This window comes from Accipiter gentilis, chromosome 1 (assembly GCF_929443795.1).
Source record: "Accipiter gentilis chromosome 1, bAccGen1.1, whole genome shotgun sequence".
Lineage (NCBI taxonomy): Eukaryota > Metazoa > Chordata > Aves > Accipitriformes > Accipitridae > Astur > Astur gentilis.
Window position 1 is genome coordinate 36,317,201 of NC_064880.1, and position 224,104 is coordinate 36,541,304.

Below are 224,104 nucleotides of genomic sequence, written 5' to 3' on the forward strand. Positions count from 1 at the left end.
GACTTTTGAATCTGGAAGAAAAAGCTGACTCTCGCAATGAGTGCACGGCAATGCTCTAAAAAGATCTTGTCAGCACATTGCGTGTATTTATCTGGGCAGTTATTCCAGAATGATTCATTTGCATATAGGAGTACCTGTGTATCTCTATGTACATATCTGTAAGGATATCATTCTATTACTGACATTTACATTAGTGGAATTTTTGTATTTTTCATTTCCTATCTTATTTTACCTAATTCTGTGGTAAAGTGTCTTGGTTTCAGCTGGGATAGAGTTAACTGTCTTCCTAGTAGCTGGTACGGTGCTGTGTTTTGAGTTCAGTATGAGAAGAATGTTGATAACACTGATGTTTTCAGTTGTTGCTCAGTAGTGTTTAGACTAAAGTCAAGGATTTTTCAGCTTCTCATGCCCAGCCAGCGAGAAGGCTGAAGGGGCACAAGAAGTTGGCACAGGACACAGCCAGGGCAGCTGACCCAAACGGGCCAAAGGGGTATTCCATACCATGGGATGTCCCATCCAGTATAGGGACTGGGGAGTGGGGACAGGGAATCGCCGCTCGGGGACTGGCTGGGTGTCGGTCGGCGAGTGGTGAGCAATTGCCCTGCGCACCATTTGTACATTCCGATCCTTTCATTACTACTGTTGTCATTTTATTAGTGTTATCATTATCATTATTAGTTTGTTCTTTTCTGTTCTATTAAACCGTTCGTATCTCAACCCACGGGTTTTACTTCTTTTTCTCGATTTTCTCCCCCATCCCACTGGATGGGGGGGAGTGAGTGAGCGGCTGCGTGGTGCTTAGTTGCTGGCTGGGGTTAAACCACGACATAAAGCTAAACTGAAGTCAATTTGCCACGCGAGTTCTGATTCCCACACTTGCAATTCTCACCTTGAAGTGAGATAACATTCTCAGACTGTCAGTATTCACGCATAACCACCTCTGGGCTGTTTTTCCTCCCTATTATAATATATAATGGAGATCGCCTACTGCAAGATGCACAGAAGTCACCATTCTTCCTCCACACTACAGAAAGCATTTGGTTAAAAGCCGCTTTCCCCACTCAAAACATCTTCCACCGAAATGGAGAGTAATAAGCATAGAAAATCACTTGAAACACAACAAATCGTGAAAGTAGCAGTCTAGAACATCAGGAATCAGAAGTGCTGTCTTACTTATACTGCTAACTTATTCTTTATTAGTTACAAATAAAGTTGCCTGAAAATATGACTGGGAGCCTTATGTGGCCATTTGCAAAATGAACAATACCTGCTTCTGCCTAATTCTAGGAATTATGGAGTGTATTCCGTCAAAAACTGTGTATGTTATGCAAATATTGAGCTATCAGTGGTGGGAGTGGGATTGGAGGATACTTTTAAAAAAAATCACTCTACTATAGTAGGAATTCTTTTTAGACTTTCTGAAAAGGATCAGAAAGGAGAATGACTCCACAGATCCATGGCTCTTCATAATTAAACACAACCGGCCTGTACAACATCACAGGGAATAGCTACAGCATACATCAGATTCCAATTTTAAATGTGTTTTCTATCTCCAAGTCAATACATTTTGCTCAGGTGCTCAGTAGGTTATGTTCTTATGTCTTCCTCAAGAGACAGGCATTAAGGCCAGGTCAAAGTCCAGTATTTTAACTAGATGAGATACTAGGTAACATTTATTTTTGCGTCTATCCTTCAGTAAGGAAAGAGAGGTGTAGCTGAATAGCATTGTCTGTTTCTATCCTATCAGAATTTGAACCCCTGTAAAAAAGTAAATTCCACATGTAAGGAATATTTGGAACCACACTCAAGAAGCAAGAAAAACAGATTATAATAAGCAACATACACACAGTATTGAGAACCATTTTTAAAATATGAGAGCTCCAATAAATATCAGAACTGTCCTAGCTAATAGTAAGGTCACTATTAAGTTTTGGTTAAAGAGTTCCATTTTCTTCAAGAATCATTAGACATATCGATGTCAACCATAACCTTAACACTGTCCTGCCATCTTGTTGGATTAATTCTTGGCACTCCCCCAAGCAGCAGGAGAAAACAGGCGTAGTGATGCTTCTACACTTTAACACTTGCAACAATTTTTCTTACACTGTCCTCTAAAAGGTACATTTCCAAATTCAAAGATATACATTCTATACTCTTAATGTCCTTATGACAGTTATCATAAGCAGAAAAAACAAGGAATAATTGTCTTCTATTTACCCAAAGCTGGCATGCAGCAGTCATTGCCAATTGGTGAGCAATTGTTAGGGTGGCATCAATATGTATTTTAAAAACATTCATTTCTGGATTCTTACACTGGGATCCTATCTTAGTTATCTGTAGTTGGTCTATTTTCTCTGCTTGTTACGAAGATGATGAATACCTTGAGCTGGGATTTTTTAAATATTTTTTTTCAAAATAATAATAATAACACTATAGAAAATAGTATGTTAGACTTCCCATTATAAACCACGGTTGCTGAAGCAAGAGGGGATTTTATTTGTAAAGTTCAATCATATATTTTTATCAAACTGTAATAATGAAATGTTCCTATAAATGTCAGCACTTTATCATCCTTACACTCAAAATCCTTTAAAGAAAACATAAAATGAAGAACACAAAGACAAATGTTGAGCTTAGCCAGATGTGAATTTGCAGTCAGCATTTTATGGACCAAATACCATTTGAACAGTAGAGAAAATATTTTAAGATTTTTTTTTTATTTAAACGAAATAAAATATTTATGCAGGAGAATTTCTGTGGAACACAAAGACAAGCATTCATCAAGTCTTGCTGCCTGTTTTCCTCAGCTCAGTATTATGGTAAGTAAAACGGTATGAGTCATAGACCAAGAGCTTTATACATGTTTAGTTATGTGGGTGGATCCTCACATTGATGTTGACTTGCCACAGCCAGCTGTCTGTGCAACCTGTGGAGTAATAACTGATAAACTCAAACCACAATATCCTTTACCTGCATTTATGGGTAGAATCTGTATATCATCTACTACAGTACAGAGATTGCCTTCTTCATGCAATAGAAAGTTTTCTAGAAATAATCTAGTAGTACTGAAGAACTGCATTTCAATTTAAAGAAAACTGATTAGACATGTTTTTCCCTGTAGGCAAAAGTCATGTATCCCACCTGCCTCTTCTAGCCCACTGTCCTCTCAGACTTTTGACAAGTGTTTGTCTATATTTGGTACTTTTGAAAACATGAATGAAAAACAGATTTTGTGGTGGTCTGAATGCATGTTGGGATATTACTGAGTCAAGACTCTGTTCAGATACTATTTTCACTGTAGAAGAATATTAACTGCCTGGGTGAGCCTTTACTAGCTGAAAAGATGTATTTTTCTAGACTTGAGTCAGCCTGGGTCAGGCAATACTTAGTATTGCTTCTATTAAGTTACGTAGTTTTTCCTCACATTATTTACTAATGTACTACTACAATGTATTTTCAGATCCTTCCTGTTTGTTTTCTTCTATTGTTTTCCTTCAGTTTGTCATTCTCTGCATTATCTCCACCATTAAAAATAAATTTCCTGTATTTTCTCTTATCTGCTACTCATGCAAATCTCTTTTCCTCTTCCCCACTCTGTATTTCCTTTTCTATTTTCCTGGTTCTTAGATTTCACCTACCTTTCTTTCTTTCTTTCTTTCTTTCTTCCTTTCTTTTCTTTCTTTCTTTCTTTCTTTCTTTCTTTCTTTCTTTCTTTCTTTCTTTCTTTCTTTCTTTCTTTCTTTCTTCTTTCACTTATTCTTTTAAGTATTTTCCTTTTTTCAAAGTCTCTTTGTCCACTGTCCCCATATCGGTGCTATGAACCCATTCTGCAAATGGGGTTATTACACCTGGTGAGCTGCCTTTTCTTCCCATCCTAGCCCACTTTACCCTTTATTTAGTGTGAGCGGGTGGCACTTACTCAGTAAATCATAGGAGAAGAGAAACTGGAGAATGGCTGTCAGGGTGCAGACAGAAAACTGTTGTCAGTTCTTGGCAGTGTGCTGAATATATATAGATTTAAGTGTAACCCATACAAAGGCATGTTTCAAAAAAAAACCCACCCCAAAATCTCAAAGGTAACTAAAGCAGCGTTCTTGGGTTCCGGTCCTGTTGCTAACTGGCATAACTTCATTTTCAGTAATGAACCCGAGGTTAACACCGGCTTGGGATCTAGCCTGAGGTTTGTTCTACTGAGATTTTGCCAACTGCCTCCTTTCCTCCATGCACAGAGTATGGTGAGCATAGCTCCCTTGATAACCCTCAACAGTTGCTCCACAGATGGGTTTTGACGGCGTAGGAGGTCCCACCAAAAGCAAGTGCTTCTCAGAAGGGCAATAAGCCCGCACAGAGCTCTGTATTCCTCTGCTTCCAGGTGGCTAACCAGCTAGTTCCCAGTTAACCAGTTTAGAAAGAGCTTGGGTAATTCTGCGTGACAGCACAGAGCTCTGTATAAACGAGGGAAGCCAAGGTGCACTTTAACTTTCTCCACTGCTACCTGCTTCATGCCCTGGTTTCCACGGGATGCAAATGCAGGTGCTCCAGCCAGAAGGTAGTCGGGGCACAGTCACAACTGTTTACACCCCATGGTCTCCAAGTCCTGAAGGAGGGCTGCAAGTTCCTCAGCATTAACAGCACTAGTCTGTTAACCAGCATTAACATTAGTCCTCAGAGTAAACAGCCTCCTTCTGTTACTCAGGCACTGATCTCCAAAGTACTATTCCTGCCTTTAAAGGTATGGAGAGGCATCAGCTGTTAAATAAGCATTGTCAAGATTTTTGACCCACTCAGAGAACTAATGCTGGGGATTTTTTGTTGTTACTTGCTTTGGCAGTCAGTTTCTTTTAACAACAAATCCATGCAAAGCCCGAAACCTCGTAACTGTGACTCCTATGGCACTCCTAAACCAAACTGTATGTGCGTACTCTTTCTAACACAAGCATTCACTCAAGGCACTGTTTACTGTAGGGCACAAGTCGTGTTGGTTTTAAATTTTTTTGACAACTGAACTTTGCAGGTTATTTAAACCAGGGAAAGAAAAATATATTTCCCAGCGTCCTTGGGTTTTGTACAGGCAGCAAAAACTATTGTTAAAAGAAGCCGTTTTTGCGGGTGAAAACAGTCCTTTGAAGTGTTTTAATAAAATAAATTTTTAAAAAAAGTGGTTGGAGAGCCAGCAGGACCCATGTGTAATGCATTCTTGATCTGTGCATTTGTGACCTCTAGGGTTGATTATTGTAATTTATTTTACCTAGCAATGCTGCCAGGTGCTTGCGGAAAAAAACCTCCAGCTAGTAAAAAAGTAGCAGCTTGTTTCCTCAGCAAAACAGGTCAAAATGAACCTGTCGTCTCAATACTGTTCTGCCTGTGCAGGCTTCTTGGGGATAGATACTAGTGGTATGTCTCCACCTTCATATTGGAACGTGTATCTGAGAAACCTCTCCAGCCATAACCACTAACTCTCACAGCAACTCTGTTTCTTGTAGTAGTTAAATTGTGGATGAATGATGGGAGGGGAAGGTTTGTGGATGTGAAAGACAGCTGCTGTACAACACAGTCTCTCTTATTTTTTAGCATACTAGGGGAAAGAGTCCTCAGAAATGGTTTGGCGCATGCTTTTCCTTTTTTTCTTAACTACTCTGACAACATACACTCTGGGAAAATATTAAGAAATGTAGAAATGACAGTAATGAGCAAGCTATTGCTAATAATACTGAGCCTCATGTTGTAATAAAAAATGTCAGTGAGGGAGTTTGTTGTTGTTGTCATTTGCCAGTGACTGCAGTCAAACAATGTTTTCTTTCTGCGTTCTTGTATCACATAAGAAGGATGTTGCAGCAACATCAGAGTAACACAGTTGATAATACTCAGCGTGTGACAGTTTAAGATGAAATTTATTCTTACAGTTTCGTGAGCGTATCGCAATCAACATTATGTATCAGGCTCATGTAAACTAGAGCCATTTATCAATTTTAATACATTTATATACTGCAGGTACAGTTGTCAATTTAGTCTAGGCAGAATTATTTCATTTCTCATAAACTAATAATGTGTTCTGTATTAGCTACTGTATTTTATTAGTGTGAGACATGTCTTTTTAAGGATCAAGGCCAAAACCACAATTATTATTTCTTCTTATCAACATGCAGCTTTCACAGGCAATTACAGCTTATGCATATTTTATAACAAGCATTTGGAGCACATGCTGATTATGTAGTACTTGCTCAATGCCTTGTAATATCCAAGAATGCTTATGGCAGTATACAGTATTGTGGGATCTTACAGCATGAAACAACCCTTTTCCCTTTAATCGCTTACATAAGCCAGTGGTTTTTGCTTGGCGAGCCTGCTATATCTTGTTTGTTTCAATTATTAAAGATTAAAAGAAAAGCAAAATATTCCTGCTTACATTTCTTATCTTATGTTGGCACTGTATCACTATGTGAAAGCAGAACTGCAGCAGAGAAACTGCCATGTGGAAAGAGACCTGCATTCCCTTCAGTATCCAAACATGTAGCCTGCATCTGTTAATGACCAATTCCAGATATTTGAGTGAACCATGCAAAAACCATAGAAAAAGGGAGTCTTCATCTTGATCTTCAGCAGCTAACTAGCAGGCAGCTTTTGCTTTGAAACATGAATGCTTGTATGTCTCAAAACAGTATGGTCCTATCTAATTTATCCCATCTTATCCTCATTTTTGTTATGCATATAAAAAAATTTCTTCTTCACCAGTGCTCAGAATGCCCCCAATAAACTGTGAGAAGATAAATATGTCTACAAGGTGTACCATGTGATACACGGCATCTGAGACAGCTGAGGAACATGTGGTACCAGCTTCCTTGCCATCTTTCGATCCTGACCCATCTCTTACAATGAATAATCTCTTACAATGAATAATTAGGGTTGGGTGGCATTATTCTAATCTTCTCCAACTTTGCCTCAGTCAAGGATTTTTCAGTGTCAGGGAATTTACATCTGCCCCTTTAAGACTTCTTTCCATCTTCGTGCTGTCTCAGCAACGTTCAACAGAAAAAAACTGGAGCCAAGAACTTGGATCAAGATGTGTAATCATGTTTTGAATTCTACTATGCTTTTGGCTTTGGTAGTAACTCATGGCTGTGGGTTCCACAGCTTAATCATAGAATTCATTGTCAAAGTCATCAAGAAGATCAGTAATTTAATGAGATTCTGGCCAAGCCCAGGAAGCATTTAAAAAGTGTCAGTGATTTGGGGGAAGGTTTTATTTAAGAAGCAATAGTTTTTCAAGGAAAGCTTTTCAGAGCTTTCATTTATCTTTATCCAAATTCAGTTTAACATTCTACTTACCTCTTATGAAACTCCAGCTTGATATTAATATAATGCTTTTGAAATGGGGAAACTCTGAATACAAAGGAAGATGGTTTTATCATTATCTGGGCACAAAGTGGTGTTTTCTATGTTCTTTCCTGCTACTTTCAGGAGCAAGGACAAAACCCTGGTCCCTCAGAGGATGATGGCAAAGCTTTCAGGGACTTTAATGGAAGTTTCCCAAGACTTAATTTACGTGACAGAGCTGTACATGAGTGACAAAAATGTTAGAGATGGGTAAATGAAGCCATTCAACTGAACACCTATGTGTGCACATAAATGCCATAAAACTCAATTTTTGACATATGGCTTTCAAATTCAGTTACTCTACAGAAGTTTATGGCAATATATTTCTGCTCATCATGTGTTCTGTGGGAGTTTTCCTACGCAGTATTTTAGAACTTTTAATGTTCACAGTCTCCCATGAAAATGCTTCTTTTAAGACTGACGTTTACTTCCCTAGCAAGAAAAGCAAGAACTCTAGCAGACAAAATCTCCTGAATTCCTTTTTAACTCCAGAGAAATCTCCAAATACATGGGCAACAACTTCAACATTTAAGCTGAAAATTTGTCTTGTCAGTGAAGTAGTAATCTGCTGTCTTTATCTTTTAAGGACACATCTTTAAGTAAATCAGTAAAAAATACCAAATCATAGTTTTGGTTTCAAACTAGAACTTTATACTTCTTTCACACTGCATGATGACTTTATGTCTTTATATATGAGAGCTGCTGTATTAGAAAAGTTTTTTTTTTTGGCAGAGATTCCAAAGGGCAGAATTTCTGTATCCCCGTTATGCTGGTGTTCTCCTAAAACATGTGGTTAATTTCACAATGAGATTATAAATTGTGGCTTTTTTTCCTAACCTGTATTTTGGCATATGTGATACAATTGAATCAACTTCCCTGTGAAAACCAGCCGTTGCAATGCTGATGCATTTGTTGCTTGCAGGGTTGTGCGAATGCAGTCACAGCCGTTCAACTTTATCATGACAACACACAATTCTGGTATGGCACATATTACCAATATGCTTTGGAAACAACTTTTCTCATCTGAAATCCTCACTGTGAAAAAGAATCTATATATTTATTAATTTATTGTCAAAGGAGCAGACTTAGAATCTATCTAAATTAAAGCACAACTTACAGTCTCTTGTGAATAACAGAGTAACTTGGTTCAATGTTAGGTCACAGTGGAACATAGACTGTAACAGGAATATATAAAAGCTCTGAAGGGAGCAAAGAGACTTTATTCTGGAATGGTGAGCATCGTTGCCAGAGTAACATAAACCTTGTGTGTTTTCACAAGGAAATGAGTCACTTGTTTCTGTTGGCCGGAACTCTGTTTTCTTTTAATTTCATATTTTAGCTGCCTAATATAGTTTGAAAGAACCCTAGGATTGCAGTCGTTGGGCTAAGATACCTTGTTAATTAAAGCAGAGTAGAAGGGTAGCATAGTAATTACACAGAATCAAGAAAAATTGATAGAAAATAGGACACTATCACGTTGTGTGAAGGAAGCCTTGATCCTTCCGTAGTATAGTTCTGTGAACTATTTACATAGTTGTGAAAAGAAGATTTATTTTCACATGTGTTATGTGTATACCTGTATGTATACTTGCATCTGTGGCTTGTGTTCTTTGTGAACCTAATTTGCAAGTTCCCTCCTTGCAACTCTGGGACTCATAGTTAACTTAAGGACATAAGCCCCAGTTGTCATCAATGAACAGACTATGCTAATGTTAAAGATGTTGGATCAGATCCATACAAACAGTGAGGCAGTATTTCCTTTCTTTGGACCAGCAGCTCAGAGCCAGTAAGATCCCTCTCCATTTTCCTAGTGTTAAGGCAGCACTGAGCATTCTCGCAGAGAATTCTCGCAGAGTGTCACCCCTTTTTGGTGAGGCGTCCTCACGAGACTTAAGATCAGCACAGCTCATTCCTAAACCACTTTCTATTTTCTCTTTTTACAGCTCCAAGCTACGGAGATTGTGCCAAGCAAAATAAGTAACACAGACTGTTTGAGCAATTCTCAGCTACAGTGGAGTCTCTGAAGGAACATAGCTGGCTGGTACAACACAGACTACTTTATCCTGTATGTAATTTGGGCAGAAACTCCATATAGCTCCCTTCGCTACTACAGCCTTAAATGGAAGTAGCAGAAAATGAGGGCCAAATATATTCAGCTGAGATATATTATGACCTTTTTTGCTGGCATAAACCTATATGCATAAACGTTGCACACCTGTACATGTATATGTGATCGTTGAGACATATAAGCATTTTTTTAATTTAATGTTTGCATATGTGTATAGGTATAGCAGATAATCACGCATTTATTACATCATTAATACAAACAAAGCAAATTCGTATCCCATTGGTAAAGATTAATCAAAAAGCAATGCTTTATGCTTAGATGTAAAGACTGGGAAACACTGAAAAGATGCTTAATCTGTCCTATTCCAAACCCAGTGTTTGCATGCATATTCAGACTCACCAGAGAATCTCAAAACCAATGTTTATTAATTAAATATTGAAGCATGCTTTTGACAACATGACTTGCTAAAACCTAAGCAAGTATTTTGAAATAATTTCTGTGGGGAACAAAGGAGAAATGGAGAAGCTAACTGAAACTTAAAAGTCGTCTGCTGTGATTGTCTCGGGACAAAAAAAGTCCTGGCCTGAACAAGGACCTTGCATTAACAGTTTAGACACGGGTAGCTAGTTAGGACATTCTGGGCACGTTCAGAATGCTATGAATCCCCAAAAGCACAGCAGATGATATTCAGATATGTATAAGTGTAACTGAAGTGAATTAACGACTGCAGCATTAAGACTCTTGTTTATTTTGAAATGTATTATGAGGAGTAGTTAGGGATTAGGGATGGGTTAGAAAGAAAGTGCAAAGAAAACAACTTAATGTATTTGGAATATATAAGACTCCCTGTCTCCCTTACACAGAAGACTAATTCTTTTTTTCCTCACCAAAAAGTGGTTTAGCATATAAAAACAGGTAAAGACTCAAGCTAAGGAAATAAACACCTTTTGTACAAGTGCTGGAGATATTGGCCTTCTCTAACAAAGGGTTATCACAGATGAATGTGGATGTTTAAGAGCAACATTAGCTTGCAGTCTTTGTGAAACATATAGCTATTAATGTCATTGTGTTTTCCATTCAATGACTCTGACCTACACGATCTATCCAGCTGATATACCTAAGCATTTTGACAGCTGCAGGCATTATAGAGTGTTTGAGTACCTTAAAAAGAATATGCCTCTGTCATAAATTTTAACCAGGGTTTTTACTCTTTGGCTCTCCCATTCTCTTCTGTTCAGACAGGTGGAGGAGTGTGGAAAGTGCATAGCAAATGTCATTGTATGTTTACTAATCATAATAAGTGTTGTTATTCTGCTAATGATATATGCCCTACATTTTTCTTGTGTGTGTTCTAGCCACAGCTGTTTCACATTTGTTATGAACCTTTTATTGTTTCTGAGGAACACTACTTTTGTGGAAATCCACAGAAATACGGAATCCATTATTACAAAATGGTCAAATAATTCCTTTGACGACTTCAAAATAACAGGTCCAAAGGTCTTTGAAGATCAAGATCAGAATCTTGAATTCAGCATGGATTCAGTGCAGGGAAAATTGGCCAGATGGGGTTTCAGATTTTGGAAACATTTAACAAAAATTAAGTAGAATAGGTACCATTACTGCTGTTTATGTTTAGGATCAAATACTGTTTGGGAGCCAATATTCTTAACTGAAAAACCCTAAAGAAGAGATCTACAGACTCACCCTTAAAATGTCCAGTGAAGATTTTTTACCTCAGGTCACAACTGTCCCACCCACCATATTCAGTGTCCCTTATATGATTACATAAGTGATGACTCATAAGCACTGAGAAGAGAAATCTGTAAGAAATTTTTGCTTGGCTCTGGCAGGTTTTATCTTTCAACAGGTACTCATTTTGAGGTTGATGAAGATATGAGGATTTTTTTTTCCAATATTTTTGTGTTTTTTTATTTTATTTTATTTCAGTAACTGCAGTGCTAAAATAGGAAAGTCATTCTAAATAGTATCTGTTGGTTTTCTAGCCATTAGAAAAATAAATTAAGAAATTAATAGAATTTCAGCCCAGTGCTGGTCCCTGTACAAAGCCCCATATCATCTGAATGCATTTTAGTAGAACACACTACACTAAAATTCTGTGAAAGGTGTTACAATCATTTACCTGCATGCACGCATGTATTTATCTAATTATTTTATTAGTATTATCATAATACCTTGGCTACCTAGACAGACTAGGTCTCCCCTTGATAATTTCACTGCATTTTCTTATAGTCCCACTGTGTATTCTCAGTACAATATTATCTGCTCTAGAAAGCTCACAACGCAAGTGAAAGGTGAGATCACAAATACAGAAAGATGGAACAGGAAACAACTGTAACTGGGATGACAGAGGCTGCAGCACTCACATTATAGGTGTTTCCGACAGTGCAGGACTGGGCTTAGAGCAAGCAGACCCAGAGCATACCAGTTACATGACTTTGGAATATTAAAGCTCATGAGCTTTGGTTTTGGGGAATACATTTCAGGCACCCTCAGGTTCTTTCCCGTCCTGCTCTCGGTCATATTTTTCATGGGATACAACTTCTTGAGAAGTGTGTTGTTATGGTTCTCCTAGTATCAGCCTATAAAACTTCAAACTAAAACTTGATTTTGCAAGCTGGTCCCTGAAAAACATTGCCATCCTCGAAATATTCCATAGAGTGAAATTCTAAGTAGCCCTGCAAAAGAAACTGATAAAACCTTGCCAAATTTCAGAGACATGTTGCCAGTTTCTTCTATCCCTACTGGAAACTTGAGCTTACACTGTACGATAACTTATGCATGGTCTATACTGAGAATTAGCCTTTATTCTGGTTAGTAGTACAGCTACATCAGACAATGCTAACATGAAACATCATGCCTTGCCCTCCACAGCTTACCCTTACTAAAAACCTGAGTAAGCTCTCCAGCTACAAATTATTGTTTGAATCACCTAAACTAGGACTTTTCACTGATACAATCACCCAGCTGGCAAGCAGCGGGACAATCCACAACCTCAATCAATGTAGTCTTTAGAAAAATCAAAAAGCCCCTTTAGAGAGCTGCACTTTCTCACAGCATGAAAGTGTTTTTTAGTTTCCAAATCATATTTTTCTAAGACAGATGTAAAAATAGGTAAATGTAGCTTCCAGAAGGATCCTGGACTAAATAAGTTGTCAAAAAATGATATGAAGAACCACAATATGTTCCATGTAATCAGTCCTCTGTGAATAAAATGTAATGCTTCCTGTATATCCACATGTCGCTTTTGCATGGAGCTAAGTAAGCAATTACTCTAAATCATCTTACAGGCTAGTACGTGTTTCCAGAATATGTTTTTATGATGATTAGTCTTTTACGAGAATGAATGATAACTTGAAGGAAATCAAGGATTTGTTAGATTAATAGGATCTCCCTTCTATGCTGTCTTAAGAATTTACTTTAGTGTCTACAACTGTGTAGTTGGCATATACAATATGTCTGTTTTCTGAGAAAATCTGCAGTTTGATGGTCAAATGGCAATGCGCAATCTGCCTATGTTTCTTTTTTCTTTCTTCAGTGAGAGTTAAATTTCTGTCTTTGTAGTACGGAATGTAATGTAAGACCAGCTATCAACTGACACTTGAATATGAAGCCAGTATAAAGTATGTGGTTTTAATTTCCACTCAGGATAAGCTACTGGATAAATTGCATCAGCTCTTAAACCCAGCCTGGATTTAGCCTGTTTTCTACATACTTAGGTCTGCAGTATTAAGTAAAGGGTTCCAGTGAAAATCAGGACAGAATATTCACTTATCCTTTTTACTCTGTCATGTTTTAATCTGGTAGTTTTGAAAGGGAGGGAAGAAAAGATATTGTTGGGAAAATTTTCAGTAAAATGAACTTCAGCGTGAATGAAATGTTTTCTTTTTAGCCCTTGAGAATAGGCGTGGGGTAAACATGAACAATACTGAGCAAAGCCTGGTCTACACTCACAGAACTAGGAAGCAGTTTGTTTTCTCTGTCATATAGCAGACCTTTCATGTAATGAGAAGTTAGTCTTTCATACAATGTCTAAGGCAAAAGAGTGTCGTGAATGAGTTTCCTAAGTTATGAATTCGAATGCTGCACTCAGTGAAGTAGCGAGCTGTTGAATTATTTTAAAAGAACGGCATTTCAGCAGAACGTAATTCTTCATTTATGCACAGTACACTTTGTTTCCATGAAATTATACAAATATCAATTAACTAACCATTACAACACTTTGAGAGAAAGGAAAAAAATTACCATTAAAAAGTAATAAATAAAACTAGCACAGAGATATAAATGCTGGCGTGTCAGAACTTTGATCAACACAATTTAAATTATTTTCTGACTTTACAGAAGAAATGAGGAAATCTTTATATGTATGCATGAAGTAGTCTTATATACCCACATGTGTGAGAGTACTCTGACTCACTCCCATTACAAGACCCATGACTATCCCAAGATAGGAAATGTCATTTTTATTATGTTAATGCTTTATTTGTCACTGCATACATGTACAAATCATATGGCAGGGATGTTTGCTTTTTCATCAGCTGTGGTGAGCTGCATTTACCACAGCATTTACCATTTGGCTATGTCTGGAAAAACTTTGCAGCTTCTGGCTTTGACACTATTCAATTTGTCAAAAACTAAGTTTGAAAGCAGGTCTGAAATTCTTGCTACTGCTAAGTATATACAACTCCTCTCCGCCTCAGCCGTGCTGGGTGCAGCAGGGTTTCTGTCCTGCCCTGAGATTCCTAAACAGTCTCTATTAAAATGGAAGGAAGAAAGAAAAGGTCACTCTGGTACAGAGCTAGTTATGAGGATGTCAGGCTCACATACCTCCTACCTTTGGGAAACTTTCCGCACGTAGGGAGAAATTTCTGGGAAGAACTCACAGCTCCTATGAAAACTTCCCTTAAGCTCAAGCATCTCCAGCAAGACTTCCCAGTCTTCATAAGTCTGAATTCTCTCAGGATACTTTAGAAGAAGCTTCTCCTTTTCTGAGGAGTCATAAACAGCATAAACTGTGGGTACCTTAATTAACATACCACCTGGAAACAATCTGCATAGCACAGTTTGGATCCCCCCTGCTTTGTGCTAAGGGCTTAATGTGCAATCTATTGAATGTCACAGAAGTCTTTCCACTGACGCTAAAGTGATTTTGGATAGGGACTATCTACTGTATCTTTCTCTCTGGAAACTGCAAGATGCTAAAGAACTAAAGAAACTGATTCAAACTATGCTTCACCTCAGGAGGCAGATAGATGCACTGATCCTTTTCAATATGAGAAAAGAGATCCCTAAGATATTGAGCCCAGCCTTGTATTGCCATCAGTCACATCACATACTGCCCTTCAGAAATGCATCTACCTCTACCTGCAGAACAGCAGAGTATTAACTCCTAGTGCTCCAGAATGTCACTCTCCTAAAGGCTGAAGATATTCTTTTACTGTCAAGGCTAATATTATTTATGACACTGTTCACTCTTTTCTGCTCATGTGCTTTCTCTTACATAGCTTGTTTCCCCACATACCTAATCCTCTTACAGAGAAAATTATCTCAAGACATAGAGAACACTTAAGTCCTTGGCCAAACTTTGGCGTGTGTCTTGGTTTCAGCTGGGATAGAGTTAATTGTCTTCCTAGTAGCTGGTACGGTGCTGTGTTTTGAGTTCAGTATGAGAAGAATGTTGATAACACTGATGTTTGCAGTTGGTGCTCAGTAGTGTTTAGTCTAAAGTCAAGGATTTTTCAGCTTCTCAACCCCAGCCAGCGAGAAAGCTGGAGGGGCACAAGAAGTTGGCCCAGGACACAGCCAGGGCAGCCGACCCAAACTGGCCAAAGGGGTATTCCATACCATGGGACCTCACGCCTAGTATAGAAACTGGGGGGAATGGGGGTGGGGGAGAATCGCCACTCCGGGACTAGCTGGGCATCCATCGGCAGGTGGCGAGCAATTGTGTTGTGCATCACTTGTATATTCCAATACTTTTATTATCACTTTTGTCATTTTATTAGTGTTATCATTATTAGTTTCAGTTTCTTCTTTTCTGTTCTATTAAACTGTTCTTATCTCAACCTGTGAGTTTTACTTCTTTTCCTGATTTTGTCCCCCATCCCACTGGGTGGGGGGGAAGTGAGTGAGCAGCTGCGTGGTGCTTAGTTGCTGGCTGGGGTTAAACCACAACAGCATGGTAAAAATGTATGTAACTCTTAGAGAAGCTGTAACCATTTACAATGCATATTAATTTCATATAATAACTTTTACTTTGGTTTGTAAGGCCATATCAAAATCAACAAAAAACAAACAAACAAAAAGTACAGGAAATTATGGATGTAACACATCGTAAGACTTTAATATTACTGATTCAAGTGCCCTCAGGATTTATGGCTCATCCAGGCCTTGAATTTTAATTTTAATTTGGAAATTCTGTGACTGAGATGAGGTGACTTGGATGTTTTACACCTCTTTTGCTGTGTATTTCTTCTTTACAAACTCAAGATAATGGAGACAACTTAGATCCAGGAAGCAGGATGACAGGTGGTGCTGTGCCCCCACTGATTAGCTCTCCTTCTTTATAATTGTACCAATTATGGGATCCTAGCTAATATAACTTCATGGTTATTTTACTGTGCCATGTAGACAAACCAGCTGACATTCAGAATGAGCGCTAGTCTCTCTGCTTGCCACTTCATTGTATGATGAGGATGAATCTTTTTGGTCTTTCCATGTGGTATAAACATCAGGCTTTTTTTCTGATCTCCTCACCCTTTTCATCTTCAATCTCTGTACAAATTTATGTACAAAAATCCCTGAACTTTTTAACTTTCTCCCAGTCCCTTAGACAGAGCCATTCTACTGACTAAGGGAGAGTTATTATGATTTTTTTTCTCATGTTCAAGTCCACAACTGTTCATTTCAGGGGTTCTTCATCATTACTTAAGATGACAAAGGACTAACCACTATCTAAGATGGGATGGCTGAACCACTGTACCACCAATCTTATACGGTATGGCAATCCTCATGTTCCACATCTGTCTATTTTTCAACATAGAAATCAATTGTTTGGTATAATGTTCCTTCTGTATAACTATGCATATACTTATTGGGTAAAAAGCTGATTTCCACTAACTAGTGGGCACGATACAAAAAAATGTTTTTGCTAATTAGTTCAGCTAATGAAACTGCCATAGCACATTTTGCATATTGGCTCCAGTTCTTGGATTGGATTGGACTGGAGGGTATGTTTCTAGTTTTATGGAGCAGGACAGAGTTATCAAGCGCTCAAACAGACTTGGAGCTGCTTGCTGTCCTCAGTGACTTCTCAGTGACCTCACTTGTAGGTTGTCAGGGAGAAAAAAGAGAAGAAGGACTCTAGGTGAAAGAACTCTGAGAAAGGTATAGCTTGCTCATTTGGTAAATTTGCTCAGGAGGGACTGGGCCCACAAAAAAGCTGGGCTTAAATGGGACTGAGTACTTTACTGGAGATGCTGAAAAAGATAAAGAATAGGTACCAATAGCTCTTACCCTTGCTAAGGCTTCCAGGTGGAAATAGCAGTAGCTAGATAGCTTGCGTAAAGAGGGAAAATATTCCCTTTTCAAAGCCTACAACATGCAGTCTGGGTTTATATCGGAAATTAAGTTTATTTTTTAACTAAGTGTTTTAGAAATAAGTGTGAGGCAGCTTCTAATTAGATGTGTCTGAACGTGCTGCATAGTTGTGTGTTATTAGAATGCTTTCATTTATTTTTCAAGAAGGAAGCACTGATGAAAATAAGCAGCTATGGTAGTACTTGTATGCTTCATAATTTCAGGAAGATACAGAGCAATGCTGCACTAATTAATACTGAAGTTTGTCAAGAACCACAAGTCTCGGGATGCCTGCAGACAAGCCCTGCGCGGGTTTCCTGCAGGGAGGGATGTTCTGAGCATTTCCCAGTCCCAGGAACAGTCTGTCCCTGTGCTGGAGGGAATACTGTCCATCGGAACAAAGAGGGTAAAAGCAAATACCTGTTGCATGTCAGCCTGCAAGTCTTCTCTGCATTTGCTATTTGGCGTGTTAGTTTAACCCAAGACCAATGGCAGCTGATGCTAGTGTTTCTGGCTGTGAACCTTGGGGGTGAAGATTCAGCATATGTTTTTTACTGAGGCTAGTGTGGATGCTAACCTTGGGCAGTGGAGGAGGGGAGGAAGGCAGGCAGACTGCTGGGAACACCCCATACTGGTGTCTTATATCATCCCAAAGGATCACCAGAGTTTTATGAAAGGACTCTTTTGTAGTCCTACTAGCAGCAACACAACCACTTTCCGAAGCAAGATATAAGTCAACAGAGCAATTTCTAATCAAGATTTACAGAAGTATAACTATTGATCCCAGGGTACCTTATCTGACTCTGCATCAGCTTAACAGAATTAATTTATTACGCTTGTTTTTCATGGAACATATTTCAAATCTTATTTGCAGAATACACTGCCTTTCAATTGCTTGTAGCTTTTAGAATACATCTTATTTTTATATGTATATAATGTCTCATTGCCACTGTTATGGACTTCCTTGGGAAAAACCAAATCACAAAAATCAAAGGAGACATTTAATAACTTTTTTTTGATATGAGACCTGATGAGAAATGTTATTTGTTCCCCAAATACAGCAAGGTTTCTTTATTGGCCTGTCAACATTCCAAAAACTGCATTTATGTGAGAGAATATGTCATAAAAAATGTATGCAACAGCTCTGTTCTAGAAATGTGAATTCTAAATAGCAAAGTGCAACAGCTACAGTACCAGAAAGCATCTTCTTAAGAGAATGTTTTGTTCATTTCATGCAAGAAGCTTTCTGAACTGTTCGGAAATGAGGGTGTCTACCAGGTATTTTTCTCTATCCTTTTCAAGTAACTGTTCAAAAGTAAGTGTAAGTGTTGAACATTGCTGGGTTCACGCACTTGAAGAGCCCCTTAGGGTTAGATTCTAAAACCCTTTCATGGCCTTTATACTCATAAATAAGGGATTTGCTGCATTTTAAAGCATATCAGATCACAGTGAAAGTTTAAATTAGCATTGACTCCAAGGAGAACACATTCCCCAGCCCTTGTTAATGTTCACCTCTTGGGTACATGCAAAGATTGAAATGAGAGGATTTCCAGACACTCAGCATTTCCCTCCTGTTCTCTGTCCCGTTTTGCTCCTTTGAAACTGCAAAGCAGCTAGATAAATGTGGGGGGGGAGCCTGCTGTATTGCTAAAAAATGAGTTTCATGTTACCGCAGCTGTACCACATGGGTGTATTTTATCAGTTTGTGTAGTAACTAGATGGCAGCCAATCACAAAGCTATTCAGGTGTTCAATCCCAGCTGCCAATTAGCAGCTGTAACAATAGTCCATCCTAATAGCTATTAGCAGAGTCAGTGATGGGATGTACCTTTACAACCTGAGACTGAAAAAGTAATGGTTATCTCTGAATCTTCCATTTTGAAAAACATAGTGGGCTGTTCTCATTCTTGCAGTTTTCCTTCTGAGGATTTTATTGCTATGCAGTTGGGAAAAAAATGCAGTGGGGTGTATCCAATAAGAGCATTTGGGCCTGGAGTTTTCAATGGCTGCACGGTGAGGCACACAGTTTAAGACTTAGACATGCAAATGTTTTCATCCAAAACCAATTTTTGGACATGCAATTGAAGTGACTAATGCAGCTGAGAAGATTTGCCAACCTATGAATTTATGACTGCACGATTCGGATATTGTTTTGGAAAGATTCACATTAGTGGATAAAATACAATGAGAGTAAGTATATCGAAAAGCCTTTGCAGTGCTCTGCAATCTGTGCTTCTCTGAGCACAAGCCCACCCAGACTGCAGCCTGGGGGATGCTGTGTCGGCAACCAACACAAGATTGTGCTGCAGAGTATTAGCTTAGCTGATGCTTTCTCTTCTTTTTGGTGGAATGTTCTGAGGTTTTGCGTTTGGCTGTCTCTGAAAGGGGGAGAGTAAACCTCTGTCTTCACAGTACCTTCTAACTACTCTTCCAGGTTAATGGTGTTCGGAGTTTTTGATCTTGGTTAACCTCTGGCTCTAAACACATTCACTCCTACTCATAAGCAAGAAAATGGATAAAAGAGGAATCTATCACAACTCTCTCTTCTGGAGACAGAGGAGGGGCAGATAGAAAAAGGTAGTGTTATCTTACTGCTAAATACTTGAAGGAGAGTCATTTATTAGGATAAGGAGACACACAAGAACCTTAATAGATTGGGTCTTGCAGATACTGATTTTCTGTTTGGTCTCACGCTACTTGTGTATCTAAATATTAGCAAAGGCTTACCCACTTCTATAGCACTTTGGCTATGGCTCCCTATACCTGAAAACTGGCAAAGCCAAATTGTGACATGAAGCAGATACTCGTGTATCTATCCAGTGGCTGGGTGGGTTTTTTTGCATGGATCTGAAAAAGATTTAGGCTTCTCCTTTTTAAAGCACAGTAAAGTGAACAGCTTTGGGCTTGACATTCCATCTCCGGAAGTGAAAACTGATTCTTTTGCCCCAAGATGGTAAAGTTAGAGAAATTAGCAGAGGAATTGGAAAATAATTATTCAAAATGCTGTCACTGAAATAGTAATCTCCTTCCGCTGCTCTGAGTTTTGTTGCTGCTTTTCTTTCTTCAGTGATAAGTCTCATATAATCCAGCCCAAGAGTTCTCTGCTGCCATGAAGCAAATATTACAAGCAGTCCTGATTCACTGCTGTGAAAACAGAAAAACCCTATTCCTACTTAAGCTGCTGCAGTGTGACTTCTGAGGCAGTGTTAGGAAGAAATCTCAAAGCTGGTTTTTGTCCAGAAAGGAGAGAAATTCTCATACCTTTGTGCTAAGAAAAAGGTGGGAAATGCTTCTATATGGCGGCTCCTCCTCTAAGGTGTAACTAAGAAAAATGATCATTGTTAGTTAGGAAATTGGGCAATTTATAAAACATTGTTGAGAACAGTAATCTGAATGATGGACTGCATCAAACGATATATTGTAACAGCAATAAATGGTGAATTAAATAGAAAGTGCTTGAGGGCTGAGAGTTGGAATTTAGTCTTGGAGTATTAATTAAAATGATAAAAGTATGTGGCATTCCTATGAAACAGCTAAGTCTATTGGAACAAACTAATTCCCATTATAACTCTGCTGAAGACACATGAGTCACACAGAATAAATTTGGCTCGCTGACTTAAATGCTGCATCACTACTATGGGAGACAGAACCGTACCTATTGCGCTAGGTGCAATTAAAGAACTCACAAGATGCCTAGTCTTACTATAATAATTACTTTCCTTTCAACAGTTAAAAGGATTGAGACAGGACTGTATATAGGAGGGGAAAAAAAGCTTTTTTTTTTTTTTTTTTTCATTGCAGTGGGGAAAAAAGGAATTGTGTGAAATGGCTGTTTTCTTTTAAGACAAGTTTTACAGATTATTGGTCCAGGACGTTCATTGTTTATCCAGTATATTGAGGATAATTTGAAAAATAATAAATTGTACTATTTTCATTTTTATTTTGTCATTATTTTTACAAAACCCACAAAACATCCACAGAAAGGACTTTCCGATCTTGATCAGCTTTGTGTTGACGCTAACACATCTCCATAGTAATCAGTCTGTTATAATTAACAATGTATTCTTTTTTCTTACAATTACCTCATGATAAAAAGGACAAAGGAACAAAAGTGTGGAAAGAAGCACAACCAGAATAATTTATTAGTAGGAAATAGTCTCAAGTAAGAATTTGCATACATTTCACAAGTCCAAAATTATTTGGCACTGTGCAGTGAATGCGTAAGGGAGGAAAAAAAGTGTATTCTCTGACTAATGTAAAGGTAGGGGGCAAGGCTTCAAACTCTTTCTTGGAAAACTGGTCCTAATATCCTTCAGTCCTATTATGGGATATTTGCCACTTCATATGTAAAAGTGTGTATTCAATGGTCCCTCCTCTGGCACACTCCCAAAAACTCTATCCAGAGCCCTATTCATGGTTAGTGTAGTGTAAAATGGGTCAATTTAACAGACTTTAATTGGATCAGTTTTCAAACATGAGTTACAAATATGGGTCTCTTCTTTTTTCACTTAACTTTAATTGCTACTTGCTGTATACTACATGCCTGCATCAACTTGAAAGCTGAAGTACAAAGACATTGCTGTAAACTGAACACCTCATTCTGAAAAGGGAGGCCTACGCTGGTTTCTCAGTAGAAAGCATAGAAAAGCATTCAACAGTGGGTTACTTAGTTCATAGAAAGATTAATTTTTACTTACACAGATCCTTATAAAACAGAAGTCTCCTCTGTTTCGCAGCTACGTTTTAAAGCCTCTTGTTAATTGAAGCCTATAAAGTCCTTGGTGGTGGGAAGGGGAAATAGCTGGAAGATTGCTGATTATCTGCTTTACGATGACTCATTCAATATGAGCAATTGTGAATCATGAACAAACTATCTGCAGGCAGCACACATAAGACTTAATATCTTCCATGTTACTAGATGCTTCTAATGTTTAGCATTAGTGTTGCTTTCTTCTTCAAAGCAGAAAGGCTCACAATATGGTATTGAAGAATTACCGATTTAAGTGTTGCACAGAAACATTTGTGACACTAATTCTCTACCAGTTGCCATTGCATGGAGGTTTAGCCAATCTTTTCAGATTCTTGCGTATGTAACTTCAGAAGTCTTTAAAATGACAAAGAAAAATGTAAAAGTTTATCCCTGGGCAACATACTGTTATTCCTTGTGGACGTGGGTCATTACAAGATGGAACTTTGTGATGCACTGTTCGGCTACTTCAGCTGGCGTAGCCAGTAGCAGGGTGCTCTGCTAGATGGTGAAGGGACAGCAGCAGAGTGGGAGGGTAGCTCAGTAGCATTTACAGATGTTGCGAATAAGAGAGGAATGGTGAGATTTTAAAACCCTCAGGTTCATACTGACTCCAGCATGGAGCATTCAGTAATGGGGAACAGTCAGAACAGTATATACATATACTGGACTTCTGTTGCTATTCCAATCTCTTTTTGTCCCAGCACGACGTACTTTGACATCCAAGCAATCCATTTCTTATCCTAGCCTTCACCTTTTTGTTCAGCTGGACCTGTTTTTCCTGATGTTGCTTTCTGGCACTAACCTCATGGTTTCCTAGTCCTTCTGGTACTACCCATCTGATTCCAGGCGCTTTCATCTCACGTCTCTCCTCCCTTTTCAGTTTCTCCATGCAGATTTTTGTTCTGCTTTGCTCTTCTGCCTCTTTCTTCACAATTTGCTTTACTCTGGCTCCCCATCTCCCTCCTTCAGGTCTCATTTTCAACCTTCACCTGACAATCAGCCTAGCTCACTGTCCCAGTCTACCTGTTCAGTCAGTCTTCCCTCAATAACCTATGTATTCTGGCTGTATATATAGGCTGAGTGGCCTATGTTCTTGGCCGTTATCAAACCTGCTTGAGCTGTTCTATTGCTTTGCTGTTCTCTTTACTTCCAATTTTCAGTCTACTTGCTGAAGCAATCCTTTTTTGGTTGGTTCTACCTTGAGGTCATCCTCCCCAAGCCAGCTGATTCCCAGGCCTCCTCTATTTTCCTTACCAGCTTCTTGTCCCTAGCTCAACCAATCTTCCTATTTATTAATTCTTATTTCCATTTACCTACCCGGTCTCAGTATCACTAGATTCCTTGCTCCAGATTTGCTTCCTTCTTTACCTCCATACGCTGCCCAGTATTCTGCCTGCATTTGCATCTTGCAACTTCTTGTGCATATTGGGAGTGCCAACAGGACGGTCTTGGAGAAGGTAGCTCGTCTTACAAAGTTACTTTCCCCTGAGGATCCCTCTCCCGCTGTGTGCCCAGCTCAATTCAGACAATTCTCAGCCCATTCCCTGAATGCACATGAGTTACCTCAAATGAAGAGGGCAACCAGGAGCAGGCTCCGTGAATTTCTTGAGTGACCTCTTCTCTCAGACGATCCTGGAGCACATAGGTGGATGTGCTTGCAATGCATATGCGATAAAGCTGCTATTTTTACTTCGAATATAGTGCGCACGGTAAGTGTGTCAGACATGCTCAATTGCTTGTATAGGAGTGGCTGCGCCGTGCAGCTCCCTGAAACTAAAAGGAGCTAGCAACAAAAAGGTTGCCATAGCGCTTCTGAAATACTCTATACTATTTTAGCCGAATAACTTCTTCATCTTAGGGAAACTTTAATTCTGTTAAGAAATAAAAGCTGAGGTTTCCTTTTATGTACCTAACTGTTTATTTAAATTAGTGAAATGATTAATTTTAAATGCCCTCATCTGTGGTTACATAATAAACACTTTTATTAGTAGAAGTGTGTACAGGACATGAGAAGCAAAAGAGAACATAGAGAAGACCATTAGGAAAAATAACTTCCTATGACATGTCAGAGAAGGCATGCTCTACTTTTGAAGAAAATTAATTTGCCTTCGTAAATTGGTTAGGCTTCCTGTATTCTGTGTTCTGAACATACACTCTCTGAACATCTTAGGTTGCTAGCGGTCCTTTATGCAAGCACCCCTAGATTAATCCTAAATGCTGCTCGCGTATAGCCAAGCACTACATGATAACTAAACATTTTGTTTCTGATAGTGCCCTTTTAATGAGTTGCAGGTGCCACAAACTTCATGTTCCCTATAGTGCTTTATTGCTTACTAGATGCAGTAAAACAGTTGGCACACTGTAAATTATCAAGTGATAATTATATTCATGGCCTCAATACAAGAAGAAAATCCTCTGTTAACAACATATTTCTTCCAAAATGTGGTAATGAGATGTGTTGCACCTCCTAAGAGGAGCTTGCAGGGTGACTCTCTATTTAGAATACTGCAATCACAGTTCTATTTTCAGCCAGCATCTCTATGGTCAGAATGGAGAGTGACTCTGTACTCTCAAATGTGTATTTCTCATTCACTATACTCTTTAATTTTTACTCATCCACTAAAAGAAAGTAGTTCTGGGGTTAAAATTGGAAAGATGTGATATTTATTTACCAGGAAGGTATTGATGTGAAATTTTCATATGATCCGATTTTAAAAGGTTGCGCTGTGAGCTACAATAACCCGATGGCTTAGCCAAGCTATTCTAGTATTTTTCCACTGTTCCAAATGTCTCCTGTATGTGAACTCTCCATGACAGCCACATCTCAAATGGTAATAGTGTCTCTGAATAGCATTGGATGCTTCCTATCTCTAATAAGCTCCTTTAATATACCAGTCATATAATGATGCTCATCAGTACAAATTACCACTGCAAGGTCAATGAAAGTTAATATGTTTCCTGCAACAGAACCTTGAAGAATAATATAACCCCCTCCTCCTCTCTAACTAAGATAATTCCAGGCTGAGTACTGTCCTACAGCAAAATAAATTAAGGAATACTGGAGTGCGTGGTTATGCTGACCATGGTTTTGTAAAAAAAACATCTCATCTTAGAATTGTCGTCAAGTGCTATAATAATTATTACTCTGTAATGGTTTGTATTAATCTGTCAAAAGTCTTTGATAGCTATAAACAACTAGAATATTTAAGGAGCAATATTCACAGAAGATTTAATTGATATCGTTTCAGTTTTAGTGTTTGGAATCTTCCTCCAGGCTGCAAAGCGCTACGCAAGCAAACAGGCACACGAGGTATATGTAATAGTTACACGCCATGAGAGAGCTGCAATAAATTCTGGCTCAATCGTTAAAGAATTTGGGGTGGTATGGTGTGTATATAAATTCTATTCATGTTTTTTGTGAAACAACTGTTTATCACTTTTTAAACAAATTATCTGATTTCTCATTATTTCTTAGGTATTTGTTGTTGGTTTTTGGAAAAATATAGATGTACGCTGAAACTGAGGGTTAGTCATTCCATATGCAGGCACTAATTCAAGAAAAATTTAAAGCTGTATTTTGGTGCATCCCTGCTTAGGACAGTATGTGAAAAACTAAGAAAAAGTTCTGAAGAGGAGCCTCAAGCAGATTACTTTTAGTACATGAAGCTTTAATTCAGTATTGTCACCAAAAGTTGTTTAGCAAAGAAAAAAGGTTTTCTGAATATTCTGTTCTGTTTTCTTTCACAGCTAACTTAGCCACCTGTCATATTTGTAGCAGATAATTAATTTCAGAGCATACAATTAGCCTAGCTAAGAATAGTCTTTGCAGCATACTACCTTCTTATTATTTCTTTATCATGCTTCCCAGCCCATTGACTCATTACTTCTCAGCTACTACATTTACATTTTACTCTTGGGTGAATCCACAAAATAATAAAATGATAAGATAACAGACTGACACTGCTCATTATGTATTGTAATAACCATAATAAGAGGGATAATAATATCATGCTTATATTTCCTGCATACTTCATTGCCTTAAACTCTGGCCTGTACTCATTGATGATTTTTTTTTCTTGGTGTTTGCTAGAATAATTTAATATTAAACAAAAAATATATTAAACAGTAATGGACAATTTATTGGAAAATGTAAGGGTAAAACCAGGATAAATAGCTATTTGAAAAACACTTCTAAAAAGAATGTCTTCAATTAAAAAGATATTTCGTCATTAAGATGATAGACAAATTAATAAAAATCTGTTTTACTTTATAGCATATATTACAGTTAAAAAAGGACTCTCATGAGAACAAAAATGCATAAACCATAGTGTACTGCTTTTTGCCCAATACATAATTCATACATGCAAATGTTCTGCAGATATTTCACTATAAATATAATTAATTGCTGCAGATTCACAGATGAGGCTGTGTGACTGTGCCTGCACACATTGCCAGGCACACTCATTTATGTTAATTTCAGGCTGGAGACTCCAGTGACAAGCATAATAGGTAAAGAGGGAAAAAAAAAATCAGCATTTAGAGGCACACAGAGTCATGCAATATCTATGTAGACAATTCCTTACAGAAATGACAGCATCCACCAAGAAACTGATGAAAGTGGCCTGAGGTAAATAAGGAAAGGTCTCTCGTACTAATAAATACATGTACTGTGTAATATTGTATAACATTAGCATACTGCAATTTAGTTGGATTTAATCCACTGTCACTCAGCAATTATCTCTTTATGCTGTTGCTGACTATAAATATTGGGCAAACACTGAAAAGGGGGGGGGGGGAGTTTTAATTATTATTATTTGTTAATGATTGTGCAAGGTAGAAGCTCTGTTGCTTTTGTTATTGAAACTTTTGTTACAAAAAGCTACAGAAAAGTTTACAGATAGTCTTGCAAAATAGGGAATTTGGGTTGATCAACATAAACATAGGGGTCATTTGGAAAATTCCAAGCAGGGAGGAGCTATTTGGCTTTGGAGGAGGGCAGCAGACACAGGAGGTGATCTAATAGGCCTCTCTCTTTCGTATTCTATATGATTTCAGCACCGATAACACAAAGCAGCTGTTGGCACCAAGTAAAATAAATTATGTAGTAAATAGATTTTGCTATTATTTCACAATCTCAGTATCAACATTGTAAATATTTAATCATATTTTTGCTAAAAAGTCAGTAAGACAATGCACCGAGAAAGAGATTCTTCATTTCTATCTGGATTTTCAAATTCCTAGCTAACATTGTGTAAAAAAAAAAGAAAAGAAAATTAGGAGATTGCATACTCAGGTGTAAATGATATATTCTGAAATTTCATTACAATTCTATCGTCATTTACATATCGGCTTAAACTCTGAACAAGATATTATTTTGAGTTCATACTCTTTAAAATCAAAATGAACACCTAGATTTTTTTAGAAGTCTGATCACCAAGGCTTCCAATGCCTTCAGTAGGAAATCAGTTAATCCCTTTTGAATACTAATGCATTCTCATAAATAATTAGTGATCATATATTACTATCCAGTTTCTAACAAAACTCCAAATTTGTGTCACTGCCTAAAACTTGGCGCCCTAATAGATTTCTAGGGTAGAATTTTTATGAATGCTGTGCTCTGTCTTGTCCATTTCTGTGACATAAAGTTTACAAGAATTCTCAGATTTATGACTTCAGTAGACTTCTACAGTGTTCGGATAATTCCTTCAACCTTCCTTTCTAGACCTTTTCTAATTAATTTGATGGCTATATTTAAATTCTTAGAATTATCTTTTTTATTAAACTTGGAGATGGGTTTGGTAGATCAACATATCATTTCCTTCTATTTTGGTATTACCCAGTAAATATCTGTTCAGAACACATCTGATTCTTCATGGTTTATATTTGGTTCGACTTGATTTAAATTTTCAAGTCTTAGAGATGGCACTTAGGTTTCTGAATCTAGGAGTTCCCACACCAAAAAAATCTGTCACTTTTGAAAATACAGTTAATTTCCACATCAAATCAAGTCAAGAGGGAACTGGAAAAGGTAAATTTATGATGTTTACCTACTAGTTTGGGGGGAGTCCATGCCTAATGTGCTGTGCAGAAGAATGCATAAATATTTGTAGATGAATGCAACCAAAGAAGAAAATTAAGAAAGAGTTACTTTAGTAAAGGCTTTCTTCAAATACTTATGAATATGAGCCAATTCTCTTTTTGTTGTGTGATTTAAAGTCATAACTCATAACCAATATTCACTTGGGTTATCTTGTTTGGATAGGAAAGGAGATAGCTTCTCATTTGTTTGTTTGCTTTTTGTTTTTTCTTCTTCCTGTTTTTACTTGGCCATTTTTTAATATTCCAAGATTTTGACAGTGTCAGTGAGCCAACAGAGAGAAGAAACACAAATATGAATTAGGTGAAGCAGCTTAGTATGAATAAGTAAATGGCCAAGATAAAAAGGTCACAGCTTGAAATTTCCTTTCAAATTTGAGTACTTGCTATTGGAAGATAATGGCAATTGGCATGAGCTGATAAATGATGGAACAGGACAAAAAAACCCCAAACAACTGAAGTTAGTCACAAATTGTTTTCAGTAAACAATCTTTTTCTTTCTTCCTACTGAGTTTGAATAACCACTATTTTCTTGAGTGACTTCTCTGAGTATCGAAGTTAAATACCACAGTTTTTATTGTTTTCTATACAATATTTATACTATCTGTGTTGTTTTGCTTGAGTGTTTCTCTGATTGTGATGTTATTGATGTTCTCTGCATCTTTAGCAGCTTAAGCACCATTTCCCAAAAGTAAATGGGACACAGATTGAGTGAATCTGCTCTGCCTACACTGACTTTCCTGACACCGTATCTTTTAGAAGAAAATCCTTATTTTTGTGAACTGTTGCTTAAAGGCAAAAAAGATTTTCAATCATTTCCCCATAGTCTATACATCATAAATTGTACAAAAAGCATCCAAAACAAATCTCAATTTTTGCTGACAAATCAATGTAAATTTTTTTGTCAGGTTCTCTTCTGTAATCTGATTCTCTGAAAGCAAGGGAAAAAAAAATCTTCAAAGTTTCCAGTGAAATCAAACCCTACCCTTTATTCTTCAACACTCAAAAGCTTATTGCAAGTGAAGATGTGTGGGAACATTTTTTGTCCAGCAACACCTCTGTTCTTGCTGTAAATGTTGCTTACTATCATCTTTCCTTACAAACTGACACCCTGCAGGCTTTTCTTGTATATCCTCTGAAAAGCTGTAATACTTGCTCTTCTGCCTTTTTCAAGCTCACAGAATTGGTAGACTAGTATACTACTCATTATCTCAAAAGCTTTCTTAAGAACTGCTTAATTATTCCCATCTTGTCATCTATTTTTTTCAGCTCTTTAACTGTCTCCAAAAAATCCATCCTACGTGTAAGTTAGAATGATCTTTCTCTTGTGAAAATGCTAGTGTTAGAAAATAATCATAACTCCATCCTGCCTTTGGTTATAGTTTGTTCTGTGGTCACTGCAGATCTCATTAAGATTACGAGAAATCACTCATCCTTAATAAACACCATAACTAAGATACTGCAGCTAGGAATCTTAGCAGAGTTGAGGAGTGAATGGGCAGATAGATCTGCTTCTCTTTAGAAACAGATCTTTTTCTAATTTGGGGTTCATCAATTTGTTCTGTCAAAGAGAGTTACTGTAGGACAACCAATGGAGACACGGAGAGATTTTCCGCAGGAGGCATGAATGCTTGGAGAATCCACATCAAACACAAGAACAAATGGCAAGTTTAGCAAAGATTCACTGATCTAAATCCTAATTCCTATCCAGAGAGATGCTAAAACTAACTTGCTCAGAAAGTATAAATTTGCTTCAGTTTGACTTCATCAGTTTAGTTTGTTGCTATGTTATGCTGAAGCTGAGCTATTCCACTGAATTGAAATATAGGTGGTAACTAGCAACAGAGGTTCATTGTTCTAAGATTGCTCTGCAGAAGACCTGTCTTTGCATATACAAAAAATAATTCATAGTATCACTATTCACATATGAGAATTTATCATGGTCTATCCAATGGGTAGGTTCAGCAGTTAGTTACACTACTATTGTTTTATAATATGCCTGAGTTATCACAGACCCATCACAAACTCAAAGGGCAATTGAGAGAGGATCACCACTGATCCCATCATTCTTGGTGATTGGTACCAGTGCTGGTGAGCAGCATTATCTCTGAAGAGCCTTTACATGCCTTTCTAATAGTTTGAGTGTCATCAGGAGATGAAGTTCTGCAGTTGCATCATGTGTGCATCCCCTAATAATTCTTGAAGCTGGTGCTGAACTTGTTGAAGATTACTCGAAATTAGGCAGAAAGGCAGAAATCTCACTTGTCAAATTCCAACAGGCTTTATGAAAATCAGATGAATAGAAAGAGGAGAAGGTAAGACACACCAAGCAGTGCCGCCAGGAAGGGAGAGGCTGCAGGATGAGCTCAGCAGTGATCAGTCCTGTTTAGCCTGTCACTAGTCAGTCGGCATGCAAATGCTGGCCGGCCAATAAGCACTTTCTTGACTAGAAACCAGTAACTGGCTATGCTGCCTCTGGCAGAAGCAGTAGTTGGAGGCAGAGGAGTGCTGTGGAGATAATGTCAGGGAACATGAGTGGCTGGGAGCACAGCAGGAACTGGCGTTATCACAGCACTTGTGCAGTCATAAGGGATACGGAGCTGGATAGCTGGCGAGGAGATGTTTCCAGGGCACAAACGCATGGGAAATCAAGTTTTGCTAGTTGTGCTCTTCATGGAATACTTTGACTTGGACCTTGTTCCGATATACGCAATAATAAATTTGCTTTGAAAAATTTCCCTGTTTTGTCCTCTTTCTTCCTCTCTCATCACTCTCAAATTCTTCCACTTCGCAGAAGGACAGAGATTTTGTTTTTCTTTTATATCTGTGTAGAGGTCTCTGTGTAGAAGCTGATCTGGACTTCATGGCCTCAATTATTCCTACATTAATTAATTTATATTTGGATCTTTACCCATGTATGAAAGCATTATGTGTACCTACTTTCATAGTGCGGTGTATAGCTTGCTCTGCTCCAGGGTCTTTAGGAAGTGCTTTACAAGGGAAATTGTCACTGCAGTTTCTGAGGGCTGTAAGCTGTTCATAGAAGGAAGTGAACCAAGGACAGCTAAAACTGGAGAACATGTATTTCGCAGCTTGAACAAAGAGGCAGAGGAGCTGTAATAAATTTACACTGTCTGTGCCATTCATTGTCATTTATCGTACATGTTCTGATGCAGACACACTAGCTTTGAGTTACTCTGGATTTTGCCTTCAATCAAAGGCAAAGCCAAGTACTTTTCAGCACTGAATGCTCACACGCTGTTGAAAGGGCCATCTACAGGTCTGAAGAAAGGTCCACACCATGTAACTATACGGTTTTTCATCACTGAAGTGCTGGTGCAAGCTAAAAAGAAAGTAAGGTACCTTAGGTTTTAACAGAAATTTCTCTCTATCCTTGAGAGCATGGATGCATTGCCCCAGTTCAGAAATATTCCCATTGTGGTGGATGAATCACTCTAATTACTTCTTATACATTATCATTGAATTATGCTCAAAATGTCTAGTGGGCTGGTCAGGATAACACTATGGAGAATGATTACCATTTCATCCTATTCCCTCTTCATCTGCACCTATGAGGATGCCTGGGAATATGTTTTTGTTGAAAGAAAGCGCACCACAGGGTCAGCATTTTTCCCCTCCACCCATGGACTTCCCTCATGATCAGATGGAGCTATTAATTTTTCTCTCTAACAAAATGTGATGAAAGCATTCACTTTAATTTTAAAAGGATGATAGGTGGAATATATGTAGATTGGTTTTGTCTATTGTTCCTTGCTTTTACCTTTCCCCTCTAGCCCATCTGTTCTGTGTCTGTGTTAGTTTAGATTGTAAGCCTTTTGGAGGCATAAGTAAAACATCTTATACAAAGCATCGTCAGTATATAGCCAACAATAATAATGATGATGTAGCTGAGAGATCAATTAGTTCCTTACTATTATAATTCCCTACATATTTTTCTTAATTTATGCCTTGTAACATACATAATTCTGTTGGTTTTTTTTTCACTAAGGCCATACATTTATTGCATGTTTTCTGCTAAAATACTTACAAGGCAAGTATTTCTCTGCTGATTAACATTTTAATACACACCACTATTGAAATTAAGGGGGAAAACTACTAATAGATAGGATAGACTTGGTTTGCCCTAAATTTTTAAAAACCATCGTTAAGTTTATGCTTTCTTCATATTCAGAAACTTCCAACACTGTCTCTCTTGTGTGTGTTTGCATTTATAATTCCCTGGGACTTCTTGGGTTTTGCTGGCTCTGGAACTGGCAACACCAAACCACCACGATAAGGGTTGTTTATGCAATACTACCTGCCTTACCACAGCCAAGAAGCGCCAACACCCATGCAAACATTTCACAAGCCTCGTAGTCCAAAGCTGTTCAACAAAGCTGCTGAGCTTTCTGGATGCTAAAGCTAACTGACCTTTTGTGGTTGTTGTTTGCCTACCGTTAGCACTGTGCCTAAAACGATGCCAGTTTGTCCTCTTGAATTGTTGGCTATCCTGGAAGACTAAAGCCCTGTGCTTACTTACTCTTTCCATGGGACAACCACAGCGCACCAGCTTCTTTGCACAGTTTGTCCAATGTATCCCAGTTCATTTTGTGGCATAACCATCTCAGGAAGTCACACTTAGATTAGGCTGAGCTTGTTAATTCTTTATGGTGTGACCGAGCCAGTTAGGATTGAGGCACTGTAGAGAATCTTCCACAAGTCCAAAACAGAACTGTCTAGCAGGATGGTTTGGAAAGAAAAATACCTCAGTGCGTCACTTTTTCCCCTAGTTTGTACAAATAATGTACAACAAAGTATCTTCAGTTGCTGTGAGTGTATAGCTACTGAGAAAGGGACAGACATCCCAAGTAACCTTTTTTAAGGAATACATGGGTTGGGAGAATTTGGAAGTCTGTGGCAAATTATTACTGTGAACACTAGTGCTGAGTATCAGCATTTATCACTAAGACTTACAAGACTCTTATTCTGGCAGAGGTCTGATGGAGTTATATAAAATGCAGGACAACCCAGTATTTTAGAGCAATATTTTTTACCCGTGCATGTAAGACAAGACTTGATAGTGAGATCATTATATAACCTATCTGAGAGCACATATTGCAACTTCTTTTTATAACCTGATAAATCAGTGTTTCGTCTCTCCACCTGAGAGTCAGGTCCAATTTAGGTGTTTGTGTGTTTGTGAGCATGTTTAAGTGAAAAGGGAAAGAAGGGATTCATCGCTGACAAACCTGCAAGGGAAAACAGTTCTTTCTCGATAAGCCTCTGCCCCGATCCCCACCTTTTCATCTGTAACTATCAGAAACCAAACTCCAGAACCAAGAGCAAAAGAGCCTGATGCTGTTCTTCCTGGAGGAGGGAGTCATTACAGCAACACAGGAGAAAATAATAGCAAAGTGACACAGAGGAAAGAAAATAACTTTTTCCATCCTGTGTGGGCTAGGTGCATAAATTAGAAGCCTGCAGCTTGCTGGGATCCTGTGCTCTTTCTTCATGGTAGTCAGTCTATTCCCAGAGGCACGGAGTCCCAAGTCAGTTACATCAGTTTCCTCTTTATGAGTAAACTCTTTGCAAGTTGTCTGCTTAGGGAGTTTTTCCATATGAAAGTGGTACCTTATTCACTTACATTTTCCCATAAATTGCAAGAATCTATATTTGTAAGACCTAAAGAACCCTAGTATAGGTGACCCCGTATCTCTGATCCCTCAATGATTTAAACTAACCTAACAGGAATGGAGTTGAGGGAAAGGATCAGAGTTGGGGAGATAAACAGGGACAGGGGTAGCAGCATATAAATAGTTGTGAACGTAAAAATAATTGGGTGACTATCACACCCATGAAAAGGACTATTCATAAGGATTGGATCATCGGGCACAAGCCAAAGCCAAACGACCGACCAGTGTCAAAAGATGTGTAATGCTTACTTTTTAGCAGTAAAACAAATGTTCCTCATGAGAAGATATGATCCTTCGTAAGCAATGTTCTCAGCTTCCTGAATGTACGAAGTGAAGGAAAAACTGAGACATAAAAATTGACTTCTGGATTTGAATCATGCCACGATCAAATGGTAGACTGAAGAAAGGTCATTATCAAGGTCTTGTCTGTGAACAGCTATATGATCAACTGTGACTGAAGCCATGTCTTATCTTTTCCTTTGATAAACTGAAGAGGCTGAGGTCCAACATGAAATCAAATAACAGCATTCTTCATCTAAACATGTAATCCCTTGTAATTTTAACTCCACTCAGTTTTGAAAAAAGGCTCCTCCCTGTTTGGAGGCCTTCCAAATCCATGGTCTTAGACCAGACCCCCTTATCTGAGTTGAAGATGTCCATGTCTATTTATGCCCTCAAGAATACCCATAAACACACACAAATATGCTCACATGCTTCCAGCTGAATTGGTGCATATATACATTTTGTGGAAGGACTCTACCTTGAGCATGTGCTCTCTTAGGAGTATCTTCACCTACAGTATCCTACTGAGAAATTAGTTTGAATCTCTATCTTACTAGATCCTGTTAAGAAAGTACTATAACTGTAAAGAAAGAAAAAAATGGAATTTAGAAATCAAAGAAGAAGAAATTGAAAGAATATAGTAGCCTATCCGCTGATTTTAGAACCCATATTTAAAAAACTTTTTTTTTTTTTCCTAATTTTTGCTCTTTTTTTTTGGCAGAAGCTTTGACTGGTAACAAGAATCTGTGCATCATACTAAAAACTTAGATCCCTGTTTAAAAGCTTGTATAAATATATTTTAAGATATATGATGAATTTGCATCAGTCCTGTTGAATACTCATGTAAATATGTTATTAACAATTATTAATTTAAGTTCCTTTAATTATTCACTTTTCCAGTTCTCTCAGATTAATTTTACTTCCTTTGTGGGTGTTCTGAATACCTAATTGGATTCTGAGAGGGGGAATATGTTCAGAGCTCGTCAGAAAATGCACGATCAATAGTCAAAGAAACTTCTGAAACGTATGATACTCAGTAACGGTGATTAAAACAAATAATGTGAAAGAAAAATATGAAAGGGTAGAAGGGCTGAATAGGAATCAAATCTGTCAGTTACTTTTCAAGACGGGATGCCGTCTTTTTCTTTTCAAATACGGACGAGGAGAAAAGGGACACATTTCGGTTTGTTTAACATGCAGAGGCGGTGTCGTGATAAGCTTTAACTTATTAGGAGGACAACCACCACCGCGGTGGTTCTGCGGAAAGGCCAGAACCCGGAGGGAACCTGCGGAGAACAGCAGACCGCGGAGCCGGTGAGGAGGTGGCCAGCGGGCGGCTCCCTGAGACCCCCGCCGGCGGGGGACGGACGGCCTCCCGCCGGAGCACCCGGCGCTTGGCGGCACCCAGCTGCAGAGCCCGGCCCTGGAACCGAACCCCTCCGCGCGGACCCGCCCCGGCAAGGCCGGCGACGGCCTCCCCCCGGCCGAGGCCCCAGCTCCCGACAGGGACGCCGCCGCCTGCCCCGCGCCCAAATGGCGCCCCTTCCGGCAGGGGCGCGTGCCGCCGCGCTGCACCCCGCGGGCACCCGGGCGTCACCAGGGGGCGCTGCTGCCCGCCCGCGCGCCGACGGCCCCCGCCACCCCCCCCTCCGCCCACTCCCCCCCCCCACCCTTCGCCGCAGCGCTGCCGGGAGGTGGGACCGCACCGCCCCCCGCGGCCTGGGACCAGGGAAGGAGGGAGGGAAGGAAGGAGGGAAGGAAGGAGGGAGGGAAGGAAGGAGGGAAGGAAGGAAGGAAGGAAGGAGAGATGGAAGGAAGGAAGGAAGGAAGGAAGGAAGGAAGGAAGGAAGGAAGGAAGGAAGGAAGGAAGGAGGGAAGGTAGGAAGGAAGGAGAGAAGGAGAGAGGGAAGGAGGGAAGGAAGGAGAGGAGAGAAGGAGGGAGGGAAGGAGGGAAGGAAGGAAGGAAGGAAGGAAGGAAGGAATGAAAGAGGGAGGGAAGGAGGGAGGGAAGGAGGAAAGGTGGGAAGGAAGGAAGGAGGAAAGGAAGGAGGGAGGGAAGGAAGGGGGGAGGGAGGGAGGGAAGGAAGGAAGGAGGGAAGGTGGGAAGGAAGGAAGGAAGGAGGGAGGGAAGGAGGTAAGGTGGGAAGGAAGGAAGGAGGGAAGGAAGGAAGGAAGGAGGAAAGGAAGGAGGGAAGGAAGGAGGGGAGGGAGGGAGGGAGGCAGGGAGGAAGGTAGGAAGCAGGTGTCTCCGGCCAGCCCCACCGGGGGGGCACGGCTCTCCCCAGCCAGCTCGGCAAAGAGCGGGAGCTGGGAACGGCCGCAGGGCTGCCCACGCAACTGGGTTTTCCTGCGCAGAAGGCAGGGAGCTGGCTGCGCAGCCACAGCAGCTCGCCTCCCCTCTCCTGCCCGACGAGAGGCGATTCCCGAAGGAGGCTTCCCGACGGATCCGAACCGGGACTCGGCTGAGGTTCCTGAAAAAAAGAGGCCGGCTGCCTGCGGCTTTGTTAAAGACGCTGCTACGTCTGCCTGGCAAAACTGGCCCAGGCGCAGAATTGTACGCCAGTATTTCAACAATTCTGCGTTCCAGTCGTTGTCACACGCGTTCATGTTCCTTAGGTTATGCGGGGAGTCTTCAGGCTGTAAATAAGCTGGATGTTTTAAGAAACCGAAACTTTAGAAGCTTTGTGAGCCCCTGGCATATCTAATCAGCCGGTATAAAACCACGAAAATCCCAAACTAGGAATCTTCAAGGTGGGTTGCAAGGTCTGGAAAACACTTGCTAGTCTCCGAGTCCTCTGAGAAAAAATGATTAACATTCTTCATTGCTGGAAATGTGTTGATTACAGCTCAGGCTTTGGCTTGTTTACAGTTTTTTAGGTCCCCTAGGAGCGTGTGTTTGGAGGTTTGATGTTTTTGTGCCTCCCCTAGTGAAAATGGAAGCAAAAGTGCTTCATAAACATCAAATTATACCAAAATGAATCAAGATTCATAAAATGATGCAATAAATACTGCTAGCGTCCGATAGAAATATTGTCCCACAATCAGCGAGCACTTTCTTAAGTTTCTCAGTGGATTAAAGCCCTAGAGACCAGAATTGGAAATGCAGTATTTTTATTTGAGTAACTTTCCAGCAAAATAAATACACATTGGTTTATAAAGAGTTGTTGTGAAACAGAAGATCTGGAAAGAATTTTAAAGCTAAGAATGTTTTGGTATACATCTGAAACACGTTTTTGATATCATGGTGTTTCTGACACACATGAAATCCTAAGGAAGGGAAGAACTACAGTAAAATGAGACTGTGGTAGTTTTGGAAACAAGAAAGATACAAAATGGTTAAATAGACGTGTGAGAATTCAAAGCTTTCATTGGTGTATTCTCTCATTTATGTTAGGAACAACAAAAAAACATTAAGCTGGTCCAAACCTGGCGTGCTAGCTTTGGAATCAGAAAATCTATTTTTATTTGTTTATATTTTTATTTTATTTATGTCATGTGCAACAAAATTTATGTCCTATATAGTCTTGTAAAAGTCACATGGTCCCTCCACATCTGTTTCATGTCTGTGAATGGGCTCAGAAAATGGGTTCAAAAAAGTGTTGCGAAGATGAATCAAAAAAATATTGTGACATTATCACAGTACAGTAAGAGGACAGGATATAAACATCTTCAGTGTTTCTAGTTAAATAGAAAAGGGTTTGTCTTCTCGGTCCCACTAGCATGTAAATTGGCATGTCTTGAAACAGCATAAAATGGACCCAGAAGAATCTCAGTTTATCAGATTGACACTTTTCCACTATCAATTTTCAGAAATAAGAAAAAAAATTTTAATCCCCTAAGAAATATACCATAACTGGGACATCTGGCTGGGCCTTGCTCTTAGTTCTACAAATTCACACCAGCATTAGCATTACTGTCTGTGCCGAACGGAGACAAATAAATGAAGTTGCTCAACTCTGCTTTGTCAGTGTTGCATGACTTGAGAACTATTTTAGCAGGGAATGCTGGGGCTTCCACAGCAAGGTCATCAGCTAGAATGAATCACTCCAGCTCGACTGAGGGTCTGGCTTTTCATCTAGAAGACAGAAATGGATTCAAAGCCAAGGAGGAAGCTTCCATTTTTACAGCAGATCAAGGGTGATGACACTTTAATGGTTTTTTGAATTATGCAGTAGGGAGACAACACCTATTAGTTCTGACGATGTATTGCACTGTAAGTGTTGATTTGCATGTACAAGGGTCTGAGTGTCCAGCATTTACAAATAGTTTATGATAAGGCTAAACATGATAAATTGTGAATGAAGCTCAAATAGATGAACTAATTCAAAATGGCAATATGTTGTGGTCCTTTTGTGAGAAAGATGTTTTCTCTGTGTAAAGAAAATTAAAAAAAAACCCCAGCACTGACATGTATCTGTTGAGATATATAGTTTTAAGGGTTTGGGTCATATGGTAAAGGATTTTTTTTAAAATTTATTATAATGCCTTATTCTCTGGTTCCATTAAAGTACAAATTTAAGACATCAAAAAATGTAGGACTTAGTACTGTAAACTTGTTAACAGGTAAAAGAGCCTATGCTCTTATTGATGTGCTTTCTTAAGGAAATGAGGCTCATGCAATTGTTTTGCCTACTCGCCTTCTCCTTCTTCATCCCTTACACCATTGTAACTTTGGAAGCCTTTGGGCAATTTCAGTCAAAAGTGATGGTGGAGCAGAGGTGTCACGGATAGGACGGCCCTAAAAGTTGCATGAAAATCAGTAGCTGAGAAAAGGTGAGAAAGCTGGTGTTCTGCTTGAGAGCCTAGCAGTGGGGTTCAGCCTGGGCCATTTGGCCAGAGAGCAGCATGCTGGCCGGTCGGCGCTTGAATTAAATCAGCTAGCCCGCAGGTACGACCGTGCAGAGGGTGTGGGACAGCTGATGGTATTGCTGTGGGTGATGGAAGTAGGAGGGGTTTGAGGCATTGGAAAGACTTGTTAGATATTTCATAAGCTGCAGAACTTGTCTAAAATACAATTGTGTGTGGATTGGGAGGTTGACATTTCACAGTTGGGAACAGTTTTATTCCAAAAATAGGAAAATTTGGGGGCATTTTAAAATAGCAGCCTGAAGGATGTATCCTTCACCTTTTATTCAGAACTTGCTTAAGATACGCCTAAAGACAGTGCAATGTGTCCCTCAAGTCTGTAGAAATAATATGTCTGTTGTCTATGTTAATTAAACTTTTAATTTTTGTTTGCATGGCAGGAAAAAAAGTTTGTTTTGAATTATCCACAAATACTTAAAATCAATGGTTTGCATTCAATCAGGACCAATCACAGCTGGTTGGTCAAGCTGGTAAAAAGACACCCACGAGAATTCTTACTATGCTGCAGCCAAAGCGGGCTGAGCTTGGTGTTTTCCTCATCTGTTTGTCGACAATGGGAAGGACTGGCAAGGACTGCCCTGAAACTGAGATGAGAAAATTGAAAGGGAATGTCCTAATGAAAGAGTTGTAGTTGGTCATTATCTTATAGAGGTACTGTTAGTCTCTTCCTTGTTCATCTACTTGCACAGCGAAGACTGTATTGCTAGAGACACTCCAGGGCAGTTAGGAGCTGCATGGGATGAAAGTTCCTGATAAATAATGTATGAATAGAAGTTGGATTCTTAACTACCTCCACCCTAGGATGAACATACTCCTACAGTACAGCTAATTTTTGCTGTCAGTGAGAAGATGATTTAAATAAAATGTACATGTATTAAATAGACCTATAAAGCTGGACCAACAAGAGGCGCCTCACAGGTTTTATGAAGAATGCTGAAAAAAAACCCCAATTGCTGTTAGTGTGCAATCATCTTTACTAGCTGGGCATCTTAGTGTGAAGTAAACCAGAATATAGAAAAATCAGACAATGCGGTGCTTAGGGGGGAAAGGATTCTCTCAGACCTATCTAAACATAAAGAAAAGGTTATTGCTGGCAATAAGCATACCCACATTCACGGGGATACATGTAGCTGCAACCACGGAAAGCGTTTTCACGAGCAGTCTGGCTGCATCTTTTGTTGACACCCATTGCCAACAGTGGGAGAATTGCCTGCTGCACGTCAAACTTCATGAGAGGGGAAGCCCAAATGCAGAAGTATGTTAAATTCCTATATGTTAGTGCCAGTTAAATACTTTAGTTGGACAATCTTAGAATAGTGTATAGCCCTGTAGATTTCACAAAAGTGAATTACCCTGACTGCAGCTGTCAGGAGCGGCTGAGCCAGTGCAGGATCTGGCTCAGCTGTAAGGATAAACAAGGGCACGCCACATTCAGCAACGTTTCAGTGAAGCGTTGTTACACCAGGAGAGCTACTGTAAAAACAGAGAATTGTAGTCACTCTGTTGAAATAAATATTTAAGAATTTGCTGAAAGGGTTAATAGCCACTAAATGTAGAGAGTTGATTTAATTGATGAAAACAATCAAGTGCTTTTCAACTTGGTGGCCCATTAACAATGGCCGTTTATTTAGCCTTTGTGCTTAAGAGTGTGGCCTACTGCGACCTGAATTGAAGAGTCTTTCATTTGTGTTGCAAAGCAGTCAAGGCCATATGATGGGGCTAAGGGTGGCATTACAACAAGGAGGTTTTGCAAGTAATTGGAACAGTGTGTGTTGGGGTGAGGGGAAGAGTAAAGAAGTTACTGGTTGAGAGCTTAAACCTAGTTGCAGTTCTGTAGCCCTAACACACTCTTTGGGGGTATAAAACAGATCTTTCGTTTGTTAACATTTGTATGTGAATTAGGATGCAGTACCTGGCTTCTCCGCATCCACAAGTGATGCACTGCCACTGCTTCTATTTATTTTAGTCCTTTTATATGAATCACACTAGGCAGATTCCTAGCAAATGATTGTGGTGCCTTGCATTGCCTACAGACTGACCGCACAAGGCAAAGAACAGAAGAGGGTGAATGTTTGACACAGTTTGCAAACCGGGGAAATAAGGCACAGGGTAATTCAGCAACTTGCTCACCCTCTTGCCCACATTCTGTGGTAGATCTGGTATTGGACAAAGATCCCCCAAGACTCAAACTAGTGTCTTAACCAGAAAAAAAAAAAAAAGAAAGAAAAAAAAGTCCTTGTTCAAATATTCCTGACTGTGTCAAAGTAATAACGATTTCAGCATAAACGTGTCTGTCTCTTTCAGCTTAAACCAGTGCAAAGACCTCAAGTGGTGCAGAGTACAGCAGTCCGCTTGGTTCCTGGAGTGAGGTGAATTAAATATATTTCCTTCATATTCTGCATTGCATTTGACTTTTTCTGCCTCACGGTAGAACTCCTAATGTCTAAGTTAATCTGTAAAGCTTAAATGGGATTTCTCTTCCAACACTCTTAGAGTCAGTGGATAACCATTGACTGGGCTTAACCGAGTTGCCCTAAAACTCCTCTGACATGGCAGCACATACAGTGCTGCTTAGGCTTTTGCAGCAACAGTCCAACTGTGTTTTCACCATATTTTAATCAGCCCTGGCCAGTTAGACTATAATAAGGAAATAATGTTTAAAAAAAAAAAAAAAAAAGTAGAATGTAATATTGTTCCATTAATAGTCAGTGAAACCTGGCCATGGACAAAATTAGGGATTACTGTTTTCCCTAACATTCACAAAGCCAGAATATCTACATTTGTACTCGTGCAGTGTGTAGGAAGTCAGCTTTATAAGGAGAAAGAAAATCTTTTTGTTACTCTGTTGGGTATCTACTAGCCTTCAGAACACAATTCAGTGTTTACCTTCCTTCTTAATCCCATACTTCGTGTAGTGCCTGAATGAGGGAAGCTTTTTTAACCATGTCACTATTTAGTTATGATGGCAGGAGTTAGTACTGCCAGATAGCATAAGCAGTTTCAATTTAAAAGTATTTGTTTGCCCTTGCTATGAACAGAGAATAAGCAATTAAAACCAAACATTTCCATCAGTATGAAAAGTTAACAACTTAGTCATATGGTTTAAACTTTCTTCTGCAATGCCATCCTGTCTCTATTGTACAACTTGCATTCATATTACTAAGTTGACTAAACAATCAACATATTAAAAAGATACAAGCAGAGACTGCCCTGAGTGGAGTGATGCTAAATTAAGATTTTTTTTTGCCTAACAATTCTTCACTGATCCGTTCTTAATACAGTAAACACCTTCAGTACCATTTTAAAAAATGAAAAAAATTACTGTAACTGAGGCTCATGTAAATGATTCCAAAAAATTAATTATATTTTCTAACCTCATTGTAATAAAAACTGAGCATCATTTGCAAATTCTCAATCACCAGTGGGATCACTGCACTGTAAAAGTTTGTGGTATTAAGTTGCAGGCTTATTTTTTAAATTCAATGATAAATATTAAACTCTATCAATTTTGAACTTCTGCAATGTCAGCTTTGCTAAATAAATTAGAGCAGATATTCCAATGGAAGTAGATCTTTAATTAGAAAATATTCTGCTTGAAAAATGGAACCAAATTGGTTTCAACCTCAAGTTAACAGTGCCACATGTTTGGGGATGAGATTAAGCTCTAGAGCAAAAGACCTCATTTGGGAAAGGTCTAAGTCTCTGCAAGGAGAGACTGGGAAGGAACTTGGAGATCAGCTTTAGCCGTTACAGTTGTAATCAAATACTCTCTTAGCCAGATTTCTTCTTTCATCACTTTCAGGAACCGTTGTGGCAGAGCGCATTGCTGCTCCTCTCGCTGGCAGCCATCAGCCATTCTCAGTAACTTGACACAACTAAGCTGGAGACTGTTGCAGTTGTAAACGCTGGAATGGTACGGGCTACATTTCCCCTCTCCTCATTTTATAGATTTTTTTTTTTTTTTTTTCTTCTGGGTGCTTCACTCCCCATTCATGATTGCACAATGTACTTCTGACAACCACAGTAGCTGTTTACACGAAGAAGCTGTTTTACACGTCTAGGAAAACACTCTTCTATTTCTAGCTGTCTTCAGTACAATATGTTTTCTTTCAGATCCCATTCCTTCTTTCTCCTCAGGAAAATCCCCACAAAATCTATCCATCAGCTACCAACCAGTCTTTATTTCTTCTTGCTTGTTCTGTTTTTCTCAGAAGGAAACTAAGTGTACTAGCACCCGTAACCTGTCAGCTTAAGACAGGCCAGCAGCACATTCTTTGTAGTTCAACCAAGAACTTCAGACCACAATTTGGCAGTTCTTAAAGCAATCTGTAACAGTATCATCACGTATCTGGGCTGTAGCAACACAGTTCCCCATGAAGCTCTGAAACTTCATTTCTACTATCCCCTGACCATGCACTACCCTGGAGCCGTATTACCTTGCATTCTTCAAATATAATTGCAGCCTGTATGCTTTTTCCACTGCGTAAACGTCAGTACAGCCAACAGAAGGCAGCTGATTTTGGCCATGGCCATTTCAGCTTTTCCAGATGCACATTCTTAACCCCCTCAAATACCTGATATTTCTGTTCTGCTCAACTTTTCTCTAATCTTTGTCCCTCCCACAGAAAGTTACTATCATGGACACAGAAATATTCCCAAGTCGCATGCTTTCTGTGTTTGTCCTTCTTTTCATAGTCATTCTAGCCATGTGTTAACAAAAAACAAACAAACAAACAAACAAACCCAACAACCCAAAACCCCAATCCAAACCAATGCAAACAAACCCCCCCAAACCTAACCAAAACGCAAAAGCTCCCATGCCTCTTTCCTGGAGAAAAAGCCGCCTCCTGAGGATGCAACCAGTCTTTTAATCTGTGTGGACCATAAAGCGTATACAAATTTCTTCGCTGGAAGAAACTTGTAAAGCGATCTTAATGGCTAGCCAGGAGAGCTGCAATGTCATTTGCATAATTGTCCTCTGCTCAGCTGGAATTTGGAAGACTATCTGCAGTTACCTCTCATTGCTCAGCCTGCACCAGGGATTCATGGCTGCACAAAGGCTGCCTTTTTGCTGTTGCACTGGGATGCTTGTAAATCCTCAAGTTTTTTAATCTTTCTTTCCCCTATTATCACATTTAGCTTTAATACACTCAGGAGTTCCGGTGGACCTTACATATACGTTTTATGAATAAAACAGTGCTGCGAGACAAAAATGATTGTGATTAGTGTGACAAAGAAACGGCATCTGCTTAATGCTCTGAGGATTAGTTTATCTTTGGGTAGAAAAGAGACACATTTGTCAGAAGTAAACCCCCCAAGTGGGGTTTTTACAGATAACAGTGGATTATAGCGTGCTGCTGGTCCCTACTTCTAGGGTTTGGGAAATTACCTTTCGGAGAGAAAATATTCAAGTGAAAAAAAATTGTAACTGCTATCGACTAGAACAGGAGCGTTTCCTGATTGAGAATGAAGTGTACTCAGCACCGCTGGCCAAAGTACAAATTTAAGGATGTACGATGGGCCAGATGGAGAATTTGGTCTGGTTTTGTGGTTGCTGTTCTGCGAACTGATTTTAGCACTGCAGTCCCTTCTGCTCCTAGCAGATAAATGGACCCTCTACCGCCAGGCAGAACCGAAGCCAAACGTAGTTTTCCAAAACTGCATCCAATTCTCCCCTAAAGCCCGCGCCCTGCACCACTGCTCGGCAACGAGATGCACAAAGAGCAAAGGCGATAACAAAGCGCGACCCGGCTAATTAGGTCAGAGCCGAGCCGTGCGCGGATGCGACCACTGCAGCCCTCCTCCTCCTCCTCCTCCTCCTCCTCCTCCTCCTCCTCAACGTGGAAAACCCCCCGCTCCGCTCCTCTCCGCTCCTCTCCCCTCCCCACCGGCCACCGCAGCTTCTCCCGGCGTTGAAGCGGCCCTTCGGCCGAGCGGCGCCGCTCGCTGCCCGCCGCCGAAAAGCTGCCCCCCGCCCCGCGGGGGCTGCCCCGCCGCGGGGCCGGGGCCGGGGCCGGGGCTCGGGCTCGCACCGCGGGCGCCGAGCGGGGCTAAGCGCCGCCCCTCGCCCCCTCTCTCTCTCCCTCCTTCCCCCCCTCCCCTCCCTCCCTCTCTCCCTCCCTCCGCCAGCCCTGCCCCGCCGCCTGGCACCGCCGCCGCCGCCGCGCCGGCCCCGAGCGCTCCCCGCTCCGCCAGCCGGCCCGCCGCCGCCGCCGCTGCTCGGCCCCGGCCGGGCGGGGACTTGGCAGGAACTCCCGGGGAGAGAGCGAGAGTGCCTGCCCCCGCTGCCGCCGCTCCGCTGTGGCTTTTTGGGTGGAGGAGGAGGAGGAGGAGGAGGAGGAAGGTCTGGGCTCGGCCGAGGAGCAGCAGCAGCAGCCGCCGCCGCCGCCGGAGAGGAAGACAGGAGGGAGAGAGAGACGGAGAGGCGGCCGGAGCCCCCCAAAGTGCCCCCCCATCCCTGCACTGCAGGCTACCTTTCCAGCTTCATGGGCAAAGTGTGGAAACAGCAGATGTACCCCCAGTACACCACCTACTACTACCCCCAGTATCTGCAGGCGAAGGTAGGGTACGGCGCGGCGCGGCGGGTCTGAGGCTGGCCCCGCTCCAGGGCGGCCGGCCAGGGCCGAGCCCGGACGGGGGCTCCGCGGCGCGGGGCACGGCCCGGGGGAGGCGGGCAGGTTGCACCGGGGGGACGGAGACAGGAAAGAGCCGGCAGCCCCTTCCTTCCTGCCGCCCGCCGCCGCCGCCGCCGCCCCGGGAGGAGGGAGGGCCGCCGGGGGAGCGCCGCCGGGAGCCCCCGGGCCGCCCGCCGCCGCCGGGCTCCCCCCCCCCCCCACCCCCGCCCCTCGCTCCCGACCGTGCCGCCTCCGACCTGTCTCCGTCCCTCTCGCCTTCCCCCTCCCGCCGGCGGTCCCTCCTCTTGCCCAGGGCTCTCGGCGTGTCTCCTCCTTCCCGACCGCGTCCTCGGCCAGCCCGCTGCGGAGCGGAGCTCGGCGGGGCCCCGCGCCCGCTGCCCTCGCCCGGCGCAGCCTCCTGGAAGGCAGGGAGGGACACGACCCAAAGTTTGGCCGGCAGGCCCCGGAGCGGGGCTGTCCGCTGTCGGTAGCCGCGCGTTGGGCTGGGGCGGGGGTGCTTTGACATCCCGGGGGGCGGCGGGGCGTGCTTATTGCCGCGACGGGGGCTGGCCGTAATTCCGCTGAAATACGGACCCGGAGGAGGCTGCCGGACGCGGGTGGACGCTCATTGTCTGGGGAGTCGGACCTTTGGGAGCTGCCACCGCGCAAACCGGGTTAAAACCGCGTTCGGGGTCCGGCTCCTGATGGGCAATGCTGTCCACGGGTAGCTGTTGTTCGCAGGAAAATTGGTGTTAGTAGTTCTCGTGGTTGTGGATCGCCGCCTTTTTTTTTTTTTTTTTTTTTTTTTTTTTTTTTTTTTTTTGTGTGTGTGTGTGTCGGTCCCCCCCCCCCCCCCCCTTTCTCCTTCAAGTCTGTAAGGGCAGCCAGCCCCACTGCTCTAGAAGCATCATGCTGCAAACTGGCAGATGCAGAGGTGGTTGCATCAGCTGTCTGGAACATTTAGCATAAGCCTCTCCAACCACCAGTGTCACTCCTCACAAATCAAAACAGACCCATATGAGGCTTCAACGTGTGAACTTTTTTTAGAGGTTATAACCGTGGTGTGTGTGTGTGGGAGGGGGTTAGTGGTTGTTTTGGGGTTTTTTTGCTTTTGGTTTTTGCTATTGAAGTGTCCTCCTGCCTGTGTGGCAATGACAGGACAAGAATTCCCTTCTCTTTATCTGCACACTTAATGTGCTCTTCTTTTTATTGTGTGCTGTGTTACTATATTGTGAAATGTAATTTATACTGCTTGGCTGAAAAATAAATTCACTTTGACAGTCATGAGACGTTTTACAAGTCAGCAATGAGGAGGCTTTGAAATGTGCTTTCCTACATACAGAAATTGATAGAAATATGATGAAGGTCTTTAGGTGATTTGAAATGACTGATCTCTTAAATGTGTAATCGACATCAAGCTAAATAGTACAGTCTGTAGCCATTTAAAGATTATGCTGCAGAGCAATCACTTCAGTACTGTTTAGATACATATATTTTAATGCATTATTTTTAAGAAAGGGAGAGTGCCTTAAGGACAGCCTTTTGCATCACTTAGCTGTATGACTATATAAATATTCTTAAATGAAAAAATGTCTTTGTTCAGAAACTTTTACCTTCATGATTTTGTGTGGCATTAGTAAGTTAGGAACCAGGTACATAACACCGAATATATATAAAGCAATGTCACTTGGCTTTTTTGACCTCTAAATAATTGAAGAGCGAGATAAACTGTAATAGCTTACTGTAGTTATTAGAGTATGGTCCTAGAAATCCATGATCCTATGAGAAAGCTTGATGGACCATCTTCTGAAAAATGTTTCCTGTACAGATAATTTAATACTGATTTGTATTACAGTCAATGACATCTTCAAAACATCTTGCAGTCTTTGCTATAAAATTATACAGCCTAAAATTGCATTACTCTGTTTCAGCAGAGAGAGCACAGAGCCATTTGACCTACACATGTGAAATCAAATATCTGGGATCCAGTGAAAATTTCCTGTTTTCAGAGATCTTGATTTTATAAAAGAAATGAAAGAAAAAAGGTGGTTCCTTGGTGTAGATAAAAGGACCAGTAACTGTAAGTGTCGGTATTCAAGTATGCAGAATTCGGTAATACAAGCAATCTTCTCACTATGGATCCTCTCTGAACATGTAGAAAAATTAATATAATTCATAGTTTTCAGCTGTTCTATTCTTTGGGCCCTAAACCAACCAGTTGTCCCATACAGGAACTATTCCAGTAATTCTGGAGAAATCTTGTTTTTTATTGAAGGCAAATTACAATAGAATTTAATAACCTTTGCTGAATGTGTGATGGGTAATGGTACATGATTACACTGGGGGAGGTAAGAGATTTTGAAACTGGAAGTTTTGCTTCCCATCTTATTTAAGTAATGATGGAAAATCTGCTGACTAATAAACTGCAAATTGATAATTATGAGATGACAGGAATTGCTTGAAGATGGATTTTTCTACAGAGAGCTCAAAAATACTCATTAGAAATTGCATGCATTCCTTAATGGCTCTTTAGGTTAAAATGTTGATGTGGTCAACTATTTTAATTGCTACAAAATGTGTTATAGATTTTAAAAACAGATTTTGTATTTGTCTGTTATGATCTTCACAATCTTATTCATGAAGTATTCAAGCTGGTTCAGTCATATATTCTGGGAGGAAATATAAACATTTGCTGTGATTCAGCACCTCCCTCCCCCTAATCTTAGGGAGCTCAGCATCGAAAGACATTAGTGAAACCAGGGACTTAAATGAAATGAACAAAATAAACATTGGAAGAAGGTGTAAGGCTTTTAATATGAAAAATCATTATGGCAATGAAAGTAGTTTGAAATGGTTTCAAGTTGAAGCTTGCAAAACCTTCTGCATTTTTGGGGCTGGCCACAATTTTGACTCTGGCAAATGATATGTTTGACATATCTGTTAAATTTTTGTGCCTTCTAATGAATGTATGTTTTAGGACAGTTCCTATATTGCAGCATTGTGTGGCGTGTCAGAGAGCATCACAAATATTTTCCAAGTTCAATGGATGCTTCTAAAGGTTCAGATACTTTCTTTAACAGTATTACTGTAACATTGCTTTTCAAATTTTAACTCGGTTGTATTTCATTTCCTTACTTAATATTTTATTTGTAATGAAGAGATCCTGTACTTCAAGACTTTAGAAAACAACATTAATTAAGATTGTATGTGTTTTACTAATGCTTAGAGGCCTCTGACCAGGGGTAAAATCTGACTGTGCTAGTATTGTAACATTTAACAAGACAGAATACACATAAACAAACATAAATGTATATATACATCTCTAGGCCACAATCTGTTTGCTTTGGTCAAGTAAGAAATAAAAGTGAATTTAGGTTTTGTTTTCCTTTACCTAAATACCAAATGGAATTCAGGGACACGATGCACACAACGATTTACAAATAAATTGTCATAACTAGCTGTATCACTGGTGTTTCCTTGGACAATAATGTGACAGTATGACTCACTTTACTGATAGGTTTCTGTATCATAAAGGAAAGCTCTTTGTATAAGAGAGAGTTAGTAGAAAAGAGCAACATTTCCTATGCTATAGATAGCATGGTTTATTTAAAGTGCAAGTATTTAATAGTCATAGATAATATTTATGTGATACTGGAATTCTATTTCTTTTGTATGGTATCAGGTAACAACAAATCAGAAGAAATGAAATCTTGTGAATCTTGCTAAATTACCTTAGAGTGGGCTTCTAACTGTCTAATTTGGTAGCGGCAAAATTAGTGCCCTGGCAGCTATGAAAAAACCTAATATTTCTAGAAGTTTGTGTAGGTTTGTAGGCAGGACTGTAGAGTGATGTAAACTGATAGTGAGCAGGCAGATTCTGCCATGTCAAAAACTTATTTTCAGGCTGTTGACAGCAAACTTTAAAATGGGAACATTTAATTTTTATCCAAACTTGTTGATGGCAGAGTAAGTAGGAAATCAGTTAACAGGGAACTTGCTGTAGTGTTAAACAAAGCAGATATGAAACATTCTTATTAGGAGACCCTGGATAATCCACAGTTTAGTGTCAGTGTATGAAGTTAATAGACCAATGTAGCACCTTCTGGTTTAGATGCTCCTAGAGCAGAAGTGGCAGGACCCTCTAATGGTTTGCTGCTAGTGAATACCTTTACTCACCGCATTCTGTGCCAAGCACAGGTCTATTGCCCTTTAAAAATGTTTACTAGCTTATGAGCTGATTTTAATCAGCATAAATGATTGCTAATTCTAATCAGTTTAGTTAGATTTATTCCATATGCACTATGACTGCAAAATCTGTACATAGTAAAAAAACAAGTTTACAGTAACATGGAGTATGCGTGTTTATGTTTATAAGGTTGGGTAGAAATAATTTGCACACTTCTTATTGTGGGAAGTTATATTAATTGTCTATAATTGTGATCCCTCTGGTTCTTGACTGGGCTTAGAAATCCATTTAAAAAAAAAAAAAAAAGAAAAAAAGAGTACAGGTTAGCTGCAGGCAAACATTTTGTCTGTGCACAGTTACCTGATCCAGTTAGCTTCCTCAGCCTCTTGAATGTGTTCTCTCCCATTCCAGCCAGGCTGGGATTTTATCGTGCAACTATCCAAAGAGTTCCTTCAAAAAGCATACCACATTGTGGAAGGGAAGGAAGTGTAAAAATTTACGAGTTTTAAGAAAAACTTGAGAGTGCTGATGGTGAGGTGATCCCTCTCACTCTATAAAATAACATCAGGGGATGTAAAATATGGAGACATGAAGAATGTTCTCTAGAAAGAGCATTTTTCTCTTCTTCCAAACATCCCAGTCCAAAACTGGGAGTGCCTGTTTGCATCCATCCCTCAGACAGGCCAATGACTTTTTGTCACTGGTCACAATGATTGTTTTATGTAATTGTTCCAGCTAGCTTACTTTGTGTGGGACATCTCTATCCTTGTCCCAGTTATAGCTCCTTTTAACTTTTGAAGTTTAGTTCAGGTGGCTTGCTATGAACTAGAAACATGTCCTTCAGAAAGTCTTTCTAGAAACTGTTGCTAGAATAACTCTTGTACATGCAATAGTTGAAGCCTTTCTAGAAATCGATTAAGCAAAGATCGTAGAAAGCTCTGCAAATGTTCATCCTCCTTGCCTTGAATTACTCCAGTTTTGAATTATTCTGTATCAGGCCCTCTCTTGAGACATAATGTCAGATTAGCCCCATGGGCAAATATGCATGAGAAGCAGGATGTAACCAGATATATTGTTAATAGTGGTGACTTCAGGAAGGTTTAAACCTAGATAACCCACGCTGGGAGCACTGCTTTGTTTGGTGGAGTCAAGAAGGACGTATGTTAATGTATCATGTATGTTAATGTACATCATTGTAACTGTCTAAATAACTCTGATAAAGGTACATGAAATGTAGAAACACTTCACGATATCATCATCCTGAAGACAGGCTTCATTGAAGTCAACATGAGCTTTGCCCTTGATTTCAGATGAGCAACATTTTATTTACTAGAAACTCAATTCATGCTTGGGTTATGCTGACCATGCTTAATTTGGGGGTGATTTGTAATGACATGACACTCATAATCTTCACTTTGGGGGAGCAAAAGTTAGGCAGTGCAACATACAGATTGTGCGATGGGGGATGGAATCAAAAAGTAGCAATGGCATCTGTAAGATGTGCCAATTCTGTATTTTTTCTAGGGAATCTTTTAAAAAGTTTTTAAAAAGCCATGACTTTCCTCCCTTAATCCAACCTCCTTAGAGAGAGGAATGGTTTAAATATACATGCACTAGAGACTGAATTTGCAAATGACAAAGTAAAAAATATTTCCCCCACATCATTAATGGCAGAAATGACAGGTTCTTATTAGCTTTGTAATTTCTAGAAGTTCGAGACTAAACTCATCCCTAGAGTACGCCATGCTTGGGGCTTAATTTGATACTGCGTGATTGGCCTCATTTAACAAATGTCAACAAAATCTTGGTCCCTCTCCTTGATTCAGTAGTAGCTTTGCTGCTGACGTATGAGTCGGATCCTGAGTCTGATAATCTTATGGGACTGACTTTTACAGAAAAGTGATAAACCAATATATGACTTGAAAAAGGCTTGAAAAATTCATTCAGTGCTGTCTTCCTTTTGTGTTTGATTGTTAATCCCCCCAGGCGCTGGGTATGTTCCAAAACCATGTCTATGAAGTTTATATCCAGTAGGTAGGCAACAGCTGTAAGAAAGCAGAATTACACAGTATGTCTGATTTGTACTAGTGTATTAGAAAATACCTTCAATGCAGGATCCCAAGGCAGTCATGAAAGGTGTGCGCAATAAGTTTGTGGGGAGAGAAGTTAATTTTCTTTGAATAGAATAGTTCTTTAAAGTATGTTTTCTTTCACAACTCAACTGTTACTCTTGGTAATGACTGTAGTGTTTTCTCATTACTTTTAAACCAGAGTTGAGCATGCCGTTTAGATTCTTAACCTTATTTGTAAAGGGAACCCTATACTTCAAAATACTTTGCTTCTAGTTAGAGCATAAAACTTCAGGTCTCAGTCTCAAGGATGAAATTTCCTGAGAGTAGATTTTTAAGCTTCCACTTAGTGTTGAAGGAACAAAGAAAAGATAGGCAAAATTATTGACATTTTCCAATGGAGAATAATACAATGTAGTAAAGCATTGTTTTCTAAATCTATTTTTCTATAAAACAATACCTTTCAGAAACATATCGATTTAGGTTATACATCAAAAAACCACCTTGGACACAATTTTTAAGCTCCTTTAAAGTCCAAGCAGCAGTTTGAGCTGTCAATGTTGATAATAGATGCATCACTCCTCCTACTCAGAAAAGTAGTCCGGTACTCCTAATGAAGGACACTTGACTGGGGTAGCAGTAAAGAAGTTTGAACAAAGGCATAGTAATAAACTGGAAAATATAGCTTGGTACAGTTAGATATTTCAGTTTCAGTCTTCCAAGTAGTCATAATCAAGAGTGAATAACAATGGTTTAAAAAATAAATTGTTTTTCATGAAATTATGCTGTTGGTTTGTGAAATAGTCCTTTGAAGATATATGCTCAGATTTAGCCAAAAATATGCTACAAATTATATACTCATTTTTGTTGTATTGTAGAGACTTTCTATGGCCTATGCAAAGTAATGATCACAACTACTTCTACTGGAAAAGTAGAAGTAACCTCCTTTGTTAAAGAAGTGGAAAATGTTGGAAAAACATGCTGATAAAAATCTGTTCTATCTGAGCTTAATTCATTTCAGTCAAAACACACAACAGATTCAGGTCATATTTACTGTGACTAATAGGTGATAATTATTATCCGACTTCATGCGTTTTCTTAGTCTTCCTCCTGAAAATACTGAGACCTGCATTTAAATGTAATTTCATTAAGTTTTAAGCTGAATTATATTATCTCAGAATTGAGGAGGACAAAGAGCTTGGACATGGGTATAATCAGGTACCATGGCTCACTTGTTTCATGGTAGCTTTGAAGCCGCTGTGCTCTGCTCATGGTCTGAGATCATAAGAATACATTTAAGTCTCAATTGCTCTGACTTGATGTAAACACTTCAAAATATATTTAAGCTAAACTTCTGAAATCTCAGTGTACACATAAGGCCTGTGAAAAGTGCTTCAGAATCACTCCAGGTAGAAAAACGGAGCTTACTGATGCAAAATGCAACTCAAAACGTTCAGTGTGACTCTTGGGAATCGAGAGGAAGGTACTGATCTTCTGGAGAGAGGTAGAGCGAATGGGCTTCACTTTGTGGATTTTACTACAGGTTAAGAACCAAATTCCCTTGCTTGTCTCTTGGCAACACACACTGACACAATTTCTATAGCAGTTTATAGGCTGTGGTAGTATCTGTGACCTCTTCTATCCCTCAGGCCATAGCTACGTAATCACTTTAATTTTACATAACTATGCACAGCAGCCAAAAAGGGCAGTCTCGTCTTTCCCCATTGCCCCCAGCAACTCATTCCTGTCCCTTCCCCTGTGCTGGCACTAGCATTCATATGATCAGTCAGTGAGCTGAATCAAGAAACCAGCCTGGCTGAAAACTAACCCAAAAAAACCCAACTGTAATATATTTTTTCAGTGGATCAACTAAAGAGATACTGAAGGAGCTTGAGATTTGCATAGCTATGGGTGAATTTGTCTCCGAGAAAAGTACACCCTTTTGGGTCTCACTTCTGTACAACAAAATGGTGGTGCTTAACTTTTCTAAATAAAAGCCTTTCCACATCCTTGGCCAAAAGGGCAAAAGATCCAAGCCAAAAGAAGATACAACAGAGCTCTTAGGTTACCAAAATCTGTTGATTGCATATATATGCAGGTAACTGCTAGCATCATTTTTCTATGATTTTATTTTCTTTTTTACTGTTTTAAATTGTGTTAGATGTTGGTGCACTAAGTGTTAAAAAAAACATTTGAGTCTGTCTTTCATTCTTATGACCAGTGAGCGTGGAAGAAAGTGTGAAATAAGTTGCTGAGAGGGCTTTAGTTAGGTATAGGCCTGGGAGGAAAGAAAGAATCAAATATAAATGGGACTTCCAGAGGCCTTGTAGCATAGTGTTACATCTAACTTTCCATTTTCAGCACAGTGCAACATTGATATTTTATTTCATTCTGGGGAAAGAGGGGAGAAGGCTGGCACTTCAAATTAGCAGCAGCTGCAGAATTAAGACAAGGGTGTTAGTGACTCATTTGGAAAAGTACTAGCTAAAACATTCTGTCTCCTAGAAAAAACATTTAAGAAGGGTTTATGATATAAACTTTGAATTTCGTGAATAGTGCCTGTGACCTGATTTCCTCCAGGTAGCTTTTCTGATTAGTGACCATTTGCTTTTGACAATTGCATATTAAAGCGAGGAGAATACATGGGGACATTTTGGAGGGGGAAACATCTCTCTTAACAGGGTCAAAGACTCCAGAATGCCTCTTACTTCTTTTGACCCAGTCAGTTAGCCAAAAATTCAGATTCTTATTCTTCCAGGTAGAAGGAAAAAATGGTGATACTTAGTTGTTTCTTTGACGTAGCTGAATTATTGACAAAGTGTGGTCAAACTCCAGTTTCCCTGGACACAGGGATCTTGAATAATAGAAGCAGTTTCTTTGTTCTCCGTCCCAAATTCCTTTCCCCAATTCACTATTCTCTCTGTTTAGGCCTTTTACAGGACCATAATACTCAGTGCTTATGTTTAGGTTGTTCTCTACTCTTTCCATATCTGTATTGAGGTGAGGTTTTTTCCTTCCTCTGATGAATATGTGTATTTCCCTGTTTTATTCCCAAGTCCTACAAATGGCTTTATTTAGCTTGAAGAAGAGAAGGCTAAGGGGAGATCTAATTGCTGTCTAAATCTATCAAATGAGAATGCATAGACAAGGTGGAGCCAGACACTTCTTTGAGGCGCACAGGGGAAGGATCACAGGATAATTCAGGTTGGAAGGGACTTCAGGAGCTCTCTAATCCAACTTTCTGCTGAAAGCAGGGTCATCTAGAAGACCAGATTGCTCAGGTCTTGAAAATCTCCAATGATTGAGACGCACAGCCTTTCTGCACTTCCAATGCTCGCTGTCCTCATGGTGATTTTTTTTCCCCCTTATTTCCAGTCTGAACCTCTCTTGTTTCAACTTGTTCTTGTTGACTCATCCTCACACCATGCACCACTCTAAGACCTGCCTCCTCCTGCTTGATAACCTCCTCAGAGGTTTCCATTCTACAAATGGAGAGCTGCTATTAAGTCCCACCAAAGCCTTCTCTTCTCCAGAATGAACAAGCCCACCGCCTTCAGCTTTTCACAGAGCATGTGATCCAGCCCCCAGGCATCTTGACAGCCCTCCACTGAACTTGCTCCAGCTTATCAATGTCTTTCTTTTTCTGGGGGCCCAAAGCTGCGTGTAGTATTCTAGATGGGGTCTATCAAATGGGGGGCTAGTCACTTCCCTCACCCGAGTGCAGCCCAGGAGGCACACCTTACTGCCAGAGCATGCTGCTGGCTTATGCTCAGCTTGCTGTGTGCCACGGCCCCCCAGGTCTGTTCCAGCAGAGCTGCTCCCCAGCCAGTACCAGTGCAAGGGACTCTTCCTTCCCAGGTGCAGAACTTCGCACTTCTCTGATACAAAAATGTTAAACGCAGCACTCCCAGGACAGACCCTTGTAGTGCTCCCTTGGTACTGGCCTCCAGGTAGAGTATAACCTATTAACTGTGATTCTCTGAGCCTGACCGTCCTGTTAAGTTTCATTCCAATCTAGTTGTCCACTTGTCCAGACTATAATGTCTTTACCTTGGGTCCAAGAAAGGAGTGGGACACAATGTCAAAGTCCTTGCTAAAATCAACGTGAATGACATTCAGTGCTCTCCCCTTGTCTACAGATCTAGTAGTTGTATCATATAAGGGAATAGGCAATAGGATGTAACACAATGGACACAAGTTGTGACATGAGAAAATTGTAATTACATATGAAGAAATTTATTTTTTTTTTTCACCATAAGGGTGGCCAAGCACCTGAACGGGTGCCAAGAGAGGTTCTGGAATCTCTTGGAGACAGTAAAAACTCACCTGGACAAGGTCCTGAGAAACCTCATCTATTGAACCTGCTCTTGGAGGGAAGGTGGACTAGATGACCTCCAGACACCCTTTCCAAACTAGTGTGTGATTCTATAAGGTAGACCCTGATAACTATCATCAGCATAAGAGGCTCTAAAGTAACTGTTACAGTTCCTTCTATGTTTCATTATTGTAAGCTGTGATGCGGTATTTGGAGAGGAAAGGTATAGGAGGAGTTCACTTTTTCTATTTACCAGAACATGCATTCTACAAATATGCAAATGACATTTCAATAATCTCTTCATCATGCAAATTTCCTTATTCCATTTTAGCAAATATCTTGTTTAAGCTGCTTAAAATTTCAGGTTTTAGGTTTGTCTGTTTGGTTGGTTTTCTCCTGTCAGAACATTATAGTGCTACAAAACTATGCGGGAAATTGTGACAGAGGTGTATACTTTCTCATATCAAACTACTTCTTTAGGCTGACATTTCTTGTTCCTGCATCAAATCTGAATTTGTTGGCAAGTTTTTGTCTTGGACATGGATTTAAAATTAAATAAAACAGTAATTAACCCCCAATTAAATCTTGTTTCTTTCCAAGCAGACATTATTCAGAGGAACAGCACAGAGTACTGAAGAAGGCAGTGTTCAGAGTTTCTAGTAGAAAAAATGTGAAGAATTAGCGTGTTCCTGTTGTTCTTCACTGACAATTCTGCTATATCTCAAGTGACTTTTCTTCCAAATTACAGTAAATTCATCAGCTGCAGAAGCTATAGAAATGTGAAGGGCTTCCAAACCCACCCACCCAGCCTCTTTAGCCCGCTCTGCTTTTGTTAGCACTGCTTTCCAGTGTCTTTTATATACTCACTCCCCCGTATTTTCTAAGGATTTTCAATGGCAGGTATAATAATAGGAAGCTCTCATGATCCCAAACCCTGAAGTTAATCTTAAAGATGCTGCTTCTACTAGATCTTTAAAAAAAAAAAAAAAAAATAAAAAAAAAAATCACAGCTATAGTTTTCAGCCAGATTGATGATGAGAAAAACATGTAAACCCCACCAAATGTCAGTTCATTTTTACACTGCTAACTAAATAATGTGATCATGGTTGTTCATTAATTCTGAAAATCAGGTTTCTTGTTAGATGGCAAAATATATATTTAGGGACCTAAGACAGGATTAAGTTGGCCTTAAGATGACTTCCTCATGGCCAGAAAGTTGCAGAGACAGCAGCATTATCACTCCAAGTAATTATCACAGAAAAGAAATTACCTAATTGAACACTTCCTTATTTCCTCCTTTATCCTAGAGTGTTTACCTTGATGGTGACTGGGCTATGAGAACATAAATAAAAGTGAAGAGTTTTACGAAAATGTAGAATTGGGAAGAAATGAAGAGATACTTGTGCACTGGGGCTGCTTCTGCTCTTAGGAATTTTAAATGCTGTTCTTGGACTTTTATTTAATTGAGGGCCTGGGACTAGGGAGGAGTGTTATCCAGCATCTAACACTTACATGCTAAGTAGCTATGCATCTTTCCAGGAGAAATAGCAAAAAACTGTGGTAAACATGAAAGAAGAATGACAGAAGTTTACTTTGCCATGTTGCCCCAAAAAGAGGCAGAAAAACAACTACGCATGTTTTATATCTGCTACCGCTTTTCTTCTTTCAAAACTGAAAGTGGAATTCCATGTCAGATGAATAATTGAATAATGAACAAATGAATAATGAATACTTTTTTTTTTTACTCATATGAAATATAATGGGTCATTTTCCATGCTTACTTACACTCTACTCAGCTCTGTCAAGTTTAGTATAAATGGCTCCTCTTTTACTGATATTTATATGAAGTTTAGAAACGCGTATATGTTGATCAGCAGAACTCCTGGCATTTCCACAGCACACCTTTTTAAGAGTAGGGATTTATCTGAGTCTTCCAAAATGTGTTCTGTCTTTCTCATTGGTGGAAAGCGTGCTGCATCTCACCCAATCGCTTTTGTCTTCCAGAGAGAATGCTGCAGATCCCTGTGCTCTGGTGGTGGTTGCTGATACTTGTATATACACATTTTTAAAATGTGTTGGATATATGGTTTAGTTTAGATTTACCTACCACTTGTTAGAAAATATTCACTGTTGATTCAGTTTCCTTGATTGACTAGTTATTGCTATTCTTTGATTCTTGACAGTGTGGTGTCTACTTTGCAGGATAGCCTGTGCTCCACGTAACTTAGATATTGGGCAATCTAGTGAAGTATGTATGTTCGTGTATTGTTTATAAAATATTCTGGGGTTGCTGTCTGTATAATGAAGGCATTCATGTGTAAAATGGGCACTAGTTGTGATTTCTTTCATCAGTTAAGACCTTAGTCCTTCTCTTGACACTGATACTGAGCTCCATGCCCTCTCTTAATTTAAATGGCCATAGAATCTAGTCTTTGCAGAAAACTCATACAACAGAATCTTACTTGTATTTTATCTCAAGAAATAATAAACATCGTAACATTAATTTTCATATTTATTGCATTACAGCCCCCCATTTTTCAATTTAAATGAGCTGCAAAATCTTCAGACGATACCAGACTATTGTTCATGCCAGCCTATAGCTTTAAAGCAGAATTCAGAAGCCATTTGCTCTGGGTCCCTTGGAGACTGCGGAAAGAAGGCTCGCTGATATCAAGGGTTGTACGCAAGTCTGAGCAACTCCGGCTTGCCTAATTACTGGAGGATGTGAGGAGACTGAGCTGGGATTTCTGGGAGTAGAAAGCTGAGCGCCATGTCTGGGAATGAAAAATATTTCACAGCTTTAGTGAGAATCTTTTGATAATTGATACTTATAGGAATAGCATCTGGAAAAGAGGAAAGGAAAGCGTGGCGGAGGATACCAACGAGATAACAACAGAGAAGTAGTTTGGTTTCTGTAATTTCATATAAACTCGGCTTCACCAAAGCGACAGACACCTTTGGAAGAACGACCTGCCGTTAGTCCTTAGTCCCACACTGAGGCCCAGAGCAGCTGGGCTCAGGAGCGGTGGGTTTGCACGGAAGGGAGGTGGCTCCACGGGGGCCGATCTGCTTTGCTTTCTTTGCTCCCCTAGCATTGAGCTTATCTCTGTAAGTGGGTTAAATCGGCTCTTAAAAGCTGGCTGTAGACCTGTCTCTTGAGCCTTGTGTTGTCATTCGAGATAGGAAAAAAGGAAAAGGTAAGTGAAAAATGCAAAGCTGGGCGGAGGGCAAATATAAGGAAAACTAATTTTGAAAGAGGAAAATTGCTGTAGAGAACAGATAAGGGAAAAGAATAAGAGAGAAAAGAGCAGGGAAGAGAAAAAGCACAGTTCAGTGGAGAGGCTGTGGCATGTGTGCCAGAGCATGGCACAAGAAGACACGTCCAGCTGCCAGGCCATCCAGGGGGAGTTGCATCTCCAACAAAAGGAGATTGAAGGCAGTATTCTGCAAGAACTCCGTTTGGGGACTGCTAAAGTTCAGCAAGAATTAAAGGTTATTTTTTACAAAAACAATGGAGGGTTTTGGGGAACAGACAAGCAAGACCTCTGGGAAAGGCCTTGTTTTATATAGATTGTGAGAGGACAAAAGGTACTCATGGGGCAAATTTGGCAGTTATCTTTGCCTCTTAACTGGTGCAGCCATATTGTGATACTGTAGATAAAGTTACAGAGCTCAGCTCCTCAGAGTTGAAGACTCCGCCATTTCTTTTTATTTCTTGTAGATTATACATCTGTTTTCTTATTACACTGAAACTAGAGTAAGCGCAAGGACTTCCTGAACACACTCTTAAGTGACGTGGTGATGTTGCTATTCTTTTTGGTATTTTATATGTTCAGAAATTCTCTTATCCCAATAGGTCTGGCATGAATCTGAATCCAAGAAAATACACAGTCTAGCAAAGACTAAATGGAGTTTAGCAGCCAAAATATCACTATACTGTATCACACACTACTCCTGGCAAAAGTGGCTGAACATAAAAAAAATCAGAAGGCATCCATCTCAATATAAAAAATTAGAAAAGTATGCATGGAAAATAGAATTCAGTTGAAATTATACAGTGTATCGGCCAGAGTGAAACTTTGAATTTCTAGCAACATGTTTTCGTGTCTTTAAACCTTACAAGTACAGAGACATGCTTTCTTATATTGAAGTTTTCATCGTTCGTTTGTGCTGTTTGTACCGTGCCAGAACACTTATGTGTCCAAGCACACTGTTCTGGTCATGTGTCAGGCAGCTCAGAGGCTAAGGTCCATCCTAGCAGCCTGAGCGGATCCAGTGTTTGGACTAGAAGTAACATTCCAGTCTGCTTTGGTGAGCGGAGAAGTGGGCTTTCTATTTAGATTAAGATTACTTAGAGGGAAAAGCAGGACCAAGAGAAAGGTTTGAAGTGCTAAAGTCACCACCAGAGAACAGCATTTTCAGTTCCTATAACTGAGATGGGATGATTTGTATATTTTAAGTCATATTTTCTGTGAAGTGGCCAGAATCAGTCTCGATTGTACTGTGGCCTTTGGAGGTGGTGATCATGATGTTACAAAGGGGTAACACAGAGCTTGTATTTTTCTGTCACAGTCTACCCCTGTGGAGCAACACAGCCCAAAAAAGTGCTTTCGTTTTATGGAGGAGAAGTCACAAATAACAAATAGTGATTTTTGCACTTTGAGTATGCTGTCCCGAAGCCATAACTACATCTCACCAAGAAAAAATCCTTTTTATTTTGTTCAGGTTTTATGTGTCTCTTTTGTGGCTTTTGGTTTTGTTTCTTTTTGTTATTTTTTAATCATTGGTTGTATTGGTGATGTTAGCCTTCAAAAAATAATAAAATCCCAGAGGTTTGCGGCATATAGTTTCATCCTGCATCTCTCTTGTGTGCAGTGATCCTCTGAGAATGGTATTTGGCATCTAGTTCCTTTATTCTGACAGCAGGGATCTTTGAGAGGTAACTGCTGTGCAAGCACTGTGCACAATACCAGCACAGCGAGCACTGGTGGAAGGCCAGGTATAAGGATTTATTAGGTATTCTGGAATAATTATCCCCAAATAATTTCAAGTGAGCAGAGCTTTCATCTTGAATAAGAGTACCATTGTCCAAAACAGCTTAATCCACTTTCACAGCCAGCTAAACAAGAAAAGGCATTCTTACTCTGAAATGTGATTGCCTTCTCATGGCATTACTTATAAATGTGGTTATATTTTAAACTGTTAATCTGATACAATTTTTATGCATATGTGAGGCTTCTGTTCCTACTTCTTTCCAGGACGAAGCTTTAAAGGTTTGATGATACTGAAGTAGACACACTGGAGTGTTAGAGGGTAAAAGCTATCAAAGGTGCAGAATATTGATGCTAACAAGATTTAGAGCTTGTCTAGAATTAAAAATATAATGGAATTTATAAGGAAATACTTTTTTGGAATTACTGAGTGTTATAAATTCCCATAAAGATGTTCACGTATCTACATGTTATTTCAGAGTAGGTCTGGTAAATTTCCAAATGTAGACAAGACTTAATTAAGCTGACTTGATGTGCTAAACTCATGTCAACGAAAACTCTATTAATGGTATTGTCCTCTAATAATTAATTTTAATAGTTTTAATTATATGACTAAATCTAGTAATACCAGAAGTAAATAAATGCACAATGAATATTTATCCACTTCACTAAGTGAGCATTTTGCCTGCATGCAGTATTCAGGACTGGGGTCCAGAGTACTTGGCAGAACGCAGATGAGATTTCTCTGTGTTCTTTTTGATGTCTCCGTTCTTGAAAATTATAAGTACTGAAGTTACACAGGTATCTTGAATGTATTTTTAAATTGGAAGGTTTCTAGGACATGCAGTAGTGCAAAACACAAGTAATTACATGAATGTATGTATCATAATTGTATTAACACATTTATATTAAATAGTAGTAGTTTTATAAATAAAAAGTTATGTACACAGAAGAATGGATATGAAGTTGCTTAGCTTTATAAAAACCACATTTACAATGATGTATACATATACATATATTTAATTTAATTACACCGAGTGTTGGCATGAGAGACCAACTCTGCTCAGTTATAGCCCTCCAATTTTAATGGGAGGGGAATGGAGTTAAATAAGTAATGCTGGGTAGAATTTGACTCTAAATACAGAAAAAACTCGGTTGCAGTCTGTAGCATATTCTACTTTGGTGACTCTTGCAGACTTCAAAGAGAATTGTACATTTGCATCCCAGGGCAGAAATTGGCCATGTGCTTGGCAGCATGAAATCTCTCAAGGTAATACTTCATAACTATGGAATGTATCCCATGACTGATATGTAGCTAAGAAGTGAGAATCAAATTACATTAGAAAAATTTGAAATTAAATATTTTTCTAGTAAAAGAGAGCATTATGCTGGGTAAACAATATATGTTTTCTTTTTTTAGAGATGCATAAATATATGAAGCATTTAAATATGTATGTATTTTCTGCTTTTTTAAAATTTTAGTAATATTTCTTTAAGAAATAAGATTTTTTTTCTTGAGTTCATTTATTAGAGTTTGATGTTTGACTCTTGTAGGTATCTCTTTGTAATTTCTTTTTACAGTCTTCTTCACTCCAATTAAGTTTGGAATTTCTGATCTTAAGCAATTAATTTCCAAACATACAGACTTGTTTCAGCAGGGAAGGAGCAAACATCCCTAAATTCTTACTGGTGTCTGCACAGAGGCCTCCACTAAGGTGCTTTTAGTGTCTTTTGTTAAAAAAAAAATAAATGTTACTGAGAACAAAAAATAAATTTGTGAACTTTGTTGTCCCTATTAGTATATGTAAGAGCAACAAGAATTACCTAACTCTTCATTTTCACAGTGGCCCAGACTCTTGCAGGTAAAGATGAGCTGTTTTGTCCTGAAGCAGATGTACCTTCTGTAGTGTCAACTCCACTCACTTTTCCTGAATCCATTCCCAGTTCAAACTGAAGCCCTATACTGGTCATGTTTAATGGGGAGTATTGGACTCCATCCATCTTGTCTTCTTCCCATGATACTCCTGCCTGCCTAGAGCATTGTTGTGCCAGGTGGGGAAGGTGGTGATCACAATTTTGGCTAAATTTTTGGCTCTCATAGTGGGGAGACCCTTCTCTATTGCCTTTGATCAACATAAGGTATTGCTGAGGATCCAGCCAAACCTGCAGAGAGCAAATTCTTGTGAGAAATAGAAAAGGATGTTTATTTGAAATAAAATAAATAGTAAAGGAAATGCAGATTTTCTTATATTTGTTATTTTACTTGAGGTTCTGTTCACATGAGCCCAGGTGGTCAGGAGGATTTTCTCTGGAAGCTAGGTTTGCCACTGCCTGTGATAGACTACAAGGTACTTGGTAATTGATTTAGCTTATCAGTTGTTACTCTTTGTATTATTAAAGCACCCTGGCAGCCCTCCACACAGGTCAGGAATCCTTTGCCACAGAGGGCTTTCATGTCTCAGTGAAACGCAGGAGACAAAATGGACTTAGGAGGGTATAAACAAACTGGGTAGTAGTAGTGTTTTATGTGATGATCCTTGGGTTTAAGATAGACTACTACTTTTTTTGAAAACTTTGTTGCATAATGTGCATTCAATATCCTGTGACTAATGGGTACTATTAGGGAAATCTCAATAGTTAGGGAGATAATGTCAGACTCATTGGAGACCTGATAAAGAACAAAGCAACGCATTAATCTCATTGTCAAAAGAACTATATATGCATCTCAGTTCCAACAAAGTGAGATGTTATTTTCTGCTAATACTTACTTTCTATCAACTTTAACAACCTTCAGCTCTGTGTCACAATTCTTAAAATGCTTAATCATGGGAATAGCATTTGGAACTATTCATGTAGTTAAGAATATTAACATGATTAAAAAATTTGAAGTTCTATCTGACTTCTGCAGATCAAGTCTGAAGTATTTTGTGTGTCTACCATAGGTCTGAATTGTCTAGATCCTGACAAACACTTGGATAAAAATGTGGGTGTGTTGAACTTTGCATAAGTTTTTAGACATACGTAGTTGGGGTTGGAGAAATACTATACTGGTTATTCTGTTACGTTGCAAAATAAAAGCCAATTACAAAAAGCACATCTTGCAGTACTCATCCCTGAAAAGGGATTTCATATGAAGACCGTGTATTTGTATGAAATTTAATGGCCATTTCTTCAGTGAAATTTCACTGTCCTGCTGAGCATAAAATACAGAAGCACTTATATAATAGAAACTTGGAACACTGTAAATTATGTCCTTTGAACAATAAATGAACTTTCTTCTTATGTTGAACTGAAGTTTAGGAATGTAGTGTTCTTTGTCTCATAATTGTCTGCCTACACACACCCAGTCTGCACTTCTAATAACAACTCGCCGTTGAAGGAGCACACATGTCCTATATTTTTGGCCTCAACTGTATATTTTTGTAGTGGAAGATGTCTTTACATTAACAAAAATAACTTCATAATGATTACACATTATAGTTAATGGTGCCAGGTTTACATTATTACGTGTATACATACTTGTTAGAACATGAATGATATTTTTCAGAATAACCATAGAGTTTGTGGAACTATTAAGTGTTTTTGGCTCCCTTAAAATATTCAAAATTCAAAAAATTCAAAAACATGGTTGTTGAATATGCACTTTTTTTGTTATTAGTCTAATATTGCTATTTGTTAGGCTGTGATGAATATGTTCTCCAGACAAGCTAACAAAAGATAACAGATCCATTCTCTGTCCAGGAAAATAATACCATATAAACAGAATATTAGACCAGGGCTTTAGAGGACAAGCCATCATTCTGTAAAAGAAAAAGGTCAGCCCAGTATGATGTCTCCAACTGTACTTCAGGACATGTAAATATAAAACCGTAAAGAAAAGCAATTGTCATTTAAAGCTAAGCGTAAAAAGCATAAGCTTCATTATCGTGCTGATCTGGATGAACCTTAAACAATGTTTACAGTAAGGTTTGGAGAGTTGCCTAGCACTAGAGTATACACAATTAAACAACATAGCTGAACTTTTCTTTCATGTCAGTGTACTGCTAAAAAGACCTCCATTGTACTCATATGATAGTCATTCTTGGAACTTACAACATAAACAGGAATGGAGAACATTCACTTGTAATTCTATCCCATGGTAGCTGAGTGCATCAAGGGGCATAACTGCATTTTCACCTGTACAGCTTAAGAAGTAATTTAGATATATAAAATAAGGGTAAGGGCATTAGCAAAACATGAACTCAATTCTGACGTGTGAATGTGTACCTGAATTTGGTAGTTGCAAGTATGGACTAATAGTTATTTAGCATTGCAAAATTAATTTTGATTGTTTTTGCGCACCCTTATTTCTGTGACTAATAAGCATCTACATACTCATCCTTCCTTTGGTATAGGAACCCAAAAAAAGCAAACACAAATTACTGATGGAATAAAGGGAAGCTAAAGCAACAAGCCAGTTGGTAGACTTTGAAAGTGGATAATCTGAATTGGAACTGCAGTTTGGCATGCCATTAGTCTCAGGAATAATTGTGTTTCACATTATAACAGTGGGAATTTCCAGAATCACCTGTATGGTTTCATATTTGTTCTAGTTATTAATTTTTCTTTTAAAAGAAATTATTTTGGATACCACTTTTGCATATATATACATCATAATAGTTCTTGTAGTGCTTGTAACTAATGTTATTTCATTGCCGCACTCAGTTTCTGTTAAGCTGTTTATGTGGAGACTATATCTGAATGAACATTTTGAATCAAAACTGTTAATATTAATGGGTGTATGTAAAAATGGAAGTTAATGCAGGATATGAATTTAAATGTGCAGTATATGACTTGTTTAAATCTAGGACAATTAACTAGGTTGTATGCAGCTGATGACACTGCAAAAAGATGAACACTAATTGTATTGTATATGAAAAATGCTCTGAGCTTTCATCAGCATCCAGAAGAGAAGAACAGTTCAAAGCTTATGAACAAATTATAAACATAAATGCTTCAAATAGACAATGTTTTCTTTCAAATATTCCTTTTTTTTTTTTAATTGAGACCTCTTGACCTTTGCTTTCTGTAGGAATAATACTAATCCTATGCAATTTCAGGTAATCACAACACTCACTCATCAGAGATTGAAACAGGTTTTTGTAGTATTTGTAGACTTGAAATTAAAATGTTTAAACTCTACATTCTCTTCACTTTCACTGAGCAGTTTTTACTGCTCATTGACCAAAAATTATTCACACTATTGTCTGAAATTGCAGTTTATTACAGTTATGATAGAATAATTATATTCTACTCTACACTAGAGCTGATAGCAAGAGGAATAATCATAATTTTATGTTGCCAGACCCTCAGTCCCTCAGTGCTATCTATTCTATAATAATTTTTGCAGTTTTAAAAAAATGGCATCTCATTTTTCTGGACAGATATTCAGCTGGAGTCATGATGACATGCCAGTATTACTGCTTTAAAAACACAGAATTTAGGAATACTGCATGGGCTTTTATGTGCATAGTAGATGAACAATTTCATTAGCAATCCTGCAGCATGTTTGTGAACGGTGTTAGAAAGTGCTCGTCCAAGCAGCCCCATCAAGAAGTCTTTTTGTCTCTGAACGCACAGCAACTTCATTACCTTCGAAATAAGTTTCCTTGAATTACTGTCCTTTGAATTAGGCCTTTCTGCCATATGCAATTGATATTACATTGCTAAATATTGCCAGTACCTTTCCCTTATATTTTTAATACAAAAAAAGTGATTTCAATATCTAATGAGATCTTGCTTTTTAAATTAGATGGGGTTTTGTATGTCCTGGGAATCCAAAGAAAGTCCCTGGCTAGCAAAGTCAAATTAATACGTTGGTGCTCTAAGTACATACATCAATGGATGGTAACTGTGTAGACTGGGAGAGGAATTCACCATTTGCTAAACACGCTTGGTACACAGCTTCGTGCTTGTAGGCTGGAAACAAGCACCCTATGGGGACACTCTGGGTTTAGGCGGTGACTTGTATTTAGGCGTGCAAGAATTGTAGGCCGAGGAGAGTAAAAGCAAATGCTAAACCTAAAGGCACGTGGCTGCTGCCAATCAGGGAAGTCACAGCTGTGTGCACTGTGGACTAGAGAGGCTTGCCTGCTAGCTTCGGTGGGGAAATTTTTTGTTGATATCTAGGGGTAACTTGACCAGTACTTCCACCAATTTGAATGGGCTTATGCCCAATGAATAGAAACTCTGAAAGCCATTACAGTTCACTTTCAATTGCAATTATCACATTTACTTTAAGGCTGTAAGAATGTTGTGCTACACTGCATGTCTCATGGCTGTAAATAATTGTCTTAATAAAGTTTTAATGTCTGCTAATATAAATCTACCTTCTCCTCACTGGCAGCACATTTTTCTTCTGATAATACCTAATGGCATGCATTTGTAGCTAGTCCCTCTGTGTACTGGTGCCAGCCGTCCCTGTACAGATAAGGGGCTGTCACTGCGTCCACAATAAATTCGTATTAGCTGGGTTTAGAGCTAGACTGTATTTTATTTGTTATGTTAACTCATAAACTGGAACTTCAGTCAAAATGAGTTTACAGAAAATAGTTTGTACAAAATATGTTTCTCTGATTTTTTTGTTTAATTGTAAAAGGAAGATAGCATCTTATTTGAGCAACACTTTTGTTGCAACTTTGACTTGAGCTTTTTAAAGTAAGCGAGAAGCTGTTTCCTGATATTTCAAAATGTGAGTCACATGTCATCATGTTATAATGATAATATGGCTGGTTGAATTTTTTAAGTCATTCACTCAAACATTAGTAAAGTAAGTGTTAAAACAATTATGAAAAGATAAAGCAAATACACTGCATCTTCTGGTAGGTATTTTCTGGTGTCTGTTTGGAAGCAAATCATGTCAGTCTAAGGTGCTACACAAAGATGAGGTCCTATTTATGTCCCAAAATAGGCCTAAAATGATACATGAGTAATACCCAAGCATTGTGTTGGTCCCCTGTCCAGATCCATGAACCAGTTTCACAGCTATTCTGATTATCTCACTAGACCTGAAACATCCAGTTGATACACATCCACATTAAGCTTACTTCAGCTACGCAAATCATTAATAGTCCTAAGTTGTACCCCAGAAAGTCAATGATATGTTCACTCAGTCTCGTTCACTGTTTCCAGGGAAAACTAAAATGCATTTGTAGACCTTTCTATCCAACATACCCAGATGTGCAGGTTTAATTTTGTGTAGGTATTCTTCATTTGCACAGTCCCTAAGCACTGATGTGATTGGAATTAGATAAATGAGGAGTCCAGATACAGATCATACAATAGATTTCCCTCCAAGTCATTGTCCCCATAAAGTCTTGATGCTTAAACCTGTAAATTATTTGAAGAGTTTTAGGGTTGTCTTCTAGATAAATTCTAAGTGTGAATTGCCAGAATGTTGCTGTCAAAAAGTCTCACTATTTACTGAATTTACATGTCTTCATCAATTCTTCCAGAAATCTGTTGGGTTTTTTTCGTGACACAAAAAGCATGACAAAAAAGCCACGAGCCAGTTCAGCTTGTAGACATAAAAAAATACAAACCACTGTAACCCATTAGGCTAATTATGGTATTAAAAATTAACATCTCCAGACTCCATGCTTCCTTTTTTTAACTTCTGCACAAGGACAAAAATGGATGTGGCATGCATGTGAAGCAACATGAATTTGCAGTCAGAAAAAAAAGACTATTAACAATAAACCTCCATGGATGTGGTCCTGAAGGACTTTCTTTCCAAATGTGTCCTGTTGTAAAGCGCTGGGATTACTCATAGTAGTAAGGATTTGTTCTGGGACTTTACAGGGTTGCCACCCAACCATTTTGTGGCTCCCAAGATATGCAGACCTTTTATAAAACACGGAGGAGCCGAAGAGCAAATGGAAAGTACTTTTTTATACGTAGCCTTGCCACTTCGCAGACACCAGGACATTCAGGCCTTGTGGTGCCATCACATTTTAAGCACAACTCTCCGGTGCCTTTGCTAGCAAGTTCTACTTGAGAATTGATGGCAAGAATATAACCCGGTGTAGTGTGTGCTTGCAGGCTGAGTGGTGGTGGGAGGCCAGCTGTGGAATGTGGGAAAGCGGCTGAACTGCTGAAGTCATGCAGGGAATGTTAAATGTGTCTCCAGCTGGCAGGGAGCTGCGGCTTAAACACAAGCTCCGGGTCCTGGGTATTGCCAAGTGTTCCCAGCACCCTCAGCTCCTCCTGCCCCGAGCACGGTGCCGATACATGTCGCAAATGGATCGAGAAGGAAATGAAATGCCTGTCGCCTTTTAGGGGAGTTTTAATGGCAAATGAAGCGAGGCAGTGAAGGCTTAAACTTTTTTATTATAAACTAGACTGTTACGGCAGCCCTACTCAGGCAGTGAGAAGTGTGGCTGAGAAAAGTTAATTCTGCAACTCTCAGTAGAGTGAAAAAGGGTTCTTGTATTTTTTCTTTTTTATTTCCTTGGGGTATGTTCCTCTTGGGAAAATGCAATTCATCTTTCTTTAACAACCCTCTAAATTAGTGGGGGTGTTCTCCAGCAGCCTAGCCAACGAGTTCCAGTTTCACAGTAAAACCAACAGGGGCAGGGACTGCTGCCTACCTGGCATGGTAAAGGGCAGAGGGAGAGTAGGTGGGAAACGTGTTGCAGCCCTTCTTCTGGGTGGACAATTAGAATTTCCTCAGGTCTCCTGGTGTTCCTTGATTAGCAGGGCAGCTGCTGTGACTACCCCTACAGGATATCTGCAGGTATTTTCACGTGTTTTTTTATCATGCTGACATAAGCTCACTTTGTCTCAGCCCCGAGACAAAGGGCTGAAGGGAAACATGGGCAATGCTTAACCTGAGCTAAAAAACCCTGCTGAGGTGTCAGCGAGGTGACTTGTGGTCCAAGGGCACAGGTCGTGTTAATCCCAGGTGTATTGGAAGAGACTGTGTAGACATGACCTATGTTGTCTAAAGGTACACTGAGGAAAGAGTTAAGAGAGCATGACAGTAAAACTCTGAGGTAGCAACAGTGTTACGAATAGCATAGGAGTTTATAGAATACTATCTATTAAGTATGATGTAATCAACAGTAGCAATGGATTATTACAAACAGCAGCATATAACTGCCAAACCATGTAAGACCCTAGTAACAGTCCTCATCTGGAAGTTCCTTGATGCCTTCCTAAGGTTAATTTTCATAATAAGATTACAACTTTAAATCATCAAGAGAAAACATTGATCGGCTGTTTTTCAGCTTTTGTTTAGCAAAAGGCTCCACCCAAGTAACTCTGGTCATAAGACATTTTCTTCTGTTAGAGTCATAACTCAGGATGTGTCACAAATGGCATTAACATCGAAACAGCAATGGGCTGTGCCTCCTTTTTTCTCATCCTGACCACAAACCTCTTGACTCTGGATCAGCAACAGAATGGAGAAACATGAGAAAAATGCATTTTTAAACTTTTCCTATGCAAGCAATAATTTAAGGGGCTTTAGAGGCTAACTCTGGTGGATCTTGCTGTACGGATTTCAGACGTTACCCAGCTAACCACGCTCCCTCCACTGCCTAGCCTCTCCCTACTCGTATACCTTCTCAGCAGAGGCAGCAAGGGGACATCTGCTCCTGCCTCTGTCGTTTGCTTGCAGAGTTTGATGCTACCACTCAAGTTCACTTTCCTTGATCATACAGCATCATAAACACTGCTGCTTGAAGCAACGTGTCCCCACCTCGGTAACTACAGAAAGCTACCTGGGAGCAGAGAAGGTTTGCTGTAGGCAGTATGTGAAAAAGGAATACATTTGGGACTGAAATAGAGCTTCATTGAAAAAAATCTTGTTGGGAAAGGGGGTGGGGACACAGTAGCCAAGGGAATACAGAAGAGCAGAAAAGAGAAAGAGTACTTTGCAAGCACATCAAAGTTCACCTTCCAGCCTCCTCCTTAGTCTGTCCTATGGGAATAAAATGCTTCTCACACTCAGGAGGTGGAGTGCCTGGAAAGTAACCCTAGTGGTGCAGGAGGGTGGGGAGATGTGGGGGAAAAAAGGCTGCTGAGCTAAGATACCACACGCTGTACTTGGAGCAGCTGAGGCTCAAGCATTCCCTTCTGCTCACTCTGCTACTCAGGCATTTTTGGCAGAAGAGCAAAAAGGACACCTGGAGGCAGCAATACCTCAAACTACTAGAGGAAGGCTTGCAAATGCTCATCTGCCAAAGCCTAACTTGTAGTAAGAACATTCACTGCTCTCCAATAGTCAACAAACAAAGTTGTTGCTGTACGGTATCAATAGAAGCAGCTGGTGCAAGTAGTGGGTCTAAAGGAGATGAACGGGAGGGGAACGTTAAGTGCTCCTAATTTGTACTCCAAGGTCTGCAGCTCAATTCAGTTCAGTATCCTATAATACAGAAGATGCATTGTAAAACTAAAGCTGTGTTTTCAGATGTATTCTTTTGTAGCAGTATCAACTTTAAGCATCCCTCTTTGTCTCCAGCCATTCTTTCTCCCCACATTACCCCATCAACAATGCCAGCATAGCTGTTAGTGGGGCCATACAATGAAATAGATCTGGGAACCAGTCCAGGTTAAAAATAAACAGCAAAAATGAATACCAGGAACAAGCAGGATAAGGGGGAAAATGTTTATGCTAGCACTCTTGCTGTAAGAAATGTATAAGAAACTTTGCACTAGTGAATTCTCATTTACTATTGGAGAGAACGACAACTGACAATGAGCAAAGTAAAACATCAGACCTATGTCCTGACAGTCAGAAAAGAGCAATCGTGATCATTATTTACCTTTATATCTTATGAAAGGGATCATATTAATGTGAGCTAGTATTCATTTATTACATAAATGTTATTGCCATGGAGAATATGACCTAGTCTGTAATCTGTAAGTAAAAAAGGGGTTACAGAAGTTAAATATTAAAAATTGCTTTTGTGGTAGAGTGGAGGAAAAAGAAATTGTGAAACTGGGAATAGAATTAGGGAGTTTCTAGAGAAAATACCATGCTATAGTATTAGAGTATTTCAATACTAGATTTTGTAGTCTTTGGTATAAAGTAGACCAACAGTCATGATAAAAGGCTAATTGAAATATATAAAGAATGGGTATTTATTTTCATTATTACAAATGAAATGAGGAAATTAATTTAATCTCGAAGTATGGAAATAGGGGAAAAATGAGCTACCTTTTCTGAGGAAAGATTAATGACTGCTGTTGTACAGCATAAAAAATAATCCAGTCAGTCAGTCTGTTCTTACTGGTGAAATCATCTTCATACCACAGGACATGAAATTAGCTCATAAAGTGAAAATGGAATAAGAAAAGCATGCTATATTTGGGATTTACAAAGACTAGCACACCCTATCTGATGTATTTGTAAATAGGTCTTTTGATTAATGTAAATAGGGCATGGAACACTATATTTCATATCTGCAGTTAGTTAAAAACAAACAAGAAAACCAGCAGCAAATGACTGGGTGTACAGATGTTGAGGTACCAGCATTCCCTGGGTACACAGTGAAGCAGGGTGCCACAGGCAGAGGTCCTTCCATGCCCAAGGAGCTTTGCCAACCTCTTATAACATCCCAACACCTTGAAGAAACTTATTTTGCCTTAAAGCAGGGATTCTGTTAAATAGTTTCAAATGCAGTCATATCTTACCTGTCTGGGTTTTATGCCTTACAAGGTGGATCAAAGACTGGATAGTTTGGGGGACTAACATTTATCTGTTAAGACAAGAACTATCTAAAGAAATTTTTTATTTTTGAGTTGCTGAAATACAAAACTGGGAGTGGAAGGCAATACATTTAGAGTCCACCTGAACTGGAACATTTTTAGAGATTTCAGTGAAACAAGCGGACAGCATTCTGCTTCAGGCCAAGTGTTTCTTTGCCCTAATTAATTTTCAAGATTTTTAAAGCGCATTTAAAATTAAGTAAATTTGAAATGTTATATTTAATAATTTGATAAGAAAAAGGTTAGAGTTGTCATCCCCAATACCAATGTAGAAATTAGCTCAGATTTGTTGGTGTATTGTCTCTGGACCCTCCTTGTGCATCCATCTTCCAGATCAAATGCCTCCTTGTATATTTAAAGCTCTGTCCTTATTTCCATGCCCTGATTTCTGGAAGATAGGGGTATATCCTTTATCTTCTTCCTGGCTAATAAAAGGGTTGATTGAACTACATTGCTGTAAGATAAATAATTTTTAATCAACTTCTGCCTCTGTGGCCTGCTTGTCTATGCCTTTGCTTTTCATAGATTTTGCAAGTAATTCAGCAAGAGTGACATGGTTTCTGAGAGTTCAGTTTTCACTTATTTTACATCTGGTAAATTGCCTCATCGTTTATAATGCTTAAGATTTTAGAATGAGAATTAGTTTATAAAGGCATGAATGATGTTGATGTGTCTTTATTCCATCCGCAACTGATTTAAAAAATCCTTGTTTCCCCAAAACATACATCATTTCCAATCTGATATTACTGTCTAAAGTCAAAGTAGCTAGTAGGAAGTGAACAAAGTTGTCAGCGTTCAATGGCTGTTGATAATGTGAAATGAGATGCTGGTTCTCAGCCTGTATTTGTTGTAGTTACAGAGGCCACTGTCTCAGTTGTCACCCTTCCTCATACGCTCAGCAGAGAGTTAAGAAAGAGAAGAATTGCGAACTCATTGAAGTCAAACTTCCAAAAGCAGGATTGAAGCAAATCCACAGGGCAGCATGAGGAAGCTTGCTCTCCCACTGCCCACGTTGCACCTCCTTTTGTGGAAAACAGGATCTTGTCATTTCCAGAGCTACTAAACTAGCTTTGAGGTAGAGAAGGAAGAGATTTGATGTTTAACTTCAAGCGAGTCCTTAACTGAAAAAAACCCCAACCCTTTTGAGATTTAAGGTGAAAATCATGCAGTGCTGGCTATGGATCAGTAACTGAGGGTCCAGGCCAAATGCAGAACATCTTTTCTGTGAACATCTTGCTACCAGTCCCTAAGATTTCAAATGCAATAAGTAGGATCACATTCAGTGAAAAAATAAAAATAAAAATTGGGTCATCAGGTAGGTTTTAAGGCCGTAAAGAGGCTAAGAATAACAGACTGCTTCAATACCACTGGTGCCCTGGAATGATCCACTACAGCTAACTTGGGAGCTGTTAGTTATTCCCTATTTAGCCAGGGAAGTTTAAGACTACATGACATTTATCCCCTGGCCCTCGTCAATGAGGTTGAACATGGCATAGATGAGCAAAAGATTTGATTGTGAAGGTGTTAAGACACAGAGTATTCAACTTGATGCTGAGTTAGTGAACAGACTTTTAAAAACTGATGCACAAATGGGGAAAAGTCTTTAAAGCTTGCTGTCTTCTGTTTACTCTTGAGGACAGCCCCCTAAAATGGTTACAGATGTTCCACCATCTGTAAATGAAGAGTTTAGTAATAGTAGTAAGCAATAACAATAAATATTAATAACAGTGTTGAGAAGATTCATTATTTTTGCAGTTCTTCAAGAATGAAAAGTTCTAAATAAATCCAATTAGTAATTAAAGTTTGTGTAATATAAAAATATGCTCAATGAATTAGATTGGAAAATAATTAGCCAAAATTGTCTGTCCATCTATGGTCCATCTTTTGTGGAAAGATGAAACCCAGGACTGTTATTTTATACACAGTGAAAACTGAGTAGGAATGAATGGGTGTTTTATAATTAAATGACAACACATCATGTTCATTAGCATGTAGTTACAGAACTACGATATTCCCATATGTGACTGTAATATATTTTACTTTTTCTAAAACATTTATGTACTTATATACTTGAGTGCTGCACACAAGCACAACTTCTGTAAAGCACAACTTCTAGTTGCATGGTGAGATCTGACATTTCAAATACTAAGGAAAGAAATTGCTGCCTGACACAGCAGACAACAGGCTTGCAGAACTTTGTACTTGAAAAGAATGAATTCAGGAAATACCTTGTGCCTGACTCCAGCAACAATCTTCCTCCCTAAGAGTGATCCCTGCTCTGTGCTCCACAGTGATGGCAAACACACAGGCTGGGGTGGGAGGAAATGGAAAAAGAATCTATAACTAATGCAAATGTCTTCTTTTCGTATGGACCCATGTTACCATTTTTGCTTACATGAGGCGAAGTTCTTTATTTCTCCCAGGAAAGCTCTGCATTCTGCAATGGAAGGTACTATTTTCTTCTCAAAGAACAGGCAAATGCATCTTAAAGCTGTCTAGGATAGCAGCCACTGTAGGATAACATTTTAAATCCAATCTGTCTCTGCTATTCAGCCACCATTTCCAATACAGTATTGAATTATTTCCATAATTCTCCTCCTCTCTGACCTGACTTCTGCTCTTTATGACTAAGTGAGCGAGGAATCTATACATAGATCAAGAGAGTCAGCATTATTTTATGCTGTGAACTTGTCTACGAATCTGGAAGAAAGCGATACTGTGAAGTTGTTCATTTTATCTCTAGAATTGGTTGTATCTATTGATATACCTCTGAAAGAAAAAAAGAAAAGATACAAACCTGTTAAAAAACCCCAATGTTTTATGCTGCTGAACACCCCCTCCCACTCCCTAAGAGCGTTGAACCAAGAATACAAGAAAGCAAAGAATGTCCTTATTATTGTATGCTGATCATCAAGGTTTTCCTTTGTGTTCCTAACCAGGACGCACGGAGGCTGTGATTCTTTATTGCCTTGCCCCTCATGAAAGTATTTATAGCAAAACAAAGTGGTCATAAGGTGTCTGTTACCCAGAGTCTTCAAATAAAGCTGAATCTAAATCTGATCTTCAGTAGTCTTCAAACACTAGAATAAATGACTACCCAGAGCATGGAAAATTCATAAGTCAGATCCTAGATCTCCCCCATCCCAGACTACCTGCTTGTCATCAGCTTTCAAGTAATGGGCAGCTTAGGTAGTCTGCAAACAATCAAGACAAAAGGTTGGTCCAAGAGTACCCAAGACAGTAGGAAGTCTAGCAGCTGGGACATCTCCTAGAACACTGCAACTCCTAAATCGTCCCTTTAGTTAAAACCCTTTTGTACCTTCAGAGAAATAAATCCTGACTTCTGCATTTGGAAGAACGATACTGCAACTGTGTAATTCCCTATCATAGGTAAAGAAAGTCCTAATTTGTTTTCAAACAGGGGTTGGCTTTCCTGTTGCAAGGCTGGCCTGTCAACACAATGTCTAGTTTTCTTGTCTAAACTAAAAATCTGGGTTGGTCCAGCAATATATATTTTTTTGTCCATCAGATGCTTATATCAGATCTAATCCCCATTATGAATGTTTGCAGGCTGCAAATGCACAGCTTCCTGTCTGATGACTGCATCCATATTTTCATTTTCCATGTTTCATATAGCCATCATCTATTTCATATCTGCAGTAGCCTGCCCAATCACTTCAGCAAGGTAGATGGAAAAATGCCACTTTTCCCTATATGACTCTCACGGATTCTGTTGTCTCCCTTTATTTCTCCCAGTTAAAACGAACAGCAATTAAACATGAATAAGGTAACAGTTCACCACCATTTTAATTTGCTCATATGCTATCTCTATGATATTTTAGATTCTGCTGTTGGCTCTTAGGTTGCAAACTAAATTATCCCAATTCATCAGGATATAGAAGTTTGAACGGTAACCTGTGTGAAGGGAGCAGTACCATTTCCAGTTCTCAACTCAGCTTTGCAGTGCAAGGAACTTTTTACTGTCCCACTTGAATGTATCTTGTGTCTCCCATGTTGACTACAGAGGTTTTAAGACACTGCAGTAAGGATTAGGTGATGGCAATCAGGAGGGGTGCTGTGCATTGTGCCATGATCACCAAAAGAATATTATTCAGCTACTTTATACTCTGTTTATACCTGTTTTATGCACTGTTTTGATGTTCTTAAATGATAAAGAAATCAAGACCTGAGGTCAAAAAAATAATTGAAACATTATTCCACCTAGTGGCTTTCTTAACCCTGCCTAAACCAGTGCTTGTCAAACAACTATTGATTGCACATTTCAGTAACATTTTTATTATTTAGATGTCATTTTCTTTAGTAGTAAGTGATGTTTTTGAAATACTGTAAGTACTCTACTCTCTTCAATGTTATGAAGGGATCAAAAGTAGTACTAGGTTGGGAAAAAGATTGAATTGGGTCTCCCAAATATTGTATGAGTTAACTACTTTTTAAAAGATTGGCATAATCATCAAGATTCCAAACAGGTAACATGAAACATGGACAAAACTATAAGCTGTTATACCGTTTGGGTCATGTTACAAGTGTACAAGCAGAACTGCTTTAAAGTCAATATTAATAACCAATATTGGATCGAATAAAAGGTCAAAGTACATAAAAACTTACTTAAACTTCAAGGGTGAAAAATGTTGCCCGAAGTGTATGCAATAACAAGGTTTTTTTAAAATGTTCAAATATAAACAGAAAAGTAACAGTAGATAAAGAGCAACCATAGCTCTAATATCATAGTATTAACACCTCCTTTTTCATTGATAGGTTCACAATAGCTTTAAAGTACAATCCCAGGATTTTCAGTGTATTTTACTGTGGAGGAGTGAATGCACAGTGGAGGAATCATGCAGTGGCAGAAGTAGAATAGAACCTATACAGCTCTCCTGCATCCTAGTGTGGTATGTTAATCACCCCTTTACCATGAGTGTCCTTTTTGCTAGGGGGCTCAAAAGGACAAACTTTGAACTATGTTTTCATCTCTCTTTTGTATTGGCTTTGGATACTTGGATATTTGTACTGTAGTCCTTTTGTTGAAAGAAAGCTCAAAATTAGTGTACAGGTTAAAATCTAAGGAGTGGTAAACTGTAATGGTGGGGTAACAATTGATTTAAATGACAAATGATATTCTGAGCATATCAGCAATCTGTTACTAAAGTTTTATGCAAATAGGTAATAATATGGATTTCAGTGGATGCTGAAATGAAAGCATGTATTGTCAAACTTGTTATGAATAGACTCCAATCTATTGCCACAAGTAGTGCCTTTTTACTGCTCAAACATATGTCTCAAGCTTTTGTGCAAAGTGGTTTTCTCTTCTTTTCCCTTCTTGTAGCAACTGTATTTCCTAAGGAGAAATATTGAATGGGAAAAGCAGAAACTTCTGGTTATGCTGTTAGTTCATTTGATAAAGGCAAAACACATCTCTTCTGCACAAAACCCACTTTGTGAAGGTGCTGAAGAGCGTTTTGGATGGATGGAAATTAACTGACAAATACATGCCAAGACTGTACCCATCTCTAACAGCTTTTTTAGCTGATGGCCTGGCCCAAGTGCCGCCTCATTCCTGCAAATAGTGTGAAACCCTAGAGCCGTGGTTTGGAGAAGTGCATAGGAACCCCTCCGGTTTGGTGCATCTAGAGCTAAATCTGCTCCCACTGGATTCAGAGGTAAAATATCTGATGATTTTAGCAAAACCAGAATTTATTCCCTATTCCAGCATATCTGCCAGGGGATCCTTGTTACGGTTGAAAAAATGGCTGTTTGTGATCTGCATTCTGCCTGTGTGCATGCACATGTATCTGCCTTTCAGACTAAGCATACGCATACAGAAAATATTTTAGGGAGAATTTTGACTTCCATGCTATTTTTGAAGTGCATTATGAACTGGTGAGTTTATATAAATACTGCGTAACAGTGATAGCCTCAAAACTTCAAGGTTGCTTTATATATTGCGATGAGTCAGTGAGGCTGTTGGCAATATGGAGAGGCAGCTCTCTGCAGAACTGGAGGTTGTGGGTGGGTGGTGAAGTGTTCCAAATATATCATATACAAACTTTCCGAATAAGTAAAAATGCAATTTCCCTAATTGAATATACTTTTATTCTTCCTATCACAGGGATTTACTGGGCTCCCTCTAGTGGGTAATTTTAGCGTATGAGCTTTTCTTGCGGGCTTGGTCTTCTCGGGAGAGGTTACAGCTGATAAACAAGATGGCTGACAGGCTGCAAGAGCCTCAAGACTTAAAAATCCTCCCCCGCTTTTGGTCTGTCAGTTGCTACCGCCGCTCTCCATAAAGTGAAGGGAAAAGTTACACGGCGCGTACGACGCACCCGGTTTGTTGGAGAGCAGAGGCTCTGGCAAGATTCCCTTCTTAGCAGCGACCGCTGCCTTTTCTTCAGCGAGCGTTTGTGAGGGTAGCCGCTACAGTCCCGCTGGCGCCCGCCTCCGGCCCGGCCTGCGCCCGGCCGAGCGGGGCGCGCCCCCCCCCTCGGCCCCCAGCTTCCCGCCGGCTCCCGCGGGCGGGCGGTCTGAGGCGCCGGCCCGCTCCCCGCTCCCTCACAGCCAGGGCGGCGGGCACGGCTGCCCGCCCCGAGCCCCCGCCGCTGCCCGCGCAGCCGCCTGGGGAGAGGGGGGCATTTCCCCGCCGCGGTAGGAAGCGCGGGACGCCGGCGATAAGCGGGTCGGCGTGGCCCTGAGGCGGCCGGGTGTGTGCCGCGGAGTCGGGCCCGGGCCCCGGGCCCTCAGCCCGCGCTCGGCGGCCCCTCGGCGGGTGCTGTAGGCCGTCTGTTGAAGCCCAGTTTCGAAAGCTTCGGGCCGTGTCGTGGCGAATACCGCTTATTCTTAACACCGGGAGCGTTTTAGGGACCTCGCTTACTCTTGATTGCTTTAGAGAAAACGTTTTGTTGTAGAAAAGAAAGTAATTGGTTGAGATTTCTTTCAGGTTTTTCAGTCCATTTTACTTCCTGGTTCTTTTCACAGAAGGCTGGAGTGGCTGGGGTGCAAACGCCGGTGGGGGGGCTCGATTGTATGTATTTCTACTTGTCTTAAACTTTAGTTTGCTTAATATTTTTTTAAGCTTCGGTTTTTTTTTTTTGGGTTTGGGGTTGGTTTTTTTTTTTTGGGGGGGGGGGTAGAGTAGAGTTTTTAATTACACATTTGAGGCTAATTTGACCAGATAGTGTCCTGCTAAAGCTTGCATTGCAGGAAGAATATGTGCTTGTCATCTGAGATGCGCATAAAACGGCGAGTTACTTCAAGGAGAAATGAACGGCTGGACCCTTGAATGCTGAATCCTGCAGTTATCTTAGCTGCAAGAGTAATTAAATTTGATTATTTTTCTTCTCATTATACTGGCACAAAATAAGAGTGGGAAAATGTCACTGAAACAATTAAAACTGGCAGTGAAAAATAAGAGGGTGGTTTTTTTTTTTTCTTTCCCATACCTCCAGCATAGTTACATTTATAACTGAGTATGTGTCTCTTGTGGTCTCGATTACATCCTGTGTTTTTAGCTGGCAGCGTTTCCTCTGCAGAGGCCCTGTTCTGTATGCCAGCATACATTTCTGTGTATATTGAAAGAACAGAATCAAGATTAAATAGTAAATGAACCCCCCCCCCCCCCCATAAGTGGGTTTTTAATATTAATGGTTGGAACAAAACAAGAAGCAGCGTATCTATCTTTGTGTTTCTTTTTGTAAAACCAGCAAGTGTGCTAGCTTTGCAATTGTCGAAGAAGATTGAGCAATGCATTTAAGTCATCAAATGTGTTACACAGATCTTTCTCCCATTCTTTAATATTTAAATATTTGAAGACTGTGTTTCTTCAGTAACATTTTCTGGAAGCAGAGCTTGGCTTCTCCAAAGTTTCTGTGTTTCAGAATCAGGATGTGAATCCTCACCTCCAGAAATGTCTCTTTTTTTCAGTTTGCATAGAAACATTTTTGGAACAGTGAACTTTGCTAACAGCTGTATTCAATCTTGAGTAAAATCACTTCCTGAAAAAAGTGAAATTAAACTTAATATACAAGCTTGCTTGGAATATAATACCGTGGAGTTAGGGAACTTTGTGATTATGAAACCGAATCCATTCACCCTGCTGAGGTAATTTCTTGTAAATTGTACACTATGGAAATCTTTAATCAATGTCAATGTTTTTAAAGCTAAAATTCATACGTTTCAAATGTGCTTTTTATTTCCCCTCACACAGAGAGTGCATTAGCTTGCTGGGTTTGTTGGTTTTTTTAAAAAAGAATTTTCTGCTGTGGTTGTGCGAGGTGGGAGAGGAGATGAGTTAGGACACGAAGAATGTCACTCTTACCAGCCCTAAGTGTTTGGCATCATAAGTCCAGTCATGAAAATCATGAGACTGATTTAAAAAAGACAGGTATTTAAAAGCTACATCTGATTTTTTTTTTTTTTTTTTTTTTTTGAGGGAGGGGATCAATCAGGCTTTTCTTCAGTTCAACACTGCAGTGTTACACAGAAGGGGTGGGAGATATTCTGTATTTTTTAATGTATTTAAGATGAAATGTGACATTCTGGATATATTTATACTGTGATCCAAAGGTAGAAACTGAGCTAGCCTGCATCTTGGCAAGCGTCACTCTTGTGGTATAGACTAAAACCACGGAATAATGCTCAGCTCACAGCCAGACTTATACCATTGAAGCTGAAACCCACCTTGCGGTGACTACACTGCTCAGGGTACAAGAGCTTCAAAACGCAAAACAAAACCAAAAGCATCCACGTACTGAAGCTGCACAGTAGAATTGTTGACATAAGTCTATCGTTCCTCTGACTTCATGATCCAGGACTTCAAAACAAGACCAAAAAGGACAACACACCAGACCCAAATTGCTCAGTTGTACTTAAATTTTAAATAGAGGAACAGAATGTTTAAATTCTTATAGGGGCCAAGCAGCTGAGTCAGTCATTGGGGCACTCAGTAAAGCCATGCCTTAGCTGATACCTAATTCTATATGTACCTAAGGTTCTAAATATATTTTGTATGTATTTCTGCATTCAGTAGCTTGGAAGCAGAATACAAGGGCAAAGATTCGAACGTGATTTTCTTATATTTGGGATGAGTGCCATAGCTGCAGGTTACAGTCTATTCCCCTTCTTCCTTATTAGCATTTCATTATTTTACATAAAACTGTGACCACGTTGATGGCAGAAATTGAGAGCGATCCACTCCTGAACGCTCAAGGCAGCAGGCTCTAGGACGGTGTGTGAGTGCTGGCTCCAGGTTGAATTTGGGGCTCTCGTTTCCACTGGGATGTTCCGAACGTGTGTTTCTTCTGCAACTCCTCGCATGTATGGTTTTCTTCTGAAGCATGTGTGGTTTTTCTTCCCTTTCCCTTTACTCATGGCATGAGTAACCTAAGGGCCTACCTTGGAGCAGGAAATTCCAGGAGGGGGAAGGCCACCTACGATGCGCTACAATAGCTAGCCAAGTGACTGACAAACTGCCATTTAACTTCTCTTGCTGTCAGCTTTAAAGAGGAAACCCTCCTTTCAGCAGGATTTTTGCTTTAAAATCAAGTTTCACTTCCTGATTTACCAGGAGAGAACAGAAAAAAGTCATCTGAAATATTGAAAAATACTCTGAATTCTAAGAAAAGTTAAATTTTGTGTAAGCACTGACCTTTGGGTTGTGTTTAGCTAACAAAACATATGCAAAATTTCTCCTATGTGTCATATTGTGGATTCTGGAAAGTAAAAAAGGTAAATGTTTTAACCCTTATGTTCATATGCACAACATTTCCCGTTTCATAAGTACAGTCTTTAACTTTAGTAATATTTGCTTTTTTTATGATTCCTCAGTCTAGAGAACTTTCAGGACAAGTTAATTATCTACTGTGAACTGGTGAGGTTCTCTTACTGCTTTATATGCTGTTTTATTTTTGGATAATCTGTATTTTTCTGTGGAAAATATGTATGTAAATTGCAGTAATGCAGTCTACTCTCTACAGTACAAATACTTTTGTACAAAAAATATACATTGGAAGTTTTAATGCAAATAAAAATAATTGCTTTCACCCCACTTGAGCTCAGTTACGGCTCTGAGGGAAGCAGAGTAGGGCTTCGGCTGCTCTATGGTTGGAACACCTTATTTTAGTTGGCTTTCTTGTAAAATGTAGATTATATACTCATCTGTTGGATGACAAAGCCCTCTTGGGAACAAAACTAGTTTCTTTCTTAGCATGATTTCTCTTTATTTTATCCAGATTCATATAACTAAAATTAAAATTCTGCCCACCCCAACCAGTTTTTTCCTTTTTACTGCCGACAAAAGAACTGAGCATTTTTTCCATTCCTTGTCCAAATTGTTAAGATGCCCCTGAGGACCTTTGTTTACAGTGTCTTCTCATTCTTTTTTTCCTTGACATTCTCCCCTCCCTCCAGCAGTGAGATACTAATTAAAGAGAGGACACAGTGACCCTGGGTTGTTTAGAAGTCACAGGGGAGGGGTGGTGGCACAATGACAAAACCATCCCTGCAGGAAGTAATCAGGCCAGAGACCCAGCACAATACTCACTTCCATCACCTGAAAAACCCTTTCAATTTGGAGATCCAGCCCAGAAGCAGATTTATTTTCCCTTTATTAAAAGTATCTTCATTACGAACAAAGCCTCAGTATCTCTGTGTGTCAGTCTGTTTGTTTAACAGGGTTATTATACAAGTGCTATTATTTCTTAAACAATTACTGAAAAATATTTCTCTTAATAGAGTTTGTAAAGTAAAGGCAGTATTGATAGCATGTTACTGAATATCATCTACATTTGTCTTTAATTTCAAGGCAAAAGTAGTTGGTTGGCATGATATCATCCAGCAGGATTACGGTCTTATCTAGTATGTATGAATTTCGCAATATTATTATGGCTATTATGATTTAATTACTAGGTCATCGATACTTGTGGTGCTTTACAAGCGCCTAGCGACAGAGAAATCCAGGATTCATTCCAAATTAGATTTTGTAAACTGGACCAAAAAGTCATCACTTTGGATTTACACCTGTGAAAATAAGATTTCTGTTTATCCAGTAATCTCTGCTGCAGGGCATTTCCAGCGTAAGGTAAAGGCAGGGTCCTGCAGCGTGCGCTGGGGCACCGCCTGCTCCCATGCAGCCGTCTGCTGGCAAAGCCAGGGACACTCTGTTGATATGTTAGTGCAGCCAATTAGATAAATCAGCAGGCTCTAGCCCTAGCACTCAATCTTCAGTGTTATCTGTACAGTTTTATTTTGTACCCATAAAAGAATCCAGCTGATTTCAGTAGCTATCCACTTGGGCTGGCCAGCGTAAATCAGATTGCAGTGTTGAAGTTAGCAACACGATACCTACCTTTCCTGTTGAATACATGGGAAAAAAAAAAAATATCCCACTGTCTGGGAGCTGGATCAAGCTGCAGACAACAGGCTCTTTAAAATGCATAATTAAGGGATTTTTTGATTTTTATCTTTATGGATTTTTTTTTTAGCAATTAAGAATAAAATCAGCTAGGAGAAACATTTAGAAGAGCCCTGTTTGAGGCAGAGGAGAGAACACCGTTGTGTCTTACTCCGCAGCCTGAATGAATCATTGTGTTCTTAAAAATAATCTCTTAACTCTGAGGTTTTGTCTGTTGGTTTCTTTTTTTTTTTTTTTTTTTTTTTTTTTTTTTTTTTTTTTTTAAATTCTTAGAGATATGGTGATACCTGGAAGAATTACAAGTTCTAGTGTGCCCATTTCACTGAGTATCAATCTGTGCAACAAGATCTATGCTTAACAATCAAACATTGTCTCTTCAGCCCAGTTTAATGTCTAATTGTAATCCAAGTATGGTAGGCATGGATCCATTGGATCAGGTGGTTCCATGTATCTAATATGCCCTTCACTTTCAGTGTTAAGGGGTGTGAAATATGTAAGACCGAAAAAAAAAAAAAGTCAGTGTATATGTATTTTCAATTGTTTTGCAAAATCTTTGATTGTACCAATCAAAAATATCCTGATCAAATGGAAGAATTTATGTAAGACTATCTACAGCCTAGATAGCAGGCACCAGAATTTTGATAGCATTTGTTCTGTAAACTCCTTTTTTTACTCGTTTTTGAGTGACCTACTGATCCCTCAAAAACTAAGGTGCTGTCAGTTTTGATCTGCTAGCGACCTTGCATCTTCAGGAAGACACTGTCCCAGCACCCTAAACCAGCCTGAAAAACAGATTATGCCCTTTCCTGCAAGTGACTCTGTGACCCTTCACACCTACCCAGAGCGTGAGCTGTGTAACTAGAGACCCCCAAAATTATTACTGTCTGGGCAACGGAAAAGAGCTAATAGTATCAAAACCTGATACTGTGGTCCCACGATCACTAATGCCAGTCTGTGCCCTGTGGGACCGCTTGGCTGTGCAAACGTGATCCAAGTCAGGTATGAGCACACGTGAGCTGCATTGCTGCTGCTGCTGCGGCAGAGCGCGCAGTGCAGGGCTCATGATCGTAGCGGTGGGGCAGTACCTGCAGCCCGCCCGCAGCTCCTAGCAGCCTTCCTGCGCTGGTGCCCTCTTTATCTGCTGAATGCAGGCAGTGTATCACCAGCTCCTGAGCCAGGCGGGGTTTCTGGCATCGCTAAGGGAACTCGCTCACTGTCTCCGGCGCGGCAGACGCTGCTCTGGGTTGAGCAGTGGTGACCAGCGTCCTCCAAGGTCTTGGCTTTTTGGGTGGTTGGATCATTTGTGGGAGGCGAAGACAGGCGTGAATGCAGTGACTGTCCAAGGGAAAGAGCCTGCTCAAAATGAGAGCACCGACATTTTGGGCACCGCTGGGGACTGCGACGTTGGAGCAGAAAGGAGACAAAAAGGGACTAAAAAGTGCCTCTGTCTGGGTAATCTTCAGTTACAGAGCACTACAGATGTGTGAGACTATGAGGAGGCGTACGTGTCGCTGGACTAAAATTGTCATCTTTCAAAAATTCGGAAAAAATATGTCATACAGTTTGTTTTTTAAACAACTTTTACCAAGGAGAGCCCATTTGTGCTGAGTATTCACTGCATCACATCATGTGGCTAGGGCAGCTTTGATCCAGTACGGAGTTTCCCCAAACTTCATTTAGTATCTCAGGGAATCACAGCATAATTGATTCAGACCAAAAAATATCAGCTAGTGTTCTTGACATCACTGTTGGTTATTGCGCTGCCCATTTGACTGGATTGTTATTGTTCAGATTCCTTTCTGGTTTTGTAATGGCTGTATTTCACATTAAAGTTCAATGGTTTAATTAAGGAAATGACTGAATAGGAAGTTACTGTAACCATGATTTCAGCTTTTAAAGAAAGATTTGCTGTACACGTGAGGAAATTTGTGAAGTTAAACTTTTTGTTGAATGTGCAACATCTCCACTTTGTTTTTAAACCACTGATACTCAGATGGATAAATCACACCAGTTTCCTTTTCTTTGTGGAGCTTCATTAATTTGTTTTCCAGCATATAGTATATTGCTGTGTCTTTCCCTAAAGTATGGTTTTAAACGAAGGTGATTTCATTTGCAAGTTTAGTTGAGATCTTAAGGCAAAACTATGGACAATCTGTGTTTGCAAATATCTCTTGAAATGAAAATATTTTATGTGCTGCTACATGAAACCCTGAGTAGCTGCTTGCTTTCAGTTTTGAGTCTGGTCAGGGCTGTGCAGTCAGGCTGCATCTGGACATTGCTGTTCCCTCCGTACTTGGGTGGGATTTAGAAGTTCCTGCCTCTGTGCCCCGGTCTTGCCAAGCCTGTTACGTGTTACAGCTGCTCCCTACATCAGAACTGGGAAATCAACCCATTAGGGAAAATATATATTTATCTGTAGATTTAGACTGTATCAGTTTACTTTTCCTCTTCATAGCACACCCGCGCGAACAGTCGATTCAGTCCAGCTAAGAAGTGTGGTAATGTCTGCTCCGAAGGGTGGAATAAGTGGCTGGCATGGATGTGGAGAGGGAATGCTGTGGCGGGGAGAGACATCTCTTAAATCAGATCTGATACGAAAGGAGTAGCTAAGTCTCAGTGAAAAAAAAAAAAAAGGAGCTCACATCTACTCACTGCAAGTACCCACTCTGCCAAATGGTGTGTTTATTGGCTTGATCAGCTACCAAATAATTACAGTGGTACAGTAAATAGCATTAAGTACTATGCATCATCTGAAGCCTGGAGTTTCTCAGCATGAAAAGGCGTGACTTTTCTTTTTTTTCCTCACTTTTCAGTATGTTTACCTTATAGTTTACAGTTCTTGAAAGGAGTAAGGAGCAGTCTAGTAGTCCAGCACAAACTAAGATTCACAGGTAGGTATCATAAAATAATTTCCATTGTCGGGTGAGCTGCCTAGCAGGCAATTGACACTGACAATCAAAAAATAGCTGGTAGTTAATGAGGCACATTGCCTGGCTGTTTTAACATTTTAATAAAGGAGTTCTAGCACAGTTTTGATGCAATTCTTGAATTTTATCAGCCAAACATAATAGAAAATCAGTAATTAGACAGTTTTAAGCATTTAAACCAACTGTAGCTGTGGAATCTAAAATATAAGAGAATGTATTATTTTAAATGGAAATGTTATGCTAATACATTCTAGAACTAACCTTTTAGTTAATTTAAAACTGCCTTTTGTTTTGTTAAAAAAAATAAAGGTTGTCTACATTGGTGACATTTCAAAGAGTTAACCTGATTTTTTTAAGGAAAATAAACAGATTTTTTTTCTGTATTCTACAATGACACTAGTTAAAACTACAGTAAGGAAGCTTAACATGAGTTACTTGTTTTGTGTGATTCTGTTCAAATGGATTTGTGGCCAGATTTTGTGTGTTTTGATTCTAAATATGTAATTTTTTGTTTAAATTTTTTTAATGAAGGTTCAGGTTGGACTTTATTTTGCAGCTTAAGTAATTTATATCTCAAAGTTTTAGCTTCTCCTATTTATCTTTCCCATTCTGTGAGTAAGAACAGTTGGGTCGAATCTGCTGGTGTAGCCAATGCATAGCCCACTGAATATAGTCACCAAGGGATTAATACAGCTCTCTGGCTGTTTTTCACTCTGGCCTAGTTCCTACAAAATCATGTGCCTACATGATTTACTCACATGAACCATCATATTGTATGTTGTCGCTAGGAAAAAGGGTTTATTCTTTCCCAAGTTACCAAATACTGAAGTAGATAAAAAAAAAGCTAAAGACCTAGTAATGTCAAAAAAGTTAGTAGTTTTCACAGGTTCAAGCAACTCTTTTCAGGAGCCTGCGGTTGAAATTAGTATTACAACATGAGGATTTTTCTTTACTCATACCTCTTTTCAGTACGTTTGTAGTTGATTTAGAATCAAAGAATGCTCCTTTTTCTCCAGGTAACGTCACTAGATCGCATACATGCAAGCGCAGAAGTAAATGCGTATGCTTAAATGGTCTGAGGCAGTGTTGGGAACAACCCTTCTGTGGAATGAAGTAGCAACTTTAGTGGAAATATAATTAACAAGGGGATTAAAATGGAAGCATTTAGGCATATTTAGATTTTCAACTTTCTTTTCATGTCTTTTAAATGGTGTCTGTAATTCTGATAAAAATTCTTCTTGAGTTGTGAAATAGTGGGCTCTACTCAGAAAACAATCTGAAATTTCTTGGATGCAAAATGTATTTTTTCACTTTGCGCAGAATGTGATTTATATAACATCTCAGCTGACATGATCTGACATGTTTTTATGAATTCCTTTGCAAGGCAAAAATGCCTCTAGTTGCAATTTATAGTAATGAGACTGTCTGCTCTAAAGTAACTGGTTACAATGAAGGTACAAGAAGCAAGCATGTTTGCCTTTCCAAGCCATTAACCTCTCCTTGCTCCTAGAGTACCTAAGCCTGTGTTCTGCAGCAACATCATCTGTGGGTCTCAAAAATCCATCTGTTTGTCCAAACACAATTTTGTGTGTGCTTCACCAAATATAGTTTGATGGTATTTTGGACTGGAGTTCAGCCAATCAGGTTAAATAATATATCTGACCGATAACTGTGAAAAATACAACAAAGCTCCATTTATAATGATGTAAACAGATATTCACATGAAAACTTTTCAATGACCTTTAGAATAGTGAAGGCTAAATTGTGTCTTGGGGTCAAAAGCAATATAATGATAGTACCCAGTTATCCTTATTATGTACTTCTGGATTACATTAGGGGACAACTGGATCAGGTCCTGAAGTTGTTTATTTGGTAGTTTTGATGAATGGGTAGCGAAAACCTGATGTGCATGCAAGGGCACATGTTCACATAGATTCATGTTAAAATACTGTAGGGAAAATTATCCAAATCTGCTTCCCGCTAGAAGAAGATAATCTATTTCCTCCTAGTAAGTAGTCCTAGAAGGTTCCTATAGCCATTTGATGAAATCCTTTTTGTCTTAGAGCCCCGTTCAGCAAACACTGCTGGGAGTTTCGCTCTGCTCAGAAATAAGTGCAGCAAGTTGTACTGCAAGCACTGAAACATTGTGAAGATCTGGTCCCTGGGGAGCTTAGTGCAAAATTCTTTTTGAAGATCCCAGAGTGGAGAAAATCCTGGCTATGCAGAGCCTCTGACAGAAATTGCAATAGTGGAAGATAGGGGAAGGAGTTGCCAAGGCAGTGAAGAACTTCAAAGAATGCTGGAGCTAGGGGTGAAAGTTCAACCTAATTCTTGTGTTATCCAAACTCGCTCACCCAACTCTGTTGCAGTGCATCTGCACAAAATGGCTGGGGACTGGTTGTTGCAATAACCTCACTTTTCTGGACTCTGACTGGAAATATATGGTTAAAAAAATGGTCGCCAGTGAAAAATGTTCTGAGTAAAATTCCATGAGGGAGCCCTAGACCGAGAGAAGCCACCCAGCCGGCAGCACCTCCTCCCACGGGGACACACACACCTTTCCTTTCCCACCTTGCCTTCTCCCAGCTGCGTGTTCCTGCCACTTAACTTGTGATGGTCTTGCTGGACACCTCGGTGACCCAGCTGTCATGGCAGAAAGAAAAGTGGAAAGTTTTCTGCTCCGTTAGTGAGTTGAATCAGCAAGCAAAAGAAACAGAGGGTCAAGCAAAGGTCTCGAAACCATGAAGCTCAGAGCAGGAAGGGGGAAAAGAGCAGAAGATTTCCTCCTTTTCAGCATCCCTGAGTGGTTAAATGCACTCAGTACATCACAAAAGCACGGTGTAAGTGAAATCTGGGACCCGCTGGTAAAGCTCCTATTGACCAGGCCAGGATTTCATTCCAGGTTTTATCTTTGATTGATGTGCCTTGATATTGGTGAACAGACCTGTGAAATATGGTTGTGCAGTATCTGATAGATACTTTGAATCCAACTTGAGAGAATGTGTTGAAAACAACTTTAAGAATCTATTTACCTAAATAAAAACTTAATTATGATGCAATGAAATATTTTCCCACCACAATTTGTGCTGCTGCCAGCCCATGACACTTAGTGTAGAACAATTAGTAAATAACTCTGTGAATTACTCCCTGAAATAAATTGTCCTAGCCATCTTGATTAATTTACTGATTACTGAACATAAATATTCAGATCATCTCTGAATTTAAAATTACAGGAACCGAAATGATGAAGGTGCAGACACAGACTTGGGATAGCAGTGGAGTTAGTTGCTGGTTTAGTTCAGAGTGGAAGCGTCAAAAATCCCTTCAGTTTGCAGCTGATGGCCGTGCAGTGCGTCAGAAGATGGCTTCGGTGCTCTGCTCCTGCTTTTCACCTGTCTGTGGTGCATCAGCCACATCCTGTATCTGCGGCGCATCAGCCACATCCTATACCGTCAGGTATAGGATCCTATAGCCCTTCAGGGAAAGGCTGCTTCCGCAGGAGCTGCATCCTTCGGTCACCCCCGAGAGTGGGCTCTGCAGGCTGCAGGCGATGGCAAGGCGCGGGGAACCTTCCGCTGCGGCTGCCGAGTGCCGGGCTGGCGGAGGTCTGGCATCGCCGTGACCGCCGGGCGGATGACGTTCGTGAGTGCTGACTTTACGCGGGAGGAAGAGTTTTCTTGTTCTGAAGAAGATATGTCGGCTGATCGTTTTGTTCTGTGTTATATTGGTGTTGGGTAGGTGCTACAAATGTAACAAGTGTGCAATTTCAAAACTCAGAGGGGTAGAGCCTGCCTTTCTAGGCGGAAAAAACCAGTTTATAGCTTCTTTGGCAGACTGAAGCCCATAATGCCTGTCAGACGTGTAAGCTACGTCAGGTACTTCAGGAACAATTCTATAAAGTTTTATGTGGATACTTTTATTTTAAAGATCTTGAAAATGAGATAAGATTCAGACTCATTATTGAATATTTGCTTAACTTCTGCCACATGATCTTGTTTCTTCCCTTCGTACTTTGAATTATGTCATTGTAATCAGATTGTGTATTATAAACAAATGTCTTTCTGTTTATATGTGATTATAAAACAAACTTGGTCGGTAAAGGCTATAATTGTGAAGCAGATAAAATTTATGTGCCCCTTTGAAATCTATATGGAAATTAGTTTCTCACACTCCAACTGAAATGATGTAAATGGACGCCAGAGAGCCAGTGCAGTGTTGTCAGTGTACTCAGGGGAGTTTGAGCACTGTAAAGACATTTGCAGGTCAGAAATGAGGTTAATTGACAGGGATGTGTGTGAGGACAGGAAAAATTTGCACAGTGCTTGTCAGCAGGTAGAACTGTCAGTTCTTCGCTTGACCACTAGTATTTGTCAAACAAACACAACAGGACTTCGTTCCAGGGAAAGAAAAAAAAAAAAAAAAGGCAAGAGGAGTCATCTTAGGACAGCAAGGTTGCTTGGAAAGAGCCATGTTTTGTGGTTTTGTTCCAAGATATCCACACGTATACACCTACTGTACAGGATCTCCAGTCTGGCCTGTCGCCCCGCCTGTGTGACGGCTGTCTGCAGCCGAGTTTTGCAGAGCAGTACCTGGTCTGGTTTTCCCTCAGGTATTCTTCAAGCCCATAGCTTGTGTGTGCAAGCCTGGTTTTGCAGTAGTGACGATAACTCCATCCTTATTTGGCATATCATATTTTAAGTGGCTTTTTCTGCCTTTTTCCTCTTTTTCCATGATGCGCCATTTTGGATATAGTGTGTGTTGCGACTCCAGCCTGCTCCTCATTGCTGTAGTACAAAATTTGCTTATAATGCAAATAGTGCATGTTTCATTCAAGGCTTCAAAGTATACATCCTGTTTTACAGATGTGGAAAGACCAGGTAAGGGTCTGATTTTTTTTTTTTTTTCCCCATAACCACAGAGCACTGACAAATCTGAAGCTACTTCACGGACTCAGATACCAAGAAAAAACACACAAAAAGGAATAAAATTTTTGTCTGGCTGATTTTCAGTCAGACCTTCCACTCTAACCACTTGCACAGTCATTTATCTTTTCAGTGTCATTAACTGTTCTCAATCTTTAAATATATCTTAATTGTAGGATTCTTTTCATGTCTTTCTTATTTCTAAGATTCTAGTAAAATAGTAACCATTCAAGCCTGGCTCACACAATGAAAAATTTCATCCAAGAAAATCCAGCACACCAAAATTGAAAAAATAGTGGCTAGAAAGAGCCTCTTTTCTGTTGGAAAACCAGCAGATATAACCCTACTTTAGAACCATACTAGTTCTGAAGTTTTGGAAAAAATATTTGTGTATTTCCAGGTTTTGCTTCATCTTTTATTAATATTTGTATTAAAATGTAGAAATGTAAAATATATTAAAAAAAAATAAAATAGCTGCATAGAATCATTGTTTCCTAGAAAATACTTAGGAAGTATTTTCACTTTCTTCTTCTACTGTTCCAGAAATTTATACTGCACAAAATGTAAAAAATACAGTCAAGAAAGCGTGTCAAAACAGTGAGCTCTTCTTAGTAGTCTCACTTAAAACATAAATATCTTTTAATATAATGATGAACAACTTCCTACATAGTTAATAACAAAGCAGAAAAAACAATATACTTTGTCATTTCAGACAGACTTCATTATTTTGTTCTACAATAAATCTGGCAACTGTTTACAGACTTTGACTGCTTTATAGTTTCAAACAAGTGCCTGGCAACATTATCAAGCCAATGGCAGAATTCAGCTCTTTTCGAGCCATTTTAGTTAATTCCACAAATCAAGATTGGATTTTGTCCTGTGTTTTAATTACCGAGCAGCCTCCTTAAATTCCTCTTACATAGTAATCCTTTACAGTAATTCTGTTTCATACTTGTGCTTCCCAGAATATACAGTGTATGTTTACGAGGGGGGTGTTTGTTTGACAGTGGAAATACTTCTACAAGGAAGTATCTTGTCATGGCTTTCAAAGAATAAATAATGCATTCAATAATATAAAATGCTGGCATGGCATTAACAAGAGATTGTGTTGCTCTCTATGTTCATATTCTTAACACCAGTCATCGGTGAAGGAATGGCAACAATTACTTATAATTGTGCAATTTATAAAGTGTCCTTCCAAGAACATTTAAGGAAGCATGTAAGGAATGAACTGCAAGCTAAAATGAAAAGGAGTCAAAACATGTCATGGGAAGTAAACCCAGTGGCCACAGCAGAGGCATTCTTTGAGCACTGAAGGGAGCAGAGGACTGCTCTTTTTTTCCACAAAGAGCTGTTGGATTTAAGGGAAAAAAACTCCACAGTAGAGGTGATAGGAAAATCAGTGACAGGTTGGAGCATTCCCAGAGAGAATGAGCTGATGGGTTCACATCAAAAGAAATCTGTAACAGTGACTGTGCACAGGTATTTTATAATGAGTGATAAAATGGCATTTATTTTTTGTATTCTAATCTAGATATAAGTAACTTGGTATCTTGGTACCAATATTTGGAATGGTACAGCTGGAAAAGATTATTTGTCTTCCCCTTTTGGTTATGAACATCATGGAGATTCTTTTCTTATTGTTGAATATATTACTGTGATTATTTTGAAGACTGCATTCTTAAAGAACGGTTTCTCATTGTGTGTGCAAGAGCTCATTCTTGGTAGATCATATACTTCTGCAGAAGTCATTGTTTCTTAATAATTGCCTTTTTCTAAAAAAAAAAAAAAAAAAAAAAAGAACATTTACAGAAGTTTTTATATAGAAAGTGTTTTGCATGTTCATGGCATTACTATGTCCCATTTCTACTGACCTTTCCTTCTCATCCTCACTTAGCAAGATACAGATTTTATTTTTTTTTCAGTACTGGCCTACTGGGAATACTGAATTAATAGTAAAAACAATTAATTATTAGATTATTTATCTCTATAGGATCTTCCCATGTAATGAAGTTTACTTTATTCTTTTAGTTGTTATAAATGTTTTTCTTGCTTTCAGTTCTGAATAGAGCAATCTAAGCCTATGATTAAAAATCTGCTTCTGTTCAATAGTTAGCTTCCTATACGCCATTATTAACAATTTTCAGGAAATGCTTAATACCTCTCAAAGTTCAACCCTGCATACTGTTTACTTGGCTTGCATAGGGCTTTTCAAAGTATTTTTGCATTGTTGTGGCTCAGCCTCTTGCCTGCTATGGTTTCTATCTTTTTACATATGACTGGGTGTGATGAGAGGATGGATCCTCAAGCAAGTGAGTGTTGTGGTGGAAAGCCCATAGGTCTTCTAGGTCCCATCAAGGTGGGGATAGGAGGTGCCCACAATCACTCTTCCACTAATGGGTCTTCAGGAGGCCCTGAAGTAGCCAGGAGAGCAGGGTTGTAATATCCAATCTGGACTCACAGGGTTTTGCAACAGACTGAAAGTTTCCTTTTTAAAGCAGATCCAGGGCTGAGGGACCATCTGTCCTACAGAGGTACTGAATGCCCTGAGGGGAAATAGCTACTTTGGTTGAATTTTGAGATAAATAAGGGAAGTCATGGATTTGATTTAGAACAGAAATGGTAAAGTAGCAGCTTAAATGTGTAGAGCTGTTTTTAAAATAGTGGCTTGTTTTTGCCAGTCTACTCTTCATTAAGATTGAGAAACATGCCTGGAAAGACTCTTGAGGACTTCCAGTTGTCTCCAGGTTAGCAGAGAATCTTTCTTTCTGTACTTACCTGGTCTCTCTGCAAACCTAAATTTCTGAACTGTACATAACCCCCTCCCTCTCCCCCCCAACAAAACAAGAACATTAATAACGTTGTAGCTCCAAAATGCACCAGATCTGCTCAGCAAGTTTTCCTTATTTGTGAATAAGCAACTCTGGGTAATTTAAAGAAGCTCTGAACATAATTTATACAGACAATTAGATTTTCTTAGACTCTATGGTCACCTTTTTCCCTCAGGATCAAAACGAATTGCTCATTTGTAGCTGTAGGCAGCAAGATGCCTGGCTACCTGCAAGTCTGTTCACACCCATTGTAATACAGTTAATAATAAAGTCCTTGAAAATAGGATTTAAATTATCACATCTGTATACATTTTCTAGATTAGGTGTCTCAGTTTTGGGACTGCTAAATGAGTAAGGCTGAGGCTGTTCTTTGCAAACAAGGCATGCTTCTTGCATCCCAGAAAATACGTAGGGCAACTGTTATCAGTGTCTTGAACTGATATATCGCTGTACATGTACTGAAAAGTGCAGGGAATTATCTCGAGCCTTATCAACTTAATCTCAAATACAGGGTTTTACACAGAATTCATTTTGCCTATGCTCTGGAGTAAGAACAAAACAGTTTTTTCATATGAGCATAGCTTCAGGTTGGAAGGGACCTCGGGGGATCTCTAGTCCAACTTCCAGCCCAAAGCAGCATCAGCAAGGAGATCAGGTCATGTTGCTTAGGGCTGTACGCAGTCTGGTCTCGAAAATGTTCAAGGATGGAGACTGCGCAGCCTCTCTGGGCAATGCCTGGGTGTCCTTATGTCCAGTCAGAAACTCTTGTTTCAATTCAGGTCTGCTGTCCCCTTCCCTCCAGACTGCTGTAAGGAGTCTGGCTCTGTATTCTTGATAACCTCGTCATGGGTATTGGAAGGCAGCTATTGCCTTGTTTCAGACAAAAATGGAGACAGATTACTCAAGCCATTTAAAAAGAACAGAAAATTTTGATAGGTAGATTACCCCTTAGGATAGGACGTCAAGCTTTTCTTCCCAGAAAAATTCTGTAATGTTTTTTTCTTTAACAACTATAAATAAGCAGGCTCCATTTGATTGTGGTCTAGTAGATGTTTACAGGATTATATTTGTTGTTGTGTGTTTTCCTAATACATTAGGAAAGAGAGTAATGGTAACCGAGGGAAATGCGTCACAGTGAATCCAAGAGAGTGAAATCTGTGTCCGAATCACGGGAAGCTCTGGGACATGTGGCTGCAGACAGGGCAAGACGGCAGCATTTCAGATACTGCTTTGGGATATTCTTGAGTGCCTTCCCTGGTATGACAGTGACTGAGAATAGGCCCAATCGAGCATACAGTGTTTACATCCCTCCAGCCTCTTCCCTGGGGGATAGGGCAGGAAGAGGAGAGGGAAGGAAGCAAGGGATGATTGATGGGTTTTGCAAAGCTTTTCCCGGCGAGGGGAAGGTGTGGTCACTCTGTGCATCTCCAGCTAACAAAGCCCTCCTGTAGGCGTAGCAGATGTAAGCCTTGTCACCCTTTTGGTGACCGGAACACTGTGCAGAAAAATATTGTTCCTATTTTTTGTTTGGGAACACAGATTTGAGCGGGAGAAGTAGCCTGTCACTGTTACAGTTTGTACTGCTTTAAGACAGTGTTTCAGCTCTCAGTCTGATTGTGTCATGTGTGACCGTGGGGCTGTGTTAAGTAAGATGGGAGCACGGATCGCCTACTGTATGTAGTCCATCGTGGGAAGGCATGAGCACACAGCTACATTTCTATCAAATTAAGCCACAGGTACATGAACATACTAAGCCAATATAATCTGATACTGCTGCCAACACAAGCAGTCATATCCACCCTCTCTCCCCTGCTTATTTTTGCTCCCATGCTACCTCCTCCATTACACTGGCACAAGAAGTAGCACAGCCACATGCTGAACCAGACAAGGGAAATGATCTGGAAGAAAACTAACCTGATGAGAGAGAGAAAAAAAAAAGGTTTAACACCGAATCAGTTGCTGAACCATTGTTTTTTTCAGCAGTGATGCCAGCTGATGTTGTTGTAAAGCAGGCATGAGGCTACAGCTTTAACCAGACCAGGGAATATGAATTTTTCCTAGCTTTAAGCCTCCGTGCTAACTTTATGCCAGCAGCGGGAATACAAATTATCTGTGATCCAGCATGAAGTTAGGGTAGTACAGACAGACAGTACCTGATCTGGCGTAAAGACTGTCGGTACAAACTTAGCCCATCAAACATTTTTCAATGGCAACGATCACCATGTGGCTGCAGTGCTTTTCGTCCAGTACTAGCAGCCCTTAAACTTGGGTTATCAAATCAAGGTCAAACTGAATGAGATCCATTTTAGGACTTGAAAGAGGAAAAAAACGGAAAGTTATGCAGAATGTAGTTCTGCCAAGTGACAGTGCTTTCTTACTGTTGGCTGTACTCAGATGGGCTCTGATTTGTGGTGGCAATACATTAGGATACCAAAATACTTGGTGATTATTTCTAGGGAACTGAGCAACTCAAAGATTATGGTTTTTGTAGATACTAGTGTTGTCAGACAGCACTGTTACTCGGCCTTCCAGTAACGAACTACCTGGCAATTTTTTGTTTCTTCCCAGCTGTTTCCCAGTGTCACGCTTGCGTGCGTGAGATTAGGGCCACAGTATTACCAGAAAGAGGAAGAGAAACCAAAAGGTGCCTGATGATGCATGTCTGTACCAGAAGGTCTCCTGCAGCGTCGCCAGCCAGAAACTCGGTGCCTTGGCAGAACCATGACTCCGGACGCCTTAAAAGCTAGATTAACCAGCATCGCTGGGTAACGTTAAAGTGAATGTAATAACGTGAACAGCGCAGAGGAACAGCGAGTGAAGGTGGAAACCCCTTTTCTCCGTGCGTCCCGGTCTTGTTGCCGGAGAACTGGAACATTTCCTAGGCCCAATTTTGATGACGAAACCCCGAGTTTTTCCCCCAGCTTCCCCAACACCGCCCTGAGGCATTACCGAGGGCTCTGACCGGCCCCCGCACAGGCCGGGCAGTAACCCCGCGGCGGGAACGCGGGGCCCGGCGCAAGCCCCGCGTGCCGCGCATTCCCGCCGCCCCACCGCTTAGGCGCAACCATTTCACGCCGCGGGGAAGGGGGGGGGGGCGCCGCCCCGCTCCGCTCCGCTCCGCGCCTCCCCTGGCGCCGCGCCCCGCTCCGCTCCGCGCAGGACGGGGGCGGGGCGCGGGCACCCCGCCCGCTCCGCTCTTCCCCGCTGCGGCTCGGCTCTCGCTCGCTCCCTCCCGGCCGCCCTCCCCCTTTCTGGGCGGTGGTTGGGGCCCGGCGGGAGGTGGGGTCGGCTGGGCCGGGCTGGGGAAGCCGGCGGCGGTCAATGGGAGCCCGTTGATGGCAGGCTGGGCGGCCGCGGCGGGGTAGGGTCGGCGCGGAGCGGAGCGGGGCGGGGCGGGGGGCCGGGGTGGGGGGGGGGGGAGCAGCGAAGAGCCGCAGCCGGCGGGGAAGGCACGGAGGCGGGGAGCGCCCTGCAGCCCCGCCGCGCCGCAGCCCGGCGGCCGCCAAAGTTGCTCCCCATCCCGAGGGGGAGCCGGGGATCAGGTGGGGCGATGATCTTCCCCAGCAGCAACAGCAGCGCGGCGGGCGGCAGCCGGACCCCGTATCGGAAGCAGGTAAGAGCGGGTGCGGGGGTGCGTGGCGTGTTTGTGGCTCCCCCGCCCCCGCCCCCCCCCCCCCCCCCCCCGCGATGCGCTGGGGGAGGAGTGGGGCGAGGGGTGGCGACTTGCCCGAGTTGCAGCTCCCAGCCTGTTAGCTTCTCGGGAGCTGGGACTTACCAAAAGAAACTCTTTTATTTTTTTCCTTCTTACCACCTACCCCCCCACCCCACCCCCCCAAAAAAAAAAAAAAAAAAAAAAAAAAAAGTTGCGGTGTGACCTTGCCGAGTGCCCGGGCGGCCTCCGCCGGGTGACCGTAGCGACCGGGCCGGGGCGGCCGCCGAGGGCCGGCCGGCTGCCGGCCTGCTGAGCTCGGCAACAAGTGAAAAAAGACCCGGTGTTGCAACACGGGCCGCAAGGCGAAACTCGGGGCTGGATGTTTTTTCGCTCGGCGTGAAATGAGCGAAAGGATCGCGGCGCGTAGTTTCTGTCGGCCAGCCCTCCGAAAATCCTCCGCCGCGCTTCAGCCTTGCCCCTTCTCCCCGCCTTGAAGCGCACAAGGGAAATCCTGTGACATTTTATGGGCAGACAGATCGCTCCGATAAGCTCGGAGCACTCGCAGCTATGGAGCCGTACTGAAAGAGGTATTTGTTTGTTTGTTTGTTTAGTCGCTGGAAATGAAATAGTTGAAATAGTTGGGTTACAGCCTTGCTGGGCCGTTGTCTCTTTGGCTGCGCTTTTTACGGGTTTTACCCGTTGGCGTTAATGTTACATTATTTGCTGTGAAGCGTGTTATTTTTCATTGACTCTTTGATTAAAAAAAAACAACCAACCCTCACTTTTTAAGTTCATCGGAAAGTGTGCTGTGTGTTTGTGTGCCAGAGGGTAAATGGAGTAGAGGTCACTGACAAGCTCCCGGCTTGACAAAGCATGCCAAAAATACTATGGCAGGCTTCTTTCCAGGTGAGGAAAAATCCTTCCGTGTCTGCTGCTCTTAGCAGCTGAAACAAGTAATTTGACGGGTTCAGTTAGCAGTGCTGGGGGAGTCGTCCTATTTTGCTTGGGGTCAGAATTCATTAAGGGCAGAAATAGCAGATCGGATCTCACTGCCGTGCACCGTGAAGGCTGTCATAGAAATAATGGGGAAATGGGCTTTGAAATGTTGAAGTCTCGGCACGTTGTTGGGACGCCATGTGGACTGCGTGGCTAACCTGGGCGACAGTGAAAAGTTAGATTCTCGTGTTTTCTTGACGCTTGAACAAAAATCGCTCTTTCCTTTCTCCTCCTCCCTTATTTCATAGAAATATCTTTTTGATAAGAATCGCTGGTGTGTTATCTCAGCAGCACTCTGCAGATGCTGCCTAACAGTGCGTGGCGTTATCTTTGTATCTTGTAGTCGAAGTGTTCAAGTCCATACATAATAAAACATGCTTATTGTGTGTGCCGGTTTGGGTTTGTTTTTAATAAATGCCCTGGATACGCCCACGCCGATGATCTTGTCTGGTGCTCCTGCATACTTTGTAAATGAAGCCAATTTATTAGATGCTATTTTCTTACTCTACCTGAAAGGACCATTAATTAAGGGGGGCCCCTTGGGGCTGCAGTGCCAGTGTGTTGGGGCGCTGGGCAGGGCGTTAGGGCGTTTGCAGGAGCAGAGGGCAGCGCGGGTGAGGCCTGTTGCTGGCAGGGCTGTGTTTGGTGTGCGGATGTGAGTTCGCCTGCTGGTCTGGAGCAGGCTGATAAGATGCTCTTCTTTTCACAGGGCCCTCCTTAGATTCAAAGAGCTAACAGGGCCGGCTGAATCAGAAAAACAAACAGACCCTTTTTTCCCCCAATAGGCAGAGAAAGAAATGAATGCGGGGGTATTATGTGGGCTTAAGACCCTGGGTACCAAAGGTTTCTTTTGTTAGCGTGTAGCCATTCTCCGCTCAAACACTTCCTACATAAGGAGCCAGGGCCTGTGCCTTTCTCCGTTTAAGTCCATGGAAAGCTCCTATTAACTTCATTCATGTAGACTGAGGTCGTTTAAAGATTGACTTTCTGATCTCCCTTTCACTCAGACTTCACCTGCAGGGATGAGCTGATGTCAAACAGTGCCGAAGAGTGTTACGAGCCTAATTTTTCACCTCTTGATAATTAAGAACAGTCCAGATTAAGTCTCTGCATGCTCTGTGTAACCCATATTCAGACAATTGAATTATAATTGTGCTTTAGCCTGAGACACTAGGTACTGTTAGTATAGGACATGTAGTCTACCATCATCTCTAAAAGGAGAAACTAGATTTCCTATGTTAACAGCATGTAGTATATGAAGCTGAAAAAATCTAAATAACTTAAAAATGAAACTAAAATCTTTTGAGTAGCTTGTATGTCTCTATTAGTATTGTAACTGTGATATCGGAATAGTGTAAAAACACTTCAGTTTTAGTCTTTTCCTGTTTCATTTTTAAGAGTCTGTAACAGATTCAGGTGAAAAGGTGAGTGACTTATTGGTAGAAGACAGGGCGATGCTCTCTTGATTTATTTTTAAGACACTGTAATGTGTAATGTGAAATTCTGCCTTCATTTAGAACACTGACAAAATACTGGTTAGCTACAGTAGGTCCAGGGCTTTACCCATACTCTCCCTTTGTTTTCCTAAAGAACTATGTTTTGTTTTATAAACGAACCTGTGCTTATAGCATTATGCTTGTTATCTGCTGTATCTATTTCAGTGTGTAACTCAGGCATGTAGGAGCCAGTCGACATCCTCGGTTTCAGGTCAGATTCGATTGGGTGGTGCCTAGTCTTTTTTTCTCTTTTAGGGTACTTGTAAGAATACTAAAATATGATCTCTGAAGTTGTATTTTCAAAAGGATTTCCTGTGTTATGGGCAGACAGGCATATTAAAAAATACTCCTACCAGGCTTAAAAGTTAGACGTTGCTTAAATGAGTGGCAACTCGTCTGAGAATTGGCTTGAAATGCAGATTCAGGTCTAGTTAAAGAATGAAAGCCATACAGTATCTGTAATAATAACCTATCAGAACGCTCATGGCCTTGCATCCTATCTGAAGAAGGTAGGCGTAAGCTAATGTTTTTGCATAGCTCGAATAGTAAAGAATGCACATGTGTGCATCCGTAATGCAAAAGAAACAAAATGACATACAATATCCTGCTTAATAAAGGCTTTCTTAGCTCTCAGTTTGTGTGTGCTGAAAACGTGCTGATTCTCTGTCCCTCCTCCCACTTTTGTTATTCTCATGTAAATCGGGAGGCGCTCCTCCGAAGTAAATATTTCTACACTCTGTAAAATTATCTTAAATGGAAAATTAGGCTTTCTCCGACCATCTGCTCCTTGAATCTACAGAGCTAGTGCAGCTATTTGGTTAGGGATTTTAAATCGCTTTGTGCAGGGCCGTTTTCTCTGCTCTCAGGTTTCCCGAAGAGGAAGCCAGAAGCAGCTCTGGAGGCCTGGGATGGAGGCGAGTGGGGGGTCCCACGTACCACAGCCCGGGTGCTCAGGAAGCCCGGTGTGTCTGTGCCTTTTAACAGCTTTGCCCAGTAACAGTGGTTTTGATGAGTGTAATGTTTATCTCGCAGCGTAAGGAGATTTACATAGTTTGCTGCTTTCGAGCAGATTAGCTGGGCGTAGCTGCACGTGAGGAATTTAACACTGATTTGGTGTTTGGCCTCTGTAAGGAGAGACACACAAAGCTTTTGATTAATCTTTTCCTGCAGCTCTGTTAACATCAAGTGCCTTGCAGGTTGGGTTTTGTTAAAAGTCGAAGATTCAGGTGGGTTTCTAATGATGGTTAAGTGAAGAAAGCTTTTGCCAATCTTAGGCTAAAAATGCACTGTCTATAGGTTTAACGTATCAAGAAGCTACACCTGTAATTCTACATTATTTTTCAGTTTCCCAGTTGGCGCTGTGTGTGGTGTCTGTGTGTGTGAGAAGGAACCTCATTAAACTTGCAAGACCTGGGCATGGTCATAACTCAAAACATGCAGCTCCATAGAGCAGTCTGCGACCAGACTGATCTGACATTATACCTCTTGTGTGTATACACGGTGCTGTGGGGGGAGGCTGAGGAGCCTAAGAATGAACAGATACCTTTGGTTACCTAAATAAATGGGATTAGTTTATTTTTGTTTGTTTCTTTCAGACCTGTAAGAATTATGTCATTTTGTATCATTGCACTGGCTGAGTCTATTTCCCGTTACATTATATACTATGTTAAAAGGTCTACCTGGGTTTAACAAGACTCAGCTCTTATATTAGGAACCAGCTATTTTAAATTTTTAAGTGCATCTATAAGATTGTTTGTGAAGTTCTGCTTTATTCTCAAGGGAGCAAAACTGCTCAGTCAGTGTGTTTCTATACTTGTAACACAAACGTGAATGAAAGAAATAAAAGGAAGCACCTTATCTTGTCAGGCATGATGTTATAGATTATGAAAAGCGATATGATTGTCTTATCTGTATTTAGCAATTTGAAGTTTTTGTTTAGTATTTCTAAGAGGGTGAACAATATATTTTTATCTCTTTGGAAGCGTCATTGTTTAAAGTATGCATCTTTGCCATTGAGCTTCACGTGGAAGGGAAAATGGAAGTCTGTGTCTTGAACATCTGCGGTTTTGTTTTGGGTTCATTTTTTTTCTCCTGAAACTTCCAACTGTTAAAAAAAAATTGCTTGAGTTAACACATTTCAGAAGGGTTAGATCCTTTAAACTAGGATTACTGACAGGGAGGAGAGGGGAAGGAAGGAAGGGAGGGGAAAATCCTTTCCTGAGAGTTTGAGATGTCTCCTAAAACATCTGCACAGTGCTGCAACCAAGTAAATAAAAATAATGGTCGTTTGACATGATAGCCCTTTCGGTCTGCCTTTTTCTTTTTTTTTTTTTTTTTTTTTTTTTTTTTTTAAAGTCTCTAAAGTCTTCATTAAAACTGATCTTTGCTTGTTGCATGAGATGATGTATAACAAAAGAAGTCAGTGGAGAACAGGAACTTTTTTTACTTGCTTTCCCTCATGGCTCTGTTTCTGGCTTCTTATGAATGTTTTTCTCTGTTTCTACATCAGATTATTTTTAAAACAGCTTACTTAGGGGACACTGTGAAGGCTTATAAAGTTGTAGTCCTAATGAAGAAGTTCATGGAGGTGTTTTGATCTTGGATGAAACGTGTTGGTCAGAAGTTTTCTAGAAAGCCAACAGAACCACATTTAAATGCTTTCAGAAACCTTGTTGAAGTAATTGTTAGTTATTTAGCATATGTTTCAGAATTGCAGTGTACTGTGGCAATTATAACAGCCCTGCAGAAGCCACTGTATTTGCAGCTTCCTGATGCAACAGGAAAGGGAAGGGATGAGTTACAAATAGAGGAGAAATAGGGGGGGAACTATGGGTTAGATAAGCACAAGCCGACTAACCCAGCAACTTGGGAAAACATACACACGACAAAAAACCCCCGTGTGCTGTAGGGGCTGGTTATTGTGATTAGCACAGGTTTAGCTCTGTTTTCCTCAAGAGACTGCAGTTAAAGCAGTGTAGCAGCAACTGTGTATTGAAACAGAGAGTAGTTTAAAACTGCAGTTGAAGTAATTGAATGCTGGTGAGGGATTGCTTTAAAGAGATTCAAGATGAACTAGGTTCATGACAGCTTGAGTTAGTTTATAGCAGTTTAAATTTAGTAATGTTTATTACAGATTATGTAAATTGAATTTTTAACAATAAAACTTTATACCAATTTTAAGGCCTGACCCAAGTACTGAGAGGCACTGATGTAAAAATATCTAGCAAATGTTTTGAAGTGTTATAAGCTCTTCAAAACAGAAATATAGTTACAACGCTTCAAAGATGTCTTTTTCTGAATTTAAGATGTAGTGTGAGGATACATCAGCTATATGGCCTGTTGCAAAATAAAAGCTGATAATTAGATATGTACAAACATATAATAGTATAATACATAATAATACCTTTTTGTTCATGTGTCCTCATAAAAGCAGTGTTGTTTGCTTAACCATAATACTTTAGGAAATCACTGGTGTGTGTCTTATTTGTTTAAAGTATTTTGCTTTAGAAAAATGATGTGTCGGATAGAGTGGGTGTTTTGATTTTACTTACTTGATCGGTAGAACTGTAGAACTTTGTGAGGTTGCAGTGGAAACAAATAATGTATTGTTCTGGGGAGCCCCATGTGGGCTTCATTTTCCTTGGTTCCTTGGTTGAAGAACAGCAGAAATGGCAGGGCAAGGTGAGCATCAGACTTGGTCTAGCCTGACATTTACCTGTTTGTGAAATGAAATACTTCTTTACAGCAACTAAATATACGTAACTTTTTATTTCATCATTGATTCTGTTTCTTGAGAGTGTCTCTTATTGGCAATGGCACTTTCACACCTTATTCTAAGTGTTTTTTTCTGTTTTTTTTCCACTTAGACGAGAACGGCTTTTCTTTCTTTCCTTACCTTCTATTGTTTTCTGTTCTTTTATATCTGGATCTCCTCTACCATATGGTGCTTTTCTTCAAGAAAGTGGAAACATGACTCCTTAGGTTAACTACAGCTCATATATTCTGTCATCTGGGTACTACAGCATAACTACGTTAGATTTCAGTCCTTTAGGATATCCAAGGTACGTGTGTGGCACTTCCAATTTTAGTGTGCTTGGGGAGTGAAATCCAGGATTCAGGTGTGAGTTTGGGTGAGTGTTACAGGGAGCTTTTCTGCAGGGCACTTCTTTCATGCCTGAGGTGTTACCAGCTCCCAGAAAGGCTGCTGTAGCTTGGTGGAGGAGTATCCAGTTATCTTTGACAATCTGAAGCAATGTTCATAGATGCTTGACTCCTCCGAGGTGATTCAGAATCCGCTTTTAGGGTTTGTCTGACCCACAGAAAGATCATCAGGTTGTGCTTGTGCCACTGCAACAATCTGAAGTCACTCAAAACTCCGGGTAGGCAAGGGTAAAATCAAGCGCAAATCCTTGTTTACAAATACACAAACAAAAATATAAAATTCTTAAAACTGAGGAATGGAAAAAAACCCCAGCCAAACAAAAAAACCCCAACAGTGGTACAGGACCTGAAAGTTTCATTTACCTTGTATGCAGCTCTGTGCAGATGACCTCCAGTCTTCCCAGGGAGACTGGTCATTGTGCAACCCTCTTGTCTCGGGTTGTGTTCAGAGAAGAGACTCTCATTTAAGGCTCTGTATTTCCTTTTATACTTCACCCATTTGGAGGGTAAGGGGTAGAGGTTTCTTTTCTTTTTTGAAGTTGGTGATGCCTCTTTCGTTCAGCCTTCTTTCACCAGACCATAGGTTGTTTTTTCCTGCTTGGAGGTAGTAATGTCTCTTGGGCATCACCAGGTGCAATGCTGCCTGCCCAGGCTTTGGAGTGGTTCTTCAGCTAAGCACTGAACAGATGGTTGGTGTGTTGCAAAGGAGATTTCATACTCTGATGGATGAATTTCAAGTCTTGTGGTGTTTTTCTTTCTCTTCTACCTATATGTATAATTTGCTAATGATGCTTTAAACAGTTGTGTAACAGATTTTTCTCGGGGCTACTATTGGAGTAGGGGACAGCCTGTTATTCCAGCTGCTGCAGGTGACTGGCAGCTGTGTAGTCTGTGTGCCCACCTTTGAGGATGGCTATGGTGATCTGTTTTGGACCATTTGTATTGCTGCATGCATGTGTTTGTTGTTTTGACTTAGCTATTCACTTAGCTAAGGTTTTAAATAACCTATTATGACATGAAACTCCTGAAAGTATGTAGTGTAGAAGTAACAACATACAGTACAAATTTGTGATAAGTTGGCCCACTGTGGCTGTGCTGTGGGAGAGGAGGGATGGCGTGGGTGTGCCATGCATCTGCGAATGCATCGCGTGGCCAGGAACGTGCCTCCTGCGAGCTGGGGAAGGCAGCACCCGCACCAGATAAACCTGGGCGTCGGCAGAGCCAGGCACACAGTTCCACAGATTTCTGTCCGGTATGAAAGCAACCGCCAGCAGGACGAGATCCTTTGAAGTGTTCAGTGGTCTGTCTTCCAGATGAGTTCAAGAAGAGTTCTAAAAATGTGGGTCTGAATTTTAAGACTCTTGCTTATGCCAGTGCATATTTACATACCCAGCGGTGCCACTGCCTGTGGTGAGACTACTGACATGAATAAGTGCTTATTGAGACAGAGAACCAGAAAACTTTTGAATTTCCTCAATGAGAAACCTGAGACGAATAGTTGGTGTATCCTAGGGTTGGTATTAGGCTGACATGCAGCAGAATCAAATGGTATTTAAATTGCTTTAATATTATTCCATCCAGTCTACTTGGCGTATGTGGTCCTCATTACGACAGTACTTGTACTTATTTAAAAATACTTCTGTGTAATTTGGGAAAAACATTTGAGTTGGGTATTAAATACAACTGCTTAGCGACTAACCTTTGAAACAGGGACAGTTTTTGGCTTTTCCTCAGCCCTTCAGGAGATGTAGCTCTGGGTGCTACTTATGAGAAACGTTTACCAAAACTGGATTTTTAAAAAAGCATTTCTGCAATGTTTAGCTTAAACAAAAAGATAAATTATAATGGTTCCTTTATTGTCTTAGGGCAACAACACTTCCAATGCACATGTATACATGTAAATATTCCAGAACTGGGGACAATTTTTGAAAGGAGGAAACGGGCAGTATCCTGCAGTATTGAGGAGCTATAGAGCATGTTTGAAAGCTTGAGTAACTTTTACAGTGAAGAATACCAAGATGTAATTCGCTATGTAGAATTTCAGCTGGTTAAAGGTGCTAGTGAAATTCAGGGCGCACCGTGGCGCCAATAGAAGAATGCAGTGGCTTTTTGATTATCTGAAGTGCCCTAGAAGCTGCCTGCATTCCCAGTTACAATATTCCATGATCCTATGGAGGTTAATGCAAGATGGAAATGACTAAGGAAGTTGTTGTGGTTTAACCCCAGCCAGCAACTAAGCACCACGCAGCCACCCACTCGCTTCCCCCCCACCCAGTGGGGTGGGGGATAGAATTGGGGAAAAAAGGTAAAACTCTTGGGTTGAGATAAGAACAGTTTAATAGAACAGAAATGAAGAAACGAATAATGATAATAGTAGCAATAATAAAATGACAGTAATAATAAAAGCATTGGAATACACAAAACAAGTGATGCACAATGGAATTGCTCACCACTCGCTGACTGATGCCCAGTTAGTTCCTGAGCAGCGATGCACCCCCCCAGGCCAACTCCCCCCACTTTATATATTGGGCATGATGTTACATGGTATGGAATACCCTTTTGGCCAGTTTGGGTCAGCTATCTTGGCTGTGTCCCCTCCCAACTTCCTGTGCCCTTCCAGCCTTCTTGCTGGCTGGCCGTGAGAAGCTGAAAAATCCTTGACTTGGTATAAACACTGCTTAACAACAACTGAAAATATCAGTGTTATCAACATTCTTCTCATACTGAATCCAAGACATAACACTATACCAGCTACTAGAAAGAAAGTTAAGTCTATCCCAGCCAAAACCAGGACAGAAGTAATTAATTGTTTCAGCATTATGTTGATATTTTAATTGTTATAGTGACAAAATCAGGTTAACTTTTGAACCAGGCTTTGTCAGATTGCCAACAAATGTACTGTTCTTAGATCTGTCAGGTGTGGAGTGTCGTGGTCTCACGGAAGTCACTAAGGGCTGAAGACTCGCTTAGCCATTAGAAAAGGCATTTTGGCTTTTCATGTAACCATTCTTTACATATTCTGATGAGTTGTTGGGAATTCGCTGCTTTGGAGCTCCTGACCATTTTGTGCCTTCTGTTTTAATGTTTCACTTGCAACTTCATTGTTATTTTAGTATTATTAATGTATGGTTTTGTATTCCAGTATATAAGGTGATGGCATAAAAGATCTAACCTATCTGTGTGTTTTATCCTTCTATCAAAAGACCTTTTTTTGGTGTGACACTTCTCCAGCAACCCTCTTTCAAAATTACTGTATCCTCAGAGCTGGTTTCCATTCTACCTTCTTCCTCCCCTGAACTAAATTCTGTGTTGAGTCATTGTCTTGGGTGATAATGAAAGTCCCAGGTCAGCCACACCTATAAAGTTTATTCAATGACAGTACAGGGATTAAGATGGTGACATGAAGTTCAAGTTGTCCTGTCAGTGATATTTTGGATAATCTTAGGTGAATTGTTTGGGTTTGGCTCTTCTAAAGATATTTGTTAACATAAGTAGTTTCCTACCTCCCATAGATTTTGTGTAGAAATGTACTAACATCCAGAAGTGGGTGAAATATTACAGCAATTAGGACTAAATATCTTAAAAAAAAAATAAATATACACACATGCACACATACCTACATAGATATATATGTTTAAGTCTCTCTAAAGCTCAGGATAGAGCAGATTATTCAGAATGATACTTCATATTCAAATTCTGCCTGTCATTCACCATGAGAGTAGTTTCTTTACACTCTATGGGAATGTTCATGTGAATACTATTATTGATATTTTCAGATCAATAACAATGGTCGAGTTTGTTTTTATCTAGAACTCTAGTTTTAGAAAAGAGTAGATATCTTTTTTTCTTTTTGCAATAGTTGTCTTCATTTCTAAGCAGAAGTTTAGTGTGCAGAAAGGGAGAATTCAACCATTAAAATATTACTCAGAACAGAAATAACTCCATGAAGTTCCGTGGCCTAGATTTTGCAGAATTTTTATCTAGATAGCTTTAGTGGTTTTGTGGCCTTATCTTTCCTACTACATTAAATCCTTGGGGGTTTTTTTGGTTTGGTTTTTTTCTTCCTCCTCTGGGAAGTCCTTATTCCAATATTCTGTTGTCCCATTTTAATTTTGAAATCCAATTAAATTGCATATATTAAAATACTTGGTTTATTCTTTTAGGAAATGCAATGCATGGTCTTTCAACTTCAATTTACCGTGACTGTTGTAGCAAACTAATGATGACTTACAAGATTATTAGTGTTAAACATACAACGGTTGCACAGATTGATAAGGTGCAAAGGTAGGATTGCTGCTAAGAAAAGTGGAGCTGAATGTTCTTATTAAAAATATAATTCCTTGAAATTGCCTGCAATGTAGGGCAAACCTGAAAGCAGGTTTGCTCAGGACTGTAGTTGTGCAGTAAGTAGAGGCAAGTGATTAATTTATCTTAAAATGTTAGCCAGGCATATTCCCTTTCATTGCAGTGTTTTAAAGTTAATTATCAATTCCAAGTGTACTTACCAAAAGTAATTTCCTTTATCTATAACTTTCTGATGCATTCAGAGGTATGATTCCTCAGCTGAATTCTTGTACCAAGGACAAGAACATGACTAATAAAGCTATGGATGAGTTGGTGTCTGTGCCCAAATCAGCTGGTTTATTCCTGACTAGTGTTTGACATGGTGTTCATCATCTCTGGCCATACCTAACACCAGGCGTGGTTCAAGTGAAATGTCCCTTCTCCTTCCAGAGACGGAGGCTCTCTCACGCAGGTGCTGCAGTTGTATGTGCCTGCTGTGCTTGTGCTGACTGCACGGGCTTCAAAATGCATTGGTGACTGCTGTGAGTGCTGCTTATATCACTTCTGCGATTTTAGCTACAACCGTTTATACGTCTGGGTTAGACTATTATCTATGCTGCCAGGACCGGTTCATCTTGGCAGTTGAATTCCTCATATATTTAAAGTGTTGTATTAGCAGTACATCTGGAAGCTTTCCTAGGTGTTATCTAATTCTTGTATTTTTTCATTTCAGAATTAACAATGATTGGTAGTATCTATGAAGATGATTCATTGTGCAGTCAGACATTCACCCCAGCAGCTATTTGGAGTGTTGCTTCCTTTAACTTCTAAGATGCACCAAGGAACGGCATCCTACGTTTGCTCAGCATACTGTTGCTAAATCTTTGTAACCTAACTTCAGAACTAAGTTTCTGGATGTAAAAGGGATCATGAATTGTCATGCACTGTGAAGTCACCAGCATTTTAATTTTAGAATAAGTCATATCATGTTGCTTGAGTTTCAGACATCTGAATGATATTCTTAACCACTTAAACCCACTTTTCTCTCAGAATTAAAAATCTCTTGGAGTTAGAAACTAGCTGCATGAGTTAAAACTGTAGTTGACAAGGAAAAAAAAAGTTTATCTCTTGGTTCAAACCAAGACTGAAGTTTCAAATTAGAAGGCAAAATGCGAGGGAAATTGATGAGCACTGTGGAAGTGAATTAAAATAGCTCTTCTGTTTGCATTATTCAAATATAAATTCCAGATTTCTAGAAGAACAGGAAATGATAAATAAAACAGACATAAGTACATATGTTTTCTTGGTAGTACATGCAGAAGGATTTTGGAAAAGATTGTCATTTGTAAAGAGAAAATAGAATGTTTTAAGCAGTCTGAAAGTATTGTATCTAATAAGTGTTAAGCATCTACCAAAACGTCATCCTTTAAAGAATGAGAAAACACTGACTGGGGTTTGTTTCAGATAAGGGTATAAGGAAAACATCACCCTAAGGCCAGAGCAGCACTGCTGCAGGTGGTATGTACACAGGATTTCACCAAAGTTTTAGCAGACAGGTTTGTGCTTGCTGCTTGTTATCTTACTTGTAAGGCTTAGTTACAGACATAGGTACCACATGTATTCTCTTCAGTAGTCTTAGTTTGTATATGTAAAACCAAAGTTGGTTTAATACCTGATTGTTTGACAGCCTAATGCTGTTTTGTTACCACTTTCATGAATCAGCATCAATGGTAAAAGAAGCAGTCTGAACTTCCTTTTTTCTTTCTTGGTTTGTTTTTTTGTTGTTGTTGTTTTGTTGTTGTTTTTGGGTTTTTTGTGTTTTTTTTTTTTTTTTTTTTTTTTTTTAAGTGAGGGGGAGACACCAGGTGGGAGAATGAACAGCCATGAGGGCAAGGCTGCTGCTTTTGGCAGCAGTGCCAGCTCAAGCTATTCCTTGAACTGCCGTCTCAGTTGTGGGTCCACAGTTGTCCTTAGCCTGCCACTAGTCACATCTCCCCTTCATTCCTGTCCGTCCCTTCTGCTTTCTCTCACACTTGCGCTCTGGGGCAATCCAGATGCAGATGCAGAGCTGATCGAGCTGAGACACACAGGGCCAACAATTGCCTCCATTGCACTTTGGTCTTCTCAGCCAAACTGAGGGAAAGCTTGGCTTGAAAGCTGACCTGCCAACAGGGCCAGCAAAGTCATCTTTGTTCTTTATTTGGTTCTGCACCAAATCCAGCTTATCAGACCAGCAGATCTAACCACCAATGCTAAAGCTTTTTGACTTCCTTATACCGCCCCTTTCCTTTTCCCTATCTGCACATCCTAGATCTCGCAGAAAGTGCAGTTTCTACTTGACAGCTTTATCAGGAGTTTACTTTCTATTTTAAAACACCCTATCAATAATGTTTGAAAGATTTCAGCTTTCTGTGCTGTTCTTAGCTGACCCGATGCCACATTCAGACCATCAAAGGTCAGTACAGACAAATCATCCCTAACGTGTAACTAGGCATCTGCTAAGGAGCTCCACCAGAAGTTACCTACCCTTTGGAAATCTTGCCCTAGTTTTTATGGATGAATCTTCATTTTTAATCTTGCCTACCTTTACAACTCTGAGAATTTCATCCTACTGAAGGAATACTGGTTTCCTTATTTATGAAGAAAAGCAAACTACTATTTATAAAAGCAGGCTCATGTGCCGGATTTTGCTATGCTGATTTTAGCAAATTCCTTGTTGCATTTCATCAAGCCCCCAGATTTGTTGAGTTCACAGTATTGTGGTGAATTGCCTTAATGTATGAAAGGACTCCTCATCTGTGCACCCTTGATCACTTGCATTTAGGAAAATATTTACCTTTTAAATAACTTTGCATAAAGAGGATTAGATTTACTAATTGGTTAGATTCCCTGACTACTAATTTTAAATTAAATGTGTCATGTTCCTATTTGTTATGGCTTAAAATACAAAAGAGTTCACCTACAGATTGTCTTAAGATGGTGCTCAGCAACTTTGTGCTTTAAACAGACTTCTAAAGTGAACTTCTCTGGGCCATGGAGGTAGATGTGCTGCCCGAATTGGCTTTCATCAAACACCTACAGAACAGTTTTGCTAGAAACAGCCTGGATCTGTTGAGACTGATGCTGAGCTAATGCTAACAAGCCCTGCTTGATCCAAGTTGAATGGGATTAAATAGTATTTGTACTATACTATGCATTGTGTTCTGGAGTATCCTAGTCCCTGTTTCCTCAAATGGTGCTGGAAAAGTGATCTCTCTGTGTGTGAAGTATGCTGGTAATGAAACAAGTGATACGTGCGTTACTGTAACATCTGAAACTATCTTTAAAGAAACAAAGTAAATGCTCTTTTTCTACTCCTGTGTGTAAAAACTGGCTAGCTGGAGAGATAAAAAGGTGTCGGAGGGCATAATCACTGAGTACTGTGAGATGCAAAAGGCATACTGACTGGAAATGTGAGAAGAATGCTTCCCTCTAACTTCTAGGAAGCTAAATCAAGCTACAGTTACAGGTTAGGAATTTGGAGACATCTAGAGACAAAAATTGTTACTTCCTTGTCTTTTCCAGGAGAAAGTTGTCGAAATGTCAACGTTTTCCTTGTACTCTTCATAGCACATAGGTTCAAGAAAGCAGGCCATAAAAGCTTGTGGAAGGAAAAAGTAGAAAGTGTGTTACACTGTCTGTGTGTACTCACACATGCACACTTTTTAAGGGCAAAGGGGCAGGGTGGTGGTAACAAATCAGAGAAGCATTCAGAGTTTCTTGCTGCTTGTCAAGCTACATTTTCTGCTGCTTGTGTTTCCTGATCAGCTGGGGCCATCTTAAGTTGTCTGTACCATCTTAGCAGCATTTTCTGTAGTAATAGCAGCTGCAGGGTAAGTGTTGTTTGGTATTGGTCTGAACTGTTCGTCAGCTGGATGAGCTGTTCTTGTTTCTGTCTTTCCCAGGAGTTAAACATAGCTGTTTTTGTCATGCTAAATTGATTGTAGTTTGTTTTGTGGTGCCTGTGCACGGGTAAATCTCCATGTGCTACATACGAGAAAGTTGTGCAAATAATTCTGGGTATGACATTTTTATTTTTTTTTCCCCCCTGAAGAGCAGAGGGCATCCTGTGTGTGACTGCATATTATGTCATACATCTGTAGAAAATGGACCTTTTATGCCACTTATGCTGAATATGCTGTAGTGAATATTTGGCCAAAAAGGTTGGATGTTGTGGGCTTTAGTATGGTTGTGTAAGAGTGCAAGATCATCTCTGAGAAATGTCAAAAGTTGACTGGTATCCACTGGCCCCCAAAATTTAGGAACAGTTGTCCTCAACACTAATGTCAGGTCTTCCTGCACACAGGTCTTTCACAGCTCTTGCTTTAAATCACTTTTGCTGGGTATAAAGCATACTTAAAGCATTGCAGTATTCATCACCTTCCATGAGAATAGGACTAACAGCTTGTCTGTCTTGGAGTTGTTAGCACACACGTAACTGCACTGATATAGTTGCATTAATGAAAATCTTTAGTAAGTACTACTGCCATGTCACACCCACGCTGCGGGCAGTGCAGCCAGGCGCCTGTACTGAGGTTTGCATGGGGTTTGCAACACTCCCCTCTTTCAATGGGAAATGATGCAAGAGGCAAATGTTTTAAAAGCAATGATGTTCAACTCCAGTTCTTTTCTAATGAGGCTTGAGCTTCTACATTTTATTTTGGGAAGCCATGTAGAGTCTTGAGAGTCATTTAGGAGACTTGGGGAAATTTCATTTGCAGTCTTGTAAATGCTGCACATGGTCTCGTTAAAATCCAAAGAAAACTGGTATACGTGTTGCAGTGTGTGAACCAAGCAGAGTTTGCTCACTGGTACTCTGTAGAAAAGCCCTATGTTGAAAAGTTTTGCCAACATTATACACTTGTGTCTTCTGGTCTGTCAGTTTTATACAATGTTGAAATGTATAAAACTCTTGGACAGATTTTCAGCTTGTGTAAATGAATGCAGAATGACTGGGTGAGAGTGGAACTAGGCCAATGTGTGCAAGTGTAGAAAACTGACGACTCCTTACATAATGAGCCTGATTATTTAAAAAGTTGCTACTGATCTTGGTCTCGTTCTAAAAATGGCTACATTGCTAATTTAGTAGTACTTGGCTGCTTCTGTTCAGTGTGGTATTTTTGCCATGGGGGAGAATCACATTTATGGAGGTGTGGTCGCCTTGCCATAAAGAATTATAAGTTCAGTGTTAGACCATATGTGTATATATGTGTTGTGTGTGTGTGTATGTGTGTATACATATGCCACTTGCAGCAACGTGGTCTTCTCAACCGTGGACTCCTTGAATGTCAAAATACCGTGACAAATTTAGCACAAACTCTTAGTTCCATTCCTGCTGAAATTTAGTTGGTAGTCACTTCAACCTGTGCTGAAGTAATGGTAAAAGTATCTTATGCTTTCCTTTTATGTGACTGCAGTGTATAGAAGGCAATGGGGTATGAAATCCTGAAATTGTATTTAATTTGCACTGTTAGTGTTTCTTGCATTAGGTATGTGCTTTCCTAGTTTTACCTGAGACTTGTTTTAATACTTTACCAGCAATGCTGTGTGTGTCTTCTTCCAATGTGTTGATTATAATGAATTGTTACTGCTGCATTTTATCATATTGCAGAATATAAGAACCACCAGGGCACTTCTCGAAATTTCAGAAGTGAGTAACAAAAAGATGAAGGGAACTTTCAGCCCAGCACAGATCATGCTGACCTCACTTCTATGGCAAATACTATAAAGGACTATGGAAATACTTGCAGTGGAGTAACTAGGAAGGGCAGTGATGCTTGGAGTGCATTTTCCTGTTGTAAAGCTCCTGGAGGAATCTTTCATTCCCATGGAAAGTGATGTAAGGTGCTACCATTCTCACCAAAGCTTGTTTAACTGTAACTTGGCATAGGCACGTAACAAGCTGCTGAGCAACAGAATTGGACCTTCTTGGTATCAGTGTTACAATAACCTTTGTGCATTACTTGTGCAGTATATCTACACTGGCTTGTTCTTTGCTGATACCACTACAGTAGTTTGGCCTGGAGACGCAGAAATGCATTAGACAATTAGAAAAGTAAAAACATTTGCCAACTGAGTAGGAAGGATAAAATATCTAAACTGATCTCTACTTTAAAGCATAAATTGTGCAGCTCGAAAGAGCCTGTTCATGGGGTCATCTGGATTCAATCTTGATGATGAAGTCTTACAAAACTGGCTTCTTTTTCTACAGTGTGTTTTCTGACATGGAACCTTTCCTCCAGCTGGAGATACTGGCTACAGTGAAGTAGGCATAGTCAGTCAGAGAAAGATTAAGATTTAGGAATGTGGAAGAAAGGGACAGAGCCAGCCACCTGCACTGGCCCTTCTGCGTTGTCAAAGAATGCAGCAGGAGAAGCAGGAATAGGCTGAGGTATACTGCACTGGGCTACCTATTAAATACTGGCATAACAGAAAGATGGCCTTGCCAAAAAGAACGTACTTTCTCTTCTTTAAAATAGAATAGAGGGGTGCAGAGTAACAATGCTTCTGCTGTGCTGGATGTAGTATACCGCCCATAAGGAACCAGCAGTTAGAGACAAAGGGATTTTGGTAGGAATTGACTCCCTCATGCATGGTCGGGCACAAGTTCTTCAATTTATTTTTTAACTTGAATAAACAGAAAATGACATAGCGGATTCCATGTCAGCCAAAAGAGCCATCTGTGGTCTAACCCTGTGAGAAACGGTATAGCAATAATTCCAATGCCACCAACAGTGTGGAGTTTGCCAAAAAAGCAGATGCTTCTTTTGACATGCATCTTCAATGCGGTGCCGTTTCTATCCTATAATTGCTGTCTATGGAGGGAGGGTGGATAGGGATAGCCAGATGAGCAGAATGCTGAAACTGTAGTTTTGGGGGAAAAAAACCAAGAGTTTGGAAAATAACAACAAAAAAATAAAAAAGAAACACTATAGAAATAACTTTTAAAAAAAGCTGAAATAAAAACCTGCAGAATTCTCCTATGTGCTTCATGAAACCTGTGACACTTTTTAAGTAAGAGACAATACTTGCAAGAATTTATCAGAAATCTGAAGTCTAATACAATATGGAAGAACAGTACATAATACTTAGGAAACTTTTCTGCAGAGTTTTTAACTTTTCAAAAGAGAACATTTCTTCTCTATTATTTTAAAGAACTAAGGATCAGCCAAACATACTTTTTTTTACTGTATTGCCAGTCTTTGTAATTCAGACATTCAAGCAGTTCTCTGCATAAACCAAGGTATCTACGTGTCTGTACTGTGCTGTTTTTTAACATGGTACTTAGACTCATCAACAGCAGCTTATGAGATACATAGACCTAGCTGGACTAACCACCAAAATACAATGATGGATGGCATTCTTAATTGTTAAGAAAAGAGCATCGTGAATGTTGCATATTTACTGCTCTATGAAATTAAAAACTTAATTACCTGCGCCCATAAAAATAGGCATTTTAACATCATAAATAGAAGCCCTTGAAAACAGTAAGTTTTCAATCACATTGAATATTGTCTGTGGTCCCATTTGTTGGCACTGGAGGCAAAAGTTCACAACAGGTAATGACAAAAGAGGTGAACAAAACAGCAGTTGAGCTGGAGATCTGCATTCTTCTAATAGAAGAGTCTGTCCTCTGAACAGAAGTAACTGCCTTGTGTGATGCAGGAAGGTCTCATTGCCAGAGCTTAGTTTTGCAGGATTCACTTAGAGAAATGGTTACCTGCTGTCTCTTACTTTCCTGCAGGGGACCCAAAAAATACCCAGGATAAAACCAGGTCTCATTTTCCATACACTTAAGTCATACCTGGTGGTGCTGCTATTGGTACGTTAATTCTTCCCATTACACTATAAATGCAGTAAGAGGATAATACATACTATTTATTTTCAGATCTCAGTACACTTGTTTCCAGATTCCATGAATGTTAAAAAATAATTGCCATTTTTCATTTGCATTTCTTATTATGGGAGATGTCTGATTGTTTTAAGTTTTTTCTTTCTAAAAAAAAATAAATAAAAATTATAGGAACTTTGTATTATCCTAACCAGAGAAGTATTTTCTACTTTGAAATATTAGTGCACCTTCTGATCTTCAGTCTTGTTTAGGGTAACTTCACTTACTAAACAGTGGTTAAAACCAAAAAGGTTCAGAAGCACCATGAATTTGAGGACTGTGGAGGAAGAGGAAGCGATAGGATCAATGATGCCTTTTCAGTGTGCCTTTTGCTCTGCTTCCTCCTGTCCCATGACAGTGCATGCTGAGAAGCTAATGAGTTTATTAGCTTGTGCTCCACTCCAGTCCACATCTCGCTTTCTGCTACAGAGTGCCTTAGAAAGGGAACTGCTGATCTAGGCAGTATTTCCTTATTTTGCTGATGAAAATATCACGTGGGATGGTGTCAGGAGTCTCAGTCAAGATCTCCAGATATTTACTGCTTCTGTCCTATCCACTAAACTGGTTGCACTGGTACTGAAAAAAATTAGGTTGTTTTAATGTGATCTGGTTTTGACATCTATTCTGTCTGCTTTTTTGTCATTTTGTTATCTTCTTGATTCTTGTAAGCTGATTGTTCAATAAATTGTTCCAGAATATTTCTGGGAATTGAAGTTGGGCTGACTGCTGTGAAATTCCTTGGGTCTTCCTCTTCTTTAAAAAAAGAAAAAATATAAAAAAATTGCAAGACATTTGATGGCTGACAGAGAAGTGAAACTATTTATGTGAATTCTATATGTGCCAGCTGCGGTTTGACTGGATGGCTTTTTCATATCCTGGGAATTTGACAACTTTCATGAAGTAGAACAATTACCTGAATACTTGTTTTTTTCTTTGATTTTTTTCATCTGTTTTGAGCTGACACCTGAAGAGTTTTGAAATGGTGGTAGTATGTAGGAGTTTTCTGTTTAATGAATGCTTAAGCAGTCCTGTATACAGTGAGAAGGGACCACTGTGACCTTCTAGTTTAGGGACCTCTTAACACCGTGAGCACAGAAATAGTCATTGTCCGAGAGGCATATGCAAATGCTACGTTTCTGCGCTTTTCCCTTTAAACCTCATAGCTGCTGCCTTTAATGCTCTAAGAAACCTTCCACGTGCTTATTGCTGGCATTTCATGGACTCTACTGGAAAAATGGCCCATGCGACTATGTAGGACCTTCCTGCTAGCATATGACCCAGTGTGGCCCCTCTTCCATCACACAACCTGAGATACAAAAAGCTTATTGAGTAGTTTTTGGCTTAGAGTCTGTACGTGTTGTCTTTTGAGCTGCCATTGAAGTGCTTGTGAGCTGTATGTGATTTGCCAGCTCTGTGTGACCATCGCTGGTCTAGTCTTACCCACTGTATGACACAGGAGTTTCTAAGTTAATTGCTGTTTCAGTTGAAGCATTTCTCTTACCAACGATACCTTGGATGTTTCCTGTTCTGGAGAAGATTGTAAGATTTTATACCCTGCTATTAACGTGTACCAACAGATGTGTAATGCAAGGGAGGAATTATTATTTGTATTCAGTGTCATGTGCTGGACTTCCTACCTTTCACAGGCTTGCACAAACCCATTAGTATATGAGTTGAGTCTCTGGAAGTGGATGTGTTTTCTTCTAATTGTAATTTGAATCCTCAGGCTGGAACAAAGACTTTAACATAGTCTACAGATTCAGTACCATTTTTTTCTCTGGATCCTGAGCAAAAGCCTTGGCTGGTTTCACTGAAGGAAATAGGTCTGCATATTTACTAGAGTCAAGAAGGAAGTTGGCAGTGAATTCTTTTGTGTCTATTGCTCAATGAAGGGCTAACCACAAAAACATGTACATGCATTTTTGTCCGGTAGATCTTAGTACCAAGTGCTCTTTCTTCAGGTGCTTCAGCATCTTGACTTTCTTTTTATATTCTTTTAACTTAGACTAGTTGTTGGATTGCTGCAGCCTGTTCAAATTTCAGAAAATAGAACTCAAATAATTTGCTTTAGATGTGTCTATAATTCTGTCATGGCTAGGGCATGGTATCAATGTATTGTTTCAGAGGATTGTCCAGGGAATCCAGGTATACAGCTGAGAGGGAAGAGGATGCTATGATTCACGATGAGCAAGTAGAAGGGAGAAGGGTTGACAGCATCTGCAAAGGAACAGGACACAGCCCTGTTCAGCACTCCTGTCTATCTCCTTTGTGATACCTTTTGTGCTGTGGTGTGGCTAGTTTCATGTATCCAGCACCTTTTATTTGTCTCTGGACTAGGGGAGTCAGTCAGTGGAGCACTTAAAAATCCCTGACAGGGGATAAAGTCAATTGAGTAGGGGAGGGCCTCGGAACTTTGATGCTTTTTCATTATCACTGAGACTTCAGGAGAACTACCTGAACCAGGAGGAGCTTCCCACATCCATTGCTTGCTCTGTTGTTGCAACCTCTCCTGCCATCTTTAAGTTAGAGATCTTTATTTTAGTACTAGCAGTAATAATAATAATAATGAAAAAAAACCTATTCTTGGAGAAAAAACTTCAGTAGCATCAGCGTGGATTTTGTCATATGCTTCAATGTGGCCAGGATTATGCTCCCACTTTTTCAAGTGTCTTTGTAACAAAGAAATACATAGATTTAGAGCTTTGTTTCATTACTAGCAGAAGATTGCTGTTGCATTAAGCTTTAGTATGTATAATCTAAATAGTATTGGTTCCATCTCCTGTAAAAATATGGGAACGTGACATTTTGTAACAAGCTGGAATGGTATACTTCTGTACTTTCTGCTGTTAGTAGTTGTTGCTTTCTGGTGAGAACAAGTTTAGTCCTGCTATGTTACTGTGAAGGGTAGTTTGTCCTTTCACCATCCTGAGGAAAAGGAAGCAGAATAGCTGTCAGTGGGGAGGGAGCCTGGGTTATAATCAGAATAGTCTAGGGGTAGAACTGCTAGGATCATTTGAGCTGTGGTTTATGCTAGACTTTGTCTGTTTTGTTGCTGATAGAGCCACTCTTCATGAAGATCTTTTAAAAAGGAAGCTGAGAAAAGCACCTCACTCCCGCATTTCTGTATTTTGAGGAGGGGCTTCTTAAATGGCTCAGAAAAAAGGTGTATTGACTGCTTTCCTGGATTTTTGCCGGAAATGTTTCTCATTCTTACTGGCAAGATGGTTTGAATTAGTTAAAGCACAATGGACTTGAGAAGAAAGACAATATTAATTAAAAAAAAGTTGAAGTGAAAAGAACTTTTTTTTTTTTTTTTACTTTCATACATAAATGAAGATATCCATCTATGTTTCCTTTTATTTCCTTTTAGTATGGCAAAGACTGTCATCTGTATTTAGAAAAATAGTTTTCCTAGGACTTGGCTATAACATACAGGCAAGAAAAAGGGCATAACCCTCTATTTTTATCTTGCAATGCTCCTCTTAAAACTTGTGTGAAGGAATAAAATTAAAGCTGAGGGGCTTTTTTTTCTTCCCTGTTCAGTGTGATTTGGTGTTTTGAGGTGGGTTTTCTTCCTTGGGTTTTGTTGTTGGTTTTTGTTTGTTTTTTTTGGTTTTTTTTTTTTTTTTTTTTTCCAACCTGTTTATTGCTGTCCTTCATTATCATAATGCCAGCTGTAGTATTTTGGGCGTACTTCTTCCATGCCAAGATACAGAAGCTTTAGAGACCTTCTGGAGAGGAACCCAGGGCTGGATCTCCAGGTGCTCCTGGGCTGTCCGTGATATTTTGTAACAGTGAGAGTCCCTGCTTGATGCCAGTCTCCACCCATGGGGTCCTGCCTCTTCCCAGCACCTAGCTGTTTCTGCTCTATGTGGCTGGAGCATCAACACCCATCTTCACTAGGCTTGGATCCTGGGTGTGCAAATAGCTCTGTGTGATCACAAGATATGATATCTGTGGTCTCAGAGCCTTGTGCAGTAAAACAGCTCTTGCTGGAATAGTCCTGTTGACTCTTGCAGTGTCACTGTAAGACTATGTTCTTTACCCATGCAAAGAGAAGTTCAGGTTGGTGATTTAAAGGAGAAAAACGGGGCAGGTCTCGGGGATTTTTCCCTCCTGAGGAGATTTTCAGCAGGAGTTTGGAGGACCCAGCTTCTGAGATGCTCTTTACTCTTTATACTGGTATCATCCTGAAAATGCTTAGAAAGCAGCTGACTTGCTGAATCTTCCTGTGACAAGTGCTGACAGACTGAAGAACAACAGTTGGAGAACCTACCCTAAGGCAGGAGATGAGAATACAGCAGCGGTAGATCTTTCTGTTTTTACTGGTTGACATGTGGCCACTGAGAACTGGTCTTGGAGAGGCCTCCAGAAATTCAGTTTTGCTTCCCATAACATTTCAGACATGATGATGGAAGCCATGAAATAGAACAGTGCAGGACACTCAAAATGGCATCTCCACTACAGCTGTCGGTTTGCAGGCTTACACCAAGTGATCAAGGTTTAATGTTTCCTCATCTAAAGGAAGGTGATAAAGCAACGGTCTTCACCAGTGAACAGTCATTTCTGTAAAATATTTGGAGTTCTTCTTTCTGCTTGGGACATGATTTTATTCCAAACAGCCTCCTATTTCCTACGTTGTGCACTAAGTGTGGCAGCGTCTTGCTTCACTAGATCTCGCTTCTATTGTACATATAAAGCTTGTGTTAAGTAGATTAATAAATAAATAAAAAATCACCCCCTAACTTAATCCAGAAATTTTCCAGATTCATGTAATTTAATACTTTTTTTCACCGTTGCACACATCCACAAAAAGGTATGGTCATTTTTGTATCAATGCCAGTTACTGAAGGTGCTGTTTCAAAATGCTGTTTAGTGAAATCAGGGAGGTTAGGCAAAGTCAGGCAGGGTGAGCAGGTACTTGAAGCTTAATCACCTGAACAAAGCTAGGCAAACACCAGTGACAAGATTTTGAAACTATGAGATGATCCAAGTAGCAGTTCAGGCTAAATCAGATAGTTAATGTATGCTGTAATTTATGGTTCAAATGTAGAGTAGATGTGTGAGAACTAACTCTGTTGTTAAAAGTCACGGTATTTTTCCCATCAGGAATTTTAGCTGAGTGAAGGAACTCATAATTAAATGCTAGCATGTTATATAACTTCATAGACATGCTTTTATAACACAAAGTTAGAGATTTAAATGGATTGCTACCATAATAATCGCACTCAGTTTTAGGACGGTCGTTATCCAAGTTATCATCTGCTTGTTGGAGTTTCCTTGGACTTTTGTAGTCTGAAGGCAGCAAGGATCAGTATCTCTCAACTCCCAGGTCAAAGGAATTTCTCAGGGTTGTTCCGTTTTGTTTTGGTTGGGTGTTGTTTTTTTGTGTGGTTTTTTCCTGTTGACAGTGAAGAGATTCTTCTCCTTGGCAGGCAAAATCCTGCTCTGACTCATTTCCAGTCCTTAAGCATAGAGTGGTTTACAAGAAAGACAGGAATGGTTCATATAAAGATGAGTATATTCTCCAGTTGTTTTTCAACACTTGTGATTATTCCTGTTTGGGTTTTATATTGAGAAGAAGATGCAGGCAGACGATTTTCCTTGGTTTAAGGCACTCCACGGGGACTGTTCCGTCACTGAACTTTTCCTTTTCCTAATGAGTACCTGTGGTTTTCTCACTGCTGCAGTTGGGCTGTCGAAGGCTGAAGGGAAGATCTCTTGGAGATCAGGCAAAAGTGTTGGGAGCTCCTCACAGCTGACTCCAGAATGGGATGGGGTGATCACACAGCATATGGGATGATTATTCTGTCACTGGCCTTTTTTGCTTAGATGTTTGTTGAAGATGACAGGAAAGAAATTGCTGTGGAGAAAGAATGATCGCTAATTACCTTTGGGAGTGAAGACTAAAGAGGAAATGGTAAACCAGTGTGACAGTGATATTTCTTGTGAACAGGAATATTGTCACAAGAAATAATGGTCTGTTACTTAGACTTATTCCTCCTCTACTTGTGTTCAGTGTTTTAATTTAAGATGCAATGATTAAAAAGAAAAATTAATGAATATGTTTTCATGTAGGTTACTTTATTGCAAACTGTTGTGAAGTCCGTATGAGAAAATCGTAAGAACAGCTTTTGATATGAATTTGTAGCAGAGACTACAGTTTGTAAAACAAAACTTTTCAAAAATTGATTTCAGGTTTTATAAAAAGCTTTCAGCTAATGTTCATGAAAGCTGTTTCTAAACAAACAACCCCAGGTCTCCACTGCAGAACCTCTTACCAATGAGCACTGTTATCAGCCAGGGGTGTGGAAAAAAGTCATACATCCTCGCTAACATCGATACATTGGCAAAACCCCAGGCATGGATGCAGCTGTGCCGGCAGAGGAGAACTTTTATCAGCTTAGATTATGTTGTTTGGGGAGGTGGTGCAACTACGCCAGCAGAAAATCTCTTCTCTTGGCATGCGCTGTCAGCGTAGGAGGCTCTGCCAGCACAGCTACAGCAGTGAGGCTCAGCACCGCTGCCGAGCCCTGCGCAGCAACTGCAACTGGAAAAGAAAAGCCCCTTTGAACAAAAGAGAGACCTCTATAATTTAGTTTTTACTAGTAGTCATCGATGAGGAACAGAGCGGAAAGAGTGATTCAGATTTGAAAATTAAGTTTTAATGTAAAAAATATGTTTAAGTCGTATGGCTTTAAGATGTCACTGGCCCTTTAATGGTTGTCTGTGTGTCATTGGGTTGCAGGGTTTGGGAGCTGCAGTACGCCCAGCATCTGTGTTTTGTAAAGCCTTTAAGGCTGGTAAAGGTATGAGATTCTGTGGAAGCAGTGAAAAACCTTCTGTCTGCAAACTTAGGAAGACAACTGTAATCACATTTACATTCCCATCATATTTGGATGTGACCACTAGCACTAGAGCATATTCATGTTTAAATAAAAGTTTAAATTTCTCAGAATGGAGTGTTTATGTTTTACAGGAAGACAGAGTTAGGATTCCTGTGCGCGCGCACGCACACGCACTCTTCCCTCTCCTGCCTTCGGCCAGCTGGTGACAAGATTTTACAAAACTCCAGCTCTTCATAATGTAGAAAACTAAGGATTTTAAAGGAAAAACATTGTAAGAACCAAAAGCAAAACCAAACCAAAGATATTGAAAAACAGAATAGAGGCTCTTAGTCTCCGATAGTAATTGCCAGTTAAGATGAAGACTGGTACGTGTATGTTGACTTTTATGGCAGCTGTACCTGAATGCACGAGGGAGGTGCACGTTTCAAAACCTTGAACAGAGCAGTTGTGCATTTGATCACTGTGTGCATTTTGAGAACTCCGCTGAAGGCTTTTTGAAGAGAATAGTACCGTGCCAGACTAAGTTTGTTCAGTTTGTTATGAAAATGTTTTGAAACTAGTTGCTCTGTCATTCTGCATTGCTTGTAACCCTAAAAATAATTGCCTGGCGTTACTGGAAGCAGAATGTCTGAGAGCCCAACTTGTGCTGCCATAGTTAAAATCAGTCAATGTTTCCATTACAAACTTGGAGGGAGGGTTTAATCTTTTTCCCATTTTAAATCACGCCTGGAAGAAATTCTAGATCAGCGCTTCAACTCCAAGTATAAATCTTTTGGAAGAGATGTGATGTTTCTAAAAGTCTTTATTTAAAAACAAACCAAAAAAACCCTCCAACCCTATGGCAATGAAATACTGATACTCAGCTTTGAAATGTTAAATGATCAGGAATATATTTCATTCTTTTTGGTAATTTTCAGTTCAATTAAATTAGGCAGCAAAAATGTTTCTACATATCAATGTTGATTTTATAGTGAGTGTTGCAGTTTCCTGTTCCAGGCTATCATTGCTGCATAATAAACCTTGAAATATGCTGAATTGGAAGATTTCAAAACCTTCCTACAGAAACACAAAAAAGAAATGCATAATTATTATAAAGTATCTGATATAAGGCATGCTGTTGTACTTTTCTCCCACTCACAATTTCATTACAATTTCCCAAGGTTATCTCGAAAATGGTTTCACTTTTCTTGTGCATTAAGGCTGTAGTTTCATGGATGCCTTAAACTGAGGTAGGCTGTAATCCCCTTCTGTCTGCCTACACATTCCTGTTCCCTGCCTTGTGACAGCCAAAGCTTTTGCGTAGCACAAAACCACATGTGGTGAACCAGATCAGGGAGGATAATTTTCTTTGGTTCAGGCTGTGGCTACACAACTGTTTGTACTAGTCCAAAGAAAAGGGTGGCACCGGGGCGGGAACAAGTGAGTCTACACTGACATCTCACTTTATATTCTTATTCTTCCCCCCCTTACTGTGCCTTTCCTCTGTAACTCGCAGGGTGGTTCTTTGCTATGAGCTTCCTGAGCCGTGGAGGCTCAGGCTTTTGCAGGAAAGGGGCTACATGCAGCCAGTTCTTTTTGTCAGTGAAAACCTTGTAGTCACAAGACTTTTACTGGCAGCTTTAGTTCTCTAGTGTATTTGTTAAAGTGTTTCTCTCTTACAGCACCAGAGACCTATTCATAATACTTGCTGTACAGTGTCCTGCTATACTGTTGTTAATGCAAATGATTGACAGCTCTGCTGCAGATTTTCTGTAGGAAATCTGTTTTTATGTTCCGTTAGGGCCTGATTTTAAGAACAATAGCATTAGATACCTTGAGGGCTAGGTAGAAGTGCTTATGTGCTTATCTCCTTTTGAAACTTGAATTTTTTGCCATTATACAGGATCTCTTTCTTGACACTCTTGAAATAATACACAAATACTGAGATCAGTGGCAGTATGAAAGTTCTGCTGAGGTTCACAATTAATTTAAAGTCTGGTCCTTAAGCTGTCTGTGTTCCCTCTCTATCTTTAAAAAAACCCAGTAGCAATATTGTGTGAAGTACTAAAAGCCAGAAGAGGCTTCTAATTATTTTTATATTTCTGGATAGATTAAGGAAACAGCATAGTCTTAATTTCTGCCACAGTAATTCATTTATGGCTTGAAATAGTCATAGTGACGTAAACTTAGTTTATACCTCCTGGAACCTAGAGGAACAATATCTCTTATTTCATTTTCACATCTGATGCCACAATGAAGAGTGATAAAATCCTATGAGTAATATTCAGCAGAGGTTAGATATAATTTGAGCCTATGTCATGCATTGAGCATGCTTCAGATGGTGGTTGGGTATATTAGAATGTGCCTGTGAATCCTGTCCCAAGTGTGGTGTGAAAGCAGGTGTATTTAAAATACATGAGTAATTACGTACAGGTTTAACAGTGCTCCAAATGGTAAACAGGCTACTGTCAACTGAGCTAACATGCATGCTGCGATTGCTATCTATAGTTTACTCTAACGTGCTTTTTCCTTTGCAGCAGTCCATTGTACCAGCCCACCCAATGGCTCCTCCTAGTCCCAGCACCACCAGCAGTAATAACAACAGTAGTAGCAGCAGCAACTCAGGATGGGATCAATTAAGTAAAACAAACCTTTACATCAGAGCACTGCCTCCAAACACCACTGATCAGGACCTGGTAAAATTATGCCAACCGTAAGTACTATGCTTAAATATAAATTATAATGTCATACCTTAAAAGCTTATAGGAGGTATACAAACTGAGTGTTTGGATTATGGGGGAAGAAAAACAGATTCGTAAATAAAAATCCTCTAACTGTAGTACAATGGCAGATTTCAACTTCCCCGGCAATCAGAAGGAAAAGAATGTGTTTGGCACTTTGGAGAAGCAAAGAAAGTTGAAGTATTCTGGTGAACAGAAGCAACCCATTGGTTTAGTAAAAAAACTATGATCACCCATACTGCTGCCTGATGCTGTTGAATTCACAGATAAATGAAAATTAACACCTGAATGTGAAACTTGCTATTAAGAACCTTCAACAGGGGGTCTTCTCTGTTCATTACGAAGATAATCTGTTGATACAAACTTCTCAAGTAATTGTTCTGTATCATTGTAAATTACAGTGTGCATTTGAATGCTTGTCCTAGTTTCAGACTATTTTATGTTTGCTGTACATTACTGCACAATTATATTTATGATTAGAAATAGTCAATCTGTGTAAGAATCCTCTAGTCACTGGAGTTCCAGGTAGACTTGGCTTATCAGAAGGTTTTCAGGCAATGTTGTTAACGTGAGATTTTCTTGGTGGCATGAGTTTTTGGGTTTGTTTTTTTAATTTTTTCAGCAGCACATGCCTTATAGTTACTTTCAAATGTGGGTCAGATGTCAAGACACCATGCAATTATGTTGTTTATACACTGTTTAAAGTCACCATTCTTAAATGATTCACTGAATTTTTAAAATCCTTAGTACTTCCGAAATTCATAGTGCACTTTCTGGATTATTTTGAAATCAAAAGTATTTCGCTAAATTTTCAATATTACCTGTAAGAAAACACCCAAATCTCTCTTGAATGAATGGAAAATCATTAAGATTTGTATATAACACTACTGTCGATGAGATTCTGAAAGTAATTTTATTTCAATTTAGCAGATAAGTAACTAGGGAATAAACAAAAACACATGACCAAGATCACAACACCAGTTAGCAAAATAGCTAGGGAAACCTGTAAGTCTTGGATCCCAGCTTATATGAGGTGCCTTTTGTTTTTGAATATTGCAAAAAAATCTAATTTATAGAGATTTATTTTTTTTTAACAAAACTTGAACTTTCAGGACAGTAGTGACATATCAGTCATCTTAGTATTATAATAAAAACAACTCGCTCTTGGGTCTTGAAAGAAAAAAATTTTTCCATTTGGTCATTTTCCCAACAGCAAATGAAATCCATATGTTTTACAGAAAAGAGAACAAGATTATCAATCTGTAAAAAGATTAATTGATAAATTAAACATTTTTTACAGCTTTCCATGTGACAGTGACCTCTCATCACTTGAATTTTAGTTGCAAATGCACGTTTTACAGAAGTGGATTTTTCCTTCCTGTTTTTATCTTTTGAACTGATGAAGAAACCTTGGCCTGTGCACTCATGTTATGTTAGGACAGAGTTGTGAGGTTATTTTGCACTGGAGCTGCCCAGTAACTACTATTTGTGCAGTGGTTACTATAGCTCCTTAATCTCTTTCTGAAGACATTTTGGTTTGCACAGCCTTAGATGTAATCAGTGCATGAACATCCTAGAAAAAATATGTTCAATATTTTGCTGTAACTGGTCCTTTTTCTCTTGAATAGCCAGACATTCTGTTGTTGTTGCTGTTCAATATATAATTGTAGTTGGAACAGCATGAATTTTACAAATAAAGAAAAGGCAAGAACTGCAGCCATGAAGTTATTAAATCAATTCTGACGTGAATTTACAGGCTTGGAAGGTCATGGCGTTTCTTCCTGTGAGATATTTCTCTCCTAAATGTCTTACTTGAGAAGAAGGGAGGCCCTGTCTCAAAATTCTCCATTTCTGCTGAGGAACCAAGTGAGATGTCCAGAAATTTTAGGTTTGGAACATCTTTCAAAAATCTGGGTAATCTATTAAGAGCCTTAGGCTTCTTTGCCAACGTAGCCCCTTAGCAACTAACTTGATGCTGCAGTAAGATAGAAATGACAGCACTCTCTCCTTGTTCACAAAAGCTCAGTAATCCACTTTTATAGACTACGGAAAGTTTGAGATGCAAAATGTTTCCTTTCTCCAAATCTGCCTAAACTTCTAGGACATAGAGGGCAAGATATTCTCAAAAGTTAAGGTGCCGTGTTTATTGTTTAAGCTGAGACCATACAAAATAAATGGAGAATAAAATCTTGGACACATAGAAGTTGAAGAAGAAACTGCTGTTTACTCCAGATCTCTGAAATACTTTCATTAGCTCTTTCCAAATGCCTAAGATTTTACAGGGAGGCTTTAGACTAATTTTAGCTCCTTTTCCCCATATAGAGTGGATCTTGCTGTCCTAAGAGGGTGTCCACTGGAGTGCTTGATGCTAAGAATGTATAGAAAGGCGGCTCTGCATATTGTAGAAATGCTCTTGCTAGCAGGCAATAACCAGTTTTCAGTGGATGTACAGAAAAAGATCACTGGCTTTTGTTTTATATCTTTTGGCTGTTGTCAGAGAAGACAGAAAACCACCTGTGGGTTGAGGAAATAATGGTTGAAAAACATCATTGTCACTACAAATGCCAAAAACCTCCCTTCTCCTTTTCCCTCTGATCGTCATGGACTTGTATCATATACACTGTACTGAAAAGTTATTTTCAGTGATTGTTATTGTAGAGAAATATGGCTTTCAGTATAATCCCTCAGAATACAAGGTAAAAGAATCTGCAGAGTTCTTGTGTCTTTTACATGCTTTAGTCAATATGTTTGCTTTAGTTCTTGCTCATGACAGCTAGCAGTGCTAATTTTTGCCATGTTTTTATTTTGATAAATTATTTTTGGTGAATCACTAGAGAAACCTCTTATCAAATTATAGAAGTGTTGGGCTTGCTTTCCTGTTGTAGCACAGCTGTGCCGTATTTATGAACACAGTTAGCAAATGTTGACCAGTTTTGTGGAAAAGTACTTTCCTGGCAAGAGCACAATTTGCCATTATAAGTCTCTACAAATCTGCTCTCCACCTTCATCTTCTTGGTTCCTTCTAGTTTTCTATTAGGTGATGCTTTCTCCTCTTTTCCAAGATAAAAAGAGTGTATTTCAATTTTGTTGTGAAGGCTTACCTGGGAGTACAGCTATTTTCAGACAGTATTATTGGCTTTTGTGTGGGAAATGAAGCTGCCATGTTTCTAAATAGTTCAAACTTGAGCCTGCTACTCCAGTTCTGCATTGGGAAAACAGATTTCTTCATATCAGTTGTGCCAGAGGCAGAAGTGTGGGGAAGAATAAGGTAGGTATTATGTTTGTCGCAAGGATGTTGAAAGCCAACCCAGAACCAGAGCCTGGAGTATCGGGGGGACAACATATGAGTCAGTCCTGGCCATAAGAGCTTTCCATCAGGTATGTAAGGGTAGGCAAAGCAATTGATGCAATGGCCCACAGGTATTATCTTTTCTGTGGAAGGCTGGTCAGGAGCGATCAGCTAAATAGAAGGACAAGAGCAGAGGAAAGGAGAAATTAGAGTAAGAAGCCAATGAGCACAGTCTGGGGAAGCCTGCAGGAAGCTGTGTGACTTGGCTGTGCAGTTTCTTTTCCCAAACCATGTAGTGCCATTGCATGAGCTCTGCTGTACTGAGCAAACCTCTGCTGCGAAGAGCTGGTTTTACAGGGTTGTTGGAGCAGTGGTAGCCTCAGCCATGCCTAATTGTACTCCCTTCCCATGGCGTGGCTATCGATACTTGCTTGATGTGCCTCCTTCAGCTGTTGTGTTGGGTTTATGAATACATTTTTTAGGCTTTAATTGTACTTTCTTATTTGCTGACTGTTAGAGAGTCATTTCTTGTAGCTTATTTAATATCTGGATCTGAAGATGCAAGATTAAATCCATTCCAGTTATTCACTGAAATTGTTGAGGCTGCTTATGTGATTAGGGACTTTGGTGATTGGTCTTAGGAGATTCAGCCAGGAGTTTGTAACTTGCTTTGACATGTTTTTTAGGTGCTTTCCAGACTCTCACTAAGCGCTGTGCTTTGCTGCAGATGACCTTTATGCCCAAGCCACATGGTTCCAAAGCCCTGTGCTTTCCACCGTCCTGCTTATGATTTGCTTGCTAGCCTGCAGCATGGCATCTCTTTAACACTGAATTTCTTCAGAGATCTCCTTTTGTGCCATTTACATCATTAAATGAGGATGATACAGCAGACCTTTCATCCTCCTGACAATCCCCAGTCCCAGGATGAGATTTCAAGCTTTGAGGCTTAATCCAGGTCTCCCCTATTCAGTTCAGCATAAATCATCGTGCCAGCCCACCCTTTGGTGTGCTCCCTTCCAGGTTGTTTGCTCATACCGTGCTGCTTGTATCAAGCTGTTTGTAGTCTATATGATATTTTTGAAATCTGTTTTTGCTCTGGACAGTTTCACTTAGGCCTTCCCCCTGAAATTATCACTGTGTCATTATAATGTGAGTTCTTAATGGGATTACAATTAGGAAAGCAGCTGGTTTAAGGTAACAAAGTTAGTGATATAATTACCACGACAGACCATTGTTCTGTGCCAGGATGGTCAGAACACGAAAACAGAACCTTGTAGCAGCTGCCTTTGCTTATGTGCGTTGGGAAATCACGTATCTTGTTGAGAGAGTATTTTGAGGATTCCTTCCTAGATATTTCGCATCATGAACACAGGCATAGCTAAAACGAATGGCAGGCTAATAGTCATTTTGAAACATTTGAGCCAGACATGCTATACAGCTTTGTTTCCACAGCATGGGAACTTTCATTTTTTCTAGTTGCATACTCTAATGTTGCCCTGTTTTGAAGCAAGAGCACCCAAAAGTTATTTCAATTCCCTGCTGGTAATAAAATGCATATTTTCATTAAGTCATGTGACAGCCATTAGCATATTAATGTTTCCATGTTCTTTGCTTGCCATGTGATTGTGACCTCTCCCCATGCTGCCATTTCCCATCCCCCTCAAACACACTCCAGACTGAGAAGTGGTGAACTGGAGCTCAAACATTTACTGTAGCAGGGAGCTGTCATCACTGTGATCAGTTAAGAGCAAGAAATCTGCTAATTTTGCTTAGCATATCTCATTAGAAAAAGGACATGTCTGGACTTTAGGAAATAGTCTGACCGTCTTTTGCATTTAACTCTTTGGGAGAAGGTCTGGGCGGGTCACTGCTGCTTAGTTCAGTCTAAGGAAATGTCTGTAGCACATGAATACAACCCCTTTAGATAGATGATAAGGGTAAGGGAAAGTGGAATGGAAGATTTCAAAGCTAACTTCTCCAATTTTTTTAAAGTGTTTTGTCTTCATTCCTTTCTCCTTTATTCTCCATTTTTCTTGCATTTTTCTTTCATGGTTTGTCAGCTGCAGTGAAATATTGCATTCATAATTATGTGGAATACGATTTCATGTCATGTAATTAAGTGTGATACATCAGTGTCTCTGAAACTGTTCCCTTTGAGATCAGTATTAACACTGATTATACTGAAGCAGGAGCCTCTCTATTGTTCTTACTTTTTAGGGTGGAAAGAAGTCCTCTACAAATTAGTTTTTTTAGAGGTTTATGTATGCATTTTTTAAATGGTATTATTGCATACATCTCTGAATAAATAACACCAGGTTTACAGGATATCATTTGGTTGTAGGAGGAGGTAGATTCTGTAGCAGTTGAGCAGTATGTGATTTGTAATGTTCAGCTGTATATTGGTACCAGCATCGTCTTTTTCTTTATTCCTTCTTCAAGGACTGTGGCACGGTTTGGGTTTTATATATGCTGCAGTAGATTTCCCTTAACTGCACTTTTCCATCCAGTTCTGCTCTTCGGGGCAAACATAACACCAAGAATGGTGAAGGTATGTTCCCTAGATGTAATAACTGATTGTGCCAGTGCTGCATTGCTTGTGCAGGCACAGGTTGATGTGGAACACAGTGCAGCACTGCAGAGAAACACCCACAGTAACCTCAGGACCAGGATTTAGATAATCTCACTTGTGTTCTGCCCAGCTGATACGTCCAGTTTCTCAGCTAGACAAACTGCTAGAGGAGGAGTTGCATGCCAGTATGGTATGTAAACCGGCTCTGCTAGCTTCTGTCTTTGCTGATAATCTTTTAAGAGGTTGCTGTCAAAAGTGAGTATCCCATTTCTACAGCTGAGAAGAAATAGTATTCAGTTTTGTACATCCCTTTTGCCAGACAGACTGGAGAGATGTAGGCCTGACATGGAGACTGAAATGCTCCTTTTTGTTAGGGCTTGACTTCTACAGTCAGTGGCAAGGCATTTGTGTGGTATGCCACGGGAATTGCGATTGGCCTGGAGATGTGATGTTTGGTTTAAATAGTCATTTCCTTTATTTTTTAGCAACTGCTTTCAGCAGTCATGTTATGAAGTGTCTAGCCTGGCGTGATGTTGAAGGAAGACTATCTTCCCCTCAATATTTCCACTTTAATTAGACAGAAATAAAATTCAGACAGCTTTACATTCATGATCAAATTAAATCCCCGCTAAAATCCTCTCTGAGGAGTTCCAGGGTGTGTGTGTGTGTGTGTGTATATGTTTTTTGTTTTGTTTTGTTTTGTTTTTTTTTACAGTAACGCCTTCTTGTAGGATGTCATTAGGGAGCCATATCTATTTTGGGGGAAACTGTAATTGAGAAAAAAGTGAAAAAAGTTGTCTTCTAGAGTCCTATGCTCTGGATACAGACGGTCTCTTGAGATGCCTTGTGTTTAAAACAAATATAGTTTTAATTTTCTCTTTCCATTTTGTGATTAAGCAAAGATTGAAGTTTTTCAAACTCAGTATTTCATTTAGCCTAACAGCAATCGGCAGTTGCCCTCAGCATACCCTCTTAAAAAACAAGCAGTCTTGAATACAAATGCACTAAGGAACTCTGTGTCTGCATTGTGGTTGCAGATGCAGGGACCCAGCGATTGCACAAGCTCCATCTCCCCCAGGAGATGAGAGTTTTGTTGCAGTGTGGGGCTGGACAAGAGGTGATCCCATGGAATTTCCTTTAGGAAGTGGGGGCGAGGGAGGAGAAGAGAGTGGAAGGAATGTTTCAGCCACAGCTGCTTGTAAAAGAAGCACTAGGAAAACAGATTGGTAAAAGTTGCCGCCATTGAAGATCTCTTGCTGGAAAACAAAAAGCTGATTTGGTAGCGTGGGGCCTGTAAAATCTGTGAGCATTTGCAAGTCTGCAGGTATTTGTTTTACAGAGATGCAACCCCTGTTCCGTATCACAGAGCCACAGGAAAGAAATGTCCTGTGGCAGCTGGCGGAATGCCTTTGATCAGGGTCCGGTCCTGAGCTTCCCTGACGGCAGGGGCCGACTCAGATGGGAGGTGATAGCAGCGCAGTTATTCATCGGAATAATGTAGTTCAAGAACATTTTGAAGGGGATTGTTTCATTTCAGTGGACTACTGAAAATGTTAACAACTACTAATCAGGCTTTAACAACTACTAATCAGGCTTTTTAGTGGGTTCCATGATGTCAAAAACCATCCCTTCTGTTAGAGACTGCTTAGGCAGGCGTCTCAGTCAGAAACCAGTTCAGAATTGAATCAGCTTAGAGCCCAAGTTGATTTCTGCCCCAGCATGCTTACATTTAAGCTTGCCCTTTTTCTCAGGATACCATTTAGTGTAGAAAGCGGGATCAGTATTTGCAAGCAGATGCTTGTATCTAATGTCTTGTATCTCATGTGGTTTCACATAACTCATAGAAATCTCATGAAGTCCTGACTTTGTTTGCTAAAGATTGGTTCTGCTTAGCTCTGACTTCTCTAACGTTAACTCCTTGAAATGAAAAAGAGCCATCTGATGTTGACACGTTGTAAGATCAGTCAATTTTTTTATAACCCTTCAAACTTTCTTTCCCCCACATTGTTGCCAAGCTGCATTTAGGGTTGAGAAACTAACACCCCCAAATTGTATGCAACCCAGATAATAAATGTGCATATTTTACCTGCAGAGTGAAAGCAGTAGCAAATATAGGTAAACAAGTTAATTCAGATCCTGCTACCTCCAATGAAACTTGTAATCGAGGAAACAGGGAGAAAAATCAGTGGTTGTCCTTAAAAAAACCTCTAGGAAATGTTAAGCCTTGATCCTCAATTGTTTTCCTACAACTTCTAAAATTCTACCCTGTTTTGACATTCAAAAAATATCATCTGCCTCTTTTCTGTTTGAACAGTGCCTTACTCAAGACTCAGACCAACCCTGTAGAAAATTAAATTACTAAAGGGCTGCTGAGAGAAGAATTAACATTTCATCATTTAAATACCTAATCTTTGCAGATAGATCTGCAGTACCTGGGAAAAAAGTCAAATTTTAATTTGAATGTTGATAATGTTATGGTACATGGACATAGAGCAAAAAACACCAATGAAAACACAAAAAGAGAAGACTTTGATTTCGGGTCTGTTTTGACACCGTTAACAGTACAAATATTCCACTTGAATAACCTGTGTGAGTTGAGTTAATCATTAACACAATCAATTTTGGTGGAAGAAATATGTTCTGATTTGTATCCTATACTGCCCCTTCCATTTCCATTTCTTCTCTTACTTTAATCTCTTATTTTCCCAAAAGAGGAAAAATTTTTAATCTGTTGCTTTGCTGCCACAAGAGAAATCCACCACAGTAAGCATTGTGTGTAACATCGCTTAATTTTGGGGGTATTAATAATTACATTTAATTAATTGATCATTGTGGCTATCTGAATTGAAATGTTAGCCCAAAATGTGTGTTCTTTTTAAATGTTTGTTTTCTGTATTCTGTGCAGTTGTGTAATTTTACATGCTATCTTTAAAAGAGAGTGTATGGGTCGGTATTTTTGCCTAGGACAACATTGTAGACTTAGGCCTTACACATTATCAATATTTCAAGTTCTAGTGCTGCTTTTTGGCTTAGATTTAGTCACTAACAAGCTTTCACAAATCTATCAAAATATCAGCAATTATTCTGGTGCATTAATAAGGACTTTTTCTTTAATGTCTGAGTGAATGCAGTAGTGAAATAAGTGTTATGTTAATAGAAGATCTAAAACCAGGAGGAAAAAAAATGCTTCACAGTGTAATACAAATACTGGAGAAATCTCAAATCTTTTACTTGCAAACCCTAAATGTCAGAAATAAAATGATCCGAACACCTGAAAAAGATCCAAACTACTTCTGGTGTTCAATGACTCTGTTGAAAGGGTAACTTTCTGGGCTTAGGAGCCCAGAGACTAGCAGAGTTTTACAGTTCAGGACATTAGTTTTATTTAGCGTACATGTAAAATCGCCAAGGAACCAGTGTGTTGAAAAAAAACCCTGGTGTGAAACAGAAGTGCTCACCTATGCCCCTAAGATGATGGCAAGCTTGACTCCTGTTTGGTTGCAATGTGCTCGCAAAGGCCTGGCCCTAAAAGCACGGAGCACCTGCAGGAGTTTGGTTTGGTTTTTTGGTTTTTTTTTCCTTCTTCTTTTCAACCTGTAGCTGTGCAGTACCCCAAGGCAGAAATCTCCCCCGTATTAAGTCTGAATGCCTTGGCTGAGTTCTGGAGAAGCCGTTTGGCAGAGAGAAGAAAGATTCTTTCCCTTCAAGGCCTGAGGGTATCAGCGTGGTGGGGTATCCAGTGGAGCTGACGTAGCAGTGTGCATTTCCTTCCCTGCATTGCTGTTTGTAGTACTGTGATCTGAAAAGGAGTGTTTGTAAATCATCTGCATTTTCTTTTTCTCCGGAGATCCCATATTCAACCCACTACATTTCTGACACTTGAAGCTACTTGGTTTTATTGTGCAGCAGGCTTTGTCTTAACTTTATTGTTAAGGCTTTTTTATTTGTTGCCAAAAGTCTATTTGCTATATTTTGAAGCTCTCAAATACTGAGAGGGAAAGTGTTGCTCCACATTCCTTTTTCTTAGTGGTAGCTTACAGGGCTTCTGTGTTGCCATACAGAGGTACAGTACTGGCAGTGAAAGACCATTAGCCAGGACTGCTTCTGAAAAAAGTCCCATCATCATACCAAGGCCTCAGCATGAATGTACTTTTTATTATGTAAATTAGGATCAATTCTTTTTTAACATCTTCCAAATATTCAGAGCTATGACATTATAAAAATATACAATAATCTGTCCCATCTTCTATTCTTCCCAAGTGAATTGCATGTTACTTTGTTCCATGAGAAATTCTGAAGTTCTTTCCACCCATTTTATTAATTGCTTATTCAGTTAAATATTTGTTAGTTCTCTTTGAAGTCTAGGACACTCACTCTGAATTGTGCAGTTTTGCAAATGTCATTAAATATTTTGAAAAGAGTGGCACTCCCAGGAAGAGGGGACAGCCCTGACTGTCACTAATCAAGTGTTTCCCATCTAACGCTTGAACTGAGGTTGAGGTGGTAGTCTAAGGAGCACAGGCTCACTGTTTTGGACAGCTGAATTGGGTAGAATTGATAAGGTGCAAAAAGTAGATAGGTTTCAGTAGATCACAGAAAGGCCCAAGTTGTTAAGATGTTCATGGGTAGATAGTCAGGGTAAGAGAGGTTTCTGAGTCTGATTCCTTTTTGAAAAACAGGAAAACCAATTTCTTTTCCTCTTAAGTTTCCATTTAAGCAATAAATTGGACTTTTTGAAGCAATGACCTGAAGCAGACCCTATGTTGGTCTAAATTGGTATGGAACATGGGACTTCTGCTTAATTTGTGGTGATTCTTTTGGTCCTTTCTATCAAAGATGTTGCCCTTTTCATTGTTACTTAAAATTCATTGATGAAGCAACACTGTCTATATTCTCAAGATAAAACCCTCCACCTGAACTCACTTGGGTCCAAACCCCTCAATCAGAGGAGATTAGGGATTTGGACTCCTCCATGGTTGTAGCTGAAAGGTGAACAGCAGCAAGACTTTACTTTCAAAGGTAACTGGTTACTGACCAAGCATCCTGGTGATGTTTATGTGGTGGATATAGGTTTTGGGAACATTATTAGTTTCTTTATCTCATGGGGTAAAAAAATCAGATAATTTAATTAGAAACAGAGCACAATACATCTAAATATATAGTTGTAAAGCCAGATGCTCAATTCTTTGTAATTGGCTTGCCATGTACTTCACAATACACCAATAAAAACCCTTCTGAAAAAGGGATGCACTGCTGTTTATATCACCACAACAAAACTAGTTAAATTTTTGCCATGAAAAAGGGGAAATTAGTTTCTGTTTCTCTGGATGAAAATTTATGAGTTCCTGTGATAGAAGACATTTTAGTGCTGTTAGGACATTTTAGCTTTGCTCTTCTTTTCCTGGTAGTTAGCGTGACTTTTTTTGTCCTTTCCTTAAGCAAAGGGGAGGGAGGCAGCTTGAAGTGCAGAGGAAAGAGTAAATTTTTGTAATTTTTATATTGTAGTCAGGAAGGAGTATTTCTGAGGGCAATGCTTTCTTCTGCTCATTAGTGTCCTTTCCAAACTTCTGCTTTGTTCACTGGGACAGAATTTGCAGAAATTTTAATTGTTCCACAGGGATTTAACAGGATTTGTATTTGGACCCGGGTTGCTGGTGTTCTGCCTTCTCCAGGATCTTATAGTTGTCTTCTGCTCATGCTTGTGCCAAAGATACTTGATAACTCTTGAGTTAAGCTTCTGCAGTGATGGAGGAAATGTGAGGCTGTTTCTCTGGAGTTGCTTTCCTCTAGTGGTAGAGGTCAGCATTTGGCTGTGACAGCTCTCCTTTATTTTTTTGGCAGGCAGTTCTCTTACATTCTTGTTGCTGAGATCATCCCCACTAGGGCTTTCAGAAGAACATCTGACTGGGGCTCAAATTCTTCACCTTCTGCTGTTCTGACCATATAGTATGTTATAGGAAGGGTCTCAGTCATTTACCATTAATAATTAATTCAATTCTAGATACCTTTTGTTGGCTCAAAGATCTATGAATTTGTGGTTTCTTCCTTTTATCATGATTTGGTTTCATGTTGAGGGTGTGGATTCTTTTAATCCCAAGGATAATTTAAAAGAAAAAAAAGTATAATTAAATTACTGCAGTCTGAGTCATACTTGGTCTGTGAGTTTAGTTCCCTGGCCTTCCCACACAGCATTTCCGATACACAGTGAGCTGAGGGTGTGCAGGAAAGACTGTAGAGTGACCTACATACTGTTTAGCTCTTTACTAATGAGTGGCTTTCTGACATTAGGTATAGCCATTGCCTCTTTGGATTCTCAGTCTTTTCTGTGTGATAGCTGTATCCATTACATCTTCCTGCTCCTGAGTGGTTTTCATAAAAAAAATTTTTAAGATTTCTATTTGGATTGGTTTAAGCATCTTGTTTAGATAAATTGATCAGAAAAATTAGTAAATGAACTATTTTAGAATGTGAAGCATAGGCATTGAGATTTATCCTCAAGTAGAAGGCACGGCTTCTTTCACGTAGTACTTTATCACTTCGAAGAGAAAAGTTTGTTTGGCTGCCCTCCTACAGGCAAAGAAATAGTCATCTCAGGTTCTCAGTAATATAAAAGGTCTGTAAAGCCCAGAAACACTGTGACCATGTCATGCAAGCTCCCTTGTTGGCATATGTTCTCGAATCTGTTCAAGAAAGGTTGTGATACAGAACTAACTTCATTGACATCGGGCTTGCCTGTCAGCTTTGCTGTCATGCAGTGGTTGGTTGATTTTTCTTGGCTCTGTATGAGAATGTGTTTTTTGAATAATCCCTTCTGTGGCTGCTGATGCTCTGGGTTCATGAAACTGCCATGGCTGTTCCTCTTAAGAAACTTTGAATCTATGTCTTACTCTGTTTAATGTAGACGTCATCCAGGCTTGCAGTTGATACAGCCAACTGGAGGATCCCAGTTTTCTCCGAGACCGGGCGACCCAGTCTTGAGTCACCCCTTTGCACAGATGCTCATAGGTTGGGTTTTCCCTGCTAGGCCAGGATTAACCTCCATTGTCTGGGTTCTTCACAGGGAAGCGCAGTGATCCAAGTGCTTCCTCAGGCACACCAGCCAAAGCGCACTCTCGGACAGGGGATTTACCCTTCCATGGTGGCGCTTGACATAGTCATTGTACAAAAGTCACTGGAAATGAGCGTCTGGGGGATCACATTAGTTTCAGCCGTCTTGGGTACGTTCTGCATGGCAGTCTGGTAGTGCGCAGTGTGCTGCGACCGCAGGTCTGTCTGCAGCTCGGGGCTCAGAGTAGGCTGAATGTGTGGTGGTTCCAGAAGACTGCAGTTGTACTTGGCCAGCTGCTATAGTGATGGGATCAGAACAGGTTAATGGTGTTTTTAAAGAAAATGGTATATTTAAGCTACCAAAAGCAAATTTCCATATAAGTATCTATTGCATTCTCTTTGCAAAACTGCAGAAACCAAACTCTGCCTCCTGCCTTCCTTCAATCAATATTCAAAAGACTGTCTATCTTAAGCAGTGTGAAACTGAGGAAGTGCCACTGAATATGACCCTGACGCATCAGCCACAAAGGTTGCACTTTAGATTTTGTGTTACAGCTTGTGATTGCTCATGTATCTAAAATTTGGCAACAGATGGATAGTATTTTGTCTAATGCATAACACTCCTCTGTCCCTCTCTCAGCACTTAATGCTACTGCAGACATCTTTTCAACAGAGCCATGCAGTTATAATCAATAATATGTGAGCTGATGTGTCTGCTCAATAACATACAGCCACTTAAATGCCCTTCTGAAGTATTTTGACCCCTGGAGAGATCTACTTTAGTACAACCATTTTCCCTATTGAAATGGAGATATTTGCTATTCAGCACAGCTGGGACTTGAGAGGAGAGAAGCAGATTCAAATAGGGATAAAGTCTACATGCCCTGCTGTTAAGGGGGCAAGGCCTCTGGAAGGCTTAGCAGTGATTTTTGAATAATTTGTCCATTTAGTGCTGTTCTAGTATGATTGACATTAAGTTACCAGAAATTAAAGGAGATCAGACTCTAATATTAATTGTACAGTTTCTTCATTATGAAGTGTTAATTCCAGTATAGAATAGCTGTTGAAAGCAGGATGTTACTAGGAGGACTTCATAAAAGAAGCACCATTAAAATGCAGTTCAGAAAGACTGGAAGTCATTTGAATGTATTGGGTTTTTCCCTCTTCTGCCTTCAAGGCAGAAGACAGGCAGTCAGCACTTTCCAAGATGGGGTGTTAAATTAATGCAAGATGCAGGTAAGAACAAATAGGTATCTTTGCGTAGAAGGTATTTTAACCCAGCAGGTCAGGTCTTGGATTCATCCTATTGGCTTTCTGTTGTCTTAGTATTACAAAAACAGAAGGAAAACATACAAAATATACTGACATATTTTTAAAAAGTTATCAACGACAGGCGTTATTCCAGTGACCACGTATCTTCCATACAAGATAAATGCAAGAAAAAGCAGAGTGTGTGTTCATATATATATGTATGAATTTTTTGATAAATGTATATATGTAATTTTACACAATATGCGAGACAGCTTTTTGTAGTTCAGAGTTGACAGGTTGGTCAGGGCTTAGTAAATGGGATGTGGCTGAAAGTGCCCTTGTACTTTGGCAATCTATCTCCAATCTCATGGTTTTCAAGACTTTGCCAACATATTTCTCGGGGCGTCATTTATTTAAACTGAGGGTGTAAGACTTGGTTAGCGACCTTCACTAGAAGTGAAATTAATAGGCAAGAACAAATGAAAGAGGAATCTTCTGCAAGTATACAGGCTTGTAGCATTAATAGGTGTCTGTCTGTCTATGCAAATAGGAGGTAATCTCACGCTAGCTAGGAATGTAGCCGGACTAACACCTTTTGATTTATACTGTTCTGACTAAAACAAGGGAAAAAAGGTATTGGGAAGTGTTGGTAAATAATTTTCATTTTCCCCTTGCCTTGTCCTTAATTCCCTCCCACAAGAAAAAGAAGTATGATTAGGAAAAGCAAAAATAAAGGACGATGCTGACAATGACTGAATTTGGCTTCCTTGGATGGAGGAGGAGGAATTGAAAAATAAAAGGTCTTCAGGTTGAGAGACTAATGTATGCTCCCAAGCTGATCTGTACTGTTTAGCACAGGGAAGAGAAAGGAGTTATGAATAACAACAACTGCTCTCTTATGTCTTCATCATTTTATTCTATCAAGCTGTTAGTGTAGGCTCTGCAAAATTTGTGAGGCTGAAATTTGCCAAGATTTATGGTTGGGTGTAGAAATACTGCCTTACTTTCAGATTAAAACAGCTAGCAGTGGTAAATCAATACATGCACGTCTGCAGACCTGCCATGAGCTTGGCTTATAAATACATATTAGCATTCATCTGGTTTAATTACTCATCTTCCCAAATCATTGTCTTGATTAGTGATCATTTCTAAGTATGAAAAAAGGATAAAAGAATGTGCTAGACTGTAGAAATAATATTCCAGACTTGGAATTTGAACCTGTTTGGAACTTCATTATTTTGCTTGCAAATTAATTATGATTTTCAAAAACCTCCTGTATCTTTCATAGCTATGTGGAACTCCATGCTCTCATATTTTTTTTTGTATTCTTTCTGGGAGCCACAGAAACTATGATAATTTATTTTCAAATAATATTGTTTCAGTTTTTGCTTTTGATTGTGTGTAAAATGCAGATTTTTTTTTCAGTGTTTTACTCTTAACCCAGGCATAATTTGTGTCCATTCTGTAGCGTTAGTGTAAGAGAACAACGGAGTCAGACCATTTGCTTTCTTAAAATAACATGGCTTTGTTCTTCCATCTTGTAGCTGTGGGAAACTAACCCCTTCCCATATACCTGAATAGCCTTGTCAGTAGGTGCACAGGCAAATTCCTGCAGAAAATGTAGATTGTCCTGTGTTTTCTTGAGTAAGAATGATTGTGGTACTAAAAAGTGGGTTAGCCAAGAATTCCAAATATCTTTTAAATTAATTATCTTTTTTTGTAAGATGAGGATTCTCCACAGTTTGCTTTGCTAAACCGGATGTTGAATGATACAGACTAGAAAGTGCAGCCTGCTTTGTGAGGCAGGAATTGAGAGGCAGACGTCTTGATTTTTTTTTAATAATGTTGTAGCATTTACTAGTAACTTCTTGTGTGAATGTCTTACTATATGTTAGTTGATTTATGATAATTTATGATAATTCTGAGATTTGTTATTTGTGACTATCTGAATAACTGCACAAATAATTTTCATGTGAATGATCCTCAGTTCAGTGTCTTATGGTAAAAGTTTCTATAATGCTTTCAGTGTAAGAGTACTTCATATAAATTACAATATACTATGTTAGAAGTAGAATAGTAGCAAATCAGTTTCTAAACCATTCAATCTAACTTATGCACATCACTTCATATTCCATCCAACTCTAAAATATTTTTCTCAAAGAACAGTGCCTTATAATTTGTAAGAAAAACACAGAGTGGTCTTTCACTAATGTTGGCCATCAAACTCACTAGAATATTGGCAGGAAACAACACTTTTAATGTCAACCACCATTTGTGCCCCTGCAGACAGATGTTTGAAAACGTAACGTAACTCGACGTAGTTCACACCTTTTAAAATTCTTCACATGTGAGTTTTCAAATTGGTAAATAGAAAAATCTACTAAAAGTATAGGTGAAAATAGGTTCTGAAGTTATTACTTAACTCTGCTGAACTTTTGATTTTATGAACTGTAAAGATGATGATAAACATAAACTATTTCCTTTTCCAAAAGAACAGACACTTTGGTTAATGCATTACTGTGATTTTTATTTTCTTCAGTTCAGGAGAAAGCAAGCTACAGTTACTTAGACAATACCTGCATTTCGAAGTGTGTCAAAGAGGCAAATCCGCTTGTGTTTCTGATAGGTTATTTATCCTGCTTAACCTATAAACTGTAAAGTAACAAGGCTACTGAACTGATAGATAGCCTAGCAGATGGTTCAGAGATTATGCTAAATCACCTCAGCTTGTCAGAAGTTAGGTTGGGTTACTGCAGGGGCAGTGGCTGCAAGAAACACTGAATGGAATCATTTTTCTCAGTTTGTCGCATGAAATTCCATTTTTCTTCACAGCATGTGGCATCTTGTGTCTTTACAGTTAAAACAGAGAGGTAATCAACAAATTTAGGACCAGCATGTTAGTATTCTGGCTTTCAGAAGAATCATTAGGATGATGAGAATCTTTAGGTATCTGTGAAGTATGAAAGATGATCTCCTGTGCGGGGCAAGAGGTTGGCTCTGCCACTTTTGCTGCTGTTGCTCTTTCCTTTTTCAGTGTCTGGAGCTGTTGCTTTGGTCTCTCGCTACCATCAAGTTGAGTATTATTATCTTGCTAGCCTAAGAAAGGTTAAATGGAAATTAAATGCCGTGTGCTTAGTAGTAAAAAACATGTTGCAGCTGAGCAAGGATAGGCCAAGGTTCAGGGCTGTGAAAAAAATCTCACCCTGAAGAATGAGTGATTACTGATCATAGTTCTGTCAAATGTCTGTATTCACATCCTCAGTGGAGCAACTGAGGCAACAGATGCTGATAAACTTGTCAGAGCCTAGAATAGAAGTTATAGGTTCATCCTTCAGAATTTGCCTTTTTTTTTTCTTTTCTTTTAAATTAACAAAGCCCCCAAACAAACCCTAATGTAAAGATTATGTACTTTGTATTTTTAAGATCTCATTATTTCAATTCTACTGCTGTTGTGTTTTTCTCGAAGTGGCATCAACTGAATTCTTCTTGATGCCTGGCAGGGAAGAATACAAGAGCTTTCCCTTCCAACTCCAAAAGCTCTTGGAGGGGAGGCTTCATGGATTTTTTTTTTTAAATTATTTTTTTCCCCATGATTGTATCATCATAGTACTGAAGAATAACTGCTGTATTTGACATATTGCAACATTCTTAGCCTTATAATGTAAAACTAAATAAACATGCCATTACTTTTTTTGTTGATTTAAGATTGACAGAGAAAACGCCTCTGCTGGCAATTGTTGGAAATCTGTTCGTTTACTACACACTAGAAAGCCACATTAGGAATGCTGTTTTAGTGTCAGCTGTAATGTTTTAAACATTTTAAATACCCAGAGATACTAAAAAAAGGCAATTTTCCCGAGCTGTGCTAAATGAAAGGGCATTGTACAGTTGGTCATGCTTTTAGGACAGTTTTTTGTGCAAAAAGGAGCATACTAATTGAAAACCCTTTGCAAAATGTCATAAAAATAGCTGTAGGATGCTAACAGGATTTTTCGCCCTTGATTTTCAGTCAGCTTTTAAGAAATGGATAGAGATTATTCACATTTCTACAAAGCAAGAGGAAGCAAACATTTCCTGATTTTAAAAACATTTCTTCCCTATCCCCACAGCTCATCTTTGGCTAAACCAGGAAATAACTACTCTTAAGAAAAACAAAATGGGTAGCTGAAAAATGATACTCTCCAAAATCTTCCTGTGTGTCACTTTGCTACTCCTTACGGTTTTGAATTCGTGGTTCTTTAGAGCTATAAGGAGTAGTTACATTTGTGTAGAGCCTGTAAACTATAAATCAAATACCTATTCATAAAAGACTTCTTTTTATCTGTTGAAATTAATACTGTCCAAGAAACTAAGAAGGCATTTGTTCATGCTTCACCAAATTGTATATGTCCGTTATGCTAAGCATCTGCACTTCTAAGGACACAAAGCTGTAAAAGCTGATAATATATCTGATTTTGCATCTGGTTTTGCTACTTTTGATTACTTCTCAGTGAAATCTGGAGTTGTAACCTACCGACTCCGAAGGAAAGGTCATTTGTACCAAAGTAATATTAGTTTGTACTGTGCTGATGTTGGTAAATGCATCAGCAATGATGATGATACACGCTTTTATCCACTGATTCTTATTGAAAACACAAATACGGAAAACTTAAATGAAGAATTAAAGGTAGAGAGGTTGTGAAGAAAACTTTCTTGATCTTGTGAAGAATTTACAGCAGCATGTAAGACTATTGAATTGTCAGTAAAGCTAAAGATCTGTAGATCTGTGGGGTTAGGGGGTTTTGGTGGGTTGGTTTTTTTTTGTCTGTTTGTTTTGGAGGGTTTTTTGGTTTGGTTTTTTTTTAGTACACAGATCCTAACTCCTCAAAAATAGTCTGTACGTTAATAGACAAAATGTATTTTAGTAATTTTGTAAAGACAATCAAAACAGTAGTTGGCTTCCATAATAACAAATTCTAATTTATTTGGAGGTATTATTTATCTCCCAAGTAAAATAATAAAACAACAACAAGGAGAACTACTTGGATATTTGGGAATCTTGAAAATACGATCTTTCTCTCTGAAGTACCAGAGAGTCAAAGGGACAATTAATAAGAAAGGAACTAGCTTTATGTCAAAACCATGCAACCATTTAACAGCATGTTATCAAAGCAGCACTCTAATTTAGGTTAACAAGGAAGTCCTATTTTGCACACAGTGAAAAATATGATCCAATACCTGAAATGGGGCACAAAGGGCTGAGTTGATTAACCCAGTTTTGCATATCTGAAGCTAGTAAAGGAGATTTTGCTGAACCAAACAAATTAGCCAAATCTATAGCAATTTCAAAACACAACTTGTACTAAGCTAAATTATGCATACCCATTAACTGTGCAAATAAAAATAAGAAAAATATAACTGCAACTTTTTATGTAATTTTTAATTATGCACTAAAAATTGTTGGTCCAGCTTTTGGTGGTAGGTACTCATTATGTTCCAGTAGCAAATCTTTAGGTCCATGAGGGCCATAAAGCAACTGAGTGATTCCAAAGAGTTTCTCAAAGAACAGTGTGTCTTCCAACAACGGAAAACAAAATATGGACAAAATGTTCTCAGCAATGTCTCCTTCTACACTGGGGCATAGAAGTGGTGAAGAAGAATTTAAAAACGGAAACCATATGGCTTGATTCTGTTCTCCAAACTCAGTATTCTGCTGGATTGAATAGATTTCTTTATCAAGTTTTTGTAAGAGAACATTTACCCATCATTAAATAGCAGGATTGTATTGACAGTTATTTTCTGACATTCCCCTTATTGAGAAATGAAATATTTGATACATGGAGAAACAAAACCTCCTTCTGTTTATCTAAGCTTAAAAGGGAGCAGCAAGAGCTTGAGGTTCAGTACGCCACTTTCCCAAGATGTAGCAGAGAGAGGGAGGTATGGTAATCAGATAAAACCCTTTGTACTGCTCAGAGGCTGCTCTGAGCTTGGTTTTTGGATCCAGGAGGAAAGACTGCTGGGGCTGATCATGTTCCCTTGGTTGTGCTGTTGGCTTAGAAATGCCCTGAACACTGGAAGAGCAGTGAGGAATGGGAGCCAGCTGTACCAAGTCACCCCCTGCTGACAACTCCCTTGACTCTTTTCCTCAGTTACAGGGAATTTTCTTTGCTCCTTTTGCGCCAGGTAGTATAGAGGAGCTGAGAACTGCTGCATAGATGAGGCTTTCCCATGGACTGCTCAGGTTTCTCCTCTTCAGGTCTTAGTTGAGATGAATGGGTTGGGCTTCCACATACTCTACAAGTGAGATAGACTGTGGTGTGGGTTTGGCTATTAAGAGCATTAGTTTCACATAAATGTTTTGAGTTGTACTGCTCAAAATAGAATACTCTGTGTCTGGGGAGATGAGGGTGCTGTCTGAAAAGTTGCACATCACTGATCTGTAGAAGTCAGTGTTTGTTATGTGCATTTGTTTAGGGTCATACTGAAGGATAATATTATTCCCTTTCAAGCAGGAATTTACTGCATTTAGAGCACATGCAAGGTGCCCACTGACCATGTTGTGCACTGAATAAAGGCATGTTTGAATAAGGAAGTTATTTTTTGTTGTGTTTTGTTTGTTTGTTTGTTTGCTTTTAAAGCTGATTTACAGTCTAGGCATCCCCACCTGCATGTTCTTTTTAATGTTGCAATTAATATATAGGAATTGCTTTGGATATATTTGCTTTATCCATTTTGTTCTAGTTATTTACCCTAGTCTAAAGTAAGGTTTATTTTCATGTGGATCCACTCAGTAACTGCAATGTATTTTAGGATGAACTGATCTGCTCTCCCACATGACCTTCTGTACTGGGTCTGGCTGAGATGCAGTTAATTCTCGCCGTAGCAGCCCTTGTAGTGCTGTGCTCTGCATTGATAGCTAGAAAGGTGTTGATAACACACCAGTGTTTTGGCTACTGCTGACCAGTGCTGGTACAGCATCAAGGTTGTCTCTCCAACATTTTTGCCACCCTCAACAGCAGGCTGGGGCTGGGCAAGATCTTGAGAGGGGACATAACCAGGACAGCTGACCTAAGCTAACCAAACAGATATTCCATACCATATGACGTCAGCTCAGATATAAAAACTAAGTAAAGGGAGACGGAAGGGGGCATTTTTGTCTTCCGGAGCAACCACTACGCGTACTGAAGCCCTGCTTCCCGGGAAATGGCCAGACATCGCCTGCTGATGGGAAGTAGAGAATAACATCATTTGTTTTTCTTTGCTTTCACGTGCAACCTTTGCTTTCACTTTATTAAACTGTGAAGATTTTGTGTGATGAATGTAGATGTTAACGATAATTCTTAAATATGTGATGCACAGAGGTGAGGGGTGGAATGTATTGGCTTTGTGTAGCAAGGTTTTGGTAGTGGGGGGGTTACAGGGTTGGCTTCTGTGAGAAGCTGCTGGAAGCTTCCCCTGTGTCCAACAGAGCCAATACCAGCTGGCTCTAAGATGGACCTGCCGCCGGCCAAGGCCGAGCCAATCAGCGATAGTGGTAACACCTCTGTGATAACATTTTTAAGAAGGAAAAAAAATTGTTGGGACGGAAACAGCAGCTGGACAGAGGAGTGAGAACATGTAAGAGAAACAACCCTGCAGACCCCCAGGTCAGTGAAGAAGGAGGGGGAGGAGGGGCTCCAGGTGCTGGAGCAGAGATTCCCCAGCAGCCTGTGGGGAAGACCATGGTGAGGCAGGCTGTCCCCCTGCAGCCCATGGAGGTCCACGGTGGGGCAGATATCCACCTGCAGCCCGGGGAGAACTCCACGCCAGAGCAGGTGGGATCCCGAAGGAGGCTGTGACCCCGTGGGAACCCCGTGCTGGAGCAGGCTCCTGGCAGGACCTGCGGATCTGTGGAGAGGAGCCCATGGAGCAGGTTTTCTGGCAGGACTTGTGACCCTGTGGGGGACCCACGCTGGAGCAGTGTGCTCCTGAAGGACTGCATGCCGTGGAAGGGACCTACACTGGAGCAGTTTGTGAAGAATTGCAGTCCGTGGGAAGGACCCACCTTCGAGAAGTTTGTGGAGGACTGTCTCCTGTGGGAGGAACACCACGCTGGAGCAGGGGAAGAGTGTGAGGAGTCCTGCCCCTGAGGAGGATGAAGCGGCAGGGATAACGTGTGATGAACTGACTGTAAACCCCATTCCCTGTCCCCGGGTGCCGCTGCGGGGGGGTAGGTAGAGAATCCGGGAATGAAGTTGTGCCTGGGAAGGAGGGAGGAGTGGAGGGAAGGTGTTTTGAGATTTGGTTTTATTTCTCATTACCCTACTCTGGTTGATTTCTAATAAATTGAGTTAATTTTCCCCAAGCTGAGTCTGTTTTGCCCGTGACGGTAATTGGTGAGCGATCTCTTCTGTTCTTATCTCAACCCGCGAGCCCTTTGTTATATTTTTCTCTCCCCTGTCCAGCCGAGGAAGGGGGAGTGATAGAACAGTTTTGGTGGGCACCTGGCATCCAGCCAGGGTCAACCCGCCACAGTGTTTTTGACCTGCCACATCTTCCTTGCTGGTTCTGCCTGGTTGTTGTGCTCTCTCTTGTCTTTGGGTCACCTGGTGAGAATATTGGCTCCCTATCAAAATTTTTGTGTTCAGCCGGGTTCTCTTTCCTTTCACAATTCCACCTTATAGTGAGTCCATGTGCTCAGAGCCACTTAGATGTTATGAAATCTGTGCTTGGTTTTACCATATGACTCTGGCTCTTACAAATAAAGAGCATTCCATGAAGGGGAGTGATAAGATGCTAAGATGTAAAAATTAATCTAGAATAAACACAGAAGATATGCAGCATTGTTTCTGCATAGCAGAGGAGTTCTGACAGCACTACAGTAATGCAAGGGATAACAGCAGGATCTTTAGGAATGCTATTTTTACAGCTGGACTGAACTTAGGCAAAGAGAGAGCACTGTTCATCTTCAGCACAAAGTTCTGGACAGTTCGGGATGGAGTACCTAACCAGCTGTAAAAGGCAAGGACTTTCCATGGTAGCAGAGATCCTTCTGGCATGTTAGTGTCCAAATCAATGTCAGGTGGTAGAGAAACCCTTTGCAGCACAAGCTGGAAGACAGTTTGATAGTACAGCAAAGGGAAGCACTGTGAGCTTGGTGGTATGAGGTATATTACGTTAAGCTGCTGGGGACAAAGATTTCAACAATTCATTCCAGACAACCCCTATCAAGCCTCTCACTGCCTGTTCTAATTGTACCTCCCCTAATGCACACACAGATAAGTTCTTTCAACACTCAAAATAGCACTCGTGGCAGAGACTTCAAGCTACTTCATTCCCTATTCTTTGTCATGCTCATGATGGCATCTTATCGCCCTCACATTTGGAAGTATGCTCATTATACTAGCAGATGTACAAAGGGAGAAAAATAAACAGTGGTTCAGTTTGATCCATGTACTTAGTTTTCTAAGGACCCTTTTCTTTCAACGTCATGGAGGTCACCAAAATTAGGCTTCAGTGACGTTTCAAAAGTCAAAACTATTCCTAGCTATTTGTAATAAACGTCAGTGGGATTATTTGTACTTGGTTTGACTGTGTTGCTGAACAATGTGATTTTTAAAAAGTGTATGGTGATGCTTGGCTTCAAGTCTTCCACTTCAAAAGTATCTAAGACAAAGGTATAGTGCTGTGTTTTCACATTCGCATTGCCTGGCAGTAGTTCTTAGGGCAGCTGAGTAGGTGGGGATTACCCTTTCATTTCTACACAAAGAGTATGTAATGGGCAGTGGTAAGCATTATCCTATTAAGTAGTAGTACTGCTTATCTTCCTAACTTGGCTTTTGAACAAGTTTCTTCTTTATCTCCTATCCAAATACACATTGGTATTGGTGTTCTGTAATATAATGATAGCTTGTACACTGGTATGCAGACTGTTACTGAACATATAACCCTTTTAATCCCATAACCAATGCCCCCTGGCAATTATTTACCTGCCTTTTACCCAAGCCCTCTCTCAATGTGTTAGTTGACATTGGTGCAAGTGCTGTATGGAAAAGAGATGCAAAGCTGAAACCATCTTTCAATCTCCAAAAATAATTCAAACTAAAGAGAGAATGTGTTAACAGCACTCAAAAAAAAAAAAAAAAAAAAAAGGAACTCACTATTGCTGCTGAACATTCATTTCATGTTATATTTGGGAGAAAGACAACCTACTTAATAAGGAATACCTAGTTGCTTGTCACCAGCCAGATTAGCAGTTATTTATCAAGATTAGCACTTAATTTAAAGGAAAGCATATTTTAAAAAATTGCCTCAGAGGAGAGGGAATGAACAATCACCAATCATTGTAGAAATGATTCTGCCAACCGTGAGAGATGTGCTCTGCCTTAGGTATCAGGTCTCACCAAGCATGCAGTAAGGCTTTGGAGCAGAAGAGTAGCCTCAGCAGGGTGCCTAAGGTAACTAGATGTGTGCGAGCTTTGAGAGGAACGGTGATCTTCAGGCAAGACCTAACATCATAGACATCTTTGGAATATAAGTTTTCTTTTGCTTGCTATGTTCCTTTTTGTGAGCAGGCAATACATACTAGTTTGCACCGTGACTTTGATGTGTTTTATAGCTCATTGATTTCTGGTGGGTCTCAATTGCAGTTGCACCCAACAAATGAGCAGTTGAAGACAGGAGCTTGTGTTAACAGCAGTATTAGGACTGCAGAATTCATGAGGAAGGAAGTAGATTTTCACGATGGTCATCGTTTGAAGGAAGCACTTAAGAGGAACTGCAAGGAGTAATTTCCCCTGATCTCAAACCGCATGGTGGGAGCAAGGAGGGGATGTATCCCTCTGCCCAGGCTCAGGTGGGGTGAGCTGCATTTCTGTGCTTCATGGCAGGACTGGAGAGCTAGCACATGGGAGGAGTATTCACAGGGAAAATCGTAAGAGAAATCCTGGTGATGGCTGCTATTGTTATGCTGGGTCTCCAAATCATTCCTAGACTCACACTGCTGAAAATTCTTGGCAGCCTTCAGTGATAGCTGGTTCTTTGCAGGAGCCATGCTATCTAGGATAGTGAATTAAATCGCTAGCGGTCTTGCATATGGGAAGATGGTCCATGAAGTGGCTGTAAAGAACAGACATGCAGACACCTATTTATGGGTGTGCATCAGCATCGGTGGGCCAGCGCAGTCCATAGCCAGCCCCTGACCCCCTTCCCTGACCAAACTGGCTGAGGGTTGCAGTTACTTGGTTTACATAGATACCCAGTGCCACAATTTTTCACCACCACCACTTTCTACACTTTCAAGAACTGAAACAGTAGCAGGGACAAGATCATCCTTCAGGGATTTTTTTTTTCCCCACAAAGGGTTATGTAGCTCTTCACTTTAAGAAGCTTAGGAAACCTGATAGGATATGGAGAATGCTGGCTGTCAAATGTAATGCTGGGTGCAAGCAACTTGGGACACAAGAGTTTAGTGGATCTTGAAGAGCAGTATCCCTAAACAGTTTGCCACTCTCATTTATAACATGTATGTTTACTCTGCAGTTAGAAAAATTCTGGAGAACATTTGAGAAGTTTTGACTTGCAGACTAGAGAGCTTTCTAAATGCAATGACGTATTTGGAAAATAAGTGGCACTAATATGGAAGCACCTGCTCCAACTATTAGGCACAATTTCTATTGCTTTATTACAGCTTCTAGCATGGTATATTTAGGTATGCACTGATTTTCGTTGATGCTTGTACATTTTTATGCTATAGATGGAGAGCTCTATTTTATACCAGTGTAGACGCTCACAATTTCAGATAAAATAACGAAGCCAACATCTAGTGGCTAGTGTCCCAGGTTTACCCCCTTGCAACTATTCAAAGCCATACAATAACTTTTTGAATAAACAGAAGGTGCCTGACACTGGTCACAAAGAGTGGTAACTTACGCTGAAACATGTATTTAAATGTTCTTTAGGGGCAAAATACTTTGTAAATAGGCTTCATCCTTGAATAACTATCACCTTGCAAGTGAACAGTTAATTGAGTACTCTTAACTAACTAAGCTTAACTTTATTTATTAGGCTTCTTGAAGAACTTTTAAGACTAATACAGCTACTGTAGAAATTGAGTTAGTCGTCTTTTGAAATAATGTCTTTTTGAAATGATACTTGCTCTGTTGAAGTTATATTTAGTAGGTGAACTGGCAAAACTTCAATCTTCCCCAAATTCCATTTTCTTATGCTGATAACATTTTTCATAATTTTCAGTTCATTTTAGGTTCTTGTACAATGGTAAAGAACCTCTTAGCACACAGTGCTTAGGTATACCTGTTAATGTAGTAAGTTACATTACATTCTCATGTGAAAACAAACACGTTGCATCGTTTCTCTCTTGTATACTTACAGCACTGTATCAAATGTATTTCACAAGCAAATAGAGGAGGTTGTGATAAGGAACTTGGGAAACCTGTGCTCTATTTCAGATTCCGCTGCTGATGCAGGCCAAGGGAGTTGCTTTTTTAAAAAATTGAAACTGGGATTTGACTTCCAAGGAAAACTGCAAGTTTTCACCAGCAGTGACAAATTCTACTGTAAATTTGATCAAAACCCCTAATACTGACAGACTTTGCAGAGCACTTCAGAAACAGCAATTGTTCCTATAGCTGGGATTGCTGCCTGCCTGTTTCCCAAGCTTAATTGCTCTTAGCTCACTGGGTGTTTGCCTTTGGACCACGTAGCAGATTGGTACCTGGGCTGCCCAGTTATTGAGAAGTTGAGGAACAGGCAATGAGAAAAAGAAAATGGAAACTTTCCTGAGGGATGTTTTGGTTTTAGTTGAAATTGTTTACATATCAATTTTCCATTTTAAAAATACAGAAAATTTTTACCACCTTTGCTGATCAGCTTTCATAAATTTGACTTGCACTAGTCACCCTCCAGTACAAAGTTTTTAACCTTTTTGCATTTGTCAGTGTGGGGGGGAAGGGATAGCTAATTTTTTTTTACTGTTGGTTTGTTGGGTTTTTTGTGGTTTTTTTTTTTTCCCGCGCCATGTTAGTTAGCAAGCCTAGCACTGACAAGGCAGCTTGTCTCCTTTATCTGGTATATATACTGAGACAGTTCAAGCTTATGTCTAAAACTTGGTTTCTTATATGTACCAGGATTTTAATTGTATTGTATTCTTTTCTATAAAGCACTTTTTTCTCTGGGTTGTTTTGTGATTCTGTGGTATCACTGAGAACATAGGGTGAATAGATGAGTTCATGCTTGAAATTGTTGATCTTTTTTGTCACTTCCATCTCTGTATGAGTTTTCATTATATAATTATATAATCTATATATTATTCCATTTTGTTAAAAGTAAGGGTAATAGGATATACAATAATGTGAAGTGGGTATCTGTTGTAATAGGATGTTCTTTTCTCATTTTCCTTACATATGTCTAATATGTTTTAGGTATGGGAAAATTGTATCCACAAAGGCTATTTTGGATAAGACAACAAACAAATGCAAAGGTACGTATATTTGCCTTTGTTACATTCACCTGAAAGTCCTAATTGATTCTATAAAATATGCTAATGTGGTATTTTAAGTGCTTTTAATCTTTTTTTGTTTTGTTTTGGTTTTTTTTGTTTTGCCATTCTTATTCCTAAACTAGTCTTATTCTTGCCCGTGGTTGGTGTACTCAATATGTTTGTTTCCAGTGGAGCTGGCAGACAGCCTATGTCAGTGGTGCCGGAGTGAAGCTGACATGCACAGTGCTGGCTGGCAGTTTGCCTCTATTTTAAAAACAAAAATGGAGTTAAAAGCAGCTCTTCCCCTTTTGCCTGGAGAAACTAGGGAAGCTTACAGAAGACCATTCAACTGTAGCAAGCATCTGAAAAAATTATATAGTGTGGAAATCAGCTCCATTGATTAGAGTAGTTTAAAGCAGCACTTAATTACATGTTCCAATACTCTAATTGTGTTTTGTTATATGCTATTGAATGCATTGGGAGCAAAGAGAGGGTTCGTTTTCACTGAACTAATTGCAGCTGGAAAAAAATTAGAACTCCTTTAGGTAAGCTGGATGCATCTGTTCACTGAATTTCATCACTCATTGCAATTGCAGTGAGATCATATCCCAGCAACACACACGGCGGGATAAGGTGTGGTAGCAGATACTGAAATATCAGATTTCAGACCTCTTTTTTTTTTTTTTTTTTTTTTTTTACAGTTAAGAGGATAATTTCTAAGCAAGGTGAAGAATTAAGTCAGCTGATTTAGCAATGTTAATAAGCATAAAGCTCATGAATGAGCATAAAGCCGATAGGCAGAGGCAGGAGAGGAGAGTTCATCATTAATAAGGACACAGTTTTTGTGCAGAACTTGAAAGCAGTGCAGGGGCATAGCTTCTCAGTTCCCCATCTTAAGCAATTAAAGGGGTCCTGACAGTTCAGAAACTGAAATTTCTAGATATTTTTTCCCTAGCTTTTATGCAGATATCATCTGCATATATTGTGACTAGGAAAGAGGAGGTGCTCTTTTCAATTATTTTAATTCATTAATACCTATGACAGCACTTAACTCCCCCAGTTCCTGAAGACTTCAGTAGCTTTGTCACTGATACAGAAATTTTCACATTAATGTTTTAAGGGATTTAAGCTGACTTTTCCAATACAGATTTTAAATCTCTCTGGTGAAAAGCAGTAACTAACAGTCTGTTATAACAATATACAGCAAATTAAGGCTGCGGGGAAGCTCACTGCATGTCACTGAAATTGCAGGAGGAGCATAAGTAGGCAGAATGCAGATACCTAACTGGAATTTAACCAAAAGATTGACAGCATATCTGGCTTTTGCCAAAACCCCATACCATGGGATTTAAGCTAACTGGAACAACAAGCAATTGAGTTTATGTATCATCCAGGAGATGGCAAAGCCAGCTTTGATGGCATGCTTGGTATCACCATGTAATTTATATATATTGCGCCCTGCAGTGTGTTGGTGTTGATAACCTAGCCTGACATGGGTATGGAAAGCTAGTTTTGGGTATGGAAAGCTAGTTTTGCTTTGGCAGCACAAAACCTGGTATGAGCTAATTCACTCTGTTTCATGTCAAGATTTAAGAGTCCACAACACCACAAGTTACATAGAACAATATGCTGCTTTCTTCAGCTTCTTGGCAGGTTAAATAAGCTTGCACTGATGTATGAGGCTGCTCGAGCTGTTTTTCCCAAGTTAAGGACTTCAAAGCTGGTTCAGTTTTTTATCTTTCCACAACCATTTTGTCCTCAGTATAGACTTATTGTGAGAGAATACTGTTACCTTCTGAAGAAATAATTCCATTTTCTACTCCTCTAGAGTTGTTTTTTTTTAGTTGTTGGGAGTTTTGTTTGTTTTCTTTTAACCTGACTTAAACATTGGAGAGGGATTTCTTTAATATTTGAGGTGGTTCACTGGTGGGAAAGAAGGGGGTTGAAAAATATAGAATGAGGTTTGCAATAACATCTAGGGGAAGTAGCTTCCAAACTCTGAGTGCCTTTTGTGAGACTTGAGCATTCAACTCTCAGGTTGCATTAAAAGTCCCAGCCTGTAAGGTCAGTGTCTGTAAAGGCCAAGGTATATTGCTGTTCAGATGTCCTGGAATCCATTAGCTGTATGTTGTTGTTCAGAATAAGAAAAGAAGTTATTGCAAATTTATGGAAATTGTTACAATTAACTTTGGTTTACTTTAATGTTTAAAGATTGCCTTATATGGCATAAACAATGCTTTCAGGACAGTTTTTTACATTCTGGTTTCAGTAACAGCAGTGGGAAAAACTAACTTGACTTCACTGAAGCTGGGTTTTCACTCACTTTTTAAATTTAACTGTCTTTTATGTAGATACAAGGAAGTAACTAATTCACCAAAAATTGGGTTACACTGCAGTAGATATGCATCTCGTAAACTAAAGTCCTCTCCCAGTTTTGAGTAAATGATGTGTAACTTAGAGGCTTATTCATCATTTATTCAAACTGGACTAAGAATTGAGTCTAGAAAAATTAACAGATTATGCTTTACTTGGTGTTCTCTATAAAATAAACTGATGATGTCACTTTTGCTCTTAGAAGATACATACCAGGTAACACAAAGCAAAGCACCATACTACTTGTTAGGAATTTGGACAAAATCCTGATAAGGAGTGGGCATGGAAATTGATTTGTTCTATGAGGGTAGTTTCCTACCAGTTCAGGGTTGAAGGACTTAGTAGGTTGTTATTTTTGGGACTACATGTAGAACTTTGGAGTTCAAATTGTCCCTCTTCACCAACAAAGTTGTATTGAATAACCGTGCTAGTAGCATATGAACTGTTTGATTGTAAGTGGGTTGCTGTCTTGTTAATGAAATATGTTTTATATTTCAGGTTACGGTTTTGTTGACTTTGACAGCCCAGCAGCTGCTCAGAAGGCCGTTTCTGCTTTAAAGGCTAGCGGAGTCCAAGCACAGATGGCAAAGGTGAGTTAAAACAACCAGCTAATTCTTACAATGGGTTGTGAAGATGAACAAGCTTGTACATTAGCAAAGCATTGGCAACATGAACTTTCAAGTTGCAGGCCCTTTACAGAGAGCACAGTCCTCAAGCCACATGATATATTAAGGTAACAAAATGGGGGATTTTGACTGCCATATCCCAAATCATCTCAACTAATGAAATAAAGAAACATAGTATGGTAATGTCTCCAAACTGATCTGGTTGGATTTATCAATTTATTCATGATACTATTTTTCCATTGGCTTCATCAAAAGAAAGATTAGCAATAAATTGGAAGAACTATAGCAGGCTTAACTGTTTAAATACAATATGTTAATTCCTGAAAGAAGTCAATAGCTGAAATAGTTTACAGCACAAAGGTATGAAAGGTTTTACGCATTGCCTGCTTGTTGTTACTGAGGTTACCAGGCTGGCAATTTGGGGGTGAATTTTTAAGCACAGCATGGCAAAAACTTAACTTTTGTCTTTTTCTCTCATTTTTACTGATCCTTGCCTCTGAATCAGGTTGTTAGCCAAAGTTATCTTCAGAGTAGTGGTCTTTCAGCATAAGTTTCTCAAATCTATAAAATCAGGGAGATGATACATTAGTAATGATTTCATCATGTGTTCTTGTTAGGTCAGATGGCCTGGTTCCAACAGAGTGCCATAAACACCACTACAAATATATTAAATAAAGAAAATACTACCGACACAATCTGTTCGTATAATTTGTGGTAACTCTTAAAGCAAATTTTTTTGAGTTTGAAAATTATATTCTAATTAAAAAAAAAATCCAGTTATTAACTACTAATCTCAGAGGCTTTTTTTTTAATAAAGTAGTCTGCTGCAGATCTAGCAGATCTTTTATAGTTATCCATTAGGTACAGATTTTTTTCAGATGAGGTATTTTCCACAGCTTCTCAGCTGAGGAGAACAGTTAAGCTAACAACATAAAATGTCTTTGGATGGATTCCAGGGCAACAAAATGGAAACCATATGTTTCATACTTAATGCATGTTTCATTACAGCCATGACACAAACATACATGCTTACTGGAAAACACTTGGTGTTTTTTTTTTCTTTTTATAAGCTTTGATGTATGCTTAATAAAGACCTGTTAATTAATCTTTAGTTTTTAGGTGATCACTTTAAAATATATACCAGATTTTCAAAGCCTCTGTCTGCTATCTTATGGATATGATATCTAGGTAGGAGGGGAGAAAAGAGAATGTGAAGTCATGTAAATTCATTTTGCTAATGAATTTTGATGTCTGATTTAATTGTCATCTTGAGTAGATGGAGAAGCTCTAATAATTCACTATAGTAATCTAATTAATAGTTTCTTAATTCTTCCCATAGTATATTTTTCTGACTCATTTCCTCTGACAGTTAGTTGCAATATTGCTAATATTTCTTTCTGTTAGCATTAATGAAAAAATGAGCACCATAATACCTGACAGTTTTTATTGATTTTTCTGACACAGTGTCAAACCTGATGACCTGTGGGAAATCTGTAACTATAAAGTTTGCATTCCAGTGAAACTTGTTGTTCTGTTTCTTAATATGGCAAGAGTGTTTGAGTTATTAAAAACCAATCCCAAAACCAAGCCAATGAACAGTACCACAACAAACATTCACAAGTGACTAAGATTATGAGTGCTTTGATATATATGTCTATTTTGAGCCACTGGATTTTTTTTTATCACACCCCCCCCCCCCCCCCCCCCCCCCCGCCCCCAGGCAGTGCTGCTCTCTTTTTGTCTGAAAAATCCTATCTCCACTTGGACGCTCCAAACTGGGAATTGCCAGTCACTTACAGTTGTTTTGGCAAGATTAGCAAATCAGACTCTTCACATGGAAGACACTATAAAAGTTTAGTTGTCTTTGTGTATTTAGTATTTTATCCTTTTGCATGTTACGACCGGTGCAGTGAAGTGGTCTTCTTGCAGTGAAACTGTTCAGGCTTTAGCCTGAGTGTCACAGAGAAAGGCTTGGAGGACAGTTTCTTGGCTGTCTGGCCAATGGATTTCCATACTGGCCACTACGACTGCTTCAGTTTCAAAGAGAAATAAACGCCCGTTGCGGGATTTGTCCCCGGGAAGGCGTTGTTATTGCGCTGTGCCCAGGGTGTCAGCCAGCAGCACGGCTCCTCGGCGTCCTCGCCCTCCTCCCAGACGCGGTGGTAGCTCCTGACTCGCAGCAGCCGAAGGGGAAGGAAAATGTTGTTGCTGAAGCCTTGTTCTGACTCTGGCTGCCATAAACCCCCTTTTGCAGTGTCCTGCTGTAGCTATAAGTTGGTGACTTAAAAATTACTTATGTCAGCAAGTTCATCTAGAAATCCTAGTTTAGTAGAAGTGGTTCAGATTATATGTATTAAAACCTTCGTTGTTTATTTTGTAGAGATAACTTCAAATATTTGACTTTGTGAGCTTTTTCTATCCATGGGGTAAGATCATGCTGTACTCAGCGGTCTGCTTGCAAGTTGATCTGACTCCAGAAAAGTCTAGTCTCGCCAGCTATGTTTTGGCTATTGCTGAGCAGACCGGGAGGGCCTGGGACCCGAGACGTGGCTTCAGGCCAAATCCTGCCAAATCTGTTCCAGGGGGTTCACTCTTGTTGGAGAAGCAGCCACCTCTCAGGAGCTGTAGCGATGATAGTGTCAGCAAAGGACCCCAGTGTCAGGCCATCACTCAAGAAACATTATGTCTTCAATTATTCTGCTCTTTCCGAGATCTGAATTGGGAGTGCTTGACTACACAAAACAAGTGTTGGGAAGTGTTTTGCTCTGTGCTAGTTAACAGTATCCTCTGGTCGCTGCTGGGACAGAAATGTCTCCAACAATTCCTGTTCGTCACATAATGCTGTTCAGAGCTTACATAAGATGATACTGCATTGCCAGGGGATGGGAATAGTCTTTGGACAGAAATGTAAAACGGAGGTCATGGGCTATTGCCCCTCTCCTCTCTTCCAGTTGAGTATTACCAGTGTTCAGTCTTGTAATTTGTCTTTGTTGGGGTGTACAAGTGGCTGTGGAGAGGGATGAGGAGAGGATGTAAGCTGTAGTGGTAGCCAGCTTGTTTCAGGACCTAGTACAAAACTAATACCTTATCTCCTACTCTAGAGATAAGGTACGGAAAGAGCAGATAGATGTCTTGCAAGAGTATTGTTATTTCTAAGCTAGTTAGTAACTGGTGAGTATCTAACTTTTATTTTCGTTCATTTTAATTTCTTGAAATTTCTTTAATGTAATTAGTTTATTGTCCTTGCTCCTAGAGGAGTGCTTCAATAATAAACCAATAATAACAAATTCAAAAGCTCTAATTTTGCAGAGCTGTGCATTCTTAGGTAAGATTAGTAGTAGTATTGAAAAGCTCTGCCCATTTTCTTTGCTAGAAAAGTTGTTACGGTTGCTATCAGAGTGAATTTTCTGAGAAATGTGTCTCTTCCCCCCACCCCACAGGTAAAATTGGTGAGATAACTGTACGTTTCTACACTGTTCAGAGGAGATAGCAGATGCCTTTGTATAGGAAGATAGATGCACACAGAAAATCTACTGTATATTGGCATTTTGAATGGAGATTTAAAAAACTGAGAATCTGTAAGGGATGTTTTAGAGATGGTGAGGTCTAAATGCTATCGAGATAGGAGTCACTTAAATTCTCATAGGTTTTTGACCGTGAACTTAACACAAGGCATGTGAGTTAGTGCTCAGACAACGTTCTGTCTCATCAAATGGTATTCAACTGAGTTAACTGTAGTTACTGAAGTAACTGTGTTTCAGATGATTGGAAAAGTGGCCCTTTTAAATGGAAAGTTGAATTTAATTCTTATTCTACTGGCTGTAAACTAATGGGTAAATAAAAAAAGGTAAAAAAGAACTACTGAATAAGAATGGTTAATAGAAAACAGTTCTTCTCATCTTTCTGTCTAGCAAACTTAAGCCAGGAGGAGAATGATTGTGTTTGCAGCCTAGGTAAAGTCAGCTAGAGAATATCTATCTACATTGTACTGACAGCAATGTAGAGAACACAAGGCGGCTAGAATACCAGCCTGGTTGTGGCAGCTCAGAGTTCACTGAGTGCTGAACAACTTCCTTCCTGGTGTGGCCGTGACATTTGTATAGCCATATTGTCTAGCTCATGGTAGGTTGACAGATTCCTGAGATATTATAGTGAAAGGCTTATATCTACCAAAACTGTTCTACGTATGGAGTTACCACTTTTTGCAAAGAGCTTGTAATGTACTTTGGGCATCACAAGGATTAACATACGTTCTAGTGTTCTCACAATTTATTTTAGCCCTGTCCTTAAAATTAGTATAGTGTCCTCCCTTTAAAATGATTTAATTATCCAAGCTGAGTGCAGTTGCTAGAGGGTCAATGAGCCTGATCCTCTAGACTTTATGTTGTTGAAGACCTTGCCTTCCTTCATATCTCCTCTATTCTTTTTCTCTATTCATGATATTTTAGTTCTTCCATATGTACAACTTTGCTATAAGATTGTCAAGGTCATTTATAACTTAAACAAGTGATATTCATTCTTTTCCAGTTTGTGTTTTCCTAATTATTTTTTTCCTACGGAAGCACAAACTTACATTTAGTAAACGTATGCCACTTATAATAGAACCCATGAAAGTAGTCCATGCACGTGGAAGATTTTTGTGGTCAATGAAACTCGTTAGTTTGAGCCAAGGAATGCTGTTCCATGTACTAATGTGCGTTTTTTGGGGAAGACTCATTGTTTATCCCTTCAAAGATTTCCCCACAGATTCATAATGTTTTAATTTCCTCCTCAAAATCTTCACTGCCACTGACACAAGCATGCTCCTGCTTATATTGTATTAGCTCTCCCATTAACAAATCACTAAATATTTTCAGATATTTTAGGCTTGTGCAAAAAATTAGGGCTATCTGCAGAATTGTTTCTTATTCAAATTGTGTCAGAAGGATGCCTGTGATAACAATGCAAAGTATGTTGTACCATCATATACAGGCTCTTCCACCATTCTTAAGATACAGTTTCTGTTTTCTGGAGTAGTCTGTTGGCCCTCAAAGCAACAGACCAAACTCTCTGAAACTCATTACGTGGAGAAGCTTTTTACTTTACAATAAATACTAGCCCATTGTCTGAGTTCACGTTCATCCTCCAGAACCCAGAGATGACATGAATTTGTAATCTTTGTATTGTTTGCTAGTGGCTAAAAGGCAGAACTGTGAAGCACTCCACATGTGCTGGTAGCTTTATCTTTCTTTCCAATTAAGTTCAACGCAGGAGCGTTGTTTTAATATTCTAAACTTGGTTCAGGTGACTTTTTTTCCAAGCATATTTGGAAAAGATGAACTGTCACACTATAAGTGTGAACTTCACAGCAGGTATGGGGTTTTTGGGAGGGGAAGGCTGCTTAGCCGCTTGCCTTCATCTCTGTAACAGAAATTGAGGCTTTTCCACAGCTATTAAACATAATGTATTAAAGGCAGTTTTCCTTTATGTTGCTGATGAAGAACATGGTTTTGAGTTAGCAAAAATGAGAAACAGCTAACTTTTATGAGTTTTAATAATGTATTGCTTTTTGTACTTGTCTTCACTGTGGCAACCTTCTGGAGAATTAAATCAGTTTTCATTCTACAGAGTAAAGTAAGAAAATAAGTTTAGGTTACCATGGTAGCTAGTGCACTTAATCAAACTAGAGAAGGTAAGCATGTTGCATTTTTTTTATTCTGCATCTGGGCTTCTGAATGCCAAAGAACAGATGACAGGCAAACAGGAGCTAACTCAAGCAGATTTCTACAGCACTTTTTAACAACTGTCTTGTTAAGAAAAGGTTTCTTTTTACCTAGTTTGTAGTACTTTTTGTAGGCAATAGTATTAAAACCTACTGTAATAGAGAATTTTAAGTAAATATAATCAATTTTCCACCTTTTATTCATAAATGTTCTTAAAAGTCATTATAAAATAAATTGAAGGTAAGCCAAATTTTGCTTACCTGGGGGCTAAATGACCATCATTTCAGGAATTGCATGTGCCTTAAATGAGACGGTTAACAACCACTTCCCTTCAGTACACAGCTTCAACCCACAAAAGTCTTATCTCAGTTGCTAAGCAGTGCTGTGGCTTGTTCAGACAAGGGTCCAGTGCCCTGTTATGAACCGTGATGGGCTCATTCAGCTTTCTGTTGAAAACACTGGCATCCATGAGCAAGATGCAGAACTCCCAGGGAGCACCCTGGTGCCCTTCTAGCAAGGGGAAAGCAAGAATGCCAAGGAATAAAAAGGGAACATATGGTTGTAGTGATAGTCTGATTGCAAACTTGAACACAGTGGTTATTGTAGTTAAAAATTCCTTTTCATACAGTTCTTATGCCTCTTTGTAATACAGACGTGCCTGTGAAAATGAATTAAAATGTTTAGCTTATTAATCATATATAGTGTTTATGCACTTCTGGAGAACAAGTGAAGATTATGGTAGTGATTTTTTTCCCCTGAATTGTCTTGTTAACAGTCTGTGGTCAGACAGTATTAAAACTGTGGCTAAAACAGACATATTTCAGTGAGACACAGGCCAATTGTAAATTTTAAAGTAGTTTCTATACGAAGGCAGACAGGCATTTAATCCCTTCCCTATCAGCCAGAGGATCTTCCATGCTGTGAGCAGTGCCTAGTCACATGTTTCTGAATGGCTATCTGTTCTCTCTGACCTTACACAGAGCAAGAGAAAACAGATGTCTTATCGTTTTGCCAAGTTTCTTGCTTGCAATTTAGGAACAGTTCCACACGCACAGGGAGGTTTTTGTTAATTTCTTTCAGATGATGGCAGAGCATTTTGCATTATGTAGGGCTCCTGATCACCACTTTCTACAGAAATGAACATTAGCGGTTAATTATTCCTATCCCTTTCATGAGAAATACTGTGTCTTGTAGTCAGCTTATTAAGTTAGTGCTGTAAGTGCTTTTTAGGACTAAGTACATTAATCTGCAAGAGCACTGTTCTGCATCTTCGTATTATTATGTTCTGCTAGAGAAGTTCTGGGGATGAGGCTAAAGGTGTTCAGTGGGAAAAGATGGATAGAAACTTGCTGACGTGAACTGCTAAAAACAAAACTTCCTAGTTTTCTTGGTAATATGGACACTTACAGTAGCCCACAAATTCTCTGACATTGTCCATAATCTGCAAATATTGAGCACTTTCAGTGTCTTTCAGGACCTGCTGAAGGCTCTATTAACTGAGGACACCCTGCATGACATAAAAAGACTCAAATTAAGCAGTTTTCCTAAATCATGTAGAATTTAAAAAAAATATCTCAGTGGTTCAGTGGTTTTTTTATATTTAAATGTTAGCTTGCTACCCTAAAGTAAGAAGATTTCCACTGACTTTAGTAGTTCTTCTCAGCCATTCCCATAAAATGATACAAATAATTTCAAGACATCTAAGATTTTTAAGGTGAAGGCAGCTTATATGATTTGATGGATTTCAAGCACACGAAAAAACCCTACCTTTGAAAGCACTTAGAACAATGACAGTGTATAGGCAAGGTTTGAGCTGAGTTATGTTTGCAGATATTTTTGCCAGTTTCACTTTTTTGCTGAATTCCAGAATAAAAATTAGAAACTTAGATATCAAAGGAATTATTTTTCTCTTCTGAAACAGAACTGTGATAACCATGTGAATTAAACTACGGTGAGACAGGTTTTAGTAAGGAAGGAAGTCACAGAACTTAATGTATTAAACTGCTGTTTGCCAGAGAGACAGAGGGAGGAGTTAAAAAGTTTGTCTCTTCTAACTTCCTGAATTTTTAACTGTTTAACCATTTTCCATGCCAAAACCTTGTATAAAAGCAAACATCTGTTTGTACGGTGCCTTTTGTGTAAGACAGGATAAAGATGGATGGGGAGTCCTAGTTGTGGTTGCCATTTGGAAGTCAGCTTGGAAATCTAGCGTGTTCTAAGGGGAAGGAAATGAGTTGCTGCTTATGATCTCCCAAAATGTACCCAGATAGCTGTTTTAAGGTTTAGTAGTCTTGTGGAGATGACAGAAGCTGCATGGTAACGTAAGTAATTAGCAGGAGGAGGACAGGTGTTTTGCACATTCATAGATATAATTTTTCTGCTGCCAAACTGTATAAAATTCCAAATACACTCTAGAAAGAGTTCAGTCTTGCTTTAGGTCTACCCCAACAGTATTATCTTAGTATTGTAAATGAGCTCTTCTGAGAACCAATGACAGTCTTTTTTTTCTTTTTATCTCTCCTCCCCCCCTCCCCCCCCCCCCGCCCCCCCCCCTTGCAAAGTCAAGAAGTGGATTAAATTAATCTATTCTGACCTAGGTGCACTCAATGATCCTTACGGGTCCCTTCCAATGTGAGATATTGTATGATTCTGTGATTTGTCCTTAAAGCTCAAGTGCTGCTGCTCCCCAGGGCAGCTGCGGGTTTGCGCCTGCAGTGCAGGTATAGCCTTGGTGCACTGTGGAATGTGGTTGTTGGCATTTCAACTATTTTGTTCTGGGAGAATTACAGATTAATGAAATTTCAACTTGTGTTCCAGGATTTCAGTGTGACATCCTCATCCATTGGCTGCTTTTTTGCTTTCCCTCTCCCATTTCTGCCATCTTTACCAGCTCTAGCTATGGACGTGTGTAGAAGTATCTTCAAACTTCCCTTTTTCCACTATGGTCAGTATGTCCCGTAAGAAGATCAAAAGCAGAAATAATTGAATCCCTGGGAGGATTCAGGCTGTAATAGACAGTGACATAGAGAAAGGGTCAGAAAAGCAGAACTAAGTCCTTTCCAGTCACCTGTTCAGCATGTACCTGACCAAAACCGAATAGTTACTAATGCAAAATACGGATTGTTTCATGGGCCACAAGTCAATTTTTTCCATCACAAAATGATCTCTGTTCAGAGAAAGCAATTTCCTTAGAACAATTTCCTCAGATGCACTTCCCCCCGCCCCCCAGTTCCTAAGGGATTTGCAATGTGTGGTAGTGGTAAAGTCACTAATACTCTTTAAAGTTAAGCATTCCTTTATCTAACAAAGTTGTTACATGATTTTATGTCATGAAGCTTTCTCTGCTGGGTAGATAGGAACAAGAATTAGCTTCCCAGCGTGTATGGAGGAAGATCTTCATGTGTTACAGTGAATTGCAGTAGGTCTTTGTGTCCCTTTTGGCAAGGAAAGCTCATGATCTCTCATCCTGAATACACTGCCTGTATAATGCAAAAGTATGGTAACCCCTATGCTGGAATAGGAGCCCAAGAGAAGGGGAACGTGATCTACCCAGTTACCCAAATAAAACAAGCTGCTCTAACATTCTGCAGTTGACTGAGTTTCTTTCTCTATTAGGTGTTTCTGAATATACCCATTTCTTTCTTCGCATGTAAATTACTTTTTTATTAGTGTGAACAAAATGGGGCCTTTTTTTATCTTTCCAAATGTTGTTAGGCTTTTTAATGAGAACATTCTTATAATATAATTCAGACTTTCTGTTATTATAGAATAAAAACACTACCAAATTAGATTAAAATATGCCAAGGATCTGATTTTCCAGCTTGTATACTCTTTTAGGTTATTGAGGGAAGTTTTAGGGTATTTGTGCGCAGTATATTTTACAGTTTATAATAAAAAGTAAATAATGCAAAATTTTTCCTTTCAAATACTATTCGTAGTTTCAGGAAATTATACTGTAGCTACAAATGCAATTTTGTAATGTCCATGGCTGAAACCTCCTATAAACCTTTTGCTAATAGCGCTCATTAAAGGAGGAAGTAAGCCTACATATCTCAAGGTGCAAAACAAAATTGGCTAATACAACCTAAGTAACAAACTAATTCTAAAAACATGAAAGCTGTCTTCATCTCACATCTCCTACATGAGGAAATTTGAACTGTATGTCAAAAATGTAACTACTGTAACATAGGCTTGCCCTCATGTTTGAACACTGCCCAGAAATTAATATTAATGTCAGCTCTGGCCTCTCAGTGAATCCATTTTCTGGTCTACTCTTTCTGCTGACTTTCTAATATGAAAAAGAAGTCAGGTTTTCTAAAATAATTTAAATCACAAACTTCTATGTGTACTGTATAGATTCAGTATTATTTTGGGAGGGGGGATGTTTCCACTAGATAACAAAAGGAAAAACTTACGTGGTAGTCAAATGCCAGTTGTAATGGACTGTAAAGGGACTGACAAGGACAACACTTGGGCACTTGGAAAAGTTTGTGTTTTGTAAGGTGTGTGGGATTTCAGTGTGCCGAGGAATTACAATCACATCAGTGGCATAGCATGCAGATCAGGAAGATGTAATGGGAGCACGTTTCCCTTTTATAGGTCCTTTGATGCTGAAATTTCTTAAAAAACCCTTACAGAAAACTTCAAAACATTAGTCCTTTATAACCAAATGTGACATTCGGGCTAAAAATGCAAATAGTGAAGGCCCGTAAGCCTAGAATTTGCTTCCCCATTTTTAAGTTTCCATAGTTTTTGGAACAGAATAATTCATTTCTGTGCTTAAAAGGCATGACCTCCCCCCCCACCAGCCCGGGCTCCTTTTCTTTTTTTGTCCTAGGAAAAACCAACCCCAACTGAGAGGTGATATCCAGGGTAGCAAGTTATTAAATTATGCAATATGCTACCAAAGGTACTGAGATATTGTTAATATAAGGGCAGATAGGACAAATTGATGCCTAATCTGCATAAGAAGTTATCACCACCCATTCAGCTATAATCACTTTAATAAATGCTTTAATTTCAGTAGGCAAGTGTTGTGGTTTTGTTTTTTGTTTTCTGGTTTGATTCAGACTTCCCTGTAAGTCCCTCTTGTGCAGAATGAAAATATGCTGAGGACTATGCCAACAAAATTTGTTTCAGATCATATCATTCCTAGTGCCAAAAAAGTTCTATTGAATGTAAAGCACCCTGCAGAGACTTAGATCTATACAGGGAGCCACAGTGACGACATCAAGATTTTGCACAACTATAAGGGCCAAGTCATATAGATCTGTATAGATTAAGAATATATTTCATCATGGAGCATGGTCAGTAATTAGCAGTACGAAAGAGATGCTCCCTAACCACAGCTGGAGAATCTGTAGACAAACACTGGAAAGAATCGATTTCAACAAAAATGGCTTTTTGATTGAGGTGGAATTTTGTGGTACATACATAGATCACACAAAGTAGGTAGCCTAAGGTCAGGGGAATGGCAAAGACGTGAGTACATTTGTTTCTTCCCTAATCACTCATCTCCTGGCTGCCCTACTCTGTCATTTTGTCTGTTTCTAGAGAAAGTTTTTGGAAGACTTTTGTATTGTCTGAATGCATAATGTAAAAGTTTGGTGAAAACTCAAAAACGTTCGTGTGTGGGAGAAGATGACAGTGTCTCACTCACTTCTGTGTGCATCAGCCTATTCTTGTGGTAATATTTTGGCAATGTACATACTCTTAAATGCATTGTCTCCTTTTTTCCTTGTATTATTTTCAAATTGTCATTCCAATCTTTTCTCTTTTAAATTTACATATGGCTTTATTTAGGTCTTTTCACCAGTCTTGTATTTCCTTGTCTGTTAACTTCTTTCCTTTTATCTTATTTTTGCCTTCTTTTTTTCCTTTCAGAAAAATCTGAAACATGAAGTTGTAATGGGGACTATAAACTGGTCAATTATTCACCTTTATCTCCACTTAAAAATGTCATTGTCAGCAGTAATAGGAGGGGGGGAGCTTTCTCAGGAATGCTGTATACAGTGACAGAAGATGGAGGTCACTAGTACTGGGGAAGAGCAGCCTTTAGAAAGGGGCCTGAGAAGTAAAAATCTGTACTAGCAGTTATATGTAATTGTTGTTATATTCAAAATGTCTTTCCAGTGGCAAAACCAATAACAATTGTTTTTAATTTTCTTTCAGCAACAAGAACAAGACCCGACTAACTTATACATTTCCAATTTGCCGCTTTCAATGGATGAGCAGGAGCTTGAGAACATGCTGAAACCATTTGGGCAGGTTATCTCTACGAGGATACTGCGCGACTCGAGTGGGACAAGCCGTGGTGTTGGCTTTGCAAGGTACTTCAGTGGCATTAGCCATGCTGGCAGCTTTTTTTCCTTTTTTAATTGAAAAGACCAGAATATGAGGAAAAGTCAGAAATTATTGAAATGATCAAGCTTATAAAGAAAAGGGAGATATCTAGATGGAGATGCCAGCAGGGTTTTGTTAATTCTTCCTTTGGTAAAGCAAATATGGCCATGTCTCATCTCACTTAGATAGGTAAATGTGAACCTATTGTTCTTATTGGACAACTATCTAAAATAAGATTTCACTCTCCACTGCTTCCTCCTCTTCCCTGTATTTCTCCTTTCTCCTCTATCCCTGAACCAGTAAGCAAGAGTTATACAGTGCTTCGTAGACTTTTCCTGTGACTTTCCTGGCTTTTGAGGCTTGAGTTCAAGAAAGGAGACCATAAGGAAGAACCACAACCCCTACACCCCGCCCCCCCCTTTTTTTTCCTTTTCTTTCTTTTTCTTCATTAGTTCCTCTGAGAAACTAATTTCTTCATTAGCTCCTCAGCTCGTCATTGCCCTTTGAACATCAGCCATTTGAATTTTATGGCTCATTAACCTATTGTCATGTGGGAAAGAAAGTATTTTTATTCACTTACAGTAAATCTCACCTTGAAATATTTGACAGCTCGGTCAAATATCTCTCCCAAATTAACAAGAACAAATATTTTCCATAATTTAGTAGATGCCTCCCAAATATTCTGTCCATGTAAGTCTACTTTTTCTCTAGTTAATTCAGTTATTTGTTCTGGGGTCTCTTTATCGAAGCCTGTTCTGTGCCCTTCTAATGTTTTTTCTTTCTCTCAATAAGTCCTGCTTTAAACCCAGTAAGGCACTCAATTTGGAGGCTTTAGATTGGACATTTCTATCATCAAAGGTAGGGGCATGCTTTGAGCAAAGAATTGGGGTTCTCAAAATATATTATAAAATCTCGGTCAACAGTCAAATTCCAGTAATACAGATGTTCAGCCAGTATTACAATAGCTCTGTATTTGAACCAATAGCAGAATCTAAAATTAGTGCCCAGAAAAGAACTGAGCAAATTATATCTCCTGATGAAGCCAAAATTTTTAGGGATTCGTTTCCCTATGAGTCGGCTATGGGTAGTTCACAGCGCTGTGATTTTTTATTTATTTATCTTAAATTTCTGTGCTTCCCACCCCCCCCGCCAATATATTTGCTTGGCAGACTGTCCAATTTCAAGAAGATACAACAAAGAAACAAAATTAGAAACAATGGGATGATATTCTTTTATTTAAGAGTGCAAAACCAGCAAGTTTGGTTTCTACCAAAATTTCTGCCTGTCCCCTTCAAATAAATCAATAACTATTTCTAATAAATTTGGTGTAAATTTAATTGGGCATTTTTATTATACACTTGTATTTTTTTCATATTAGCATATGCATAAATATTTCAGTGTGAACTCCATACCACTATACACAGAATGTGTGTATGTGGTTTTGGATGATGTACAAAGCAATATATATACAAAAGCTATATTTACTAATTTTGAAAGATAGTGATACTTTCTTAAATGCAGCTTTCACTTTTTGGTACTATGAAGGGCAGAATTCAGTAACACCCAAGCTAAAATTCAGTAGGCATTATGAATTTATTCAGTGTTTTCTCCCTAAACTTGCTTACCAACTCTACCTTGAATCAGTGGGTTTTTAGGAATGCTTTTATTCTAATATAGCTGGAAGAGTTTTAGAATTGTATGTAAAAGTCCAAAAGACTTGTGTGTATCCAAAACCCTGTTTGTATTGAAGACATTAAAAAAATTAGCTTTAAAGTATTTTCTCAATAGGTTCTGTATTATACATTGTATGTTTTATATACATACATAAACATGAAGTTATTTTTATATACATAGTTATTTATACACATACACGTATTATACATAATTTATAGAATACACATTGCTGTCATATCTCATCAGAATTTCTCCCCTTCTGCAAGGTAGATATAGGAAGTTAAAGTTAAAATTGTCCAAGAAACATGTAGACATTAAATAAAGATTTTAATTTCTTGCCTTTGGGAGCATTTTATTAGGTTAATAAGGGGTAATATATTTCATCAAGTCCAGACTTCAGTCTGAAACTGAATTATATTGTTTGTTTCATATGAGAAAAAAAAAAAATAATAGATTTCTTTGATGCAGATCCAACAATCCAAAACTTCTGAAAATTCTCTAGAAGATATTTTTGAAACCATGAGGAAACTTTCTTGTTCAGTCTGGCATTTTGATGATTTTGGTTGTTGTCTAAGACTGTTTTGTCAGCCTATGCAGAAAGGCTATCAGAATTAAAAAGGTGCCAAGACTTAGTAATTTTTAGTACTGCTTCGTTGCTGCTGAGGTCATTGGCCTAATTTGTGGACCTGAATTACAGAACTTAATACACAAATAAAAAGAAAATCTCTGTTCAATGTTATCCAAACGTCATCTTGCAGACATCTGCAAAATACATTCTTCTTTTTAAAATAAATCTTTTTATACTTGCATGTCTCGTTGCAACTTAGTCCAAGCTGGCGGTTAGGACCGACACATCTACGCTGCAATGTAAGGATGTAGCTGCAACCTGCCGAGCCACTCCCAGACTAGCAGTAGCTCGCCAGTAGTCCACCCAGTCTATTAAGTCTAGTTTTGACAACGTAAGTGCACAAACCTGTTCAGGATGCTGGATAAATTCTCAGTAGCCATCACAGCTATTCAGTTATTGGTTCCTGCTTTGAACATAATTTGGAGACAATTCAGTAAGACACAGGTACATCATTTAGTTGGGATGACACCTATAAGCTAAAAGCTGCAAAGGCAGTTTGGGTCATGCAGTCAGGCATGTTTATATTGGAGTTTATTACTCTTAAACTGTACAGACACTTCAGAATTCTCTATCAAAAGTGGCATTAACATTTGCTGTATGCATCATGGGCTCTAAGGATTCAGTTATGAATGATTGTGGATCAGTCTTTCTGCTTCCTTCAAGACAGCATAGGTACTTTGTACTAAAGCTGTCCAAGTTATGTTCTGCCTAATTTCTAAGTAAATAAGGGTATTGTATTTGCAGTTTGGCACTGACTTTGGCCTCAGAGTGCAAAAAAATGTTAACTGAGTTTAGTTTTATTTTTCTGAAATTGTGTGTTCTTACAAAACATCTTCTCTATTGCTCACACATGGGAAAGCAAGCCACAAAAGTGAAGCAGGAAAAAGCAGGAAATATATTTTTAAAAAATCTCAAACATGGGAATCTGGATGAGTGTTTAATTTATGTAAATTATTCTTTATTTTCTTAGGATGGAGTCAACCGAAAAATGTGAAGCAGTGATTGCTCATTTTAATGGAAAATTCATAAAGACACCAGCAGGAGTTACTGGTATGTTGCATATATTTCTAACAAGATGTATGAATGGGTTACTGCTTACATGGAGGAGGCCTGTTACACTGATCATTGTATCTGGCTTCTCATTCAGAGGCAGGCTTTTTAAAATGAAACTGTGTCTTGTTGGATGACTGTAATACTTGCTCACTTGGAACACAGTATAGGACTTTTCTACTGTAAACCTTTTCTAGGAATCTAGTAGTATTCTCTCCTAGCAGGTAGACAAGCAGCTAAAATGCCTTAAGCCAGCTATGCACAAATTTACATCCCACATAATCCCAGTTGAAGTTAGGAGACAAGTATGTGTTGTATGCCTATCAGGAGAGAATTTGGCTGATTGTCCATGGCCAGGGTATTTTTGAGAGAGGCAAAAAATGGACTATTTTTGCCATCTGTTGATAATTTTTTTTTGAAGTAATTTTCAAAAAAACAGTTGATTAGAAAAAAACCAGGTTCTGCAGCAGTGCCTTAATGCCAGGCACTTTCTTTCACTGGGGGGCCATGGCTCTCAAGTCAACGTAGGCTTTGAGGTTCTTCAGGAAGACGGAAGGAGGTCAACGAAGAATGCTGCTTCTAGAAATAGCGTGCAAGGCAAAATGCAGAGAAGCTATGTAGTGCGATTTTGTTGTCACACCAAGTTCCTCATTGGTTTGTCTGCTTTGTCAGCACTGTTTCTAAGAGACAAAATGTATATTCCATAAACACTTAAAAATGAGGAAAGGAAATTCAGAGCAGCAGAATAGAGCAGAATAGTTTCTTTTCTTTTATAGAAAGAAAATAGGACAACAAAGGAGGAAAGAATACATGTCTGACATTCCAGGCAGCCTTTGGTAACCATTTTATTGAGAATCCCAAGTGGGAATTTTACAAATTACATTGTTGATGCGGTTCCTGAAGCCACCTTTATCCCACTGGTGAAATGTTCTCTGCAGCCAGACCATGACACCAAGGAGGACTAAAGCAGCCGTCGGCAGGCAGACAAAGATATGGCTTGTTTAGTAAATCTATATACATGCGTTATCCCTGAAAGATTACTCCAGTTTGAGGCAGTCTGTGCTGCAGTAAAAATGGAAAGCTGCTTCAGAGCACAGGAAACCACTCCCTTCACCAACACTGATGCAGGGTTTTGACTTCCCTGGCTTGGCTTTTGCAGACCCTTTGCATTGGGATTGATTGCCGAGATTATTTAGTTAAAACTTTGTTATACGTAGGGGCTGTAACATTTACTTTTCTATTTCATATATTTAGCAATCTGTATTTTATGAGATGGAAAATCCCTTTAGGGGCAAGAAGATCAAGGAATGATTTTCTCTGAATGCTGACTGTGGTCTGATCCACCCTTCATGACCAGTTTTATAGTGCTGCTATGGCTCAGACATAATTAAGAGTAAAAAGTATGGAGAAATCAAGAGTTCAAATTGACATATAGGAGCTTTATTCAATTAGAGCCAGTAAAAATCTGTAACAGAACCTCTTATTAGTGCTTTTTAGTTTGCTCATTTTTATTTTCACTTTCATTATCCTGTTCTCAATGAAGGAGCTGTCAAGCATGTCACTGCTAATCATGCTCTGTCTCTGGTGGGCTGTTGCTGAAGCTGGAGTTGCATCTTTATGATCAGGTTCAACCAGGTAGAAATAAAAAGTTGCTGCATGGAATTGTAAGAATGGTTTCTGCAGTGTGGAGGAAAACATTTACCAGAAAATTGTCATTAACTAAGAACAAGAAATGTGCACGAAACCGGTGACTGTCAGAAAGTGGAAACTAAAGAGGGGTCTCAAGATGTAACCCACCTCACGGCTTTAACTTCTAATGCTTACTTGGCAAAGTAGGCATCTAGGCTCTCTGTCTAGAACAGATAAAGCAGCACACACCTCCAGAGACTGATGTATCTTTGCTGTCAGCTGTCCTTGCGGTTACAAAGAGTGTCTAGATGAGTTGCTCAGAAATAGATAACTGACTTTCAGACATTTAGAGTTAAGCAAGATGAGTCACATTCTCCATGACGCTGAAAAATGCAACAAATAATTAGGTGCATAAGGGAGTCGCAAGAACCTTGTTTATTAAAGACCCTACTTCTCCATGCTGGTGCTGTGAAGCTGTATTGCTCCTTGGAAAGGTTTTCATGGAGTTCAAATTCTTCCTGGAATTCCTCACCACGTAGCAAGCACATGTCCAATAATGCAATCGTATTACAGGATGGAGCTTATGCATAATAATATGCTGCAGTCTGCCAAAAAGCAGGGCAGGGGCAACTGTGGTCTTGGACTACCTGCACAGAGAAAAGTGGATGTAGTGGGAAAGCTCTTGGACAAACACAGGTTAGGAAAATGTTTTGAAATAGATTAGCATCCTTCGGGGTTATAGAGGAGCAAGTTCAAATACATGCAAAATAAAATTGTAGAACTGGAACTATGTTTAAATTCAAACATTGTGTCCTAGAAACTTGGCTAAAATCAGCAAAGGGAGCTGGCTATAAAAACACTGTTATCAGGATGAGGAGGGTAGGAGAGACGGGCCTGTAATGAAATAGGTGTGGGAGGAAGAACATCTGTTCAACAAAAACATGCTTTCATAATGCAGCTTTGTTATTTTAACTAAGTTTGGGTTTAAATGGAAGAATGAGTTAAACACATGGGAAGCACAGGTGAAACCTCCTCAGGAGCCTGAGAAGACAGAACAGAAAAACCTCTAAGAATCTGAGACGGCCAAGGGTCGCACAGGGCAGTCACAGAAGCGTCGACTCTAGAATTGAGTGAGTGACTGGGCATTGATGATACTGGGCAAGCTGAACCCAGATGTAACAAGCTATTCAGGCTTTATTTCTCTGCTCCATATTAGATTAATGAAATCTATTCAATATTTAGTGTGTCCTTGTTTGTCTTCAGTAAGAAAGAAGATTAGCTCAGAGAGCAATTTCAAATGCACTGCAAGTTGGTCTAATCCTGAAACTCCTAGGAGTGATGTATTAGTTTCACCATTTGTTCTAGCTGGGGTCTGCACTTTTGTTATGTAAGTTATTGTGATAGTTTGTTCTGGTTTATGGACTATGATTTTCTGCCCATTTTTCTTAGGACTTTGATTTTTGTATTCCGTTCTCTTCTCAACTGTGTATTTATTACCTGATTGTTATAATCTTGAAATAACTTTTGCATTTAGTTCTACTTTTCTCCTTAATGCTGTTAAGGAGTTAATCACCAGTTAATAATGTGATATTTAAAGCTTTTTTTTATTCTCATGTGAAACGTAACCTTATGATGTGAATTGGAGGAAACAGACACTAGACTAGTATAAGGAGCCCCAGGACACAGAAGATGAGTAGTGAGGACAGAGCAGCATACTTAGCCTCCCTCCCCTGAAGATGATACTTAATGTTTGCTGTCTTTTTGTCTTGTGTTGGACCCATAACGGTTGTAGCAATGATCTGCTGGGCAAAATCATGAAAAGGCATCTCCTTCCTATCACAGCAGCATGTAGCTGCGTGGTGATATGTGAGAATAATTATATAAATAATTACATAAAGCAGTTGTGCTGTAGAATACATAAGGTATGCGTAAGTCTGAGTGTATTTGTCTCTTACATTTAAAATGAAAAATATAGAAGTTAAAAAGCTACAGAAGTTTTATGCATGTTATGTAGGCTTTATGGATTATTTAATGCTTCTTTTATTGAAAAATAATGGGTGATTTTGTTTTAATGGACGTAAGCTAGAGAGCATTTTTGCTGAGCAGCCCGTACCATTTTTGCGTCAGGAATGGTGGGTTAAGGTGGTGACCCAAAATCATAGATTATCCATGACCCACCCTCCTCTTCCCACTTATGGTAAAGATACTGGTCACTCAGATTCTGGTTTAGGGAGGAAATTGAAGACAGGCGTGAGAGCCCTGCTCCGGCTTGTGCTTTTCACTGTAGACTAGGAAGAGGTCCACCAGGTATGGTAGAAACTACTGTTTGGAATGACTGTGATCTTGGACATCTTTCTAGTGCAGGAGAGGAGTGAAAATAGAGCCTTGAAGTAGCTATCTTGTGGCAGTCATTTTTGAGCTTTTTCTATTTGCTTATCTTTACAAAGTATCCAGCACTGCAGATCTCTATATAGTGAATTTAAGCCACTTGACCATAAACTCACATTTCTTAGTTATCTTCCACAGATCCTTTAGAAATCACCCATGAACAACAGTCTGAAAAAACGCTGCTGAAGGTTATTGAGAGGTCACAGTGCTGGTGTTACTCCTGATTGTCATACTGAAGGAAGAGGAACCAAGATTTTACCCATTTAGATCAAAGATTAGAAGCTTTTACTGCTCTAATTCTCATAGTTTGTAATTGCTACTTAGTTTTAAGAAGCAACATTGGAATAGAAAAGAAAAATGCTACTTAAAATCACTCAAAATATTCTCCTGTGACAAATTATAAACCTTGTATAAATTATTAAAGAAATATAACCCTGAGCACTGTGTTTAAGTGAAGACAGGATGGTGAAGAGTATATATTTCGTTTCTCTTTAAATGAAGTTGGGTTGCACAACTTTTTTTTCATTCCACAGCTTTTGGCTAAAGTTTCTAGCTGTACAGGCTTGCTCTATCGTTAAGGTGATGTTTTAATGTCAGAATCCATTAGTCCCATGTGCTTTGTCACTAGAAAATAAGCAATGAAAGTCACTAAAAGATGCAGTTTAATTGAAAACTGATTAGAAGAATAGTATTTTAAAACTATTTTGTTGTATTTTTTAATATCTGAAAGAGTTTATTGAAAAGTTGATAAAATTAGCCATGTAAAGTCAAGGATGTAAACACAAAGTCCAACATAAGAGCATCCATTCTGGTTTTGCATTTATGGTATCACCTGGTATGTATTTGGGTAGACACTGAAAAAATGAAAACTTAATTCTAATGTACATTTGTGCACAATGTGTGTACGACAAGGAAGCATTTACTCTCTGGACTAATATTGCATTCACACCTTTCATCTGTAAAAACATTAGCCCTAGAGGAGGGTGATTCAGGGCAGGAGATGTTCAGCACTTTCCACAGCCAGGTTTTAAATCACTGACCTGCTGTTAAAGCACGGGAAAGCTTGCGGTTACAGAATGCCTCCATAGCAGCAGCTCAACAAACATCTACAAACCATCGAGAGTGTCTGTTGGCTTTCATTAAGTGTCAGTAGAGTGGGCATTGTAAACATGGTGTCTTAGCTGCAGAAGCGTAAGTCCACTGTAAGTTGTAGCCTTTTACATCAGCTATCTCTTAGCTGTGAATCCAACTCCGAATATTTATCCTGTGCTTCTCTGACTTGCACATACAGAAGGCACTGAATGATTAATGATCCCCTTCATCACCACGTCTGCACACTTCCCAACAGTTAAACAATAAAAATGACTCTCCCTTCCTGCCTGGACCACAAAAAAGATTGCTTGACTGGTCTGTAGGCCTTGTTGGATTTTTTGTTTATATCTATCTATCTATTGTATACATGTTTGTACATGCAAGAGAGAGAATCTCTTGCCTATTTGTGAAAAATATGAGGAAAAGTAAGCTGAAGAAATAAATTTCAGATTTAATTTTGAAGAGAGCAAGGGCTATGTGCATTCTTTGGTGGGAGGGGGATCGATAGATCATACTTGGCTCCCGTGAAGGTTTATCTCTTTCTCATGACCCTCCTTCTGATGACCATCAGTCATTGTGTTCTCGAAGCAATGAACACAGTAGTACTCGGGTCACATGTATGGAAGAGCAGCCAAAAATTGCAGTTAGGCTTTCAATTGCAGCAGTCCCCACTATCAGCATTCAGATCTTGAACTGGCATCAGGGAAGGCAAATGCTATGGGGTCTTCTCAGAGCAGTTGGCCATATTAAATAGCCAGTCTGCTTCGCATTTTTTTTAACGTGAGTTAGAGCTTTCACAGCATTTGGCTTCATTTATGGACACAGTGAGGAGCAAGAGAAGCTGGAAGGTCAGAAAAAAAAGGATTCCTATGACTAGATCTGTGTTCAGTAAGATGGAGCACCAACTTCTGGCAAATCACAAAGTAATGCCTTTTTAAATTTTTTCTTCATTGCTGCTGGTTTTAGATATTACATATGCAAAATCCAATACTTGTGGATAATTCTTGTTCCATTTTTTCTTCCTCTTTACATTTGTGAGGAGAGTGTTTCCAATGCACCACAGAAGAGGTTTCATCATTTGAAATTTAGCTGCTTTCAGTTATCTACAAACAACAAAAAAATATTTATTCTTAAAATAGATTTTTATGAACATTTTATTCAAACAGGTGGACAGGTTTACTCTCACTTTTTTTAAAAAAAATGATCTTTATCTTGAGACAATGATGGGAAATGTAAGCACAAATAACGCTTTCAGAGAAGTTTGTACAATTCACTATGGGGATTTTTAATGAAAGCATAATGCAGCTTTAAATAAAGTATTTACTACCTGCAAGTGCTATAACACAGAATCATGGGGCTAGAAACCTTTAGGTATTTTCTGATGTCTTTGTAAGCCATTCTCATGCCAGTTTCTTTTGACTTCATCCAAAAATTTATAGTATGTATTTTGGAAGTCATACATGTTTCCCACAATACTAGATGGTTTGAAATAATTTATGATTAGCCAGAGGTACTCAACTTAGGGAAGAGGGTTTTTTCATTTAAGGCAGTTAACTTCAGTATTTGGATCTCAGCTCTCCCTTTCTGATGGATTTTTTTTTTTTTTTCTTCACTGTGTAAAATCAGAGTCAAAATTTCATACCAGAATCTGACAATTTTACCCATGTTGACTAATCTTCTGAGATTAAGTCCTCTTATTTCAACAGAACTGTATGTGGATTAAAATGTTGAGTGATATGACCAAGGTTATTGGGATCTAGCTTTTATAAAGTAACATCAAATTATCCAACAGGGTATTGATATAGTACCTTTTTGGCCCAAATATGCTGAGACAGAAGTTGCTTCTCATGATAGAAGACCCCAAAGCAAAACTCAATTCTGGGAATGCCAAAAAAATCCCCTCAGAAATTTAAGATTTTGAAGAGAATGTTCTCCAGCTTGTCTCCTGCTTTAGGGTTTCTGTTATTTCTGTGTGCATTGACTCCACTGTCCATGGGCCTCCAATACTTCTTCCAGTGTCATTAGCCTAACCTTTCCCTGGCTTATTTTATGATTAGAGGATTTTAATTACCATTCTCTGTAAGATAATACATTTTTAAATTAAGTCAGTTGTCATGTTTAGTACTAAAGTCTGACTCTCTGATACTGAAGTTATTTGACTGCTGAATAACAGTGCACGGGTAAGAGAGGTACAAGTCTGATGGGTGTGCGGTCAGTGTCGGAGATGAAACAGGGCACCACATGCCAGTTCTGTCTCCCAGTCTGTCCATCTTTTATAGAGAAGGCTGTCAAAAGATGTATCATGCAGGAAGTGGCTATTTTCCCAGTAGAAACAGAGCTAGTGTTTTAGGTATGCCATCCAAAGCCAGGGATGACTTGGCCATTAGTACCAGTTTCGTGCCAAAGTTTTACAAGTCAAGCTCTTTGCCAGGTTATAAGTCTCTGAGGTTTTCAAAAGCAATCATCTTTTGCAAATGCAGACAGAGTGAAGAGCTCATCAGCACTGGCCATGGTTATACTAATAGATTTTTGTGGCATGATACAGATATGCTAAAATTTTTCTTGGGGTTGTTTTTTTGCGGGTGGCCCTCCCACCCCATGTGTTTACTCTGCGTTTGGAAAGTTGCATGTTTTCAGATCCAGCCATGTCTCTTGAAGGTGTTTCCAAACAGAGAATGACTGGAGGAGTGTCATGGTAAAGCTGAGACAGCTCATGTGTCAGGAATTATTGGCAGAGGAGCGTTACATCCAAGTCAGAACAGAGCTTCCACCCTGTGATTAGGGAGGGTGTGGTGTGATGTAGCAGAGCTGTGCTTCAGCCGTAGGTATGTGAAACTGTTGCAGTTTAAGATAGTAACAGGGAAAGAATACTATGCAAACTTTTCTTTTTTGTTGCTTTAATTTTGATATTAAAAACTGAAGTCATGGTCAGGATAATGTTATGCAAAAGAAATTTTTTTTAAAAAGTGTAGCAATACCATTTCTTGACAGTATGCAAAAAAAACAAGATAAAAGAAAAATCTTGAAGAACTTCTGGTTGCATTGTGTGTTCTTTATAGAGCAGAGAGAAAAAGGGAATGGCATTTTTTCGGTGCAAGGTGGCAGGAGATAAAGGTACCCAGTCCACCCTGCCGGTTAGACTAAGTGGAGGTACTGTGCCAGCTCTTCTGCTATTCTGGATGAGCAGAACAGTTTAAGTTTTGGGACATTACTGAAACCTCCAAAGGCTGGGGGGAATATATAAAGGAAGGTGGATTTATTCTCCACCTTCCTTAGATGTCCCTCTGAGGAGGCAAAGCTCAGAATTCAGATGGCAGTTCTCATTCATCCCCAGACTAACAGACATATACTCAGGATATACAGACTGTGTTTCTTTCCAACAGGTTTTAGGAGCAGTAGTTTAAAATCAAAAATATAAAGCATTCCAGATGTTCTGTTTGTGTGTAGCAGCTATCTTTGTGCTATGCAGAACAGTTGTTGATGCTGTAGTATCGGTCCGTGTTATTTAACTGTCATATTGGGAATATAACTTAAAAACCATACCTCATTTGGAGTGCTGGGCACCTGTGTATGAACGCTACTTCAACTAATATTTCTTTTTTTCTTCTAAGTTCCTGCAGAACCTTTATTGTGCAAGTTTGCCGATGGAGGGCAGAAAAAGAGACAGAATCAGAATAAATATATACAGAATGGAAGAGCATGGCACAGAGAAGGCGAGGTGAGACTTGTAAGTCCTCCCTTCAAGCTTTAGTGTGGGTGTACAATAATGAATACTTATGAAAATGATAGGCATTGAGACTTCTTGGCTTGGCTCTTTGGCATATTATAAATGTGCAAGCAACTCTTAGCTGACAGTTTGCAATTCTATAAAATACTTAACCATATCTTTCTTAACAGGAAAAAAGGCAAAATGCTAAACACTAAATCCTGCCTCATTAAAGTGAACAACAAAATCTCCTTCAGCTTAATCAGGAATATGCTTGAGAGATTTCTCGTATTATAAAACTACCTGAAACATAACTTTATTTACATGTAGTAAATAATCCTTTGATTTATGCAGCACTGAAATGCACATCACTTTCATAAGATTAAAAACATATGCCAATGCAGTGCAGCATTAATTTTTTTTTGTCACAGCTGTTTTAATCTTTAATATTCAAGATAATAGTTTCATAGGCTTACTGTGGTTAGCAAGCCTAGACACCTCATTTATATGAGACAGGAAAATTCAAATGTGTCTTCTGAAAAACAGCACTCCCCATTCGTTCGTATAGTTAATATACGTAGGCAACACCCTAACATAATCATCTTCAAGCCCTGCCTCTCAAACACACACAGATTCTCTTAGCAAGGTATTTTATAGATTGCATTTTGTTCCTCAGGCTGGGACCTTGGAAACTTGTATTCATAGCAAATATTGCTGATTCTCTTCACTATGTAATTATGTCTGTCAATTAACCTTTCCCTAACTTACAGCAATAAACTATTTCAATACAAATTTTCAGTTAAGAATAATACAACTAAAGAAAGAGTAAGAGAAATAATTTACAGTCAAAATGAATTTTGTCAACTCTTTCTTTCCACCTTTTTTTTTTTTTTTTTTTTTTTTTTTTTTAAAAGGCTGGAATGACACTCACGTATGATCCAACCACAGCTGCTTTACAAAATGGGTATGTTAAATAATGGCACACTAAGAAAAGAAGAATGTTTGCATTATGGAAGGTGCACAGAACTGGCATTTGATAAATATTTCTGCATTTTCTAGATTTTATCCATCACCCTACAGTATTACAGCAAACAGAATGATCACTCAGACATCTATTACGCCATATATTGCTTCTCCGGTTTCCACATACCAGGTTTGTATTTAGAACTTAGTAGCTTAGAAATGGTTCATCAGAGCTTATGTTTATTTATCAATTGCTACATGTGGTTTTATGAATTCTCCAATAATGCTTCATTTTAATGAAGTGGCATCTTCATGCTGTACAGCATGAAAATGACGGCCTTAAAAACTAAGAGTGTGTTTGTTTCAGGAAGCACAGCAATTTAATGAGATACATGGTGTCTTGCAAAACAAAGTCTCTAATGTGTGCTGATGGCTAAGGTACTTGTAGCCACTTCTGCGTTTCAAGTATGATTTTTCATTTTCTCTTGGTCAAGTTCCTTTAATGTCAATAATATATCTTTAAAATAATTATTCTTTATTTAAAACCTTCTTGATTTAGTTAAATTCTATTTCAAAGATATTTCTCCATGCTTTTTTAACTTTCTTCCAGGTTGGGTTTTTTTGGGGGGAAGCCCAACAATAATGTGTTACAAAGTTGAGCTAAGAAGGGTTCAGAAACTTGCTTGACATTAGAGAAAGAAATTTAAAAGAGTTCAGAGTTAAATTATGTTAGCATTCAAATTCAGTGTTTTTATATTAGGAGTAAAGCATTTAATAGTCTAGAACTGTGTTTCTAAACCAAAAGTTATTTTAGTTTGAACAATAAATTAAAACATGAATCATGTACATTTTTTGTTCTTAGAGCCCAGCCCAAAGCTTCCTGAAAAGGAATTTTGATAGGTGTCATCTTGTGTCCCCACCAAGGGATATTGACAAACAATTCAACATGCTGAGAAATGATAGGGAACAGTTTTTGTACGTTGATATAAATCTCTTTGGAATTGCCCCATTTTAGGGCATCGTACATTTCAGTTTACAAACAACTTGCCTTTAATGTAACTAGTAAGGCAGTCTCAGATGTATGCTCTGTAATTACTACTTGAGACACTCCAATTACCCCAGTGTAAGCTAAATGACCAGCTATTTTGGCATTTTACTGTTTAACACATAGATGAAGTAAACATCAGTGATTCAGGTCATAAATAACCAAAACTAATTAAAATTGGAAAATTCTTACCTCTATGTCAGGGGAAGGAAAAGAGGCTGTTTGCTTTTTAGTGAGAGAGACGTGCTGAGTTTTCTAGCTTACTATGGGTGAAAATGAATATAGAAGGCATGTAGAAGGCATATAGAAGGCAAACAGAGACACTGTGGGCTATTTGGTCAGTATTCCCTTGCAGAAATTTCCATGTACCCTCTCATTCCAGGAGAGAAGAATGAGGAAGAATTGTCCAATATTAGTTTGGAGGTCTAATGCCTTCTTGTGCGAGCAAAGCATTATGTAGGAGTTAAACCAGAGTACTCTGGGGTAAAGGGCAGCTGGATTAATTTTACATTAATTTCTGAGGTGACTTATGCAACAAAATGTTTGCTCTTGGCAGACAGCACTAGTACTGTATTTTTCATTATATTGAATCATTCTGCTTTATACAGCAATACCTCTAAAAATGATAGCATGTTCTTACCCAGGAAAATATTCAGTAGAATTAGCTGCTGTTCTTTATTAAAATCAATAATCAATATCAATATAAGACTCTCAGATATTCAGAATCCAAGTAAAAGTTACTCCTTGAGAATATAGTGTCACTTTTCTGGGCTTTTTGAGGTAGGCAGACCACAATACTGTATGTTTCCAGAAATGTTGTTACCAGTATTACAATATACATGGCATGAGGCTTAAATTACTCTGGGTAGAGTTAACATCATTATGCTTAAAGTGCCACAGTAATAGGAATTGAAAATTAAATTCAAGTATTCTGTATTGAGGAGGAAGGAGGTTCTTGGCCAGAAGAGTTTCACAACTTGAGTATTAGTCACATCTTCATTACTGATCCCTTCTCACTGAAACCTGTAGCATTCTGTCATCTACACAACCGGACGTATCTCAAGAGCATGATTTATTTTTTTTTCTTTGAGGCATGGTATAACTTGTTCCTAGATTTATTCTTATTAAAGGTAAACAAATTTAATAAAGTTTTGGCTGTGCTTTGTTTCTGCAACTCCTGTATACCCGTATGACGGTACTAAGCCAGTTACTATCATAGTATGAGTAGATTAGCCAAAACTTTAGTCAGGCTGTACCAGTATTTTTGACATTAAGCTTTTCCCTGAGGAAAGGGAGGATTCAAGTGTTTTCCATTTTTTAACTCTGTTAGCTCTTTTTCTGATTGAAAAAGAAAAAAAGAGCTCTAATTTGAAAGGCAGTACCAAAAGGAGGGAAGAAATATTTCCATCTTGCAGAAAATAACCTCACCTGGATTTTTTCAAGACTGTCATCTGTCTGTCCTGTTCACAGGACTCTGGGAATGATGATAGAGTCGTGTAAGGGGCTTTAAATGTCCAGCAGCAGTGGTTGAGTCAGTTCTGCATGTGCAGTGCAGGTCAGAATCCTGCCTTATCCTACATACCTACAGGAGGTGGGGAGGAAACATTTTCATTCTTACCTTTAATATTTCTTGCAGCACACTTTGCAAAGACCGGTTGCAACCAGCTCTTTTTAACTAAGATAACCATGTAATCTGTTAGTTTACCTTTTAATCCTTTCAATTTACCTTGTCATGCAAAATTAGGCATCCTACCTCAATTTAAGTATTTGGGTAGCCAGTGTTTTTGGAGAGAAAACATGCTAGTTGCAAGAGCAGGAATGCTCACCAGAACCTTCTCTTCCTGTGCTTTGGGAATAACATACCGCAATGTCTTGGAGGACAATTCTTCTAAATCTTCTCCTTGTTCCTGGAATAAGATTCCAGCAGAGTTCCTGGTTTCTTTTTCCCTTGTGAAAATCCAATAATTTATTTTATTCTGATCGAGGCAGAAGGTGCCTCCTTTTTTCAACACAGCAGAAATCTCTCATGCACCTATTTGAACCCTTTCAGTGTACTTGATAAAGTTTGAGACCTGCACTAAAATCATAGTCTACTGTTCTGAAAGGTGTATGTGGTATGTTGCTCCACAGAGTGACTAATTCCATTAAAAAGTGAATGAATAAGGGAGGGGGCTTCTTAACATGATTTATTAAATTATTAGTATATCTCAGTTGGATTATTCAGGAAAAGAATGACTAAAACGAAAAATAAAATACTGATTTTGTTCCAGGTTCAAAGTCCTTCTTGGATGCAGCCTCAACCATATATAATGCAGCACCCAGTAAGTTTTTATGCTTCTCCGTTGTGTTACTGATTGTATAAACACTTTACATACTTTAAACAACAGGAAATAGGTCAATTCCTGCCCAATTACTTCCAGAGTTTTGACAATTACATCATGATTAAATCATGGATCAAAATGAAAAGAGCAACAAAGATAGTAACCTGAATTGGGGCCTCATTTTATTAGGGAGAGAAACAAAGCTGCCTTCAGGGTATCAAGTTGATGAGGACAATTAGAGTTACCAAGTCAGCATCCTGTGGAAACTTTTTCTTTTTCTTTTTTTTTTTTTTTTTTTAATTTTTTTTATTTAAATGAGAAGAACTTTGCAAATACCAATGTTTTACATACTGTTACCTATCAGGAGCTGGAATTGAAGACCCAAGCTTTTGGAACGGGTCTAACATAGTTCAGACTGGATAATTTGTGAAAGACAGATGAATGTAGTGATATAAATGACATTACGGGCACTCACTTTAGAAAACCTGCATAGCTTGTTCTGGCTTCACTGCACATGACTAGTGCTAGTGTCCCTGCACTTTTGGCTGTGGCATCTGTACTGGACTGTCAGGCATTCTAATCTATACTGTCCCATGATATTTTGCTTCTTATCTATGTTGTTTGCCAATTAAGTACCATTATATCTGAGACTTACTAGGTTTCTTGAGATAAGCATTACAAATAATAACAGGCACTTTAATATACGTACTCCTGTAGTTAACAAACAAGTCTGTTTCCAGATATAGAAAGGATATTGTCTTGACTTCAATTAACCTCTCCATGCAGATTATAGAATGTAAATCTTCTTGGCAGAACATTTTCTTCTTGTGCATGCAGAGAAGGTGATACTATACCAGAACACCCTCTCACACACTTAATTGTTGTTGTATTTGTGGGTTTTGCTGTTAAACACACACGCACACAACTTTTTTAAACTTTTCTCTCTGTCAACACAGATTTTCACAAAAAACACCTTGCAAATCGTGCTGTGAAAGACACAAGTTGATATGTTATAATGCTATAAGGTGTATTGTTTTCACAGGTATACAAGATGAGATTTCACAGTTGAAAATAAAGATCTAGATTCCTGACTTAAGTTCAGTTTTGGCCTGTGCAAAGACTGGTGCTGTCTTGCTCATTTGCTTTGCAGAGAACCCTGCAGTCTACAGACAGGAAATTCTTTTAGTGTTTGATGTGCCTGTGACTCATTTCATCTACACTGATCACATGATTGTTTTTCCAACTATACTCTGTGAATTTCTTTTTTCTTTTCTTTTTTCTTTTTAAGGATTGGTTACTGATTCAAAATACTGGCTTTCAGTACGCTGCAATTACTTCTGTTAGTTTTGAGCCTCCATCAATTTTAATCAACACTTCTGCAAGCATAAGTCATACAAAGTATTTGGAAATGTGTTTTTGTAGAACATGATTGGTAAAATGAAACTTGTCGATAACCCTCCATTTCAGATTACTCTGAAAACCTCATGAGTGTGCCCTCTGTATTTAGCAATCTCAAGTGTTTAAAAATTCAACATATACTTTTTATGAAGTTAACAAAATGGTACAGGAGTGATAGAAAGGTCATCACAGTAGCTAGTATTTAGACAAAGAATCAGCATTGCTAACCTACTCTTCTAAAACCTGTGTGCTGATGAAACCAGCCATTAAGTAGGGCAGCTGTCTTGTGTGTGAACATTGCATGTGACTGGTAGAATTCTCTTAACACAAATGTTCCTCCAAAGCCTCCATTCCTAAAGATGAGATAAAAGTTTCTTCCTAAAGCCTGATATTTCAAAGCTTAAGCTAAGTGAATCTATACCTGGTAACGTGCAGATTTTTGCTTTAAAGTTAGCATCTGGTGGAACTCATATTTTACAAAGTGTTTTCAGCAGGTGTCTCCAGTGCATTGTACATCAGTTGCGTGTTCCATAGGAAGTCAATGCAGTTCCTACCCCATTACCAAGCTGTGCAAAACGCATCTGCTCGAGTAGAATATTCAGAATGCCCCAGACCTGCGTCCTGAGGCAGTGCCTGGGATTAAGGAGAGTTCTTGTGGTATATCCCCTCGGAAGGACAGCCCATACTTAGACTCTCAAATCAGAAACGTAATTAAAATCTGAGTGTTGCCACAACCATTTCTTTCTTTCTGTGTTTTAACAGGGTGCTGTACTGACTCCCTCCATGGACCACACCATGTCACTACAGCCTGCGTCGATGATAAGCCCTCTGACACAGCAGATGAGTCATCTTTCATTAGGCAGTACTGGAACAGTATGTAGCAATTTAGTACAAAATAGAACTTACACAACCAGAAAATACTACATGTAGATCACAGTATGCAGTGCAGCTTGCATGTAGAAAAAAAGTACTCCTTTAAGTAGTCTTTCATCCAATAAAATATTAAGAATTGTCTCCACTTTTAGATCATATTAAGCAGTTTTTATTCAGTTTATTAGCTGATCAGAAATTGGAAATGAGTAAATAAAATAGATCAAAGCAAATGAAAGGAGCCCAGGAGGTAACTCCAGAGTTGTATCGAAAAAGAGAAAATGGTTGTTTTTACTCTTCAGGCAATCAGAGTTGCAGAAAGTAATACAAAGTATGGAACAGAAACTAAACCAGAAGAAGAGATGCAGGCTAGCTTCTAAACTGAAAGACCCTTCTTTTCTGAGCAAATAGAATTAAAAAAGAAAAGATGATGATTGTGATTAATAGAGAAGGTAAAGTCCTTTACCTAGTCTTTGAAGTCTAAATTTGAGTTTTCTCAAAGAAGGTATCTCACTTTTCTGAAAAGCCTATTAATTTCAGATACAAAAGTCTTTCTCTCATCTGTATTGCTTTAGGGAAACAGTCAATATCTATTAAACAATATAATGATAGGCATTTTGGATACTCTTACATTTACATTGCACTTTAACTCGACTTAATGGACTCTGTCTTTCCAGTACATGCCAGCCACAACAGCTATGCAAGGAGCCTACATACCCCAATATACACATGTCCAGACAGCAGCGGTTCCTGTTGAGGTCAGTATATTTTATAAAAGACCAGAGATAAGAGACATTAATATGATATTAGATTTTTTTTTTTGCTAGGAAAACTACTGTTTAAAGCCTATCATTGTAACTGTGAATATACTGTGAATACAATGTATATTAAAACTATAAAGTGTCATTATTCTCAACCATTATAACGAGTATTGTTAACAAAGAATGACCTCTACTTATAGCAGTACAGTACTTGGAGCAGTCTTCTCTATGAGCATAGCTCAGATGAACTTTGTGTTTTGTGAAACCTAACTTCCAATAGGAACAAGCTAGGGGGTATATTGTAGTTTTGATCTTTCATTTAGTTTTCCTGTGAGCAAACTTCTCTGCCAACAGACCATGATTCTAACTTTTTGCAAAGAATCCTGTTTTTACCCTGGCATCTCAGGATACTGTGCATATTTGCCTAATAAACCTCTCTGCAAGTCCACTTGAAGAGCATAACTAAATGGTAGCCAATAGTTTGTCTACTCTTTTGACACTACCTTACACCCTTTCATAGACCATTACTTCTTTAACAGAGGAGCTAGACAAGGTCTGCTGCAGCTCTTGTATTCAGGATGAGTGCTAGACAGTCTCTGCCAGAGCCTGTAAGAAAAAACATTTCAATTCAAAGTCTATTTGTCCCAAAACTCCAGAACTTGTTTGGTTCAGTTTATGCATCTGCCCATGTGGGTCAGAATAGGACTTTTGGTAGTTAGCTGATCGCACTGTCTGCCAGAGCGCTATCAGCTGAATTAATTCCGTGGTTTCTGGGCGGTCTGTGTGCAAAGTCCCAGCTACAATTCTTTGTGTGGCCTAGTGCCAATCACACCACGGTACTCAAAGCAATAGTGTTTGTACATGTGGTAAGTAGATCTCATTCTTCTCGCTGCCCCTCAAAACGAGAGCAGCAGAATGTTCTTTTGCATTTGCAGATAGACAATATACCAGCAGTTATTTGCTCCCTCTGTGTATTTATTTCTATAACGTCAAAGTTTTGTGGGTTTTTGTAATTATCTTCAAAGCAACTGAGGGAATACAAGGATTGCATGATCATTTTATTTCTCTGAAATGTAAATCAATGCACAGTTAACACCTCAAATGTGGAATACCCCACTTGAGAAATGATAGAAATAGACTTAAGATTTGAAGACTGTTAATTGCATGAGTTACATGGAAATAGAGATTGCAGATAATGCTGCCTGATTTTGTGCCTCATGTCTTGTCTTCCTTTTCACTTGCAGGAAGCCAGTGGTCAACAACAGGTTACAGTAGAGACGTCCAGTGACCATTCTCCATATACGTATCAGCAAAATAAGTAACTGTGAGGTAGGGGCTCATCTTGTCACATGAAAGATGTGAATTCAAAGATATTTTATTTCATAACTTATGGTGTTCTGTGTTGAAGTTTTTTCTTTCATGTCGTCTAAATAACACTGATAATATCTGGGGACAGGCAGTGAAGTTAATTTGAACTTGGCCAGAGTTAGAAGCCAGGAAAAGAAGTACAGGTTCCAGAAGTGAGTTAATGAATTATGAGTAATAGGGTTTTAATAATTTCTCTATAGCATAACTGGATTATGTTGGATTTTAATTTGTTCCTCTTGGCAGCATGCTGTATACAACAATAACAATGAATTAGTGCAAAGATACGAGAATCACAATGCTAAAGGGAACTGTGTTTATACAATTCTGTGGTACATGTAAGATTTGGAAGCAGCTTTGCGACTGACTTACAGACCACAGGTAGGGGAGTGGTCTGGTGGAAATGCTTGCTGACCTTGTCTCCCGAAGACTTCCCTGCTCATCCTGTATTCTAGGAAAAAGCAGTTTGGTCCAGAATTTTGTCAATTAATTTTTAGTCCACGTCCTTGTTTGGCCCTGATTCCAGAGTTTTAGTTTCCTCCTCCAGGTTTGCTCTGGTTTTGCTTGCATGGCCTTTCTTTACTAACCAATCATTAGCTTTACCTGAACTCCTTCCATGCAAAATTTTTGCTTTCTGTAGATTGCCATCCTGAAAAGATGGTTTGCACTAGCCATTCCCTTACCCATGTTCCATGTTTTAAAATTCTGGAATTTAATTCTTCCTTAACTCATCTTTTTCTAAGTGCTTTGTAAGCCAGGAACCTTGACTACATGATTTTTTAAATAAAATTTTGTAAGACCTCATACTGAAAAATTCCATTCAGCTGCAATAATGTGCTAGAGGCTGTCTTAGAAGGGTTCTTCTACAGCCCTCACCACATTTATTAGATACTCAAAAATCATAATCAGTTACGTGCAAAGAATTGCTAATCGTGGGATATTCTCCCTTAAATGTGTAGATCTAACAGTACGCAGATTTCGGCATTACCTTTGATTTTGCAGGTCAGCTGTGCTATTTGACAACACTGCTCTCATCCCCATTACTGGCATAACAATTTCTTATATGCTCAAGAATGTAAAGATAGAAACAAACCAATTGGGAAACTTCGCACATTCAACAGATGGCACAGTCCGCCTAGTGCAACATATGACCTGTGTTTATTATTGTAGTCTGGCCAAATGCTGGCATCTAGAGAAAGCCCACATCCTTGATTTGCTTCCAGGGCAGGGAGAAAGCGAAGCCACAGGCTCTTCTCGTTATCCATCTCCTCGTGTCAAAATCGTGGCTCCTGCACATTTCCCATGCCAAGGCTGTTGGCTGGTGTTAACCGCTTTTCAAGGAATTATTTTTTTTGCCTTAAGTCTTGCCTGTGGGCGTGTAAAACCTCCTTACCAACAGAGGTCTGTGGTAGGCAGCGAAGCGTAATCCTGCATGTCATGTCCCCGTCCTGTGTCTCTCTCCCAGCCTGTCAGTATCTTTCCCATAGACTGGGGCCAGGCAGGAGGAGCAGCGTTTAGTTTCCTGAAAGGATGAGATGCGTTGCCATCTGAGACACATTTTGTGATGAAGGCTCTGGGTAGAATACCAAGCTCTGTGAGCAACTCTGTGTGTTTGCTGTAGCCAGTCCTCCAATTTTATTCTTCGGGGAAGTACCGTTACCTGTATTTATATGCAGTAGGAGCCAGTGAAGTCTCCGTCAGCGGTGGTTATGGCAGTGGGCACGTGGGGAGGTTAATATTACTCAGCTGATTCAGCCGCAGAGTATGGCATTTGGTATTTCTGTCCCTGGAACATGTTGGTACTTGTCATTTTTCGGACAGGTGAAGGGGAGGGAACTGACAGTTATTTCTTGCCCTAAATACAGGGCAAGTCTCTTAATTGCAGTCTCTCAATTGTTGTGGCTTCGTTAACTATTGTCAAACTGCAGCTTCTTTCTAAATGCACATGCGGCACTTTTGGGAATGTCCTATTAAAAGTCAATATACATATTGCCATAAATAAGAGGTAAATGACAGCTAGCACATTTGCACAAGTGGATGCCGTCAGTCAGAAATACGCAGCATCTTTCCTTTGGCTGCTACATTTAATAACTATGTAGCTTCTTTTCAAAAAGCTGCTACTATGTGAAGATAGTCAAAGGAACTTAACCCCCCGCCCCCGTTATAATTACATATGCACCTATAAATGTACAAGCCTTAAAATGCCAGGCTTTGTCTTGCCTTGAGAAATTCAAAAAATTGTCTAAAGCTTTTTTTCATTAGCTGGGTGGGGTTTTTTTAACGCATATGGCAATATAAGCCAATACAGTAAATTGAGAAGTCTTCCTTCAAATTTAATGAGCCCTGAATCGCTGTTAAGTATTAGCCATCGTGGAGGCACAGTAGCTGTCTCTGCATTAGCTGTTGTACATAGCTTCCCGAGGCTGCACCGAAAGAAAGTTGTATTCCTTTTCCGGAGATCAAAAGCCTTGGGACGTGCCACAGGAGCAAGCTCACACACTCAGCCACTTTTGGTCAATTAAAATGGAACAAGAAAAGCTAAACAACAAAGAAGGGAATAGCTTTGAATGCAGTCTCGCGGTTCCCCCAGTGAGAACTCTGCGTGCTGAACAGGTATTCGAGATAGACGGGGAAAACACAGTACAGGCTGTACGCTGGTGGGGAGCTTCGTCTTGGGAAGGGCCAAGCACCTGTAGTGCCGCCTCTGTTACTTCTCAAATTTGTACTCGGATTCACTTAGTCTTCTCACAGCTGTCCAAAGTAGGGAATTATTTAGTTTTATGGAGAGCTGCGTTAGGGAAAAAAAAGTGTGCAATTTTAACTCCGCTCTAGCTCTGACCTTTCTGTGTTACAGATGTCCAGTGTTGACCTGGCCTGGAGAAGGGTGCAAAGGCTGAAACAATCATGGATTTTACTGATCAATTGTGCTTTAGGAATTATTGACAGTTTTGCACAGGTTCTTGAAAATGTTATTTATAATGAAATCAACTAAAACTATTTTTGCTATAAGTTCTATAAGGTGCATAAGAAAAACCTTAAATTCATCTAGTAGCTGTTCCCATGAACAGGTTTATTTTAGTAAAAAAAAAAAATTTTTATCAAGTGTTATGACGCAAAAAAAATATTCAAATTTCTGGGTATGCACAGATGACCACGAAGACTTATTCACGTGCATGACAGAATTTGTGTTTTGGTTTATTTTTATTTTGTTTCTTTCTTTTTTTTTTTTTTTTTTTTTTTTAATTGTATTAAATGGGTTTTCTGAAGTTTAAAATAGTAAAACATCTAAGATGATGTTCTGTGCTTGCAGTGTGTGAGTGTTGCTTTAGTGCAGTGTTGCAGTTATAGTGTCTGGTCTTTTAGCTTTCTGTTTTTCTTTTAATGTAGTGTGAAGTGTCTTATCCTTTTCTATAAATTCCAATTTGCCTTAAATCTTTCAATGCTGTAGCTGTTTCAGTAAGTAGTCCAAACTAATGGTGTAGAATGCTTTGACCAAATGAGCTGGTCTATTATGCCTTGTAAAACAGCAGCATAGGGCTTTTAAAGGTAGTCAATAAAAATTGCTGAAAATTTGGCTTTTTTAATGTGTAGTAAGTGTTTTTAATGATTTTTCACATAATATGTAAGGTAGTGAAATGCAAGAGGGGAAAAAAATGTTTTGTGTGAAACACATTTTCTGACTGGGGAAATTTTAATAGGATAAATTGTTTGTAAGGCCATATGCCAATAGTTCCCTCTGGTAGTTTGAATGATTTAGGAACTCTGCTGTATGATGCAATGTAAAATCTTTTTTTGCCTTTTTTTCAGAAACTAACTTGATGTTCTAGTTTTAGCATAGGTAGAGTAGAGAGATTGGGGTGGGGATATCACCGAATGTTTTTGTCCTTCCTTTATACTAATGATAGTGCTTTAGGATGAGGATTGTGCTGAGACTCAGCAAACAGAAAAGTTGCTATTACAGCAAAATGGCAAAAGCTAAAAGACTCGTTTTCAAACATACGCTGAGATGTAAGTAGAAGCATAATTGATTGGGTACTAGCTCTCTATAGTAGGTAAATAAAAATAAAAAGACTTGGCACTTTTAAAAGGTAACTTTACCAAAGAACAAAGAGCCAGTAACCAATAATTCTGATTTGTCTCAGCATTATGTCTTCTGTACTCTTTATTTTTGCCGGACCAGTTTGCGGTTAGGAGAATGTGCCTTTTTTGTACATTTGCATTTAGGTTTTATAATTTTAATTGATGTATGGACACAAAAGCATGAAGGAAGACTTGGATCCAAGCAGTGCCACACTTTACATCATCACTACAAGTGTTAAGTGTAAAGAAAACCAATTTTGAAACTATGAAATTCCTGATTCATAAATACACAGTTATTTGTACTTCACATATTAGATAATTCACTGCTACTAAAGCTCTTTATTACAATTGCATACGTTTTAAATCAAATGATAAATTAAGTTGTCTTCCAAAACTGTGTACTTCTCTGGTCAGCTGTATATGATCAGTTATCTACCTCAAAGTTTATTTCCTTTTGTATTGGGACAGGTTGCTGGCCCTCCCTGTTTCCACAGACCAAATCATCCTAGCTCGGGAGCTAGGGCTAAGCAGTTGTTTCTTTCAAGTATTTTTTAGTTTTTAAATTTTGTGTGAGTATTGGAGTATAGATGTCGGTGACATTTCATAGTTTCAAAAGTAAATTGCTGCTCTGAGAAGTGTAGATTCTAGTGAAATACATAGTCATAAGAGATGTGTTTTTGTTTTTTCTTTTTTTAAAAAGTTGTGGTATTATTGGTTCTATGCTCCCTGGAATATTACTGCTTTGTAAAAGTCCAGACTTCCTGCAGCACCTTGCCTGTATCTGGTAACTTTCCAAACCTGGATCTCTCACTACTTGATATTTTTGCGTTAATTAAAACTGCAGTATGATAGCTGTGTTAGAGGGAGGGAAGAGCTGCTGCCAGAAATGTCTGAACTAAGTGCCATACTCATTGTCTGGGTAAGATTTGGGAAATTTAACCTCTGTACATAAAGAAATAATCAGTTACTTAAACATCACATAGTAGACAGCCATTAAATTATAAAAAATTAATTTATGAAGAAAGACCTTTTGTACAGATTGAAAAAAAAAGATTTTCATAGAGATATCTATATGATCAAGAGAGTTAATTTTTTATTTTTGTTTTACTAGTGCCACAAACTTGCCAGTGGTAACTTATTTGTCCGGTTCAAGATAACTCTGTAGTTTTGTTTCCTAGGACTTGTTGTTAAACGCCAAAAGACATTTTTGAACTGTAAATTTGATTAGATTGTTAGCTTTTTTCTGTTTTATTTCTTTGAAAACTTTTGAATAAAAAAGGTCAAAAAAAAAAAGAAAATGTATCGTCTTTTTCCTTCAGCCCTTCCTTTATTGGGGGAAAACCCAAACAGGTTATGGTAAAACCTTTGCGTTTATTTTGAGTTGCTTTCTGCTTCACGGTCTGGGTTTTTCCCTCCTCTATCTTATGTTACAATCAAATTTTAACTCTTTCAAACCACATTACAAAGTCACTCTTTCAGACAAAACAGGAAAAGACGTATGAAAAATATATGATAAAATATATGATGAAATATATGATTTAAATGCAAGAACTCCGTTGTCCTCCATGTCAGCCCACACGGAGAGTTGTATGTAACCAGGCCCGCACCCTGCGGTTGTAAATGCAAGCCAGTTTTCTGGAAGGAAGGGTGGAGATGGAGGGTCACTTTGGTAGTTCGTAGCATTGAACTGCTGCCTAAAAGCGCTTTCGTCTTCCCAAGTGCAGCAGTGTTGGCTGGCGTACCCACTTCTGGAGAGCAGAGGTGATACTTCGCTGGATTTCAAAATGATCCCAAGTGTTTGCCTTCCAGCTGCAATCTTTAGGCACTTTATTTCTCTAAAGGCGATCTCTCCTTTTATTATCCTTTTGGCAAGATCGCCGCTGCTGCTGGTGTCTATGAGATAGAGGACTTTTCTGCCCAAAGTAAGGCTTTGGGAAGAAAGAGAGGAAAATACAAACTATTGTGTCTCCTCAGCCAAGTGCTTTACCAATTGTATGGTCCTCGACGTAGCTTTGTATCGACGTGTGTGGCAGGAGAGGGGCTCTGACCTTGCCTTGGGTGCCCAAGGGTGCACCCAGTGGCAGAGAGCAGCGGCTGGGTGGTCCAGCGGGCTCCCGCGCCTTGCCACCGGTGCCGGGTGGGCAAAGGGGAGGCTTGCTTGCCGCAGGCTGTGCTGCCCCGCAGAACCCTCTCCCTCTGGGGAGACAGTCCTTTCCGTCATACACCTGGTTTTGACATATCCCAAGGGCTCCACTGACCCTGCGCCGGACCAGGCAGCCTGCTGGGTGGGTTAGCTGGGGTCGTGCTGCAGGCAGTGCGCAGCCCAAGCTTTCGGTCACACGATGCTGATGCAAGATGCTGAGAATAAACGTGTTTACAGTGGAGCTAGCGAAAGGGACTCGCTAGAGGTTAGGAAATTTGATTTACATTAGCTTATGCAATAAAGACATCCTTGACAATGATGGGTCGTCTTATTAATGAAGAGAAAAAAAAACCTCGCACTGTGTGCTACTAAACACATTTATACTCCTGTAACTGAAAGAAATACCATTTAACCATTTTGTGGTAATTTAAATGCTGGCCCGGTATGTTGTCTGTCTAAAATGCAATGGATGAGAAGATGAATACAGAAAACTTTTAAAGGGTTTTGCTATATTATTCTTGTTCAGCACCATACCGAATTAATCTCAGATTAATAAGCAGTCTTTTTTTTTTTAATTAAGTATGAATACTACCTCACAAAAGCTTTGTGTAATAGACTCAGAATAATGCAGGTTAGAAAGGCTTTCTGCTATCTGTTTGCTTTTCTAACTAGCCCTATGACAAACTTGGCTCTCTTACTGTAACTCCAAATGTATTTGATAAGAATGAATGCTTGCGGATTAGTATCTTTTGCCTGATATAATAAGGTCGTGTGTATCACGTCTATAAGGCAGTCTGCAATAATGCAATGTCTTTATGTAACATACTTATATTTTTTATATATAATAAACCTCATATTTATTACCAACTGACTTGTTCAAACTTTGACTCCATCCTCTTGCATAGAACCTGTTTTGAACCCTACTTGCAAACATGCTGTTAATAAGTATTCTACCTGTTAACAAATAAGCATCATATTCATGCAGAATGATTTTTGTACTGATAAAAATGTTTTGTGCAAGATCACGCACAGACCCTATTGTTTGTAAGTTGTTAGTGATTAGAAAGTGGCGTTTCTTTAGGCACTGAACAAAATTCTACCTTTATTTTCTAAATTAATTACACCGGGCAGGTGCAAGACAAGTGCAAGCAATGCATTAACAGCAGCGTAACAAAGTACTGTTAATCAGCTGAGCCCTGATAATGACTGTTTGCACATATTGGGCTAGAATATTTGTGGAGTAAGTCAGAGTAGTCTAAAGCACTTTCCTGGTACTCTTCAGTTTTTCTCAGGAAAAAAAATAATTAAAACGTGCTGTTTTGCTCTCCCCTTCTACCTTTGATTTATGCTACGGTACTTCCACCACACCAGACAAACTTGATGATTGACTAAAAGTGTGCCACCTCACTTTCCGCAGAAACATCATATGAGAAATGCATTTTATGTGCCAGAATATTTATATGAGTTTGTACTCCCACTCCTCCTGTGCACGCTTCACTGCACTTGTTCCTTTTGCTTTGATCAACTGCTCCAAAATTATTTGCAAACTTTCACGTGTTGGAATAAGATACTAAATCCTGTCCTGTCCAGCAGTGTCTTACTGTGAAGCCAGTGTGTTATTTGGTGGCATTTAAGACATGTGTTCTGTTACCTTCCAAACACTTGCAACACTGATGTACTGATTTCAACTGTGAAAGATCATCTGTATCATTCCCTAGCCAACAAATTCTGGCATTGATTAACCCAAACAAATCTGAAGCTTTTGGCTTTCAGATTTGGTCCATTAATTCTATCCAGAATAGGGGTTAGGATATACAAAACCTATTCTGTTTGGCAACTTCTCCTCCAGCTACTAAGAAAAGCCAAGCTGATGTCAGAACAGCAAAGATTTACAGTGCAGTGACCAGAGGGAGTGTGTAAAAGCCCGCATGTGCAATGAGTCAGTCTTTCCTTTTCAGGACAGCTCTAACTGCATCTACCATCTGAGAAACCTGTGCGGCCCATTTCTGTAGTAAAGAAGAAACCATATCACAGGAAAATAATACTGGATACTTTTCCATGTCCAAGAAGAAAGAACAGCTTGTCAACAGGCAAGCTTTACCTATTTAAGTTATCTTGCTTTTCTCAACAGTATCCCCTCACTCAGTACTTACGTCAGTGGTGGTCTGAATTCTGCTGTGTTTCATCGGTCTCCCTTCAGCTGAATAACGTTATCTCTTTCAACAGCTTCACGAGGATAGAAAGATTTTTGGAGAACTTAAAAGAGTGAAGGTATGTGGTACCCTAAAGACTTCCCACATGCACACTACAGGTGTTCAGATCAACCTGCTCAGGCAGCTTTCTAAGTACCTTTATTGTTTTAGAACCTAGCATGCTAGCGTTACCAAGGGGAAAAAAAAACCACATTTGGAAAATGATTTCTGCATGTACGCTCTGCTGGTCCTAACGAAGCCATCTGCAGTAGGAATTTTCACCACCCGAAATTCACACACAGGGCTGATGTTTTTGCACTTAAGAGTAATGGAGTAAAACAACGGTCTAAAAGAAGGCCAAGAGAAAATTTACTAGTAAATGGGATGTTTTGGTAAGTAGTTTTAGTTTTTTGCAAGCACAAATAGAAAATGACCTTTCCTTTGTGTGTTTCAGTCTTTCCCCAATGGGAAATACTTTTCCACCAATGAGAAAATGCTGATTTTTTTTGCCTTCCAGTGAATGTGAAAAGTATGAAAATGTATTTACAGGTATTCATTACAGCCTTGCTTTTGTATCCGTTTGTTCAGGTATCTTTAGCCAGTCTCAAAGATAATCAGTAAGCAGAATATAAATAACTAGGCGCATAAAGCAGTTATTTATTGACTAGCCCTCAGAAAAGAAAAGAAGGGTAGGATTTCACAAGCCGTTAGGCTGAGCATGAGCACGCTCACCCAGCAAGGTACCCAGGGTGGCTTTGCTGGCCAGGCAGGCGTCGGGCCGGAGGGGAAGGTTTGGTCCTGGCAGCTCCTGGGAGCAGACCCTCAGTGTTGCTGCATTTCCATCTTCTGCCAAGCTCCGTCAGCGCCCCTGGCACCGATGGCTTGTCCCAACAAACCGACCTGATGCTTCCTGGCTAGCCTCACTCTTCTTCCTTTAGATTTTATACCTTTCCATGTTGCTGCTTTCCCTCCTGAATCCTTGAGCGACTGGCAATCCTGTCCCAACAGCTCTACTTCCATCTGTAATCGTGCATTTCTTACCTCTCCACAGACCTTCTCACAGCTTTTTTTCCAGCAGTCGGAGGCAAGGTTAGGCAGCTGGGCTGGGTCAGAGCTGGGCCTTGGTGCACAGGCAGCTACAGCCCTGGGAGAGGGGAGGGAGGCGTATGGCAGGGGCTGCAGCAAGGGGGTGACGTGCTCCAGGTCTTCCTCCTGTCAAGAAAACGTCGTTCAAGTGCAGCTGGAGGAGTGGGTGTTCAGAGAGCTCCAAGTGTTGCTGTCTGCGCCAGAACAGAAGGAAAACTAGGTTTTGAGCAGCTTTAAGAGAGGCCAGCCTAAGCTCAATAGAATAAAATGCTCCAGAGGTTAGCAGCTGCGTGTATCACAAGTTCATGACCTCCTTCAGCCCTGCTCTGCTCGCTTTCCATAGTTCAACGAGTTCCAGCTGTCGGTGGGCAGAGGGTTCATACCTGAGTGGGAAGGAGGCAGCTCATCAGCAGGTCACAGGCTTCCCACAGTAAAAGGCCCGTTGCCACTTGTGCAGTCACTGTGCCACGAGCTCTTGAACCACAGAAGTTACGGAATGAAAGACAGCAGCAGGGCAGCGAGCTTGCGTACGAGAGTGGGAGCCCTTGGTTTTTAAGTTGTTTCTTAGTAAACTATATCTGTATTTAAGTGAGTGGTCTAGCTCCATCTTCACTGCGGTGTCTCCAGAAAGAGCAAAGCTTTACCCTCCGGTCTAGGGTGAATTTTGTACTGAAGTGTTGAAAATCCAGATTTCAGTTATTAAAAAAAATAAAAAATTGTGCCGTTCCAGGAATTCCTCTCCTGAAAATAATTTGCAGATGAAACTAGCCAGTCATCTCTGGGAAAACAATTCAGGACAAACCATACCATTGCATGTATTACAGTAAGCGTACGCACAGCTCATCTCTTCCAGATGGCGATCATCTGATCAGCCCTGCAGCGCATGGTGCTGCCCTGTTTCAAGGCGGCAATTAATTTCCTAAGCAACGTTGCGCTCGTCGGCAAAGCCAACCATTGGGACCCATCCTTTTTTTAACCGGACTGACGCAGGTGAGCGAGCGGGACGCTCTGGGCTGGCCTGGGCTCAGGCTCTGCCCGCTGCAGCTGCCTGGGGCTGCTACTGCAGATGGGGGGACAGAGGGGGAGACCCCCGCACCCCAGCTGCCCCACTGCTGCCGCTCTTACCGCAGAGCTTAAAGAACATCTTATCTTGCAGCCACCAGAGGGCATCTTCGTCATAAACCGGAATGAAAAAGGCGCACCCCCTTTCATAGTACGTAATTATGGTGCGTTTATAGTTACCTGTTATTAAAAGCAAAGCCTCATCCTGCCTTTGCATAATACAGTGCAAGTGCTCACATTTCTAATAATGTGGTTTTACTCATCATTAAGACAGCATAGGGTTGTCTTTATCAGAGGGGGGGGGAAAGGCGTAATTTTCTTTTGGTTAATGAAATGCGTAAGGGTGCCTTCACTGCACAGCAGGCAAGCAAAAAAAAGAAAAAAAAAAAGAATTTAATCAAAACCACATCATCACCAAAAGCACAAGTGCTCCAGGCAGGGTCAAGGAGACTTGACAAGTAGCTTGTATGTGACAGACGAACACAAGAGGAACCAAACAGCAAGGGGATTCTGGAGAAGTCAAGCAGACTGCAAAGATTCAACCCAGACCAGACCGAGAAACCTTTTTCCCATTAACTCAAAGCCAGTCTCTTTGCTCACACTCTTGGGACCATCCTTTTTATTATTATGATATCTTCGTAAGAGCCAAGACAATTAAAAATATATTCATTCAAAACACAGAGTAAAAGAAACAAATACCTTTTCAGGAATTAAATAAAGCTCTGAAAATAAATTGATATCTTGGGGGCTAAATGAAAAATCTATACCACAAAACAAAACTATGCAAAGTATTTGGGGTGATACAGAGAAGGCTGCTCGTTTTTGCAAAGTTCATTCAAGAAGACCTTTCAGTGGCCATTAAAGATGACTTCTTGTGTATCTATCCATGTTAAAAATACAGATGGGGAAGGTGGGAGGAGGGGACAACAGAAATAGTTATTTTTGCTGCCTTGTCTCTATCTGTAGTACAGCTTGAATCTAATGAATAAATTAACCATAACCCACAGGGGATGTTAGTGCTTCAAGTCTCAGAAGCTTTTTGTAGCATCCCTTTTGATCAAGGGGAATCGCCTTGCCTACGCGTTTCAGACAGTTGTGTTCACCTCTCATTCTGCTGGACACTCGGCCTTATACGGCACCATCAATGCCCCAGGCAAGGCCAGCGACTCTGACCTACACAATCTTGCTCTTAGATGTGGACTACAAGAAGCATTTGTTAATCTCTGCCGGGGATTTTGTCACTCTTCAAAGTAATTGGATGAATCACTTCTGCATCGGGCCAAATTGCTGTATCAGGCACAATAAAAGACCCAAAGAGCAACCAGAACAAATAGGACAGTTCATAGACAGTCATGAATTAAAATACTGTAAGTCTGGAAATATAAAGTATTTCTCTGTTTTGCATACGCCCTAGCCGTAGGCTAAACAGAGCACAGACAGAGACTTGAATTTCTGGAAAAGGAACTGATCCAGGCGTGTGTTTGCAATTTTTGAAGATTGCTTTCTATATTGAATGAGGATTGGGCAGAAAAAGACATAAATTTAAAAAAAATTTTGAAAAAAAAATCCCCCCAAATTTCACACCTGAAAGCTTTCCTTCTCTGTTTTTTTGTTGTGTTTTTTTTTTTTTTTTATTTGCAGTCTTGAGTTCTCGTGATTATCTTCTTTTGGCATCCACCTCAATGTCAGCATGACTGTGTTTGTCACAGGTTTTATATGCTGCTGCAAGCAGGACTCAAATTAGGTTTGGTGTGACCAAAGGACAATAGCTCTGCCAAAAAGACAGACTTTTTTTGATCTAACTAGCAGATGCTCTGCTAGCGTCTCTCACTTTTCTGCCTCTCTCTTGCCTAAAGGACTGAAACCAGCCTGTCAGTGTGATCGTACTCACGGGAGCTACAACTGTTTGCGCAAGATCTGAATCTAGCCTAATACCTACTTTAATAACTGCTTCCAACAGCTAGTTGTGAAGGCTCCGATGGTAAATTCCATTCAATATATCATAGCTTTAAAAAGCACAGATTTTTCCAGAAATGGCTACTCTTTTTATAGAGGCTATTTTGCACCCTAGTGGATTATTTTAGATAGCAACAAATTGTTCCTGCATATCCATGGTCATCAATCACTTGCAAGAATAATATTGCAGGGGGATGAGGCTAGAGGGAGGCCCTGCTGCGATTCAAACCTTGAATTCCTTTTTTTTTCCCTCCTCTGTTACTTGACAGTAGTTTTGGAAGAAGAAGAAACTACCAGACATATTAAAGACCTGGCAGAAAATACTGGATCAGCTTTTCAGATGTCACTGTGGGGCAGCAGGTCTAGAGGTGTCTCTCCGGTCCAGACTTAAGATCTTAACTAGCTTTAGCTTTTCAAGCAAGCCTGAAGGCTACTGACTGCCAGTCATCCTGACAAGGTGATGACTAATGGGGACAATTAGCTCCCTCCCCTAACATGCTGTCTGTCATGGCGATTTGAAAGGGAATAAGAACACTTTTCCCTAAGGAAACAGGTTGGCAAATGGGTTTGGGTCTGTTAAAGATTTAGCGTAGTTTCACATTAACAAAATGTCAAAAAGTTGTTCCAATGAAGAGCAGGTTCAAGCCCATATTGTCTGCTCTGAAAATTCCTGTTTAATTCATGTTCACATATTGAAAAATTCACTCTATAGCCAACCTGTAATTCCACAGGACTAAGGTGCAGAATTTCCATTAACCCCAAAGGGAGAAAGATACAGTTTTGTGTTGTCCACTTCATAAAGTAACAGCTTTTTAAATTTTAAGTAGTAACTAGTTAAGCTGTATAGGATGAGTTAAAACATAGCAGCCATCAGTAATTTAACTTGCTTCTGTCTCCTTCAGAATGGTATTTCTAGTTTATAGGCAAAATTGAGACACATCTATGGTTATTATTATCACCGTTATCCAGCTGCTAATCATTACAGCTAATGCTTACAGAAGTGTCCTGCGTCTCTGATTGATTGATTGTAGCACCCATCACTCACAGAACTTTATTTTCAGATCTTCTGAGTGCCCAGAGCACGAAGGTCAGTTTGGGATGCATATTCACTGCTGAATTTTAAGAACCAAAGTGCCTCCAGTTGGGCAAGTTAAAAATTTTCCTTAGTCCACACTTCTTAGTGAACAAGCTTTAATATAGCTGACTGCGTGGATCTCAGCAGAACTTGCTGAAAAGAAAGGAGAAAGACAAAGGAGTTACCACCGCTGAACTAGACTACTCTTTGCAGTGACCAAGAAGCAATCAGACTATAATCTAAGAGCCACTGTGAAAAGCTACATGACTAATCTGTATTTTCATTGTGTGACTGGTAGGAGGAAAGAGGATGTAGCACAATAGTCAATTTATTGGAAGAACAATGTAGTCATTCAACAGGGCATTATTCTGAACTAATTTAAATGACAGTAGAGCAGCTTGCTCTTGACTTAAGAAAACACAAGTCATTCAAATTCTGTATCTAACAATGAAATTGTTCCACTGACTTATTTGTTGACATAAATTACATATAGCTAATATGTTTCTGTTGCAGACCCTGAGGACTCTTTGTTTATGCTAAACGTGAATGTATTCTAGCACATGAATTACTATCCTCCTGCTTGCTGCTTGGGCGCCTCCAGAATAAGTAATACGTTGGCATAACTTTGCCATTTGTCAGCCAGCAGTCTGGTAGCACATTTGCTCGTCAATCTAATTTTAACCTTTTCTCATACGAGCACTTGGTATTTCATGTAAATCAACCAGACAGTCTGTCATTCAATAGGATACTATCTTCATAGTCTTCTAAACTATGTGCTCATATGTGTTCATTTTTAAGTAGCAGAGGAAAAGTAAAACTAATGTATTGCTTCTGGTTTCTTAATACCAGAATGCCAGGAATCTTTTTATTACTACGATAGAGACAAATGATACGTCTAGCAGAGGTTTTGGACAATGGGCCTGGTAATGCATTCAGCACTTTCTGAATTGAAAGGTCTGTCCTGAATGGCAAGTAGTGCAATGCGTGGTTAAAGGCTTCATAGCACTTATTCTGTGTCTGTTCCTATTATCACCGTAATTTGCAGCTAAGAATAAAAAAAATACATACAACCGATGAATTAAAAAATTCTTTATAAATAATTATTCTGTGGTTCCAACAAGTTTCTTGATAAAATACTGATGCTGACTGCAAAGGAGAACATAAGTCATTCTGAAATATAGATAAGTTTGTGAATGCTCATTTCTTTTGGTAATTTGAGTAAATGACATGAAAGGTTTACTGGCATATCCTTTACTTTGTAGGGTTTTTCAGAAATTGATTTGGCTATGAAAATAGTATGCTTGAAGTTTAGCTGTTTTGTCAGGGTTGCTGTAACTATGCATCACTTTAATATCTTTTATTTTTTAAACATGAGTGAAGGTCATAGTCCATTTATGCAGCCTAAAACCCATGCTGGCTTTTTCAGATATTTTACTGCATTTAGAATGTTTAAAAAAAGCAATTGTAAAGTTGTACTGGAATGATCTGTGGTGTCTGCTCAGAATTCAGTCCCACACAACACCTGTAATTGTTTACCGCATGGTACGATAGTTAATTGTTTTAATAATGACGAATATTATAGTTTGACTGATCTAAATTTTCCTTATTAATACTTTCAGACTATTAATACTGCATTACATTTCACTCAGGCTTGTGACTGATAAAATAAAGCTACATCTATTAAATACTAGATTCTGTTCTGAATAGTGATTTATGACACTGTACTTGGTCTGGGGCAGACCCTGAACCGTGCCTGCATTTCTCCCCAGCACAGTGCTCAGTAGTCGCCTTACCAAAGAGCAGAAGCAAAACTCATGCACCCCGGTAGCGTGACAAAGCCCCTCCTCAGCCCATACTCCCTTGTGCTGCTGTTTACTTACAGACTCCATCATGCTTTGAGTCCATCCCCGTTGCCATGCCCCCTGTCTAGCAACTTCGGTGCCTGGTATGCACCCCAAAATTTACCTCTGTTGCTGTGGAATTAATTCACCTGTGCTGAGTTTCTGGGTATGAGTTGTATCTAATGATGTTTGTGCAATTTCTACCACAAAGTTCTGTTTCTGATTCACGTAGTACTGTAGTAGAAGCAGTAACACATAAACTGCTTCAATCACCACCTCCAGCATCTTTTATATCTACAAATCAAGTACAGGCAATATTTGCCCATCCTGATCTAAAGTGATATAAGACTTAATTTAGCACTAGTTTGACCCAAAGTTTCAGTGACAGATTAAGTAAGTATCTTCAGGAATGCAGGCTTGACATTTCTGGCCATCTTGAATAAATATACATCAGAAGAATTTGTCCCATAAGATATTCAGGTACTTCTATTACTCAATTTTGCATAGCAGGGTTATACATGAGTTGATCCTCCATGCTCTGATGAAGTTTTCATGTGGGAGTTTGTTGGGCTTCTATATCTAGACTTTTTATACCAAGCAGCTGCAGTTTCTGCTCTCAGGGATGTATCTAGGCAAATTCAGTACGATCAGAGAGGTGGACTGTCATAAGTGATGACAGCGTTGGATTTCACTGAGCTTGTCAAAAATAATTTTACCTGCAATTTGTTCATTGCGTATTAGATCCTCTGGTTTACCACCACTGTTCTTGCAGCTGCAAGCTTTACCTAGTTCAGGGAAATGTATATTACCAATAAATGTTTGCTCTGAAGAACAGCAGTGAATTTCTGGGCATGGGGGGGACCTGCATTTTATTACAGGAAAAATATTTTCTGGTCTTACTTATTGTTTGTGCGTTAAGACACATATAGTTGTGTTTAACAAACATCCTCTTTCCCTTCAAATTTTCCATGACTCTTGATCCTTATGGATTATTGAAGAAATATAATCGATCAACAGGATCAGAAGTTACAGAATTATATATGGGATTAATCTAGCCTCAGATCCTTATTTAAGGAGGAAATCAATCTTCTAATTCTGTGCCTGTATGAAGAAAAAAGAAAAATGATGGTAATGAGTTGCCACCACTGCAGACAACTTGGGTAATCTTTTTCTCTGCGGTACGTATCTAAGGACAAACTTGGTTCTAGCGATTAGCAATATACTCCTCCAGGAATCAAAGGCAAAATCCAACCATCTCGATTGGAAGGTGTGGGGGGCAAACCCAATACAGAAGGGCTCAGTCTTTCTCTTTTCATGTGAATTTTTTATATAATTCAGAAAACCCTCAAATGCATCTTCAGGTACTGCTAATGAGACAGCTTTGAAAATTATTTCCCCAGAGCTGTTAATCATACTAATTCTGTTAATGTCCATTGCTTTTTTAGTCTTGACTCAGTCCCACCTATTAGATGGCACGTCTGGGTATCGAAGTATAAATTCGGCTCACTTTCCTCCAAAAAGGGAAGGTAGATACCACCTGTGGGACAAGTACAGCTCACGGCTATCATTTGCAGCAACCTTGGTATTAAAGTGGTGCACAAAAGTTAAGAAGTGCCACAACAATGTACTGGCAACCTGAGTTGCATGCCTGTGGGCCCCATAATGAGAAATAAGGATTTTCTGTCCTCCTCAGCATGTGTCTGGCTTACTGGCTGGTCAGAGTTTGCACACCTGTCCTCCTTGAATCATCAGATTAAAAAACAAAGTGAAAGAATAATGTGCTAAAAATGTAGCTAGAAACACTCTACTGAAAGGAGGTTTTGGCAAGCTGCACTTAGGAAGAGACTACACTTATTTAAGTAAATAAAAATACTAAACCCAAGCAAAAATCATCTCAGATCTAATAAACTACCTGGTATCTACAGGTCTTTGTCCAATATCTTTTGACAAATTAACAGTACTTTTATGCTAAAATGATCATAACAGAATGTTGTACTTTTCCACTGTACTGACCATGGCCCAGAAGTTCAGTAGAGAAATTTTATTGCCAATTATTATTAGAAAGTCATTCTCTAGACATTTAAATTCCCTTTTCAAGGGCACGCGGTAGAAACCCCTAGTGTGTCACAGTTCTATTGCCACATTGATGGTAAAAGCCCGAGAAAAATGGTCTTTATGATTTGTATTATATAAATACACACAAAAGCTTACCAGCGCCTGTTACATGGAGCTAGGCTGCTGGGTCTGTGTGAAACCAGGGGAGAACTCTGGCGCTGCCCACACGCTGGGTCTCACCCGCTGCCCGCGCTTTTGGCACATCGCGGACACGCTGCTTGGTGACCCCACACGCCAGACACGGCTTGCCAAGGCAACGGATGACTCGCTGCATCGGACTCGCTGCATCGGACTCCTCGCTGCAGCTGACGGCCAGAAACGGGGGAGAGCAGGGAAGTGCCTCCCACCCCGCGCGGCTCCCGGCTGGAGAAGTGTGGTGGGCTTTCTTGCTGCGTCCTTCCACATCCATGTTCTCCAGATACTTCTGGCCCCCTAGTCAACTGCCAGTTTACAACTTTAGCCCCTAATTAGCTTCCAGGGACATATCAATGAAAAGCCATGAGGTGGGCTATAGGGGGCAACGAGTGTTACTGGTCCTTCTGAGCAAAATTTGTCCTCCGCTAAGTTTTTCCCTCCAATTCTAAGGGACTCTTCTCTTACAGTATAACCTACTACTCCTACTCTGACCTTACTGCCTCTCCTATCAATTCCGCTTTGGGTCCACGCCTGGCTCTCTGAAGCCTTTCTGCTTGTCCTTTGTTCCCCTTCTCCCTTCCCTCCGAAACACCTCCGCAGCTTGGATGTTCTGGGAGGAAATTGCCTTCCACCACCGTCTTTTCACACCCCAGCACAGGCTGGACCGAATGCAGAGACGTCTCTGGCCCAAGGCAACTTTCTGTCAAAAAGCAGACGCAGGCGTGGGTGGCACTGACGTGAAAGAAGTAACCTCCAGCGGTCCCCACAGCACACCTCCCTGGGGTCCGCTCTCCAGGCATGGTCCTGACCAAGTGCCACGTTGCAGCTCAGCTGGCCCCGTCTGAGGGTGGCTCAGGACAGGGACAGGCTGAGAAGAGCTGGAGCGGGGCAGAGCGTTGTGGAGGTGCCCTGCAGCACCCCACATCGCCCACCCTCTGAGGGACCCCACAGCTGCCACAGGAGCTGTGCCGCCAGCTCGCTGGTGGGAGTCACCCACTGGCACCAGGGGAGTAAAGTTTGCTGAGAGATTTCACTTCTTCGAAGGCAGGGAGGGGAGAGGACAACAGGAGGTGTTTATCCTCTGGCAGCACCCCCCCCCCGGGCGATCAGCACAGGGTCCCCTTGCCTGCAGGCTGTGCCCCAGGTGGGGTGGGGAGGACATGATAAGGGAGGGTGGAGCACGAGCTGGTTGTTATCTTCCTACCTGGGTCTTGCAGAGATGGGCTGGTAGCTTTATTTATTACTGTAGGTAGAGGGAAAGTGGCAGTACTGGTGGTGAGGGGTCCCCAGCTGGGGCTGAGGCTCATGGGGTCTGCACCGGGCTCCTCTGGCCCTGTGGCAGGGCAGCCTGGCCATGGGGAAGGGGCCAGTGGGCTGCTGACCCCACTGTGCCCCCGCAGGGTGCCCCAGGCACCACAGCTCCCAGACCTGCTCCAAGTAATGCCCTTTCCCTGCCTCTTCTCAGGTTTTTCCAATCCTCCACTAAGTGCATCCCTAACCCTACATTAGATCCTCATCTCATCCCTATCTGCTCTCTGCGTCCTTTCCCTTTCCTTACAGTGCTCCCCCAGCTCCTCATCTCCTGCCCAGAGAAACAATGTATACGCTGGGATGCTTCTGCTCTTTATGCCCAGCTTCCCACCTAGTACCTTAGAAAAGAGCATTATAGCTGTTTGTTGCTCTGATTCACAACCTGGCCAGTACTGATGCTTCCTTGCTCGTTCCCTAAGGTAATTCTGCCTCCCTGCCGTTTCTGGTTTTGTCTGGGATTCGTCTGTCGTTTATCCCAAGCTAATCGTATTCTGCTACCCAGGTCAAAGAACCTAGTTTTAAGTCTGTTAAGATGAACCTGCAACGTAGTTTATGGGGAAGAAGCACCTTCAGAACGTGCGTGTGACCTGGGCAGAAAGCAAGTGCGCAAGAAGTGGAACCACTGCATTGCAGAAAGGGAGTGGATTAGGATTATAACGAATATAAAAGTTTTAAAAATCAGAATAACTTCAATTTTACTCTTTAAAATAATGGATTAATTATTCCAGCGACGTTGTGCTATGTGTCCCTGTGCTAAGAGGGCTTTCATATCTTCCCTCTAGAGTGGGGAAAGAAAGTGGTTGCTTAAATCACTATTAACGTACAGCACACAAATTCCAGTTTTGATTTTACGAACAGCCTGTATCATCATGTCTCGTGTGGACTGCCTCATGCTCATTGTACTGTGGGGTTAGACACACTGTCACCATTCCTATAAATAGCCTGCTTGGTTATGAAGGACTATTAGTGTTTCCTCTGAGAAGAATAGGACTTTTGACTAACAGTATTTTAGGCCAGTTTTCTGCAAATTTTCTAGAGGCCGTAGGATTTGGAGAGTAGAAAACCTGCTAAAGAAAGCCAATAATCAAGGTATTAATGTTTGAAACACAGACACACGGTGAGCCTGGAAAATTCGCAGAGAAAACCGAAGTTAGAAGGAGCAGGATGGTGGTGTGCATTTAAAAAAGGAGGCTTGGCTTCAGGGCTGGCAAGGAGCAAGGCAGCTGCCATGTGGAGAAAGAGGAGCTCCCTGTGATCCAGTGGAAAGCTCAGCTGCAGCGCAAGTATGGCTGCAATGTCGGAGAGTCTGCTCTGCACCCGAAAAATGCTCAAGTGTACTGGGGAACGGCAGGTAAGCTGATGTGTTTTTCTGTACATTTTTGGAGCAAAGTAGGAAGTGATTGTGTGTAGAAAACCTTGTATTCCAGCTTATCAGCTGTTTAGCTGTTACTATGATCTTTTGAGCGCGGAGAGCACCTGCAGGCAAACACCCTCGAGGTCGGTTCAGTAGGGATGGACGTTTTTAAGCTTGGGGAGGGGGTGGGGATCCCTGGTTCTAAGGATATAGGTTGTTTGGGGTGTGCGACCCTGTTTCTGTGAGTAAATGCGCTGGAGATGCCAAAGAGAGCGCGCAGCCTGCTGGCCACGCAGCGAGGCAAGTTCTCTTGCATGCAGTGCGAGAGGTCAAACACAGCATGGCGTTAAATGACATGTAACAAGGTTTGGTAGGTGTCTTCTCCTAACTATTAAAAGTAACAAATGCCAAGATATTTGGGGGGTTTCCTTACGATTAGCAACTGATCTGGAATTCAGACCCCACCTTCCACAGCCTGGGAAGTTTCCAAGAGCGCGTTAAAAGGACAGCAGCGCCCTTTGTGCAAACAGTGAGTCTGTACGCAGGAAGATTGCCCTACGGAAAGAAAAGGAATAGAGCGTTACATTTAGGGATGTGGCTAACTTCTTCTGAACAGTGAGGAAAGCACCACACTTGCCAGTTATCTTTTCTGTGCGTTTCCTCAGTTGTGGCTGGGGCCATCTGACGAGTGTTTCTCTCTCACTCCCGGCGCAGTGCAGTCTGTCTGCTGTCAGCAGTTAATGAAGTCACTCGCAAGACGCCATCCCCTGGGGAAAAGCACTGCTATGAATAGACCTGTTACTCGCGTCTCTGGCTGCAATGCTCTCAGCGCTTCTTTTGTTGTGCCACCATCTCCGATTGTGCCATTTTTGAACAATGGTCTTTCACTCTAGAGCTACTGCTATTCAGGATGCCAAAAAACGGTCCTCTTCCTTCTGGCAGAGCTGTAGAGCTCAGTGAGTGCTTCTGTGCCGTCCCCAGCGACAGACACAGGTTCTGAGGTACCACAGGCCTAATACAAATGTGCAGAAAGGGAATGAGTAATCTTATTGCAGCAAGTACTTTTAATAATAGTCCGCAGTGAAAGTCATCATCAGATACTTCATCAACACAATTAGGAGGAAAAAATAAAGCTTTTTTTCTGAGAACAAAATATTTCCATGCTACTGAAATAGAAAGGGAAACTGCTAATCTGATGAGAAATGTTAGAGAACATCACCTATTTGCCTAGCTGAGCTTGCATGTCTAGGTATGATTAAGCTTGTGTTTATAAGGAGTTGTGTGTTGGTCTAGACAGAGGTAAGCTATAAAAGAAACAAAATCAGCAAAAATAGACAGATAAAGAATGATGAAGCATGATAACATATTGTCCAAAGTATGCAAGATCATGTAAGTACTTATTACAATTTGTAGGGCATACAGTCCTTGTTAGTGCCAGTAAAGTCAAGGACCAATCAATGCAGTAAGTCACTTTAGTGACTGAGTTTGTTGTTGAGATCTAACCCAAAATAATATTACAGTTGAATACTTTTGTAAGAAAATTCAGCTATCGATGCCAATAAATGGTCAAAAAGAGAAAAACTGAGTAAAGTAGCATTCAGTTTGAACATTATCCATTCTCTCTTTGGGAGATGTGGGGGACAACTTATTTTAAAAGGGTTTTTTTTATATACACAGATGATTATTTTTTTTTTTTACCAGACTTGATGGTTTTAAACAGGCTCCCCCCAAATCAAGTTGTCAAAATTTTAGTTCTCAGAAAGCTATGGCGAGGTCTTCAACAAAATGTAAATGTAGATTTTTCTGCGTCATGATCTAAATATCTGAACCATTCCTACCTGAACAGAGTTTAAGTTGCTGTCTTATATGAACCTTTGTTCAGGTGCCTCATCCCCTTGCTTGTATAAAAACGAAGCAAAAACCCTCTTGTTACTCATACTTTTCATACTAATTCTGGATGGCTGAAGAAGTTTGAGTGATTCATGACCTACGTTAAAATTTAACATCAGCCTTTAATATGTTCGGCCTGACACATGGTGTGTCTTATAATATTGATATATCTTATCGACCTAGCAATCTGCATCAGCTCGCTGAAGCATGCCATGAAAGGAAAATGATACAGTAGTCTTGATCTACTCCTCTGTCAAAGCTTTAATTAAAATATTCACACTATCTGTTAAGAGTGTTGCGGCTTGGGGAAACTCGTCACATGCCTGTCCTGTCATTAACATTTTATTTTGAAAGTTTAGGAAGATAGGAATATGCCTCTTAAATCAGACTTCTGTAACATGGTCAACATTTCAGTAGCATTCAAAACTCTCATCCGACCTGCTCTCTGGTGTCCTATATATAAAAACCCACAAATTAATGCGTTGAATTTTCCCGTACACTTGCTCAGCGCTTTTTTCCAGTAACAGCGTACGCAGCTGGGGTGAGTTCAGCAGACCAGCAGAGCCGGAGCATTGCTGCCCTTGCAGCAGTTCTCATCCTTTTCTCAGGAGTACAGAGGTGCAAAGCTGAGGTCAGGTTTCTCCGTTAGGGTTTGTTTCCCATTGCTGGCACCCAGACAGCCTGAAGGCTGTGACAAGGCAATACTTGGCCATCTGCAGGCTTCTCAGCTGGGAGGTAGAGCCTGATCAAAACGAGGTTTCATTTAGCGCTAGCTGCCCCTGATATGAGACCCTGCCAGCCTACCTAGGAACAGCACTTGTATGATAAAGCCTCCTGGCTGTGTCTGCACAGGTGTCTTGCTAAGGTCATACAGAGATTGTTTTTTCCTTCCTTAGCAGAACCGGCTAGAGGGTAGGACTGCAAATCCCGCTGTCATCCCCAGGGCAGAAAACCTACTTGTAATGGTGATCCTTATCATCATCAGAAGATGCTTCTTGCCCCCTTTGGTCCCACAGTGCCATGCTAGCAGTAATTCCTCTCATCCAGTAGCAATGGGGACTAAAACCACAGCCTGTACCTCAAACGGTAGTTTCAAATCAGCTTCAGCAAGCTGTGCTCCCTCTCTGACCTCTTCCTGGCTTCCACACCCCCTGTGCTTGGCTCTCCTCCACCCAGGCTTTCGGGCTGAGATTTGGAAATCCCCTGTTCCTGACACGAGACTGTTATTTTTCTGGCAGTATTTACCTGCTGTCCTTGTAGAATCGAATCAAGGCCTCTGTGATGCCTGTGCTGTTATTCAGAGTATTAACAGACATTACAAACAGAAAGAGGTTGACAGATTTCTCCCACAAGGAATTTCCACTAAGGAATTTCTTCAGCCAGGAAGGCTGCCCAGGTTGGAGCTTGTGATGCTCTGTCTGACCCTGAGCCTGGACCAGTTCTGGTTGCAAGAGAGGAGCAATTTCTTCCAAGGAACAATCTTCCTCAAGCATCACTATAACAACAGAAGCAGCGCAGTACCTGGGTCATAAAGAAAATGCTATACTATGAAGACTGTGAACTTAGAAGAATGTAAGCAAAAGGCCAAGACTTGAAAGATTCATTAATATGTATGTTCAGAAGCACAAGCTAAATCAAACTATCATTGCTCAATACACAAGCATAGCAAATAACCCTAAGAGGGGGTTTTTGAAGCAGCAGGGGAAGAAAAGAAAAATACTCCTATAAAAGTGGTAAGGATGAATCAGATGATAACATATGAGAACATAAATACCAGTTCAGGATGAAGGAAAAATAGGCTTTATTACCCCACATGAGCAAACTGATGATGAAAGAGACCTAGTAAAATTTAGTGGTTTTATCAGTAATGTGACTGCGCAGGCACTGTGAGTAGTTATGTCTCAGAACAGTCTGAATAAATAACTGCAATGGTTTTGTTTGCTTTTGTGTATGTTTAAAACCATAAATATTTATCAGCTTTCACAAAATGAGACAGAAAATTATGACATCATGAGAACATGACAAATATGTACTTTCCACAAGACGTTATTAGCATACTCAGTCCACTGCTGGCACTATTTATTAGATAATCTTGCTTGAAACTGGTACCATGATTTTGACTTGTAGGTCATGTACCCATCTCCTTTTATCTTCAGGTTAGCATGACACAGGCAGAAGAAGGCATTTGTGTTTTTCCTACATGCAAGAAAGTTCGCACACTATACAGAGCAAGAGAGGAACTTCCCTAGCTTCAAAGTCCAGAAAGACAGCTGAAGAATAAAAAGAACAAACAATATCTTGGATTGACTTTTGTCTGGCCCAGATTTCTTCTGTGTAGCAGCGAGCACGTGATGTGCCCAAGTTAGGAACCAGTTTGCCCTTAACTGTGTCTAAGTAAAACGCAGAGTAAGGTGCCTCCTGTGTTAGCCCAAGACCTGTGTTCGCTGTTCCCTGGAGGTTTGCTTATAACCGCATTTCATGGTTTGGCATGGTCCCTGGCTGCAACCGCAGCACCAGTGTTTGACCTGTTTGAATTCTTCCTTGGTCTCTCCTCTTGCTCTCAGATGTTACTGAGCACAACTATCATTCTCTGATGGAAAAGGCCATTCAGATGCCTCTTCCAAATCAACATGAACTTGTTAACCTCTCTACCCTTATGTATATTTTCCATACAGTTTTAAAATTTTGTAGAGCCCTTATGGTAGTTAGACACTCAAATGTCTCTCCTGATTAGGGTCGGCAGGGTCTTGCTCTAATTGAGAAAGTCCCACCCGCCAGATCAGTATCTTACTGTAAATCAAAAGCAAGAATAATGTTGGAAAGAATCACATCATAACTGACTGAAGTATAATGAATAACTGACAGCTATGACTCAACGTCTGCATTTCTTCCCTAACACAACACCATATTGTAGACTGGCTTTGAATAGGTTTTTCACATAGTTTCAGGTAATGATTAACTCCCAATGACTAAAATATCTCCAGGACAACTGACGAGACATCTCACACAGTTACTCAAGTTCAAAAGGATATTCAAGCTTTCACTTTATCTCTTTCATTCAAAAATACACTTATTGTAACTGAAGCGATTTTAAAACTGCCCCTTAAAATGTAAAGTCAGCAGTACTATTGCAGCATAATTTCAAGCTAAAATGATTGTATTCCAGGCAGATGAACACACAGTACGTGTGTGCGGTTTTATTATTTATTCCGTTTATAAAACAGATGCCATTTTAGTGTCTGTGGCCATGCAATCATCTCTGGGATGAAATTTAACTTTGTACCAGCTCACATTGTAGGATAAAAGACTGAAGGAGGGAGCACTGAGAAGAACACAAAACAGGGGAAATCTGTGTGAGTAGGTTTGTCCTGAAGGAAAAGCTCCCACTGCAGCGTTTCATTCCTGAAGAGGGTGTGTTAAAGCATGCAAGATAATAAAGAGCAGCAGATGTCTTAAGAATTGATGTTATGAGGAGTGTTGTAAGGCATTTAACTTTTCAGAGGAAAGAGGATTTTTCACACAAACTAGATGAACTCCATCGGAGAAAATGTGGTATTAATTTTCCAGAACCAAGATTGCTATAATTGATACCAATATAGTAGAACATTATTACATCATATAGCATCCTACAAAATAATACATGATAACTATATATATTTATATATCAGTATAACCAGTAAAAGGACTGTAAGCTAGTAAATAGGAGAGGTGGTTGCGGGAGACCTGTAAGGAACTTCCACACCTGCTTCTGAAAAGCAGAAAATGGTGAATATATGGAGGGGGCAAGAAATAGATGGGAGCAAAATGGACAGGAAGTATCAGTACTGACACAGGTGGGAACGTGATGTGGATGGCCTGGGTGTCAAAAATAAAAGGGATGTGAGTAATGTAATTAAAAATTTTGCACATTATCATAGAAGATGAGCTGAGGTGCTTGTGTACAAAAATTGTGTGCAAACTGCAGCACCCAGGATGACCCAGAATCTCCCAAGAACAGCTAAGTATGGTGGATAGGTAATCTATGACTGAAATGCACTTAAACCAGTGTGTAGACTGTTAAGAAAACTAGAAATAAAAACAGAGGTACACTCAGTAACAATGAAGTCACTTACAGAGAGAGGTGGCATGGGCAGAATGGAATTTGTCAAACGAAAGGTCTTCCGAAGGACCACTAAGGAACTGTTACACATATATCTAACACAGATGACTACAAGCATGAAAGAGAAGCTTCCAAGCATTGTCTCATTGCAGGAGACTTCAACTGCTCAGAAATAGAGTATAAAGCAAATGTTACTGATAACGGTAGAGCCAGTTATTCCAGGGTGTAATAGCTGGCAGATTTCATCACTAAGCAGTCACTGGACTACCATGATGCTATTCTAGGTGGTCTTTGTTAGGTAGTGATGACATAGAGCAGCTGGTTGTAGAAAATAACCTAGCTAAAGTTATCCCAACTTGATTAAATTGAAAATAAGTGAAAGAATAAACAAGAATAGGCCTGTTAGTTTCTCAAAATTTGTCCTTCTGAAGTGTTGCACCTAAGGAAACTAGTTAGCAACGTCAAGTGGATGAAGGTTCCAAATCTAAGTATTAAAATTTCTTTAATTTAAATACAATTTTAAAAATCTGCACTTTGTACTGTAAGTAGAGAAGGGTGTTAGCACCTTATTGGATTAATAAATCCTTCACAAAAAAAAAGATATTAGGAGTGAGCAAGGAGAGTGAAGGTCATAGGGGAAGAAGACCCCACCATACCAGATCATCAATGAAAACAGTATCTTGGGACCCAAGAAGCAGAGGATGCAGTCATATTTGTCAAGTCTACACACTTACCATCTGTAAACAAAATTTGAAAGGCTGAAAGTTTCTTCTACACAACTAAAAGGGGGCCTGGTATGTGGCAAGGATGGGGTAGAGATTAAAGCTAACATTTACAAACTTAAGAAGTAAATCTAGAGCATAGTAGGCCCATAGTGGAACAATATCTGTTATCCACCCTAAAATGCTGAAAGAATGAGCAAATTAAATTTGAAGTACAGGAGGAAGTTTTTCTTAAAAGATCTGCCAAAACAAAGGAGAGAGAAGAGCAGAGGAAAAAGTGACCTTGCACTACAGCTTCATTAATCTGACCTTAGTAATATGGAAATTTTGTACATATTTTTGCAAGGAAGTATAAATGAGGGTGTGGAGATAAAATGGAGAAAACAGGATGAAAGCAATAGATGTTTAATACAATGTATAAGGGCTGAGGAAATGTATGTATGATATTATCTGTTCTGGAAAGGGAATTATTGGGCTACCTAACAGTTGAGTAGAGATTTTCAAGCACTACAGTTTCAGCTAGTCTCTGGAAGTATTAATAATTTCATTGCTGCTAAAATGGCATGGTCAGATGAGAAAAATACCCATACCATTATATAAACATTGTGGGGGAACCTGAGATCTGGAGGTGTGGGGTAGAATTTAATAGCACAAGTGCCAGATCACACACAAACTGAGATGGAAACGATTTCTGTTATAAATTGTGGCTTATCAGTTGGGCAAGAGAAAGACCGTAATGTCTTGGTCAGTCGTAGAAGGATGCTGAGACCTGGGATGGAGCCATGGGAAAGGCAAAAATGATCCTCCTTAGATACGATGCAGGAGACTTAAGGAGGGATACGCAAGTACGGACGCTATTGTAGGAGGCACTGGTCAAAGCTCTTCTGGAGTACTGTGAAGAGTCTGTCACCCATACTTAGGAAAGAGCATTGAAAGAAACACAGAGAAGTACTGGACAAAACAAAGAATGAGGGATATACAATTGCTGTCTATAAATACATTAAGGGGAGGGGAAAGAAGGGCAGAGCAAATACTAGGAAAGGAAAGAAGTTATTTAAGTTACCAGACAATAGATATAAATTGAAAGTTAGTCCATCCAGGCTGGAGCTTAGAAGGTTTCCAGCCATGAGAAGAGTGAAGTCTCCAAAAGAGTCTTCTAGTAAGAGTGACAGGAACAAACTGCTGTAGGTGAGGATATCACAGTAAAATGGAACTTATTTCTTTGCAAATTGGATAATGCAGAATTCACCTGGGTCTTGCATAACCCATAAAGGTGAGTAGAGCCACATTTGATTTGACTCTCTGCCAGAGAGATAAACAGTCTGTGTATTCTTATGGTGGATTTTGATAAGTTTATTAACACAGCTGTGTAAGGTGGAAGGACATGTTTTCAGCATCTATGAGATCCTTTGCAGTGTTGTGCCCTCTAGTTTGTCCTATTGTGTTTTATTGTGCATTAGTGGGTTTTTTTAATTTCTGTTAATGAATTTATTGGTTCACGTAGAAAGTGTGACTCTATGGCCTCCTGTGATGTATTGACATGCTACAAAATGTTAAGAATTACATTTTTAAAAAGTTGTTTTAAAATTATGGCAATTCTGTGTGCTAAGTGTTCAACCAAAGCATGGTAATGAGGTTGCAAATGTGTGAGAGAAGAAGCATAAGTTATCAGTGGATCAAATATAATCGATAGTATTTACGTGATCAATCATTTTGAACTCCTGGAAAACATTGTTAGGGAAAATCTGCCCTGCCTTATCCTTTTTATGTTATTCAGCCAAAATATACCTGAAATTGATTTAGTTGATTTTATTTTTGTTTAGAGATGGTTCTATTTACATGTTCTTTATCCTGCATGGTTTTAGTCTGATATATAATATCAACAGTTTTTACCAGTTCTTTAAGAAGAATTGTAGAAACACTAATCTTTCTATTTAAGGTTGTTTTTCCAATGCTTCTGTTTAAATGTGAGCTGAAATGTTGGTTTATATTTCCTTCCTCTTATTTTCATAAGAAACATGGACATAGCAATAAGGCAAGGTATGCAAAATACAATAATAATTTATACTGACAAAGACATCAGAAACGATTTCTGACATTTCAGAATCACGTAACCGAGCTTATAGCAAAGACACTAGAAGTAATGTTCTGTTTACGGTGACAGGACAGGAATTTGAAAAAAGCATGCTAACAAAAAATTATAGCTCTAATAATACAACATAAATGACCAAATTGTTTCACAAAGGTATGATCATCTCCAAATGTTCTTACCTATGCAGAAAGGCAAAATATTCCTAAAAGGTAGTAGGACAGTTAGTATCTGAAGACCTTTCTTTATACCTCTAAGCTTTAAAGTGGTAACTTCTCTACTCCAGAAGAGCAGAGTAGCCATAAGATGGCAGCACCCTGCACAAAGAGCTCCTGAAACCCTAAATTCGGTTCTTTTCCCAGAAAGAGCTTGCACCCCACTGGCGGGAGCGAGTGGCCCAAATGCCACGTGTCTGTAAATAGAAACCATGCTGGCCAAGTTCAGAATAGCTCCTGGAAAGCTTCAGAAGTGTAGCTGGTTTCAGGCAGTGCCTGAGCTCGTTTTACCTCAGTTTTTAGCAGCTGTTTGGGTGCTTGGCTAAACATGCTTATCTTTTGGTTATTCTAGCTTAACCTTATTCAAACCCTGTGTTTCAGCAAAGCACTGGGCTTCCGTAGGTCTAAGTACAGCAAGGTCAACTATAAGTTAAATTCATTTTCTGTGCGTAAGACCAGAGTGGAATTACTTTTTGCAAGTGATTTAGTCCAAGCTCAGTAGTTTAGACTTTACATCTGGGTAACTCAGGCCTGAATACATCGTGTTTACACCCTACCGGCTTCAAAAGCCAGTCCTCCCTCTGCACCCTTGCCTAGCCCAGCCTGCTGCAGGACCGCGCTGAAGCTTCGCGTTTGTCCTGGTGCCGCTGCAACCTGCCTGTCTCGGGACTGCCTTTGGCCCTTCTGTGACGGGGGCGGCAGGTCCAGCCTGCACTTGGCATTGATCCGGAGGCAGTAAGTTAGAGAAAGCCCTTCAGCTGAAGCGCAGGAGGTCCGAGGCGCTGTAGAGGCAGCGCTCAGCGCAGTTCCTGCCATCAGCCTTGCACCAGCACTGAATGGAGGTGTTTGCTCTGGTGCCCCAGCGCCAGGCTTTTATAGCACAGGGAGAACAAGGTGTACTGCGTGTAACTGCAAAAAGCAAACAGAAACTGAGGCCAGATTGGATAGGCTGTGTGGAAATCCCTGGCGTGGTTGGAGTGCTGTGGGCTGGCTGGCTCACAGTCCCGCTTGAATGCAACATGATTTGCCCACTGGTTCCACCTGAGGCCTTCTGCAGTTCGGAGGTTTGATTATTTCGCTTTGAGTGTGAGAGTGTATTCAAATCTGAAAAGCAAACAAATCTTTCAGGGTGCTCACCCATGTGAAGGAAACTGTGAAGGAAACCGAGGACAAAGGTTTGCTCACGCCCTCGGCTGGAACCAGCTGGGGCAGAGCTGTGGGCAAGATAAATACGAGTTGAAAACACCCTGGGTTGCCTGCTTGCTGTTCATTGCACAGTTGGTGAGCAATTCCTCCTTATTCCTCCTCTTCCTCTCTGTTCAGAGGTAAGTTGTTGACTTCACTCCCTGCCCTCATCTAACAGCAGCGCGCTGCTCCAGAAACGAGAGGAGACCCGAGCGTGAATCACAGCCGGAGTCATGAATTCCCCAACGTCCCGCTTTGCTCAGAGCTGGAGGGGAAAAATTCCTCTCATCTGTGTGGCTCTTCAGCTCCTGTGACCCACTGGAAGGAGCTACAGACACCCCTCATCTTCTTCTAAAGCCGCTCTCCATCGCATGTAGCCGTGCTTGCAAACAACACCCGGAGAGGAGAGGAAGAGAGGCCTTTGCCTTTCTACACACCTGCCCACATCTTGGGTGGACTCTGTGGCTTACCCTGCACAGCAGAGCTTTGGTCCTAGGTCCATACCTAATGGGGTGTGGTATTAGGACACCCCAAAACATGGAAGCTGGAGTGAAGCAGCTCAGTCACTGTATGCTCAGATCTTCGCTTACCTCAGGGTCCGTATCGTTTATATACAGGGACCTGAAGTTTCTTTGGATTGACGCCATTTTCTGTTGGAACAATACCTGTCTCTCACCATGCTGATTAACAAAGAGATAGAAAATAGTATCCACTGGCATTTAAAATGTATAAATCCAGATACATTTATTTATTTTACACAGTGTTTTGATAGGTAATACTATTGTTTTATAGCTAGAAAAAATTTCAAGTAAAAAAAAAAAGGTAAAAATTACTGATTAGTCACATTCACCATCACTGCGAATTTCCCCATTAAATGCAACTGTTCTTCAGGGATTGTTGCTTCCTCTTTAAATGTTTTTGCCAGCTCTCCCTAAAGTATGGCCAGGACCTATGCTGCAGCAAAGGTAGAGATAGGACAGTCCTGCCAGTATCATTGCAGTATTTGTGTGTGGTTTCTGGCTGTGCTGGATTGCCCTGTTTGCAGGACATTCACACGGCTATGTGGCTACTCAAATCACCTCTAGTTCCTTAGAGACGAATCTAAGTTTTTCAAGCTTGGAAACTTTTTTTCAAGTTTCATTGCTTAACTAATTGACAGTCATCCTCTGCAACATCTGTCATTGCCGTTCTTTGGAACTGGGTCTGTCAGGCTGCTGAATATTTCTGGGTAGGCTTTTCCCAAAGAGAATGCCTTCCATTTCTGCTGGCCCAAGAGTCCGGAAGCACTTGACTGTGCAGCTACAGAACATGTCTTCTTTGGGAGAAAAGTATTTTAACCACTCATTCTGTACAACTTTGCAAATTCTTCAGTTGCTATCTTTCGGGTTAAAAAGTTTGACCAAAACTTTTAAAGTCTACTTTGATTCCCCATTAGAGATAGTCAGGAGCTTTCTAGGCAGGTTTGATTTGGAAGCCAACCAGGGAGAGAATAAAGTCACCAGATGTTTCAAATGTAAAGCAACCTGTCTCTGACCTAAGGAGCGTAGTCCTTTGCCTCTTACAGCTGCATTGAGGAGGTGACTGCCACTTTATATGATGTAGAGAAAGGAGACCCCACCTCACTGCTTCCAGTCCCACAAAACTCTCTGGTGAAGGGCAAGAAGAGAAAAATGTTTTCTGAAGTGCAGGAGACACTTCTCCCCACCTTTGTAAATATTCTGAGAACTGTCTCAGCCTGTGGGACATTCAGACTTTAAATTGCTCTGTATTCTTCCAGGCTTTCAGGGTGAGAGTGGGTATGAGAAGAGCATTTGGGAATTAAGAGCTGGGTTGTGTGTGAGGCCAAGAGATGACTTACAAGAGTTTCTCCTCTATATGGATAGCTCTCCAGCTCCTAATTAAAAGAGATTTTCCTTGCTCTGATGAGCTTGGGACATACTGATCTCTTATGTTGACTGATAAGCTTTCACCGGAGCTAACATGCCTCCTCTTCCAGGTTTTGTCTAGCACAAAACGAACTAATTGTTGTTTTCCCTTGGGCTGGTCTCCCTGTATGTGTAATTCTGCTACATCAGTTCATACCCTATTTGAAGGAGAGGCTGGTATTTTTTCTAAAATGAAGTAATTTTTAGATTTGAATGAGCCAATGGTGAGGCATGCTTCTGTAGGCAAACACTTCCCATTCTGGAACCTTTAGAGACCCATCCCCAGGCTGAATTGTGGATTCAGCTCAGTGTGCCAGAAAAGATACAGCATTGCTCTAGATACCAACCCCCCACACTATTATTAATGAAATGCAACTTGAGTCTAATGTTTTTTAGTTTATCTCTTATTCCCTGTCCCCAACATTAGCTTGCTTGCTTTCTGTACCTCAATATTCAATGTCTGTTACTTGCCAGTGAATTTGTTAAAGGTTGATTGGATGAACAGACTATCTTCCTGTGCTATCTTTGTGTATTGTAAGTGCCAGGTATGGGGGAAAATGCACTAAAGATTTTATCCTATACAAATTTTATTATCTTTTAAAGAACAACAGGCTTGCATTGTTCAGCATTGCCCATACTGAAAGATAAACAGCTCTTTTCTGTTCTCATGTGTCATTATAAAACTGTAACCTTGATTTAACTGAGACCAGGATTTGCTGCAAAATGAGTATGTAGTGGCTGATGAAAACAATAATAATTGTATTCTGTCTGTACTATAAACTATCTTTTTGTTACATCTCATTGAATTGATGTCTCTAATTTCGGTGAACGAAACAAGTCTCGGTCTTACAAACCTTGTAAAGAAGTCAAACCAAGCAATGCCACGACCCCAAAGGCTTTTACACCTCCTCCCCACATCTGCGTGGCTACTCCGGGTTGTGATTCGGCTCTTCTAACGTGTGATAGTTAAAGCCAATAAAGCATTAAATTAGTAGAGGAATTTCCTGGTCAACTTACCTTTCGATACTACACAAGATACTGGGTGACGTTTCAAAACAAGAATCAACTTCCTGCCTGGGTTTTCTTGCCTTGCCCAAGATCTACTCTTGCTATGTGCCGTCTCCCTTCCTAGACCTCTCTTAACCTCCTGTCAGTGAGTTTTTTATTCCTGCTCTGTCCAGTCTTGTGAGCTTCTCATTGTGTGAGTTTTTAAAAATCAAAACTGACCTTGATTTTTCTCTT

At 39.8% G+C, this 224,104-nt stretch overlaps 1 protein-coding gene across 9 annotated transcripts; it reads left to right on the top strand.

Moving 5' to 3' along the window:
• The first annotated feature begins 44,959 nt into the window (after positions 1-44,959).
• On the top strand, positions 44,960-193,963 carry RBMS1 (RNA binding motif single stranded interacting protein 1). Of its 9 annotated transcripts, none has more exons than XM_049829191.1 (15): positions 98,162-98,365; positions 110,075-110,897; positions 126,636-126,811; positions 154,396-154,454; positions 157,326-157,417; positions 169,327-169,484; positions 172,770-172,849; positions 181,570-181,685; positions 182,579-182,628; positions 182,724-182,817; positions 185,943-185,993; positions 188,154-188,264; positions 188,939-189,019; positions 190,267-190,351; positions 193,242-193,963. In XM_049829191.1, exons 2-14 carry the CDS (start codon positions 110,862-110,864, stop codon positions 190,342-190,344), a joined length of 1,182 nt encoding a protein of 393 aa, XP_049685148.1. In that variant the 5' UTR covers positions 98,162-98,365; positions 110,075-110,861; the 3' UTR covers positions 190,345-190,351; positions 193,242-193,963. The 9 variants fall into 9 exon arrangements, with proteins under 9 accessions (XP_049680869.1, XP_049681746.1, XP_049687739.1 ...); XM_049828329.1 differs by lacking the exon at positions 98,162-98,365 and adding an exon at positions 98,601-98,991; XM_049824912.1 differs by lacking the exons at positions 98,162-98,365; positions 110,075-110,897 and adding an exon at positions 44,960-45,284.
• Positions 193,964-224,104: the final 30,141 nt, after the last annotated feature.

Coding starts and splice junctions, on each gene's coding strand:
- RBMS1 (XM_049824912.1), top strand. CDS start 45,210: ATGGGCAAAGTGTGGAAACAGCAGATGTACCCCCAGTACACCACCTAC. Junction 45,285..126,635: donor CCCAGTATCTGCAGGCGAAG/GTAGGGTACGGC, acceptor TTTCCTTTGCAG/CAGTCCATTGTACCAGCCCA. Junction 126,812..154,395: donor CTGGTAAAATTATGCCAACC/GTAAGTACTATG, acceptor AATATGTTTTAG/GTATGGGAAAATTGTATCCA.